The sequence below is a fragment of the Boleophthalmus pectinirostris genome, unplaced genomic scaffold (assembly GCF_026225935.1).
Source record: "Boleophthalmus pectinirostris isolate CB_2022bp ecotype Guang Dong unplaced genomic scaffold, ASM2622593v1 HiC_scaffold_21, whole genome shotgun sequence".
Lineage (NCBI taxonomy): Eukaryota > Metazoa > Chordata > Actinopteri > Gobiiformes > Gobiidae > Boleophthalmus > Boleophthalmus pectinirostris.
In genome coordinates, this window is record NW_026571175.1 from 13,609,836 (window position 1) to 13,860,102 (window position 250,267).

Below are 250,267 nucleotides of genomic sequence, written 5' to 3' on the forward strand. Positions count from 1 at the left end.
GCTAAATCTACTCCTTCTAGTCAGATGGTGTTAAAAAAAAAAAAGAAAAAGAAAAAAGAAACTCAGACAATGCCAACAGTTAGCAATCCCCAGGAAATGTGGGCAACATCAGCTGTAAAGTAAGAGCCAGAAAAGGTTGATACCTTTTGTTTCATTTAATATTGAGAAATAACTTCACATCAGAGTTAATTCAAAGGTCCTATATTACTTAAAATTGAGTCTTGTGAGTTTTAAACCATGTTAGATTGCTGTTTCCTCCTTGAAAACATACCTAGTGTTGTGTTTTGTTTCAATCACACATTTGCGTAATGCTTAATTATTAGTCTGTCTACATCTCTAAAACTCAAAATGCTGTTCCTGTACCTTTTGTTCCAGGACTGAAATAATCCAAATGATTCTAGTGAAGGTGTATGGAGTTTAAAAACACAGTGGAGCACATCCTGTATTACCACATGACATCACAAGGAGGAACAGGAGTTTTGTCTGTTTGAGAGTAGAACAGATTTTAAATATGCAAGGTTTGTGTGTTAAACATGGAATGAAACAAAACACAACTCTAGGTATATTTTTGATGAGGAAACAACATTATAACAGATCAGAAAAAAGCATAATATGGGCCCTTTAAACATGTGCTCATATAAAACACGCACAATCCTTCTGTTCTTTGGCAAACACATCAGCCGTAAGAGCAGTTGTTTTATCACTGGGCTTGTTCAGGCCTCCATGCTGTGCGCCTTTCCACAGACAGGTGAGGCAGCTGTCTTCTCTCATTGCCCTAATCTGAGTGATGGGACTCAGCAGTGTGAACCAATAGCCCACGGGAGACCGCAAATGGGCTCACCAAAATCTGCTCCTCCATCTCCAGCAAAATCTGTGGTGAAATACATGAAAAGATGAACAATGAAATGACTTGACTAAAGAAATTAAAATGAACCGTTTTGCAGTGGGGGTATTGTTTTGAGAAGTGACACCTGAATGTGGATAAATGGGCATGACTCCCGCTGAGGACAAAAGTTAATGATTTTGAAAACTCCAGGTGGAAAGTCAATATTAGATTTGACAGTGAAGTATGCTCTGCTAAAATGTATTGGAGGAATTCATTGGGTCCATTCAGACTAAATTACTTGTTAAGATTTCAATTAGCCACTGTCAAAAAGCAGTGCTACAGCTATTTACACTTTTAAGAATTGTGCTATTGCTCACAAAGACTCGACGACTGTTAGTTGTCTTTAATAGGCAAGCCTGGGAGAAGTGTCTTGCCCAAGAACATTACAACAGAATGCACTGGTAACAGCTTGGACTGAACCACAACATCTGAACAACACTTCTGCCGTACTTCCCATTTTCCTCCTTCCATATTGGGAACTTTGAACCATAGACAGGATTATGGACAAATTTGATACTCTATTCTGATATTCACTACAGAGCGACAGTGGCCTTATTGACCATCTAGACTTGTCCCTAGTTTTGCCAATACATGTGACTTGGCAATGCTAAGATGTCAAAGTATTTAGAGTACACACTAGAGTCCTGCACGAGTCTATTTTAAGAGATCCACACACGCCCGCACCCACGCAATACAGCACCACACTCGTCCGTTAACCCGTGATTATATCAAAGTTAAAGCCACACCCGCCCGGACCCATTAACATTCCACCCGTTACCCACCCGTGCCCATGATAAATTTGGGTCAGGACTAAATCAGGACTGAACCTACGCCGTGTCATTAGTGAATTATAAACACATACACGCCGCAACTGCCGAGCCAATTGCCAGGATTGCACCAGGACTGGACCAGGACTGAACTAGGACTGAACCAGGACTTAGCCAGGTCTAAACCAGGATTAAACCAGGACTGAACCACGTCTAAACCAGGATTAAATCAGTGTCAGTAGCATAAATATATACACACTGCAACCAAAGAACCTATTGCCAGGATTACACCGGGACTGGACCAGGTCTAAAACAGAACTAAACCAGGACTGAACCAAGACTTAATCTGGACTAAACAAGATCTAAACCAAGTGTAAACCAGGTCTAAACAAGGTCTAAACCAGGAGTGCGGCTGCTGAGTCGATTGCCTCTGCTGAGGGTTTTAGGTAATGAATACACTAAAGTCACTCTCTCTGCCATTGTTCCGGGAAAATACCAAAAAATGGCATTTGGTTCCAGGAAAACGGACGTCCTGGATGTACGTCAACTATTTTCTCCCCTTCGTCGTTTGATTCACCTGACCCGCCCATGTGTGATCACTACCCGCCCGCATACCCTCCCGCAAAATTCCAGATCCTTAAAACCCACTTGTTTCAGCAAGTATTTACGGGCACCCGACCCGGTGCAGGACTCTGGTACACACTGACCTGGACAGCCCCATGTCTGTACACTGTAACTTTTTCGAGGTGGCATGTTTCCATGGAAATAGAAAGTTAAAACCATACTTTTGATCACTCTCCATTGAAATAGATACATTTTATTATTATATTATATCTATTCATTTTCTTCAGCTTTATCCAGGGCCAGACTTCCCTTTCATACACATTTCCTCACAAATTACACACATTTCATTCTAATACTGGAATATTATAACCTTTTAGCCCAATATTTTAGGGGCTTGGGCTAAAAGGTTACATGGTGGGGCTTTCAAACACTTGGTATAAACAGTTTTAGCAACAAATACAACTAATTGATAAATTATTATTATTATCCACAAAGAAGTTGGATAAACACTAAATTCAAGAAAAAAGCCTGACAATATAGTTGTGACAATGAAGTGTACGAGTTTCAATCTCATCATAAAATACTTCTCCTGGCATTATGGTATATGCTCCAAACCAAAAACTCAAAAATCTTAACTAAGCATACATTTACGTACATCTGCACTTGCTCTCTTATAACATATGCATCATTTTCATCTTTTCAAAGCCACAGCTGACAACGATTCAGTATACCCAAGGACATGGCTCAGCATAGCAGCTCAGAGCGTGTTGAATAAAGAGGCATGGAGGAAAATATTGTGTTTATTTGATTATTCATGGCAATGTAGCAGCTCAATAGCAGGCCACTGTGAGTTCACACAAACAGCTTGTCCCCTAGCAGTGCCCTGGTGGAGGGGAGCCAAGACCCACAGTACCCAGTGCATGTAAAACAGCCCTGACACCCCCTCTGGAAGACAGCAACCTCTCAAGCAATTATCCAATCCCTATTAACTATTAGCACTATCTAAACAAGACCAGAATACACTTTTACAGGTCTGGCAGTCAGTGCAATAGCAAAACTGGAATGGTGCCAAAAAGAATCCAATATAAAAATTCACAAAAGGAATTACAAGGTCAGAATAATCCCGTTCAGAGTCAGGTCCCTCTGAGGAAGGGTTATTTGTTGAAGGATTAAGAACTGTGAGCTGGGAAACAAAGCAATGGTTTAAGAGGGGCAAATGTAGTAATAATGGAAGTAGTATTCCTATGTCACTGCAGTACTTTTGTCTGTCAGTGAGCAGTGGGAAGTAACTTACTGTACTGGAAAATATGTATTCAAAGTACCTGGGTTTCCACAAAGTTATTTTTTCATTTGGTGGTATTCAGGATACAGATACTTTTCTAAAATCAAAGGAATACATGGAGGTACTTGACACAATTTAGGCTCCAAACTGCACAATATTAGTGAGGAAATATGAAAATCCTGTAATGTTTTTACTCTGTAATTTCAATGCAACTCTGGCTGAAAGTCTATTTTAAGTATGGCAAGTATTCAGTATTCTCTCACTACTGTAAATACATTTTCAAAGTATTCTTCTGTTAGTGAGTATGGCTCTGGTCGCCTTGCAAGTCCATGAGGATATTTCTCTGTACGCTTATAGGGATATCAGTCTGGTCAGCACTTCCTTCATCGAGCCAGATGTAAACACGCCCCAGCTATCACATTTGTTTATTTCAGTGAAATGTAAAACGAAGGAGCTCATTGGTCAGCCATAACTTTGAACAACATGAAAGTTCTCTCACTCATTCTCATCAGTTTTTTTTAGTCCCCTGTGATATTTTTGGTTTGTTTTTTGCCTTTCTCTTTTCCTCATAAGCAGCCATATTTGTTTTGATAATGGTATACTATGTGTGCCCTTGATTGGCTAATTCACCTGTCAGTCATGCCCATCTGAACTCAGGTAATGCAACAAAGTCGCACCTTCGTGAGTATTGGAGAACTGTGTATTCTGGATCACAGGTAGTATCTGTGGTTCAATTCCTGTGCAATCTTTGCTTTCAGTTTGATTTTCATTCAAGTGCAGCAGTTCCAATCTTTTAACAAGGTAAGCAGGGCCAAAATCTTGTTGCAATAATACTCTTTATTGCCCATGTAGGGGAATTTGCCCTTTGCATTTGACCTATCCTTCAACCAGTTTCTCTGGGCAACCTGAACTATATCAGTACCTGGGGACCCATCTTCAGATCTTTAGCCAGGATCTTAAAGGTTATAGGATTGCCAAGCTAAAGGATTAGCTTACTCTGCATGTTTTAGGTAGATGGGAAATAGAATACAGGACTTTTTTTCTGTCAGGTGTCAGAGGTATTCTTGCTACTAGAAAAAGGATTCCTGGGCACTGCATTCTTTTGGCTTAATTCTCTTCTAAACATGTTCTTGGCCACCTTAAGATTGCTATTTCACATTTTCTAATTTAAAACAATGTCCACCTTTGGATACATTTAAAACGTCATCTCTGTTTTAGCTTTTTAGAGCTCCCTCTGTTGTCAGTAACAGGAAATGAACAATGGAAAAAATGACAAGCCTGGCTGGCAGTGCTGTCACTTAACACTCATTTACATAATAGTTTGGTGATTTTAAATATGAGGTGCAGTTTGCACTCCTAATATAGAATCTGGCTTGATAAATATAATTTTTTTTCTTAGCTCATTTGTTCTAAACCTTCATGTTCAGGCTATACACAGCCCAATACTGGACTGTAAAGGCTTGGAGAGTTCTAGTGGAAGAAGTCTGAACACTAGTGTTCACAGACACTGGTGTAGCTGTAACAGTGTAGTCCTCAGAGTGAGAGAGGCCTTGAGGTCAGAAGCCGGTGCTGGTTCAGTGACAGCATGTGCCTGTGCTACCATTTTAAGAGCAGGGGAAGAGTTTGTGCATCAGAATTTACAGACAGTGATCCAGCTGCACTCTGGTCCTCAGTGTGAAGGGAAGACTTCACGTCTAGAACAGTGTGGTTTTCAGAGCGGTCAGATGCGGGTGCTGGGTCAATGACAGCATGCTCCTAAAGGTCCACAGTGACCTCATGTGACAGGAGGTTCTGCTTTTGAAGCACTACTAAGTCAGCTTTCATTACTTTTTGAGTTACTTAGAGTAACATTTTGTGATTTTTGTGACTCTTTAAGTAGTCCCTCACTAGAATGTTTCTCATACCACAGCTCTGGTCTAATAATGCATAATATGTAGCTTTTAAATTGTGTCAAAAAATGTCCCTTAAACTCAAAACGCATGATTTACTGAAGTGAAAAGTCTGCACTGATGTTCCAAGACATGGAGGTGTATTTATAAAAGTGTGACTGAAGTCAGAACCAAGCTCATATTGACTCCTGCACCGATTAAAAACACATTGGTGGGTTATGACCTCAGCAGTTCAATAGACAGCCTCACAAAGCACAGATCTCCACACAGCAGCATATCTCAGGGCAGGTCAGCCACAAGAGCTTTAAACACAATTTGAGAAGACGTCAACGCCGCCTCTCCGTCTGACGATTGATTATAAATGTCACAACATGACACAAGATGGAGTCAGTGGAGCATTTGGCTGGGAGGAGGCCGACGCCGGAGTTAAGAGGTGAATAATAATACAGATGAGATATGATTTTATAGAGAGCAGATCTGCAGAGGCTTGTCACTGTGAGATATGGCCATTATAATAGCTGCTAAAATGAGAGGACGCTCATATTTCACTCCCAAAAGCTGTAAATTATTGATATCAGGATATGAAATGTCATTTAGCTCAGTGCCATATAGTTACCAGAGGATTCCAGCACCCAGTGGTTCCATTATGAGAATGTTTTTTAGGACAGCACGATGTGAGGGAAAAGAGATAAGTATTGTATTAAAATGGTGTTGCTTTTTCTATACTTGTGTGTCGAATGTCCTATTTGCACAGCACCAAGTTAAAATTAATAACTGAGCATGCATAGTGTAAGGTTAGGTTATGGTCATACATAGAAGATATATTTTTTCTGAATAGTAATTGAGTAATATTTTTATATTAAAAAATTACCAAAACATCTGTTGTTCAGGGGTTCAAATAATCCAACAATGGGAAATGGTTTGAGCCTTGTGAAACTATGGCCTTGTTCATTTAACTTACCAGTACTTTTTTACACAAAGATCTTTTTAATTTGCTTCTTTGTTCATTTTTTAAAAATTATTTGGTCTTGTTATAATTCACAAAAATTTCTTTTCAATATTTTCTAAATTCAACTAACAGCCATATTAGCAGATTTTCAGTTACTAAAACTACATTCCATTTTAGTTTACATACAGTAGAAATATTCTAGGTAAGTACATAACATTTTAACCAAAACATACATTTTTTTGGTATTTAGTTGTTTTTATTGCACTGAAAAACGTGTTCTGTTAGCAGACTTACATCTACACAAACCTGGCTCTTTCTATTCTTTTATGTGGCCTGCAGGAGAGCTTCTCTGCTTTGTCTGTGATCTTACACAGCATGATGGTATCATCTAAAGTGAGTATGGTTTTAACTTTCTATTTCCATGAAATCATGCAGGTGGCACATTGCCATCAGAAAGTTACACACTGCCTTTAATACACTCCTAAAGTCTTTGTGACCAAAGCAGGACTGTGCCTTTGAAAAACATTGCAACAGTTTTGTTATGGTATTGCATCTAAAGCAGCGTCAGCCTCACCACAGCGCTGTAACTGTGAGCCATTAGCCAGATTTCATATAAGTGCACTTTGTATGAGTCACTCCATAAATTTGCTAATTGTCCCGTCTCACCATCTCCCTCTCCAATGCTTCCATACATCAAACCTGTCAGAACATCACATCACCACCAGAACCATCACCGCCATCTTCATCCAAAATGAACAGTCATAACACAAATGCCACCGCGTGTCATTTTAGGAGTGCAGGGTGCCAAGGGTGCTATGTCCCACTGCGACTAGAGAGCTGTTATAATAGTATGTCCTTAATAACAATTATGATTTGATGTCGTTCGCTCTTTCATTCAGGCAAAAGAGCTACTTGAGATTTTCCTACAATGCGCGCCTGGGTGCCTTGGATGGGTGCTGCCGTGTAATTAGGGAGTCACCAGTATCAATCACCCACACTGGCAGGCTCATTTTTTCAGCATCAATTACCTCGGAACATTCTGGACGCTGATCAGACGCGCGGTGTCTTAAAGCCTTCGTGCAGCTGTCATTGACACTAATGGAATTTTAAATCTTCACCCCCTCCTCTGCCCCTCGCACTGTGCAGCTCTGCTTAAGTGCAAGTCCCAATTATGGAGAGGGTAATTTAGCTAATCTGCCTGAAAAGCAGCGATAGGCTGCAATCAATATCAAAAGCGTGCAGTGCGGTAAGAGTCGGGGTGTCGGTGCAGGATTGGCACTTTGAAGTTAGAAAAAGCATGTGTTCATCTGAAGGAAACATATAGGCTTGTGCATTGTAGCTAAACATTAGGGCTGTGAATCACCGGGTCCCTCACGATTCCATATGATACACGATACATGGATCACGATAGTACAATGTGATATTATCTCAGTATGGCGATAAATGTGATAATTGATACATTGCATGTGATACTCTGACATATTTTGCTGTTTTATAAGAACCAAATCCATTTTGCAACAATATTTATTTGTTAAATCACTACTTGTGCAAAGTTAATATGAAACACATGTATTTTAATCATCAAAGCACTGAATATGTCAAGTGTATTGCATAATCAAGTTTCCTTTCATTAAACAAGCAACAAAATTGTAGTTCAGTCACAAAAAAACACTTACTTTTACTTACTACTTTTTAAGTAAAGTTTTAAAATGGTACTTCAATACTTTTGCTTCAGCTGATTTTTTTCATATGACACTTATAGGATGTAACAATAATCAAAATATCGTGATATCATATTGTCAAAGTTCTCACAGTAATATCATGGACCATCACAATATATCGAATTACAAGTCTTTTGGTTAAATTATGAGTTATGGTGCAGCAATAGCTAAAAAAAAAAAAAAGACAGAGAAAACTACATAGACCATGTCAGAGTAGACTACAAGAAGAAATAACAGTTTTAAGCACTTTTAAGTCTTAGTTCTTTTGGATTAAGTCTTGTCAGGGCATTTTAAGAGGAAAAAGTAGAATATTAATAGTTTTAGCTGTTTAGCCTCCACAAAATATCGCAATAAATATTGGACCGTGAGATGTATATTGTGAAAATATCGTACCGAGAGATTTGGATATTGTTACATCCAAATCTCTTATATTGTTACATTTTGCCCTGGTATCTGTCCTTTTATCTGTACTTTTTAAAGGTGCATTGTATCTTTTTGGTAGGAGGTCTATCACCTGCTTGTTTCTATGGATGTCATTGCTCTGCCTCAAATGTTCCACAGTATGACATTAAACAACTCTACCTCACATTTACTCAATTACAGGTGGTTTTATAGCTCAAAAATACCTAGAAAAACAGGCATGCTGACTGTGATTAGGTTGCCTCTACACATATCTGACCTCTGGTTTGACCTCTAAGAAGTAGAAAGGTTTGAGACCACACTGTGAAGACAAAACAATAACATCTCCATGAAGAAAAGCATTTGATGGACCCTACATGAGAAAAGTTACACAATGCACCTTTATGTAACAAAATTTAGTACTTTTTCCACCACTGAAGAAAAAAAGGAACAAAGATGTGATATAGGTTTGTGCATTGCTCCTATAGCTACTACCTGTTCCCACACGTCGCCATCTCACCTCTCCTCCTCAGAACAGGCTCTGAGCTGCTGCTTTATTTCACACTCCAGTTGGTTTATTCTTCAGTGACGAACCCCCCAACTCATCAGCGCTCGCTCCACAAATGTTATGCAAATTCTCTGAACAGAAAACGTGAATGAGGGAAAATCATAGTGGACGAGCAGAAAGAAGAACAAAAAGCCAAGCCATAACTGAGATCCTTAAAGCTTCCATCTGTAAATTGATTTTATTTATTTATTTTTTTCACCAGTAGATGGCAGATGTAAAACCTGACATAGTGAGACGTAGTGATGTACATAGAGGTGATTCCATAACTGTTATCAACCTGGTTAACAAGGGTCTAATTGGCACAATAATAGGCTATAAGTAAACATGAAACAACATGCTTTAATTCACAGGTGAGGCATTTCAGTTTGTAGCCATGGTACAAGCCTGTTCATTATCTGTACATTTTTAAAATATTAGTTATTTTAGTGTTTTACTCAGAGCACTTGATCATCTGTGTACAAGTTGCTCTGGTGATGTTATTGTAAGTCCACAGAGCAGTGATACAGAACGTGACTTGACCGTGTAGGGTGAGACATGGGCTCACATGGAGGCACCATGTAGGTGTAGGGGGACAAAGGAAAAGTTCCCCTGGTTAAAGGAGGGCTAATTGCTATTACAGATTAGAATTAAGTTAAAGCAGCACTCACGTGGCCTCTACAAATGTAGAGAATTATTACCAAATAAGATATAATCAATTACCTACATTAGTTAATTAATTCATAATTAATTAAACAACTAACTTGAAGGTTTGTAAATTCTTATACATATCAGTCACCCATATCTGGAAATGGCATCACTGGAAATAACATCACTATTCACCAAAGCAAACTGTGGTTTATGAATATTTATTGACCAAGTTAAACAGACAGCATTTCATTATCAAATGCAAATGAGTGTAAGTTGTTCTAAACTGGTGTCTAGAGATCTGAGATTAGGCACAACTTTAAGAGTTATCTGAAGTTATGTGTTGAGTCTAAATTGATAAAGTAAGCCATTCTGTGACACACATACAACCCGAGGAGCGTGGAGATGTCCAGTCACCATGTGGTCCTGTTGGGTCCAATTAAGGTTCGAGTTTCTCAGGACGTCGGTTCTGAAGAATCAAATGCAATGAAACGGACAAAGGCCACGTGATCTAAACAATGTAATCTAAATCTAAATAATACTTCCAGGCTCAGGCGGTGTCAGGCTGAGGGAACGCCTTCAAATGAGTCCACGAGGTCTGAACAGTGGCCACAGATTAAGGCTAGTCAATCAATAAGACTATTGTCTGCAAAAACTTAATATTGAATTAATATTCCTTTTTCACAATAGCTGTGTGAAGGAGCTATAGACCACACCCTCACTCATCAGGTGATCGGTGGAGGCACTGATTTGGAGACGCGCCCTTATCAGTGCAGGTCAGGTGCATCCCATTGCCCTGATTTGGACTCTTCCAAGTGCTGCTGGGGGAGGGGAGATTTAACTGTCAAAATGGTTTTAACTATCTAACTAATACATGAAATAATAGTGAAAAACTGATAATCCTGATGTCACAAAGTGCAATATTAGTTTATGAAATGTAAATAGCTGTAAATCGTATAATCCTATATTTTGTAGTTTTTAAAAGTTTAAATGTACCTGTCTGTTGCTTAGTGGTTTAGGCCAAGCTATATAAGGGGAATTTTTTGTCACAGTGGTTGTTGCCTGTTGTCTGTCATGGGGACATGCTCTCAGATCTGCTCATGGTGTGGCCAATTTAAAAAAGGTGAAGAACTTATTTTCTTTTCTTCGTTTTTGTTGACCCTCGGGTGCTATGGCTTTCCTTAGCTAGTAAGAGGCCAGAGTTACATCCGTAATCTTACATTTGGTGTCAAAGAAGTGGGATCGTCGTGCCAATCTGAGGACAACACCAATAAGACATGGCACCCAAAAAAACACCCAAGGTCCAGGGTGTGGAAGAGGCTCTGGAGGGGGGGACCTGTGGTAGGATCATCCAAGGAAGAGCCACTAGGGGGGGCCGAAACTGACTCTCTGGTATGCATGCTTCAAAAATGTCTTAAGTTTCAGTCAGACTTGGGTAAGCGATGGAACGAAGGGTCAAAGAAGCAGGAAGAGAGATGGTAGCAGATAGAGGAGCAAGTCAGCAGCCTCAGAGAGGGTCTTGCTTCTCCAATAAGGGGCTGGAAGTGCTGCGATGTACGGTAAACTTCACATACGTTAATGTTTTTCCATGGCAAAATATCTGTGGAAAGGTCTCGTATATTTTCCACCAGCTTCATAAATCTGCCCCATCATCAAATCTTCATCCAACAAGGTCCACAAATGATATTTTTTGTCCATGAAGAATTTATCCACAACTGTCAAGGTAAGAAAACGTAAAGGCTAACAACAACTAGCATTAGTGAACTAATCCTGAGCAAAAGTAACATTATGGTCATGAATGAAAGATGAGTAATTAAAGCCGCAAGCGGCGTCGAACGGCCCTCGCCTGCCGCGACCGCCGCGCCCGCGAACGCCGTGCCCACGAACGCCGTGCCCGCAAATAGTGTGCCCCGCCAACACCATACCGTAAACGCCGTGTCTGCAAACTCTGTGCCTGCAAATGGCAAAATGACATAGTACGCCTTTAGATGTTCTTTGCACCCCCTACTGGCCAACCTTGAAAAATTCCCATGTCAGCAATATATGTTTTTTCTTCTAGTCATTAATATAATTGAATTCCGAAATTTGGTGTAGATCCGACAATGTTGATGTTTCATGTCTATGGTAGGGGGCGCTATAGTGTTTTTTCATATGTTTTATAGTGTATTATATTCAGACTGAGATCACACATTAGTGATTCAAATTTCAGCACGATCGGACTAAGTTTGTGCGAACAGGAGCAAATAATGTCACCTTGAAATTCGGCAAAATTTTGACCAAATTTTGCGGCTTCGCCGCACGTAAACCGTGACAGTTATCAAAAAAAATCAGCTAACTTTAGATGTTCCACTTGTCTAGATGATGTACGGTGATTTTCAGCCCTGTGGGTGAAGCGCTTTCAGAGGAGTTCGTTCAAATGCAACGTCAGCGAAAATGCGGACTCAAACTTCAATCCAAGATGGCCGCCTTCTGGTTTGTCAGGGGGCGAGGCCATAATAACATTTTTTGTTTGTCTTCACATGACGAATGTGTGTACCGAATTTCGTGGCTCTACGACAAAGTTGACCGGGACGTCTCCCATAGGCGCAAAATTGTTGAGTCTTTGCGCCCCTGCTGGCCAACAGTGAAAATTTTAACATGGCCATAATATACTTTTTTACTCGTAATCATATATAGAATTTAATTGCCAAATTTGTTGCAGATCCGACAATGTTGACATTTCATGTATACGGTAGGGGGCGCTATAGTGTTCACGTTTCATATGTTTTATAGTGTATTATATTCAGACTGAGATCACACATTAGTGATTCAAATTTCAGCACGATCGGACTAAGTTTGTGCGAACAGGAGCAAATAATGTCACCTTGAAATTAGGCAAAATTTTGACCAAATTTTGCGGCTTCGCCGCACGTAAACCGTGACAGTTATCATAAAAAATCAGCTAACTTTAGATGTTCCACTTGTCTAGATGATGTACGGTGATTTTCAGCCCTGTGGGTGAAGCGCCTTCAGAGGAGTTCGTTCAAACGCAACGTCAGCGAAAATGCGGACTCAAACTTCAATCCAAGATGGCCGCCTTCTGGTTTGTCAGGGGGCGAGGCCATAATAACATTTTTTGTTTGTCTTGACATGACGAATGTGTGTACCGAATTTCGTGGCTCTACGACAAAGTTGACGTCGGGACGTCTCCCATAGGCGCAATGTATTTTGACTTTTCGAGGTGGCGCTGTGTCGCCATTTTTTTATGCCCGTGCACGAAACCTATATTTTATCGAATTTTTCGCCACTTCTGAATTTTGGGCAAAGTTTGGTGAGTTTTTGAACATGTTTAGGGGGTCAAATTAGGGTTTAAAGAGCAGAAGAATAATAAAATAAAATAAAATAATAATAATTCGAGCAAAAACAATATATCCGAAAACTTTAGAACAACATATTATACATTTTTTGAAAGCTCTCGACCTTCCCCACGTCACCGTGGGGTCATTGGTGAGTGACGGGCACTGACGCGCTCGTCATTCGCCATCTCGTCGAGGTCACCCATCGCCTTCCATTGACTTCCATTCATTTTAGCAGTAGTAAATATGAGCCAGGCCTTGGGCGTGGGTTACTGGGATACTGCTGTTCGTGCCGGGGGCGTCGTCTTGTCGCATTCGGACATGCGCACGTCGCTCCCCATTCGCTCCGCTGAGCGGAAGCAATAGGCCCTACGCCCTGTCGGGGCTCGGGCCTAATAAGTCATTCATAGTTGTTGCTCACCTTTACGTTTTCGTTTTTCTTACCTTGATAGTTGTGGATAAATTCTTCATGGAACAATGTTTATAATTGTCGACCTTGTTGGATGAAAATTTGGTGATGGGGCAGATTTATGAAGCTGGTGGAAAATACTTGAGACATTTCCACAGATATTTTGCCATAAAACGTAGGTGCTGCGATGTAGGGTAACTACATCGCAGCACATCCGACCAGTGTGAAAAAGGTATATTAAGTCAATATTAAGTCTGTTTTTTACAGAATTTTGGGTGTTGATGGCGTACAGTAAGTAGAGGTGTCCCATTTTTGGACTTTTCTCTCCTTTTTGCATTTTTTGGCAACTGTTTTCCCAAACTGCCACTTAACTGATTTATTATGATAACTACTGCACTTACCCACCAAACCAGCTCATAATTAGAAAATCATGAAAACCTGTCATATGCACTTAATGAAAAAACTGCTGTAACTCTTGAATTTGTTTTGGGAAGATCATCAAAATCCATCTGTTTGCATCAAGGCAGTGGCAGTAAAGTGATGGATAAATATTGAATTTGTCTAAGAAGAAAAAATAGGTCCCCTCTGCTGGTGCCCTCTCATTCAACTCAGAGTCATGAGGTGAGCTGCTAAAACATACCCGCGCCGCACCCGTAACACTTTTATCAATAAAATATACAGAGATGGAGTAAAAGGTGCTGTGAAATAGTAAGGAGGGCATTGGGGAGATTCCAACCATCTTCAAATTACTGAGAGTGATAGTAGTGAAAATACAGTATATTCTTTGGTAATGTACAAGCTTTTGTACGTTATGATAAATGTCATGCTAAAATTTCAACATTGCGAATTTACTTAAAGGGCCTATAGTACACAATTTTTGGTCTGTGTAGTTTCCTTATCAAAAACAGACCTGGAGTTTAGTTTTGTTTCATTCATACATGTTGTACACAGTTTTAAATCATACAAATGGCACAAATGTAACCACAAACTCATCTAAAATCTCTCCAAATTATTGTTAATATTATTACTTTCTGGAAGTGGTATATTGTACATTTTATAATGCTGTAATGCAACCCACACACTGTATCTGGCAACACATTTTTATTCAGTCCAAGTACCATCTATTTTCTGACTTGAACCATTTGTTTGTTCCATCAACCATCCACATAGACTTTTGACACTGCACTCAGCTCTTACCCTCTCTGACTTTTACTCTTTCTGAACTCTGCTGATGGTTGCCTGGAAACTTTGCCTCAAAAAAAGCTTATTTTGTGTATTTGCTAAATTTATTTCAAACCACAAATGTGCAAGATCATATGAGTTCCATTTTTTTTCAGTAAGATTTTGCAGTGAATAAATGAATGAATGAGAAATACTTCAGTCATTAGTTCTACAGTCTGCAGAGGCAACTTATTATCTTACCTATTGAAAATTTATACTTACAAATTGTGTTTGACAATGTTTTACATTTTGGAGCATTGCCGAAACAGCAGTTTGGGTTTGGGTAGTGTTAAATAAATATAAAAATAATGATCTTTTGAATCATATGAATTGTGAATTACCTTGCGTATGGACTGTGCTATACAAATAGATTTGCCTTACCTTTATGTGTTCTCTACCATCTAACTCAGCTCCCCCTCAGTGAAATAGAACATTTAGCAAAGGATGCTGAGGATTCAACTAACAAACACTTGACCTGATTTTCAAACAGATGAGGAATGTGAAACAGGCACAGATCTAGAACATGTTTTTCAGATGGGAAAGTGAAACGGAAATGGACCACAAACACCCAGCTGGCTCAGATCTCAGGCCAAAGCTTCAGCTAAAAGGCACATTTACAGAATTTTTTTTTTTTACAATCTGATGACAATACATATACCTTATACATACATACACACCTTAAAGTTGGGGAACCTGACTTCTTTCTAAATGAGAAAAGTTTGTGTTTTATATCGTAAAAGGCAGCACTTCAAGACCAAATGGGACCACTGCGCACTGTCTGCAGCTAATAATAAAGTATTTTTATTTCTCGACAACACAGACAGCCAAAAGCAGTGGCCGAAAATGAATGCATGTGGATATTAACGATGTGCCAGAGGGTTTGTAAGAGCTGTGGTGAGTTAGATAGATTGTAAATACACACTTCCTCCTTCCACAGTATGAAAATCAGGTAGAAAGTTTTCAAGCAGGAAAAGAACATTTTGTTGTGCAAAGCATCTTTTCTTACTTCAACGCGAAGATCTTACACCAAGGATACCCTAAATTCATGTATGACTAAAACAGAACTCAGAGTCACCTGACAGGTAATTGTGCGTCATTTAGTCATCTCATCATCAGTTTCTTTTATATTCATTAATGCACGATCTGTGGACTCATGAAAGCTTGGAACAATCTTCTATTGCTATGACCAGACGAGGTTCAGATTTTAGGAAACCAACCAAAATGCTTCTGGGTAAACTGTATATGGAAGTGCTTCTCGATCCTGTCCTCTCTATCTCTCTTGCACATCTTGTTTTCATGTTTATTTGAAATGCCAGATCATTTTACTTGAACATAATGAGATGAAATGATGAACTGCTCAAAGAATTTTTGTACTATTTATATAATATTTAAGACATGTCTTTATGAACAGGCTACAGCTAATGGAGATCCTATAAACAAATACAGTTTAATGTGAAGTAATCTAATCTTTGTTACCAATGATTTTAACAATATTGTTACAGAGAGTTTTAGTTGGACTGATCTTTTTGTGAAAATAAATAAAAAAAAATTTTTTGTTTTTTGTTTACACAGCTTGTCAACGAAAATGAATATAGCAATGCATCAGTGGGATAAAAACAGAAATAAAACTAACTCAAGTTAAATAATAAAAAAATCTACTAATCTTGCCACTTCTATCATGCTTTTTTACTTTGGCCTACGACACAAAATCCCTAAATACATGAAACCTGTACTGTATTTCATCCCTGACTTTTGAAGCCTGTCAGAAGTTGTCACGTTAATGTGGCATCAGTGATATTTTGTGCTCAGAACAAAGTGGGCCTCGTATGTAAAAGGTCAGATATTAAATTGTCTCCCCGGGCAACAGCTGCCAAGGTCATGTAGCACCAGGAAGTAACGCATCACACCTCGCACCCAAATCAGCTCGCCTTCCCACAGGACACACGATTTCACTCAGTGCATTCGTTTGTAACACATATTTATTTTAGTATTTGAATATCTGACAGTTGTGTGTTTAGAGGAGAGCTACTTATGTTGAAAACAGCAGAATGAGGCAGAGGAGAGAAAGTGCATTTAAGTAAATATCTTCTAAGGCAATTGGTTGATAGCAAACCAATGGTCATCATGTAAAGAAAAGAAAAAAATCAGAATTTTTGAAATGTGTTCAGTAGCGACAGTAGTTCAGTTGGTAGATTGCTCATCCTGTGAATTGAAGGGTGATGGTTCAAATCCCGCTCCTGTGTGCTGTGGTTCTAAGCATGAAAAATATCTGATGGAGGCTTTTTTTTTTGCCGAAACATTATTTAAAAATAAAAAAAGCTTTTGTACATCGGCCATCTGAGTGTGCTTTTTCACTTTTGTCTTGTTGCTCCTTGCATTTGCACCTCTACAATAATTTTGGTGTGCGTTTTCTGTTTCTTTTGATTCAAATCCTGCTCCTGGCATAAATTTGGTAAAGCGGGCAGATCCACTGGCCCACATGTTAGCAGTGCAATTTCAGCCGCCATAGTAGAATATTCATAGCCTGATTCATCAGCGGGTTTCACTTCGTGGAAACTGTCTGACCTCACAGCATTAGAATTTGTTTGCTCGACGGTAGTACTTTTGTTATTTAACCAGTCACTGCTATTTGGTCCTGATGTATATAATGCACCACTAATGGGGCTAACTGGTATATTAAGCTTTTCCCAAATCCCATAGGAAGAATGGCAATAATGTCTTTCCCCTTGATAAAATTCACCAAACATTCTTTTTGTTCTGGCTTTAAATCCTCGATCTTGGGAATCGTTGCCAACATGGAATGTATGGCTCTTCACTGATTGGTGCTCGGACTCACACTTCCTGGGTTCTTCCAAACCGTCTAGTGTATTCAGATTCCTGTCCTAGTCGGTGGAGAGAAATTAAATTGAGTGGAGGCACTAGGTGAATATTCGGCCCTTGGGCAAGACAATCAAAGCGTCTCCTTAAGTGTCTGTGTCTGACTGATTAAGAGCTTCCTTGACAGAAAATAGTTTTGAGTACCTTGAGAATATGTTGAAGGTTTTCTAGAGGAAATTGCTATGTGACTATTCTTTACAAAAGTAATCAGTCTTTTTTATGAAAATACAAAAAAAATTAATTTGGAGAACAGCAGGAAAACCTGACATTCTCAAATCTTCCCTGAGACAAAATTTATCCTACAAATGAATTAACTTCTAGTGAACTGCTAGTATGACGTTAAAGTCCATTATTTTCAGAATGATGAAAAGATAAGACCGTTGCCATGGCAAATGCAAAACAAATGAAATGGTCAATCGTGCCCAAAATGGCACTTTAACAAGAAGCTGAAACCAATGAATAGGCTGCCGATCAAAGAAGCTTGTATTGTACCCCCTCAAACAGCTTTTATCTTGTGTGTGACATCAGTCTTGCTGCTGTCATGATCTTGTTTTGTCCCATTACGCCCTCATAAGCTGATTTGTCAACACTTTGTAATGTGCCAAGTGTAAAATAGCATGACGCCTGGGAGGATGTGCAGGAGAAGAAAAGGGGTGCCACAGGGTACAGTCACTGGGCCGTCTGTAATTACATTGACTTCAGCCTGATGAGACAAGAGTGCTGGTTAGAAGCCAAGCTATATCAAACAATGCAACATCTTACAAGGATAGTAAAAGGATTTGTTCTGTATAGACTTGATTATATAGTATTTTCGGACAGTGCTGTATTTATGTATTTATGTTTTATAGCTCAAAATGAGAAAAATCACTGTTCAAATTTGTCCTAAAATGAAAGCACTAAAGTCATCTCATTTATTTTGGATTTGTTGTTGCAGTTCGTAAACCATCCTGATCTTTTTCTGATTTTGGAGTTATTATTAAATGCCATGTAAACAGTTACATCTGGTGTCAGTAATCAAATGTCTCTCTGTTCATCCGTGCGGGTTTTGACAAGAAAAAATATGCAAAAAAGCAACCTGGGGTGGCAAAAAATATGACAGATTGAAATGGTTATTTGAAAATTCATAGTACATTGTTTTCAAAATACAGAGCTGGATCTTACTTTATGCTGTCTATGCAAGTTGTGTAGGATCCCATAGCTGCAAAGGGCCACGCCTTCCGAGTCCTGATAGTTTTATCATTCATGTCTATGTCATGTCTACATTTAGTTAAGACAAAACAGGGCCCCCGATTTGCTCTTCTGTGTAAATTTCACTTTCTGATTTCACTTTCTCCTCCCTCTCTCATAAACAAAATTACAAATGCCCCCATGTCAGAGTTTGCTTAGGACCCCTGAAGGTTTGTCCAAATACATCAGCTTCAACCCATCAACCCATTAACCCACCGATTAACCAACACTCATGTTTTTAGTCTCATTTTTCCTTTGTGTATGTAAACCCGCATCGAAATTAGATAGAATTACTGGGTTATCTGATTATTCTAGTTGTCTGATTTTTACTGTCATATGTACTGTGTAACTGCACCCACTGAGTACTGGCCATCGTGGCATTTGAACTTTATAATTCTTTCAAGGTGCAAGTAAATCCAATAATGGCAATGCAATTCATGTGAACAAATAATTTCCCTGGATTGAAGATGGATACCTGTCAACATCCCCAAATCAGATAGTGTTTGTAATTAATAACAAAACTCCAAAAGGTTCGAGAATTGCAGTCTGTAAACGATGACCATATCCATATCAGCTGAACCTGCTTTGACAGAGTAATCCTGTCTGAGTCTAAGATGAAGTATTGATTTCCAGTTTTTCCAGTTGTGATGAGTGGTGTTTGGGCCCTGTGTCCTCCCTGTCACCTCAGCCCTTTGTTCATCCTGTCAACAAGCTGCAAAGCCGTCTGACACTCAGCTCTGGCTCTCACCTTCTCTGACTTTCCAACTTTTTAAGGAGCACACTATGCCTGCAGCAAACCTCTCGGATCTAGAGCACTAGCATGAAATGTGGAGGTAACGTAATTGGTTCATTTAGTAAGCTCTCTGAAGAACATACATTTTCAGGCTGTTTGTGGCAATGAAATATTAGCTAATCCTCCAGCTCTAAGGGCGCACTCACACGAGGACTTTAGAATCGTGCCGTGCTCCAGCTCAGTTGTGTAGAGTGCTATGGTCTGCACTTGCACATCTGAACCGGGCCTCAGCTCGATGACGTCAACACATGGTGCTGTTAGTTTACATGTGCTAACGCGTTTAGCGGAGAAAAAAGACCAGTGGCAGAAATATCTATTAAATAAAGAGGCAGATGTGTGTCCTCTTATGATACGCACTCCTCCATGTGTTTATGGATATAACAACAGCACAGAGCACTGATGACAGTCAGAGACAAGAGGCAGCTAAACTTCTTCCTTATTGTATAAATCCTTATTGAAGGTAAGCGTGGATTCACTGTGTGCTTTGGAGCGGATTTTATGCTCTGGTTTCCTCATGTGTGACATCAGCACACCTGAGAGGGATTGTATAGTAAAGTCAAGTGTGTTCGTGTACATGAGCAACCGTGCCGTGCTTTGGCCCACCTCCTCCAAACAGGTCAAAGCCCCGTGCCTGGGCATGGTATGACTGAGCTCACACTGGACGAACGTTTGGTGCTTTAGAGACGATCCGTGCTTGGGCAGAGTTCTGAAGTCGTAGTGTGAGTGTCTAACATTCTAGCATAGCCCTGGAGCACAGTGAAAAAGCTGTGGCAGCCATTTTGTGCCTATGGCTTATCTGACCCTTCACCTTTGGCCCGGGTATCTGTTCTGGATGCCTCCTGGATACCTCCTTAGAGAGGTGGTCAGAGCATGTCCCACTGAGAGGAGGCCCCGGGGAACACCCAGGACACACTGGAGGGAGAATGTGTCTTGACTGGCCTGGGAATTAAGAGTCCCTACTCAGATTGCTGCTGTCGCACACTTTGGCCTGTTTAAATCCAGGCTCAAAATGTATCTATTCAGACTTGCTTTTAACACTCAGTAATGTAGAGACACTTTGCACAGTTTGTTGTATTTTATTGTTTAATATTTTGTATGTTTTTATACTGTGTTGATTTTTTTAATGTAAAGTACCCTGAGTGTTGTAAAGGGACCTATAAATAAAGTTTGATTGATTGAAAGTTTGTTTAAGTCATAGTCCTTGTTTGATGTGGCTTGCTCATGGAAACAATGGTAGGATCAGCAACAGGGGTCAAACCACAAGCCACAAGCAGAGTGGTAAGATATTCAAAAGAAGACTGTGGTTAGATCCTTTGCAAGCACTCTCACTCATGCCCCCTAATGGTAATAAATAATACAACATTTATTCGCCGCTTGTATGTAGTGCTTTGATTAGCTTTTGATAGCCGCTGAGTTAGCCGCAGTAGCACCAGCAGTGTCTCTATCGGGGGGACAGCGCTATGATAAATTTATGCAGGACTCAATCTATTATTCGCTCTTTACATAATTGATCAGATTGTGTGTGGGAAACTGTAATGTAAAGTGACAGTTGTTGAGATGAGAGGTTGCACTGGGCAGGCTGAGGAGAATTATTTAATATAGGCTGTTCCCATTGGAGGATTATAATGTGCACATCAACCACACCTGTCCCCACCACTGTTTTAATAGCAGTTGTTTGTCTTTACTCAAATGAAATGGGTTTTATTCAACACCTGAGGCAAACGGATGATAGAGAAAGTGGTGGCTTGTCTTTCCTGTGATTATAAAAGCATCACGGGAATATTTCTTTTCAAACTATTTATAAGAGAAATAGGATTTGCAAAGATGAAAAAAAAAAACAAAAAACATTTTACTTTCATCTGCATTGTGGCCATACACAAGACAATAGGGCTATAGTTGGTGAAAGAAACTCTTGGTGGACAAGAGACATCTCTTGTGCATGGATTAGTCAACTGAAAGGGCGTAGCGTGAAACTGACAAAAGCTCAAAGGACACATTATGCAAAATTTTTATTTTTTTGGAGTTTTTAACTATGTTCCCTCATCAAAAACATACCTGGAGTTGTATTTTGGCTTATTCACACACAGTTAATCCTATAAATCGTATTTATGTCATCAAATCACATTGCAACTTCATGCTGTGTATGATTGTTCAAAAGGAATCCATCCACCTGTAAACTGACCAAGTGACAAAAGACAAAGACTACCACCATACAACGACGCAGGCCCACAAATGTATACAAGGGATTCTGGCCTGCATTGGTTTACCTACAGACAGAAAAGAAATGGCAAAAAATAAAGTTTTGCATGCTAAAATTAAATAAACAAATGCATAAATAAAACTAATATTTGAATCAGTACTTTGACTGTTTGACAGTGCCTCAGGCACTGGTTGAGAAAGATGGGAATGTAACATTACTTGTGTATCAAAAAACTCATAATATTTGTATGTAGTTTACATTACATTATAACTCATCAGGGCATTTTTTGAAAACATTCACTAGCCTTTCCAATATTGTAATAAATATTGTACAGAGATAAACCACAATAGACCCCTGAACGTATAACGAGATAATCTAACCATGTGCCTAACCAGAGTACAGTGATGAAATTTACAACTTTCTTTCTAAATGTCCTTTTCTGAATTTAAATTAGGTAAAAAGCTCACATATTTTTCTCTTTTTTCCTTGACATTTAAAATCCCTAAATGCTGAAATTTCCCACAAATACCACTTCCCTTTGACACAATCTGAACTTTTTTGAATGTAATGTTTTGTCACCCATTCATCCTGACTTTCCAAAGGCCGTGCAATTTCAGTGCTTTTACCTCCATTGAGCATCGGTGCACATGCAGTGCGTCTAACATGGCTCACCCGGTGGGTGCTAGGCCTGCGACTGCCACAGCTTTGATGGCTAATTAGTGCGGGCAGCTGTCAGAACAGTAATGGCCCACATTTGAAAGTTCTGATACCCGGGTTATATTTATGCTTTCACAGCTCGCTTTGTAGCACTCAGGGATTATTGGGTTCCCAGGGCGCCGCTGGAGATGAGGTGACGGCGTAGGAACATCAGATTTCCCTCACCAAGTGCTGGATATGACCACATTAATTATGGATCTCTTGAAGCAGCAGTTTCGCTCATTTTGGGGGGTATTTTTAGCGGGTGACAAGCTGACGATTTCTGTTTTTCATATTTTAATCAAGTTGACAGGTGTCAGGTGGGCTGTGAAAAAAGTTACCAAAACCTGCCCAAAAGTTGTCAGAAAGTGGTATTTTAAGTGAGCTGAGGTGCAAAGTGCCTATTTGGGAATTCCTGCCCGAGGCTATAGCTAGATCTTACACCACAGCGCTTAATTTACTCCTACTATAAATGTTTACAAAATGGCAGGGTACCTTTCAGAACACTGCAGAAACTTGATAACTAGAAGCACTAAGGGAGCATTTAAACCCCTTGATTTATGTGGAAATCGGACAGACACAAAGGTGCATATGAAGAACTTACAGACAAATGCAAGGCTATGGCCCCAGCTTACAAAGTAAAAGATGTACGTGGATGTACACTGGAGAACAGCTAGATCACAAGTAAATGTGAATATTTACATGTTAAAAGGGCCTGTATTACACCATTTTCTGATCTATGTTATAATGCTGTTCCTTCATCAAAAACATCTCTGGAGTTTTGGTTTATTCACACATGTTTAACACACTAACCCTCCATATTTAAGATGAGTTCTTCGCTCAAACAGAAAAAAAAAAAAACACCTTGTGGTAACACAGGAAGTGCTCTACTGAGTGAAAATAACAAATCCTGACTGATCAATTTTGAATGAAGAAATTCTTAGAAATAAATAGTTAACCATGTTTTCATCTCTAAATTGCAGTACACTCTTGGAAAAGCTAGTCTACAGTTAATACATTTATTATGAGGTGTGTGGGGTGTTTTATGTGATAGAATGCACAACATGGACTAACTACAAAAAAGGTCAGTTGGCTGATATGACTTTGAGAAGTTAAAGAGACAGTTCGGAATTTTGGACATAGGACCTCATTTCCTAGTTAGCCAGAGTGTTGGTGACGTGTAGAGACACTTTTGTAAATATTCCATCCCGTCCTTGTATTTGCATCTATTATTACGCCAGACTGTCATTGTGAATGTCTATGTTGATAGAATAATGACTGAAATGAAAACTAACCTTGCATTGCATGAATCATCATGCAATGTTGAGGGACTGTTTTCTCATATATCAATCCGCCACTGCCCACTTTTCTATCAGGAAGTACAACTCGCTGCTACTCAGACATAAATCCTTCAAATGCAAGACTGGTTTTACTTCTAAAATTATTCAACACACACATTCACATCAACAGTCTGGAGTTATAATTGTTTTGCCTCAGGTGCTTTGTGGATTGGGTAAAACTGTTTTTAGTGGCAGGCTAATGATGGCCATTGACACGTGCAAATTCCAAACTGTCGATTTAATAGAGTTCTTCACCAATGCAATACCAATAAAGTGTACACAGCATAACATAGTGGTGCATAGTGTCGCTTTTTTGAGAGAAAGAAAGAGATACTTTATTGTTTTTTTAAAATTTACCTGGAGCAACATTTACACTGTGCTTCTCAGTTACCTTTGTCTCTCAGTCAAAAGTCCCAGTGCAGTTTAAACAGAAGGAATGGTCAGGTGGTGCACCTTCTCTGTGTCCTGCTGCATCACAGCAGTGTCCAGGAGAACCACGTGAACAGAAAACAAGTCAAGGCAAGACCATTTTATTTGTATAGCACAATTTGTACACAAAGTAATTCAAAGTGCTTTATGGAATAAGAAGTCCATTAAAATTGCAATAGAAACAAATCAAAACAAACTCAAAAATAATCATAAAAATAAAAAGAGAGAGTGACATTAAATAAGTAAGAGTGCAGAATGAAAACCTTTCAGTCTTTCAGTATGCACAGCTAAACAGAACTGTTTTGAGTCTGGATTTAAATAGCGTCAAAGTAGAGGCCTGTCTCACATCTTCAGGAAGACTGTTCCAGATTTTAGCTGCATAACACTGAAACGCTGACTCCCCATGTTTAGTCCTGACTCTTCCTCAGAGTTCGAGATGGTTCATCATATGGCACTATGGACTTGTGCAGTCAAAACAAAGAAAAACAATTTCACACAGTCCAATGGTACCTTACCTGTGTCTGTTGAACTGCATGTGCTGCACTTCTTAAGTGGTTTAAATCTCATGATATGACATCAAAAACTGAGCTTAAAAACAAAATGTTTCAAAAACTGGTCAGTTTGTGAGCCACATAGCTTGAGAATCCTTGTCTCCATGGAGATGTTATAGATTTCCCTGGAATGTTCCTCAGTATGGTATTATAATGTTACTCTGTCCAATGAGCTACCAGGTCAAGTTACAAGTGAGATCTGTCTTTTTTCTTTTTTCTTTTTTTTTTTTTTCGCTTGGCTCCCAATTTGCCCCTATAACTGCTAACCTCGATGAACTTCAATTGACTGGAGCCAAACATCACACTCCCTTGGTCCACTGCTTTATACTGTAGTCTATGAGGACAGCATATTGTATACCACTTAATCCAGGAGTAAACTTTCTAGCACTACTCTGGTTCATGCTGATTCATGAATATGTTCTTTTAGCAATCTCTGAAAACTTAAAAAACTGATGGCGCGTAAGAATTGAATTGGAGGCTAACAGTACATGAGGCAAATTAAATGAGAACAAATGTGCTACTATTTGAGGGCAAAATTACCTTGTAACTGGATCTAGTCAAAACATAAGTGATTACATTTATGCATTTGCGCAAGAATCCATGGGGCCAATCTACACAGGCAATCGTGTGCTGCAAAGTTGGTTATTAATTACTCTAATAAGTTGACTGTTTCACGCATGGCCTCCTGTGTTAATTCACTTACTTCTTCATGGGAGTTGGTGCAGAGCGCGGGAGATGAACTGCATGTGCTCCCACTAAAGACGGTCACGCTGCGGTGAAACGCGGTTAGTTGCCGACTGTAGACAGTGACTAAAATGCAGAGGTGGTAAAGTGGCCAAAAATTGTACTCAAGTAATTATAACTTCACAATAATATTGCTCAAGTAGAAGTACAAAGAAAAGAAGTACCAAGAAAATACATCTGATTTATAATTTGATGTAATGTTGATTAAAGGTCCTGTATTACACAACATTTCTAGAGTTTAAAAACACAGTCAGTTTTTCAGTTAGTCTCTCTCACCTTTTTTGTTGAAAACCAAACACCTAAACAAGACCATGAACACTCAAATTGACCACAGGCTCCTGAAAATGCGCTGTTTAAATCCATTTTGTATTTTATCTTGACTTTTCAGACCATCTTCAAACTTGACAGTGTTTGCTAATTTGTGCGCTGTGTCTCCATGGTAACTTCTGAACATTTCACCATTAGAGACACATGTAGAACATCCCCAGCATGATGTCACGGCAGAGTATCAATAACCTTCTAAAGACCTTGGTAAGTCTTCTGAACTTTTACTGTGTTCACAGAATCAGTTGTAATCTAGCATTTTGTGTACACATTCTGTCTTTCTCACATGGCACTCGTGAGACAACCAGGCCATTAGTACTTGGCACCGAACACGATCCGTCTACAGCCTTTAATTTGTTTATTCCAGGGATTCAATTAACTCATCTGAGAGCTCATTTGAAAAAGAGAAGCTGCGTCCTCTCCTGTGTGCCCTAATGCCACTGTGGCTAGGATTTCCTCTTTAATGTGCTGTGTATTGATCAGTATGAGAGTGGATAAGTAAACTGGCAGGTGACACAGGAAGAGACAGATCCTGGTCCTTTCACTCCTCTCTCTTCTGTGGTCAGCTCAGCCTCGTTCACCTCAGCAGTTCTGTGGTCTGAAGCATTGAAGGATACATGGAGGATGTAGTAACTTATTCAAATGTCTGTGTATATTTCATGAATAGTGAGGTTGCAGGATTTGTCACAATTGGATCGAAATTTGATAGGATACAACTAGCAAATCGCAAAAACTGCAGTTTGTGAAAATCAACCATCCGGAAGTAATTTTCAATCTAAAGGTTCTGGACTGAGGTGGACATTTAAAGCAGGGAGACTGCCAGGGAACAATTGATACTTTGCAGTGAAATTGATTTAAATAAAACTTTTTCAGGAGCCCGTGATCAATCTGAGCGTTCATGGTTCTGTTTAGGTGTTTGATTTTCTACAAAAAGGAGAGAAAAACTGTTGGCTAGCTAGATTGTGACTATAATGTTATTTGAGAGAGACTTGTTTTCAGTTTAGCTGTTGTAATTCCAGCAAAGTCAGTTGTTTATGGTCAGATTGCCTTAAAATAAAGCTCAGATTAAAGTCTAACAAGCCTCAGAAAAAGCAGTGCCTGCATTTAAAATCACACCTCCAGAGAATGTTGATGGCATCAGCTACAAAGTACCTCCACATAAACAAAGTCAGAACATTTTCAGGGTATATCTCCTCCTTAGGACTAATGTTGCTCAGAGCTCAAACTAAAATCTGCAGATTGAAAATGACTTCAAGGTGACGGATGAAATGTCTCAATTTCAAAAACAGTGTCCAATGTCCACCTCTGAAACTTTTTCTATCATCACTCCTGGGCGAATGAGAGATTACACTGCTTAAATAAACCAAGAAAAAAGACTTATTCAGATTTTAACTTTTAACTGCTTCTCTTTGTACACTCTATAGCCTGATAACATACGCCGTATATTTCTGACATGTTATCAGACTAAAATACCGTAGCACCTTTTTACCAGGCACTTGCTCTTCCTCTCCATTCAGCTCCTGTCACATCATTCACTTCCCTGCCAGCATCCTGACAGACCCATATACTGTCCACAGGATATTTGCTCAGTTCTGACAAATATAAAACTTTTTTCCACATTTCTATCAGCCCCTCTCTGATTCCCCCCACTGCTCCACAAAACGATTGAGCAGATGGTTTGTGAAACTGGTCCTTAATGGCCGCACGAGTGTCATCGTTCATCATAAGGAAATGTCGCAGATGTGCTGGACATTTTCCTTTTATTTAAAGCGTTCGATTTCAGCTGCTGTTTCTGCGAAGGTTTTTAATGAGTTCTGTGTGACGAGCGTGTGTAAAGACAGGCACAAAACTTTTAAATGGCAACCTCCCCATACTATATAGCTCATTTAGACTTCAGGTACAAGGGATGAAACTAAGTAACTGAATATGAGGGTAGAGTTGAGAGGAAAAGGGTATGTGCCAGGAGTGGTGCCAGAGGGGGGCTTCAGGGGGCACTAGCTTCCCCTAGAATGGCCAATGCACCCCCCATAGCTTCCTGAAAAAGATTTTAACCCATTTTAACCCAGTCATGGCAACTACAGAGTGTTTAAAATAAGGCAAATAAAACAATAAAACAAAAACAAAAATATATATATGTATGACTATTTTTTTACTGCCTTATTTGAGACTAGACTTTTGCTATGTTTGCTTCATATTTAGAATTTATTTTACCATTTTTATTTTTTATTTTTTGGTAATTCCACTCATTGCCGGAAACTAAACCAGGTCTAAACTAGATCTTAACCAGGTCTAAACCAGGTCTAAACCAGGACTAAACCAGAACTAAACTAGATCTAAACCAAGTCTAAACCAGGTTCAAAACCAGGTCTAAAACAGGTCTAAAACAGGACTAACACAGGACTAAAACAGGACTAAAACCAGGTCTAAACTAAATCTAAACCAGGTCTAAACCAGGACTAAAACCAGGTCTAAACTAGATCTAAATCAGGTCTAAACCAGGTCTAAACCAGATGTAAAACCAGGTCTAAACCAGAACTAAAACAGGACTAAAACAGGTCTAAACCAGGACTAAAACAGGTCTAAAACAGGTCTAAACCAGGACTAAAACAGGATTTAACAGGATTTAACAGGACAAAATCATGCTGTGTGGACGTCTCTCCTCTTCTATCAATAATATTTTTAATATGGTTTAGTAAAGTCTGGGCTTTTTATTTTCTTTTAGCAGACAAAACATCCTATGTTATGATATCCCGTCTTTGCTTCTGTACAGCAAATCAAGTAATCCAAAGTATTCAGATTATGTTACTCACTTTAAGCAATTTAATGGATTCCTTTACAAACTACATTCTGGAGTATGTCATCTGTAATCTGTAGGGGAATACATTTTAAAAGTAACCTTCCCATCACTGAAGGTACAATTTCAATAATGTTGAATTCTCTCTTTCATACATAAGGTCCACCAGATTACAAGGCACATTAAGCAAAACAAAACAGTCAGATAAATCAAACCTTATTCAACTCATTCACAATAACTGAGCCCAGGCTAGAGTGTGGATTGGGACAAATTTTTCTGTCCAGGCCGGCATGCGTCCGACAGCACAGTGATCGGACCGACCCGAGCCAGATACACATTAAGATATCTGTGTCCAAACTTGACCAAACTCGACACGATTAAAATCATAATATTTTCACGTCTAATGACACGCGTTGGATGTTGTTTGTGTGGCCTTTAACGGACACAGAGATGCAAAATACAAACTCAGGATATAGTGAAAATAATGAGAAGACTTTATTACTCACCTCTCGTAAAGTGGTAAATTTAAAGTGCAGCATCTCATCCATATTATCCATAGAAAATGTCCTCTGTAAATAATGACATCCACTTCACAAAAACGCGCTATTAATCCAGTTTGAAGCGTTAAAAGTAAAAAGGCGAGTATTTCCACGTGTGTTTATTTACATCCAAACAGCGCACTGATTGAGGTGAAGCTGCACTTTCGCGATACTGACTACTTCCTGTGTACTTTATCGCTAGATTTTATGCTTTAAAAATCATGTATCCGAAGTATTACACCACATTTCACAAATAATAATAACACAATTTTGACTTGTATCTAAACTAGAAGTGCAGTGCGTTTGAACACTTAAGACACTTCAAGGTTGTATAGAGGATTTTCCAAGGAACGAGAAATCCAGCGACTGTTTGTCCTTTTTCAAATGTTGCGCATGTGTGAAACCACCCCCCCTCCCCTACAGCTCCCTACGTAGAAACGCCTCCTCCTGCCTCCTCTTTACGCCAGAAACAGGTTTGTTTACAGCCGGTGCGCTGCACATGACTTGTAAACAACTAACTACAGGTTAGGCAAGACGGAGAAGTGAGGAGCGGGGGGAGCGGGTGTGCGGACATTTCGTTCGCGGACGAGAAGTGAGGAGCAGGGAGAAGAGCGGAGCAGGGAGAGAGGAGAGAGGAGAGGGGAGCGGTGCGCGGAGATTCCGTGCCCGGAGAAGTGAGGAGCAGGGGGAAGAGCGGAACGGGCAGTGGGGACAGGAGCAGGAAAGGGGAGCAGAGAAGGTTGCAACAAACTTTGTGCTAACTGCGAGGAAGATATAGGTCAAAAAAAGCCGCTAAGAACTGTTGCGTTGGTGGAGTAAACAGCGTCTGTGCGTCTTGCGTCTGTGGACTGCGTGACAGGCGTACGCAAACCACGTACCGGCAGCGCGCAGGCAAGTCAGTTACGCTAGAAACGTAGGGAGATTGATTGACAGCCTGTCAGCTAACAGATAACGAGGCAGTGTCGTTATCTATTGGCAAATGTTTAGCCCCACCACGTCCAGAGTTGATGAATTTTTATTCTCTTTTTTTTGGTCATCATAATTACAAGGCTACTGCACCTCTATAATGCTATCATTGACAACTTGAAACAAAAAAAAATCCTCCATACAACCTTTAAGCCAGTTGTTTTACTGTGGACAGGAAACAGCTGATGTGCTGATGTGTTCGAGTTGAGCCGAGAAATATTTCTCCAAACCATTAGACTTAGACTTAGTTTCCATGCTCTAGCCCAGGCATCCACAATCCATTGGCAGATAATGGCGTAACTCGTCAGGCGTTGCCTCCCTGTCTTGGTGAATGTGTATTACTCCGCGACGCTCCAGACTATGGTAGCCTTAATGCTTCGACAGTTGGTCAACCAGTGCAGTTTCGTAGCTTACCAAAGTCATACTAAAACATTTTGACAGATTTTTGAGCACCGTGTACCACATAAAATCGGTTCGAGGTCAGTAAGCACAACCAGAATGAATACATAAAGCGTACCGGATTATAAGGCGCACTGAAAAATACATTAATAATTCCATATTCAGTTTTATAAATCACTAGTGGGACTTGCTACATTTAAACTTGTTCAAAACAATGACGCAAACATGGTGGGGGCTGTGGGTGCGCTCACATCCATAAAAGGCTCTAAAAGAACATGTTAAGTGTGCAGAGCCACTGAAGAACTTAGCACCCCCATAGCTCCTCCAACTAAAAAAGTCTGGCGCCGCCCGTGGGGTGTGAACAAAAAGGGAAAAAGCTGTGACTGTTGTCCAAAGTGGCAACTTAAACTCTTAAAAAAAGAGTGAAATAAAATCAATGAATTGCTTTTTTCCCAATTTCAAAATTTTAAATCAGGTTGATTTTCGATGTAACACACAGTGTATTCTCACCCTTCCTATTGTCATGCCATCTTTCATAATACATAAATGCAAACAGACGAGATGTATTGCCCCGAATGTCCTCTACCAGTACAAATGAACAACAGTCAACAAATCTGCAATTCCATAATACATTTTTTTTCCTCTTTTTTGACAGTCTCCTTCTACCCCCTTCCCCTCACCGGCACCACTGCAGGATATGGGCATTCACTGCTTTCTAGATGACTTCCTGCAAAGAAATGAATCCGAGTGCAGCTGAAAATGAGAACAATGAATAATGAAACAGCCGATTGCAACGTGCCTGACCCGCCACCACCACAGCTCGAACTGAAGGAGCCATGTATGAAATAGCAGGTTGTGATCACAGCACTGGAAAAGAGTATACGAGCCCCCATTAGATAGAGGGAGGGAGAGAGTGAGAGAGAGAAAGAGAGACGGAGAGAGAGAAAAAAAATGAATCGGTTTTCCCGGTGCACATGTAATCATTTGATTTAGGGGCCATGCAGGCTCTAGCACTTCAGTCTGGATGGATTCCCCGTTTTGCTGTAGGAGATAGATTACATGTATATTTTAGCCTAATTTGCGGTATGCGAGTGAGAGGAGATAGGTTTGCGGGTTGAAGCCCAGGCGCAATAGGAAATGCATCTAGGTGGCATGGAGAGATTACTCAAATTAAAGAATCTTGCAAATAGTCAAATTTTGATATAGCGTTTTTTCACCTTCAAGCCACTCCACGCCCAAACGCTTTAGAGCAAGGAACCACTCACCCATTCACACACACATTCATATACACATTCATACACCAGTGTACACAGACCAAGGACACAAAAACAGCATTCATCTGGGATTGCTGGAATTGCACAGAGAGGTGGACGCTCTACCAACTGAGCTGAGCTGCTGTTGCTTTGATGCTAATAAAACAAGTTAGGGTAAAATTTGATAGGATAACGCTATATGCTGTTATTTTTCAGGTAATATAATAGTGAGTTAAAGAATAAAATTTGTCTTGCCCCAGTGCAGATATCGTTAAAACAGCTCGCATGGTCAGAACAGCTATGAATTATTTGCTGTCTGCTTTATTAAATGTTTCAGTTGGTCACAAACCTGATACACCTGATTAACATATATAACGTAGTTGTTGTTAGCGCTTCTGAAAAGTTGTGACTCATGGTGGAATTATGGTGAATAATTAGAATGAATGTGAAAATAATTAGAAGGAATATGCTTTGACTATCAAGGATTTTCAGCAAAACATTAATTTCAAAATGATATGCTTGTTGAAAATCTAAATCTATAGCAGCTTACGGATCAAGTACTGGCCCTGTTGGGTACTGGTCCAGCTGGGTAAATTGTAATAATTTCTTCACTTTCCATGTGAGTAGACTGCAATTCTGGAGCTGGATTGAGCTCATGCTTTTGAAGCCCAAATAATCAGCCCCTGGAATGCACTTATTTCATATAATAAGCAGAATGAGGTTTTGAATAGTAGTGTTGGAATAATGGATGTTATTTATGTGATTATCACTGCTGCTTCTACTCGTGCAAATGATTCATACATGTCAGCTCTGTGCAGAGAGCACTTTGCAGAGGGCCCCCACAAAGACAGAAATGGTCTTGAAAACATGATAGAACAGCTCATACTTTAGTCGTAACACCCTGTGTGTATGTTTTTCTTAATGACAAACTTTAAATGATATTTCCATTGAAAATAGTGATGTAATGTAATTGTCAAGTTTACCCTAATCTGAAGAAAATACCTAGTTTTATGCTAAAATGTATACAGACAAGCCCGTTGAAGTTGATGTTTATTATTTGATGTGATTCTTATGAAGGACATCTGACAGTTACAGCCTGTGGCTTGGTTTGAAAGTTACAGTGGTCATTTCAGATTTTTCCTGTGTATTTGAGCAAAACGAACAGTTACCTTTTACATTTATTTCAGTAGAGATTGGCAATTCCAGGTATGAAAATTGACGATGATGATAGAATTATTTAGAACTTATAAAGAATTCATAAGTGGAGCACTTCCTGTATTACCACATGACATCATAAGGTAGAACACTTTTCCATTTGAGAGAACAACTCATCTTAAATATGCAGGATTTAGGTGTTAAACATGTGAATGAAACCAAACAAAACTCCAGGTATATTTGTGATGAGGAAACAACATTATAACAGGTAAGAAAATAGGGTAATATGGGCCCTTTAAGACAGTAAATATAAGGTACAGTGCCTTTAAGCAGCAGCATTGAGAAGCTATCATTTGGCTGGTGTGCGTAGTAATTACCTGGGTGTCATTGGCGCGAGTATTGGTGTGGGCGCAGAGGGGTGGGGGGGTAATCAGACAGAACGCTGGTCGGAGAGTGTATCTGACAGAGCTGCGTCGCGGGTCACAGAGCGGCCTTTACGAATCATTGGTTTATGTTGTCCGACAAGCACACAAGCCCAGACTGCATCTCATCATTAGCATCAGTATTGAAGCCACAGCAGATATGTTTCACTGCAGTTACTAAGGAGCGCTATTGACTGGTGAGCATGGAAAAACATTCTACGGGATAAATGGGGCATGATATGTAAACGTTAAAGATCCTATGTTGTGTAAATTTTACTTTTGTGAGCTTTAAGATATGTTACGTTGCTCTTCCCAAATCAAAAACATACCTGGAGTTGTGTTTCATTTACAGATGTTTGAGTAATTCTTTATTATTAGTTTGTCTACATGTCCAAAGCTCAAAATGCTCTGTTCCACCTTGTGATGTCATGTAAGGGTAGTTTTCAAGTTAACTGCTACTTTTTAGCTTTAGTTCAGTAGAGTAGTCATTCCAGAAATGAAATTATTCAAATGATTCTAGTGAAGGTGTATGGAGTTAAAGAAGAGGAGCACTTCCTGAAAAAGAGGTGAGGCTGAGAGGTGATTTATGGATGTTGTAAAGGCATTGATTGAGAAAAAGGATGCAGGAAGTTGGTGTTAATAACTCCCAATAGAGCTTTGATCTAAGTGCAATACACAGAGAAGCAATAAGAAACAATAAACAGATTTTTTGTATTTACCAAATCTACTGTATGCTTCAGTTAGTTACAAAATACGATTAAAGCTTGACCTCAACTATTGTTAAAGAAAACCTATTGTGCTTGAGCCTGCTGTATAGTTATGCCACTCGTGGATCATTATATTATAATTTGCACATTTTTAATTGTACTATTCATCTAAAACAACATAATAAAAGAAATAAGTTCTTCAGTGTAAGTACGCTAAGTAACTTCAGTGTTAGAAAACAGAGGAGCCTAATGGGAGACTATGTTGCCGTAAACGTCATCACAACAAAGAGCCATGAAGTTGTCGGCCCCTCCTGTGGACAGTTGCAAATCATTAAAAAACATTTTTTTTTAAATTTAAAATTACCAAAACGATTATGGGACATTGGCAAATAAAAAAATAAAACTGAAGAAGGAAGTGCGTACAGAACAGTGGGTGTATGCTGGTGGAGGTGAAAATAGGTGTGTCTTGAAAATAAGCGATTAAAGATGTTGAGAAGAAAGAACATGGTTAAAAGCTCTTAAAAGCAATAGTATAATGGCAGTGCATGATGTGTTCTTGGGAACTCATCCTGCCAACATATATACATGTTAATTAATACATTGGCAGTTCTGCTTCTATCAGACGACCCCAACACAAATGTAGTTTAAGTTTACTATAACTTGTAATGCAAATGAAATAACATACTGAGAGGCTATAAGGAGTAAGTATCTCATTGTCCCTTTGGTTGGTCATTTAAGATAATTTAATTACAAAATAAACATGCTTTATCATTTTACCTCATGCATGAACTAAAGCTGCATTGCTTTTATTTTAGAAGTGTTTTTTAATGACATTTTTCTTAAGGCAGCCTCATTTTTTTGTTGCTGAGTCATAACATTAACTCTTACCGGATTTACCAGCCTGTCAAAACAATGATATTTACTGCTTTTTAAAAAAAATCCATCCATCCATTTTCGTCCGCTTATCCAGGGCCGGGTCGCAGGGGCAGCAGCCTAAGCAGGGACTCCCAGACTTCCTTCACCCCAGACACGTCCTCCAGCTCCTCCGGGGGAACCCCGAGGTGTTCCCAGGCCAGCCGAGAGACATAGTCCCTCCAGCAAGTCCTAGGTCTTCCCCGAACACCTCCCGAGCCACCTCAACTGATGGAGGAGCAGCGGCTCTACTCCTAGCTCCTCCCGTGTGACTGAGCTCCTCACCCTATCGCTAAGGGAGCGCCCAGCCACCCTGCAGGACGAAACTAATTTCGAGCACTTGAATCCACGATCTCGTCCTTTCGGTCACTACCCAGAGCTCATGACCATAGGTGAGAGTAGGAACGAAGACTGACCAGTAAATCGAGTAAATCGAATCACCACAATGGTCCGATACAGCGACCGCATCACTGCCGAAGCTGCGCCGATCATGTCAAACTCACGTTCCATCCTCCCCTCACTCATGAACAAGGCCCCGAGATACTTGAACTCCTCCACTTGAGGCAAGGACTCTCCACCCACCCGGAGAGGGCAAGTCACCTTTTTCCGGTCGAGAACCATGGCCTCGGACTTGGAAGAGCTGATCCTCATCCCAGCCGCTTCACACTCGGCTGCAAACCGCCCCAGTGCACATTGCAGGTCCTGGTTTGATGAAGCCAACAGGACAACATCATCTGCGAACAGCAGAGATTAGATCCTGTGGTCCCCAAACCGGACCCCCTCCGGCCCCTGACTGCGCCTAGAAATTCTGTCTGTGTTTTTTTTAAATCAAGAAATACAATTCATATTATGCAGAACTGAGTTAAACATTTTGGCCTGGCATTCCACAATATTTTTCTGTTTCTCATGTGGCCCAATGGAAAAAAAAATTGCCCGCTTTAAACCCAAATTCAGTTTAATATATTTTTACTGTTGATTGTAATATTATTATTTAATTATGGTTATAGATTTTTTACAACCAGTCAAAATATCCCTTATCACCCTCCCCAAATCAATTCCCCAAAATGACCACCCTGAAGTACTTCCCCCATTTCTAATTTCACTACCAGTCCGACCACACGCTACACCCTTTTACACGTGAACTTCGACCTTTGCTAATTGCCCCGCCTTCACAGATGCCTAGCTCATCGGGATCCTCATTTCTATCTTGAGCGGCGTAATGAGATGACTGATTGAAGAGTGGTGCTGTTCTGACAGGGCCATGACGTGGACACAGCTGGCTGCCTGTCAACACAGACGCCTAAATGATATACGATCACCAGAGCTAAGACAAAGCACACAACGCCCACCAGGCTATCTATGTATCTTCAAGTACAGTCAAAGGCCTCATAACTCATATTTCTATAGATTGAAGTAACATTAGCTGGGTAGCATATGCTTTTCTTGCCAATAATTGAGAACTTGAGGTGTCAGAAAAAGCAGAGAGAGTGGAATGGCGATATTGAAAAGCGAGAATACACCCACGTACAGGTTAAGTATAGATGGTCATTAGATGTGCACTGCAAAAGGGTTACACTTCATTAAGGAGGAACATGTGTTTGGATCATGCAAAAGGTGACTGCACAATAAATAAAAAAATAGTGAATAACTTTTTAATGGGGTAGTGTCAAATCAATGCGTGTGAGTGTAGACCTCTCTTGAACAGGAACATAATTTCCTTTGTATGAATGTTTTTAACAATCCATATCATTTCATCATTCACTTATTCCAATCTTTTCATTTCCTGAATTGTGCATAATATAGAGTATACTGAATAAAAGACTCTATGGTAGCTCAGTTGGGAAGGCTACTGAATTTTCTAGCTCTCACCGATGAATGCTGTTGTTGTGTCCTTGGGCAAGACACTTAATACTGAAGGTTGAATAGCGCAATATAAAAATGTGACCAAAAACTACATTTTAGCACTGCAAGCTATGGCCAGCTTTTTTAATATATGGGTCTCCATATATTATTGCCATAGTTATTACAGGGACAGTTCAGAATTTTGGACATAGGGCCTCATTTCCTAGTGAGCCAGAATGTTGGAGACGTGTGGAGATACTTTTTTAAAATATTCCATCCAGTCCTTGTATTTGCAGAGGTCGCTGGTGCTAGGCTAGTGCATGTCAATGGCCATAGTTAGCCTGCCAGTAAAAACAGTCTTACCCACTCCACAAAACACACAAAGCAAATCTATTATTATGCCAGACTGTCGGTGCAAATGTCTGTGTTGATAGAATAATGTTTGAAATAAAACTAACCTTGCATCGCATGAATCGCTGCATGTTGAGGGACTATTTTCTCATATATCAGTCCGCCACTGCCAAGCTTTCTATCTGGAAGTACAACTCGCTGCTGCTCAGACATAAATTCTACAAATGCAAGGTTGATTTTACTTCTAAAATTATTCTATCAACACAGACATTTACATCAATAGTCTGGCGTAATAACAGATTTACTTTGGGTGCTTTGCGAAGTGGGTCAGACTGTTTTTAGTGGCAGGATAACTATGGCCATTAACATGCACTAGCCTAACACCAGCGACCTCTGCAAATACAAGGACTGGATGGAATATTTAAAAAAGTGTCTCCACACATCTCCAACACTCTGGCTAACTAGGAAATGAGGTCCTATGTTCCAAAATTCCAGACCCTTCAACAGTTGAAATATCCATATTTTCAACTGTCAAGAGTGCTCAAAATGTCACCTTAAAGCAGTAATCTGAAACCCTTAAATATAAGCAGATATTGAGAATTATCATAAGGACTTGATCCAGTACAACAATGATACAACAACTATTTTCAGTTAAACAGACGGATGATGATGGACTAGACTCTCTTATATTTATTGATTACATTCACACTAAAAATGTCTGCCAGGTTTCTCATAGCAGTGCCTCTAGTAATATCATATAAAAATGTAAAATAAAAAAAAAAATAATAAAAATGAGATAAAGTCCAATATTGTTTTAGCAGATCAACTATCTGCCTTACATTTTCAGCAGAGGTTATTGTTTAGTTTTGGCTGACTTGCTGCATAAAGAATGTGGTAAAGAAAGTGCTGCGCTGTGAGTTTGTAGTAAATTTAGATAATAATATGGACCAAATAATCAAAATCAACCATATATATCAGCCCAAAAATATCAGCCATCTTTGCTCTGAATTCTAAACCATCTGTATCAGCATCGGCCATGGAAAAAAAAACAAAAAACATATTGATCGATGTCTAAAATAAATAAATAAAAATAAATACTCAAATATAATGCACTGTAAAGCTGCCCCTCAGTTGCTCTGTTTTTATGTGGCTCAGCATTTTTCCTACTCTGAGACAGTAGCAGTGTGGAATCACATTGTGCAGAGAATGAGGCGATATGCTTAAAGAAAACACAATCAATATCCAATCTGTGAGCGAGGGGTCAGAGCAGGCTGGGGTTAGTGAAGCCTCACCTCAGTGTGGAATAATACAGCTACATGCTTAAATTGCAGGAAAAGTATCTGTTATTTTTGCACTTTTAATTCAAAATACTAAAAATGCATCAGTGCACATTTTGAATATGAATTTTAAAACCTTAAAGGTGCACTGTGCCACTTTTTGGTTGATGGTCCGACACATGGTTGTTTCTATAAATATGTCATTACTTTGCTTCAAATGTTCCCCCGTATGTCATTAAAAAAATCTGCCTTATATGTATTAACTTGGTGGTTTTATAGCTCAAAAATACATAGAAAAAAGGCAGGGGTGAGCGGGGTCACCTCTACACAGATATGACTTGTAACTTGGTCTGGTTTGGTCTCCATGATGATAAAAAGGTTCAATGCAATACAAAGCAAAAACATCTCCACTAAGAAAAGCATTTGACGGACCCTCCACTAGAAATGTTACACAGTGCACCTTTGAGCACCACTTTTTATTTTATTTTATTACACTACAGGAAAATTGTGTATTATTTTTGTTATTTTAAGTGTGCACTGTGTAGCTTTTGGTGGAAGATCCCTTACCAGCTCTGTGGAGAGGCGAGCCCACTCACAGTAAGAATGCAAGTTTTTAAGTCAATAAAACCAATTTCATTGAGTAAACGCAAAATGAATGTTTAATGCCATACTGAGATATTCCAGACAAAGCAACAATATCTCCATGGAGACAAGCAGAAGGCGGACCCTCCACACATTGCACCTTTAAGTCAAAAAAAAAAAAAAAAAAAAATGCACCAAACAAAAGGAATAGGAATTTAAAAATCTTGGACGCACTAGATGTTTTTTAAAACAGTTTTTTTTTTAAATATAGGATCTCAGATGTGGTTGGGTTCAATACTGATGAATGAATTATATATAATTTTCTATATGTTGTAATGATGCTGACTTCGGTCCAGCGGTCCCATGTGTGTTAGCCTGTGTGTAGCTAAAAGGGGTCAGACAGTGAAGGGCAGGGCAGGAGGACACTTACAGACTGCATGCTTCAGTTTGAAACAATATAGCATAGTAAAGGATTGGAGAAGAGAAACAGGTTTCCATGCTGAATCATACATTTTTGCTAACATGGTTTTGCTTTCAGAGTGTTTCCAGTGTTTCCAGTGTGTTCAGTGTTCGGTAGTAGTATAGTGTAGAGACTGTGTTCAAATCTGAACAACCTTTGAAAGTTGTGTTCCCAGTAATGGAGTTTTATTACTAAAGGTCCTATATAGTGCAGAATTTACTCTTGTGACCTTTAAACCAAGTTATAATGCTGTTAGAACATCAAAAACATACTTAGAGTTGTGTTTTGTTTCATTCATATGTTTGAGCAACTCTTTATAATTAGGTCGTCTATATCTCCAAAGCTCAAAATGCTCTGTTGTATCTTGTGATGTCATGTAGTGGTAGTTTGGCAATTCCAGGGCTGAAATCATCAAAATTAAATTATTCTAGTGAAGGTGTGTGTAGTTTAAAAACACAGAGGAGCATTTCCTGTATTTCCACATGATATCAGAAGGTGGAACAGAGTGTTTTCTGTTTCAGAGAAGAAGAGTGTTTTGTTTAATTCACACATTTTACACACAAACCTTACATATTTACACCTTGGTGGTGGACATGGACTGTATAAAGAAGTGGTCTAAAGCTCCAGGCAAATGAAGCTCGCCAAAGCTAACAGTTATAGGGGCAAATTTGGAGCCGAGTTTCATATTTAGAATTTCTACCACGAGTATCATAACAACTAAAGAACCAATCACGAGTGAAAAGGTACTGTACCACCCCCTCACACCGGCACCACTAGTTTAGCAGGTAATGGGTGTTTAGTAGTGATGGGCGAATTTTGCCTCGTGAAACATTAACGCCTCAGTCGCAATATTGTCTCAAATGGTTCGACAGGTCTGAGGCCTTGGAGAAACATTGACCTCTAATGGACAAATTTAACAATAAGACAATACTTGTGTGCAGAGCATACACCGCACCTAACAACAACAATAATAATGATGATTTAAAATAATATGTAAAGAGCACCATAAATAGTATGCTGTAAATAAGAAAGTAGGTTACCTTGTTAGGTGGAATTAGATCAAAGTGATCCCAAACCATGGATCGCTTTCTTCCACTTGTAGATGCCATCGAAAATGAAACAAATGCCAAAAGTCGCCAAAAGTCACCAAAATCACCACTAACGTCACACAATACTCCTCACTACCCAACATTTTTAAGAAATATTGGTGCATCTTTTATACTGTAGCAGTTTAGCGCTTGTCAAACCACAGTGCGCTGAACACTCTGAAGCACTCTGAACCAATCGCAGAAAAATCGCAGTGGAACACTCTCTGAGCCAATTAAACGCTGAAGCGATTGACACGCAGAGCAAAGCAGTAGGGGGAGGGACCGACACTTCGACACTTTGGTCACGTGAGCGGCTGCTGCAAGACAAGCTCCGAGGCAGTGCTTCGGAGCAATTTGTTTCAGAAAGAACGAGACGTGCTCCGGAGCTCCGACTCATTTGCCCATCACTAGTGTTTAGCATTGCTGTCAATCAAACCTGTTGCCAACACTAGCTGAAGCGTCATCGACGAATGAAGGCACCTAATTTGTCTGTTACTACAAAAATAGCTAAATAAAAACAGTGGGATCATGTAAAACATAAACATTTTAGCAGTTACAGAGAGGGAGTGACAGTTTTTCAATGTACTGTGAACTGGAGCCAGAGTCAATGGAGCCTGAAGTGCGCCCATGATCAATTCCTATTTGGAACCCAGAGGCTAGCGGTTTAGGAATGTCCATTTATATATAAAGTTTATGGCAGTGGTCCACATCCCTGAACTTCTCCTCTCTCAACTGTTCTAACTTCCATGCAGAACAACATATATTTTTGATCAATATGAAATAAATGAATAACTAAAATGACAAGGACAGGTTGACAGTTGTTTGATCTAAGGGCATGGTTTGAAGGTCTTATCATTATTATTTAGAAAGAGATTGCATAAAACCTGCCAATATTCCTGTCAATCATCATCAAATATATCTCTAAATCCCAACACAATATAGTTAGTCTGTTATTGGGTCTCAGAAGTCGAGCTCAGATCATTTTCACTTCTATAGAAAGAATCCTCTGTAAGCAGCTCTATATTCTCCAAATAAGTGACTTTGTTAATTACACGTAGTACAGATCAATACAGTGCAGGTCCCTCGCTCCTAATTCCACACTTTTAATTAAAGATGTGCACTTTGAAGACATTTCTCCCTCTGTATTCACTTAATTAGAATCTTGAAAGCACTGAATGGCTTTAGTAGAATAGACCAGCGAAATGAAGATACTATAGATCTCAATTCCAACAGGAGCTGGTGAATTTTACAGTTACAGCTTTTGATTTATTTTTCCAGTTTTACTCGTTAGGAAAAAAAAAGAAGAAATACCCTGTTAGTAATTTTTTTTTAATTTACTGACTTTCCTTTTCAGTTGGGGCCACCACTAGGGATCCAGCTTTACATTTCACCAGTGCCAAGACAGCATTTATTTCTTTAAAACAAAATTTAAATAAAACATAACTGATTCAAATGTGTTATGTAACTTGCTGTTATTTATCTCTCGAGTAAATACAGAGCAACTTTGCATAAATAAAAATTGTATACATAAAAGTTCAAATGTTATGAGACTTTCTTTTTCTCCTGTCTTATGCTCCTGCTCCCTTTCTTATTACATCTATGGATAAACAGGATATCAGCTGAACCAATATCAGTGCTGATATCTGATACCAGTATCGGATCAGAGCATCTCTAGTCACCATCATACATATACCAAACATAACAGTAACTGAATTGTATTTCTGATATCACTTGAGGTGTTATTGCAGTGACTGGAGTGGCTTATGAGAGGGAAGTGAACTCTGTGCTTTGTAGGGAACCAGTCAGCCTGTGGTCAGACAGCGTGGGCTAACCAGTTGTGCCACTGTCACCTATGAATAAATGATGTAAAGCTAGATTGTATCATTCAAGGTTATCTTTGGTATTGCATGTACTTTATCTTGTACCCTGTAGGTAAAGTAATGACTTCCTTTTTGAAATTTCTGTAAACAGAATGCTCCCAGAGGCATACAGAGGCAATGGTCTGTGGATTTCAGCACAGTGGAAGACCATGGATTAGGCGTCCACAAGACTTATTATATTTGTTTTGATACAGACGGACCATGCATGTCTCCTGATTGGCTAATCGACCTGTCAGTCATACCCCTCTGTACTGAAGATGTTGACCAGACTTCATAAAGTATTAGAGAAGTGTGAATTCTGGATCCCAGGCTAGAAGATATGGTGAAATTTTATATGTGACAATGTACTATTTGTATAAAACTGCAATATGGTTGACATTTTATCTTGAAAAATGATCTACTCATTATCTCAGAAGTTAAGCGAGGCCTGACTAGTACTTGGATGTTAGCAGGGGTATAGTGAGCGTCGTACGCATCCACCCAGTTCTCCAGACATGAGATATAAAAAAATAATAAATATAAACTAGATGCAGCTTAAATGTCAAACGAGAGATATTGGCAATGGTGAAAACAACCTGCATAGACTCATGATATCTCCAGTACTGTCCAATAGTGACCTGAGACATGAGGGACCAGGACTGAACCAGGACTGAACCAGGACTGAACCAGGACTGAAACAGGACTAAAACAGGACTAAAACAGGTCTAAAACAAGTCTAAATTAGGTATAAACCAGGACTGAGCGTCGGGAGGGGTCCGTAGGTGCACCCGCGTAGACCGTTGGGTGACCACAGGCGAAAGGAACGGCGCACGGGGTTATGCACAGCCAATGCCTGATTGCGCTTGGTAGACACCTTGCTCCACAGGCTCGTGGTTCTCTCTCTCCCTCAAGTCCAAGATTAGTCCTGGTTTAGTGCTGATTTAGACCTGGTATAGACCTGGTGTAGTGCTGGTGTAGTCCTGGTTCAGTCATGAGTCGCGTACCCCCACTTAAAAAATCCCCACTACACCACTGGATGTAAGACCGCTAGGAAAATCAGGTGCCACAGTGGGGTGCCAGTTGAAAAAAAAACCTGTTGTTGTGTCCTTAGGCAAGGCACTTCACCTACATTGCCTAGTATGGAAGTGGTGTGTGTGTGAGTGATGGTGGTGGCCGGAGGGGCCGACTGTGGCTACAAAAGTAGTTTAGTGCAATAGTAGCGAGTGAATAATGCTCTGTAAAGCGTCTTTGATTGTCCAAAAAAGTGCTATAGAAAACTGATCCATTATTATTATTATTTTAAACTAAAAGACAGTTAAGATTTTTGTAAAAAAAAAAAATATTATAATAAAATAAAATAAATTAATAAAAAATCACACTAGGGAATTTCATGACAGTTACCTATCAAAACTCTAACTTTAATATACTCTAATATAATAATAAACACTAATATACAACAAATGACAAATACAAATATAAGAAAACCTTTATTTTGTTAAATTAATGTTTCAAATATCTGAAACAAAACATTTACATTTTGGGTAGAATCTCTACTTCCTGCCATTTTCAACAGATTTTTCAGCTTTCCTTCACAAATTGCTTCTTTATTAGTGTAAATTTTATCCCATCAGATTAAATCAAAATTAAAGAATAATAAGAATCTGCCATATGCACTTTAATATAGACGAGATGCAAAATAAAACAACATATGCATATCATATTAAACATGTCTAAACAAACAACCCACACGACATCTGCCATCTATTCTTACAGCCCTGCTTCTTTCACACATCACACTTAGTTCTGCTATAACCGATTTCCAACAAAATCACTCACACTGTCACTTCAGCCCTGCGAGCGACTTAGCATTAGCCTGGGGCCCCTGTATCCGTGCCCATCTGCGCTTGGACATTACTGACACATGGGTTTGTATACGTGCAGTGGCCAGGAGCATAGCAGGCTAAAAGCAGTCATCGCATCATAACCTTGACCATGCGAGCTTTGGCTGTGGAGCTGTGGTCTCCGCTGTGCACTGGAGGGCCACTTTGTGCTAGCATTATCGCCGCGTGACCGTGTACCAGGCCCGCCGGCTAAAATAATCAAATGAAAAGTCAAAGTGGAACAGAAAGAGGACGGGAAATGGTCTTTACCGCCGGGCACACGATTTGGCGAGAAAGTGGATTTGCAGAGGATAAGAAGGAAGAATAGAATGGGTTCTTGAGGATAGGAGATTTGCACTGTCATACAATAGCATGTCTACTACTGTGAAGTTTAGACTTTAAGGGCCTATTTTAAAAGGTGGAGCATTAAACTACAACCATTAAGTGCTATATCTGATCTGTCTTAAAAATGTGAAAAACAGAACTAGGACTTGTTCAGTTTCATCAGTTTTATCCAGTGGTGTAATGGGGATTTTTTAAGTGGGGGTATGCGGTTTGCGATGTCATTGATGTGATGAATCCCGCTCACCTGAACCAGGACTAAACCAAGTCTAAACCAGGACTAAACCAGGTCTAAACCAGGACTGAACCAGGACTAAATCAGGTCTAAACCAGGACTAAACAAGAACTGAATCAGGACTAAACCAGGTCTAAACTAGGACTAAAGCAGGACTACACCAGGACTACACCAGGGATAAACCAGGACTAAACCAGGTCTAAACCAAGACTAAACCAGAACTGAACAAGGACTAAACCAGGTCTAAACCAGGACTACACCAGGTCTAAACTAGGACTAAACCCGGACTTAACCAGGTCTTAAACCAGGACTTAAACAAGAACTAAACAAGGAGTAAACCAGGACTAAACCAGGTCTTAAACGAGGACTTAAACGAGAACTGAACAAGGACTAAACCAGGTCTAAACCAGGACTAAACCAGAACTGAACCAGGACTAAACCAGGTCTAAACCAGGACTAATCTTGGACTTGAGAGGGAGAGAGAGAACCCCGTGCCCGTGAAATAGGGTGTCCGCAAAGCTTGATCGGGCGACGGACGCGCTTAACTCGATTGGGCGCGGAGTTCTGCGCCGATCATTTCGCCTGCAGCCACCCGATGGTCTACGACTGCGCACCTCCAGGCCCGTCCCGACACTCAGTCCTGGTTTAGTCCTGGTTCAGTCCTAGTTCAGTAAAGTAAATGCCTCATGCCATTTACTTACCATGATGAGTTTATAAGCACTTTTTGCAACTTTCAGAGATCAGATTGTAGTATTAACATCACGGTAGCATGCTAATGATGCACTTCCTGATTATCTGACAATAAACTGTTTAATAATTAGATACTTGCAGGACACTGGAGACTTATTTTGACCTCAAGACCTGCTTATATAATATATTTGTACTGGGGCAAGATTTTCATGTATTTTACTCAAATACATAAGTCCAAAGCAATACTAAAAAAAATTGGGTTTTGCAAACATTATTTGCAGAGGACAATTTCTATGGATAATGTGGATGGGATGCTGCACTTTAAATGTACAATTTTACAAGAGGTGAGTAATACATTCTTTGTATCTTCCACCTCTGTGTCCGTCACTCCGTCTGCCCCTGACGCTCTGTTTTATTGCCTGTTGCCGTTGCATTGCTGATTTTTGGTGGCTATGATCTGCCAGAGCAGCTCAGAGTCACACTGACATCACACATGCAGAGAGCAGCAGCTTCAAAATTGCACACGAAGACACAAAGTCGGGTCACGCCTCCTCCCAAAATTGGGCAAATTCTCCTGTAGTGTGTGGCGGCCTTAATGTGGGTCTCACATTTGTATGGTTATTTCAGTGCAGCTTTATCTAAAATAGAGAACATAATTATATCTTCAGCATTCATCAAAAGTTAGTCAGGAACAGATGCTAAAATGTTCATATGCTCACAACACAGCTCATTACTAATTCCACACATACACATAAACTAGGTCAGGTTTGATAAAGTGTTACTGTAACTTTAAAGGTTGTATGGAGGATTTTTTTTTGTTTCAAGTTGTCAATGATAGCATTATAGAGGTGCAGTAGCCTTGTAATTATGATGACCAAAAATAAAAGAGAATAAAAATTCATCAACTTTGGACGTGGTGGGGCTAAACATTTGCCAATAGATAACGACACTGCCTCGTTATCTGTTAGCTGACAGGCTGTCAATCAATCTCCCTACGTTTCTAGCGTAACTGACTTGCCTGCGCGCCGCCGGTACGTGGTTTACGTACGCCTGTCACGCAGTCCACAGACGCAAGACGCACAGACGCTGTTTACTTCACCAACGCAACAGTTCTTAGCGGCTTTTTTTTACCTAAATCTTCCTCGCAGTTCGCACAAAGTTTGTTGCAATGGCAGACAAGAATTCAGGAGCAGTTAGCCGCAAAAGAAAGTCTGTTTTTGAGATTGCTGAAAGAAGAAGACAAGGGGAAAAGCAACGAATCCAAACTAAGGTGATTCTTGAAGATTCATTCCAGCGATGGCGCAACTGAAGCAGACGCAGGGTCTAAAGACTGACGCATTGGTCGCCAAATTACTCCTGGACAGGTCACTTCTGCTTATTATGAAAACATACTTTATTTCCAAGAGCTAGTCAAACGTTTTTCAGGACACGAAAGTGATATCCTATGTCTGAAAACGTAATTTTCAATGCAAAGAAAGAGTCCGCTTGCTGCTGCGTGTTGTAGCTAGTTCATTCGCACTGAATCTCCGCGCAACCTTCTCTGCACCCCTTTCCTGCTCCTCTCCCCGCTGCCCGATCCGCTCTTCCCCCTGCTCCTCACTTCTCCGGGCACGGAATCTCCGCGCACCGCTCCCCTCTCCTCTCCCTGCTCCCTGCACCGCTCTTCTCCCTGCTCCTCACTTCTCCACCTTGCCTAACCAACACTGTAGTTAGTTGTTTACAAGTCATGTGCAGCGCACCGGCTGTAAACAAACCTGTTTCTGGTGTAAGGAGGAGGCGGGAGGAGGCGTTTCTACGTAGGGAGCTGTAGGGGAGGGGGGGTGGTTTCACGCATGCGCAACATTTGAAAAAGGACAAACAGTCGCTGGATTTCTCGTTCCTTGGAAAATCCTCTATACAACCTTTAAGTCATTAACAAAAATAATAATCATGTACCAAATTTTTCATAAAATTGCAACTTGTAAAATGAATGTTAATGAAGGTAACTATCTGACATCAAGACCCAGCTTATTGTACATTTCAGTTCATGGAGAGTTTTAGGATACTGCTGATGAGATGATGCACAGTCAATATGTGTCATATGTTTGTATTGTGATGCAATTATCAATATAGTTTTATATATATTTGAGAAACAGAAAGACAAAGACAGTTATCACACAAAAGAATCCAATATGTAGACACACACTGTTAACTTTAGATAAACTTAACTTAAACTTAACTTGAGTCATTTTTGATCTTAAATATACAAAATACTGGATAGGAGAGTGATAGGACAAGGATAGTCATGACGAATGTTGCAATGAATGTGATGAACTTCTACTTTAAAATAATAATAATAATAATAATAATAATAATAATAATTAATATTATTATTATTATTATTATTATTATTATAAGGTTCAGCTTTTCCGTCTTCTCATGGAGAAATCTGGCTTGGAGAAGGGGTCAGTTAGCCTGATTCATCAGCCAGTTTCACTTCATGGAAACTGTCTGATCTTGATTCTTTCGCTCAACGATAGGCAGGTACTTTTTTATTTAACCAGTCGCTGCTATTTGGTCGTGATGTATGTAATGCGCCGCTAATGGGGCTAACTGGTATATTAAACTTTTCCCAAATCCCATAGGAAGAAGGCCAATAATGTCTTTCTCCTTGATAAAATTCACCAAACATTCTCTTTGTTCCGGCTTTAACTCCTCTATCTCGGGAATTGGTACCAACACAGAATCTATGTCTTCGTCTACATCCATCTCGATCGTTTTTTTTTTTTTACTGTTGTGCTGTACCACAAAAGGGACTCAGACAGGCGCTTGAGTTTAACGTAATTGCTTCACAGCTCTTCTCTGATTGGCTGGTGTGCAGCCTACAACTTTCATGGTTCTTGCAAACTGTCTAGTGTATTCCGATTCCTGACCTAGTCACTGGAGAAAAATATAACTGTGGAGGCACTAGGTGGTGCCAGCCTGGCTAGTGGTCAGTAGCATTAAAATAACATACAGACATAATATAACAAAAGACAAAAAAAACATGTGGAAGTGGAGAATATATAATCGCTTCAGCTCACCACATCTGCATCATCAGTCCATGTGATTAATACATAAAAAAAATAAATAAATAAAAATAAAGAAATTCTTAAAGAGTCATTATCCACTTCGCCTGAAACACTGAAAAAAATGATGTATTTCTATTAATAAAGCACTTCTGGACACTCAGAGGTGCTTTATATTGAGTCAGTGTATCATTTATTCACTGCACACTGGTCTCACTGGGAATCGATCCTTCAACCTTTAGGTTTCTCGACAGTCACTCAAATCACTGCGCGACTGTTGCAAAAAAGTTCGCCTTGCTTATTCAGAATTCATACTTTTTTCCTTATTTTTCCCCAAATTTCTTCACCTGCATATAACCTCGCAAAAACACCCCAGTAGTTTTATAGTAGTCACAGCATCCTCCCCTCTCCCCACTGCTCTGGCCCTCGCAGGATACTTCTCCATCTCTTTACTCAACACTCCACGGATCACAGCCAAGTGCCCCCCTCCTGAGAGACCACAGACTTCAGGCAGTACCACCCCGACCTCAGCGCAGACCTGGGACAACCCCCCTGCCTCCCCCACCCCCCTGCAGCACCCTGGGGTCCTCCGCACACCGCATAATGTCGGAGGGTTCTCTTTCTCCCGCTGAAGGATGAATCAATGTGGCATGAAGAGGAGAGTTTCCAGGCCATTTCCCCCCCTGATTAGCCCCACCACATACGGCGACGTAATAGCTTGTTGTGAGTCATAAATCTCCCCTTACCACCACATGTATTACAGGGCCAGGCTTACATATCAGCACAAGGTGGCACAGGATTCACAGAAGTCTTGGATATTGGTTCTGCGTCACATCTCCCTCTCCAGTCTCCAAAATGGGATATCGACTGAACCGATATATTGGGGCTAATATCTGGGCCATCGAAATGGTCGATATCTGCACTGATATCCAATACCAGTATCATAACGGTCCATCCCTATATGCCAGAGGGCACATGAACTAGAGTAAAGCTGAGTCACAAAACTGTTAATTTAGTATTTATAAACACAAGGTTTAATTGTGCCCTTTGTCACTGGTTCTGTTCATTGTTTTTTACGGACAGAATTTCTAGGCACCATCAGGAGTCGAAGGGGGTCCGATTTGGGGACCATAAGATCTCATCTCTGCTGTTTGCAGATGATGTTGTCTCGCTGACTTCCTCAGGCCAGGACCTGTAACATGTACTGGGGCGGTTTGCAGTGAATTTGTGGTTTGAGTGTGAAGCAGCAGGGATGAAAAGCAGCTCCTCTAAATCTGAGGCCATGGTTCTCGACCAGAAAAAGGTGGCTTGCCCTCTCCATGGGGGATGGAGAGGTCCTGCCTCAAGTGGAGGAGTTCAAGGGTCTTGTTCACAAGTGAGGGGAGAATGGAGCGTGAGATTGACAGGCGGACCGGTGCAGTGTCTGCAGTGATGTGGTTGCTGTATTGGACCATTGTGGTGAAGAGGGAGCTGAGCCGACAGGCAAAGCTCTCGATTTTACCAGTCATACATACCGGATCTACATTCCTACTCTCACCTATAGTCATGAGCATTGGCTAATGACTGAAAGGACAAGATTGCGGATACAAGCGGTCGAAATGGGTGGCTGGGTACTCCTTTAAAAGGGTGAGGAGCTCAGTCACATGGGAAGGAGCTCGGAGTAGAGCCTCTGCTGATCCACATCGAGAGAAGCCAGCTGAGGTGGCTCTGGCATCTGTTCACGATGCTTCCTGGGCGCCTCCCTCTGGAGGTGATCCGGGCATGTCCCACCAGGAGGAGGACCCAGTAAAGACACAGGACATGATGGAGGAACTATGTCTCTCGGCTGGCCTGGGAACGCAGCTGGAGGAAATGTCTTGGGATTCTGCGACCCAACCCCGGATAAGAAAATGGATGGATAGATGGAAGGTCTAATTATAATAACTCACATGCCTTTTAGAGGCACTCAACTGTCTTGCCTAGGGACACAACAACAGAACTTGGTTTGAGTGGGAATTGGTCTTCTGACCTTCAGGTTAATGGACAAGTGCGCTAACCCCTAACCCAGTGCCACCCCGCTGTCTCGGAGTCTGATCATTTCCATGTAGAAATGCCTCCACTATCAGCATCTATAAGTTAGAGACAGCATTGTGTTGGTAATAGCTGTACCATATCATAAGATCTAACTGAGAGAGCACAATTCAACATTAAAGCCAGATTGTATTTTCTCTGTTGTATGTAATTCTGATGACTCACTTCCTGGTTTGGCACCGAGTCCTGAGCTATTATAAGCACTATTCAATTATAAGAACTGTGTGAGTTCCAGGAATTGATGTGTTTCTGTGGGAAGATGTCAGAAATCAGCTGCAGTATTAAATAAGTAGTCATCATTTTCAGAATTTTGGACCGATATGTGTCCCAGATGGTTCGGGAAAGTGACCTGTCCAAATATATCAGAATTTGTCATCATAAATGGGCAAATTGTCATGCAAGTCAGAAATCATCCAAGATATCATTTTTTATACTGCAAGTTGGAAAATAAAAGCAGCTCAACTGAAAGAGTATGATCACAAATACTCTTCCACACTACTGTGCTGCCCATGGGCAAGACACTTCACCCAAGATACATTTATGATGATAAGTGTCTAAAAAGGCTGTTGTCCCATGCACTACAGGCCTTTAAAAGCATTTTGTTATGTTTGTTATATTTGTGATAGGAACCATACTGAAGCAGTTATCAGGGACACTATTGTTTTCTTGTCATGCACATTTTTGTAAGAGGATCATGTGGAAATAACTATGTATATATTTATATATATGTGAGACATGGTTTTGTTATGATTCAAGACGAGAGTGAGAGAAAAAAGAACCATGTAGAAACAATTCATGTGACCACCCCAGACAGTTTTTTTTTTTTCTTTTTTCTGCTGCTGTACCTATAGTATCCTAATTATCCTCATTTCAGAGGCCTTCCTGATTCTTGGATAATATTTCTGCTTTACTACATTTGAGAGCAGGAACCTGCATTTCCTACTCCAGTACATTTTTGAACACGGTTGAAAAAATAATAAGTAAGTAAAAATAAGTATTTTTATGAGACCTGCTGAAAAGGCTGATGGGTTTATTTTTTAACACATTTGTATTTTGAGCAAACAAATATCCAAGAAAACAAACAAAATCCAGCACACATCTTTATCAAAATCAGCTCATTTGAAGCTTTATTAGATCTGAAAATCTTGCAAAATACTTTCACTTTTTACTCTTTAATACATTTTTAAAGAGGTAGTTTAACATTTTTACTTAAGTAGGTTTTGTCGTGTGATACTTTTACTTTTACTTGAGTATGTCTTTACTCTGATATCTGTACTTTTACTTAAGTAACAAAACTGAGCACTTCCACCACTAAAATGGACGTACTAGCATGCTGCCATCTGTGACCTTATGAAAACCTTTCACTGGAGTTTAACTTGATGCAATTTGATTGGCTCTTTGTGTCGCTCCTGGAGGTGCAAATAGATTGTAGCAGCACTCAGCTCTTGTTTGCACGCCTATGTATAGTTCATTTACACATGTTACACAGATCCGCCTAAATCCCTCTTCACATCCTGATGTAGCTTGCCCACATACACATTTGCTAATAGGCCCGGTGCATTTCTCTCAGCTGTCAGAACTACGTATGCAAATGTACCAGCAGAAAGTCAAGTAAGGAGCAGTGGGGAGCAGGACTGAGCGACGCTGACACAAGCACCAATTAAAAAAGAAAGAAAAAAAAAATGTATGAGTGATTTTCACCTTCAAGCTAATCGGTTCATAAACGTGGCGAGGAAAGTTGGGTGCAGAACAGGGGACATATTTGGGGGCTTGTCTGAAACTTAAGAAAAACACAAAACGGATTTAAACAACATCAATACAAGCTGAAGGTTTTGTTTGTAGGAGTTTGATGTTTAACAAAAAAGGTGAGAGTGACAAACTGAAAAACCGCTAGCTACGAAGAGCTAGCTTGTAACTGGAATTTTATGTGTGAGAGACTTTTAACAACACAAATTAAGTTAGAAAACCCTTTTCTTTATTTATTTAGCACTTTTCATAGACATTTGTCACAAAGATGCTTTTCAGAGCATTATTCAGTCACTCCTTACCCGATGGTGGTAAGCTACTATTGTAGCCACAGCTGCCCTGGGGCAGACTGACTGAAGCGCAGCTGCCATGCCAATCAGCACCATCGGTCCCTCCCACCACCACCATCACTCACACACACACTACTTTCATGCTAGGCAATGTGGGTGAAGTGTCTTGCCTAAGGACACAATGACTTTTGTGACTGGTGTCCCCCGGTGGCTCCTGATTTTCCAAGTGTTCTCCCTTCCAAGTACTGACCAGTCCAGGCCCTGCTTTGCTTCTGAGTTCTGATGGGATCAGGCTTTGACAAGTCTGTATGGCCAAATTAGCCAGTTCAGACAGAGCAGTGCCTAAAGTTAGCATTGCACCACCAGAAAATGTTGATGACATCAGTTGCAAAGTCTTTTTTTTTTTTTTTTTAATAAGAAAATATGTTCTTCTCTTTTCTCATTTACAACAAACTCTGGAATAACTTTAAATTTTTCTCTGTGTCAGTTTTTCTTTCTTTTTTTTCTGTCAAATTATATAAGGTCCCAGACTGACTACAGAAGTAGAAAAGTAGAAAAAGTTTGTCATTGATTCATTAGTTTTGTTTTGTTTTTTACCGTTTTTCCACGTTGCAAGTTTTTAGATCAGATATATTTGATGATTGAATGTAAACAATACATTAGCCACACAGAAAAGCAAGGAAGCAATTTGATTTTCATATTGTTTCGTATTCATTTTAATTCGGTGTTTAGACTGCAGTACACAAGGTAATAGATTTTGACCTGAAGGATTTCTGTACTCTTGTAACGCTTTGTAGAATTTATGTGTAGTTTTTATCGTGCATTTGATTGAGAGGTGTTGTATAGGTTCGGTTTAATAAAATATTGTCGTTGTTGTTTTTAATTGCTAATACAAAAGGATGAAACACCTGCAGGCCTGTGTACCTCCAGCCTATTGCTCACACACACACACACACACACACACACACACACACACACACACACACACACACACACACACACACACACACACACACACACACACGTTTAATGGTAGCTAATGGGTTGTAAATATGCAGATTTGAGTTTTAGTGCAAAGCTACAAGGAATATTTACAAAAACAAAACAGATGTGCTCTTTACGGTGCAATAACAGACTGTATCCATGGGCCAAATGAAAATGGCTTGTGAAAATAGAGAGGATGTGTCTCAGAACTTCTGCAATGTCTGTACAGTTCACCACTAGATTCGATTATTGTTTGACTTCTTATGAAGTGATATAAAAAGTAAATAAATAGTACATTAAGCTGCACTATGTAACTTTTCAGGTGGAGTGGTCTTACCAGCTTGTCTCCATGGAGATGTTACACACTTGTACATAGCCCACATCAAAACGGGTACTAAATTGGCACTAAATTCAGAACTAAACCTGAAGTAAACCAGGACTAGAACAGGATCAAACATGTCTGTATCTGGACTAAAGTGACCTTAAACCTGGATCCAACAAAAACACGTGCACCCTTACATGTCCATGAATACAAACAGATGATAACACGAGTTCTGATCTGTGGAGAGGCGACCCCACTCACAGCAAGAATGCATGTTTATCCAAGGAATTTGGGAGCACTAAGAGCACTCATACTGAAATGAATGCAAAATATATCATTTACATACCATAGTGAGAAGCAACCATGGAGATAAGCGGAGATAAACCAAAGAAATTATATAGTACTCCTTTAAACTGAACCGTAATTTCTGGACTATAAGCCGCTACTTTTCCTTACACTTTGCACCCTGTGGCTTATAGAATGGTGCGGCTAATATATGGATGGATTCTTTGTTTGGCACATTGTCCATTCGTATATACGATCTATGGTTTGGCAACACAGCGGATACTTGCAGCCCGAATGTAGAAAGCGCTGCTGTCTGTGCGGTTACACATGGATCTAGGGTTCACATGAAGTTGCAACGTTAGCTAGTGATATTGTCAGTGCACTCAAACAGTTTATCGCCGTTTGATAAAACAAATTATGATGCTAAATGAACATTAGTGAGCGTAAATGACGAGAAAAACCATCTCAAACTTCAGTAGCCAGACAACCACTCATACCTGATTGTTAGAATTATTCCCGCTCCCAGGAGTGTCTGAAATCTGCTGAAATCCTCCAAGACACTGACATGATACAGACAGGACAGAGACTCTTGCAGGAGTCATGCACTGTAGAATGTGGAGGGAGACGGGGTGATGCTCTGAGGAAGATGCGAGTTTGACTGTGTTTTGAACAGTTATTTTGCACTTCATACACACACCCTCCTCATGGAAAACACACAAAGAAATGCAGATGATGCAGCTTTTAAGTTAAAGGCAGCTGATGTGGCTGTGGAAGAAGGAAATAGAGCTGGCCCGAACTTGAAAACATTCTTGAAAGACATGGACACCTGAGGCCATATTCAAGTGCAGTGCATATACAATGTTAAAATTTTGTTAAAATTTATTTGATGCATCTTATATTCAGGTGCTCTTAATAGTCCGGAAATTACGGTACTTATATTAGCGCGATAAACATCAATACTTAAAAATATGATTAGGTTTGATAGTTAGATTCTGTATTTTGTGAAAGAGGGGGTATTTTACTTCTAACTGCTAACTTAACATATACATATACATACCTTTTATTGTTTTGAAAATGGTGTATTCGATGAAAACAACATATTAACGTGTTTGATAAGTTACTTTGGTTTGTGACGTTCTGTATCTTCCCTTCCTTTGCTCCTTGCTCCCCCCTTCAGAGCGCTATCACAACACAATCAGCGTGAGTCCTGCTAATAAAATTACCGCACATCGCATCAGGTTTGTGAAGTTGCTGTGTAAAGTTTTGTATCATATTTTTGTATATTTACAGAGAATTCTCAGAGGTGGGAGCATGGATGACGTAGGCTTGTGGGCTGAACGTGGGACAGAATCTCACAGTTCAAACACGTAAACAGGGTTTGAATAGGGCCCGAGAGAGATTGCTAAAATGCTCAAACATGCATGGATGACATATCAAACCTCTTCAGGCGTGTTTTTGATGAGAGAATAACATTATAACATGGTGAGGTTATCTTGCTGTCAAACGTGGAAACTCGTCGGCAAATGCAAACGTTACCAAACCTTACACCTGCATTAGAAAATCCGAGAGCTCGCTGCTAGTGTGGCTGAGAGAGAATTTTCAGTTGACATGCACTCCTCCATGATACTGCATCTTGCTTATGATTCACCTGGCAACGTCTTAGCAGCGGTGTAGTGCAGGTGGGGGAGGGTCAGCAGCCTAACACACCTCAGTGATGGATGACACAATATAAGCCTATAGCCGCTACTGCTGCTGTGCTGAGATAGTTTTACAGTGTAACTCTGTGTAATGAGCTTTGTACAAACCCCCTGCAGCGTCGTGTCATCCCTGTGTCAGACCCACAATGCAGTGCAAAATAAAACTGTGCCAAATCCAAGTAGAAAAACACGACTCACATGTAATGATGAAAATATGAAGAAATCATTTTGAAAGAACGATGAATAAAAACATTGTAGATTAAGAAAAAAATCTCTGTGACAATATTTGAGTTGCAACCGAGTGGTATAAATCCCCTTATTAAGCTACTCACACAGTCGTTCTAAAAAAGGACAAGGGCAATGTGGTAGAAAAAGTTTACAAATCTTTATTTAATATTCTAGACATTTCAAAATGATTTCCTTTTCTTTGAGGTACACAACTACTAATAAATCATCCCTTGTGCCAGTGCCAGTGCTAAGTAAACATGAATGTCGTGCTAATTGGTACTTATAGTGTGTGTGCTAAGGTATTTGAGGTAGGCTTTCTTAAGTTAAAGTGCATAGAGTTCCAGATGGTGAAAGTGCTTGCGCTAAGGGTCTGGGCTAAATTGACTTGTGCTAACCCTGAGGCCTAACCTTGCATTGCACTGACAACTCCAGCCAGATATTGCACTTCCTCCCTAAGACCTCAGCTACTGTCCCACAACATTCATCAAATAAAAATCAACAATTTTATTAAAGCAGCAGTGGCAATCTGTTACACAGGGAACAATAAATTAACTTCAGGTAGGCCATAAGTGACCACCACCCCAGGTATCCAATAAAAAAGGCATTTACCGAAGATTTAGAAAGGGGAGGGGGCCCTCTACATGGGGCTAGGAGCGTGTGAGGAGCAGCCAACGTCACCACCAACTCTACACAGCACTTTGCATCCAGATTCCACAATTAACACATTATGGCATTTTTAACAGCAGACATCCTCAGGAAAACAGTTTAGCTACTTACAAGCGCCATGTACAGCTACGAGCCAAAAGCACAAACAGCGGCACTGAGGTGTGCACACCTATTTCTACTCACTATTCGACGCACAGGTGGATGCATTTATGGACATATTACAGTAGGAAAAATCTAGTCCCTGTGACCACCTGGTTACATTTAATTTCGGTGGCTAGTTAATTTTAAACAGCTTGCAGTGGTCCAAGTTATTCCTCACTTACCTTATGTATTCAGCGTATTACAGTTTTTCACCACAATGAGTTTCTAAAGGGTTTTCATAACTTTCAGAGGCCATGGTCATGGTCACGGTCATCAGCTAACATGCTCACGAATGTACTTCCTGATTCTCAGACAAGGAAATACTTCAGAATTAGATGCAGAAAATTCACAGACTCATTTTGACATCATGGGGAAAAAAGTTCCTTTAACGCAGCTTTATATGTTCAAATAAAGCAACTTAAAGTCACTAAGTTTGTGAAATTGTGACACATATCACCCACCTCTAACTTAACTAACCCTTTTGTTGTGCTCTTGGGCAGGAACCATTCTCTTTACCTCAGTGTAGTTTTTTCCTTTAAAAAAAAAAAAAAAAAAAAGGACTAAATATTCTGCAACCATACAACCAGTTAGTAAAGCACTGCTCTGTCTGAAACTCTTAGCTTTACACCATCCGACCAGAAGAACTGACTTGGTTGAAACTAAAACAGATTAGCTGATTTTTATAACCCTCTCTCTCTCTCTCTCTTTTTTTTTAAACATTCTTAAAACATTTTTGACCATGTTTGCTAATGTGTGTCATCATGGTTACTGCAAAACATATTCCACCAGTAGAGACATGTAGGACACCCCCAGCCCCCTAGTCAACTGTATATATTTACATTGTGTACCACAATCTGAAGCCATAACAGCTTTGTATGGCCTTTTTTTAAAATCACAACAAAGACCTTACAGAATTACAGATAAACTTGACTTTATTTCACATTTTAGAATCCAACCCTGAGGAATGTGTCTTTTGGGGACTCTTTTGTTTGTGCCCATTTCAGAGATGGCTGCAGCCACATAAACATCACATTACTCTAACGTTTATCACCACCATAACCGTACCACGTGTAATTAAATCAAGCCAAGATTAAGTGTTTATGATCATTTCTGTTCATTCTGCCACGGCTGTTTCCGGGGTGATGTCGAGTTCATGTACAATAGGAAAAAATCATCTCACAGTTATAATTTATAAAAGACTAATTCATTATAACACCCCATTAGCATAAACATTCATTAATCATCATCTGTAATTACACCACATTTTACATTTTACAATTTGAATTTTAGTAGATGCATACAATTGACAATTTTTCTAATAATAATAATACAAATAATATACTGAAGTTGTCACATCATCAGGTGTTTATGTCAATGCCCTTTCTAACTCATCCACTTCAAAATAAACTACTTCTGTTTTTCATATTTTTAACACTTTGCAGTGGTTTGTAGTTTTTCCTAATTTATCTTATACATTCTCAACATCCTAGTTTTTCTATCACCAAAAAGCTGGCAACAACTAACATGCTAATGCACACTTGCTGATTATGGTACATTTGTATAAGCATTCATATATCATCACACGTCTCTGGATGTAATTACACATATACAATAAAAGCTTGTGTGACTAAAATTTGGGCTGTATTGGTTTCTATTATTTCTATTGATCGTTGCTTGTTGTTGTCGATGGGAGACCATTAAAACAGATGGAGTGGGCAGTTTATCCCTGTGGCTAAACGACAGCTATATCTCTCTGAAAGGTGAACTTATGAAGACATATGACATCTGTGACCTGCTCTGATCCGGCTCATATGTTATCTGTAAACACTGATCAATACAGCCGTGAGGGGCTGGAGACGAGGAGGTATGGTCCACTATATGAGGACTGTCAACCACAGATGCAAAAAACTGTATTGGAAAAAAAATAAAAATAAAAAAATGAAAGGTGCAGTTAAATGTAACTTTTCTGGCTTCTTGCAGATCTCCATAGAAAGGTTACTGCTTTGCCCTGAATGTTCCACACTATGGGATTAATATTATCATCATTTATACTATTACGGGTTTTATTTCTTAAACTATACTTTGAAAATCATGCAGTTGTACTGTGATTGGAGTCACCACTTCACATATCTGACCTAGAGATGATAACTTTAATGCCTTATTAAGGATTATTCCAGGCCAAGTACTGTCATCTCCATGGAGACAAGCTGGTGGCATCCACCAGAAATGATACATAGTGCAGTTTTACGAATACTGTGTAGTAGTAAATACAATACACAGTAATTAGATACATTATTAATGTTGTTGCTTTTTTGGTTCTAATAATGTGAAACAACCAAGCATAACAGATATATATTTTTAATAGCAGTAAAATTGCATGTGTAAATAGTTTTTTCACAGAAGTGTTAAAATTGATGCATCTGACTGCACTTTGTCAACAACAGAAGGATTGTGCTACCTCTAAGTGCACAACCTCCCTGTGACTGGGAGGTGCAAAAACCTTTTTTACCATGTAAGTCAATAAAGGCAATATATTTACATTACATTATATTATTTATTAAATCATTATGTGCCATGTTTAGTATCTCGTGTCTATGTCAAGATGTCCTATGTCAAAACTCCATTCTCAGCGAGTAGTACTATTCTTATCATTTCCATTGTTGTTGCTGCAGTGACAGAGCAGCGGAGAGGCAGGGTCAGAGGGGTCAGCGCCGCATGCTGACCAGCCACCGGTACCCCTCTGACCCCCTCTGACCTCAGGCTGTCTGTCGGGGCTCTGGTTCTGGTGCCCTGGTGCTGGTGCTGTGGCCAGGGGCTGCACAGCTGGAGCAGCAGAGGGAGACTACAGTCCTCGGGCCCCAATTAGACCAAGACCCCCCTCCCTCCACCCGTCCCCCTCCACCCACCACCTCCTCCGAAGCAGCCACACCTCCGGGGACAAGGCTGACACTGATGTGGGGGAGCAGCAGCTGGGGGAGAGGGCATGGTGCTCCCTTTCAGTTACTGCCAATAAAAAGCATTTTGCAGTTTAGAAGTTTTGAAGAGTTTTTGTAGATAAGATAGTACCCTTCAAATAAATGACAAGATATATACAAATATTATATCCAAAAACATCATCAGTTTTTTAGAGGGCTTTATGTCAGATACCTTTCCTAATCCAACTACTTAAAGGCGCTGTACCAGATTTTTATGATCATAAATGGACAGTCTGCAATTTTGGACATAGGACATTTCCTAGTTAGCGTAGTGTTGGAGACATGTGGAGACACTTTTTTAAATATTCCATCCTGTCCTTGTATTTGCAGAGGTCCCTAGTGCTAGGCTAGTGCATGTTAATGGCCATAGTTAGCTTAAAAATTTACCCACTCCACACAGCAACCAAAGCAAATCTGTTATTATGCCAGACTATCGATGTAAATGTCTGTGTTGATAGAATAATGTTTGAAATAAAACTAACTTTGCATCGCATGAATCATCACATGTTGAGGAACTATTTTCTCAGCAGCAGTGGAATTTTACTTTAGCGGTAAGATAGGTGCCTCGGTCAAGCTTTCTATCAGTACAACTCACTGCTGCTGCTCAGACATAAATTCTACAAATGCAAGGTTGGTTTTACTTAGAAAATTATTCTACATCGATAATCTGGTGTAATAATAGATTTTCTTTGAGTGCTTTGTGGAGTGGGTAAGACTGTTATTAGTGACAGGCTAACTATGGCCATTGACTTGCACTAGCCTAGTACCAGCGACCTCTGCAAATATAAGAACTGGATGGAATATTTTTAAAAAGCATCTCCAACACTCTGACTCACTGGAAAATGAGGCACTATATCCATAATTCCAGACTGTCCCTTTAAAACTGAAAAACAGTTTGCAGTCATCCAGTTATTCTTCGCTTACCTTACGCATTCTGAACATCCTAATTATTCACAGTGATGAGTCTACAACGGCCTTTCACTACTCTGTTTTGCTATGATGGTTAAACTAACAGTAACTAATATGCTAACACACACATCATGAATATCAGGCATGCAGAGAACGTATTTTGAGGTAAAAATTTGTTCAAATGCATGTGGAAAAAAATCGGGTACAGGCTCTTTTAACGTGAGTGCGGTTGACACTGTAGGCATTCAGTGTTGCCAAAGGACACAATGACCACACAGTATTAGCTCGATAGGGATTTGAATCAAAGTCCACCATGTTTGCTGTCAGTACTCTATTGAATGAACCAGTAGTTAGTATGGAGAGCTACCACTATTAAGCAGCTTCTACAATACACTCTCTAGCTCTATGGACCCTTGAATGATTTGACAACCCATTAACACAAGCTACCGAACGCTCAAAAAAGTGAGCAGTGCTTCTTGTCAAACTTATTTTGGTATGTTGGGCGCCATGGTAACCAGAGCGGACTGGTGGTGGTTGGTGGGTCGTATTAGCTCTCCATATCTGAATGTAAGTCTCCGTTTTGCATCCATCCGCATGAATATTTCTGCTACTCCCACACAAGATCGGTGCAAAATGACTAACTACTTTGACTACTTGGGGTGGTATGAGCCAGTGCACAAATGTACCAGTCACAGTCAGGCTTTAAGGCACGAGTAAGGAAGATCTGTGGAGATTTACAAAACAAAACAGTCCAAATAAATCTGAAATGCATGCAGATGTCTTTTAATGTTGCCAAAAGGAGAACCGGGTCATGGTGAGGACTGAAGCAGCAACAAGGCAAAGAATATCCCCTATGCAATGAATATATATTTTTGTTTGCTTGTTTACAGGATTATTTGTGTGATCTGACTTTTTTTTTTTTTTTTTTTACCCCAGATGCCCTTCCTGACACTACTGCTTAGGGAATGTGAAGTAGCACAACAGCTGTAGGCTATACACTTATTCTACTCTTGGGTTTCGGCTTCCTGTTATGCGACATTTGAGGACTTTTCACCATTCAGAAGACATCATATTTAGTTAATGTATTTTGTTTAATTGTCAACTGCTCTGGCAAAACAATATTAGAAGTACTTGGGAACATGATGAATTAGACAAAGTGCACCATCCTAAAAAATAATTATTCACTGAAATAAGTTTATAAGAGCTTTTCACAAGTCTCAGAGACCAGGGTGGAGTTTTGGAAGATTGATGATGCTATCAGCTATTACTTCCAGATTATCAGACAATAAAATGTTTCCTAATTAGATGCAGACTAAAGGCTGCCACACACTACAGGAGAATATTCAGATTTGTTTCTCCACAAGTTTGGAGTCTTCATGTGCGATTTTGAAGCTGCTGCGCTCCTCATGTGTGTGGTGTCATTGTGACTCTGAGTGGCTCTGTCAGATCGGTACTACCAAACCACAGCAACAGCCAATAAAACACAGTGTCATGGGTGGACTGAGTGACAGGCGCAAGATACAAACTCGATAAATAGCAAAAATAATAATATCTTGATTAACCAGCTTACTCTTGTTGAAAGAACCACAGTTAATTAGATTAAGGATCAAAGTAAAATGGCAATTCACTTTGTTTTTTGTTCAGATATTTTTGTTATTTCTTAATCTGAACACAATAGTTTTAGGAGAGCATCTGTGTGTGTTTGGACTTGTCTATAGAAGTGCTTTTGCTTTCTATTAAATATATATTTGGTTGTGTGTAAAATCCCTCAGTTGTCCAAGTAGAATTCATGGCAAAAGGAGAAATTCAATTTGTGAACTGGACAAAAGTTTATTTTGTCGATTACATTTCACAGCTCATCCAAGCAGCTTCTTCAGTTTTGGAATTTGGTCGAATACATTTCCAGAACTGAAGAAGCAACTTGGATGAGCAGTGAAATGTATCTGACCAAATAAAGTATATATCTGGTGTTTTTTTGTTTTTGTTTTTGTTTTCAGAGTGCAAATCTTCACACACCAAACTCCATGTTGTTGTCCTGGAGAAGTCAAGGAGAAGTATCTGGCAATTTGCACATATTTGACAGTGCTCCACCATTAAAACCATTACTTCTCATAACAAGCTCCGCTCTGTTTGTTGCTGAGCTCTGCAAACTTAAACTGCATCCCCAGAGAAAATGTCAATACATACATCTGTTCAGAAGTTTCTCTACAAATAACAGTTCCTATTAGACGCCATACATTTCTCTGGCTGTCTTGTACAGGGCTATTAGATAGAACATTTTCAGTTAAAGTAGCTCCATACCCAACTGTTGTTTATGTAGTTGAGAAAGAAATATTTTGCTTCAGTACAGATATATTGTAAAAGTAGTTCAGGTCTTTATAAACTGTCAGCATATAATTATCAAGCGTTTTATCCACCTCAAACCAGGAAATATATTGTTACCACACTAGTTTTTGTTGCTTTTCTATGATGGTAAAACTTGTGCCTAACCAGTCAGTCCTTTCTAAATTCTGTTCAAATCCACTAGGGTCATAGAGCCTGAAAAAACTTCAAACTTGAGACAATCCAACCACAGTCGCATTGTTTTTGTCTCTCAAATGCGGAAGACATCTCCTCTCCAAAAGTCTTGTAACATCCAGAACAAAATATAGAACTTATTTTACCTGAGATAAGTAATAGTCTGGTGCATCAGTTGGTGATTCTGGATTTCCATGCTGTTTCCCAGTCCTTTATGATGTTGTTTTCTCTTTTTTGTGTAAACCGCCATGTTAATCCAGCTGTTAATTATGCCCTCTGAAATCAGGGAGTCAGAATATGGCTTCAGATCTACTTGTCTTTGTGAAGGTTTGTCAAAGCGTATGGTTCTGGCTGATCAGGTAAGTAAAACTATGTTTACCTCTGAAAGTGCTTGCTTATAAATCCATCATGGTGAATAATTATAATAATTAAATAATTAAAATAATTAGGATGTTTGGAATTTGAAAAGTGTGGGATTCACAGCAGCTTGTTTAATCCGCTGTTCTATGCTTCATATTTTAACAGTAAAATGGTTTTGCAGTTTACACTTAACCAGTAAACAAAATAATATAGTATATCCCAGTATCTAAAATAGTGACACATTTTCTGATTTCAAACATGTTCTTATCTGGGTCAAAGTAAGATTCTGTTTATAAAGTACAAAACAGGTGATTGACAGATTGGATCAAAACATTCATTCTCTCCATTTGACCCATCTTTCATTCTCACTGGGGCAAAGCGACAGTAGCTGCGGACCCATCTCCAGATCTTGAGCTATAAGACAGGTCTGCTTTAGCTGAACGATTTTGCCTTTTGCTCATTTTTGGTTCAGCAAAGCAGAATAAAATAAAATAAATAATAATAATCTATGAAAAATTGCATGAAACTGTCAAAACCTTATGGAAAATCTGCAAGCGAAAAAAATATTTAGAATTTAGAAACTGTCATCACCGCAAACTCAACTACCATTTTAAGTGTCTGACTTGGAGCATATTAAAATTCAAGCAATTTCACATAGTTCAAACTGTGATCGAATTCTGCATACACAACTAATGAAAACATTACGCTCAAACCCAAAACATAACCATGCTCCATATCTGGTGTATGAAATATGCTAAAAACACGCTTTGATTACCGCTAAAGTCGAGGTGTGAGGCATTTCGTTGACAACAATATTTTTTATAATGAATTCCTTCCAATGTCAACCACACTGTTCCTGCTTATCCCCACACGTCACATTTTACTCCTCAAACCTGAATTATACATAATATAAAATACTATAAGCATTACCTAAATGTGTCCCCAGATACAAGGCAAGACATGTTCCAGTCAAATAGGAATGCACCAAGCCAGCTTTTTCAATTCTGATACTAATTACAATACTACACTGTACAAACCGATAATTGATATCAACCAATACCAGTGCAGAGACTGAAAACAGCATTTATTTACCTTAAGCTCCTTTAAACTAAAATAAAATAAGACAAAACTGATCCACATGTTTTATGTTATTCATCCCTCAAGTAACTACAGAATAACTTTGTATAAATAAAAGTTCAAACATTATGTGACTTTCTGGACCAATACAAAAGTATATAGTCTTATTACACACATTTTCAGGCCCAACCAGAATATCCTCTAAATCGATATTTGGAAGTCGATATCCAATCCTGCAAATGTTTCAGTATAGGCATTGATATCCAGTACCAGTAATCCCTAAAATAAAATAGCTTTTACTGACAACAATTGTAATGCAGATTTATTCTTAATTACAAAAACAAAACAAACAAACAAAAAACTGGACAAGATGGCCAAGTTATTTATGTTAAAATTTGTTGTTTTGGTTCTCAAAACAATTATCTTCTCAGAAAGCAGAATGAGCCTCACATAAAGCCTAGGACACACTTCACGCATATTTCGCCCTGTGCAAGCGCCCATTTTGGATGTGTATGTTTTAGAATGTATTAAAAGTGAATGAGGACACCCACTATGCCCGCGCTTGTTGCAGCGTATGGAGCAGCACGTCATGCGCGCGTAGATTTTAGAAAATAGAATCCAACCTATTTTTTGACGCTCTATACAAGCACAGGCATTTAGCCCCATCAAAATACACAGAAAGCATGCATCTGTTGTTGTATTTGTGCATTTACCATCAGCACAACATGTTCCTGGGGCAGTTCTGTATCATTTGAAAGAGCCCAGGTCCAGAAAGACTGTCAATTAATGCTTTGAAAGTTACTTTTGAAATCGCCGTGTTTGCTGTGATCAGCCTGTACAGACGGTAAATACAAGCCTATTCAGTCAGATGTTTTCACTGCAGACCTGACACAAGTGGCTAATTGCACACAGTCAAGTTTGATCGTTTTTCCCACTGAGAAACACAGAGCCAGTGCCATGAGCATGCGTGCTGCCTGAGCTGCCGGTGTGCTCGTCCTCGTGTTGTCACTCGGCTGTGGTTTCGCGAGGTTACACTGAAGTGTGCAGTGTGCTTAGGGCCTAAGTCTCTCTCTGATCTGATTCCTCACTACCTAAACCCCGGCACCTACAGCCTATCATTATTATTGATACTTTGCTGTGACATTGCACTGGGGATGTTCTACATGTATGTGGATTGGCCAAATGTTCACCAGTTACCATAGAGACACGATGCACGCATTTGCAAACACTGTCAAAAAGGTTTTAAGAAAACTCAAGAAAAAAAATACAAAATGGATTTAAACAACACATTTTTTTGTTTTTTGTTGTTAATACGAGCCTTCATGGTCCTGTTTAAGTGTTTGATTTTCAACAAAAAAGTGAGAATGACTAACAAAAAAAAAACCTGTTGGCTATTGCTGTATGTTATTTGAAATAGAATTGCACAAATCAGCTCGCTCAATTCTTTCTGGTCAGATTGTGTTAAACAAAACTCAAATTTTAATTTGATTAAAAGAGCCTCAGACAGAGCAGTGCCTACAGTTAGCATCACACTAACAGGTAATATTGATGACATCAGCTGCAAAGTATCAATAGGCAGGTTACGACACTGGCAACCCGGGTTCAGCTGTGATTGTAGAACCTTTATAAACCTCTTAACAGCGCAGAATACATACATATCCTATAAATATTGTACAAGATTCACAATATTAGCACTGTCTCATGAGCCTATAGAGATTTGCCAATGGTTATCCAAAGTAGAGGGATTAATCATGACAGCCAAGAAGCCCGGTACTATATTACACTACTGCAACAATACAAAGACCAGTTCACTCTGTCCTATCAGTCCAGAACAGAAGAGCTGGGTCTATTCAAACTACACAGACCTCTCAGACAGGCTCCACTATGGCTTTAAGTCCTGCCACTCACTCCAGTGCTTTGTCCATGTGTAATTTAGCTCTTTCTGTCATATTTAATTAGATTGAAGAGGCTGCTCTGTGCTGTTAAAGAAGTGTTTTAACTGGGGAAGTCCCTTATACAGTCCCTTATAGCGCAACATTAGAGGGAGAGAAATGTAAAGGAATTCAATAGAAGCAGACATTTAACTTGCCATGTTCGATCTCTGAGGTCATGTACTCACAGGATGGTGCAGCTTTAAAAGGGCCAGTTATATTTACAGACCTGGGTTAGTTTGTGATGGGTACCAAGGATTTGAGAGCAGTTGTCCTCAAACACTGGAGATTAAAGGTCCTATATTACACAAAATTGACTCTTAGGAGCTTTAAGGCATGTCAAAATGTTATTTCATCAAAAACATATCTGGAGTTCTGTTTTGTTTCATCCACACATGTTTGAGTAATCCTTTATTATTAGTCTGTCTACATCTCCAAAAGCTTAAAATGCTCTGTGCCAACTCATGAAGCAGTAGTTATCAAGTTGACAGCTACATTTTCATGTTTTGTTCAGTAGAGAATTGAAATTCCATACCAGAAAGTATGCAAATGACTTTAGTGAAGTTGCATGTGTTGTTTAAAAACACAATGGTTGACCACATGAAATGAAGGTGGAGCAGAGTGTTTTGCGAGAAGAATTTTGCCCAAATATGCAGCGTTTGTGTGTGAAACTTGTGTAAATGAAACAAAACTCCAGGTATGTTTGTGATGAGGAAACAATATTATAACATAGATCAGAATGGTGTAATGTAAGCCCTTTAAAGGCATGCTCTGTAACTTTTCTGGTGGAGGGTCTGGCACCTGCTTGTTTCCATAGATGTTACTGGTTTACCTAGTTGTGATCATTTCCATGGAGAAAAAGTGATGAAGCCGTAAGTCAAAGTTATAGTTCTCAAAGCAAGAATGTGTAAAAATTTGTTTTTCAACTAATTGTAATTACCTGGAGTTGTGTTTTGTTTCATTCACACATTTCATTCACCTTTATTAATAGTCTTTCTACATCTCCAAAGCTCACAATGCTCTGTTCCACCTTGTGATGTCATGAAGTGATAGTTTTCAAGTTAACAGCTTCTAGTTACCAGTTAAGCAGAGATGTCAATCCCAGGACTTGATTCTTGTTAAGGTGTATGGAGTTTAAAAACACAGTGCAGCCCTTCCTGTATTGCCACATGACATCACAAGGTGGAACGAAGTGTGTCCAGTTTGAGAAGAGAACTCAGCCTTATGAGTTTCGAAACACAACTCCAGGAATAGTCCAATGACATTCATTTGGTCTTCCGATATTTTATGTTATTAGGTTCGTTTTACAGACCACGAGTTTGTTTTCATACCTGGCTGTTTCGACTGCTCACTAGTGGTCTTCCTCAGAGCGGTCACGTGATGTTGCTGTGACGTGTCGGTCAGCTGATTTATACAGGTTTTGGCGCTGTCTTCCTACCCGGTGGAGGAAGGATGACACTGTCAACTGTCAGGTATGAAAACAAACTCTTGGTCTGTAAAAAGAACCTAATAACATGCAACTCCAGGAATGTTTTTGATGAGGAAACAGTATTATAACATAGATCAGAAAACTGCATAACCAAATTGGAAATAGCCCTTTAAGATTTTGCTGTGTGAAAATGAAAAAAAGCTAAACTGGGGAGCTTAAATGTGCCTACAATTTACAAAAGGTCTGTATAGGAAGAGGACAGCAACACAAAATGCACACTCTTCCTTTATTAACAGTGACCATTGATTTAGTTAACACAGAAAGATGAGGACAAACTAACGTGAGCCTTTTTACTTAAACCAGACGTTTATCTGATATAGTCCAAGTTTTGAGCCCTGTGTCCCCTGTCCCAGCAGATTTATCCAAAACCACTGATTTGTCCCAGTTTTATATAAAAAATGTTTTTGACCAATCCGATACCTAACAGTAAAGAGAAGCATTTGTTTTGGTAAAATACAGAAGAGCTGCGTAAAAATGACCCAAACCCGAAGAAAATGTGACTCTATATAAATGACTCACACGTTAGCCATAAATGGTCTTTGCATAACAATTTTCCTTAATTACTTACCTTAATTTTATTATTGCCAACCACCAAAAAAACAGGGATGTCCGAGTATTTTATTTTGAAATTCAGGTCTTGCTATTTTAACCTTAAGAGTCTTTTCAACTCCATATTTACCATATCCTGCAACATAAAAACAAAAGCATCAACTTGTTTCTTGTTTTATAACTCCTCTTTGCTCGTTGTTATCGCTCTCGGTCCTTGGTGTGCCATTAGGAGACACCATTTTGAAACCGTTTGCCATGTTCCTTAGCGGCTATATGCGATGCTAATTTGGCTAGCTCTTGTTCAAACGTGACCCATGTGGATGCTCTGAGGCTGGGATTTCTTGTCATCCCTACCCCAGAGAAGTGATATTTTTCCCCCAGTGATTTATTAAACTGGAGTAGAAGTGGAAGACATGCTAGCGCTAAAGCCCAGGGGACGCAAGCCAGCACCATAGTGACAAATTAACATGAGAAAGAGCGTCTTCCGAAGAGGAGGAAACATGATTTATGTCGTCTGAACACTCCTACTCACGTTAGCCACCCATAACATCCCACAGCCCCCATTCAAAGTAATTACCCAAGTTTAATTAAAGCCGAATTAGCTCTTTGTGATTGGCCCAAAGATGACCCGTCGTAACACCAAAGCTCTGTAAGGATGAGCGGTCACCACGGCGATTCTGTGTGGGGAGGTTTAATGGCCGAGAAGGTGTATTAGAATCATAAAGCTAGATTGAATCCGAGATATCATTTGCTCTAATTGAAATATAATGAAGATATCAGCCCCGGCACTCAAGGACTTTTGTGCTGGATTAAAGGAGGATCAACTGGAATGTTTGAGCCAAAAAGGTTAAGATGGAGGGTGGAGCTGACACAAGACACAATCAGTCCTTGCACAGTTATAAACAATGTTCAGTACACAATTACAGCCTTAATAAAGCATGAAGAAAGACTGAGTTCATAATGAACAAATCATTTATTAAAATGATACAGGCTTAACTGCTGTGCCAAATTTTAGCCTGCACTGTTAGAATTTTAACAAAGGTACTACAATCACAACTGATCCTGGATCGCCAGCACCTAAACCTGCTTATAGAGGACACATACAAGTGTTTCTCTGTATATGGACAGATCAAGCCTCATGTACAAGCTCGGAACATTCAGAAATCACTCACTGAGCTGCAGAGGCTGCACTAACACAGAGGAATGATTGGCTTAAGCACTTTTTTTTTTTTTCCCCTCTATCTCTTTTGGCTAAACATATGACTTGATTTATGATTTCTGCTGTGATCAGGGAACAAATTAATCAAAATAGGGACTCCTGGGACATTTGTGGTATAAAACTGAGACAAATGGTTTTGACAATTGTTTTGGATAAATCTGTTCAAAACTGGGATTGTCCTGGATAAATCTGGATGTGTGGTCACCCTAAACCAGCTGGTTATGGGTCATTCCCACTGCTGTGTGTCAGTGAAGGCACCAGTGTGCACGCTGCAGCTGCTGCACTGTCATGCTTTATAAATGCACAAGAGGTGTGTGCTACAGTGTTCATAAGGTAAGACAAGTTTGTTTGTATAGCACAATTCATACACAAAGTAATTTACCTACCTCTCCCCATTACACAGTGTTACCTAAAGTGCTTATATTTGGAATTATTGTTACTGGTACAGTACATAGAAGTATTGCACAGGTGTACACAGGAGATGCATGTCTCTCCTGATGTACTTATAGCAGTATTGTGTAACATATACTGCTGTAGTTCTCATCTGGACAAGGTCAGAGAGCAGCTGTACCTGAGGGCCCTGCTCACACACACAAGGTCAAGTCAAACACCACATGTGCTCAGTGTAAGCCAATGTTATCAGGTTTCTCATACAATACTAGTGTATATCATATTGGTGTTGTGTGGCCTGTGCTCACTAAACATAATAGGCTGCTTTCACATTCTTGAATTTGATTATGTAATATTTTCAGATGGAGGACAAAATTAATATATATTATATGAACGATTCACTTGTTTTGAAAGAAATAGTCAAAATTATAATCCACAATTGTTGAACCATATCATTATTTGTTTGGTATTGGCTCCACAAACTTGTGAGAGGAAAGATGATATAACCATTTTAAGGCACACAGATAAATTGGTGAGACAGCTTAAGGCTCTGCTGTGTTTATTTTATCTTTGCTTTGGTTTGTTTGTATAAATAAATAGTTTCTTTCAGTGTAGTCACAGGTAACAACAAATTTTCTTACTATCGGCTCAACAGAGAGTGAGGACATACTCAGGTCATTCAAAAGTTCATCTAGTTAAATTTTCAAAGGCAGCTGTTGGTCAAACAAAAACCAAACATATTCCCAGGCAACAGCAGAGATGGCAAACCATCAGTGGGCACATCAGTGCCGCGGTCCCACCACATGACCACTGTGAGTGCACGAACACACAGCAAGGAACAGGCCGACCAATCACAGCTCTCCACTGGAGTACACAACCACACTGACAACAGAGTGGACACAAGCACGGAGGCATCAGCAAAGTGGAAATAGGCTGGAAGCTACCAAAACTGCAGCACTAGTGTGAGGAGCATAACACAGCTCCCCCGGAAGTGCTGGAGGTCAGAGGTCAGGGGAGAGAAACTCACATGCTTATGTAGCAAGTGCTCTAGTGCCACCGATTGGCCATCCCAAATGAAATACCACATTCATTTTAAGGTATATAGTCTTGTGTAGATAAACACAGTAATTACATTATATTAGCCACAAACCACATCAACAAATCTACAATTTGACATTTAAACAAATTCCACTATGAAATTCTGACCTGCCTTCATACTCAATAGAATGTTGTGAATGTAGCCTATTACAATGATCATAATGCAGTTAGACCTCATCATTATCACTGCTATAGGCCTACTGGTCCACATTTACAATTCTAAATGTACATTGTTGACGTAGAACTGTATAAAAAACACAAAAATGGCATCTGCTCTTGTAGCCATGTAAGCACTTGAAATCCTGCTTTTTCCAGTTGATGCATTCTTTCTTGCTCAAGGATCTTTCCATCAAATGGCTCCATACTCATACTCATCTGAACAAGTATCGATACTGAAAAAACTGCATAAACACAGAAAAAAAAGAATCCTTCTAGAACAGTATATAGTAACATAAAGAAAGTACAATTATTTTGCGTTGATTGTTATTGCTTATCTATTTTTTATTTTGGATTTTGAGTATCAAGCACATTCCTTAGTGTAGAAATCGAGTTTGAAATATTAGTTTCATGACAACACTATGTGACTATTCCCTCTGTAGCAGGAGTGATAGTGTATGGCTGCCTTCGGGCTCCTCTGCTCAGACTGACCTTTGACCTGGATGGGGATGAGCAGTGGAAAATAAATGTGAGCGTGGATAATGCAGTGACTCCTAACTCGGGGCCACACAGACCTGACATAAACCAGGCCCCCGTCATATGAGCTACCACAAGTGACAAGAGAGACGAATGACTGTAAAAACATTCTACATTTAGAGTGCAGATGTCCAGGCAGACTATCAGTTTAATACATTATAATTCATTTAAAATTTTTAATAAAAAACTAGTTTTTCACTATTATAATTTTGGTTAAAGAGCCATATTGTGTTATTTTCTGCTCTAATGTTGTTTCCTTGTCACAAACACATAGGGTTGGGCTTTGTTTCATTCATGTCTACTACACAAAATCTGCATATTTATACTACATTTTGCTCACAAACAGAAAACACTCTGTGCCACCTTGTGATGTCATGTGGTAATACAGCAGCCTCTCCACTGTGTTTTTAAACTCCATACACCCTCACTAGAATCATTTAGATGATTTAAGTACTGGAACAAAAGGTAAACGTTAGCTGTTAACATAAAATCTACCATTTCATGACATCACAAGGTGGAACAGAGCATTTTGGGCTTTGGAGATGTAGACAGAGTAATAATAAAGGATTACTCAAACGTGTAAATAAAACAAAACAACAAATGTTGGGCTCAACAAATGATTTGAGGAGGTAATGATGTTACAGCATGGCTTAAAGCTCACAATAATTAATTGTATGTAATACAGGACCTTTAAGTTTATCATTTTACTTTCTGGTTAGACACAGACACCCACAGAGGAAATCATAATTTTAACAAGAGCCAAAACTTGTCTGAATTATACAATAGTAAAGAATGTTCGACTGTGACAAAAATGCATTCATGCCTGTAAATTGTCCCTGCGTTTTGGATGGAAATGATGACATAGAGGTGTTCCATTTACTGTTGTATACTGTATTTTTGCCTTTTCTTCTAAACCTTTTTATCCACAAACTGCCACTAACTTAACTGGTATTTTTATTTAGTTATAAGGGCAGCCCCTTGAGATGTAGCATCTCATTTGTGTGGGGGTCCTAAATACATGAACAAAAATAGCATTTACAGAAAAGAAAGAAAAAACAAATCAAAACAAAACAAAAGACACAACATCTACATGATATAAAACTATGTATGTTCTAATATTTACCAAAGGTACTCTCCCACCAAACCAAGTCACAATTAGAAAAACATGAAACCCTCTCATATGAACTTTAAGACCTTTTGTTTTCAGTTCTGTTATAAATAAAGCTATGCACCACTGGAGTCCATTGGCACGTTGAATCATTTGCGAAGCACTCAGCGTTTTTATGTGCGATTAATACATACTTAATTAATGGTGTGTTCACATGCGGCTGGGATTTCACAAAGACTGGATTTATGTAACACATTTTCAGACAGAATGAGATTCAAATGGGGGAACTCTCATCTCCGGAGCAGTTATGATTATGGCCCATATAAACTTTTACGGCTTGGTCTCTGGACATTGGTCGTAATGAGACGAGAGGTCGGAGGTCCGTATAAATTCTGTACGATTATATTTAAGAAGTAGTACTCTCAAGTGTAGTCTGGCAGTCCTGGAATTAGATAGAACAAATGAAAATGTATTACATGTGTTCAATACAGCAGTGTGTGTGTGTTTCAAATTAACTTTATTGCACTAACTTTCACACAGGTTTTCAATACACAGAACGATCTGAACATTAACATAAGTAAATAAAAATGAATGCTAGCTGTGCAGTTTAATTGCAAACAAATGGTAGAATGGGTGCAATTAAGGGAACTGTATGTAGCCTGCACTCTAACAGTTTTGAAAAAGTTACCACAATCACAGCTGAATTTGGGTTGCCTGTGCCTAAACCTGCACATACACATACAAGTTGTTGTCATTCTCAGTATATGGACACTTATGTGGAAGCTCAGATCCTTCAGAATTCCCTCCCTGAACTGCAGAGGCTGGACTAGCACTGATTCATAACTGGCTGCAAATACTGGGGTTAAGGTAGTGACGATTCAGATAAGAGAGGGTCTTTTTAGGTTTAAACCAACTGGATTTTATGTGTTAAACATGTGTGAATAAAACAAAACACAAATCCAGGAACGTTTGTGATGAGGAAACAACATTATAACATAGATCAGAAAATAGTGTATTATGGGCTCTTTAACTATAAATCTTTTGGGCTGTAACAGATTTAATAGAAGTAATAATTTGTGATGAGCACTGGATGTCCAGCCATTTTCACAGCAGCTCCATCATTCCCCAGTTAAAGGTAATTTACAGTACTGTAATAGAATGGCCAGACCCCGGAGTGGACACACTGGCACTCTGTACCGTGTACTTTTAACTGTTTAAGGTCTTAGATTACATGAACTTGACCCTTGTGAGCTTTTAGCCATGTTAAAATGTTACATCATCAAAAACAACTGGATTTCAGCACTGAAACTGACAACCCAAATGAGAGATTCATGTGAGGCTCATCCAGCTTTCTGACTGGCTGACTTTTGTTTTAAATGACAATTTTTAAAGGCCTATATTACACAAAATGGACTCCTGTGAGCTTTTAGTCATGTTAAAATGTTGCTTCCTCATCAAAAACATACCAAACCATACCTGGAGTTGTGTGTTTTTTTTTTTCATTCACACGTGTTTAAGTAATGATGCATTATGAGTCTTTCTACTCCAAAACCCAAAATGCTCTGGTCCACATTGTGATGTCATGTAGTGGTAGTTTTCAAGTTAACACCTATCTTTTGTTCATTATAAAATGGTAATTCCAGGGCTAAAATTATCCAAATGACTCTAGTGAAGGTGCATGGAGCTTTAAAACACAGTGGAGCACTTCCTGTATTACAAAGTGGAACAGAGTGTTTTCTATTTGAGAGAAAACCTCGCTATACGCTACATATGCAGGGTTTGCGTGTTAAACATGTGACTAAAACAAAACTCCAGGTATGTTTTTGTGGAAACAAAACTGTAACATAAATCAGAAAATAGCGTAATATGGGCCATTTAAAAGTCTATGTTGTCTATGTTCCAGAAATTAATCCTAAAAGTTTGGACAAAATCTAATATCAAAAATCGCAACTGATCAATATGAGGAAAAAAAAGAACAAAACATCTTGATTCGTATTATTTGCCATATCACCAAGTCCTAGCTTTTTACACTAATTGCAATAGGTCCTCCAAGAAAAAATGGCAACATTGCACTTACCACGAGAAGCCTGGGACAGCTGTTTAGGTCAGTGTAACCTAGAGGAGTTCAAAGGTCAGCCATGTGTCACCACAGCATGACAGTTTCATCTTCATAAACATATGACGTAAGGCCCGCCCACCTTCACCTGCACCCGGGGTATAACCTTAAAGTTGAACCTCCATCAGTGCCTGCACCACCCAACCATCTGGAACCTCAATGAACGTTTGCACACCAGTCATAACAAAACCATGGACATATTTTACTTTTTATTTGATTTCGTGAGCTTTTAAGACATGAGTGCTGTTACTGCTTCAGAAACATGTGTTTTGTTTTATTCACACATGTTTGAGTAATACTTTATTATTAATCTCCCATGTCTAAAGCTCAAATTGCTCAGCTCCACAGTGTGATGTCATGAAGCGGCAGTTTTTCAAGTTATCAGCTATTTATTTACCATTTGTTCAGTAAAGACTGGCAGTTCCAGGGTGAAAATTATCCAAATGATTTTAGTGAAGGTGTGTCAAACTCTGTGTATTGACCAAATGCCATCACAAAGTGGAACAGTGTTTTCTGGTGGAAAGAAGAACTCAGCCTAAATGAACAGGGTTAGTGTAGTTATGTGTGAATGAAACAAAACACAAACCCAGGAGCATTTGTGATGAGGAAACATTATCACATCGATCAGAAAATAGCCTATTACGAGCTCTTTAACTGTAAATCTTTTGAGCTATAACAGATTTAATAGAAGTAATAATTTGTGATGAGCACTGGATGTCCAGGCATTTTCACAGCAGCTCCACCATTCCCCAGTTAACAGTAATTTACTGTAATAGACCCAGACCCCGGAGTGGACACACAGGCACTCTATACCTTTAAACTGTTTAAGGCCTCTTTTTTTTTACCCGAAATTGACTCCTGTGAGCTTTTAGCCATGTTGTTACTTCATCAAAAACAAACATAGATTTGTGCTTTGTTTCATTCACACATGATTGAGTAATCCTGCATTATTAATCCGTTAACATCTCCGAGACATGAGTCAAGACCAAAGTCCTGCACAGGGTCAGGTTCCTACAAATAGCTGCTGAAATGGGCGGGTTTTAACATTCTGGAATTTTATGGGCGGGTATGCGGGCAGATAGTGATTACACACGGGCGGGTCAGGTGAATCAAATGAACAATGAACGGGAGAAAAACACTTGATGTGCATCCGGGACGTCCGTTGCCCTGGAAACAAATGCCATTTCCCGGTATTTCCCCAGAAAGATGGACCAGGCTGAGAGTGACTTTAGTGTATTTACTACATAAGCAGAGGTGATTGGCTTTCCTGGATGCGCTCCTGGTTTAGTCCTGGTCCAGTCCTGGTGTAGTCCTGGTTTAGTCCTGGTCCAGTCCTGGTGTAGTCCTGGTTTAGTCCTGGTCCAGTCCTGGTGTAGTCCTGGTTTAGTCCTGGTCCAGTCCTGGTGTAGTCCTGGTTAGTCCTGGTGTAGTCCTGGTGTAGTCCTGGTCCAGTCCTGGTCCAGTCCTGGTCCAGTCCTGGTCCAGTCCTGGTGTAGTCCTGGTGTAGTCCTGGTGTAGTCCTGGTGCCAGTCCTGGTCCAGTCCTGGTGTAGTCCTGGTCCAGTCCTGGTGTAGTCCTGGTCCAGTCCTGGTGTAGTCCTGGTAGTCCTGGTCCAGTCCTGGTGTAGTCCTGGTGTAGTCCTGGTCCAGTCCTGGTGTAGTCCTGGTCCAGTCCTGGTGTAGTCCTGGTCCAGTCCTGGTCCAGTCCTGGTCCAGTCCTGGTGTAGTCCTGGTGTAGTTCCTGGTCCAGTCCTGGTGTAGTCCTGGTCCAGTCCTGGTGTAGTCCTGGTCCAGTCCTAGTCCTGGTGTAGTTCTGGTCCAGTCCTGGTGTAGTCCTGGTGTAGTCATGGTCCAGTCCTGGTGTAGTCCTGGTGTAGTCCTGGTCCAGTCCTGGTGTAGTCCTGGTGTAGTCCTGGTCCAGTCCTGGTGTAGTCCTGGTGTAGTTCCTGGTCCAGTCCTGGTGTAGTCCTGGTGTCCAGTCCTGGTGTAGTCCTGGTCCAGTCCTGGTGTAGTCCTGGTCCAGTCCTGGTGTAGTCCTGGTCCAGTCCTGGTGTAGTCCTGGTCCAGTCCTGGTGTAGTCCTGGTGTAGTTCTGGTCCAGTCCTGGTGTAGTCCTGGTGTAGTCCTGGTCCAGTCCTGGTGTAGTCCTGGTGTAGTCCTGGTCCAGTCCTGGTGTAGTCCTGGTCCAGTCCTGGTGTAGTCCTGGTGTAGTCCTGGTCCAGTCCTGGTGTAGTCCTGGTGTAGTCCTGGTCCAGTCCTGGTGTAGTCCTGGTGTAGTCCTGGTGTAGTCCTGGTGTAGTCCTGTTCCAGTCCTGGTGTAGTCCTGGTGTAGTCCTGGTGTAGTCCTGGTGTAGTCCTGGTCCAGTCCTGGTGTAGTCCTGGTGTAGTCCTGGTGTAGTCCTGGTCCTGGTGTAGTCCTGGTCCTGGTCCAGTCCTGGTGTAGTCCTGGTGTAGTCCTGGTCCAGTCCTGGTGTAGTCCTGGTGTAGTCCTGGTCCAGTCCTGGTGTAGTCTGTGGTGTAGTCCTGGTCCAGTCCTGGTGTAGTAGTCCTGGTGTAGTCCAGTCCTGGTGTAGTCCTGGTGTGTAGTCCTGGTCCAGTCCAGTCCTGGTGTAGTCCTGGTGTCCTGGTGTAGTCCTGGTGTAGTCCTGGTGTAGTCCTGGTGTAGTCCTGGTGTAGTCCTGGTCCAGTCCTGGTGTAGTCCTGGTGTAGTCCAGTCCTGGTGTAGTCCTGGTGTCCTGGTGTAGTCCTGGTGTAGTCCTGGTCCAGTCCAGTCCTGGTGTAGTCCTCCTGGTGTAGTCCTCCTGGTGTAGTCCTGGTGTCCAGTCCTGGTGTGTAGTCCTGTGGTGTAGTCCTGGTCCAGTCCTGGTGTAGTCCTGGTGTAGTCCTGGTCCAGTCCTGGTGTAGTCCTGGTGTAGTCCTGGTCCAGTCCTGGTGTAGTCCTGGTGTAGTCCTGGTCCAGTCCTGGTGTAGTCCTGGTGTAGTCCTGGTCCAGTCCTGGTGTAGTCCTGGTGTAGTCCTGGTCCAGTCCTGGTGTAGTCCTGGTGTAGTCCTGGTGTAGTCCTGGTGTAGTCCTGAGTCCTGGTGTAGTCCTGGTGTAGTCCTGGTCCAGTCCTGGTGTAGTCCTGGTGTAGTCCTGGTGTAGTCCTGGTCCAGTCCTGGTGTAGTCCTGGTCCTGGTGTAGTCCTGGTCCTGGTCCAGTCCTGGTGTAGTCCTGGTCCAGTCCTGGTGTAGTCCTGGTGTAGTCCTGGTCCAGTCCTGGTGTAGTCCTGGTGTAGTCCTGGTCCAGTCCTGGTGTAGTCCTGGTCCAATCCTGTAGTGTAGTCCTGGTCCAGTCCTGGTGTAGTCGTGGTGTAGTCCTGGTCCAGTCCTGGTGTAGTCCTGGTGTAGTCCTGGTGTAGTCCTGGTGTAGTCCTGGTCCAGTCCTGGTGTAGTCCTGGTGTAGTCCTGGTAGTCCTGGTGTCCAGTCCTGGTGTAGTCCTGGTGTAGTCCTGGTGTCCAGTCCTGGTGTAGTCCTGGTGTCCTAGTCCTGGTGATCGGGTCTGCAGTTTGCAGCGTGCATATATTTACAGTCTGCTAATGACACACTGTAGGTTCAGTCCTGGTTTAGTTCTGATTTAGTCCTGGTTTAGTCCTGGATGATTGGGCTGACCCTGATTTATTATGGGCACGGGCAGGTAACGGGTGTGTGAATGTTAACGGGTCCAGGAGGGTACGGATTTAACTTTAATATAATCATGGGTTAACGGGTGGGTGTGGTGCTGTACTGCGTGGGTGTGCGTGGATGTGGGTCTCCAAAAATGGACCCGTGCAGGACTCTGCTCCAAAGCTTAAAATGCTCTGTTCCTCCAAGTTACCAGCTACCATTACCATAGCATACAGAGCAAAGCCTACAGTTAGTATCACCCCCCCAAGGATGATTGATAACATCAGCTGCATTGTATCAGTATGCTTGCTCTATACTGGTATTAAAATGTGTTATTATCGGGATACAATACTTAATAAAAGTATGCATTTTCATATAAATAATAGTTCATTTGTTTCCCCTCACAAAGTTAAGTACCCCAGAGAGCGTAGGCGGAGGTGAGCAATCAAATTGTATTCATACATTTTCCGCAGGAAGGGAACCGTGCTTAAATTTTGTTTTGTTCACACGTTTTTGCATTAACAGTTTATAAATTAGATGTGTTTCTTATCATTTGAATGCTGCCTCATCGACAGAATGTAAACAGCATTATTTGCATTGTCATACTGATTAAATCTTTGTACATAAAGTGTATTTTTTATGAAGGCAACTATTCAGAATGTTAAAACTACATAAAATATGAACTTGTTGTGGGACCGACCTGTGTGATGTTTGACTATTTTGAGTTTCCTGTGTTTTTGTGTTTTGTTTTGGGTGTGGAGAGGGATGGCATATGGGAGGGTTTTTATTTATTTTTGTCTGTTGTTTGTTTTTGTTGTGTTTAAATTCCAAAAAAGGAAAATCATATAATCAAACAAAACACACTGAGGAATGGTAATATAAACACATTAATCCCTAGGTGCCGTGAATGTTATCCTAATAGAGCTATGTGTTTGCTGTGAACAAAATCGGTGATGGTTTATGGCCTGAAATTTACAGTACAGATTTTTACCTATGATGCAACAATCCAGACAAAATTTTTGATGGGAGGACAATATAACAATAGAGATAGTGTTACTTTTTCTCATCATCTAAAAGGCCTGTACCATGCTATTTTCTCATTTCTAATTTAATGTTTCTTCATCAAAAACATACCTGGATACCACTAAATCTGCAAATTTAAGCTGAGTTTTTCTCTCAAACAGAAAACACTCTTTTCCATCTTGTGATGTCATGTGGTAATACAGGAAGTGCTCCATTGTATTTTTAAACTCCACATGCCTTCATTAAAATTATTTAATAATTTCAGCCCTGGAATTTCCAATCTCTACTGAAGAAAAGGTAAAAGGAGCTGTTAACTTGAAAACTACCGCTTCATAAAGTGACAACATTCTAACCCAACTTGAAGCTCGCAAATCAATTTCATGTAATATAAGACATTGAGATGCGATGCTGGACTTTTGCGCCACATATGGACTGAACCAGGACTGGACCAGGTCTAAACCAGGACAGAACCAGGTCTAAACCAGGGCTGAAACAGGACTGAACCGAACTAAAACAGTACTAAACCAGGACTAATCCAGGACTAAACCGGTCTCAGTCCTGGTCTCAGTGTCGGTCACAGTCCTGGTCCTTGTCCCGATCTCAATCCTGATCTCAGTTCTGGTCTGGTCCTGGTCTCAGTCTCGGTCTGGTCCTGGTCTGGTCCTGGTCTCAGTCCTGGTTTGGTCCCAGTCTGGTCCTGGTCTCAGTCCCGGTTTGGTCCGGGTCTGGTCTCAGTCTCAGTCCCGATCTCAGTCCCGGTCCTGGTCTCAGTCTTAGTCTGGTCCCAGTCTGATCGTGGTCTCAGTTCTGGTCTGGTCCCAGTCTGAGTCCAGGTCTCAGTCCCGATACAAGTTTCAGTCCCAGTCTCAGTCCTAGTCCTTGTCTCGGTCTCAGTCCCGGTCTCAGTCCTAGTCCTTGTCTCAGTCTCAGTCCTGGTCCTGGTTCATTTTGGTTTTGGAGACAAATAATGAAGAAAATAGTTGTTTTTTCGTTTTCTTATTTTTGGTTTTATTTTGAAAAATGAATGAACAAATCATACACGGATTATTGAGACCTACATTATACCAAATGACAACAGTAAGTTTTTATTTCTCTTGTTGCCTTTACGACTCATCCACTTTAAACACATTTTTTTCTGTTGAATCGTACTTAATCAGCAGTATGTTTTGTAGCCCCATTAGAACCAAGTGCATTTGTTTATGTTTGTTTATACCTGTACACTATTGACAAGGGCAAAGACAGACGGACTTTAATCTCCAAGTATTTCTCACCGCCGACAAACAACTTCAAAGTGGAGCAGCCTTTGGGAAAACATAAAAATCTAAAAGAATAAAGCATTGCAACATTTACACGAGTCACGCGGGTGTCTGAGGGGAAGCTGCAATATTTAAGAGGTTTCTAGAAAGTACTATTTGATCTGTGACTATTATTTCAAGGGCAAATCAAGGTAAATATTATTGCGTTTTTGAAGTGGGGAAAAACATGCCAAGTTGCCGGCAGTCCTCATACGCCTTTACTCGGAATTAATGGGACTAAATTTAGCAGCGACTTCATTACAGCGTGTCAATCCTCAGAGTTATGTCAGTGGAATAGGCTTTACGAGATATTTCTAAGCATAACTGGAGCCCACTTGTGCTTTGAAGTGGTAGCTATTAGTAAGAAACAGGTCCACGTCAACAATCTGTATAGACTTTTAATGATTACATCAGTGTATAAGTGTCATGTTCACAAATGTGGTTTTCTATATACACAATATTGACATTGTATTTACATTATACAGCACAGAACTGACTGTTACATGTCCGGGTTAGTAGTCCACTTTGCATAACTGTAAAAAAAGTAGTCCATGTCAGCAACTAAGTACATGAAATCAAGATTACAATGCACTTTTGTAACAACATATTAAGAACAAACTGTTGGCCAAATGTGTTATTTTTACTTGTGATAAATCTGAAATGATAAAAGCACAAAAGCAAGTTCTAGTGTGAATTTGTTTTGTGAATAAATCTTGATTCTGAAAGATCAGGAAGATCACACATGACTCTGTTAAAGCAGAAATCCAATCAAAGTTGGTCAAACAACCAGCGAGCAGTGACTTTCATTTCTTACTGTGTCAGGTAGTTTCTGCAAAATAAATACTCGTACACAGTTAAAATAAGTAAATTAAGGGAATTGGGGAAAACTATAACATGTACACTACCAGTCAAACGTTTTAGAACACCACACTTTTTCAGGTTTTTTTATGGTTTACTGTTTACTATTGACCAAAACGTATTCTAAACTTTTGATTGATGAAAGTGTCCATCTTTGGCAGATATAACAGCTGAACACACTTGTGGCTCATTCTTTTTACAATAGAAATCAAATATTCTTCAGAAAGTTCTTCCCAAGTCTGCTGCAGAAGTTCCCATAAATGTGTGGCACTTGTAGGTTGCTTGGCCACACCAGCTCGATGTCGTTTAAATCTGGAGACTGTGTTGGACACACAAGCTTAGCATCTTGTTGTTGTTTTTTCCTGAGGTAATTTTGGCAGAGCTTGGACTTGTGTTTTGTTCTTTTATCTTTTTTTTATTTTATTTTTTATTTTTTTTTTACCTCTGGCTGTTCAGTACCTACCTTTACTATTTCAAGCTCTTCATTGGACTTGAATTGCAATAAATAACTGGAAAAATTAGGGTGTTCTAAAAGTTTTTTACCTGTAGTGTATTTCTGTTAAGATAACATATTTGAAACATTATGTCAGGTGTTGGCAAAATAAAATGACAGATTTTTCTCAAATAACCATTGGAAAATGTATGAAAAGAAACAGAACAGTAAATAAATAATACATTGGCATCACAGTTGAAAAATAAATATGATTAAAACATGATCAGACCATTGCTGTGTTTTAAAAATCTTTTTAAGGTGCACTATGTAACATTTCTGGTGAGGGTTAGGTGTTTATTTTGCTTAAAAATTCATTTAAAAACATGCACTTTTACAGTGTGTGCCCCTGTGTCTCTCCATGGAAATAAGACATGACACTCTACTGCGCATGCCTCCTGTAGAAACAGCCGCAGTCTCACTGTAAATAGTGAAATATTCAGCCGAAAACAGTAATCGAGCAGCAGAAAGTTTGGAGTGAGCAACTTGTGATTGACTGGCGGGAAGCGAGGATGGAGAACACAGCTTCATGATAACCGGCGGGGTGCGCCATGCAACTTCCCTGGAAGTCACTGGATGAAGCGACAAAGCCTGAACTTCAGTGACAACCGAAACCATCCTGTCGGGATTCAGAAAGGCCGGAATAATTCTAACTGGAACTGATGCTGAGTCTGTCAACAGCTACACAGAAGAGGAAGCGGCGCTCTGTTTACCTCTTGGATCTATGGTTTATCTCCGGAGGTCACTGTGTGACAGCTATCTGCTTCTAATTATAAAGCGTTGATCGAAATTCAGGAAGTGCTCTGTTCGCATGCTAGGGATGGCAATGTTACAGTGCTCTGGTCTGAAAGTTGGGAAAAGCGCTTCTAAACTCATCACAGCGAAGACGAAATCAGGTACAGCGTCTTAACAAACTATTCCGCTGGGCCTTTTAGGGCATAGCAATAAGATCCCCATGACAACAAGCAGCTACTAAAAAAAGTTATATAGTGCACCTTTAATAAAAACCCATCAACTTACATAAAGGCAGCAGATAGTCAGAGCTTCTTTAGCATGGACCCATTAGCGACTGTGTTGGGGCTGGACTGATCGATCTCCCTGGCTCTGCAGACTACAGACTGGAGACATTGATTGAGTCTTTGAAATCTCACCAGAGCCACTTAATTACAGGACAAACGGCAGGAGGTGGCAGCTTTACATCCTCTGCATGATGAACTGCACGGCCAGCATCTAGGCTTTCAACCGTTGAGCAGTCTTTTAGTGTCCAGTTCTCCGGACGGATTTGAACGCTCCACAGAATTTGATCTCTTTGAAAATCGGCGTTGGTATATTTCGTCATTATTTTAGGTGCAAAAGGAGTTTTACAGGTGCACTGTGAAACTTTTCTGCTGGCAGCTCCCCTTATCTGCTTGTCTATAGAGATGTTATAGATTTGGGAATTTTCTTAATATGTAATTAAATAAAGGTTTGATATTGCACAAAATGGAATCTTGTGAGCTTTAAGTCACGCTATAATCTTGTTACTTCCTCAAAAACATGCTGTGGAGATCTGTTTTGTTTCATTCACACATCTTGTATCATTAGCCTATTTACACGTCCAAAGCTCAAAATACCACCTTGTGATGACTTAAAGACTTCTTATGAAGGTGTATGGTGTTTAAAAACACAAACAAAAGACAACTCCAGTATGATTTTGATGAGGAAACAACATTATAACATAGATCAGAAAACAGTGTAATATGTATCTATCCTGCATGCATTAAATAGTTTAGTTTAGTAATTTAGTTGCTTTTATAAGAAATAATAATAAACATGCAAAAATAAATATGCAATCATTTATGCATTTTTTTTTTACTGTGAGCAGACTTGCTTCCTCAGATCTGACCCATGGAGATGCAATAGAGTTTTATGCAAATCAATAGCATCTCCATGAAGATAAGCAGGCGACAGACCCCCAAAAGAAAAGTTACACAGTGCTACTTTAAATAACAGAAACCTCAGCCTGACAAGTTTGTTAAAGTACAATCACATTTCTTCCCAAATTTCAAGTCAGTTTTGATTTTCACATTCGGCTCTGATCAGTTTGTCCAATCAAAGGATATTGTCAAATAACAACTGTGCAAAGTATTCATGGAAAAAAAATAAAAAATCAATTTTACAGTTTAGTTATGATTGCTTTAAGTCAGAAAAGCAAATTGTATCAGCAATCAGCTACTGAAAGAAAATGATTTCAGTTCAAATGAACAAAAATAAACAATTTTGTTCACATGTTCACTCAAAATCCAGTCAATTTGAACTGCCATAGGAAAACAATCGACTCCATGTTGTTTGAAAGCACCATCTGAACCAGAATGTTCCTCAGTATGACATTAAACTAAAACTAAAAACATATTTGTATTTTTACTGTGAGCAGGCTTGCCTCTTCACAGATCTGACCTGTAACTTGGTCAAACGGCTAAATATGCAGGTTGTGTGTGAATTAGCTCTGTAATACTATAAAAAGAAACTGCCTCTCCATGAGAGTCCCTCCTCGAGAACAGTTACAAAGTGCATCTTTAAGAGACAGACTGGGTGATTTAGTTAAAATGAAATTAAAATGTATCATATTCATTCTCCAAATTGCAAGTCAGTTTTGATTTTCACATTCTGCTCTGATCAGATCAGTTCAGGCAAATTGTATAATACAGTTTTCAGCAGTATCATCTATTGAAGGATTTTTGTTGTTAGAAATAAAAATATTCATTGGCTTTGAACATTCAGCATTAACAACCATAGGAACACATTTGATTCCATGCTGACTGAAAAAAGTAACAAAAACAAATACATATTCAGCTAGCTACCTTTTACTATTTTAGCAAAAACTAACTATCTTTAAAAAATGTTGTGTGTGTTGATTAAATTGGCCGTCCCAAAAAAGCATTAGTCTAAATATATCTGGTAACATTCTTAATCCCCTGTCTGAATTGTGGTGTGTTTGAAATGGACTTGTCTCGCGTTGACAGATTATTCTTTCCTCCTATTGTATGCAATCAAATAAGCCTCTTTTACTTTATTAACTGAGAAGGCCTGAGTCCTGATAAGCTCGACGATTTAAGCCACTTGTGTGGAGGGAATGGGAGTTGACTCGGGGAGAGGGAAGACGCTGGCTTTAGGTTGTTATTGTTTGAGGCTTGGCCCGAGGCTCCGCAGAGAATCAGCTGGTCTAATGGAAAACTATTGTCTGCCAGAGGAGGACATAGGAGCGTGTGCAAAACGAAGCGAGCCTATTCGGACTTATGCACACAGCACAATGAGGATCAGTACACAGGGAAAGCTATTTTGGAATTCTAATGTCCACTGATGTCTATTCTGATTAGGCCGTGCAACTGGAGTGGGTGGTGATTCCAGTTTTTCAGCGTCTTGGTTCATTGTCATTGTGTGAAATATAAATGTATAAATATACAGGCTGTGTTCACGTTCTGCATTCTTAAAAACATCTCACAATTAGGACTAAAATTAAACCAAGAGCTAAAGTGGATCATGATAAAGAGACCAAACTCAACCCGAGTCTAAATCAGGACTTAAGTGTGTTAAACCAAGGTAGTGCATACTGTCGTTGTGTCCTTAGGCAACACACGTTTCCCATGTGAATGTGAAGTGTTTATGAAATAACTGGTGGTGGTCAAAGGGGCAGATGGTGCAGACTGGCAGTCTTATTTCTGTTAGTCTACCCCAGGGCAGCTGTGGTTTCTATAGCACCTTACCACCACAGTAGTACAGTCCATTCAGTAGTGAATAGACTGTACTACACTGAAAGGGGCTATATAAACACACATTTTGTTTTTAGGTTACAGATTGTCAGACAACTCTACTTTTCTGAAACATGATATATTGATTCTCATTTCTCATATCAATGATTTAAGGCAAATAATGAATCATTCATACATGGGTGAAGTGTCTTGCCAAGGAACACAAAAAGAGAAGGGCAACTGAACTGCCAACTTTCCAGTTATAAGACAACTCTACCACCCGAGGCACCGTCGCCCCAAATCTGTACAAACATGAGCTCCACACACACTTAATCTCAGTGGGAAACTGCCGTCTGCGATAGGGCAATACATTTGCAGCCAGAGTGCACTCACTGTTGAATATTGTTTTTCATATGAAAAATAAAAGCAGTTTTCGGCATCGTATTCCATTCTTTACTCCAGCGATGGGACTGAACATCTACAAACTGTCAGAAACACACAGCAATAAGGCACAGAGTGAATTATTTATCCGGGCGGGCGCATGTGAAATGGGTTAATGAACACAACAAGATGAGGTGCACAGTCTTTGGGATAGGCCTGTTTTTGTCTCCTCTGCATTATTTATGGATCCAGGGAGGCGACAGTTAATGCCCGGCTCTGGAGGTAGACTTCTCCTCAACAGCCCTCCGTAAAGAGGGGGCAGGTTCACAGACAGGTCACAGCTCTCCTGTACAGATGCGAAATGTATGGAGTCCATATGAAGAGAAGAGATATGCCTTACACCACCTGCTCAGCGACCACTACAGCACACATTCATGGCAGGAAATATACACCGTAGTCCGTAGTCAAGGTTTGGAAGTTCAAGTTGTCCACATCCAATATTGAGAGGAACTGGAAATAGTGGTAATGTTGGTCCATTCTGTAAAGACAAGGAAGAAACAGTGATCAATTTTGGCACATTATAGAAAGTTTGAAGCAATTACTTTCTGCTCCTACAGCAGTCTCATTGAGACTAACTATATATATATATATATATATATATATATATATATATATATATATATATATATATATATATATATATATATATATATATATATATATATATATATATATATATATATATATATATATATATATATATATATATATATATATATATATAGGTATTCTGGCATTTTGAGAGTTTTTCTGCCCTGTATTTTTATTAAAGCTGCTGTACATGTTAAAAACATGAACAACAGATCTAGTTCAATTAAAATTTACTAGCTTGAGTTTATAAACACAGCATAGCACAGCATAGTTTTAGAATCAAAATAATGAGACAGTGTAATCCCTCATTCATGCAGGAGTGGTTCAGTGTAGAGATGACCGATGAAACCGTCTCTACATCACAATAATAGTAACAAAAACCTGCATGCTAACAGCGCACCAGCATAACTTCCATGTTCACAGACAGTAAAAAGACTTTAATTAGATGCAGACAGCACACACTGGACTCATTTTGACCTTCAGAGCTGCTTATACAGTATATCTGCAGTGTATTTCATGACAAACATAATAAAATATGTATGAAAGAACTCTGGCATGTAAAAGCCTGTATTACACTATTTTCTGATCTGTGTTATATTGTTATTTTCTCATTCACACATGTTTAACACACAAACTCTGTTCTACCTTGCGATATCATGTGGTACTACAGGAAATACTCCACTCCATACACCTTCACAAGAATCATTACGGCTACGTTCACACTGCAGGGTGTAAAGCTCAAGTCAGATTTTTTTGTGAAATACGATTTTTTTGCGAGGTTGTTCACATTTCCAATTAAATGCAACTTGTGTGTGATCTCCAGTGTGAACATTAAACGCCCTTAAAAGTGTCCCACATGCGGTTCTTTTGTCCATCCGTGAACATGGACGTTATGCTGGTGCACTGTAAGTAGACGACATTGTCACGTGCAGCGAGTGTGCTCAGTGTTTACAGGAGTAGCCTAAACAAGGACACTAGCATTGAACACCTGGCCATTTCAAAGTTTCTGTTGTACCAGAGCCAGAACATGTACAGCTTATTTGGAGAAGGACGAGGTTTTTGGTTGTAACGTTTTGTGGGGCAGTGGCAGCAACTTCCCTAGAAAGGATCATTTGGGTGCAGAGTCACAGCCAAGAGCGGTGGGATTGCTATGTGCTTTGTTGCTTCATTAACAATACACAATTTTTGTATGATGCGAAGAACGTTTGTGTACATTTGTGATGTGTAGGTTGGATGAATGCGACCTGGCCATTCAGACTCATGCCACAAGTCAAAAGATCGGATATGTATCTGTTTTAGGAGTCCATATCCAAATGGCCTGGGTCGCATTTGAAAAAATCGGATCTGTGTCATTCAGACTGTCATTAAAAGATCAGATATACGTCACATGGGGTGAAAAAATCGAACTTGGGTCACTTCAGTCTGCAGTCTGAACGTAGCCTTATTTCATTTTGGCTCTGGAATTGCCACTCTCTACTGAACTGAAAATAAAAGGCAGCTGCTTCATGACATCACAAGGTGGAACAGAGCATTCTGAGCTTAGGAAATGCAGACAGACTTATGAGAAAAGGTCAGTCAAACATGTGTGAACGAACGAACATTCTAACATGGCTTAAATCTCACAAGAGTCAGTTTTGCTTATTGATATGATATAGGACAATATAGGCAAACCATGACATCACCACAGAGAGCAGAAAAGTTACAATGTGCACCTTTAAATTGCCCAGCTAAAGCCAGACAAAAACCCCCTTGACAATCTATTCACAATTACCCCATACAACCTTATAGAAAAGCTGCCTCTCTATTGAAATTTGCCTTTCAAGGTTACAGTTTTGGTCGCCTTTGTCAGCATAGTCAGTCCGCCTTTGCATTTCTTCTCTTAATGAAAGCTCTGGGCTTCGTTTTCAGAGTGGCGTCGCCGAGGTTCAAATGACACTGCTTTCAGACACTAATTGCATATAAGGAACAAAGACAGGGACGCAGCAGGAAGTTAGGAAGTGCCCATGAGAAGTGCCAACAAGGGTATAACACAACTCCGGGTCACGCCAAGCCAGATTTTACAAGCTCTGGAAATTATATGTTCTCCGGCCCTGTCACGTACCCTCAAAGTCACATGAATATTTGAAGTGTGGTAGTAACACTTTGGTCTCTCCGGAATATTACAAATTTTGGAAGTTCCCGAGGGTGCTTGGATGAGTGGACCACCATTAGAGGGGTCTGTAGAGGTCTGGCCCTCATCTCTAGCTGGATGGGTTCAGCAGTGATTACCGAGCTCAAAGCCAAAAGAGGGAGAGGAGTGCAGGGAGACAAACATGATGTAATGGCTCAAACATCAGAGTAAAGTTTCATGCTCAATTTGTTTCTAAAATGGTATGTATTAAAAGGTGCGGTACCAGAGTTTTCCTGGCTTAAAAAATGTGAAAAACAGAAGCAATTTTAGACGCTTTGCAGTGGTCCAAAGTTATTCATCATTTACCTTATTTACTAGGGATGTAACGATATCAAATCTCTCGGTATGATATTATCACGATATGCATCTCACGGTACTGCGATATTTTGGAGAGGCTGATATAATTGTAGATAGGACTCTTTTTTGCTTTTAAAATACCCCGACAAGATTTTGATGTGAATTATTACTGTCATAATCCCAAGATATTCAAATAAAAACATATAACTTCATGTTGTCTGCGCTGAAATGAATCATGGGATATGTAATTCCTGACATGTATTAGCTTTTGGTATTATAAAACAATGCATTTAAGCAAAGGATTTTGTCATTCGAGATATTGTGTCAGCCCACGGTATTTTTGTGAGACTTTTGACGATACAATATCATGATATTTCAGTTATTGTTACACTCCTATATCAGTGTTGAATTTTCCTATCATGTTAAAACTAACAACTATGATGCTAACGTGTACTCCTTGATTCTTGGACGATAAAATGCTTTCTAATTAGATAAAGACAGCACACAGCAGACATATTTTGACCTCAAGAGATTCTTATACAATATATCTGTTTTGAAGCTTGACAAATTTTGCTTAAATACATGGAAAACGATCGGTACAGGGGCTTAAAATTGGTATTTGGTGTAATTCTGTAACATTTTAAAACAAAGTATTTACGCCTTAATTAGGAATCAATAGTAATTCAAATTTTGATACATTTGTTGTGTCTTTTTGCACATGACAAATGCAGTTAGATTGAAGGTGCTTCTGAACTGTGAAGTGTGTTGCAGTCATATACAGTACATGATTGCAGTAGACACGGGTACCGTAAGTCCACTACATAAATAATTCATGTTGAAAAGCACTTTATACATGACCTCAATAGTAACAAGTCAGATTTGAGAAAAAGGATAAGACCTCAAACTTTAACGTCTACACAGGCTAGTAGTAGTTTTGTAGTAACAGTTGTAGTGTACTTTCCCTGACCTGAGCTGGATGTTCATTTATTTAAAATGGATATACAACACAATACAAGCTTATATCTCAAATCTGACCTCATGCTGTGTATTGGATGAGTACGTACCTGCAGAAGGAAGGCTGTATTCAGACACATGGGCTGGTGTGCTCCGGACTATGACCTGGAAGGGAATAAAAACAACACTATAACCACAAGAGCTCAGAACTGTGTCCCACGGTTACACACACACATACAACATAGTGATATTAAACTTAAAAATTAGGTTAAATTAGGTTATTTCATGGGCAATGTTAGCTGGATATTACTGCTATTTATCTTGTGTTTACATTGTGGTTATTACAACTATTTAAAAGTCCTGTCATCTATTGAACATATTACATTAAAGTTTAGAGTAGGTTTATAATGTACAGGTTATTAGGGGAGAGCTTAAACGGGGTTAGGTGGTTTACCTTGTGGTTAAACTGCTACTGCCGTCCTCTCTGTGCGGAGGTCAGCGGGGTCATTTAGCCTCTTTTACGATGGGCACACAGCAGGAAGAAAAAGCAGCCATCTTTACTACGGCACAGTGTTTGGAGGTAGGTCAAGGAGGCTTTCTCTGTCACTCTGAGCGTATTTACTGACGAGGCGGCGCCGTCACATCGCATTATACGAGCAAACAGAGATGATAGAGTTTCAAGAGTTATCGCTAAATCCGCTAAAGCCGCGGTGCAAAGATTTGTCTGAAAATGCATTGCAAATACGTCCTTATCTTAGGTCGGACACAAGGTCAGGGGCTCTTGTCCGGGGCTACTTTTTACATTTCCTCTTTCGTATGTTTACATTAGCACATTTTAATTGTTTATCCGCCGTGTCTGTTTGTGGTCGGATCCAAACTTTTCAATCGGATGGGTTAGTTTAAATTATGAATGTGTTTATGACTAATAATTATTCTGTATGACACAAGGGTTTTCTTTCAAAATGTTTATTTAGCATCAACAAAGAGGAAAATATTAAAGGGCTTACATAAGCGTAAAGAATCTCGAGATGGAAATGACTCCAATAACCACCACGGGATTTAGAACGTCTACTTTCATTATTGTGACTCTACAAAGTAAGAAAAGTCTTATTGAAAAGAAAAGTACATTTAGACTAAAAAAGTTACACAGAAGAGAAAGCTCCGGGACTGTGCTGCAGCTCTAAGTTTCGCACACAAACTATTTATAGACATATTAAAGTGTAATTTTGAGGGCCATAATCATAAACACAACTATTTAGAGGATGGACAACATTCACAGATGCACACCATGCTTTTATAAGCCCTTTAACACTAAAGATCTATGTCTTTACAAAAAGAATGAAACAGCAATACAATGTATACAGTAGGACTTATGCTCTTTTAAAGTGGGCAGAATTTACAAGAGACATGAGCAGTTATCCCCCGGAGAAAAAGAAATATCTACAGTACTGCACTTTGCTAGAACTATTAGTGACTACATCTGAGCGTGACCACAGGGTTTGAGAAACATTGTACTGACGACTCCCACTAATGATGGAAGTGAAAGTGCCATACAACGTCATTCTTCACATTAGCAGAGCAAAGGGAAGGACTTCAGAGCACAAAGGCCAAGTCCACACACACATATATATAGATACCATCTGTAGTTGATCATTAGTAACACTTGCTGGCATGGACAGCACTACAGCCAATTACTCCATGGTCTCCTGACAATGGCGTGTATATGTATATGTATATGTATATGTATATGTATATGTATGTATCTATATCTAAGCTGTTATTTGGGTGCCATTAAGAGGCTTATCGTGGATAATTATTCTGTATTATTAGTTTTATTTTTACAGGGGTTAAATCATGCAGGAGCTGAGTCACGTCTGAAAAGGTCCTGAGCTTTACATAACTACTAAATAATAACCCCAGATTTTTAGGAACATCCTCCAAAGAATTGCAAATAATAATACTGCATTATTACTCTGATAATACTATATTTTAGATGCTGACTCCATATCTGGCAGCCTTCACACATCAGATGAAGAGGGGGCAGGGCTGTGGGGAGCTGGGCAGAGGAGGAGGCCGGACACACTCAGCAGACCCTAGCTCATGTGAGGGTCACTGAGTATGTCTGGCTGAGGCTTCAGTCTAAGGCCGCCTCCAGAGAGAGGCTGGGGACTTGAGTCAGATTGGACCAATCACAATATACCTGCTGAAGTGGCTGGAGCCAATAAGGAGGTAAAATCATCAGCTGTTAATATCAATCTTGATGTTTCTGAACAGTGAAATACTATGAGAAGCTCTTACAGTCATGACAGTATGTGTACACTTGGCCTTAGTCTCAGTATCCAGCCTATGTCTCCTGCAGAAACAAAAACCTTTTTATACATTACCCAGTGGGACCATGGTTTAACATGAGGGGAGGCCATTTTGGAAAACCACTTGTGACTCTTCCACAGTCCCATCATTTCATGTTTGGATATTTCTGTGTGGTTTAGCTGTTCACTTGTAAAAAGGTGAGAGCGTCCATAAAAAATCCTTTACTTGGGTTGGCCTGGTGCCGCTGGTATAAACAGTTCAATATCGGGAGTAGGGCTGCTCTCTGAACGCTCCCTTGCTGCTGCGTGCCGATGGTGCCTTGCCGCGACTGTTTGCCCACTCTTCCTGACCTGATTAGGAAAGAAACAAAAACAAACAGATGGAGTGTGATTGCAGACTGCTCTTAAATCATTTATGCACTACTCATCTCCAGAGGCCTATGTGTTCTATGCAAATGTTGTCAATAAGCTTCCCTTTTACGTTAAGTAGATGGCAGTGAGAGCATTAAATGAGTTGTACAAATTATTATTGTACAGTAACAAAACTGTATTGTTGTCTGGGCACATATTTGCATAAGGCATGTCTCAAGAGCTCCATTCATCTTCAGCGCTCCCTCAGTTAGTATAAACGTAGCACATATTTTGCTTCATTCACACGTTTTTACACACATACTGCATATTTAGGTAAGTTCTTCTTTTAAACAGAAAACACTGTTCCATCTTGTGATGTCATGCTCCACTTTGTTTTTAAACTCCATACACCTTTACTAGAATCACTTGGATGATTTCAGCCCTGGAATTACCATTCTCCACTAAACAAAAGGTATAAAATCGAGCTGTTAATTTGAAGACTACTGCTTCATGACATCACAAGGTGGAACAGATCATTTTGAGCTTTGTTGATGTAGACAGACTAACAATAAAGGATTACTAAAACGTGTGAATGAAACAAAACACAATTCTAGGTATGTGTTTTGAGGAAATGGCTCAAGAGTAAATTTTATGTAACATAGAACCTTTAAACTACTACTAACTAATGTCACAATTTTGGGGGGCTAAAGAATCAACAAAAGATAAAAGTAGTTTATTGCATTGAAAACTTTTGAAAAACATGCTTCCTTACTGTGAGTGCGCTTGCATCTCCACAAACCTTGCTCTAGAAATGTTGTTCCTTTGGTTATAATATTCCATAGTAAGGCATACTACTCATCTATCTCCATGGAGAATGTTCTTAAGTATGGTTTTAACTTTTTATTTCCATGGAATCATCCAGGTGACGTGCCACCACCCGAAAGGTCTATACTGTATCTTTAAATAAAATATTTTCCTAACAAGGGTATAAGTTAATATTTCTGCATACTTGTGTTTAATTTGACCTTTTATAACTTCAACTTCAACCTCAACCATACCATTCACAGATATGTATTTGCACATTTCTGATGTCTTGCAATAAAACTGTCTGAATATTGTGGCATAATAACAAAATACTATATATCAAGATTAATTTTGGTAAATATTTTCCACCCTACTACGCTGCTTCTTAGTTTGAGAGGTAGTATTACATGTATCAATACTTTTTCCTTGGTCTCCCACGTATGTGCTGCAGATGTGTGCAAACAGGGACTAGACAAACTCAATAATTTGATCTCCTCTACGCTGACGTCTACTATTGACATCCACAAAAAGCTCTTTCACCACTGAACACAACTCCACCTTTCACCAGGGAGGCCACCTGCATCTCCGATAATTGAGCAAACCAATCAAACGGCTACTTCAAAAGGAGCGTTTAGCTGCTCCTGGCGAGAAAGGTCACGATTAGCATTAAGCTAAATGAGGGCCCAAGTTCACCCCCTGGTAGAGCCCACGGTGCGCAAGTGGCAGTATCGATGGCACCCTTGTCAGATCCAGAGCCAGTGCTAGCTTCTCCCAGGGCCCACTGCAGCGCTACAACCCATAGACTGTAATTAGACTTGTCAGGGCTCCGCGGCAGTCACTTTGAAGACAGTGAGAGAGCTAACCTTGTGTTTGTGTTTACGAGCGTCTTTTGAACTGTCACCTCCGCGTGTGACCCCCTCTCTCCACTTTACAGCCCTGTGTTGCTCTGATCAACCAAAGGGAGCCGGGGTCCTCCAGAAAAGTTCTATTAGCTTTGAACTGATTCCAAAAGGATCCAAGTCAATTAGGCGTGAAGAGAGGCGGATTATCACCAAAACTCATTTGCATCTGCATTTTTTTTTTTTTATTGGAAGTTGTCGTCTTGAATTCTTTTTAATGAACCTGGAGGCAGTGTGCATCTCAGGTTTCCTGATTTTTAAATTTATTATTGAGTAAGAGAAAGACTATTGCAGCAGCTTGAGGTTATATTTGTACTGTACATGACATTAAACTCCTTTTACTGTATGTTTTGTGCTAGAGCCGTCTATGTCAGTCAGATCTAAATCGCAGCTTGGTTAGACACAATGGCTGCAATGTTCCTCCATAAACAACAAAATATCCTGCTGTATTCTGCAAAAAAATGGCTAACCCTGTAGTTTGTACAAACCTCACACAAAAGTGATTTTTGTCGTTCACTTTTCAGTATTACATGTGTAAAATATGAACTTTGAACAGAATCCCTTTATTAAAACATACATTGCAAATCTAAATGCAGTTCTTGTTAGAAAAATAGCAATATTTTTCTCAAGTCATTCAGTCCCATTTTGTGCACAATAAAACATTTTCTCACTGATGAATTGTGGGTGGTAGATACTTGTAATTCTTCACATTTATGCCAGTTACTTATGAAGCATTTTACCTATTGACGTATTGCACTGTATGTTTTTGATGTTTGTGACAAGGCTCATGATTTTTGGTTTCAAATTTTATGTCCTGGTTGGAAATCATGATACTCCTCTAATGAACTGGTACACAGAAATTATTATTTGACAGATAACATTGTAAAAAAACACCTTTGTTTTATGTTTAGATCAGAATGATTTTTTTTTTGTATAAACTGTGCCAAACTTTTGGATAGAATTTTTTCCCCTTGTGATCATATTTTTCAACTTTTCTCTGCAAATTGCTTCTTGAGTGATGTAAAACTGTGATTTATATTTACAACAAGTATTATCCTGTCAAATTAAATCAGCATTAGACAATCATCAAAACCTGTGATACACACTTTAATTATATTCCACTTTGTTGTTCAGTCTTTTTCAGTTTTACTTAAAAAACATATAAAAGAAAGTAGTGTCACAGATGATTTGTATATAAGAAATTCATTTATATATTTGACGATAAAGTGCAGTTTTAAATGTTATTATCTGTAGTACACCTACCATTCTATTGCATTGTGCAGGAGCTCAAACACATATGACCTTGGCCCATTTTGTATAAAGGACTGTATAATTTAGGATCTTTAGACTTTTGTTCTCATTAACTGAACTGAACCCTGGCAAAATGATCATTACGTTGTTTTATTGTAATGTTTGAAATCTAAATTAAAGATCTATATCACGCATAATTGAATCTTCTATGTTTTAAGCCATGTAGTTACCTCATCAAAACCATACCTGGAGTTGTGTTTTGTGTTTGTTCACACATGTTTGAGTAATCCTGCAAACCTCAAAATGCCCTTTTCCACCTTGTGATGTCATGTAGTGATAGTTTTCAAATTAACAGCTATGTTAAGTTCAGTAGAGATGGAAAATTTCAGGGCTGAAATCATCCAAATGATTCTAGTGAAGATGTATGGAGTTTAGAAACACATTGGAGTATGTCCTATAATACCACATGACATCACAAGGAACAGATTTGTTTGTTAAACATCTGTGAATAAAATAAAACACAATAATGTTTTTGATGAGGTAACAAACAACATTATAATAGATCAGGAAAGAGTGCAATATAGATAATTTAAGTGCGGTTTTAATTAATTAATTCTTTGTTGTGATTTTAGTGTGAGCAAATGATATGTCGACATTCATTAGTTAAAACATTGCATTACATTTTTCATTTTTCAAACAGAACTATTCCATTTAAACACTGGATTACATGTTATAGTATTTGTTTATATTATTTCTTAACTGTCCGAGATTAAATGTGTTTAAATTATGTGTTGATATTGACCAAAAAGGCTGAGCAATTTGTGATTTTATAGAAACTTTTCTATATATTTTAAGTTTTCCTTTTTTGCGTTTATTTTGCATTTTATACATTGAAATTGCACAGATGGTATTTCTGAATTACTTCTTCCCAGTTTAGAACCATTTCATAGCATCACTTTCATTTCTAGTCTGTCTGGTGTAAGAAATAATCGCATTCTTCCTGGTAAAAATATGGTAGTATTTTATTATTTTATTTTTTTCATTTTCTTGCTTCTAAAGTAATTATTCTGCTCTGATATGCTAAATAAATAACAGGAAATGACCCAGGTAATTGCAGCCAAATTGATACTTCCATTACTCAAAATTAAAACAGTGGTTATAATTGAGGGGTGGGCACTTACCATATGACTCATAGGACTCCCCGCTGTGGCCGTACTCATAGTAGTCTTCTGAGCTGTGAACACAAAAAAAAAATCTAATGAACATCACAATATCACTGAACAGAAAATTACACCACTGTTGCTGGAAATAAAAAATAATGCACTTTTCAATATTGTCGCAGCACGTCTAAGCCATATTTATGCTCATGCTATTACATATAATTGATGTAGTTTGAGTAAAATATAAGAAAAACAGCGTCAAGTAAACAAGACAAGCTTTCAGTCAATCAAAAGTTGACGCCTCCACACAGCAATTTTCTCTCTATCATTCAAGAGAAGTAAGAGCAAATAAGGCAATTTAACAAATGTGGACAAAATTTGTGACTCTTGTCGAGACAAAATAACTTGTCCGTAATAAATAATAAATAATAAAAAGTAACTTGTCCGTTGTGATCAAAGATACTACTGCACTATAGTACCATCTTAAATGGGCTTTACACAGTTTAAAAAATATAGGATTAAGTATGATTTATCTTTCCCCAGTACAGATATATTGTAAATACAGCTCTGTGCAGTTTCCCGGACCAAGAAGCAAGGATAGTATACTGTTAGTGTTAGATGCGTGTTACCAAAATGGCAAAATACGCTCTGGCCTCTGGTGGTTGTGGAATGTGCTTATAAACTCATGATGATGAATAATTAGAATGCTAGGAATACCGAATTTGGAATAAATCTGGACTGCTGCAACATTTAAGACAGAAAAAGTGGGGTGAATGACCTTTAAAACTAATTTCTCTTGGGGACTTGTGAAAACTAACTCTAAAAATTAAAATATGACTTTTTTGAACATGTAGCATGTCAAAAACAAAACAAAAATACTGTTAACAGCTATAGCATGATATATCAAATAGACAGGACATGGGAAAACAGGACATTTACACACAAAGTGATTAAGGTTGCAGCGATCTGATACTGGTATGGCATATTAGCGCCAATAGTGACAAGTTTGTATTGGCTTTCAAATATCGGTTCAGTCGATATCCTGGCTGTTCATATAAACTGATGTAATAAGACAATTTACTGGTGGTCGGCACAGAAAGTCTCATGTTTGAACTCTTAGACAAAACTGTGTTGTTTGTGGGATGAATAACAGCTACATTATATACATTATTATATTTTTGTTTAATGGAAATGCTATCTCAGGTCTCTGCACCAGTATCCGTTGATATCAAGTATAGGCAGATGTTTAAAGCTCTAGTATTGAAATCGGTTTTGGAATTGAAGATGGTTTGGTGCATAACTCAAAGTTATAATCCCAAATGTTGCTAATGGCAAGAAGGACATGAGTTTGATTTCTGAATCATGAGCAGAGTACAGTTTGCACTTTTTTTCTGTAAATTCTTCAACGTTAAATGGTCTGGCACTGCACAGGATGTGTCAAAAGTAGAAAGAAAATGTATGTGAGATATTGTAAGCAGTAATACTGCTTACAATATTTGAGCTTTCTTAGCTAGTCAGCTTTAAGAAAAATAGCTGAATATAAACCGACAAGCAACATCTCTCAATCAATCAAAAGTTGGGCCCACATTGGCCATTTTTACATGGCAATTTTCTGTTGCACCACTCCGCCCGGGCTCTCCGTTCCACACCGCCGCATATGGAGATCTATGAGAGATGGCACCTTTAATGAAAAATAAAAAGTCAGGGAGGCGGGTTGCAGGGTGCTTCATTTCTCCCCTCCTCTCTTCGATATTTTTATTTATTTGTGGCCCGGTGAGGTGCATGCTGACAGAACAATCCGGCGTCGCTATCATTCAGTAACAGCGCTATCATTCAAGAGAAGCAATTCATCATAAGGCTGCCACTGAGCCGACAGGAGCCATCACAGCTGTGTCCTCCCCGCCCGCCTGTCACTCACACGTCAGAGCCTCTGCGGAGCCAGCGCCGCGATTAGAGAGGCCCAACAACACACAGCACCACGTCCCCAGTGCTAAGGGCAAACACTGACAACCCCAAAACATACTAGAACAAGTCATATAGAGCTTTGAAGAACAGGACAGTTTCAAGTTGTTTTGTGTAACATTTAACCAAAAATATTAAAATAGAGTAAAAAAGTTCTACCATGTTCTTAAGACTTATTTGGTTTGGTACGAGAACTTTATTGTGTGGGCGGACATGACAAGTACATTTCCCCACTCTGAGATCCATTGAGTTCTATTCTAAGTGCACAAAATAGAAAATAAGGGCAGAGTGACAGAAATGATATAATTTATGACATTGCTTAAAAATAACTGAAAACCAATGCACCGGCAGAATTTTGCACATACTAATGCATGTGCATCCAGGCCAGTTTATAGTTCTCTGTCAAATCCATGCAGAAGTACCGCACAGCTCCAAGTCGCACATAAAAGCCAATCAGAGAGCTTGCAGCATATGCGATGCCACTCATGTGCCCTGTACGTGCACCTTGGCTAAAAAGTTACTATGTTTCGAACTTCTCCTAAACTCAAGGGCTGTGATTGGTTGAACCACAAAGACTGATTAACAGCTAATCTTTGGCACAGAAATGTCTGTGTATGAGACTAATATGATTGTTTATTGTCACAGTAAATATAAAAAAAACCCAAATAATTAATTCAAGTTAAATAGTTTGGCTTCCCACAAAGCTCCAGGGCCCTGATGAGCTCCGCAGAAGCTTGCATGGTTCAGGTCTGTGTCAGGATGTCAGCTCTCAGCTGAGCGGGGCCCTATGCAGAACTATAAACCAGCCTTTAGGCTGTAAAGGAAAACAAATCCAATATTTTATGTACACTGTTCACCTTGTGGATATGTTTCTTATCTGTTAAAAATAGTTTGAGGGTAAAGGGTAGGGGTGCACCAGTCCAGCTAGTTCAGTTGCAATACTTATATCAGTACTTTGAGTTTAATCTGCTGATAACGGACATTAACAAAAAAGATTTCACACATGTACGATAATGGTTTATTATTCTATATTTAGCAAGATATAGTGCTGGGGCAGGTACAAAAGGAGAAGCTTGAATAGACACAGAAACTGGACAAATTGAGCAGAAAGTTGTAAATCACTCCAACAGCGCAGTGCAAGCTCAGTGAGACAAGTGACAGCCGTATGCCTTAAGTCAGGCATAGTATAAATTTTGAACCACCAATAATTCAACACCACACAATACATTCTTATGCTAATGATATAGCTTCAGTCTGCTGTACATCCTATAGCAATCAGGTATAGTGCATTGCTGTCATAAAATATAGGTTGGATGTCATGTTAGTGGAAGATCCTTGACATCTCTCCACCAGTCCATCGTGAAAACGCGCTCATTACCAGTGGGCCGGGGACCTGGCAGAGTGCTAAATAATTACAATTCACACTGGTCTCAAAACCCAACGCAGTATCCTGCCGCGGACGCCCCAGAAACCAACAATTTGTATGAACATTGGAAAATCAATTTGCCACAATTCACAGGTGCTGGTTGACATATTGCGAGGAATACTGCGGTGTTTGGATATCCCCTGCTCTCCCTGTCATGCCTCGCTGTAAAACCAAATCCAAATAAGCAAGGTGCCACACGGCTAACGTCGCTAACGCTATTGCACAAGCTTGTTTACATGCTGTAGGCTGTCAGCATCTTTTCCACTAATGTATTCGAGCGGTCGGTGAGACAATTGGGGCTGTGAAAGGGGAGTAGGGAGTTCCTCTGAACTCTTAAAGCCTGTGTGTTATTAGAGGCACAGAGGAGTGGTAATGGCAAGCTGCTGCTCAGAGCTGCCAGAGCGCTCTTGCACAAAGCAGACAAGAGTGCAACAAAAGCTGTTAGGTGCGTCTAATTTGGGAGGTGACGTTTTATCAATATGGCAACACAACTTCTCTCCCCTCGTCCTCTCGTTCACAGAGCCTGTGAGAGCTGAAGGTCAAAGATGGAGGTTTAACTTGGCTGTGGGTGGGCTTAAGGCAGCAGCTGCAGATTCAGACATTTGCCCTCAACCCCTCCGTGAAGTCAGTGCATCTAAAAAAAAACCTCATTTATTAATATTGCTGTGAGACAAGATGACCTTTTACTTTTCATCATTTTGCCTCTGCTAACCATACTTATTTATTTAAAAATTTTAAAGTAAAATCTCTAAATGTAATGGCTTTATAATCAATGAAATTGACAGAATCCAAATATTTATTCATTTAACAGTGAAAACGTCTACTCCTGACTGTCACAGTGTGGCTGGCCTTGACAAGAAACACATCCAGTAATCCAAAAATCACCAAATTAATATTATTTTATTGAACAATTTTGAAGCCAATTTCAACTTCATTTCTCGTCCTAAAGAAGTACCTTATTTGTTTACATGTAGCTAAGAATTCATTTTTTTGCCCCATTACAGATAAATTGTCAATGCAACTCTTATGGTCAGGTGTGTGCTGTCTGAATTAAATTTTAAAGCATTTTATTGACTGAGCATCAGGAAGTGTGCTGTTAGCATGCTAATACATGTACAGAGAGTTGGGACTTGCAAATCGTGACTTGAACTCGAGTCAGACTTGAGTCACTATTTTTAGGACTTGAGACTTGTCTTGATAAAATGGACTAAGACTTGGGACTCGACTTGAACTTGAAGGTCAATGACTTGAACTTAACTCGGACTTGAGGCCTGTGACTTGAGAAGACTTGATGCTTCTCCTAAAAAATATGTTTTAAGAAAATACTTTATGCTTTACAGGTGATAAATGCAGGGATTAATTTTACAAGGACAAACTGGAACATGCCCCTCCCACTTCTGTTTGGTACTTTGGATGGAACAGAAGTACTGTGATGTAGTCATCAAAAGTACTACAGTAATATACAGTGTAATACAGTAAAGCAGAGGGAACTACATAGAACATGACCCTCCCATTTCAGTGCAAACACACGAGAAAATAACTGTTATTAAGCACTTTTAAATCTAAATTTTCTCTTCTATCAAGACATTTAAAAAGGAAAAATTTACATTTCTACAACTCGTATATATTCTATAAATACTCATATATAGATATACTCTTAACACTCTTACTCTTATACAATTAGGCTTAAAATTAATATAAATTGCAAAAATCTAAGCTGTATTTGGTACTTTGGTTTAAAGACTTGAAATGATTTGAAGCTCAAATCAGACGACTTGGATTTGACTTGGACTTATGGGCCAGTGCCTCAAGAGTCGACTTGGACTTGCCTGTATTTGACTTGGGACTTGACTCAGACTTGAAGTCAAAGACTTGAGACTTACTTGAGACTTGCAAAACAACTTGGTCCCCCTCTGCTTGTATGCATTACTGTGATGGCGTGACCTCTCAAAGCACAATATTGAGTAATGTAAAATGTAAGCAAGCAATAACTTTTGATGCTTAAAATGAACCAGTTCTGTTTTACGCAATTTAATTAATTTACAATATCCTATCACCATTTTATTTGAATGTAGTTTTTACGTTACCATGTATCAAATGATAAAATCCATCTATTACAAAAACTGTGTACAACAAATTGCACCAGGCCTGGTAGTTCTTCAGCATGTCTGTAAGAAGTGAAGAGAGCCCTCCACACATCTCTGTGCATTTATCACCATTGATCCTGGTCAAAGGTGCACAGCTGGGACCACAGGCTCATAGGTGCGGAGGAACTTTCTAAATGGGTCAGCTTTTGATTTGACATTCATTAGCACAGGGCGTCCGCTGCTTTGTGTCTCCCAGAACTTCAGTGGGGCCTGAGAAGAGCAAAGAAAACACATCTGCTGGAGGTGCGCTGTGGAGAGAGGGCGACGCAACACCTATTAGAGAAGTCTGTGTCTTTTATCAGCAGGCTAGCAGGGGGCCACATCTCTGAAAATCCAAGAATAGAGTTGTCTGATTTTAGATGTATGACTGGGGAAACAATTTAGGTGCGTTTTGGCGATAGGCTAGTTTCAAGAACAAGAAAATCCTGCCACAAAATAGCATGGATGGTTTACAGACAATAGACACGGTATTGTTTAGGAGCTGTCTTTTGTTGCACAGGCATTGCTACAGGTTTGTTTTGTCACCTGGCTAGACATAGACTTTGGATTTTTCAACTGCAAAATGTCATATGGTCCATCCCAGTCAAGCAAAGAACAGCGTGGAGTTTTACTACAGAAAATATCCATACATTAGAATCTTAACAGAAAAATAAAAAAACATTCAAGATAAATGCCAACACTGAATCAGTTGTTGGCTGCTTGCTTCTGTTTTAACCCACATGTTTAGAACTCTATAGCTCTAATAGGTTATTACTAGAGTCCTGCCTGTACAAATTACACACTGAGCAAGCAATACCAGACAGCAAATGTGTTTTTTACAGAGTATCACAGGAAACTTAGCCTCTGATTGGGTTGCTTGTGACTGACCTGACACAGTTTAAGGTTTAAGGCAAGAAGAAGGCAGCCAATTAGAGGACACCATTGGCAGATCTTCTCCTACCATCCCTTAGAAAAACTTGACACCAACCAAGACTTTTTGAAACGGCAACTAAATAGTAGCAGAAACTACTCATGGAAAAAATGAAATATGGTGTTGTTTTAAAATCTGTGTATCCTTCATTCATTTGTTTTTTTTTTGTTTTTTTTAAAAGCCAAAAATAAGAAAATGAAAAAAATATTTTGATCATTATTTTTCTCCAAAACCAAAATGAAAAAACAGATAAAGATAAAATTTTTTCAGTTTTCAATTTTGTGTTCAAATGAATAATGGAAAAAAACAGATAATGGCCGTTTCCCGTTTCCGTGACTGCACTTGTCTAACATTTTGGGTGATCATGTTAACAAAATAACACTATTTCCAAAAAGTATTTATATGAAAGTGTATATGTACAGCTTCTTGCCCTTGCCTCATGTACTGATGACAGGACAGGATAGCAGTTTCCAGTTCTGTGTCTGATACAAAAATATAAAATTTTATTTTTTTTTTTTGTTTTATTTTGAAAAACGAAAGAACAAATGATACACAGTTTTTTTAATATATAGTCTAAATGTTGCCTGTTAAAATAAAGGTTAAAAAAGAAATAAATAATTCAATAAATAACATAAAATAACAATATATAAATTTATATTATAATATTCAACACTTATTAGCACATAATCCTTCCTACTATACTATATTCATCAATATGTAAGATAGACAAAACCCTTTAGTTGACCTCCTTCAAATCGTACATTATTTTCCTTCATAACACTGCTCTTGCTTCTTTGCCTGACCTCTGCGACGCTGCAATCTCACCGCCTTATTATTTTTGCCCCATTAGTTTAGCCTTTTAAGCGCCCATTACCACTGTAGCGAGCAGCTGATCAGTGCTAATGCCCAGGAACCAGCACAGGTAGCACCACTCTCTCCCCTTCATCTGTCATCCCGGCGAGCACTGGCTTCTAAACACTCATGTGGCTGTTCCTGGCCATGTGAAACAGATGGCCGCGTTAAATCTGAATGATGTAGTGCACTGCCCCGGTGGACTTTGTTTTCTTACGTTACCATTAGTCTTCTGCTTCTGTGTGATAAATTTGAGAGATCCAGGAGGACAATACCAGAGGATGCAGGGGTAATCTCACAATGATGTCTTACCAAGGTTGCTGCCGAATGAAACCGGTTCTTAGTGAGAGATTTCAGACCACCCTCAGGAAATGGGTGAACGTCCAATCACAGTGCAGAGGTTGTTCTCATGTTTCAAGCAGGGATGGGAAAAATGAGGATACTGATGAATTTTGAAGCCTCAAGGGCATGTTGAGTACACCGGTCACTGCTACAAGTATACAATGTTCTGTTTCTTTAGCACCGGCCATCAAAACATCCAGGGCTGAGCGGATAGAAGTAAAATAATTATTTATTTGTCAGGGCTCATTTTGAGAGATTGCAATCTTCAGAAACAGCAGTAGACAATACAAAATTACCAAACAGACATGAATGAATCTAGACAGAACTCCAGGTATCCAATGTCTAGTGCTTTCAAAAAGACTCTTGCAAGTACTTCACACTAATTTACTGAGTAGGGACGAGACAATAAACAATAATATTTTTTTTTTATCATGGTAAAAAGGGTAGATAATAATCATTTATGGGACATTTTATATAATCGTGATAAACGCCAACACAGACAATTGCAAATGTATTACCAGAATGTGCGGAAATAAAGCTACTTATTAATCATGGTCTCTTATTTATATTTATATTATTTGATTTCACGTATAACAGTTGTTTAAATATGTAACCTATTCATAACATTAACATAATAATGATTCATATCCAGAACTGTCAGCAATTGAATAATTATTGTGATATAATCGTTAATTACAATTGTTTTGGTCATGATAATTGTAATGCCAAATTTCAATATCATCCCAGGCATATTACTGAGCATGCATTTGTTTTTCTTAAACTTCAGGAAACAGTTCATAATATTATTAATTATGAATTAAAAGTCTCCAATCCCATTTTGTTTTTTAGGCCAAAATGTTGTTCCAGTTTTACAGTAAATTCACAATATGAAGCACACTGCTGGGTGCTTGATTATTCCAGCTCAGTGGTGATTTCCACAGACAAGTAAACTATAAAAATATCAGTAAAAAGGGAAAAGCTTTAGTAGCCATTTGTGAGTGTTAATGCAGGGAAGCTCCCATAACTCCAAATGGAATCCCTCCTGATAGGCTGATGATTGCTCAATGCAGCGGCTGATTGCAGAGCTATCTGTAAGGCCGGCCCCCTGCTGAAGAGTCACAAAGAGGGACAAAATGTCCCGCGGCACACATTTGACTTCACAAATGAATCTTCTTCTGACCAAGATGCCCATTTCAGACCATTTTAGATTTATTTGAAATTACATGAAATCTTCCTCCAAGGGAAAGGGCCATGATTACACTTTTGAAATAGCAGTTACAGAGGAAGCTGTGCATGCATTGTATCTATGAGGAACCATTGCTCAGACAATGTGTTTTTACATTCAGAATTTTCCAAAAAGCATCATTAGGTCTGTTAGTATATTCCTAAATGAATATGTCATCTTGTTTTTTAGGGCTTAAAGTCCATTGTAATTGCACTCATTCCGCACTCTTCTCTCCAATTTATGTCTCTCTTTTTTAAAATTTTAATCTTCATGATTATTTATGTTTTGATTTGTTTTTACTATGATTTTAATGTATTTCTTATTCTGTAAAGCACTTTGAATTACTTTGTGTACGAATTGTGCTATACAAATAAACTTGCCTTGCCTTGCCTTGTACATTGTAACTGTACACTATAACTACAACTACATAGTTTAAATTATTATATAAAAATTGTTTATGTTGTTTCTTCCTTCAAATCCACCCATGCCCCAATGCAATAGTTGCTTCCTTTTTTGACCCAATTGAAATTGCAGTCTGTCCCTGTCTTTGTCTTTATGAGAGTTTGCATATTCACTCTGTTAGTGAATATTTGTCCTCCTGTTTTTTAACCTAAACATGTATAATAGGCAATTCCTTCATCTGAGTACCTATATAAGAAGAAATCATGGCATTAACACATTTTTTTACATTTTTTTTTTTAAATGTGCAATAAAAATGTAACTTATAGCATAAGTATAGCAGCTATGCTATAAGGCTGGCAATACAAAATTGAACACACACATGTCATTGTCAGCTGTAATACAGTGATAGATGGCTTTAGACTTGGATGTCCATCTTTGGTGTCTGTGGTACCTGAACCCGGGGCTGGGCCTGGAGGGAGCATGTGCCCTTTAAACACATTGGTGCACTGTTCCTGCTGCTCAGGGCCGCTGGGATCTGCACACGGCCCGTCACTGCTGCTGTGAGGGAGTGAATCTGTGAGGTGTCAGCTGCTAGTCTCCCAGGCGTCTGCTCACAAGCACAGCTTTGATGGCGCCCGAGAGCTGCTGGGGCCAACCTCGACATGACCTTGTAGTACCGGGTATGTGCAGAGCTAAGTAACACTGCACTTGTTAAGTCACCTAACTGGGTTTCTCTGAGTTAAGGCCGCCACACATTACAGGAGAATTTTCACGATTTTAGCTGCGATTTCCTTCTCCCCAAGTTCGGGGAAGTGTGACCCGACTTTGTGTCTTCATGTGAGATTATGAAGCCACTCCTCATGTGTGTCTGTGTCACTCTGAGCTGCTCTGTCAGATTGTAACCATCAAACATCAGCAACACTACGGTAACAGCCAATAAAACAGAGCATCAGGGGCAGGGGAGGGACAGACACAGAGGCGCAAGAAACAAACCTGGGACATAGCGGAAATAATGAGAAGACTTTATTCCTCATGTCTAGTAAAGAGGTACATTTAACCTGCAGCATCTTATCCATATAATCCATAGAAACTGTCCTCCACAAAACATTGTTATTAATCCAGTTTGAGGCGTTCTTTAAAAGTTAAAAGGTGAGAGTAGTTCCTCATGCGTGTCTATTTACATCCACACAGCGCACTGATCAAGGTAAAGCTGCAGATTAGCAATAGTGATTCTACTTCCTGTGTACTTTATCTGCAATCTTTTATGCTTTAAAAATCAGTAATGCACCACATTTCACAATCTAGTATGTAGCCTGTGGTCCTCAGCCATATCCCACTGCCCATCCCATTTTTGCAATCAGAGATTTTAAGTCACATAAGATTCTCCTCGTGTCTGTGGTGTGTGCTTTTTCTTGCAAATCATTTAAGACCGAAAAATCCTATGGCGGCCTTTAGTGTGCAATATTCCAAATTATTTCAGAAGTAATAAGGTAGTTTCTTATGTCACAAAGCTGTTTTTGTTTGTGTTTTGGTTCTATGTTATTCTGTTTCGGTTCAATCTTGTAATGTTATTGTAATTTGTGACACTAATCCGTCCAGGGGATTGCAGCTGAAAAACTAGCATTTTTACTTACAACTGGTACATGATGTATTTTCTTTTTTATAAGACTAATCTTTTTTGTGTATTTTCCATCCATGTTTTTGTTTGTTTATACAGTTACTTCTTAAATAATTTCAGTTTCTCACACAATTGTCATCAAGTCCAGGTATTGTTGCCATTATGCAATTTTAGAACAGTCAGAATCACTTGGAAAATTTCATAAGAATTGCCCTACATTTTCACTTGATTTTTCAAAAACGTGAAAAATAAAAATAAAAAAGTTCATTGTAAACAGTTTAAATTTAGTTCATGCATTACTAACATCCTTCTTTAGCGCAATGAATTTATAAAAGCTTTTCAAAACATTCAGAAACCAGGATTTTGCTGTCACTGCTAACAACAACTAGCATGCTAACAGCGCACCAGCCTTACTTCCTGGTTTGTTAGTGATAAAAATGCTTTTATAATAGTAAATGGTCAAATTTTATATAGTGCTTTACCACCGTTTATAGACATTCAAAGCGCTATACATATATATCTGAGAAACTAACATTATATAAAAAATAATTTACAGTGATAATTTAAAATAATATAAAAAACACAAGGTATAACTACTTAGAAGCAAAATATGTTCCTCACTTTGACTTGCTAGATCCTAGGACTAAAACCACAGCTACAATGAACCCAAAAACTCTATGTCATATGTGAACTAATGGCAGCCCTGGTTCCGCTGTGGTTACACTGTCACATACATTTCCTTACAATGCCTTCAACCAAATAAAACAAATGCCACTCAGACACCTTGCAGCCTGCAGCCTCTTTGACCTTAGCGTTTTGAGTAGGTCTCCCATGACTAGTCCCCTGAGATGCTTATGCTCGCTAACTCCTGGAAGCGGATGATAGGTGCTCAGTGCCCTGCGATGTACAAACAAGCTACTCTGCCACGGCTGTCATGTCGAGGTAGCGCTCACTGATGTTCCCCCGGGCGTCAGCTCTCCGCGTACGTTTGAACAAATGTCTCGGCGACATCTAAAAACAGCTTCAACCTCATGTCTTTGGGCCAAGGGTGCCTTTTATGCCTCTCGTTTTTAATTATATCCAAATGAGTCGATTCTTGCTTTTTCTTATGACAGTGGGTACAGTAGAGTTACACAGGCTGTCAGCTCATATTTGTCAATACTGTCTGTGATCATGTAAAGTAATGTAATTCAATGTGTTGTTTTAAGTATTGTAGTAGCTAGGCAGTCAGAAATAAATTCATTGCAGGACTGACAACTTTTCACCAAAGCTTGGAGTGAGATTTCAGCTGGGCCCAAGCGTGGTTAGGTCTGTGTGGTTTCTGTCAGCAGATCTGCACACTTTTTTCCCAGTGGTCACAGAACTTTACACCAAGTTCTGCAAGATTGAAGTGGCAAACTACAACTTGATGTACTGTAAAAAAAAAAAAAAAACTGTCATGTCCAGCACAATAACACAGTCATAGTCCTACATTATATTTGAAAGAGATATTTTCTTTGTTTTTGTTTTTGTTGTTTGTATCAAAATATACGGCATTTCCTGCATTTCATTGCATTGTACAGGTTGTCAAGTTGAGCGACTAAAGAGTCCCAAGGAGGAGGTTCATGAGCTTCCCTCTAAATTCTCCTGAAATTAACTCTTACCCCTTGGACGCCTACTAGGAACAACCCATACATATATTTCTAGGGCTACCATAGAGCATAACTGCATAAAAGAAAACAGACTTCCACGAGTGATCATAAATAATTTTCACACTCATGAACTTAATTGAAACACAGACATCTTTGGTATCTCTGGAAACCTTTGACTCTGAAATATTCATTTATGGACGTATAAATGTGATTCATCTCATTTACAGGTTTATAACAGCTCACTGAAAATGAGAGTTTACCTGGTCAGGTGCAAAATCGAAAACAAAAAACTACATTCAGCATCTGATATATGCATGTTCTGAGTACTATTCATAAAACATATATATATATATATATATATATCTTTAGTGATATAGCGGTGGTCTCAAAACACGTCATTAAGGATACAAGGGGGGTCGTCAAATGTTGTCTTCATGGGGGAAGAGTTAAGTCCAGATCAGCAAATGTGACTTGCCAGCACCAGCCAATATACAATGACAAAAACTTGAACACAACAACATGTAGGCCTACAATCAAACACACTGCAATAAACCCCACATGCCTATAGCAACAGCATTTTTAACTTATTTTATCAACAGCTCAAGACTGTAAAGAAATCTGTACTGTGCAGCTGTTCAAATAAACCATTGTTACAGCACAGTAACATTAGTCTTAGTTCCAGAGCCCGGCCGATATATTGGTTGGCCGATATTATCGGCCGATATGAGCAACTGGAAGCATATCGGCTATCGGCCGATATACTTGCTGATAGGGGCCGATATTTCACGTGGGTATGTTATACCTCGTTACAAAGCTTAGACTCTCTACATTATGTTCATTTAATCCAATTTTACAGACAGATAAATGTACTAATATGTGGCTCTGAGTCAGTATTTATCTGCGGAGTCATTTGTCAGTGTGTGTGTCCGTACTGTCCCTGAACACACCACAGAGTCACGTGCGTTTGTTTACACCCGCAGACGTAGATTCATGTATGCAACACTGAGATTATATTCTTTTTATGGACAATCGGTTTGAGTCAGGATTAAAAGGTTCCTTCTGATAGGTTAGCGATTACCTACTGTAGCTCTCACACATAAACAGGCTGTTTTCTATTGGCCTATTGTAAAGTGACTGTATTGGCCGTATATTTGTTACTGCACCTGTATTGATATGTAAATGATCTGTGAATAGACGTGTGCACGATGAAATTTGCACATATAATTAATTACCGCGGCGCGCAGCATTTACGGCTAAAGGCTAATAGCGATTGTTTATTTACTCACTAGTAGTGATGGGTCGGTCGCGAACGAAGCGACTCTTAGAGCTGGCTCTTTGAAGCGAACGACAGGAGCCTGATCCTTATTGGGAGCCGTGTTTTCTCTTTCTCTCACTTTTTTCTCTTCACGACTCGTGGGAGTTTGACAGCGGCAGCGGCTAAAAACGAAAGTTTCAAAAATATGCGTGTGCATATATATATTCAGCATAAAATAAATAAACCAGGACTAATCTTGGGGTTGAGAGAGGGAGAGAGATAGAGTCCGAGTCCCGACACTCAGTCCTGGTTAAGTTCTGGTTTAGTCCTGGTTTATACATGGTTTAGATCTGTTTTAGTCCTGGTTTAGTCCTTTTTCAGTCCTGGTTCAGGTCTGGTTTAGTTCTGCTTTAGACCTGCTTTAGTCCTATGACATATCATGTAAAGAGACAGAATAACAATAAATGTTGCCTAAATAAACCCAGTTTAAAATCCACCAGAGCCAAACCTAAGTTTTTTTTTTTAATAATTCAAGATTTACAGTGAATTTTTTCATCACTAAATATATCAGCAGCTCCAACTCCCATTATATCGGTTTCATATCGGCCACAACAAAATCCATTATCGGTCGGGCTCTACTTAGTTCAATCACAAACAACAACAATTATAAATGGGCCTGTCAATCTACTTCATTTCATGGTAATATGATTCAAATTTAACTACACTGGATGACCCTTGCCCTATTCTGGCTCAACAAACTTGAACTCTATCTGGAAACAGATGCAGTCCTGGACACATCTGCAGCCTGTCCGTCCATGAGAGTGGATCTGTCCTTCAGTGTGGCCTTGTGAGGCGACTGCTGTTGTGCTTTACAAAAATACACTGAAATTGAACTGAACCTAGAAAAAAGATTGTAAATTGCATAGACACATGGTTAGTTGTTTTTTTTAGTAGTATTGTGGAAACAGGGCTGTATTCTGTTATCATGCTATAACTGAATTCAGTGCCATTCAGTCTGTGCTTCTGGTTCTTGTAAGAAATCTCCAGTTACAACAAGTGATTTGTATGTTTGTTTTGCCTGTATACCAAAGTTTCACTATTAACATAATCTTAATTTGTTCTTCAGGTACCAATTTTGCATTATCATAAAGTTTCACTAAATTAGTAAAACATTAGCAAAGTTTATAGTACTTTGTCTTTAGTAATCTGATGCAAGTTTTTTTTTTTTTTTTTTAAGCAAATTAAACAGTAATTAAAACTTGAGAACAAATTACTTTAAAACACTTTCAATTACCCAAATGTTTAACGTTAAGTACCGCTAAAGTTGATGGATAAATGACTAAAACGATTATGTATTTCAAATAAAGCCCCAGCTGTTTCCACCCATTTACTGTCTCCTCCTGTCAGCATTATTGATTGTCAGGAAGTGGTGCTTTCTTTTAAAGGCAAAGTCACTGATACCTCATTAGCCATGTGTTCACTATTCATAGCCTCCCATATCAGTTAAGATAAATGAGAGGATCCCTTCTTAATGTAGTTTTACTGTGCTACAGGGACTGCTAGATTCTCTCTGCACAAATGGCTGGGCCTGTTTGGAGCCTTAGCCACTGGGGTAATGCCACCATGACAGAGAGAGTGTAAATTGTTCAGCTTGTTATCCTCCGGCGAGTGAAATTCTGCCACTGCCGAGGCTGACGCTTGTGGTAGAGCTCCTTAGGCTGCCACAGACATTGTTAGGAGAGCGATGGGTCGGTGGCACGCACACACCTCCAGGGCGGGTGCGGCAGCTGGGGACCGGTGGCTCTACTCAGGCCCAGGGCACAAATAATGCACCTGTGTCTATCACAAGGACACATGCCGAGTCAAAGAAGAAAGGGCAATGTGGGGGCTAGAGGTCCACAATTACTGGAAGTGGATAAAGAAAGTACTGTTAGAGCATTAGATTATTGTTTCTAATTCTTCTCTACAGAAAGGGATAGCATATTCTGTTTTTGTAGTCTCTACATTGTTTTTTAATGTACTATGTATAATGGGGTTGGGGTCCCTCACAAATACACAACACATGGCTCATGATAAGATAATATCACGATATGGTGATGCATGTGATAATCGATATATTGTGCCACTACCTACATAAATGTGATATGAAACACACCAATTTCCAAACATCATCAAAACAATGAACACACCTATTACCACTGCATGAACAAGTTTCCTTTCTCTAACAAGCAACAAAATTATAGCACTTTCAGAAAATAATACAAAAAAAGATAACAATTCTTGTTGATATTGATATAGAACCCCACACGATACTGTATCACCAAATTTTATATCACAATATATAGCTATTTCTGTATTTTTCAACCCAAAACATGCACAATCCTCCAGTGAAGGTAGTTTTGACCAAGCTTAGCAACAACATCTAGCGATGGGTCCCCAGGTGCAGTACTGTGCCGCCCACTGCTCCTGACGAGGTGCCTGCAGAGGGCAAATTTCCCTATGGGTACAGTATAATGTATCAGAACCATAACCTTATTTTAAGTGTCCTCAGGCTGTGAGGTTGCTGAAAAGGGCCCCCCTCCCCTCTTTAGCCCTATCCCATGGACAAAAACCACATCCACCAATAAATAATTGCATTGTTGCATAATAACATTAACACTCCACATATCTGACTGTATGTCCCTGTTATGCAGTTTAATGCTGATATGGCCATTATACTGCTGCTAAAACTGTTACTGTTTGTGGGCTGCACTGAATTGTCATAACTGTCATTATTGTGCTTATGTTTACATAGGGGTCATTTAAAATTTCAATGTTTTTTTTTTTTTTTTATCACAACAGTCATTGCTACTTCCTTCAGTCACAGCCATCAATCACCTCTCAAGCTGTTCTAGGTATATCTTGCAAACTGAAGCAGTGGAACCATCAGCCACCTCATCCTCTTCAGCAAACCTTTAATGCCCTCACACACTGCCTTTATCACACTCACTATGAATCACTATTAAATTGAACTATACATTACAACTCAAATTAGACATGGCTTTTAATGAGACTAGTAATAAGAGCATATTTTTTAAATGTGTAGATGGTCTGGAGAGTTGCAACTATGTGTTCAAGTTCAACCACAATGACCTAGCATGAACCCACATGTTTTAGTGATTGGTGAAAGCAGAGCAGCCAAGATGAACATACAAATCTGCACAGATTGTCTGTGTACAGTTAGAAAATAATAAAACAAGATCTTCTGTGATGTCAGAGTGCTAACTACTGTGCTGTCCCATTAGTTTTGACTGGATCTCAGTAAGTGAAGAAAAGCAGTACAGTAGGGCATAGTTCGCCTGAGACTTGCGCTTTGCAATATTCGAGAATTGATTTGTCAATGTTTACTGATGCATCTGCTTGAGGTGCTTCAGTCTTTTTTGATTGAAATGGATTCTGCAAAGTAAAAATAACTTTTGGGGTTGGATGAGGAATGGAAAATGACTGAATCTTTAACAAAAAATCTGGCTGTGCAAATGTGAGGGGAGACTGACAAGTGAAAACTATTACTCTATAAAATTGTGATACAGGCCAGCAGTGACAGCAAGGATTGGAAGGAGTATTTGACAAATATTTTCAAAAATACATTCAGGTCTGGAAACTGCCATTCTGTAAACACTTGTGACGTAACCTTTGCCACATCTGTCACCAGTCACTGCACCTGGCTCGAAGAAGGCATGCGGATTTCCCATGACATCTGCAAATCACTGGAGCCTCGACATCAAACAAATGATTCTCATATTCTCATGTCACATGCCATACACAGCCTTGCATCAATCTAGCCTCCATGTTACCCCGGCCGCCAACGCTGTGTACAGGCAGTCACTTTTCAAGCTAAAAACAGGACACGAGACGCGCAGCAGTAAGTGAATCAGTTGTCTCCGGGGGCGCACTCTCTTGGAAGTCTGGGCCCTATTAGCTGCTCCGTCTCCTGCCAGATAACACACATGAAAATCTCTTTGAGCGGCCCACCCTCTAGTCCCTCTATCCCGGACTCCATTTCTCTTCAGCCTCTTGACGCTCCCTACCTTTGCCCAGGCGCCTTCATCAGGATTCAAGTTGGAAACAAATAGCCGCAAGAACTATGCAAGATCTGACATAGTTGTGCAAACGTAAGGCTTGACTGGAGTAAGGGGGTGTGATGTAAAAATAAGATGAGATCAGTGGCATGCTTTTTGATGAGTGTGACATTGACAAAAATAAAACATTGGCAATGTGAAAAACAAGAGTGCAGAGCAAACAGTACTTTGCTTCTCTTTTGATTTGTCTGTAAGTTTGTTTTTCAAATGTATTAGCAGAGTAAAATATCTTTATTTCTTTATGTTCATTTTAAATGAAGTGTACTGGCCACATAGTTCCAGAGTGGAGGGTCAATTGCAGGTCCTGCCTGTGATTATTTGTTCTGTCAATGGACCCTTCCCCCCAGAGTCCAATCCAGTGTGGTCATGTCTATGTGTACGGGACAGTGCACATGAATCAACATTTGTTAGTAAAGCATGTAAATGTGCCAGAGTTAGCCATGCAGGCTAATTTTCATGTGGATGTAGCTAATGTATGTCCATTAATATGCACTTGTCCTGACCATATAGACAAATAAAATGAATAACTCTGTGTAGGTATGTGGTGTGCTGCTGAGAATGACCAACCTGTCCTTCTGTGCTCAACTTTATTCACTCACATAGGCAAAAACTGAGTGTGCCATTCCTAAGACTAGACAGAAAAAAACACTTTTCCAAGGTAAACCTTGGTTTTGAGAATACGTATCACAATGAAGCATTTTAGCCAACCATCTAGTGTGTTTCTACCTTAACAAATATAGGAGAGAGAAATGATGAAACCCTTAGAATAGAATCCCATTGTGTAGAATCTGCAGGAGATGTTCAGATTTTTTAAGAGGTTTACAACATGTACAAGGTGTCTCCTACAGTTGGACTGGAACTATTATGTATGTCCACTTAACAGCGGTGTAGCTATAGACACATATAACTTATCTTTTTTTTCACAACTTAAATCCTGCTCTTGCAGTTATCATATTTATTTGACCTTTCAGCTGGTGTTGTTAAAGGTGCTATTGGGTCAATGCCTTTTTCATGTCAATGCAAAAACAGCACGTTGGTGCGGTGTTGCTCCATTGACCAGAAGCTCCTGCGCGGCTAAATGCAGAGTATTGATTTCCTTATATCCAGGGAGCTATCGCGCTCTCCAAGCCACACAAGGTCAAAAGGCTTTTGCTCCAGTTTGTCCCACTATATTTCATTTTCTGCACAATGAGTGGCGTTTATGGATGAGTGTCCAGGCCACTTCAAAAGAAAAAGAAAGATTGTGATGACGTTTCATATGGAATAGCACAGGGACTAAGGCTGGCTTTTGTCGACCGGGTGGTTTATGTTTTCTTTTGTCAGGATGTATGTCAGCCAGGTCTCATCCATCTTTGCTGCTATCTCTCCACACTTTTTCTAGGCTACATCACACCTTCACACCTCATGCCGAGAAACACAGCAAGCTTGTTTTGTAAAAAGAATGGAGGATGAGTCAAAAATCTGCAGCTATATGTTTGTGTGGAGAGTGCAGATGAAATGACCTGAGAATGTATTTGAGTAGACATACAATCAAAAACTGGATAAAAGAAATAGTGAAGAAGATTGTTGGTTTGGAGACAGTGGTTGGTCAGTCATTTTTCTTGTCAAAATATGCAGAACAAAACTCCATGCATTATTGAAGCTATATCACATCCCCTTGCAGGAGTCTAGCTTTGGATCTTGTTTACCAACCAAACTGTGGATAGTTTTATTGACTTCTTAATGTACAGACATCCAGAATATCTTTCCCTAGCCACATGCAATTTATAAGTAATGTATACAGGTTTTGAGGCTACTTGACCCCCACACCACAATAAAGTTCTGAAACATGTTTATAGGAAGTGAAATGTGAATGTGAAATTGCAAGTTGACCTTTGTCGCAATCCATTTCTTTTTAGCTATTTTTATGATTTATTCATCGCCTACATCTTTCTCCCACACCTTGTGATTGCAGAAGGGAAAGATATATTTTTTTGATGAATAAAATACATATTTAAGTGAATAATTATAATTTATTTCTGATTACCCTTTTCCAAAATCAAATAAGTAATTAAGACGACATATTTATATTATATTAGTTTCACTAATCAAGGTAAGCTGTGCATTACGCTTCTATTCGTGTATATGTGGGGGTATATAACATTATTTGCGAAAAAAAAACAAAAAAAAACTCCTATCCATACACCGACACAACTTAAATTATGAAACTGAACTACACTTTTACTTTAAACTTTCTGCAAAAGTTAATTAAATTATTAAATAAGTGATTACATCTATTAAGATTGATTCCTTAAAAATCACATTTTCTTGCAAAGATTCATCTCTGATTAAGTTTTAGGACATTTCAAAGGTCAATTAAAACATTTCACACTCGACGAGGAATTACTTCATTAGGAGGAAGTGTTCTTTAGAGTTTCAAACAGTGCAGAAAATGAGCATTAATGAGTGTTAACGGCTCATGCAACATATCCCAGCTGTTCATGCACCAAACGCCTTCACAACCTCCATCTGAACTCAGGCTCTCGCAAAAGTTACTCACAAGAAAACATTTCAGCAATAATTATGAATGCACTTTTTGAACCATTAAGAAAGTTAGCTTATCAAAAATAGATATATAACTGGCCCAAAGGCAGTATTGTATAGGACATGAGCTATCAAGCACAATGTAAGAAGAAGCCTCATTTACACATCAGCCCTCGAAGCATCTGTGCAACACTGTAGATGCCATTAAAATAGAAAAGTCAAGTACATAATGTCATTTGCACTTACTTCTGTCCTTGATTACTGTAGTTGTTGTCATATGATTCATATCCTTGTTCGTCATACGATGTGCCATAGCCATCATCATACTCCTGTAACACAAGACAAGCACATGTTATTTCACCCACTGTTTCCTTTGCTGAACGGATGCCACATCAGGCACAAGTCAAGTCACCATGTGGTCACAGTGGAAATCCCAGAAGGACTTAAACCAAAGCACACATGCTAATTACTATAAAGACAAAAAATTCATAACCTGTGATACTGTGTTGGTCATCAGGTTTGCATTGCATTGTATGTAAGGGCACTTCCAGATACGCTTCAATTTACTTCACATAAAAAAAAATTGTCACCTCATTTTGGTCTTAAAGGGACAGTTCAGAATTTTGGACAAAGGGCCTCATCTTGTAGTTAGCCAGAGTGTTGGAGACGTGTGGAGACACTTTTATAAATATTCCATCCAGTCCTTGTATTTGCAGAGATCGTTGGTGTTAGGCTAGTGCATGTCAATGGCCATAGTTATCCTTGCCACTAAAAACAGTCTTACCCACTCCACAAAGCACCCAAAGCAAATCTGTTATTACGCCAGACTATCAATGTGAATGTCTGTGTCGATAGAATAATTTTAGAAGTAAAACCAACCTTGCATTTGAAGGATTTATGTCTGAGCAGCAGTGAGTCCCTCAACATGTGACGATTCATTTGATGCAAGGTCAGTTTTATTTCAAACGTTATTCTATCAACACAGACATTTACATCGATAGTCTGGCATTATGATAGATTTACTACAGGTGCTTTGTAGGTAAGACTATGTCTAGCAGCATGCTAACTATGGCCATTGACATGCACTAGCCTAGCACCAGCAACCTTTGCAAATACAAGTACTGGATGGAATATTTTTTTTAAAAGTGTGTCCACACGTCTCTAACGCTCACTAGGAAATGAAGCGCTATGTCCAAAATTTCTAACTGTCCTTTTAAAATGTTCATATTGACCCACTTTACATGATCCTGGTATTTTTATTTCACTATTTTGTCTGTTAATAAATTCCTGTTCCTACATAGAATTTGGATCCAAATTCGCTCCAATAACTGCTGTCTATATGAGCTTCATTTGACTGGAGCTAGACAATTTCGGTGACATCACACTCCTTTAGTCCACTTGTTCATACAGGCTATGGTCCTAACACATAAATGTGTTGTGGTAATGAATAAAGCACTGTGCATGTTCCCTGTTGTATGTGGACAAATAATAATAATACTAATAATAATCCCTTACACTTGTAATGGGCCTTACAAGCTTGTCACAGCTGCCCTGGTTCGGCATGGGACGATATATACATTTGGTGTCATGATTATCATGGAGAAAATAATTATGATTAACGATTGTATCACGATAATTATGAAAGTTGCAGACAGTTTAAAAATGTTACAGATATGAATAATGATAATTTGAATATTATGAAAAGGTCAATAGGTCCCATACAACTGTTACAGTGTTGTAGTTTGTTAGAGAAAATTAAAAAAAAGCAACAGTAATCTAGAAGAAAACATGATGGATCTTTTTTCAGCACATTGTGGTGATTTATGGTGATAATCTTTGGTGGCGATTATCACAATGACAGAAATGAGGCTGTCCATGTGCACTGCTGCCCTCTCCGACCACCACCATTCACTCATGCACACACCACTTTCATACTGGGCAAATAAACATACTCGCTAAACTCACAAAGTCTGAAGTGTCTTGCAAAACACATCCCAGTTAGCCAAGCAACAGGCTAGCGATGATAATATATGAATATGCACAGACAAATTTGTGCAAAGAAGCAAATACGGATATTATATAACGGGCCCTCCACAAAGAAAATTAAGTAAAATCATGAAAAGAACAATCCAAGTTACTCAGTGAGGCTTTCTGTGCATGAAGTGCCCTCAGTGTTTATCAAAGCCATCGTCGTCAAAGTCAAATGCAAATCTTGTACTTCTTGGAGACTGCTGCTCTCTGCCCTTGTCTCCTGTCAGGCCCGGTGACAGTGGCATGCGGAGCTTCTCAGTGTGGTAACGTTTCATCAGCACCTCAAAGCATCAGCCTGGAACATCTGTTAGTGCCCCCTCCCTCCCCACGCACCCCCACGCCATGTCCCGCCGACAGGAACATCAAAGGCAACCAGTGCCGCGCCCGTCCTAATTTAGGATAAATGGGACTTATGTTCCACAAAAGGCATCGACTCCCAGTGACACGGCTCTCATACCCCACGCACCACTTGGCAAATTCAACTGCCCCTGATTTGCATGCTGGAAATGAACAGTTTAACACCACTAGAAAACACTCATCACATCAGTATTATTATTAAGGGGCTAATTCATGATTGGAAAAATGTTTTTGACAAATTGAGTCCAGAGTCGGAATGGGTCTTTTTATTAATGTACTGGAAATTCTCTGGGAATTTGTTTTACAATGTTTTTTGAGTTAAATGAAATGCCAAACATTGAAAAATTGAAAATATATTTAACAACAAAGACAAAGCTGTTTTGGGCTAGTCTTTTGAGCAAGAAAATAGTTTGAGTTTTATGGCTTTGGTGAGGAACGAGAGTGCCAGTCCATTTGTCAATGAATTCTAGTCCATAAATAAAGCAGTATTTAAATCAAGGTAAAGCACGTTTTGTCTCCAGTGGCATTTGAAGTTTAGCAAAAAAATCTGTCAGTTCCCTAACACTAATGCAAAACACAGTAAACAGACACATTGTACTTTTTTGACAAAAAGAACTCAAATCTTCAGCTGTTGAAAATAACAGCAAATGCAACAGCTTCCACCAGACAAAGAGGAGACAAGTACTTTCCAAGCAAGACATGAAATTGTGTGGGGTTTTTTTGTAGAATTTTTCATTCTTGTTATTTTAACTAGCCGTCACCATTTTTTAAAAACATAAATTACTAAACAAACCTCTTACTCTTTCAAATAATTTTGCACAAATGATTTAAGAAGTTCTTAACCTTGTTAAAGCAAGTTTCCTTTCTAAAAAGAAGAATAAAAATAATCTTAATCTAAGACCATGTCAAGTGATTTTAATTTTTTTGCTTTTCTTGTGACTATTGTTTGGTATGAACACAAAGTTTTACTTATTACTGGAATAAATTAATTTACTGACCCCCTGTAAAAAACACTTGCAGTTAGAATGAGTTTTATTGCCACTGTCAATATAAACTATGAAAAATTTTAATAAATGCATAAATTAAGGTAAATAAAATAGACTTTGATATACATATGCAAAGCACACAGTATGGGCAGAACAACAGTTAATAGATTCATTATATATCACAATGAAAAGGACAGTAGATGGCAGCCACTGTAAACCACTAACCTGAAGGTGGGAGGCTAATACTGTGTCTGAAAACAAGACACTTCACCGTCCTTACATTTGGAGCTGATGCTAAACTGCTCTAACCTGCCTGTAAGCTGAATAGACCTGTTCTTTGTTTTATCAGCACTGAACAGTCGCTCCATTTAGAACTGATAGAATCTCTCTGTCTCTTCAGACACATGGCGGTTCCACACACTCATTCAATTTCAGGCCATCAGAAAGGCTTTGTTTGGCACTACCTTGAAAAATAAGCAGCTATGAAAAGTGACTTACAGGAATCTCCCAAGTTAGACGAAAACATGAAAGCTCTCGTTGTCACAAGAGCAATACAATACCTTCAAGTCTCAAAGAGAAAATGTCAAAACCTGTAGCAAACCACGTAGTCAGCTGTCTGGGCCGCTTAAGTTCACCCGACAGCGCTGTTAACACAAAAGCCTACCTTTCAACTTCTGACTTAACAGACATTTAGTCTTATTTTCTGTCTTCTTATTGATGCCCTGGTTTTAAACAAACATTTTGTGAGTAAAAAAGGTTTACTTAACAGAATATACAGAATAATTACCCAAACACTTTCAATCACAATTATTGAAGTGTAACTGTAATCTATAAACCTGTGTGCAACAGAAAAAAACTACCTGACTATGATAACTCATTAATGAATTTATGTATTTTAATTCAATATAAGTATTTCAAGAAAAGGTGAACTCTAATGAGTTCTAATCGTACACTGAGTACAAACATATAATATTCGAGTTTCAATGGAAAGGCGCAATAAATGATTACTGACCAAAATGATGTTTAAAGGTACTGTACCTGATTTTTACTGTCCTGAAAACTGACATTCAAGAGTTTGCGGTGGTCCAAAGTTATTCCTATTCCTCACTTATTCTCCATGTTGAGTTTCTAAGAGCTTATCACAACTCTTACGCCCCATTCACATGTATTCGAGTCGTTTTCATTGCAGATGTAGTGTTCGTCCACACTAATCTGATGGAAAACATCTCCAGAGATGGAAAAATCTGGTGCGGCCAGCTCCTGCGAATTCATCCGATCCGACACTGTGTGGATGCCTGAAAATGTTGATACGCTGAGGGTGATACATTTGATTCGCTGGGTTCGTGACATCAGTCATGTGACGCTATTGCGTTTAAACAAACCATAGACAAACGTCTTAAAATCCAGTGTTACGTTCTGTAACAACTGAACCTCGTTGTTGGTCCACAAAAAGACTGTTTTCATGTTTGCCATGGGCTGCTGCGACTTCAGACATGGTGCTCCACTTCCTTATTTTTACGCGTGACATTGTGATGCCAGCCTAGTCATGTGACTAGCGTTTCAGGTGGTTTCGGGTTACTGTGTGAATAGGGAGGACTTTGATTGCGGGCACATTAACAACTTATCTGGACATGAATTGTTTCCGCACATCCGAATTACCAGACAATAAAACACTTTATAATTTGATGCAGACAGCTGACTTATTTTGACTTCATGAGCTGCTTGTACAATACATATGAACAGGGGCAAGACACATTTATCTCCAACACAAAATCTTGTACATGGTCTTACATTTTATAACTACATTGTACTCATGCTTATACTCATACTATGATGCATGAGCTACATCCTCCACTAAGGGACTCATGACCAAGATTCTCTAAATCCCCTTAATTATTGAAGACTTAACCTAAAAAATCCAGATCTTAGAACAAGATGGGAAAATGAAAATATGCTGTTAAAACATTTGTTATATCAAAGCATACAGGATACACTTCTCCCCACACGGCTCAACTTAACATCAATATTTCATCCTTTTACTTCCATGTGATGTGATTTAACATGATACACTAACCTGATTTTTAAACTGCCCCCTGTAAGACCACCTGCGATTGGACGAGAATAGATGCGAGACGCTTCCTCATAAAACACGGCTGTAAATGAAGGGGAGGGGCTAATTAAAAATAATGAGCTGCGTGGGCGCCAGTCATATTAGATTAGCAATATCATGAACTTTTATAACCACATATTATTACCTGCTATTTCCTGTGCATGCCTTGCGTCTTAAGAACAAGCCTGTGCTTTGTTTGTAAATTGCTGTAATGAATTTCATATCCTCCTGTATGAGAAGAAATGAGAGCTATGCACAACAGATAATATTGCATTCAGAGAGCAGCAGACATTGTGTTCTATAACAAATATCCATAAATCCACAAATCATTTTTCTCACTATCTCCACCTCTGACCACACCATTCTATTGCCCATTCTATCTGAACATTAGCATTCACACTAGCACTTATTGCTCCCCTATGGAGACAGCACAATGCAATGCTACACAGCTTACTAACGTAGCACTGTATGAAAAATTTGTAGCGTTTTGTGGTTATGTTGTACATTGTAAGTTACTGGATATCTCAGTCTTGGGTCAGAGTGTAGTCGACTTCTCTGTATACAAATATGCTGGTGGTGCAACATGGCTCAGTACAAAAGAAGCTATCCAATGTAGATTAAATGTTGTTATACTGAATGTATTTTTATTTAGCAGCAGGTCAAGGGTGTTCTCCAGCTACGGCAGCACATGAACACTGACTGTATTATTGATACTTATCCGAGAAAAGTGAGATTTTATAGTGAAGTTATGTAGACCTAACACTTGTTTTCAAAGTGCTTAATTGTTTTTTTTTGTCAAGTAAATTAATTCTGTTCCAATACAAAATATTATTACAAGAACAGCTTCTACTGACAAAATCAGCGTTATCTGTTGGGTTCAGTTTGAGTAAGCTCATTGATGTATGGTAGTAAACTCAAAACCAGCAAAGAATCCTAATGTTGGTAATGTGTCAGGAAAGTGGAAATAAATTTGGACTAAACAATACAAACTGGTCCATCTAGTTTGGATACTAGTTTTTGTGAAGGAACAAACTTTGACAACTATGTCTGAATCAGTTTTTTTTATGTAGAGAGATTTATGAAGCGTAGTTTAAGACTAGACCGAAAACTCACCTTTTCTCCCTGGCATTTAGTACTAGCTAGTAGGGATGGGCATTCGATGAAATTTTCTTAATCGATCGTCGGAAGAATTAACGATCGATTATCGATTAATCATTAACATGTTTATATTAAAATTATCATCATTATTATTACTATCTGCACTACTAATCTGCATAAATAAATTCAACTTTATGACATATAAACCGTAACGATTCTAGAGCCACATCAATCTGTTTGACATTATTATGTGTTTAATTCAGTTTTGCGCAACTCTCACAGAAACAAAACTTAAAACCGCATCGCTAATTTGCATAAACTCAGCGAAGATAAAACTACAGCTCTTGTGTCGCTGATGCGGTCAACTTCTGTTGGATTAAAAGACATGACTCAGTGGAATACAGGTTAGTGTGACCATATTTACGTTTGTCAAAACCGGGACACCGTACGGGGGGTGGGAGCTGGGTCCTCATCATCGCGCGACTCCCACCTGGTAAAACTTTTTCCCACTGGACACCGAAACATATGTGCTGCTTTGTACACTGTGCACATGGACTCCCACGCAACGGAAAGCGTGGAATTTCTTGTACAACTCATCGTTAAATACACATTTGCGTTGCAGACTGACCGACTGTTTGTGTTTGCTCGCTCCTTCTGAGTGCAGAGAGCTACATGTACGGACCCCTGTTTGGTCACGCTACGCACATCAACCTACATTCGGTTTGTCGATTAAAATGAACGTAATAGATGAATTTCTTCATGATCAATTATCGATTAATCGATTAATCATGCCCGTCCCTACTAGCTAGTAAGGTTGCCTTGGTGTTTTTATTGTAGTTTTCAAATGTTATCTTCATATATGTTTATGTAGCGGTTTCTTCTATTTTGTTGACTTGTATTTGAAGCACTTTGGTTAGCTGAAATTGTTTTAAATGTGTTATATAAAAAAATTTGAATTGAATATTTATTTTGGGCAAGTAATAAATTTAGATTCTTTTACAATGGAACATATAACATTAATGAAATCACAGCAGAAATAACAACAAAAAATAAATAAATAAAAAGTTGGCCAAAAAACTTGACTTAAAACTTGAAGTTGAAATTGGCTGTTTGAGATTTTAATGTCTTCCAGTCTCTATTATACAAATATGCAAAATGTTTTTTAAGGTGAAGAGGTTTTGATAATAGATTTTGAACATTAAAGCATAAACAAAGCACATTTATAAAACTGGAATGAACTACATTTCTGGTTGAAAAGTGGGTTAATGTAATCAAGGTTGGCCTGATTTGTCCACAGCCCGAGCTCGCTGCCATTACTCGTAAAGGGAGCCCTTGTCCTGTGCTACGTGACGTTATCTGGATGCTGCTCCCTTGCCACCACCCGGCCGCTCTGCCTGGCATTAAGAGACACATTAAACTTTAACAATGCCATGTTATTCCCATTTATTAGAGCACACTACTCCATAATTGAGTTACAGACGGAGAGGAGAGACATGCCTGGCTTATAAATCAGCCCGGCACATTGTTGGAATCTGGCAAAGCTGTTTGAAAAGCCAGCGACATCAGCGTAAGTGAAGCTATTGTAATATCTGATGTGTTTAGTAATGATACGCCGTTTACTCCAAATATGTCGACGAGTACAATGGGCGTGCGAATGTTTCCCCGGCGCTAAACAGGATCAGCGTGACAGTGCTGGAGGAGGGAGCGAGGGGGTGAGGGAGGGAGAGAGAGGGGAGGATGAGGGCCCCTAAGTGAGTCTTTCATTTGTATGCCAGCGGACGGGCTGAGAGGCGTGTTGTTAAAAGATAAGCACTGGCCTCGGAGGTTACTGAAGACTAACGGAGGGCCCGGCTCGGCATGTTGCTACAGCGCTATCAGAGACGCTCCGCTGTGCTCCACAATAACACCACACCGGCAGATAGGCGCCGTGACACTGGTGAGGATGGGGCGCACCGGATTAATGCACGCATCTGAGAGTGAGAATTTACAGTGAAAAAAACATTTTGCTAAATAAATGAGACAGCCCTGACAACAGTATGAAGGACCTTGAACATTATATAAAAAATTCAAGCATATCTAAAAATGTGAACTGAAAACATAACAAAAGAAAAAAAATCAGCATCTTCTCCAGTTCTGGTCAGATTGCTGGTGGACACTGACCAAACTGAAGAAGCTCCTAGGATGAGCTGTGAAATGTCTTCACTCAAAAAACCTTTGTCAAGTTGACAGAATAGATTTTTTTTCTTTTGCTATGGATCCTACCTGGACGACTGAGGGATTACAGACATCTGAACTGAAGACACTTAAAGTTGTTGCTTTAATACAGAAAACTGTATATATTAATAGTTTGTTGAGGATATGAGTGAAAAGAGCACAGCATTAACAAGTAAAGAAGGCTTACAGCAGTTATAATCCTTATCACTCAATGCATATTTGTCCTAACTTCTGAAAAACAAAACAAAAAAAAACCCAAATCCAACCATTTATTTATTTATATTTTTGAAAACCCCAGACTGTCCCTTCATTACGAATATTCTAGCAAAGCCCTAAACTGAATTGGCTGATGCTGAAATCCCCAAAATTAAGCAAATCAAAACAAGTAGAGGAGGCTTGTTGTTCCCAGACGACAACATTACACTACCATCTGTTCGAGGAAGCAACGTCTCGCCTGTGCGCAGCTGTGCCTCACGACGCTCTTAACGTCTTCACCATAAAGCCAAAGTAACACGCCGTGATACTGCACCCTGAAAACAAATAACCCCAGTTTTGTAACCCTGTCATCACTCCGGGATTAAAGGGCCTGCACCTTATTTCAAAGTCAGGGAAAAAGGTTGTGAAATGTATCGAAAATCAGATACTAAATCAGACACTAATTGATAATAATACTAGTATCACAAATTAAGATGTAATTTGAACAGGTATTGATGCTAAAAAACTCAGACCTTTACTGAATAAGCTGAAGAATGATCTTGAGCTGTATCTGAACAAGTACAATGCCACATAGACAAATATATGCCAATGGAGAATTGAGGAATGACCACACAGTTATATAAAAGAAAGTACTATGCTTTAATGTTGAAAATTACATTATTTTGTCTAAATAGTTGATTTTTTATAAAATGAACGGATTTTATTTTCTAGTCATTTTTTTTTTCTTATTTAGGTGCTTTTAACATACAATGCATCTGGACAACAATTTATTAAAATCACGTACAGGCCCTTTCAGAAGAAAATATTTGTCATTTACGTACATCGACTTTGTAGCAAGAATCTTTCAGTCCACTGAGAATTCACCAATGCCCCCTCTCTGTGGAATAGAAATGGTTCTATCAGATTGAAGATGTCAAAGAGTTAGCTCATGCATCAAGTTGAAGTATGGCGAGGCTGCGTTACAATTGACAAATGTCCACGCTTTCCCTCGCCATTGTTCTGGACGCCGTTCGTCTTGATCTCTGCGAATGTTTTGACCACAGCTTATTTTGGGAAGCTGATCCGTCTGCGTCTGTCTGGCAACGGGTAAGCAGAAATTGGAATTGGTTTGTTTGTTTTGTGACATTTAAGGTCAGCCAGTGTACTTGGTTTGAGGACATAACTGCATTTAAGGATATACACTGTGTTTGGCATTACACGGTGAATAAAGTTTTAAAGTTTTGGTTTGCACTGTCACGAATGCCCCACAGGCGTTCTTAACCAAACAAGAAGCTACAGATGGTTTCATTTGTCCATTGTAATCATAGGCAGTCCAAATATTTGAAAAGATAACTTACTTTATTGGGTTTCACGTTAAACTATCAGCTGCATCTGTAGAGTTGGCGCTTTTCCAGGGGCGTTTCCAGACTTTTTCACTTCGGCAAAATCACTTTGGCACAAGGACCCTATCATATACATATATCATATATCATATCATATATTTTTTATTCATTGTAGTTGTGACATCAACTTGTTCAAGGGACTGCAAGAAACTAGCATTTTCTTTTTTTATATGGTTAATATCTTTTGTGCATTATCCCGGATCAAATAAATACATTAAAATCATAAATGATTCCCTCATTTTGTATTATTTTGACATAATAATGGGGTGGGGTGGTCAATTCAGATTCCAGGGATTGGTCAGGGGCAGCACTAGCCTGATTCATCAGCCGGTTTCACTTCGTGGAAACCATCTGACCTCACAGCATTAGGATTCATTCGCTTGAAGGTATGCGGGTACTTTTTTAAATTTAACCACTTGCTGCTATTTGTTTCTTGACGTATGTAATGCGCTGGAACACTCAGTGGTGTCCAAGTAATTGCTGGCACAACAGCAAACAATACAGAGACTGAACATGTCTGTCAATGATCATTGATGTTTCCGCGAGATGAACTTGCGAAGAAGAGTCTACAACTTCCGTGGTTCTTGCAAACCGTCTAGTGTATTCTGACCCCTGACCTAGTCGCTGGAGATAAATTAAATTGAGTGGAGGCACTATGTGGTGCCAGCCTGGCTAGGGCAGCACGCATCACTGCCTGGAATATATTATGCCTATGACTGATTTGGAACATTATTTCATACATGTATTTCATAAATGTACAGGTTTATCCAATATCTTTTCACATTGCAATGCAATTGCAATGCAATGTAAAACTGAGCAAATCAATAAAAAGCAATCATAATAAAGTATGTAGAGTAAAATAAATGCTGGTAAAATTTTCAAACTATTAACTCTTCAAACTAACTTGAATCAAACATAAACAAAACCTCATACAATTAACAGAGAAGTGTAACGTGTCATCGGGTTCTGAGGATGTCACGCAAATTAATTTATAATGTCAAAAGAGGTGTAGATGAACTGAAAACAGATTTATTTATGACTGAACAAGTTGTGATCTGGAAAATTAACAGCAAGAAGCATCTAAAGACAGCATGTTAGTCATTAAAATAGTACAAATACAACAAATTATAATAGATTGGTTATGTCAGTGGTAGGACTAAAAAAACAACTTTAGTACCTTTTGTATTACTGTATTGTATTGTATTTAATACCTTTTGTGCACTGGCTATGTTTGATTACACAAAGAAATAGACTCAGAATAAACTCTAAACTCAAATAAAGGTGTAATGTGTAATTTTGTGTTTAGTAAGGTTGTATAAAAATCAATACCCCAAAAATAATAAATTCTAAAACCCTTATTGAAAGTAGATTTGAGCCTGAATCAATGCAGAAGAAGTAAATAAACAGTCCTTTCCTGAACACTTTTAGAATGATCTTGGTCTGTAACAGAAATAGTGCAATAAAAATGTCTTACATTTTATTGTGGTATCCAATTTGGTCTTTAGTATCACGTCTTGTTTTCCTTGGTACCAAATTGAGACATTTTGATATAGTTACAACACACATTTTCACTACATCGCATATATTTTCATTATAACAGTGTTTCCCAAACTTTTTTCTGGGGACCCATATTTTAAAAGTCGCAAATCTTTGTGACCCAAGTCAGGAGACATTATTCGTAAATAAATAAAATTGTGACCATTAATGAGGATGTTTTATTGTTTACTGAGTGGTCATGTCTCTCTGAACAATTACTTTTACTCAAGTTTTAAACAATGAAGAACAGTAATCAGTGTTTCCCACAGAAAACTGGTTAGACAAGGTGGTGCTGCCGAAAAAGTAGAAAAAAAAAGTGGGGGATGTGTGTGGAGATTCCGTGCGACGACCATAGTTTTGCGAGGATTCCAGTGGTTCGGAGGGACGCAGTCAAGGCAGGGGCCACTTGTTGTCAAGGCGGCCGTCCTAACTGTAAAGTGCTGCAGGAAACACTGGTAAATGAACCAGCAATAAAAGGTTTCCATAAGGAGCCTATTTGGACCTATATGCAAATGGTGACAAGGTGACCCAAAAAAAATCTTTTTGAGAACCAATGCTTTATAACACAAAATGGATCGTTGTGAGCTTTAAGCCATGTTAAAATGTTGTTGCCTCCTCAAAAACATACCCAGAGCTGTGTTTTGTTTCATTCACACAAAACGAATTATTAGACTGTCTACTAGCCTGATTCATCAGCCAGTTTCACTTCGTAGAAACCGTCTGACCTGCAGTGTTAGAATTCGTTCACTCGACGGTAGGCGAGGTACTTTTTTCATTTAACCAATTGCTGCTATTTGGTCGTGATGTATGCAATGCGCCGCTAATCGGGCTAACTGGTATATTAAGCTTTTCCCAAATCCCATAGGAAGAAGGGCAATAACGTCTTTCCTCTTGATAAAATTCACCAAACATTCTCTTTATTCCGGCTTTAAATCCTCAAGCTCGGTAATTGTCGACAACACAGAATATATGGCTCTTTGCTGATTGGCTGGTGCCAGAACTCGCACTTTCAGGATTTTTGCGAACCGTCTAGTGCAGGGGTGCTCACACTTTTTCAGCATGCGAGCTACTTACAAAATGACCAAGTCATAAAGATCTACCTAATACAAAGCCAAGCAAACTGCACTGAAACACTCTGTTCCCCCTTTTTGGACCCTCACTCACAGTTTGAGAACCCCTTCTTTAAGAGAACTTCCTCTGGCACTTTACACAAAACTGTGAAAAAAGTGAAGGAAGATTTTTAAACTTGTTTTTTAAAGTTCCAAACTGGAGTTTCATTCTTTTCTGGTTTTGCAGTGATATTTACCAGCCTCTGCACGTTTACCAAACCAAACGCACATCGTGACAAACACAGATGCATTTGTCACTTTTGTTAGACAAACTTCAGCCAAATGTGGCAGTAGGTCTGTTCTGTAGATCTGCCCTATGCTGTAGACCTGCTTTGTGCCAACACTGTAACATAAATTTTGACTCGTTTTTACTTCACGTTTAGTCTTGCTCTTCTAACCAACGCGCACTGTGGAAGGAGCTTGTTTTCGCTGTGCGCAGGAAGGAGCGAGAGCGTGAAAAGGCGAGGGGCAGCGTGCTGACGTGAGGCAGATGGGCAGGTAGGATGTTTAGGAAGTTTAACCTGCCCTGTGATGCACGCTGGTACACGAGGGCACACGCTGTTGCAGACGAGCCGTGCATAGGGAGCATGTGTATTTGTGATGTGCTGTAGAGTCTCCGCGGGTTTCAAATGAGTGCACAGGCTGCACTGAGACGCCCCACACGCTCCTGCACCCGCTACAAGTTTATTGCCAACAGCAGCGGCCATAATGAAATATGATCGCACTTGTTGAATGTCAGACCTCGAGTGAGAGACAAGACCAAGTCCAAACGCGAGCCCGAGACGAGACACGGCGATCTACCCACACGACCTTGGCGATCGACATATTGAGCACCCCTGCTCTAATGTATTCTGATTCCTGACCTAGTTGCTGGAAAGAAATGAAATTGCGCAGAAAAAGCTCAAAATGATGATGATGATGTTATATAATGGTAGTTTTCAAGTTAACAGCTATTTTTTAACTTTTCTTGAGTAGGGATTGTCAATTCCAAGGCTGAAATCATCCAAATGATTCTAGTCAAGGTGTATAGAGTTAAAAACACACTGGAGTCCTTGCTGTATATGACATCACAAGCTGGAACAGAGCCTAAATATTTCGGATTTGTGTGTTAAACTTGTGTGAATGAAACAAAACACCCAAAAATCCCATTATGCTTTTGATTAGGAAACAACAGTACAACAGGTAACGAAAAAACATGTTCAATAAAATATCACTAGATGTCTGTTTCTCAGTGCCAGTCCACACAGTGGCATTTGTCTTGGATTATGACCTTGTTTTACTATAGCATTTTCCTATCCATTACACTCAATTTAGATAAGTGCTACAAGGAATGCCCTATGAGACGACATGATTCAATTAACAATTCATGGTTCACACACAGGATTCCTGAGGGAGAGCTGGCCATTATTAGATGTTTTGCTTTTAAAAACACTATAGCAATAAGCATCTACAACAACAGTCTAATACCCACATTCGCAGCCTACATGCTTTGTTCTTGCCTGTTCGCCCACACCAACCGGATCTTAATTTGGCACTGCAATGGAGTCAACATTTATTAGCAATGATTTTTCCAGTTTCAAAAGATGACATAAAAGGCACCATACAGAATTACATCACGCTTTATTCTTTTCCAACAGGATTAGCAGCAGGTACGGCACAGCTAATGAATTTGTTGGAATGAGATTTGGCTGAATCATAGAAACCATTACTGGGTAACAAAGATGGATGGTACTGCCAGAGCTGAACTGAGATGTGCTCCTGTTTGGTAACAATTGGATAGACTGTAATGTGATATCCTCAACAGCTCAGAAGTGCATTAGAAAATCACCCTTATGTTCAATATCCATTCATCACTGTACCACCAACAACATTGCATTCAGCTGTGTTATTGGATGAATTGGGCTTGTTCAGTGGGACTGGAAAATGTTTGCTGGCCTCTGCAGGATTGCTTGGTTGAGGGTCCACCACCTTCTCATCTCCATAGAGATGTCATTACCGTAGTTTTCGGACTATAAGGTGCAACGGATTATAAGGTGCAATATTAATAATGTTGAATTCTCTTGTCTATTTTCATACAATGGCGCACCAGATTATAAGGCGCATTAACAGAAACAAACGGACAACACTTGAGACTGATGCCTTAGCCCAGGCATCCATGATCCATTAGCAGATCGTGGTGTAACTCACCCAGCATTGCCTCCCTATCTTGGTGAATGAGGATTATGAATGTGAATGTGGGTGGATCATTTAAGTTTTCTTTTCTTTTTATTTCCTGCGAGGAGGACTCAAATATACATTGAGTAATAATGTGTTTAACTTGAGCTTTGCGCACACCTGTTACACACAAAACTTAAAACCACATGGTTAATTTGTATAAACTATAAGGGCTGAAAAAACAGCTTTGCTCTTTGTTTCTTAATGTTGGTCAGCTTCTATCAGACTAAAGGACTCAAGACTCAGTGGAATATGTGTGTTCTTTCTGCGACAAGGCGACAGCGGCACTGTTCCTTGAGTGGATGAAGAACTATACTTCACTCTTTACTCCGCGAGGCTCCTGACTATGGTAGCCGTACTGCTCCGAAAATCCATCAAGCGGTGCAGCTTCGTAGCTTATGAAAGTCATATTAAAATATTTTGACAGATTTTTGAGTGCTGTGTACCACATAAAATTGGTTTGAGGTCAGTAAGCACAATCAGAATTAATAAATAAGGCACACTGTTGATTTAAAAAATAAATAAATAAATAAAGGATTTTAAGTGTGCCTTATAGTCTAAAAAAAAAAAAAAACAGTATATCATTTAATTGCCTGGAATGTTCAACAGTATGGTATTGGGCTTATTTATCTATAGAGAGGTGGGGCCATCATGCCAAGCCACAAGTCAGAGCTTAGGAGACGAGAGCTCAATCACAATAAGAATAACTGTTTTTCAAGGAATTGTTTGGCAGTTAAAAAAATAAATAAAAAATTGTTAAACAAATGCAAATGAAAGATAATTGAATACCTTACTGTAGAACATTTCAGGCAAAATAATATGTCCATAACTTCAAGATGGCAGAACCCATACTGGAAAAAAAATAAAAAATAGTGCATCATAGTTTGGGAGCAATTGGTTCCTTTATCTTGTTGGTGTTGTTGGGGCTGTTATAAATATACGACAACAACAGAGGATATTGCAGGTCTGGGTTCAGACCAAACTGACTGAGGGTGAATTCAAGTTTCAAAGGGTGCAAACATAATACGCTTCCATTAAATTACATTATTTTACGCGCTTGAAATGAGGGTGCAAACATTTTTAACTGCGTTTCCAATTCCCCCTTTTGCACTTCTGTAGACCTGGGCCAGGGATATGGGGAAAACAGCACAGTCACAAATAGAAAGTTGGGAGTGGAAAAAGTTAGGAACCTCAAAAAATATGTTGGTAGTTCAGTCTCTCCCGTGAGGCAGATTGGAGGATGGGTCAAATGCTAAAGATTAATAGTCCCCCATTACTAGGGCTTTAACGTATCTTATCCTTATAATGAGGAACAACTAAAACTAAATTGCGTCGCTGTATGCAAAATATCTAAGTTATCACAAAGTAAACTTTCAATCATAATTAAAAAAAAGGTACTAAGCTATAAAGTTAGCAAACAAATGTTAAACTGGTAAATTAGAGAAAAATAAACCTGCTCGAGTTGAGTAGTGCTTTGGCCTGGGGTGCCTGTGCACAGTTGGGAGAAGAATGGATCCGAGCTTGACTGAATGCCTGGCGGTAATAAACAAAGACAACAAACGTGAAAGAAGAAACATCTCTTTGTCAGTCTATTGATGAACACGAGAGGCCATTTGTCAGCGCGCGCCGGAGAGCTCCTGTCTGCTGGGATTGTGATGCATTCATATAATACGCAGTGTCTCATTCACTCTCTAATTTGTGACGATGTGAGAAGATTTATCATGTAGCAGATGCTGGGGGTCCTCCGTCTCCCTCCACGCGCCCAGAAAACACAGGTGCAGGTGTCGGGGGGGAAGGCTTTACAGCGGCGACGATGGGAAACAGCTGGTCCAAGAGTCCTTCTGTGTGACCTCGCCGTATTACAATGGCCACCTCTGAATAAATCTGTCGCATGTGGTTAGGTGAGAACTGTCGGGGCAATTTCCAAAACATGGGCCACCTCCCTGCCCCTTGCTTTTGCTAAATATGCTAGGTAACACAATAACAGCATGATAATAACAAGGTAAATAAAAGTGTCATTATAAAGGAGACATGGTAAGTACTAATTGAAACCACGGGGTATTTGTCCTTCCATCCATTTTTTTCTGCTTATCTGGGGGCAGCAGTCTAAGCAGGGACTCCCAGACTTCCCTTACCCCAGACATTTCCTCCAGCTCCTCAGCCGAGATACCTTCTTTATTTAATGGTAATATGATTAATCCTCAGTGTAACTAAGTATGAAGGCTGCAGATTATCAAAAAGCATGGCTAATATTTTCTTGTTAATATATATGTATCCCTTGTTATCCCAGTTACCATGCTATTTCTACTTTATTACCAATTAAAAAGGTTTGTTTTAGGAAAGGATTTTTTCCTTTAATTTCTGCCAAAATGGAGCGCTGGCAAATCCTATGTGTATCACTGACTAAGAAAATAAGACTGGAGAACAAAGTAAGTACAGCGTAGTGGATGTGTATGGGGTAGATCAGGGTTAGACTGGCACAGTGACGTCTTTAGTACAGGAGAATAAAGATGACTCAAACATGCATGAATCACTAACTACGACTTCGAGTGGGTAAATGAGAAGGGAAAATTATTATAACATGGGTAAAAGTTCTTAAAAGTTTATTTTGCACTGTAGTTCTCCTTTAATCAAGCCAAGTCAATGCTTTTTTGATAGCATTTGTTCAAATCAAATCAGCATCTTTATAATTTAATTAGTATGCAGCAGAGGCCAGGCACATGTTAACAAACAGGGTCTCACATTAGACCCCTCTGCTCTAAGGGAGCAGATGTAATATTACTTCAATGCTGCGTCAAGCAAACAACATGAAGCAAGATGGCAAAGAGCTGGACTGGAAGGCAAACGGTTCAAAGGCTGTGTGATTTGTCCAAACAAAGTGAGCTGTAATACCATATTAAGATATCACTATGTACTGTAATGTTATTGTATACTACTATATTCAATTTGTGCAAGTTTACTATCCAGAAAACATAATAAAAACGTACAAGTAATGTAATAATGTACAAACAGTCACAGTTCTAAACCTGAAACCCTAAAGTGTTTGTGTTGAGAAAAGAAACTTTGATTAAATTACTTGGCTTCAGCAGCACACCTACACGTAACAGCAAGCGATAGAGCAACAACACTTTTTAAATCTTTTATTTATACAGGTTGGCCTCTTGAGATTGTATGTCTCATTTTCAAGAGAGACCTGTTGACCATAAAATAAGCAAATAAATACAGAGGCTAGAATATGACCATATAATAATATTTTCTTCTGTTAAAACTAAGATTGCTTCCATTTCTTTCAGTTTTTTTTTGTTTGCACATTGCTGACAGGAAGGACAACACCAGTCCAACAATCTCTGGATTTACTGCCTACTCAAAAGTCCAAACAAGTGCTAAAAGCAAAGCAAAAGAAAGATCTACTTGAAACATGGTGAGAATATACATGCATGAAGTCATTAATATAAGTAAGTTAACAAATAAGTGTATATGTTTTTTATCTGATTCAGAAAGAGTGATCAGGATGATAGGGATGATGTAGAGCAAGTGTCTGTCCCACTGTCTGTCCTCTCTATGGGCAACCATTATAACCCCCCACAGGACTCATCTCTCCCAATCATCCCCTCCATGAGCAGGGTGCACTGGTGAATTAAGTGCAACTCATATTTAAGAGCTTGTATTGAATCTGGCACAGTAGTCTCCCAGCGTCTTCTTAAAATGGAAGATACAGCTTACTAACTTTAAAAAGAAATCATACATGAATGGCATGTATGGTAAATGGTCATGGTCACATTTTTATTTAACACTTTTCCACCTTGAAGGCACTCAAAGTGCTTTACATCAAGGAAACCACTCTCCCATTCACACACATTCATACACCAGTGTATGCAGACACTGAGGGCAAGGTGGGTTAAGTGTATTGCCCAAGGACACAACAACAGCATTTGTCTGTGACCGCCCTACCAGTGATGTTTATCTCAATAGTAGAATTTGAACCTCCAATCTTCGGATCAGTGGACAAACCAACAGAGCTACTATGACTGTCACAATGAGGCTCTTCTTGCCTCAGGAATGCCACAGGAATGAGTAAGATAACATATCAAGACCCACGCTAAATAATTTGAAACAATTTGAACACGAATCAATTAAAATTTGACTCATTACAACCTTAGGTCAAGCAACATTTGTATGCATCCCTTACATAATCACACACATAAAACACATGGGCTCCCACATAGTCTGTCAGTGTCATGATGCCTTTGGGTGTACTCACGTATTCTCCATATGTGTCCTGTACTACTGGAGGGGCTGGCCTGTATCCAGCGGCCGGGGGGGCACCTCTGGCTCTCTGCACCCCTCTAGCCCCCCTGGAGACGGCTCCTCTGGGTGCTGCTCCTCTGGGCACGGCAGCATGCAGGGGCGGGACACCTCCTCGACTTCTGACACAACACACAAGAAGAAGTATTTTTAGATGAAAGCTGATCCAGGGTTGTTTTGGGCTCACATCCTTCCCCCCGCGGAGACTAAGTGCATCAGACGGTATAAAGAAGGAAAAATTGTTAGCATAGCAGGATCAGGTGGCATATATAACTTGCACATATGAGCTTAAAGCAATACTAGATTCTGTTACATGGATACAATTAGATGGCCAATACAAAATGTCCACTGCATTTCGTATCTTCATGATGAAACAGTGTAATTGCTAATATTTGAACATCTCCCCATTCCCATGGAGACATTATAAAAGGAGGAACCTGTTGCATATTTATCGACTTCTGCGTTGGGTGTATCATATTAGCCAGCTCATGCAGCAAAGGATTGGTAGCCATTACAGACTATTACTGCGGTCTAATTAGCAAATCAGTCAATAACACATAATACAGTTGCAAATGGAAAAAAAGTAGTTTAGTAAAAGGTATCACATGGTTGATTAATGACTCAAAAGTTAATCAATTTTGCATTTGTTATGACTATTCTTTTTTGTCTCTGAAATTAGAACTATACTTTCAGACACTTAATTTTAAATTTGTTGGAAACTTTTCAGAAATTTGAAACCTGACATAAATCTTACAATAATTGGACTATCAACACAGTAGGAAAATACTTATGATCCATTGCAGTTAAGATTTCAGTTTCAATACTGTACACTAAATTGCTTGTGTTTTCTACTTTTAATTTACAACAAACAATGCCACATATTGGGTGGGGGTGTTCTACATGATCATCTGAAAGCTCAAGAAAAAAATACAAAATGGATTTAAACAACACATTTTCAGGCGCCTGTGATCAATGCTACTTGTGACTGTAGTGTTATTTGAGAGGGACTTGTGTAACAGCACAAATCAGCTCACCTGTAGTTTCATCTATGTCATTTCTTTTCTTGGTCAGATTGTGTTAAAAACTCAGAAAAAAGTCTAACAAAGCCTCAGACAGAGCAGTGCCTACAGTTAGAAACATACCCCAGAGAATGTTGATGACATCAGCTGCAAAGTATCAGCACATGTTTTTCAATGCAGGTCATGTGTTCTGTTTTACCACTTGTACCAAACAAGGTTTCACATAAAAATACTGTTTTACAAGTTTATCGAGTTTATCGAGTCTTTGGATATAATTGAATGATTATGGCACTGGTAATGACATTTTGCAGGGAACAACGATCATCTCACTGATTACAATTACAAGGTACACTGTTACAAAATTAATCTGTGTTCATTTGAAGCCAAACATTTCAAATTTCAGTATCAGGTACAGCAATTTAATACAATTTGTACCACTATGGATAAGATAGGATTAGCCAGGCTGGTGCCACCTGGTGCCTCCCCTCAATTTCATTTCTCTCCAGTGACTAGGTCAGGAATCGAAATACACTAGACGGTTTGGAAGAACCCCGGAAGTTGTAGACTGCTCTCTGGCCAATCAGTGAAGAGCTGTGAAGCCATGACGTCAAACTCAAGCGCCTGTCTGGGTCCCTTTTGTGGTACAGCACAACAGTAAACAAAGCTGTCGAGATGGATGTAGACGAAGCCATACATTCTGTGTTGACAACAGTTCCCAAGATTGAGGATTAAAAGCCGGAACAAATGGAATGTTTAGTAAATTTTATCAAGGGGAAAGACGTTATTGCCCTTTTCCTACGGGATTTGGAGCAGCGATTGGTTAAAAAGTATCGCCTACCACTGAGCAAACAAATCCTAATGCTGCAAATTCATCAGCCAGTTTCACGAAGTGTAACCAGCTGATGAATAAGGCTAGGATAGGATAGCTATCCCCCCAAATAATTATACAACAATGATGTCACCAATCACACTAATGTATTCAAACAAGAATTCTGGATAAATGCTTTGCTGAAGGGCACAATGTGAGTATAAAGTAGGAGATCAGAGCACTGTTTGCCATTATGATAAAGCTCACAACAACTTCAACTAGCTTGTGTGCATTTCCTGAATCTCAGGACAATAAAACACTTTATAATTAGATGCAGACCGTACAGAGCTGACTTATTTTCATCTCAAGAGCTGCTTACATAATATATTTGTACTGGGGCAAGAAAATATTTGAAGAATTGCAACAAAACTGGTCATCAGCAGAGAAAGCAACAATGTTTAAGTATACATTACACTTTTCAGGTATGGTAAAAATAATGAAAGGTTAAATATTGAAGATTTCTGCCTTTTGCCTTCTCCTTCCGCTCCAGTGACCAGAGTGATTCTCAGTATAAGTCCAGCTTTGATTCGGATCCACTGAGCAGCGGCGGACTTTGAGTAGGAGGTGGAAGAGGAACCGCGAGGGTGGAGGCCAACTTCCCTGCAGTCAACAAGTGAATCATTTCTCTATCCGCAGCCAGCCGTGGGGTGCTATTGTCTCTCTGCCCATTACTGCAAATACATACAGATGTTCTTGTATGTGTGTTCATATGGAGGCAACGGAGATCTGAGTGATTCTATTTAAAGATCTTAACATTTTATGATCTTAGTTTAAACCAGTGTTTTTCAACCATTTTTGAGTTGCCGCCTACTAAAATACTACAAAATTACACAAAAAAATGTCACTGTGATGAGTCTGGTTCTTTTTATTTGGAAATTATGATTTTTCAAGACACATTAAATAAATTAAATGCACTGGTTAAGTTCCTTAAAATTTTAAGAGCACATGACAAGGCAATCCATGGCATTTTCGATTTCAGCTATTGGTAAAGTGTCATAATGGAAATGTATCTGTGGTAGTAGAAGATGGCAGGCCTCAAGGGACATAAATGTTCTGCTTCTGCAACTTCTAGTAAAAGTCTCATGTATGAACCAATGTTTTTTCTTGATAATCCCAATGTGTACTAGAACGACACCCAAGGCATTATACTACTACAACTTGAAAAATTGCAGCTCCCACGGCACTCCAGTCAGAAGGGAGTATTACCCATAAACACTGAGAGTGAAAACTAAATCATGTTTTACTATCACTTTCTTGGCCTGCAGTCATAATTGCTAATATTGTTTTGCATATCTCTATTACTGAACTAGAAATAATTGTACAAAAATACCAGGTTAAAAATAGTTGAGTTGACAAGTGCATGTTGATTGTGTAAAAGAATAGCAATTTGGTTCAATATGAAATCCACAAAAAACAAGCATGTTTTTTGTGTAGTCGTTAGCATAATTACAAATCATTGCAGAAAAAAATTTGAATAAACATCACATTTCATTTTCTCTACAACAGCTGTTTATGCTTTTGGAATTGGTTCTGAGAAATCTAATGCTAAATTTCAAATTGATTAAACACGTTTTCAAAGATAATTTAAGATGCGCTGTACTATACTTTGTGTGATGTTTTCCAATGTCTAACTACAAAGATTGCGTGTTCAAAGTGTCCTTGCTGGACACCTTTAACAGAAAAAACACATTATAACATCAGCTATCCAAGTCACTTCAAAATAGTGTACCTAATTTGAAACGTACATGTACAGTTGCCTTTGGGACCTGAATATCAGATAGAAAATGCTAATTACTGCATCATTTTCACAAAAGACTATTAAACCTGAAGGAATAGCACGTCTTTGTGTGTGACCTTGTTTATCTCCCAAAACTGATGAAAGATTTGTGCTTTCTTTTCAAAGACAGAGAACAAACAATAATCTGCGCTCTGTGCCTTTTTGGTCTTGTACACAAAGCTTTTAGAACAGTCTAATGGCCAATAGTGTTATATTTGTAGTCCTGTTGGGTCTCCGGAGAGGCTGAATTAGCGTGGGTTCACAGGAATGCTCCACAGCCAAGGACATTAACATATAAAGGCTTTTTTATGGAAATTTGGCACAACTTTGCTAATGATTATGGGCATTTACTATTATTTCTATTATAGGCTATAGTGTCTCATGTTGAAAACACATTAGATTTGGTTCAAATGCAGAGAAGATTGCATTTGAACAGCAAATGAAAAATTGATGTTGGATAACTGAAATTTGCAGAAGCATTTTAAGCATTTAAAAGTAAAAAATGTTTCCAAAGCATTCAGTCAAGTGAAGCCAAACCATTTCATAAAAAGAATAATGTTTTGAAAGGGCCTATATTACCCCATTTTCTCATCTATGTTATAAGTTTTTTCCACATCAAAAACATTCCTGGAGTTGTGTTTTGTTTCATTCACACATGTTTAACACATAAACCCTGCATATTTAGACTGAGAGTTCTTCACTCAAAACTAAAATATTCTGTTCCTCCTCCACGTCATGTAGTAATACAGAAAGAGTTTCACTGTGTTTTCAAATTCCATACACCTTCTCTAGAATCATTTGGATAATTTTAGCCCTGAAATTGCCACTTTCTGCTGAACTAAGGGTAAAAGGTAGCTGTTAACTACCACTTCATGGTGGAACAGGGCAGTTTGAACTTGGGAGATGTAGACAAATGAATAATAAAGGATTGCGCAAAAGTGTGTGAATAAAACAAAGCACAACTCCAGGTATGTTTTTGAGAAGGTAACAACATTCCAAAATGGCTCAAAGCTCTCAAGAGTAAATTTAGTTTAAAATAGGAACCTTAAAGTATACTCACAGCAAAGGGGAGAGGGTTCTATTCCTGTACTGTGAGGTGAATTTTAAACATTTTTATACAGATGAGGAAGTGTCTTAAAAAAAGGACACAATAGTAGTATGGGCTAATCATGATTCATTCACTTGTACATGTTCTGTATATTTTGTTATTTACTTAAGTTAAAGAGTTTCATGCACTATTAAAATGACCTCTATGAGTACATTAATTACCATATTGAGGTACAGAAATGTGCGGAAGCTTTCCCAAACTTCTGAGTCGAGCCCTTGAATAGTTTGTTTTTAAAGTTGAGGAAATCGTACTTTGCACATCTGTTCCTTGCAACAGGTGCGTAGGCAGGGAATAGTAGGTCTACAAAAATCTCTGGCACTCCCACACACTGACTGGCAGGCATTTTTAGTTTTCTACACCAAAATGTTTTCCCGTCTTCGAAATAAATATGACAACTGAAAGCCAAAGAATGTGTGGGAGTTATTTTGTGTGCTCAGGTATGGATACGGTCAGTACACAATGGTTTGGCACAGGTAGGTCTAAATTTAAATGAATTTAACTATACTTTTTAATATGAAATGAATTAATATGACATTTACATATTGATGCTTACTAGTAGTGATGAGAAAAGAAATATAAAAAATTAAAAAAAAGTGCATGAGCTGACAAAAGGGTACTTGTGAATCTAACAAAATGCACTCCATGTATGTTAAATTAATATTATTTATTTATTATCGATGTTATTAAGCTCTAAAAATGATGATTGGCATGGCATTTTGAAGTACATCAGAGGAACGGCTCATTTTAAATAGCAGTACTTGCATGGTTCCCTGAGTTGTTAAAACATGTTGGAGTTATAGCATGTAAAACAGGTGGGTCATAGACAAGGTAAATTATGGAGTGGTGAAAGACATGACATCTGTGGATCATTATGTTATATTTTGGACATTTTAATTCAAAGTGTTGATCTAAAATAACTTGAGAAGACACAAGTCCACTGACTTCCAGGTCAGAATATTGCTAACTCAGTGGGAGTCAGTTCCCTGCCGGAGTGTGCTGTTGCCTCCTCCATCCTGGATCATGCTTTTTGTGCCAACATGACTACACATTGCTGAATTCTACATGTATCACGGATTAAGAAAATTCATTTGAAGAGTGAAGTACAGAGCAGTGGGCGTGTTCGTTGTGGTGAAAATAGAGGCTGATCCGAGCATTGACGCCTTGAATACAGAAGAACAAACATTACTCAATGCATGAATCACCCTGAATATAACTTTGAGACAATTATAACATAGTTAAAGTGCATACTCTGTCTTCTTTAGGTTACGTAGGTTAGTGCGTGGAAGAAAAGTCTGAAAATAATGCAGCAAGGCAATGCCATTAGATGACATAGTAATGCTGTAGTCTTAATTTTAATACAGACATATTACTCAACTGGACTTCATTTGCTTGCAGATATAACCCGTTCAATGGAATAACCTGGAGAAAGCACCCAAATGATTTCTTAGAATCCCTGAGGCGTTCCACATACACAAAAGCAAACATTTTGTCACTAATATGTTTTCTTGTTAAGATTTTGTTTTTACTCACTGCTTCATGGGGAGAAAACTCGGCTCCACTTTTCCAGTTTGGGCAAATAAACTCGGGTAAATAAGCAGAGTGTAACTTTCAATGATAACCGCTTTTGTTTTGGGAGGTTTGTGTGTGCCAGTCATCGCCGCTTTGTCTTATCCTTTATATTAGCACTCAGGTGCAGTCAGTTGGAAATACAGGGTTCATTTTGTGCTTTCTGAAGATAGAGTTTGTAGTAGGCTAGGAGAAATGTAACTGCCATGGCATACGCAGGCCGCCGTGTTGTTTTAAGTTTTATTTCCTTCAGGGGAAATCATGTAAGATGTTATTCTTTAAGGCTGTCAACAACTCGCAGTGTGGTTGAATTATTTATGTTTTGTTAAAAAGAATGTTGTGACTGAAAATGATGTAGTAAAAATGTATCACTCAACTAGGAATTCAATATTAAAATACACAGCATTATTTATTTATTTTTGGTCGAGGTAGCTTTGGGACAGCAACATTTAAAGTGTGCCTATCAAACTTTTTTTTTTGTATGTTTTGTCCTATGTGTGATGGGCATTTTGAATGGGAAACAGGATAGATACTGAAATTTTATAATTTAATTTATAATTTATATGATCTCCTAAGAATGTATTTCTAGAATTCTGTTCTAAAATTCTATATTTTATGCTAAGTATATTAATTGGTTTTGGCCAGCCAAAGATGAATTTCTGTTTTAATAGACAGTAATGATTATATTCTATTTCATGAACCATAGCACAATATCATGTGGATGTTACAGTATGTATTGTACTGTATACACAATATTTTTTTCTCAATTGTAGATTAATTAATATACTATCATTAAAAAAAGCTTTAAAGGTGTATGTCTCCAGTAGGTTAGACTACTATAGTCTAAACTACTGGTTAGTAGGTAATCACTGGCCTATGCAAGCGAGCTGTAACATAGATGCAGTACATCCAAAATGCTGCTACTTGGGTCCTGACTCAAACCAGGATGTACAAGCACATCCTGTGCTCAGGTCTCTGCACTGAAATCCTTTGGCTCAGAGAATAGACTTTTAAAGCAGCTCTGCTTGTGTACAAGTCTCTCCATGGCCAAGCACCAAAGTACATCTCTGACATGTTAGTGCCATATGAACCATCTCGCACCATCTCTAAGGACCTCAAGAACTGACCTCCTGCTGGTGCCCAGAGTCAGGACTAAAAACATTCAGTTTTATGCAGCTAAAATCTGGAACAGTCTTCTTGAAAATCAAACCTCTACTTTGGCAATGTTTAAATCCAGGCTCAAAATGGCTGTGTTTAGCATATGACTAAAGGGTTTTTACTTTACAGTCTTCTCTTTAATGTTAATATTGTGATTATTTACGATTTCATTTGTTTATATTGTGATTTCAATGTCTTTCTTACTTTATGTATGAATCATGTTAAACATACAAAACTTGTCTTGATTTTAAGCTGATGAGTTGCTATTTGAACAATCTGCAATATGCTAATATGAGACTATTGACATTGGTCTATTACGTCGCTGCACAGAAGCACACTTGACCTTAAATCCTTTCATATCCTTAACACATTCTGTTGAAAGTTGGACATTAAAAGTCTGCATTGTCCTTTTGTGTTGTCATTTAAAAGACGACACCAGACTGATCCATGCTCTCAGGGACCAGACAAAGGCGCTGCTACACGTCCCGCAACTCTAAGCGACACCATTAACTCTGCCAACGCAACAGGATCCGCCGCTCATCCATTTACTGAAAAAGCTGCCTGGCCATTAGCTCGTTAACTGTAAATAATACGCCGTCCCTTGTTGATGAGGAGTGCACTATACACAACAACACACATATGGCGGCGGTGAAGGGAGGGAGAGAGGGAGGAGGAGGGAGAGGGGGCGGGTGGGGTTACCTGGGGGGCCCCGAAACAGGTGTCCCTCTCGCACGGGCGACCGATTTGCCCCTCACCGCCGGCACCTTGGCGTCTTCTGAGCCCCCGTTCAGGTATGTGAGTTCCTGCAGCTGGGCTTGTCTGATCTCATCGTTGTAGTCCTGTACACGCACACACAAAATACACACAGGCTCAACATGGCTTTCAATTACACTGGATTCAATTACAGGCTTTATCTGCAGGCCCACAGCCCCGGGAATATCTAATTAATGTACTTTACAGTAGTGGCGCGACCGCTGCTACTCCCTGTCGCAAAAAACATTCAGATCTTGGGCTGATAAAATCCTCAAGACATGGTTTTATCTTATGACACAGAAGCTAGTTTAAAGTAAATTAGAAAGAATGAAAATGAAAGGTGTCAGGTCATTTGTCCTTACTTCTTTCAGAGATTTTTGCAGTAATTACCAATGGTTTGAAATGTATAGCAAAATGTAATTAAAAATGTTTGAACAGAATTGTATGAAATTTAATGATATAACATCAGTGAAGACCACCACCAAGACATTAGCCCTATCTCGCAATAGTGACATGTGAGTTCAGAAATATGACTTTTGACTGATACAATGTAAGTAAATTATTAGGAAAAAACAATTCCCCTATACAAGTGGTCAGAACTGTAAATTATCCAAAATCAAGATAGAGCTGTAAAATTATAAAGGGTTGTCTGGGGGAAATGAAAATGACTAAGGAAGTAGTAAAAATAAACATGAGAGTTAAATCAGAGACATGGAAGAACATTACACCTTGGGTAATGACCTTTTTGATAACTGGTCCAATAATGTAAACCCTGTGGGAGCGATTACTCATAGAGCTATCGACTGATATGATTAGTGCATGTTGTTGAATCGATACATGTATTCCATAAACAGTGAAATGGGGCTGAGTGCGTGTGCTTATAATTAATCATGAGATGTAAATGATCATAGCTGTGAGCACAGGGCAGGTCATGCATTATAAATGGAGGAAGAGAGCTGGTTGGTACAGGGAGATTGGCCCATGTGGAGATGCTGCCTCCTGTGAACTGCATATCCAGATCTCACCCAAATACAGCAACACCTTCACACTGCCATGGCATGTTACTGCCCCAATTCAAAATCTGTTTTATTTCTATGATCAAAATAGTAAATGGGCTCATATTACACTATTTTCAGATTTAAGTTATAATGTTGTTTCCTTATAAAAAAAAAAAATAACAAAACACGGAGTTGTGTTTTGTTATATTCACACATGTTTAGCACAAATATCCTGCATATTTAGCCTGAGTTCTTCTCTCAAACATGATAATGGACTGAGCTGGAAAACAAAGTACAAAAAAAAATGTTAAGGTTTTTTCATATTTAAGTAAAAATCACTTTTTTGTAATTTATAAATGTATAAATCTTCATAACTATCATACTAACAAAAATGGTATTGATACATGGATAATTTCTACACCCATATGAGTAAAATCATATGAATATATACAATATGTGGCTGCTTATGTTTTAGATCAGCATTTCTGACTGAGGAGTCTTCCAGAATAGGGTAAAAATCCCCTAAATTTAGTCTAAAATTTGCTAGCTCAAAGAACAATTTCCAATTGAAAATACCATTCAAAACAAAATATAAAAACAAAAACACTGAATAAAAAGCAGGAGACCCATTCCACAGTCACTATTTTTCAATCATTCTGGTAGAAAGGACATCCTTCACACGATATTTGAAAGTGAAGTGAGTGATAACAGGAACATACTGGTATAAGGAATTTCTTGATCTCTTCCAGGGCATGACCCATTCTGGCGTAGGCTTCAGCGGGCGGGGCGAACACTTCAATGAGGACATGCAGGTCTTGGTTTAGATGCTGGTATTTGGCCTCTCCGCTTTGCCGTAGTTCCTCTTCCTGAAATACAGAGAGCAAACAATTTTAATTAGAAAAGAAAAAAGTGCCTAGAATACATATGTCATACCTTCAAACCACAACTATTCTACAGTATTGTGGGGGTGGGTAGACTCAGTGTAGGGGAATCTAGGCTTGCCAAACGGCTTTGCAGTATTTCATGTTTCATTTCATGTGTTGAGAGCATATAGCATGGTGAAATGGCTAAAGCTGTAGCATGATTATTAGCAGTGTTAAGCTAACAGATACTAAGAAAAAGTAAAGGAGAGATGGGTTTAGTTTTAAGTATGCATGGGACAAGATCTCGCACCACAAAATCTTGTGAGCTAAAATTGCAACAAACTAGTGTACACATGCAGGAAATTATCTTGTGGGACAAAAAGGGTTACATTTGCTGGCTTGTTGAAGTTGTAGTTCCAAAAAGCATTTACAATGATAGCAAAAATCTAAAATAAATACAAAAATTCTGAGGGCAAAATTGTGAATTGAACTGCACAGTTTATTTGTAAAAAATGATGTCAGAATCCTGTCCAGTCTTGGCTCATTTATTAGAATATGGGATAAAACCGCAAGGGATTAGTTGGATACAATATATAATTGTGTTCAAAAATGTATCTAATAATCAAGATCGAAATATTTGAGTGAGGTTCATTTGGTCGTCAGATAAGTTGATGTGACGTCACAGCAACATCACGTCACCACTCTGAAGAAGACCACCACTGGCGAGCTGTCCAAACTATCAGGTATGAAAACAAAGTAAACTTAAAGTAAATTAAGACTGATATAACTATTGAAATGTGGCACTTGTACATACATTTGAGAGTGTTGTGAATGTGCACTGCAATGACCTTTGAATCACAAATCTGCTCTATGATATAGAAATAAATAATAGTGAAAAGAGCTGACAGCATACAGGAGATACTGAGTCTGAATATATGAGCTGCACAGAGGAGACAAACAACCACATACTAGTAGTACTCTACTTCTATTCTGCTGCTGTTGGCATTTTTAAAAATAGGCCTCACCGTGATAAGCACACTATACAGCTGCTTGACACTTTGCCACTTCCTGCGCAAATGTCTTGGTTGCAGTGTGAGTGTCTCAGAGACACTGTGAAGCCCATTGTTCATTTTAATATTACTTGTGTAATGCATTATAGAGACTTTTTAACTACTAACATTTGCACTAGTATTGCACATTTTTACAGTAAAAGATGGTTATGTGTGGAAAATGAGAACATTCTAGCCCTGATTTCTGAGCATTCAAATTCAAAAAGCTAAAATAGTTTATCATAATTAAATATTCATAATCTCTTCTTCACCGTTGGGTATATGGAACAGGCAAAGAATAACAAACACACTGTAGTTGACAATATTGTTATCAGGTAATAGTTTGAACTAGGATTGAAACTAGTTTGTTGTTTGTTAGGTGAGGAGATCCTAAAAAAAATAATTACAATAATAATTAATATAATACTGGATACTTTTGGTGATATCCATGGTATTGAAAACAAAAGTATTAATATTGTGACAACACTAGTTTGAACATGCCAAAGTTCAACGATGATTTCCTTCTCTTCAAAAGTCATAAATGGTTCATACTTCCTTGGCATCATATGTGTCAAGTATGAAGTGAATAAAAACAAGTGAGAAGTCCTTCTTTGAAACATTCATCATTTTCTGTATTTCAGGAGGATTGACTGTGAGGAGTTTTACATAATGAGGTTGGATGCTCGGGTGCAGTGGAGTTGGGAGTAGACAAAGAGAAAATATTGATATGTCTGTACTGTGTATCCGGAGAAGACTGTCATATGTGACTGATTACTTTAGTCCTCTCCCAGCTGCCTGGCGGCCAAACAAACGTGCCATTGAGCAGCGCTTCATCATCATATCTGCTGGATGCCTTTGGTGTCATGATTCTTCCAATGAAACTTCATCAAAACGGGAGCGGCCTTTTCAGAATGCCTATAAACCAGACTTATCCACTGGAGAAGTTGAATTATAGTGCCGCCGGTAAAAGGGAATCATCTTTTTAAAATACACAAAAGGGATTTCATTTATTTCAATTCCACTCAATTTGAATAAAGACGTCTATCCTGTTAGGAACATCCAGTGCGCATTGTCATTTAGCTAGAAACTATTTGCTTTGAAGATCACAAATTTATTTAGTTATTGGAACTGGAGCAATACCCAGGAACTAGGGATGGGCATGAATAGTTGATTAATCGATAACTGATCATTAAGAATTTTGTTGATTACATTAATTTTTAATCGACAAACCGAATGTAGGTTGCTGTGCGTAGTGTAGGGTGACCAAACCCGGACATGTCCGCTTTCCACGTCCTGTCCTGGCCATCCAGATTTTTTTTTTTTTATATATAAAGTGATCCAAACGTCCGGGTTTTTATTACCTTTCATTGGGCCCATTAAACTGACTGGCTCTCATAGCTCTCTGCAGTCAGAATGAGCAAGCAGACACAAACAGTCGATCAGCCTGCAACATGTCGAAGCGCAAATGCACATTTAAAAAGAAATTCCCCGCTTTCCGGCTCGGACAGGACAAGTGGGAGGCCATGTGGACAGTGTACAAAGCAGGCACATATGTTTCGGTGTCCAGTGGGGGTGCCAGGGACCTCAAAGCTCACCAGGACACCAAAAAACATTAAAAAGCTCTGCCAGGTGAGAGTAGCTCAATGTCAACGACAAGGCCCCACCTCCCACCCCCCCATACAGTGTCCTGGTTTTGACAAGCAGAAATGTGGTCACCCTAACCATATTGCACTGAGACGTGTCCTTTAGTCCGACAGAAGTTGACTGCGCACAAGAGCTGTTTTTTTTTCTTCACTTAGTTTATGCAAATTAGCAATGTGGTTTTAAGTTTTGTTTCTGTGATACTTGCACAAAGCTGCATTAAACACATTATAATGTCAAACAGGTTGATGTGGCTCTATACTGGTTACGGTTTATATGTTGTAAAGTTTAATTTATTTATGCAGATTAGTAGTGCAAATAGTAATAATAATTATGATAATTTTAATATAAAAACATTTGATTATTCGATAACTGATCGTTAACTCTCCCGACGATCGATTAAGAAAATTTAATTGAATGCCCATCCCTACCAGGAACCCAAATAAAATACATTGCAATTGTTATTATTGTTTTGTTGTTGTTGTTTTTAAGATATGCAAAATAATATACATTATACTGTCAATTAATTATAAAAAATAGGCTGTAGACCTGAAGTAAAACATAAAGAAAATAAATTTGCTGTATGTACTCTTCCTATAAGAATATACAGCATGATATACCTACTCTCTAAGTTATATTGTTGCACATTTCTAATTGATTGCCATAAAACATTATCATTATTGGGATAATGCAAAAAAAAAATATTAAAATACAGGTATTTACTTCAATATTGTCAAGGAACAGACAGTACACTCACGAGAGGGAGAATTGAACCGTCAACCACCAGGGACGCGATCAATTGATTACACGAGGTCACAGTTATCGACCTATCCACTCTTCTCTTCTCAGTAATTTGACTCTTAAATCATTCATACTTTTCTAAGACAATGGGCAGATGTAACAGACATATTCAACAGCTGTGAGAGAGTCGATGTGCTATTTGTATCTCTGCAGATTATTGGAATAAATTAAGCAAGAAACACTAAGCATATGCAAACACATAACACAAAAAAAATTACATTAAAATCATTTTGTTCGAATGCAGAAATCAAAATAAGTATAACTACCTTAGACAAGTTAGTTTATCTACTTCGCTCCTTGTGGGATTTGGGAATATCACATTGCAGTGCATAGTCGCCATATTTGTGTTCTCTGCTTAGATTCATACTCTGAAGTCTTCCCTGGAGGAACATTCCGAATCATTAAAAGCTCTTTGTCATAATAACAATCTGCAACCAGTGGAGGCGTTTACAGAGTCTTGCGGCATCCTGCTCAAATGCTTCAACTCCGGTATCAAACTTTCATCCCACTATTTTGCCCACTGCTCCATCAATGTTTAAAACCGTGCCCTCTCCATGACCTTCTCCAGATGGTGGTCCAGGTGTGCAGTTCATAAGTAAGCCACATGCCTGCTCTGCCGAACGTCCAAAGAAAGTGCAGACCACACCGAGTCAATCGTCGCCTTCAACATCCTTCTAGATAGAAAATCGTTATCAAGTGTTTTTTTCAATTCAGGTGGAGTTGAATGCACCTCCAGCAGAGCAGAAGCAGCAGGCACACCAAAGCTTCAGGTAAACATTTGCTTCAATAGATTTTTTTTTTTTTTTCTGTCAACACTCACCTACGGCTCAGAATACAAACTTGGATAATAATGAAGTTTGTCAAAATTTGTGAAGCTTCAACGAATTAGGGATGATGTTTTTTGTCGCAACTACACCCAAAAGGGAAAGTGAATGAATTTGATTTTTTTTCTTATTAAAAGCAAATCAAATATAAATATAACTTTAAACTTAACATATTATTTTCTTAACATAAACATATTTTTCATATTTCTACTTGCTCTGCTCCAGTGGGAAATGTCTTGGCCAATAACACAAAAGTTTCATGTTTAGGTCATATTTGATTCAGCAAGTCTTTAGAAGCAGGGAAATACTTACCAACAGAATTCATTTCAACAATAGCCATCTCTCTAGACTAAATTTCTTTCATTGTAATGTAACACATTTGGCAGTTAGTTGGGCAAAGTGACCACCATTACCCATGCTTAATTACGAACAATTGCTTAGTTTTAAGTTGGGCCACATTCAGTGAGAGAAATGTTGGAATACTCGGTGGTGTTGTATAATTGAAAGATGATATTAGCACTGGCAGAACAGCAGTGGAGATGGGTACTTTGTGAAAAAATATCCAAATCTGCCTGTGCCAAACTCCATATTATACCCCATTATACCATCAGCGGTCAGAAACAAAAGGATACATATTTCCATGTTGTGCCAAAAATGAAACCTCTCTAATGAACACATTGCTGAGCAATTTTCCAGCAGGCCGAAAGACATTTTTCCGACAAATCTATAAAGCTATTGGGGCAACTTTACCAACTAGCAACAGGACAAGATCTCGTGAGACAAAGCTGCCAGAAGTTTGTGCAGGCATGTGATAAATGTTAAGTCTACATTTGAACTGGACAAAAAGAACACTGCTGGCAAGTTACATTTCTTGAGAAGTTGTAGGTCCAAAAGGCAGTGCTACAATGACAGCAACAATATTTTAAAGTAAATCAAAAATGGTGAAGCCAAAATTGTGAAGTGAACTGCACGACTTATCACGAAGTATGTCAAAATCTCATCTATTCTCGTGGACCAAATCTCACGTCTCATCTTGTGGAAATTGTGTCTTGTCCGACCCCTAATACTAACCTCTACAAACTGCATCGAACAACCTGAAAAAATTCCTTCTACATTCCGTGAGTGGCAAACAGTAGAGCTCTAAGCAGGTCGTTCGAGGTGAATGCCTGTTACCTGGGCGCGTTCGTGTTCGGTTAAGTGTTGGAAAATGGAGCAGCACTAAGTCATTCCTCTATCCGCCGCCCCGGTTCGTTTAGACTACAGCGCAGTAAACATTGCGAGGGCTACAGAGGCCACAGTAGCTCGACAGAAGCAGGCCGGGATTGTTATTGATGGCTGGAATTAGGACGGCGCTGTATCTCCTCGCCATATCGAGCAGAGAAAACAACAGGTTGGATGTCCCAGATTCTCAGTTTTAACAACAAAAAATAAAGTCCTCTCATGGGGTCTTCCAATGGCATAGACTTCCTCTTCCTACCTCCAACTTGCGGCGTCTCTGATGTCATCTAATTATAAATAACCTTCTTTTAAGAGTGCTGGTGGTATGTTAATGATATGATAATTCTACCCATAAATCTGTGTTGTTTTATGAGCGCAGGGCTGCGCACAGCACCTCCACCGACGGAGCGACTGGTGTCGTCTGTTGGGGAGCGGGATGCCTGCTTCTCTTTCATGTGTGGCATCTCATATTTGCACAGGAAAGAAACCAAAAACATCATTATTCTGTTTTTCTGTCTAAAATGTGATTTGCTAGCACATAATGCCAGTAAGGATGTGTTGTAAAAGCTCTAAGGGTCAAAATGGAACTGATGTAGGCTGTCTGCCTCTAATTACAAAATGTTTTTATCATTTGTGAACCTGACAATGGTGCGCTGTTGGCTTGCTATTTGCTGTGAGCAGTGGTGTGAGGGCAAAGCTCTGCTCTGGCCTCTGAGAGTTGTGAAATGCACATAAACTCATTGTGGTGAAAGGAATTGCAGCAAACATTTTAAATAACTAGTTCTGTTTTTTCACATTTTAAACAAGCCATGACTTTCAGTTTCATCTAGCTTTTTTTTTCTATAGCAGTGATTGAATGTTTGCTAACCTTCCTCATTGGCAATGGCAAATAAAAAGCTAATCATTTATTTTGACTGTTTCTACAGTTTTGGTTGTATACTGAGATTTACTGGTGGAAAGACAAATCAAATGTGTAAATATTAACCTAAATCTTCCCTTTTCAGACACTGAAATGAACGCACGGGAAACTACTAAGACAAGTCAAAAGTTGATCTTTTAATTACAAGTTAAAAACGAGATGCTCTAGTCAAAACCTTGTGTTACAATTACACATAGCATGTATAATAAGACCACATTCCTTCATGTGAAACAGGAGGCTATTGGCATACAGTAAAACTCTTTCAAACTATTATGTTCTGCACATATTATATCATTTTCTCATTACCTCCTGTAGAGAAAATCGACAATGTGAGGCAGCACACATTGTTATCTTCTGCACCATGAAACCAATCTGCATGTATGTCTGGATCATTCTGTTCACTGCTGTAGCAGGAGGGAGCTCCCTTAGCCTGATAAGAGGAGTTGGTGATCCAGTGGAGTCTATAGCTGCTCAGCAGCCCTCGGCGGCAGATTACAGCTGTCTGTTCCTCCTATCGATTGGCAGCATCTTGCCCTGGTTTACATTTTTTCTGTAAATCAGCTTAGCCAAAGCCGTTCACCCTGGATACAGAGGGCCACAATGCAGCAGACCAGAGGGCTGCTGGAGACGCAGCTTAGAGCAGAATATCCAAGCGCACACATATCCATTACACTGAGGTGAATGGAAGAAAAGGCAGTGCAATAATATACTGTGCTCTGCAAGTCTCAGATAGAAATCAAACTGTGAGTCTAAACATGAGTCAATGCTTTACCTTGGAGTAGATAAACACATTTGACTTGTGAATGGCTCAAATTGTAACAATAAAACTGCAACTTATGCAAAACAATCTGTACACTAATTGAACAATTAATGTCTGTGGTCTGATGGTTTTGTTTTAGTAGATTCTAAGATGCTTAAAAGTGCAATGTGTAACTTTTCTGGTGGAGGGTTTACTGTTCTTGCTTTATCTAGAATATTACCCAGTATAGCCACCAGACCATGTTACAGATCAGATCTGTAGAGAGGAGACAGTAAAATAAAAAGTGTCATTTGAAGGTGCAGTATGTAACTTTTTTGGTTAAGCATCATTATGTGCTTGTATCCATGGAGATGTGCCTTGACTGTTCCATGGCATGGCAATTTATTCATTTAGCATTTATTTCATGATGGTGTGATATTTGCTTGTCTCAATGGAAACAGATTTAATGTCATTGTGGGATAATTCCAGGTTAAGTGATAACATCTCCATGGAGACAAATATATAACACTCTCCACCAGAAATGTTACACATTGCACCTTTAAGGTATTTTTAATAACTTCCAAATAGATTACTTCAAACCCAGTGTGTGAAACATTCTGAGCAATAAAATGTAGACAAGAAAAGTTACACAGCACCTTTATGTTAAGCTGCAAAATGTTCTGCTCCTTTGCTGATTCAGTACATGACAAATTTAATTCATCTGGAGTCTGACCAGAGGAGTACTGCTTTTGCTTAAATATATCCACATTTTCCGAGGCAATCCTATTTCACTTGGTATTTTGAAATCTGACCTGTATATAGATGCCTTTTGCTAGCAACCGTCCTTTTTATTCCCTTCTGCACATTTCCATTTGCAGCTATACGCCTTATACACTCTATTACTTCTCGAGTCAGATCCACTCCACAGAAAAACTACAGCCTTGATAACTTGATGCAGCCTCATTCAGAGAGTCAAAAGATCACGATAAACTCAAAAAGATGAAAAAAAAAAAAAAAGTAGTAGTTACCCCATCTGCAAAACATTTCCCAGATCAGCTTGGCGTCCATATTTTATCAGGTTGTTAATGAAATGTATGATAATTCAGCAAAGGGGAACATGACCGAGCATGCAGCACGTCCCGTAGACAGTAAGGTGTTATCTTCGGTTTCAAACCCCACTCACGGAGATGTGTTTTGCGTACGAGTAGAATTAAAGAGGGAGTCCAAGTCCCCGAGTGGAAAATGGATGAGTTAATCACAGCGTTAACGAGAAGGGGCAGAGCGAGAGCGGGACTTTACATCATCTGCTGCTGACAGGACAGAGCCGGACAGGAGCGACTCAGAGAATGTAAGTCCTAATACACAGCAGTTATAGATGTCTACGTTTCATTGGATTTGAACTTTTGAACATAAAAGTAGAAGGGCTGAAGAATTTTGAAAAGATATCAAAAGAGTTTTACTTGTTGTTACTCAGATCTAGAAACACAGAGAAAAGCTAACACAAGAATCAGATGCATTTCAGAACATATTTGTGAAGCACAGTTACTAGATTTGACTTAAGTTTCCAGACAGTAACTGTTACCATCAGCTCAATAATGTGCTCTATTCTTCCAAAATACCAACTAGAGATGTTACAGATGCTCCACTGAAGAATCTATAATAATATGCAGGTCAAGGCTAACATTTAACTGGGCCAAGTGTAGAAGTATGCAAATAAAGGCTTGTTAGTGTACGCAAATATATCAAAAGGGGCCGTGGGGTATTACCTTACTATAACTGGAAGGAAATCCATAGTACATACCAACTCTGCCCAATAATGCTATTATTATGTCACTTAAAAATGCGTTTGAGAACTAATTCTCATTTACAAATATGACTACAGTACTCAAGAAGTACTGTCTGAAAAATCTACATATAATTATTTACACAAAACCTCAAGCAAATTTTTCTGTCCAGGCCTGATTCATCTGCTGGTTTCACTTCGTGGAAACTCTCTGACCTCACATCAGTAGGATTCGTTTGCTCGACAGTAAGTGGGTACTTTTTTTATTTAACCAATCGCTGCTATTTGGTTGTAGGCATATGTAATGCGCCAAATCCCGTAGGTAGAAGGGCAATAATGTCTTTAACCTTGATAAAATTCACCAAACATTCTCTTTATTCCGGCTTTAAATCCTTGATCTCAGGAATCGTTGCCAACACAGAATGTATGGCTTCATCTACATCCATCTCGACCTCTTTGTTTACTGTTGTGCTGTACCACAAAAGGGACCCAGACAGATGCTTGAATTTGACGTCATGGCTTCACAGCGAGGTCTACAACTTCCGAGGTTCTTGCAAACTCTCTAGTGTATTCCGATTCCTGACCTAGTTGCTGGAGAAAAATGAAATTGAGCAGAGGCACTAAGTGAAAATTAAATTCTGACAACTGGACAAACTTTTTAAAGTAAATAAAAAACACGTTTGTCCAGTTGATGTTTTCTTTTGCTATAAAGAAACTTGATTAATGGCTTTTCAGAAATCTTGGGCAGAAAAAAAGTGTGAAAAATAGAAACCTCAATGAAATGGCAATCGATCCTGGCAACATGCTCTCTAAGCTTGAAATCAACCGGTCTATATTTTCAATAACATGAAAGAAAATCAGATTGAAGATTGAAATTGATCAATATGGTTAAAAAAAAAAGGTGATTATTTTTTTCACATATCGCTCCGCCCGTTTTCATCATTGACGTTCGACTCAATGTTAGCAGCAGCAGTCAATCTAACCCCACACCAGGCCGGAACAGTGATATAGTGCATGCTGTAGACCGCCACAACGGGATATAAAGAACACTCAGACACTGAAACAGAAAAACATCTAGATTCCTTGCTGTGCGCCACATTCTGGTCTGGTGAAGTGTCCGTCATAAATCTCACGTTGTTCTGGTGAAGACATGTGAACGCACGAGGTCAGTACTTGAACGTGACAACTCTTCTTCGTCTATAGCTCCTCAACTCCACACGGCCATCAAAGGCTATTGATTGCTGTAATCAAAAAGAATGTGCTCATATGATAGCGAGAATCACGCTGTCTCACAAATCTCCACTGACAAACAGGAGGAGGGCAGACGCTGACAAGTCGATTTAAACTGTCCAATCGGCAATCAATCGCGGCGAGTTAAACAGGCACACTTAGATCCCTTATATCCGCACGCAATCAGCTTCATTAAAAAGAATTGGCGAGGGGTTATTTTTTATAGATTTATGTGTGTTTTTGAGTTCTATACCAATACTTGAAGAAGACAAAATCAGGAATGCAGACAGCACTGTCTCTACGCTCTGCATTTGATCTGGTACATTTCTGCTTTGTAGAGCCAAGATTGAAAAAGGGTTTGACCTCCAAGACGGTTGTATTTTCATTTACTTTTGAGATTTGTTTTTGGAGGTAGCATGTCACAGGTGGAATGTCTTTCAAAGTGAGTCGTAATAAAATGGATAGTCTGTGCTGTATTGAGATATTGTACATAAAGAATTGGAGGATTACCATAACACAGAACATTCACAGTAGAGATAGGCATGTCCGTACAGATATATCGGTTGGCTGATATTTGCCCTTTTTTAATGTATCGGCTATCGAACATAAATCTCTAGCAGAGGACAAGAGGGTACTGCAAAAATGTGATTACACGGCACTATACACACTTTGTAGTAAAAGAAGGTTGTGGATGAGTCTGTCCTAGGGATGGGCTTTCAATGAAATTTTATTAATCAATCGTCGGGAGAATTAATGATCGAACTTTTTTATATAACAAGTATCATCATTATTATTACTGTTACTAATCTGCAAAAATACACTCAACTTTACAACATATAAACCATAACCACTATAGAGCCACGTCAGCCAGTTTGACATTATAATGTGCTTAATGCAGCTTTGCGCAAGTCTTACAGAAATGACACTTAAAACCGCATAGATAATTTGTATAAACTAAGCGAAGAAAAAAACAAAACACTTTTGTGTGCTGATGTGGTTCAGCTTCTGTCGGATTAAAGGACATGACTCAGTTGAATATTGGTGTTCTTTCTGTGACAGAGGGATGTTGATGCTGAAGGTCAGTCTGTTCTGTGTGTGTCGTGATGTTTTCAAAGGTCGGACGTGTGCAGGTTTAGCGCAGCTCTTTAAGTTGCAGTAAACGGGATACTGCGCATACATGCACCATGACGAAACCAGGACACTGATGTGCATGTAAACGCACTCATTGAGGGGTACAGTGTCTCCGAGGAGGAGCTACAGTCCAAATGTGGAACTGAGGCCGCAACTCCAGTGTTTGCACTGTCAGACGCAGCTTCATATCTACGCACAGAAACCAACATTCGGTTTGTCGATTAGAAATGAACGTAATCGACGAAATTCTTAATAATCAATTATCGATTAGTCGACTAATCATGCCCACCCCTAGTCTGTCCTACATTTTAATTTCATCCATTGGGAAAAATTACCTACATCGTCTCTGCATATCGGACAAAAAATATCAGCAGAAGTCATCGTCCATAGATCTCACAATAAATCAAGGAAGTAAATTAATAATTCACATATTCACAAGAAAGTAAACAATATTTTCTCTTGGAATGTTGATTTGAAATTTCATGAAAAACACAGATAAAAAACAAAAGTAACAGAAAAACAGGATTACTCAAACAACTCTCCAACTCTGATTATGCTAATGAGAGAGAAACCCTCGTGAAGGTTGATTTGTGCAGTATGTTTGATTTTTTTACTTGTAAGATTTTTCAAACAAGGTAGTAAAACAGAAAATGGGTCGAAGAGTGGAGAGACTTACAGCAAATTGTCAGAGAAGATAATGCAAGTAATGTAGGACTGCAAGATTAATCGCAATTGAATAAAAATCGCAATTTAATGGATGCAAAAAGCTAATTAGAGAAGTTGTAAACCACTTTAAAACTGTACAAACATGTTCTGAAATGTGATTCTTTAATCAGTTTCTCAGTTCATATTTCAGTCTTTTTTGTCAATTCATCTGGACACGTTGAACTTGTGAACTTACAACAAAAGTTAATCACTATTATAATGCTTGTCAGAAAAATCTAATTGAAAATAAATATTAGATGTTCTTGACTAAACCAGCTTGGACTTAAAATTTATGAAGAAACAGTTTTGATAAATCCATACAGCAAGCAACTTCCAGCAGTGACAGTGTAGACAAAGTTAAAACGAAGTTCAAAGTGAAAAAGGAAGTGCAGTGGTGTGGAGTATTACCTTTTCCTTGTCTCTCATGGATCCTTTGCCGAGAATTGACATCTTGGTGAGGGTGTCCTCCTGTAGTCTTTTTAACGAGTTCCCGCGTGGCCCCAGGAGTTTGCCCACAAAGTTAAACTGCAGAAGAGAGAAACACAGTCAGATCAATCCGAATGTGTGCGTGCATAGATGGCAAAGCAAATGCCTCATGTCAGTCACACAACGCTCCACTGGGCTCCTGACAGTTGAGAGGAACAGTATGGGGCCTTATTTGACATGCTTTCAACAGCTCTTACGCCATCTCCGGCTTTAATGTTGAATAAGGAAGTATAAAACAATCTGCATACAATTTTGTTATGCTTACTCGACAAACAAAATCCAATTTGCTGCTCTGAAGTGAACTTGAGTCAGCAGAAACCAGGTATGCTGTAATAATGTCTATATTTGAGACTTTTGATGCGTTAAAACTTTTCAGGGAAATCAGGTAATGCAGTATTTTAATACAAGGTCAGTTGTGAATAAAGCTAGATCTTTTTTTAACTGTATGTTTTTTAGAAATATTTTGCAGAAGTGGATTTGGTTGCATCTTCCTCTTCACAAAAGTTATATACCGAATATCTCCAATAGGGCAGCATAGTTTTGAAGCAGAACTAAGTATCTTTCAGCCAAATATAAAAAACAGCCAGGGTTGCCCAGGAGGATTCTCTTTAGATTGATGTCAGCCATTTTTGCAAGGGTGGTTTTCCTCCAGAGACAGTAGAGGGAGATGACGGACGCTTCAAATGCCCTGAAAATACATATTTAACCACCACAAGGAGTTACAATGACATTTAACTTAGTTCTGCTTTAATTGTATAATGAACTAATGGTTTTAAATAGTCAGATATCAACCTTTTATGTGACAGATCCTCGTCTACTAACGTATCTTTAAAATACATGTGGAGAAACAATAAAATGGAATCAAAAATCATGATTGATCAATATGAGGCAAAACATTTGATTAAAAGTTTTTTTCTATATGATTAGTCCTTGTCTTGTTGTTAGAGTAGGTACAGAAAATTTTAATTGTTAACCCTCAAGTTTTGATGCTGCAATAAATTTTGTAAATGCAGTCTAAATCTTTATTCCATATTTTTGTGAATGCTTCTGTTTGAGTGAAAAGAAACTGCAAACAAACTTGAAAAATATTCCACTTCCTTGCATTAGTAACAGAATTATCATTAGATGAATCATTAATGCCTCTCCCAGCATTTTGGGTCATGTCCCACAGCCTGCAGCATCTCTGTGCTTTGCTGAAATCTCAAGTTCGCTCCCTGATATTAGTTCAAAGCACACTGCGTTTCCGAATGTTTGAACATTAATAATCATGATGGTCTTGTTTGAGCGAGTGCTGAACCCCGGCACCTTTGGCGTAAAACCGTCCATCAAAGGCTTCCGGGCTCAGATGACTTTGCAAGGTCACGGCTTTTTGCCATAAAACCTACACACTAAGCACTAGTGTCCAAGGATGTGGGTGTCGGCACAATGTCATAGGCCCACCCTATATATCAAAGATAGTGCATCGCAGTGATGCCAACACAGATACACTTAGTAGATAGGTGAAATATGTGCAGACGGGTTGCGGCAGATTCAGTTCATTTGACAATAAGTCTTTCATTTTACACATTAGAACATTACAGAACAAAAACAAGATCCAATACCAGAACATTTGAAGAATTTTGGGATAAAATACAATTCAATACATTTTAGTAAAAGTATCTTTACAGCTACTGTCTGTCAGTTTATTTGATTTTTATTTTACCAGAAGATGTCAGATGTAAAACCTGTTCCCACTGAATTTGTTTAGGCTCACCTGTGCTCTCTGATCTTCTGTCAGACCAAAGCTGGTACACTATCAGACAGCAGTAATGTAGATAGCATCCAGTGGTGAAATGTGAGAATACAACAGGGTCAGATCAGTTAATCTAATTAGATATGGTAGCTTTAATTCAAATCTGAAAACTTTTGTCCAGTTGACAAATTGCATTCCTCCTCTCCGTGGATTCTACCTGGACGACTGAGGGATTTTAGACACATCATATCTGAACAATAAACTGTGAATTTGCAACTTTTTTTGTTCTGGACTTTACAGAAAGACAACAAAAAAACATGTACCAATCCACCGTTTCAAACAGTAAACACCTGGCATGTCTATGTACATTCAAATAAGTGACCAATGTATTACTAAAATATTCACTGTCTCCTACACAAGTCATTTGCAAACAACTTAATCCTGTTTCCTGTGCCTATTGCTGGCCAGAGACCATACGCCCACATGGCAATGCCATGATTGCAAATTTATCCTCATCATACTAATGAGACCAGGTTTGCAGATGAAATGAAACGTAGAAATTGAACTTATTACATATTTGGCAATACATTTGGTTTAATTTTGAAGATGATTTATTCATGCCTACTAGAAATATATGTTTAGTGAAATCGCTCCTAAATTCTCATAACTTTTGCCATAGGGGCTCAGAGGCGATTTGAGATGGTCAGTGTGATATTAGCTCTGGTTATCCTTTACCTGTGAGTTATACAGCTGCCTGCTCCAACTACCCCGGCTATCAATTAGCTGTCTGAGCACCAAAAAAAATCAACCATTTTTGTTCTACACCTCACCTATCTCTCTCCCGCCTTTTGTCCTGAAACTGGGTGCTTATTAGGGAAGCGTGCTCGCTGTTTCCTGAATGAGGGATTTGAGCCGGGAGCTTTAGTGATTCGCTCTAATGCTGTAACTGACTGTTGTTTTTTTTTTTTTTTTCCTGGCCAATTCCAGCATCTCTCCCTTTCTCTCTCTCTACTTTGCGATGGGGTCTATAATTAGAGGCAGTGCTTATACTGGATCATGCGGTGCTCTATTCAACCCGAGCCTCAAAGTAAATACCATGCCCCACTGTGTCAAATCTAGCCATGTTCCTGCAAATGGGACTAAGTGGCCTCCCGCAATGTAACGACCTTGCTCTGATTTGTATAGAAGACATAGTCACCTTTGCATAAGAGTGTACTCAGCATATTCACGGACAAAACTGCCAAATTAAGTCAAAATTAAGTAGAAAAGTCTGGTAATTGGGTGGCTTCGTATAGAATGGTATAGCGTTGTCACTGTTGTAAAGGTTTGCTAATTTTGCAGACGAGTTAAGTATAGCAACTTTCTTGCAGACGTATTATAAAATAGAGGTAATATTGCATGTTTAAAAGCATCAAGCTGTAAAAAGGTTCAAATGAGAAGAGGCACTCACTGTTCCATCGCTGCTGAGTCACCAAAAAGATGCCATTTCAATTTCAAAATCTCACAATACCAGAACACGTAGCACTTCTAGCAAATATACAACACGAACTTGTACTTCTAAATGCAACCCTCCATGTCCTTTCTTTCTAGAGCAACAAGAATTCAAAAGGTTTTCAAAAGGTTGTCTTATTTATCCAAGTTGAGCTTTGTAAAAGTTTGTTTGACATCAGAGACATCAGACTACACTGGAATATTGTATTTTATCAGGGAGAAACCGAAAAAAAAAAACTATGCAGCCTAAAAAATAACAAAAGCTAGATGTATTACATCACATCTTGACACCTATATTATTCTGGGGCTATTTGTGTGTTCTCATTTGGAGATGTTTGTACACTAAAGCTAAGGTGATAGTTTGATTTCCACATGTACTTGTGTCTTTGGGCAAGACATTACATCAACTGGGAGTGAGTGATTAACTGTGCTCTGGGCATCTATGACTGTTAATAACTTAAATGTGAAGATTGTACTATTGTAATAGTATTGGTTCCATAATCCAAATAGGCCTAATTTGGACAAAAGCCTTTGGAGTTACAAAAGGTAGAAATCATTTCATAACCACTTCATACGTTCTGACGCAACCAGTCTATCCAATTATTCTCAGAAGCTTTTAAAGATTACACAACTTCAAAAACAAAATGATTAAAATCAAAGTTCACTATGTTGGTACATTGTGTTTTATGGAAGGAATAACATCCAAAACAGAATTGAAACTGGGATGTGTAATGGCAGCAGATTTGTAGCAACCCAGGTGCACGCTACTCACAATCAGGAAGGGCATCTGGCATAACACACTGACACATTTCAGTGATTCTACAGTGATGATGAAAGAGATTGGTTAAACAAAGCAAGAGTGTGTCTCCTCCAAGACCTTAATTTAACTACATTTAAAATCTTTAGTCCCAGCGAGACTGAATAAGCTCTGTACAAACAACAGATGCAGAAAAATAAATACCTTTTGGTCTGTTTTTTGATGAAGACAAAGCTTGCCATTTATGTCGCTTTATTTACTGACAATGCAGACATTATTACCACGATGCCGGAAAGGGAGACAAAAGGTTAGCCGAAATGTGCTGAGTCCAAATATTCTCCTGCACATCCATCATCTCCACCTGGATGAAGCGTTGATCAGCCCGATCAGCCAAGGCATGCTTCGCTTGAACAATGATTCACAGGAGCACACTGAATGGCCAACATCTCCCCATGTTGCTGTGCTTGCTGTGTGCACTTGTTCTGCCTGAAGGCTTGTGTGAAACAAACAATTAATTGCGATGATAGAGATAAAAATACAAAGGAATATTGCAGTCACCGAAAACATGCCAATATTTCCACACTTTTCAAATGTAATTAGACTCTTGTGCTGTTTGCAAAATTTGACACTGCACGCTTGTTGGACACATTTTCACTACATTAGCTTTGAGTTGACAGTTGTTTCCAGTGCAGTAATCTTGTTCTCACCAAAACAAGAATGCACCAAGTCAAAAACAAATGCTATTCAACACAATATCACATCATTGTTTGGGAAGTTATTCATGCAAGATGCCCAAACCAAGGAGCCCCATGTATTGACTCCATGTGACAATGTGAGTGAGCTGTCTTGCTCAGAGGCACAATGAGACTAAGATAAGCTTTGATTCCAGTTCCATCAGTCTGACCCACTAATAAACTGCAACCCCTTTAAGAGTATGATTTAGTGCAGTGATAAAGTTGTCAATTTCACCTTTATCACAGATTCATTTTGTAGGTTGGATTTCTGCCAGGTACTCAGATTTCCAACTTCAGCCTAAACCTACAGAATATAAACTATATATAGGGCTCTAAACACATACAGACTTTTTAATAACAAAAATGGTGGCATTTGTGTATTGTTATAAGCATAAGTATTATTATGTATAAACAAATAATTAACAATGTCTGATTTTCCTCAATAATATATACTCACAAAAACTTACAAAATCAGTGTATTTTGAAGACTTCAGTAACCATATTTTAACATTTATTTGGTTAAAATTATATTATAAAAGTCTCAGTGTACAATAGAAATAATAATGTGACGACTAATGGAAACAATAATCTTTCACTAATCAGCTAATACAATAATATTTAGTTTGCAGCCCTAATATGCACATCCTTCAACTGGGTGTTTTATTTTGTATTTTAAATGGGTTAAATTACTTTGTTTGCCATTTGTACTTATAAAAAAAAAAAACACACACACATTGGAAAAACATGTGCGAAAAGCTCAAAGTGCAACATGAAATATTAAAAACAACCACATGAACAAACAGTAGACAGTCATTACAGACAACATATGACACTGTGAAATAAACGAGATTCAAAGATTAAGGAGCTAAAATATGAAGGTGCTACCTCAAAGGTCAAAGTGCACTGTTCAAGCTTATAACAACTTGTGGGAAGATGCTGTTAGCATGGTGAGAAGTCTTACACTTAATGGAGTGATATCTTTTATTTATTATTTTTAGGGGTCACAGTTCACAGTTTTTAATTGTTTAACTCTTGTATTCAATTCCAAAATCTCACAATACCAGAACACTTAGCACTTCTAGCAAATATACAGCATGAACTTGTACTTCTAAATGCAACCCTCTATGTCCTTTCTTTTTAGAGCAGCAAGAAGTCAAAAGATTTTCAAAAGGTTGTCTTATTTTTAAGTTGAGCTTTTTTAAAGTCTGTTTGACATCAGAGACATCAGACTATACTGGAATATTGTATTTTATCAGGGAGAAACCAACAAAAATCTATGCAGACTAAAAAATAACAAAATATAGAGGTCTTACATCACAGCTTGACACCTGTATTATTCTGGGGCTATTTGTGTGTTCTCATTTGGAGATGTTTGTACACTATAGCTAAGGTGATAGTTTGATTTCACTGCCCACACTACATCATGTGCTTGTGTCTTTAGGCAAGGCATTACATGAACTTGAATGAACGCACTAATTTGCTGTGGGTGACTGTGCTCTAGAGCATCTATGACTGTTCTTAAATGTAAAGACATTTAAAAGTCTACATTTGTAAGAAGCCTCTGGTACAGGTATGTCACAGTTAACAATTTTTAATTGTGTAATTGTTGTATGGTTACCTTCAGTGTCTTGAAAGGCACCTCAAATGAAATGTATTATTATTATTTTTACAGGTAACCCAGATCAAAATCCTGATGATTAAAAGTTAATTTGATACAACTTATCATAAGTCAAAATGGGCAGACTGGTGGTGAGTTTGGTATATCTGACATCATGTTGTTGTTGGAGAGTGCTAGGCTAATTGGGGCCAAGCACAGTGCCATTTTGAACCCATTAGCTGATAGCTCCTCTGTTGAACCACATAGACTGAGAATACTATGGAAAATAAAGCACCAGCTTGTTTTAGAGCATTCCCGCTGTTTAAATAAAGCTCAGGCAGATTTGTGGTCAATTTGTCAGACTAATGCTCGTTAATGTCATACATGAAGCTTAATCTGGATATTTAAAAACACCGTATATGCATGATCCCTTTGAATATATGGCTGGCACCGTCGTCATATTGTAATCCCTGCTGTTTATCACATATCAGGATCCCATCTGACTCCTGCTGCGATTGATGCTTTGGGCTTTGGCTAATGCTGTAGTTATCACCGAGGATTAGGTGACTCACGAAACCTGCCTGTACCGCGCCATCCTGTCACTAGGCCGAGTGAGAGGATTGGGCAGCAATATAAGCCTATGTTGAAGTCATAGGGTGCATAGGCAGTAGAAAGTTCGGATTAACTGAGTCTAATAGTGAAGATACAGCAGGGGAGCACTGTTTGAATTAAAGTTTTGCATTTTAATCTTCAGGGAATTGCACTGTTTCTTTATAAAGTTCCCATGAGGGATGGGCAATGTGCCAGAATATATATATATAATCATTTTATTAAAGCCAAATCAAAGTTTTGATGATGATCATGACTCATGTACATTTAGTGATCTGATCATCTGTGAACAGTTAAATCCAACTGTCACTCACTCCGAGGATGACGGAGGTTGGCAATTAGAGGAGAGACTGGACAACAGTGTTAGAACACAATATAGTGTTTACTGTCATATCTTTCATGCCTGGTTCACAAACAGTTCAAGTACAGTTTATGACTCCAGAAATAGAACACAAATTTCAAAGTGCAAACAATAGAACTGTTGCTCAAATTTGTTTATATCAGCAGAAAAAGACAAGTGTAAAGACAGCATCTACTTTAAGTGTATGACTGATCACAGTTGAGCTAAAGAGGCAGCATGGGGAGGAGAGATGGTAGTTTGAGTCAGCCGGAGCACAGGGGTAGGGTGGGGGCACCTCAGATCTTTTCATCATACACTGAATGTATTACTGCTGGGCTGGCGAAAGGTGTGCTCACAGAGCGATTGTGCTGAGGACAGCAGGGCACGATGAATGGATGCTCCAGGCTCACAGCACTGCCACAGCACTGGAGACAAACCAGGGGGACTCCTTACACATGGCTAATGGGCCGCTCAGCTCCCTGCCAGAACACAAGACACACACACACACACATGCATGGACTGATGAGCTGCACATAAAAAGGTTTTCTCGAGGGCTTAAAGCACAACAAAACCATTTCATGTACACGATGACATTTCTTTGATGATAAGTATGTATGTTGGTAGCTACCTTGCACCAATAGCTAGGTCTTTTACAGTTTTCTTTTTGATAAGTACACCTAACTGAAGGCTGAACCCTAAGCCAACTTTAGTAAGAGAATCGAAGTACAATGTGGATCAGTGGTGGAGCTGAAGCACATATAGACACTCGTCTATCATTAGCTGCATCATTAGTTCCAATCCTTCTTTATTGTTTTGGTCAAGGTCTTCAACAGCTCAATTTCATTTTTGGATTAAGAACAAGCCAGTAGCTTTGTGTCCTCCATTTATCCAGAGTTATTGTAGCAAGGAGCAGGATCTACAAAAATATGTTTAGCTGTATTCCCTTTTGCCAAGAGTCAAATCATAATGATGGAAAAGGCAGTTTGAAAGATTGCCAACCAAACTATATGGCAGGAGGAGGCATTACTCTGTCAGGGTAATGTCTGTGGCTCCAATGCGGTCATGTGATTTCTAAATAATTGGTTGGGCGTTGGGCAAACATAAAAGATGAAAAGAAGACTTTGATTTCTCTACAGTGCTATTGCAGAACACATTTATACCATTACTCGTGCCAATAGCGGAGCAGGTCCAGGCATTCATCAGTACTGGGTAGGAGCGCTTTATCACAGAGAATCAGCAGCCTGGAACCTGCTGCTGCGTGTCCTTGCTCGCCTCATTTTGATAAAACGCAGTGTTTGCCGAGGATGGATTCAAGCTCACTCAGTGTGCTTCTAAATGGCTATTGGGAAAATGGCCGTGCCACTTCAATGCCAGAAGCCAAAAGGTGATGCTCGAGGCTCAGGAGAAAAACCAATTCAAGTCCGACCGATCACTCTTGCCATTGCTACCTGTCAGATGGAACAAATTGAATTTGTCTTCCTCCGGTGGCTTGTTGGAGCTCTAAACAGCGTATTAGTGGCTCTACTTATCAAAGCTGTCAAAGTAAATCTGTTTAGCCAGGAACCTGCACAACTTAGATCACCCCTCAAGTGACACTGCATACAGAAAGAGCCACTGCATTCTTTGCACCTGATTCAGCTCAGGGAATGTCAATAACTAGTAGACTACACTGGCTTCACCAATTAGCAACTAGATTGAATTTCAAGGCTATGTAAGTGACACCAGCAGGAGAAAATAGCTTTGTGGTTGCTAATAACTTAGATTGGATTTCATGTCTGTAACTATGTGTAGAATATTACTTACTGTTACAACTAAACTCAAGATAAAGTTTTGTTTGTTTTCTAGTACCAACGCTATTCACTTTTTGGCAACACTTTAAAATATGGTTCCTTAGTAAAGAATTTCTAAGGCTATAATAAGCACTTATAAAGCCTTAAGAATCATTTGTAGATGTTTTATGATGTCAATAATTCATTAACAACACAACATGTTATTATAATATTATCAACAAATCAAGTGATTCATGAGTTGTATTCAATAAAAATGCTTAATTTGATTATAACAGAAGGCAGGTTAATAAATACATTTACAAAGGCTTTATTACTATTAAGTTTATAAAGTTGTGTTCAAGTTCCCTCCATCTCAAGTATGGAGTACTTTTGTAACCATGAATAATTACACAACAAAAACGTAACTTTTTATTTTAAGCCAAGTAAGGCCATAACAAACTAGCCTGTTAATAAGTCACACAGTCAGTGTATTTTTGTAACAGCGTATAAGAAATGTAGACAAGGGATGAATCAAAATCACATCCGGAGCATCTAATTAAAACTCAGTGAGCTCTAATTTTGAGTAAAGACTTTTGATTATACTCTCCACTCAGAAGGCGACATAACCAGGAAGTTCGCTGCAGTACGTCTACAAGCTCCCACCACACAGCCCATGCTCAGCCCACCTTATTAATACCACAATTTATTTTTCAACAATTTATTAGATTTTCTTAAAAGTCAAATCTAGAGAGATTATTCCCCATCACAAATAAGATCTTGTAATTTGTCCATGGCAAACAGACATTCTTCTAAAACATTTTCAAAATAAAGAGGCACTAGAGAGCCTTTTTTTAGATTAGATGCTTAATTTACATATCACTGTGTCAAAATGTGCATGCATGCATCAGGTTTTTTCCAATCAAAATTGTATACTGTACATGCTTAAAAACAGTGGCTAGTGCTTTTTAATGCCTTTACTAAGGACCCTTAATTTAAAGCATAACCCACTTTTTAATGTACAGTGTACGAAGGAAATGCCATCTCATGTCCCTTGTCAAAGATATCAGCCAATAATGAAACAGATGCAGCTGTATTTTACTAAAATAAATATTTAGGCAGTACATTGTAATGTTGCTTGTCTGCAGTATGGAAAAAGAAAGAATGTTAAAATGCTACATTTTATTTTTATCAAGTCAAAATAAACAGCAAACTTATTACTTATTGTTACTTGAGTTTAGTTTCTATTTTCTAACATTAATCAATTCTGTCACTGTTACTACTTTTTATTTGACAAAAGCAGTTTTTTTGCAAGTAAACATGTGCAATGTCATGTCAATTACATGATAATTCCCAGTTTGAAGTGACGACTAATGTAAAACGTGACAATGGTGATTTTGACACATTTATTGTTAAAATGCAGGTGTCAATCTTTTCCTGTGAATCCCTCTCCAGTTTTGTTCAGAGTGCGCAAAATAGCACGTCTTTGTGTGGTCTAGAACTGTACCACTGCAGAGATGGCCACACGTCCTCCTGTGCTTTGGCCCAGACTTGAGTGATGTCTGTGTGAGTAGTGTGACCCCAGCACTTTTACACCAACCTGCCCGAGGCCCTCCCACGGGGAATACCCTGTCATGTCCCTGCCACGCACTCACTGTCACTGAAGCCTCTAGTGCGGGGCTGCTCTCAGGTCCTCAGACACGACTCTGCTAGAAAGGCTTCAAACAAGGGGCAACATCACACAGTCTAACATCACATTATATGCAGGTAATGACTTTTTATTTTGTTTTCTAATATGTTCGATTAAAAAGAGAATTTTAAACAACTGGATCATGATTTTATTCAAACCTGAAACGTGAAAAACACTGGTTCAAACTAGTTCAGTTTGCAGTGTTCCAAATTTATTGCTCACTTACCTTATGCATTCCAGGCATACCAATTTTTCAGTGCACTAAGTTTATAGGTGTTTTTCAAAACTTTTGGAGGCCAGAGCAGAGATATCTTCTGGTAATCATAACATATGGTAAAACTAAAAATGATCATGCTAACGCACACTTTCTGATCATTTGCAGACAGAACACGGTGGACATATTTTGACCTCAAGAGCTGTTTATATATTACAAAACAAATTATGCTGAAATACATGAAAAAAATCAGATACAGGGTGTTTGTCCAGTTCTAGATGAATATGTCGTTTCAAACTTTGGAAGACTTGTGAAAATCCTTCAGTTATACCACCATCTATTTAAGATTTATAAAAAACACTGTATCGCAAATCTTGTGTAGCTTTTCATAAATATTCATTGCCAAATTACTATAGGACTGCATTAAAGCGTCATTGTCCAAGGTCAGTGAAACATATTCTCCCTATATGCTTCGGTTTATATACTAACACTGCAACTATTGTTAAAAAGAGAAATGTTAGCCCCCTAATATAGTTCTAGCCCAGTTCTGTCAGACAGCACTCCGCTACACGCTGCATCTAATAACTTACAAAGCATCAACAAAATCTGTCAAGTGGCTGTTGGGAGAAATTGAAGTTGCAGTCACTGTAGTTAGTTTCATTATCTATAAATAACACAGATTGTGGAGTTGTGAGTCCCTGGTGGTGTCGGAGGGGTTACACTTACTTTAGGAAACTGCTTGACGGGTATTAAAACTTTCTGCCCCAGTTTCATGTTCTTGTTGATGACAACATCGATGAACCTCTCCTTCTCCTCCTCTTTCCCCTCATCTTTCTGGATTTTTTCGATTTCTGAAAAGACAAAAGACAAAATGTTACTGTTTTTATATGGCAATGAAAGTAGCATAAGACACATGTTGCTTCTTTGCAATTTTTCATGAGAGGATATGGACCATGATTAAGTCTTACATTTCATTAGGATTCCGTGTATTATATTCTTTCAATAATAGAATATGGTAGAATAAAAATGATATGAAATTGGCTTAATATAATTCAATAATATTTTTGGCAACAGAAAAACTGGCAAGATTATTTTTAACGAAAGCTTCTAACACTGCCAAATATTCAAATAACACCAATTATTTGGAGAAAGTTCCAAACCTGACAAAAGAAACTCTCTGCAAAATGTAATAAAACATGGAAATGTCAAAACATTCGAAAACATTTTTAGACTCAGCAACAATAAAAAAACACAGCTTCCTTACTTTGGGAAGGATAATGTGGTGGCTAAAGTTTTGATTCAGGAACCCAGCTAATGAACTGTTCATATCACTTCTTTCAATCAACATTTAACATACTCAGTTCTTGATATAGATTTAGTTTTAAGTTCTTTTTAGGCAATAACGTAATTTTTATGGTAAATCAGAATATTTGTTTAAAGCATGTTCTGATAAAACTCAAGATCAAACATTATGCAGTTATGTGTTTTTCTTTTTTTCTTTTTCAGTATTGATACATGCTTAAATGATCTAGTTTTGAGTTTTTTGTTGTTTTTTTAAATGATCAATTTGTATCTGATTTTCAATACTTCTAAAAGCCCAAAATAAGGCAAATCTATAGCCTGTAAATCCATACCATTCCATCAGTTCTCGTTCTCTCCTTCAGTGTTATCCTCCCTATGAGCTCTGGGGCATGAATTCAGTGACTTGTTTCGTTGTTAACTGTTGGCAAAATAAATTAAATTCCATATTCACAAGAATGTGGACCGGTGTTTCTTCAAGCTTATTATTCTCATCAACTCAAATCCACCATGTAAACAAGTGAACGTGTGTCAACCAGAGATCCGAATGCACCATAGTTGTTTTGGCAAAGGCGCGACTTTTTCCTATTTCTTTCATGAGCGAATGAAAAACCACAGTGGGGACAGAGAACCCCACGGCGACCCAAAACACTGCTGCCACACTGCCGGCTTCTTTTGGGAGAGGCAGACTTTGATGTATTTGGAGATGTAACCTTGAACGTTTAATCAGATGGATAACATCTGTGTTTTGGTGCCAGGAAAATGGTTTTGCAGAGAGGGCAGCAGGGAGGGCAGCGAGAGGTGCCGCACAGCCCCCACAAAGACTTGAGGCTAAAAGCTCGACAGGGGAAAGGTGAGGCAGCGGGCCAACTCTATTACACACGTTCTGTTGGGAGCACAATCATTTTGGTGAATAAACACATGCATGTAAACAGAAAGACAGAAACACAAAAATAATATTGTACTTTTGATGAGCTTTGTTTAAAGGGCTTATACGCTATTTTGTTGTTATTTTATGTTGAGGAAAACAACCTTTTCCTCACGTGTTCGTTAGTTTCTGCTTAGATAGAAATTACACTTGAAACAGAAATAAAGTCCAGATAATTTACTTATTCCGATATTAGAAAGTCATACTTGTACAAGGAGTCTGTGCTGACATTCTCATGCAGAGATTCAATGTTTTACGCCTATACAATGACTTTTATACGTAAACTTATAGTGGGAGGCTACCGTGGTTTAGACTTAGCGGCTCTTCGTTGGTGGACAGGTCAGCCAGGCCTCTTCGCACTTTGCATAGTCCAATCAGACTCCATACGGGGTGTTATCTGGCTAACAAGTCATGACATCATCCCTATCAGTAGTTCTTGTCCTACTTAGTTAGTTTGCTATTAGATAGATTGGAATATCATGCATTTGTCTTGACATATATCTATGATTCTCACAGCTGTGATCAGAGCTCTTACCTTCAAATGACCTTGGTACAATAATGAACTATAGAAGTGACTATACAAAAGAGCTAAGCCCCCTAACATTCATCAAAAACAGACCTGGAGTTGTGTTTTGTCTCATTCGCATATGTTTAACACACAAACCCTGCAAATATAAACTGAAAACACTCTATTCCACAGGAAGTGCTTCACCGTGTTCTTTTTTATTTTTTTCTTATAAAAGGTAAAAGGTAGCCATTGTTAAGGTTTGGAGAAGTAAACAGACTAATAATAAAGCATTACTCAAACATGTGTGATTGAAACAAAACACAATTCAGGTATGTTTTTGTAACATAACAGTTTGGAAAATTTTATGTAACATAGGACCTTAATGTATTATAAATAATCAAATTAAAATAGAATCTCCAAGGATATAAATGAATATAAAAATTGTTTCATGTTCAAGGCACTGTACTTAATTTTACTAACTTAAAAATGTGGAAAACAGAACTAGTTCATTTCAAACTTTTTGCACTGGTCCAGTATTATTATTCCGCATTTTCTTCACGCATCCAAGCATCCTAATTATTCATCACAGTGAGTTTATAAGTGCTTTTCACAACTCTCAGAGACCAGAGCAGACTTTTGGTGTCACAATAAAAAACAACTTCCTGATTCTCTGACAATAATATAATTAGATTCACATGAAGGCATGAGCTGCAAACAGCAGAATGAATCAATAACTAGTTATTTAGTTATTATTAAGTTATTTAGTAGGGGTGTAACCATATCCAAGTCTCACGATACAATATCGTCACAATATGAACCTTGCAATACAATATTTATTGCGATATTGTGGGAAAGTTCACAATATGGTGGGGAGGTGGTATTTTGTGGAGCTAACAAAACTAATATCCTACTTTTTCCTCTTAGAATGCCTTGACAAGACTTAATCTAAAGACTGAGACTCAAAAGTGCTTAGAGCGGTTATTTCTTCATGTAGTCTACACTGAAATGGAGCAAAGGATCATGGTCTATGTAGTTCCCTCTGCTGCACCATAACTATTCATTAAAGCAAAGAGACTTATAATTCAAAATATTGTGAGGGTCCACAATATTACTGTGAGGCCTTTGACGATACGATATCACGATATTTTGGTTATTGTTACATCTCTATTATTTAATCATCAAATCTTATCGTATTACATCAAAATGGCTAACATCTCCCCACTATAAAACATATTGTTCCAGTTACCTATGTCTGTTGAACGATTAGTCAATACTGTAACTATCATGGCAGGCCTAGTAAAGGTTCTGAACTGTATGTGAATAGTATTATGAAAAGAGAAGAGCTTTGTTAAAGTAAAATCTGAACAGGGAGTTTGAATCATGTGTTCTAACAGGACATATATATTATTTCAGTTAGACTGTGTCACAAAGCGTTATCCATATCAGTGAAGTCATATTCATTGTAGTTGCTCATCAGAGTGGTACAGTGATACATTTGCTGAATGTAATTAAAAGCTTTGATATGAGTTTTAGCTGGGATAAAAGGAGTTATCGTAGAGATGGAGATATCTCCCAGCTTTGGTTTATCCCGGGGGGGCGCAGAAAGCACACGTTCAGAGGAAAAGACTCTATTAATATTAATGCATCACCTAGCAACATGCCAAGATGGAGCATCCCCTTTCCACCAGGCGGCTCACTCCCAGCCTGCAGCATCAAATGTGTTGCTCAAATGTGGTTTGAAATTCTGTGATGTGTAATGCCTAATTTTTAAAGCTTAAGGCGCATTATTTTCAAACTTTGAAATAAAAAGATGCTTTGAAATAAAAAGATGCTTTGCTAAAATGCCAGATAAAACTTCACTGGGGCAAGGTTATAAACAGCATGATGTTGGGAAACGTGAGGCAGAAAATCTATCTAATCCAGTGTTTTGGCATCCTTAAAATTTAGTGAAATTAGAGAAATATTAAACATGCAATAACTCATTGTACTAATACCGCTGTCATTTTATTGAGCACATTTCAGAAGTTAAAAGGCACCGTACCAGATCTTTACAGTCCTAAAAATATGAAAAACAGAGCTTATTCATTTTTAAGTTCATTCTGAATTTGAGTTTATAAGAGCTTTTCACAACTTTCAGAGACCAGAGTGGAGCCATCACAGTATAGCTAACAACAACTAGCATGCTAACTACCCCATTCCTGATTAACAGATAATAATTAGATGTACACAGTACACAGCTGATATATTTTGGCCTCAAGGAAAGATAATTTTGCTCAAATCGACTACAGGGCCTTTAAAGACTTTAGATCAATATTACTCCTGTTGATTATCGCCCCAACTTTATTTGATGTTCTATTAAAATGATTCAGCTCAATGAATAGATGTTTTTTTTTTAGTTTTTTTTTTTAGAAACTTCAAGTATTTTCAAAGTTTCAGCACTTTTCTTACTTAAACTCAAAATAAGGGAGAATTTATAAAGCGAGGTGAATAAACTTGCAAGGCAATCAATCACGAGGTGCACCATGCCAACAACCTGCTGCTTCAAATGAGTTTTCTCTTACAAAAAAGGATAGTGCAAATGAACTAACCGTGCCTGTTTTAAAGATGAGAAAAAACACAGCAGTGAATGGAAAACTACCTACCTCAAGTCATTATCGAGTGTTCAAAGAGAGGATTTGAACTGGCATCACTGAGACGGGCAAGGTGAATATTGCTTTTTTGTGTGAATTCAGCTCTTTTTAACTGCAAATAGGTGAGGAATAGCAACGGGAAGGCTGGATCTGTTGCACATTAACACTGCACAATATATATGCAGCATTTTTGCATTGACAGTGTGAAAACCAATGCTTGTTTGAATAAATTATTTTTACAGATGAGCCACGTGAATGCTAAGAGTACATATGCATTTCTTTCATGTAGAAAGCAATGTAGTAGAGTGAATTCCAGGGCTGCACAGTAACTAAACATAAAAAGATGCATTTCACTCATCCTAGTTTGATTCTGGTTTGATGGTGCATTTGATTATCCACCCGACTCGGAGGGCCGAGGACGTTGCCAAGTCACACACACTGACATGGCCCTTTTCCTCGGACAACGCAACTGAGAACTCAGAAGCGCTCAGAGGAGACCGAGCAGGGTTGCTGAGATAGAATCCAGGATGGCTGCGCTTAGTGTCACTTGTAGTATGAACTGTTTTTATTGTGTTTGGACGCTTTGGTGGTTTAAAATGACATTTCAGTCACTCATATTACTGCGATACTTTACTGCGTCCATATCACTTCCTATGGGTTTTGTAGTCGGTGTCGCTTATGTTTTAGCCCATTTCCTGTTAGCTAACGTGCCAAAATGATCACGTGACTACCCACGCTTTCACTTCACTAATGTACTGAATTGTACGTAATTCTTCGTCAAGGTTCTGTAGCAGAAGCACATACTTATTTTGGAGTTACTTGTACTCTGCAAGGCTAAAGCAACAACAGCTTTCTGGTTAGCGTCCATGTTTTTCTCCAAGTCAGACACACGAAACATAATAAAATGGTTGAAGAGTAGACATGACGTCATATCTGAGATCTCAGTAGTAGACGGAAATGATAGACTGTAAATATACATACTTTTTATACAGTCTATGGTATGAACAAGCACAGCATGAGCACAATTTAGTCCTGGTTTAGTTTGTAAATTTTCAGGTGGTGTGTGTGCTGAAGACTACTGCAAGAATTAAGGGGAGACGCTGTAGGTGAATGCAAAAAAATCTTAAATTTAAAGATATCAACTGGAAACTTCTTCTATAGTTTATTTAGAGAAATTAAAGAAAAAAGCATATATTACAAGTTTTTTTTTTTTTTTATCATGTCATGTTTTCATATAAAATAAAAGCATTTGATGTGTTAAAAAAACATTTTTCAAAACAGAAACAGAAACAAGCGACAGGTTTAAATTTATTTTTGTTGACATATTAGATACTAAAAAATATACAGAGGAGATTCTGCATATCTTATTTAGTATTTGAGTAAACTACAGCTAACAGAAAATTTGTTTAAAAATATGAATTTCACTTAATTTTTTTGTTAAAACTTTAATAAATCAGACTTAGAATTAGATAGCACAGAAACTCTTCTGAATGTTTTGTCTTGTTAAGTACAAAATTGGAACATGGTGTATGTAGGTGCTACTTTAAGGAGTGGTCTTTATGCCCCTATGGGAGAATGCATTTTGAGAAACAATGAACAATGAATTTACAATGACCCATATAACTGACTAGAAGTTAATTAAATGAAATATTAAAACATCTTTCAGTGCAACGTGGACAATTTTGTTGTTTCCATATGAAGACTTATAAGCTCAAAGACCAAACTGACCTGTAGTGTCTCCTCTTATCTGTATTAGCTGACAAAGTATTTTAATAGGATTCTGAGGATGTGCATTTACCATTGCAGAAAAAAAAAAAAAAAAAACATGGAATGAGTTTTGGGACTGACTCTACAGTTTAATGTGCTTTTCCACTTATGTAGATGCAGTTTACTAGTACGTCTCTATATTTATGGTAGTTTTTATGCGAGTTCCTAATAATTTGGAGAGTTTTGCAGAGGCATTAATCAACGCACACAGCATGTCTTCAGTCGACCAAGAATTTCTTCAGTCGACTACAGCCCTACTTGCTTGTGTATCGTCAGTCAATCCCCCATTCTCTTCTCCTTCAGCGTTGCAGCGAAAACAACAGCCTCCTCAGCCTTTCCCATCTCCTCCTCTGTAGATTTGGGCTTCTCACTCCTTTGTCTCTCCTGGTTTAAAGTGGTGACAGAATCTCAATTGAATTTAGCGCAGCAAGCTTAATCAGAATTGAATCAGAATTGCAATCTGAATGGATGTTATCAGCAAATCTCAAAGCCTAGACCTTTTTGAAGTAACATGATTTCCTCCAACAGACAACAACGTATCCTGTTTAATTCGGCAAATGTGATTCTGTGATGTGCAAATGTGATTGTGTTTAAAATGTGAACTCTGAACTGTTAAACATAAATCACAAGTCTAATTGTGATTGTAAAGTTTGTCAGAAAAATTGCAATTCAATATTTTTACCAAATCGTTCCACCCTAATTCTGACAAACAAATCCAGTAATGTATTCAGAATGTATCACCAGAGCAACATATGGATAGTGAGTGGTCACAGCCCTCACCAGGGCTCCACTTCAGCCATCTGCATCTATCACAAGTGGACGTGGTAAGAGCAGCTTGGTGGTTTAGGTTTGCCCATTTAAAATTCATAAGCTGCCGGTGCATTAGTTGAGATTATGCATGACTTTGGCTGAGTTCAGTGATTCAAGTTGGGAAGAGCTCTTTGGCTATTAAGGCTTGGGTCCAGAGAAGGTCTGTACAATCAATGCAGTAGATACACAGAGTTAATAGAAAAACAAATTAAACTACGTGCTAATAATTTGAAAGTTAACTGTACTTTGCATCATTGTATATCTAGCAAGTTCATTTAAAGGAGACATATTGTGCAGTTGACTTTTCAGAGCCTTGAACCATGTCATAAGTGTTTTTTTTTTCCTGATTTACCCACTCAAAGTTGTGTGGTGTAGTCATCTTGTAACAAATGAAAAAGAACCCGCTGTTCGCTTGTGATGATGTTTACATATGTTTACATACATATGTTACACATGTTTAAAATTTTCAAAATACAACATAAGGATCACTGGGGGTCATAAATTTTATATATATCCCATATATATATATATATATATATATATATATATATATATATATGTAGTAGTAGGATGTGGGAAAAAAAAGAAAGATCGATAGATCACGATCTCTACTTTGATCTCGATGATAAGGCAAGTGCATTTTACAGTGGTACAGAGCAGAGGGTGTATGTCAGTGACTATGAAATATGGCATCTTGAAAATAGGTGATAGAAGGTGCTTGAATCACTCCAAATACAACTTGGAAAGAGTAAATGAGCAGGGGAAACAACTTTAAAATGGTTAAAAGCTCTCCAGAGTCAGTTTAGCATAATAGGTGTGTTTTAAGTATTCATAGAGTTTTAATACACTTTTTCTACTTGGGACATCTCAAGTGTTAACAATATGTAAGACAAATATTTACCTGTGCTGCCTGTTAGCTTATAGTCAGCACATGCAAGGTAAATTTGATGGGCATTGGGGCTACATAGTATTTGCATTCACACTATTCCTGAAAATGTCAAAAAATTCATCTCACAAATTAAATATAATAATTCTACAATTTGTATGTGAAAAAAATTAGGCCTCAACATCCAAACACATGATATTGTATAGCCATAATTGTCCTCTTGTGGGATTAAATGACTTCAAAGCACCAGAAATCAAACAGCAATGAGTATTCCCTCGAGCCAGCCACAGAGGCCAATGTTGTTTTAATTCCAATTTGACAAATGACATTGGGTCAGCAGCTCTTTAATAAGCCAGTGCTTGGACAAACACATTGTTAAATATTATGAGTGGACTGAAAGGTCACAGCTCAGTAAAGCCAGAGCCGCAGTTTCTACTGAAGAACTGAACATGTCCTCTGGAAGTGATGAAGTGTCAAAAGGCAGAAAAGCAAAGCAAACAGCTGAGTGTGTGAGGAAAGGAAAAGGGATGCTGAGGTGAGAACATGTTTTGGATGACTATATAATTGCAGATGGAAAGATAAGGTCTACAGAAACCAATATAAAAACATAATGTACATATTTAAACTCAGTTCTAAGTTTATCTACTTAACTTCTTAAATTCATTTTCATTAACACCTTTTAACTTTTCACAGCAGGTAAAAGATTCCCAGTTTTGTGTTATGGCACAGGATAGACACAACTGACAACAGCTGATCGAAAACATGATTAAATCTATTCAAAAGCTATTTTTACCTTTGTTAGGGATGATGCTGGCTCAGGTGGTGGAGTGGTCATCTTATCTCACTTTCCCTAAGTATTAATTTGGTTGTCATATTAAAGATGGTCCTAGAGGCTATTGTTGCTGATTGGCAGGCACTGGAATATGAATATTCTGCTATTCTGTCCGAAAACATTCTTGCACTAGCACTATTTTCTGATGTTATAATGTTGTTTCCTAATCAAAAACATCTGGATATGCTTTGTTTCATTCACACACATTTAACACAAACCCTGCATATGTAGGCCGAGTTTTTCGCTCAAACATGCAGGATACATCCAGGAAGTGCTCCACTGTGTTTTTAAACGCCATACACTTACCTTTCCTAGAATCATTGGGGTAATTTCAGCCCTGGAATTGCCTAGATCCAGTAAAAAGGTAAAAGGTATGTGTTAAATTTAAAAAAAAAAAAAAAAAAAAACTTTTCATGGCTTCACAAGGTAGAACAGAGCATTTTGAGCTTTGAAGATGTACACAGGTTAATAATAAAGATTACTAAAACATGTGTGAATGAAACAAAACACAACTCCAGCTATGTTCTTGGTGAGGTAACAAGATTATAACATGGCTTAAAGCTCACAAGAGTCATTTTGAGAAATATGGGACCTTTAACTTCTCCATATGGAAAAATAGCTGCCTGTTTAGTCTGAGGCAGATCTTTATAAATATTAAATGACTCCCATAATAAATTTAACTAAATTGACCATTTTACTTTCTTTTCAATCTGCACACATCTTCAGTCCCTCACCTGCACAGAAAGCCGTAAATGATTGAATTGAAAATGAAAGAAGTTTCTCTTCCGCTCCAGCGACTGTACGAACCAATAAACACATATCTGGAGTAAATGACAGAGCTGCAGTTCACAGGCGGCTTTGTGCCATTGTCTGCGTGCCGCTGATGCACTCTTATTATTCTGCTGTTTTGCAATTACGGGTCAGAAGTAGAAGCGGAATGTTGTGTCATTAGTTTCATTTTCCAATTTCTTCTGGCTAAAACAATCTTATTAGGAATAAATCAAAGGACATAGGAGTCGTTTAACATAGTCCCCTGAAATAGAAAATAGTTTATTTGAAGGAACAAAGGAGAAAGTTGTAGTGTCTCATCTGAAAGACTTCTCTCATGATGGTTCTTAATGCAGTTTTTGGTATTGCACAAATTGAACGTGTTTGTCATCTTTTGCTAGTTCATGATAAGTTAATGTATAATAATAAAGATTGACAACTGCACATGCGTCGAGCACAACTGTTGGATTAATTCAACAGTCGAGCATAACTGTTGGCTTAATTCATTTGTATTTCACTAAGGTTCGCTGTACAAGTAAACACATTTTTAATTTACTACAAAAAAGGGATATAATAGCAAGTTACTTAGTGATGCGTAAATGGCAGACATTTGGTGCCATTGTGGACCATGGCGAGAGCTGCTCTTCTGTCCAGCAGGGCTGGATTTGAATGAGATACTGCCATTTCACAGTCCCATTAAACTAGGACAACGCTGGTCCCTGGGCAGTGCTTTTAGCCAGTGCTTTTAGTTCTTTTGGCCTCTGTGTAAATGTTTCACCGCAGGGTGACAGACTGAGAGGTTATGAGACAGTGCCAGAAACACTTTGGCCCACACACTCTTCATGTGATCCACCACACACGTTTAGTGTGAACCACGACGTCAAGGCTGTGACCCCTGACAGAGAAACACACACAGAGAAAAAGCCACGACTCAAGTCCGTCCTGAAATCTCTATTTCAGAGCGGCTCCTCCATTGCCTTGACAAGGTCAGCCTGGCAGCAGGAATTCGTCTCGCCCCCTAATCTGGAGATTACATTCTCAGCGGCCGGCGAGTCCCTCCTCCTCTCTCTTCTTTCCTCTCTGCCTCTGTGGCTGCCAGTCTGGCGCTCTGCTGTGAGCTAACGAGCCAAGACCCACGCACACTGTACAGATAATGTCCACGGATTAACACGAAGAGCCCCTCCAGTGATGCCTCTTTCATTTCACTACTCAGCCCCGTCAAGCATCGGAAACAAATCCAGCCACTTACACCCCTCTGCTCTGAGAGACACGAGAGCCTTCCAGAGCAGTGCGGCTACACACAAGGGCAGACTCTCTAGGTATAGTTTTTCCTCAACATGAAACTTAGTCATTTTTTACCTTGAATAAACTCACTTCAGATTTGGGCTGTTGGTTGGTTGTTGTGGTGAATAAAGTATCCTGTATCTGCCGCTGTCGTCTCCAAACAAAAAAGCACCTGGATGATTGAGTGTCACTGGGCCAGTTGCATGAACTTTTAGATCTTTCTAGAAAGAAGCTCATTCCAAAGAACAAACGTGGATGGTATAACATGATGATGGTATAACTTTACACAAATAAATGGCTCTAACTACTCTTGTAATAGCTAATGTGCAGGGGCCTACTCTTCTATAGCATTAAGCTACACTCTTCAGAGCAGAATTATGGCCTCTGCTGGGCTGTGATATTAAGAGTAATGTTGAAATGCCTATGTAAGAACATTAAAGATCTCTGAAGATCCCCTTGGGTAACGGGGTGCACGCTCCCTGATTTTTAAGACTATTAAAATTTTTTCTTTTTTTTACCCAAAGATGCCAGAAGTGCTCAAGGCTTCTTACCTTGCTAGGCAACATGTCTCAGCCTTGTTTTCTTATCATTAGGATTTCTAACAGACAGTTTATCTTGGCACGTATTTAAACAGAGATTGTGGAAGGTTTCAGAGGATTCAGTTTGACAAATTTTGCTTAATCCGTGAAATTATGAGCAGCTGCACAAGGCAAATTAGGTGAAATGGAGTCAGAGATTGTTTCTAGGTTGCTGCAAGAATCCTATGGAAATTATATTTGATCACATATATGAGCAAACTTTAAAGGTCCTATATGACACAAAATGTACTCTTGTGAGGTTTAAGCCGTGTTATAATGTTGTTACCTCATCAAAAACATACTTGGAGTTGTGGTTTATTTCTTTCACACATGTAATCCTGCATTATCAGTGTCTAAATCTCCAAAGCTCAAAATGCTCTGTTATGTCGTATACTGGTAGTTTTCAAATGAACAAATACCTCAGTAGAGATTCCAGGCCTGAAATCATCCAAATGATTTTAGTGAAGAAGTATGGAATTTTAAAACACCGCATGACATCACAGAGTGGAACAGAGTGTTTTCTTTTTGAGAGAAGAACTCCTAAGAAGAACACCTAAACATGCAGGGTTTGTGTGTTAAATATGTGTGAATGAGACAAAAAACAACTTAAGATATGTTTTAGATGAGAAAACAACATTATAACATAGATCAGACAATAGTGCAATATGGGCCCTAAACACCTTTCAACAAATTTATTAATGATCATATATTTGTAAGTGATAATTTTGAAAAATATATAAAATGGAGCGAATTAAAGGGTATAAGCTAGAGTCAGCAAGCTTTCCTCTTAGCATTTCCACAAACAGCAAGTACAGAAAAGTCAACATAAGCAGACCCACCTCCTGCTCCTTAGATGATAAAGATGGAAGCACTGCTACTGTTAGCAATATATCAGCCATGAGTGAGATGCCTTAGTGGCTAATTTGCAATAAATATACCATGCTAGTTCACAAATGATCAACAATGAGTTTACTTGGTCTTTCTTACCAACAAACCGCAAGATTGTATTAATGTAGTTTGATAATTGTAGTAAAATATTGATAATAAGCAGGAAACCATTAGCCTGTTTCATCACCCAGTTTCACTTTGTGGAAACGTCTGACCTCACACCAGCAGGATTCGTTTGCTCGACGGTAGGCAGGTCCTTTTTTATTTAACCAGTCGCTGCTATTTGGTTGTGATGTATGTAATGCTCTGCTAACAGGGTGAACTGGTATATTAAGCTTTTTCCCAAATCCCGTAGGAACAAGGGCAATAACTTCTTTCCCCTTGATAATATTCACCAAACATTCTCTTTGTAACGGCTTTAAATCCTTGATCTTCGGAATAGTTGCCAACACAGAATGTATGGCTTCGTCTACATCCATCTCGACCACTTTGTTTACTGTTGTGCTGTACCACATAAGGGACGTAGACAGGCGCTTGAGTTTGACATCACTGGCCTGTGAGCAGTCTACAACTTCCAGGGTTCTTGCAAACCATCTAGTGTATTCCGATTCCTGACCTAGTTGCTGGAGAGAAATTAAATTGAGCGGAGGCACAAGGTGGCGCCAGCATCTGTAGGAAACATGGGAAGAACATGCAAACCACAGAGGACTGGAATCAAACCTTAACAAGTTTTTGGCATTGCTCAGACTGTAGATTAAAAAGAAAAAACTGAAGAGAAGAACTGAGAAGATGTCATTTGATAGGACAGCGTGTATACTTAGTCAGCTGCAGAGGTGGGTAGTACTCAGTTACACTTTTCCATGTACTTCTAGTTGTGCTTGAGTAATATTTTTTACTGAAAACACAGTACTCTTACTTGAGTAAAAGTTTGAGTTACTCTTCTCACTGTGAGTAAGATTACACGAAACAAAAGCTTTAAGTTGTGAACCTAGGTGTTTCTTGCACAGGTCCTTCAGACATAATGTATTTTTTCTCATTTTTCCTGAATCTTTGCCAACCTCCTTTACCAACGTCTATCCTGAAATTGAAATGACCAGATTTTGAGCATTATTTAATTTTTTATCTTTCCAATTAAAGTAACTTAAATTTATAAATCGCATTACATTAGTTTAAGTTAGTCAGTTTTCACAAAAATATTTTTACTCATAATTTCTGGCATCACTATTTTGCGCTTCTACTTGAGTAAGATTATTTTCAAGTAACGTTTTGGTGACTCCATCCACCACTGGTCAGCTGATGGTTCCTCCAACTCCTCAAAAGCTACATTAGTGGTTAAAGAAATCTTATATCATCAGTGCACTTGATGACACAGAGAAACATGACTCTGATTAAAAGCTCCAAATGATCTTTAAACACAAGTCCAACACTGGCCGCCGCACATTCAATGTAATACTGTGGGGATGAATCACTCTCTTTGTGCACCCGTTCACATTGAGCTGGCACTAATGCTTTCTCTTCATTAGGCTATCTGCACAGCGCCCAGCCTCTGCAAATGGAACCTGAATGAAGAGAAGAAAAAGAACTCCCCAGATAAATCATTTGAAACGCGTATTAATTAACAATAAATCATGGGCCACAATCACAACAGCGAAAGTTAACCATAAAAGTTTTGGAGTGGACCGAACATAAAAAAGGCAGCACAGCAAGAACCCTCTATCCCGCAATTAACAGAGGCCGATGTTTATCAGTTCGACATCTACTCGCCTAATGAAGTTTCCCATAAAAGTGTCATTAGGCTGGGGGAAGGTGGGGTGGGGGTGGGGGGGGGGCAGACTGGAGAAGACGAGAGGGGGAGGGGGTGGAGGGGCCTGGAGGGGTGGAGAAATGAAAACGCTGCAGCTTAATGTACATCATTATCTGGGACTCATCTGAGGCCGTGTTATCAGAATACACTGAATCATCATAACTCATAATGACCACACCACCTTGGTTTTTTACTTCAATTACTCATACCCTGTCAATTAAACGAGTGCGCAAACGCTATAAAGAATGGTTCTGATGTGGACTGTGCATTCTGAATCCATATGGTAGTTGATCCACCTTACATAAATTGTACTCTGGAATTTGATTTGAACTGTTAATGTGACAGTGGCTCAGTGGTTAGAGCACTCGTCCACCAACTTGAAGATAAGAGGATTGATTCCTCCTCAGACCACAAGTACATGTTTGTTGTGTCCTTGGGCAGAACACCCACCTTGCCAAGGAATGTGGTGTGTTCCTGAGAGATTGGTGGTGAATCAAAATTGTATTTGTTAAATGTATGCATAATTTAAATAACTGCAGTCTCCATTTTCAAATAAATTGGTAAATCAAACTGTATTAAATATTTCTATACTCTTCAACATTGTGGTCAAAGCTATACAGCGGAGATTTGTCTAATAGCCAATAGCCCACTTTGGAATTTGTCAACTGATCTCACAGCTTTAAACAAAGTAACAAACGCCACACATTCTACATTTAAACACACTACATTGTAACAAAAGTACCTGCCTACCATCAAGCGAACGAATCCTAATGCTGTGAGGTCAGACAATTTCCACGAAGTGAAACTGTCTGATGAATCAGGCTAGGATATTTAGAAAAAGTATATAGCTATTTTAAATGTTAAAGTTTTGTTTGTTTTTTCTTTTACATTAACATGCTGTATAGATTTATGTGAGTGTTTACATTTCTGTTTTGGATGTGACGCCAAAATCAAATCCTATGTTTGAGATTACAGTCATTCAGCTGTTGCCCACTGAGACAGAATTAAGTGGTTCTTCTGATATGATCACTCGTGTATTATTCTTCTACATTGTATTTTCACTGTGATCTCTACAAGCCCCACCACAGCTCTTGTTCGTGACTGAAGCAAATCAATTAGATTGCACTTCATCGTCCTTTTCATGGCACTGAGCATCAAACAATAGAAGAAAAACAGAGATCAATATTGGCAATGAGAAACGGCACTTGATGATCCCCAGCCGAGACGCACTAATTTATGAGAGCAGTGTTTGGCATCAGGGTTGCACTGGCAAACACACATCCGCAGTTTTGTAACGCACGTTATCCAGGTTTGATCTGTTGTGAAGATCCTGAGCTGTACTCTGCCAATCTGTCCATCTAGATTTCCATTTAAATCCACCAGTCGGAGATATGTCTGTCAAAAGTGTGGTGAGGCTTCTGTGGACTTTCAAAACAATCTCACTATTGAACTCACATACTGCACCTAAAATCAGAATGCTGGTATAGCATCTATAATAAAACAATTGTCAAAATGATACAAAATAATCTCATTGCTATCAGTTGGCTGATATATTGGGGGAAAATTTGCCAATATTTTTAGCGTATCAGCTATAGGCCTTAAATCTCCAGCAGAGGTTGATATTTAATTTTGGCCAACCTGCTGCCTGAAGGGTACACTCAAAGTTATATTTGAACAGGTATATGTGAAGAGATAATAGCACAAAGTGTGAATACACAGTTCTCATAAAGGTTTAAAGTACAAAAGGATTATGGCTGAGTTTGAAGTAAATTTAAATAACAGAATTTGGGAAAATTATCATGATGAGATCTACTTATCGGCCCTAATATATCAGCTGCGTTTATCAGCCATCAGTTGGTCAGCATTCTAAACAATAAGCATCGGTATTGGCGATATAAGTCAGTCCTGCTATTTTAGCCAAATTTTGCAACTCTGCTTTGTCTAATCTTCACTGTAGCAGCAAAATTATTGGCCACCTCAGCCTCTCCATTTACTCCTTCACATTCTCACTAGTGTCTAGGTCCCGATACATACTTTCACCACATTGTTGACATCACCAAGGCACCAAGTTAATGTATTCTGTTAACTATGTTTTTCTTCCCTCCTTTGGCTAAAACGTGACTCCAACATTCTCCCAGTCTTTGATAAGAACTTCTTCCTCACATTACATTGTGTTTTTTTTTGCTCAATTGCAGAGAGGAATTAGTGAGGAGTATCGGACATTTACTCAGACTAAAACAAGACATAAAGGACACATCTTGATACGGTTGAGCCAAGGAGCTTTGTGGAGCAGACCATGACCACTTTTACAGTTATGAGGGGGTCCTAACGAGTCTCACAAGAAATCACTACCCTGCTTTAAATGCTAAGCCCTAACACAGAAACCCACCCATGCTTAGCTCCACTTACCCCTGCCCTTTCCTTCACTATAATTACATTATTTTTTGGTATTTTAAAGGTTTAGAAAGTGTCTCATTTTAGTATTTTTCTTTGGCATTCAGCCAATTTTTGATATTTTCTAAAAATGTGAAATTTGAGCTGAAAAGAAATGGTGAAAGAGATTTTTTATATCTGCCAGCAAGAAACGATCAAAAATATTAGCAAAAAAGTTACAAAAATAAAAAAATCTACATGTACAAAAAAGGTCACTGTGCAGTTACATCATCTTTTTTATTTCCCTACAAAAAAAATGGAAAAAAATGTATTAAGATATTTATTTCATACCTTTGTGATTATGTAAAATGCACAGTTCTTAATGACTTCCGGAACTAATTAAATAGTTATGATGGTGAGCTTCAACATTCCTTTTGGCCCAACCTTCATTACCCCACTGTCAAGAGTTTAATTACAACCACAGATTAAAATAATTCCTCTATTATCAAACTCTAAAATAGGCACCAAGCTCATTTCTTGGCCTCTCATATTTCTAATAACTTAAGTTGTAAATGATTTCCCCTTTTTATCGTTTGACTGTTGTACTGCGTTTCATTTATCAACGGCTAGCTACTTGTTCATTATAGTCTTGTACAGAAAAGCTTGCATAACTCCAAACTCCTCAGCCAACAGCGCTCCAGCTCACTCATGATCCCACGGAGACAGATTAAGTTACTGCAAATGATATCCTACAATGGACAAGAAATGGATACACGCTGCTCTCTTCTTTCAGGCCGTGCACACTGAGAGCATTGTCCACTTTTACTTTTGCCTCTCACTTTGGAACTAGGGGACGGACACAGGTGCTAAATTTAGCAGAAAGAACTGGAGTAGTACAAGGAGGAAGTGGGGGGATTATAGCCAAAGCCAGAGAGCACTGGTTTCAAGTAGACTGAGTGAAATGGTCGACATTTTCTCGTGAAAGATTCATTCAAGAGTGGGATTACATTCGCATTAATTGCTGAGATGTAGCTTCAGTCATTTATTTTGCATTACATAATTGGCCTTTTCTTTATTTATGAACACAAAACTGTATTCATTAATTCGTGTAACGTATGACACCAAATTAGTAAAATAGTGAAGTTCCTCTGACGTCAGTGCACTTTAGAAACGTTGTGTTAGCGTGGTTGATACTTGACTTTATAAAATACGGTGTCTGAATTTTTACTTTTATACTTTCATCAAATTAAATAACAATAAGCACCCAACTATCTGAAGATGTCTAAACAAAGCACTGAAATATTTGCAGTGTCAATTCTACAAAAATGGTATTTAGGCCTGATTAACTGTTGATTAACTGTTCATTATTGTAAATAAATAATTGTCTCTTGCTACAAATAGGCAAGTGGTTAAGATAAAAAGCTATACAAATCAGTAATAACTATATCTTGATTTATATTTTATATTTTTGTGTGAGTAGTAATGGTCAGTCTAATGTATTAGCAAAGAACACTTGTGAGGATAGGGGCAGTGGTTAAGTGCTGGACGTTGCTCTGTGATAAATGAGTGACCAGTAGACAGAGACATGACTGAGCCTGTACAGGGACAGGTGGCAACGACACTGTGCGCTTCACACAGTGGGCCTGTAGGCAGCTGTACGGCCCGCAGCCAGGCTGATGGATTACAGCCACTCTCTCCAGGGTAAACGGACACCCCTCCTCCTGCAACAATGTCTCGGCCGCCATCGTCATTGAAACGTCTCTAAAGATGGAGGTGAATGCGCTGCTCAGCCACTTAATCTGAAACGCAACATTTCTACCACAAGCACTAGAATTGAAAGACCCGAGCAAAAGAGCTCCTCTCAACAAATATCATATCATATTCACTGGAACGACTTGTCTAGTAAAAGCTATATCATCTACTGTACGAAAAACAAGACAATCCAGCCACTCATCGATCCAGTCAAGACTAATTGCCGGGAAAGAAGGCCATATTGTTTTCATACAGATTTCCTTCTCCTTGGTGTGCACATCCAGAGCTCTACAGTGACTCCTGACCTGTTCCGTGGCACCCTGCGGTTTCATAGGTTATGACCCCAGAGAACGTGGCTGCCTCTCCTGGTTTTGAATGAAGATTTTTATGGGTCATTGAAAGCTGCAGCTACTTGAAGACGCTTCCATCAGACGCAAGCTAAAAGGTCATGCTGCTTAGAAAGTGTGCTGGGCCTAAATAAATAATGAGTGAGGGAATGTGTAAGAGCAAAGCAGTGCAAATTAACCCGTGCTCCCTCCAGAAAACATATTCCACCGAGCCTTCATAGTGTCTTTGTCAAAGGGTTGTACTCCACAGCACACTGAGACCGTGTAGAAGCCCCTGACATTTCACAGCTATTTCACTCAACTTTAAAAAATCCCACAGCCACACACACGTTGTCAGAATGCTTTTATACCAAACACACTAGTGAAGGTTTGAGCAAGTCTACGAAGCCTACAGATAAGGCCAGCTGGAGTGGATTTTAGACACTAACAGTATCGCACTGATCCCATAGACACGAGGAGCGCCATGACAGATAATCACTTACATGAACAGCTACTCAGGCCACACCTCCCAAAATCAGTCTTAAAATCATGATGGAAATCTTCTAATCTAATGTTGCTGTTGCCTGCAAAGGAGTCAGTCAGTCAACAAATAACAGAAATGTCCAAACCATTTAGAAATTGTCAATTTTGAATGTAAATTTGTTTATGTAATTGCTATTGGGAAAAGTTTTAAAGAAATTTTAAGTGGGAATTTTACAAAGTCAATTCTGAAGTCACTTGAACAGCAAGGTGAAAGGGAGGGACATGGGCCAAATGAAAAGCTTTGGGTTTCAAATTTCAGCATATGTATCTTCACAAGGACAAGAAGACATGACAGGATTATTCTGATAGTTGAATACTGTGGGCAGCTGACATTTTTACCTCCATCAGGCTGCCAACTAAATTGGCCTGACCTTATCTGAAAAAAGTTTTCAAAAAACAAACTTTTCAGTCGTTTCCTCTTCAGTTACAATTACTACAATTATTATTTTTATATTTTCTTTTTTTTTCCCTTTTTCATCTGGCGAACAGAAGTATACACAAAAAGTCTTCTAACAACCTCCTTTGTGCAAAGAAGCACATGTTGTGTGCCACTCTAACCACAGTGGTCCTTCAGATAACACGTAATGAATAGAGGGTAATGAATTCCTAATGACTCTTACTTCATTTAATTTTTGCTGTGTTTGACTTGAAGCAGCTGGGCTTATTCAGGTGAAGAGGACGGCTACTGAAGAGTAACGGACATTTGCTTCAACAATGTCTTGAGGAAGCTAAGTTTGCATTAAAGGTGGGAAAATAGACCATGACCATTTTTACACATACTATACACTACATTGCCTCTAATGAAAAAAGCCATACAGTCTTTATCTAAAATGACTAGCCGTTCTAAATGTGCTTAACGGTTAACGCGCTCCACTTAGATTCATTAATAAGAGCTCATTTAAAAGCAAGCTAATTATTTTCCCCTATATATCCACCAGTGCCTTGAGGACAAAGAGTTGTTCAATTATGAATGAAACAATTATGGCTGTAAATAATTGTAACATCATTTGCACAACAGCTGGATAATTGGGTAAATTTTCATGAGGCAAACTTTAAATTGCTGGCAAGTGTCTATGAAAAACTACACTGAAAACAAAGTTTACACAGAGTCCTTCTTTCCAAGTCATTTTTCAGCCCATGGTTCCGTGCATTTCATATTTCTACAGTAATGAGTAAGCAGACTTATTGTTAAAGTTCCTTGGCCAAGTGCATGGTGCATTTTATGTGCAGTATGGAGACTTGCCTGAGATGGTCTGCTGCAACTCACATTTGCTTAATGTCTCTTCCAGCTCTTCACCTCTATTTCCCACAACTTATTATCCTCTATAACACAGTCCACAAGCTGATCTGATTAAAGAGCTGTCGACTAAATCAACTGCACTCTAAAATGCAAATGATGTTGCCATTAACAACCATTTCCCTCTCACAAGATGTACACATTAGACAGGTGACCCTGACATTAGACTCATTTTACTGTGTTTCATAGTATTAGATATTCAACGTTTTGCTGTACAACAGGGCAGTATCATCCAAAAGCATATCACTGAGAGATGTCTGTACACTGTAGTCTGCTATACTGTGCTCATCGTTTAAATGTTTGCTGTGATTAGTGCTCCCAGCTATAGCAGCAGAAATAAAATAAGCGGTTTCAGATTTTACAAATTATATGTACTATTTAACAAATAATCAGTAGCTTGTTGTGCACATTCTAAAGCAAGGAGCAGTTTCATGCTCCTTTGTATGCTGTACAACAGATATAACGGTATATGTAATCTCTTTTCAATCAGGCAAGATATATTACCGTGGGCCTCTGCTGCATTATTGATCACCTCATCTGCAGTCATTTCTGAAAATAAGTCTTGATACAACTGATTTGAGTAGGTCACCATATCTGATTAACCTTTTGACCAGTCCTCTAAAAGCAAAGAGAGCCATGGGCTGAGACTCTATATTCGGCCTCTTTTGGAAGTGATTAAATCAATCTCCACTTGCTTAGCCAGGCTTGGGGCCCTTGCTGATAATGTCGACCAGTGCGTTCGCTGGCTGACTCACTCAAAGTGGACTTCCGAGCACCTACAAGATTGAGAGGAGGGATATTATGAAAGGAGACTGTGTAGACAAAGTGGATAGTCAGGTCTTTGACAGCACCAAATGAAACACTACTTGCCTCTGTCTTGGAGGATGACTGTCCTGCCGAGTAGGTTAGGTTGCTTGAGGTCACGTCTGGGCTTGAAAAGTTGCAAGGTAATACTGCAATTAATCTTTCGACATGGTTTTAACAAGAGGATTTAGTCGCTGACTTTATTAAAGATATTGAATTACTGAGCGTTTTTTCTTTGTCCATTTAGATCTTTCATTTTGGCCTTATCCTACCTCTTGGGAAGCGATACGTGTGATCAAGTAGCCGACAAACTGATGGAATATAATGACTCGGCGTTACTGGACTAGCCCGTGGGCAGAGATTAAGGAAATGAGAAAGAGTTTGCCGACTTATTCATGCCTCTCTCCCAGTCTCATTATCGACCGCACACCGGAGGGGATCGCACTGGAGCTAGGAGCACCTGCGTCCCCGCTAACTTCAAAACTGCAAACAAATGGTAGAGGGAGGAATTAAACTAGGAAGTGGACAAGGCAAGAGGGCAATAGATAGAAGGCAGTGTTGGGTGAAAATTGTTTGAACCACTGGCAGATGCCCGGAAATTGCATTGAAAATATAAAAACTTTTATGATGTTCAAACTTGGAAAATGATTAAATTAAAATGAATGCTAAAATTGCTTGGGTAGAGCAGGCTAAGAACAACTGTCACAGGTGGTTAGGGAAGTTTATTATGAGTGCACGACATAGACAGGTCTCAAAAAGAATCACAACACTGGACCATCTTAATGATAAAGTGCTTTCTACTGCGCCACAAATTTCCTTATCTGTGTTAGGTTTAATGGTTTTGAATCAAAATATGCTGCTAAAAACAGTTTCCCATAACATTTAGAGATCAGTATTTTTGCTTCATAAAACCCTGTAATTTTAACAAGACTATGTAAACTTTTATGACCCGCTTAATGAGAAAGAGCATTGGGATGAACTCTCATTATAACGGCCTTGAATACCTGACCACAAGACCGCAGCAGCCTGTCAAGATGGCTAACTATAACAATACATTCCAACACCTATTACGCAATAAATACTTTAGGAGATCCACAGGGAAGAGTAGTCATCCCATAACACTTTCACTTTCTGATCTGTAGAACTTTCTATTTTATGTCTTTTTTAAATGTATAAACCAAAAGCTTTAAAAGTCATGTCCTTATAATTGCTCACACCTCCCCGCACAGACTTTTAATTTTCCAAAGTTGGAGTCAAGGCTATTTTCATCCGTGTTAGAGAGTCTTATTAAAAACCTTTAGAAATCAGTACACATCAGGCCAGATAAGCTTTACCCGGCTGCGTGCACTGCAGAATGACTCTTGAGATCATATTTATAACAACATTAGAGAAGTTGGCAAGCAATAAGTGTACATACAGATACATTATGGAAAAAACATCATTAACACATTTTCGCCATACATGTGGTAGATGTAATTAGACATGACTTATTAGCACAAGCGCTGAAGTGCAGAGTCCCTGTTGATTTGCACACAACAGCAACACATCCAGCAGATCCCATCCTGATATATTTGTCTTTTTCACCTTCTAACTTGGACTTGGCAAGACTCGGAGATTTAAATACATGCCTATCTTACGTGGGTGTCTAACTGGTGTGGGTGTTTAGCTTTGTTCGGGCCACAATGGTTTAAGGTAGAAGCACTGCGTGGACTCCTCCGCACTCCTCCAAAGGCTGCTCAAATCACCGGCTTCAAGAATGTACATAAATACGAAAGGTATAGCTGTGGTTGGGCGGGGGGTGGCATTCATTCTAGCAGATTGGAGTTTGTGTTTTCTCTGAACATTTCTCAGAGGCAGAGAGATATATTGGAGGCAGATGGTTCGTTTAACTCAATGTGCAGGGATAAAATGTGAAAAAACAATGCTCAGCCAAGTAGAAAAGATGTGGAGGAAGTTTAGTACTGCAGAGTCTAGTTATTAGTGGAGAAGCATGAGCAATTTCTCAGGTTTTTGGGTAATAAAAATCTGAATGCCATCAAAACAATAATAATTTCACAAAGTTCCAAAACAAAAACATCATTCATTACTAATTGTACTCTGTAACATTGTTGGTGGCAATTTTATGAGATTTACACTCTGTGAATCAGATCTTGCTTGCAGCTAGATATACAGTAGAATAGCTGCTTGCATGTTATATTACAAGGACTAAATATTGCAGTACAACTGAGCAACCTAAAATGGTGACAAAACAAACCCCTTAACAAAGAACATTTCATAAATTTAAGATTTTATGTTGAATATGTTTCAGGATGAAAAACCAAAACATAATTGTACTCACTGCTATCTCATTTAGGGCTGCAACTATACAGTTATTAGGAGTCGACTAGTCAGCCTTTTTTTTTGCTTGTTTTTTTTTTTTTTGTCGACTAGTCTTTAAAGATATTATGTTCTTTATGTTTAAAGTCTCCATTGTCCATCAGTTACAATGAGTACAATACCACTTCGATCTTTTTTTTAATAGTCAGCTAGTCACAATTAGTTGATTTATCATTGCATCCCTGATTTCAGTCCTCAGTTTCTAACAGCATTTTCATCTTCATATCTGTTACATTTTTACTAATGGTAACCAAAGATGTCCAAGATACAAACAATATGAAAATAAAAATACACCTATTGGGCATAACAGGGTGTACAAAGATGAGAGGGTCTTGCAATTAGGGGTACAGTATTCCGGTAAGCATTCTGATGACAATACAATAACAAAAAATTGCTAAAACAATTATTAATAAAATAAAATCTAACAATAAAACCAATCTGTCACATTTTGCCTGAAGGACATTAGGTATTGGCTTTCTCTACAATGCCTAGACAAAGTGCATAATAAAACATCTTTTTTTTTTTTTCACACTGCCTAAAAACACCAGTCTACAAAATTCCTGGATTATCAACTTTGCCTGTTACATATTTACCATTTACCATTTGCATAATCCGGACAGCTAATAGTCCTGGAAGAAACCAATCCATCGGAGAGTCCCTTTTAGAAATGAGGCCATCTGTCAACATCCAAAACCTGCCCAAATGTTGACCATGTAGGAAAATGATTTGAAGCTCACACCAGAAAACCAAAAACAAGCAGATCACCTTGGTCTTCCTTAACTGTGAAGGTATGTTACGATAACCAAAACAAAATGTGTGCCTAAAATATGCTACTCAAAAACTACCATGACAAAATATACATACATAGTAATTATAATAATAATGCATTAGTCGAATACAGACCTTTTCCCAGATGCTCAAAGTCGCTGTTATAATGTGGTTCATTATTCATTGATTTCATACCCTGTGGTGGTAAACTAATTGGTAAACTACTGTTGTAGCCACCGCTGCCTTGGGGCAGACTGATGGAAGCAAGGCAGTCAATGTGCACCATTAGCAGCCTCATATCAGCAACAGCACTCATGCAAACACCACATTTATACTAGGCAACATGGGTGAAGTGTTTGATTTTCCCAGTGGTCCCCCATCCAAGTACTAACCAGGCCCATCCCTGCTTCTGAGCTCTGACAAGATCAGGCCTTAACAAGGAGGTTTGGGCACATACGTAACCAAAATGCATGACTACAAGACACAAGCAGTACCTATATAAAACTCTGAACAAGACAAATTAATGAGCACTGAGGCATGGTTTTCATAACACTCAGCCCAGCCCATAGTCTAATAGCCCAGCTCTCACCAGCTCATTGTCATCGTTTTCCCCAGAACACAGAGGAGCATTTAGCCATAAAACAGCCAGATATATTCCCACCTGAGTCAATGGGACTAAATGGAACATAAAGTGGACTCGGGTCCACTCAATGCCAGGTGGAATCGCTCTCAGAATGAACACACCGCCTGTAATGATTAATTGATTAGGCAACTGAGAGGTAAAGTCAATGGCCATGTATTTTTCAAATCTGGACAAAAAGGTTTTTTTTCTGTTCTTGGGAAGCTTATAGCAAAGTTTATTCTTGGTGTAAAGAGCTTGGGATCAAACATCAAAAACTTTACTTTACTGGCCAGGTATACAAAAAACTACAAAAACTGCTGGATTTATTATTAACATCATCGTCATATTATTTAAGTGTCAGAAAACCTGAACTTGAATGAAGGCTATGTTTAGTATTTAGTATTTCAAATCTCCATTGTTTTAACTAATTGAAAACTCTAGGATGTATGATCAAGCTCTCTTTAATTCTTTGGAGATGTCTACATCTACTTAAAGGTTGTTTAATAAGAATAAATGGAAAGACATCAACAGAAATATAGCTGCTTAGAGAACAGTAAAGGCCCTAACAATGTAGATGGTTTGCTAACAAATGTGCATGTTTCTCAACACAGTAATAAGCCCAGTGGCACTACATCAGTGCATTTTTTGATGTTGCCAAGATACCACAGATGCACATCAATATGGCCCAATACAGCACATGAAGACTAATTAGCTTAATTGAACGAGGCAGCCATAGGAGCCTTTGGGTTGTTGTAAAAAGCAGTAGTGATGCAAATACAACACTAAGCAATACATAGTAGTTTTAGTTCTTTTGTGTAGCAATAGGGCACCACCCAACAACTGATTGCTTTGATCGGAGAACTTTAGCATTTTTAGCATTCTCAAAGCAGTAACTGTGATTCATTTTGATAATAAAATGATTATACATTTGAACTGCAAAGCTATATTTTGTGCAGGGCCGTTTATGCTAATGTTTAAACTGCCTATATTTTTATTTCATTGTAAGGTTAGTGTCCCTGTGGAGCGATAATAAAATCTGAGTAGCTAAAAAACGTAATGTAGTGGTCAGTGCAGCAGCACCTGTGCCACAGCTGCCGACAGAATGCTCAGGCTGACATGGACCTCTGTCTCCCCTGGTTCTACCGGCAGCCAGCCTGTCAGGAAGATGAAAATATGCCTGCCTTCATTTAGTGCTGTGGGGATCCTGTGGAGGAAAGGGGCAGGTAGAGCTAATGGACTACTCTAGGACACAGCGGGCCGTCGACTCAGCATTGCCGCGGGCTGTCTCTCCAGGACGCACCTTTCTTTATGACAATCTCTCCGAGGCCGCAACAGCCAACGTGGGCCTGGGAGTGATCACCTCTGTGCCACCGCTGGACAGGATTTACTGTAAACAAAATCCATTTTCAGAGAATGTCGTTTTATTTATTATTTTACAACCACCGCTGGTGACATAAATCATCAGAGCAACTTTTTACACAAAGAAAGAGAATTTGGTCATTGAGCTGTATGAACTGCAAAATAGAGAATAAATAGGCAAGTAAATGGGCTAAGACGAAGCAATAATGAATGGACTAGGAGACCCATTGACTTTCACTGGTGAAATTAAGAATTGTGGGAGGATATAAAATGCAAACACAATTTTGTATCAATTAGGAATGTCAATATTAACTGTTCTTTCAATTACAACAAATATTTAAGTTTATGGTAGGTTAATCGGATTTTTATAACCTACGGTAACTGTATACCTTGAAAACACTGGTGCAATGCAAAGCGCAAAAGACAGGTTTTAATATGAAAATATATAGAATATGGTATAAATAAAAAAATACAACTTTGATGTTTCCTTTTTTATTAATCATTGTGAATAAGTTACCAGTTGGGTACATCCAAATACTCTAAACTAAAGCTCAACTATCATTAGGCAAACTGAAATAGCTGAATCTCCTGAAGCAAAATTCAAATCCATTAATTTCTCAATCAGCTTCATACTAATTAGTTAAGTTATTTAGCTTTCAAACTAATAAAAATCTGAAAATATTTGACTAAAAACAGTATAGTAATGCTATATTCATGGTACATCTGCTTATGTACAAGTACACATGTAGAATTAACTAACATAAATACAAGGCATCTATATGTGATCACAGTTAGACATAGGACTAGATCCATCACTCGTTGTCAGTCAGTGCGAGCAATAAGAGCAGTGCTGCAGCTGCACTGATTGACATACAGGAAATTGAAGTGTCACATGAGACATGTTAACCATATTTTGCTGTGTGTTGACACCCACTCCAGACAAACAAGCAGAGCAGTGAAAACAGCACAGCTCAAGATAGAAAAGCATGGACACTGTAATTAACGGCACCCAAAACACAAGCCTCCAACGTGGCTGTTCACTGACGTGTCCTTCCCTCTCGCTCCATCACTACTGTCTGACAGTAATGTTTGACAGTGTTGCCAATGTCAATGTCAGAGTCACAACTTTGGAGCAAACTAGAGCTGCCAACAAAACACAGATTCTCCAAGAGACTGACAAAGGACACAATCAATCTGCAATGTATTATGTTATATCTGTGGGAGAAACTGTAATATGCAATGCTAAATAATGTATTTCAGTTATTAACTTAATATTTTAGATCTATATAGAAATGTACATAATCTGACAAAAACAAACACAAACAAGGGATCCAGTGTTTTAAAGCCACGGATAAGAAATTGTGTGCTTGTAAACTGAAGTTGTTGACCTCACTCTGTAGCAATGCTAACATTGCATTTATGGCTAATGTCTGATGCTGATGCTAGCATCTTGCATTATCTGATGAGGTGGACAATATGAGGTGGAGATGGGAAAGTGAGACTTTTTTCCTCTGAGTGATGGACAAGTTGGCAATGCATCCTGTCAACCTGAAATGTGTAAGCGCACTGTTGAGACCTTGCTAACATTGCTAAACACAGTCACTTGATGCAGACACTGTAATCATACATCAAAACAGTCGCTTTGAAAGACATTGTTCCCCTGCTTGTCTTTTATCTTGGCTCAGTTCTGGCCCTCAAGCCCCTGCACTATTGTCTGACAGTAATCTTTGACAGCGTTGCCAATGTCAGAGCGGCGACCTGAGACATATGAGCAAATAAGGGAGTGAAATGGGGGAAAAAACAAGAACGTGTGAAGGGTATGCAGACTCCCGGGCCTGACAGTTCACGGTGTAACACATAGAAGACGTGGCTTTATGTCATCTGAAAGTGAGAATCTGTTCTCACACCATGGCAGCGGTGTGTGTAATGTCTGGCTGCATCACCGCCCACTGCACATCATTAGCATGGCAGCTCTGCGATGGAAATATACACGGCAGCTGTCCACTGTGGTCATTAAGTCCATCCAGTTGAGGTTTGAGAGTGGGCCTTCATAATAAAGGCGTCGTCTTGTGCTGTGTGCATAACATCTGGGTCCCTGCGCTTCGAGGATGGGAAAAAATAGTGAGTTTGCAATGGACAGGGCAAAGAAAAACACTCGCTTAAATGATGGCTGTGAAAGTGTGAGTGTGAAACACGCCTTTGAAGCGCACTGTGAGCAGGTGATAATGGATTCTATCTCAGCCCATGAGACGCATACACATATGTTATTTGCTGTTAAATTCAGTGGTTACAAAATTGTAAGTATGTAAAACTTGCACAAAATAGTTCAGTACTGTAGTAGTACACAGCCAGTATGATCTTGTATGAGCAGTGTAAGAAATTCGAGCACTGAAAAAAGATCAGAATGAGTCTGATTGTAGTGACAGAGGAGCTTTGTGGATTAATAATCAGTGATGCCTCCCCGTGGGGGGTGAACATTTGAGCTCAAGTTAAGTATGTAACAATCTTAAAAACTAATACAACATGCATGAATGTTTACCATATTAGGAACTTTAACATTAGCTTTGGAGAAGAAGACAAACTGGAGATGAAGGAGAAGACACCACAAAGCATCAAGCTAAAAAGCCAATCTGTGAGTTGCTTCACTAAGTCAGACTTTGCTCTGCTGTATAAAGGTTAGTGACATTTTATCATCATATAACATGTTTAAACCTTAATTCAGAACAATGTCCAAACCTCAGCTGAAAAAAGGGAGCGTCTAAGGGTAAACGTATACAAACGTATCATATAAAGCACTTATATTAACATTTGGGATATATAATGGCACCAACAACACAATATTATAACACACATAAACCTTTGGTAGACACCCACAAGGATTCATTTACACCTCAAAAAAGAATTATGCTGAAATATCTATGGATAGACCAAACAGTACATAATGGCAATGTGTAACTGGAATCATTTTGAAAAATATAGTCTTTTGGTCATATCTGGGCATACAAAGTGTAATGAAACATATGCTGAGAGGTCTGTCAAAGTCAAATATTGTTTAACAAGTGCTGCTTTTCAAATGTAATGAATGTGTTCTCATAAGAAGTAGCAGGTGAAAGCGCCAGTCATTTAACTCCATTACACTCCAATAAAATGTCCACTTAGTTCAGCTCTGCACAAAAAGCACAGTAGAGCCAAGTGAATGCAGTGAGATGGCTGTATTCTCCCCATAAAACAAACATGAAAGGCGGTTTTTGATATGAGCGAGGCGGGTCGCTGCTTAGGGCAGCATTGTCCGAGGGACACCAGGAGGAGAGAGACAGGTGTGTGAGATGCACCTGTCCAGATGTCACTCTTCAACAGTACTGCCATGCAGCCGTTGTTTCTACAGTGTGGTCTGCACTGTGCTGGAGTGTTCTGAACACCAGAACAGCCTTCTACTGCATGTTTTTCCCCAACTTTTATTTAAGAGAAGATTATTTAAGGTAAACCTCATATCTGTGTAGTAGTGACAATTATGTAAAAAGACGTTCACAGCCTAATCCCAAAATTCAGGTATTTAAAATGGCATTTAAAAGTAACACTGAACATGTGTCCAGAGAAGCTGATCAGTAAGCTTGTGAAGTCTGTTTTAGAGCCTCTACAGCATACTATCCACTGCTGCGCATAGGCTGTGACTCTGAGCTGGTAAGTCCAGGGACCATGCTAACAGAGAGAGATAAACAGCTCAGCAGTGCATGCAACAAACTTAAAACAATCATAAATTATTCGGTCATAAATGTTACACCTACCGATAATATTTACCAGTGACAGGGTATTAAAGAATAAATTTACTAAGATTATATTTTTCTTGGTTATTGCAGGGAGTCATTCAAGGCAAAACCACCACCGCCTGTTATTATGGTACCGGTGCTTTCAATATTACAAACCTGCTTTTACAACCATTCATGCAGTTCCTGAAGACCCTATCCTCATTACACTCTGAAATAGCCATCTATAAAGACGTTGGGAAAAATCAACATGGTGCCAGTTAAAGTAGTTCAAAGTTAAAAACCATGTTGAAAGTTAAATTAATATAGAGCAAACAGGGGTTATAGGGCTACAGATAGGAAACTGTTAAGAGAAAATCTACTGCTCTGCAATCAAAGCCTTTAAGGCACCGAGATAGAGACTGTACCAGAATTTGGAGCAGGCAAGTCTGAAGAATGTAAGGAATCTATGTGGTAATATAAGGTAAATATAAAAAAGAAAAGAAAGAAAGCCATGCACAATTGCTGTTTAATCTTGTCATGTTATAAATCAGCAATATCCTAGCTGAACCTTCTGTCCCTTTTGATTTCAGTGATCACAAAACTCATCATTGATCATATTATTATTTAAGTTACATAAAAGTAAAGGACTTGCTCATGCTTTTCATGGTGTTCTGAAAAGGTAATTGTGTTTGAGAGGTAGAAATATAATGCAAATGCCTAGGATCAGAATGTTCAATACTGAGAGCCCCTGTGAGCCGCTTTTATCAATAAACATTTTCTAAATGTAATGCATTGCGAAGGTCAGAGGCAATTAGATGGATAATATAACAGCAATGACATTCCCCTTGTCACAAAAGAAGAGGGTTCAAGTCTCCAGGGATCAAGTTGAGACCTACTGCCTGCAGGAAGTCAATGACTGATGTTCGCAAAGACAACATTTTTGCCTTTGAGCAAATTGAAGTAACATAACCATAAATTTACAAGTGGTCGATCAATATTGCCCAGACGTAAGAAACATATCCACCTGAAAACATTCGATAGAGCGATTGGAAAGGGACCAGTAGCGTACCATTAATCTTCCATTACACTTCCAAGCTGGTGAACGTCGTAAACATTGTGGTGACAGGTTCTGCCATTAACTCTAGTCTTGATGTGTGTACCTGGCAATCAGACAGAATCCTGTTTGTTCTATTGGTGCAATCATAACCGTTTATAAGATGTGGTCCATTAGAGTGGTCATGTTACAAAGGGCAGTATACCACAGCCCTTTCCTATCACCAGCACAACTCTATATAGTATATCACTCGCCGCCAGGCAAACATATTCACTATTCCTTCTCATATTGCTTACATGACAGACCATTGATCGCTTGAGTTGGATTTCCTTCATCGAAAGCTTCATTTTATTTTGGACTCTGATAATGCAGTCAATGTAACCTAAAACAATGCTTAGTTAGGACTGGGAGTTTTCATTTGGACAAGGACAGGGCCAGTGACTACACTTAATAGTAATGTTCCCGTTATGCACAGGAGCGTCTCCTGAGGTTGGTCTTAAATATGCGACTACTCAATCATGACCAGAGGAAGCCATGTTGGAATGAAATGGGTCATAAGATACTTTAAATAAATATGATAATGAGGTAGACGCCAGTGGTTGCTCGAGGGGTTATTTGTGTTGGGAGAAAGGGGGGTAGCAAGTACTATTTGGTAATACAGTACAGCAGACTGCAACGATATGAAGTAAGAAGAGTGAATATTAAAGGCCAACTGTGTGCTGATTACAGGCTAATGGTATACAATAGAGCTCACAGGAGGAGGGGTGACAGGAACATTGCTTGTTGTAGGCCAGGTGTGTCGGGGCATATGACATCTCATATAGTCAACTTATGCAACTAATAGATGAATAATAGTCATTCTTTTTTCACCTGATAGAAACAAAATGAACCAAGGGCAAAAAAAAAGTCAAATGCATAGGTGGGCTCAAGGAATTTTGTTTGACTTTTGAAAGTATGATGGTGGACAATTGTTGGAGATTTTTTTGGGAGATTTTTTCTTTTTTACAATTATTCTGTATTACAAACTGACGAGGAGGGGTTTAAGTAGAGACTGGCCAATATGGATTTTTTGAGCTGATGCCGATATCCAATATTTCGCCTGCTGTTTTGGCCAATAACGGATATTTGCTAATTTGGATTTTTGTGTCCATAGCAAAGCCCACAAATGTATTCTTGAGTTGTAGCAAACATCACAAATTAACTTTTGACTTAAATTATAACGAAATGTATTTATATCATGTGTGTAAACATAGAGCCAAATTACGATCTTCTATTTTCAGTTTGACTAATTTTACTCAAAAAGACAAATCTGGGAATGATTCAAGGACACAAGAGAATGGCGCATCACTGTCCAGTCCACAGGATATCTCGAGGTTAAATTACTTTACAGATTACAAAAACAAGCAATTAAAGAACAACAGTCAAACCTCAAACTTGATACTAGAAAGTTTTGTATGTTTGTTGTTGCTTATATTAAGACTGCAGTGTTGACTTTTGCTATAATTTGATTTCTATTTTATGTCAGAAGTCAGGGATGATTTCCATCTCACTTTCATGCAGTCTATTCTGACAACATCTAACACAGGCCACAAGGCAGACTGAGAGCTATAATTGTCACTGGTGCCAAAGGACTGTTTTCCCCATGTACCTACCTCCTCCTTTTCTACTTTCTCCCTCTGTCCTGCTCCATTCACTATCGCATTGCTCTCATTTACATATTATTCTCTTCTCATTGCCAACCCACCACATAAGAAACAGTGACTTTCTTTCACCTTAAGCACAACTACACGCTGTTTTCGAGAAATTTTCCAGCTGCAGCATCGATGTAATAATATTACCTGCTGACAAGAAGAGAAATACACAGGTTTTTATGATGGCATACTGTGTGTTTCGCCAAAATGTAATGTGTCAAGAAAGTTGTTTTCAACACAAGAAATTCAGAAAACTCATCAAAACTATGTCATTATATCATGAAGTTAACATTAGCTATTATTCGGTGTCCTCAAAATTAGCGCTATTAGGCTTGTGTAGTTAAAGAGTGTACTGTTGCTAAGTAAATATACACTAAAAACATTCTAAAAAATACAGCAGCATGCATTGAAGTTGCTGGCTATCAGTAGTAATTCAGTTTTGCTCATGAATGCTAACAAGCCAGATACAGGGAATCATTTAAAACTAATCAGAGACATCTACATTTAGTGTGTGTGTGTATGGAGTAAGGCATCCAAGGAACTCCAAAATATACACAACATTGTATTATTTATACATTTGTATTTCTTCATTTTCTTGTTTGTTTGTAACGTGTCCATATAAATTTGGACTAATTGAAGTATTGTCCATTATTGTCTTAGCTCAGACCAATTCGAAATAAGATTTGTATTAAATCATAAAAAACTCTGCTTGTATTTTACATTTCAATTCTCTTCAGTCCCTACATCTTTATGTCCAGATTCAGTGCGCCTGAGAGACTAATAAGCTTTATGAGTAGGGGCGATTGGGAGGTGGCTCTTTCCTCTCAGCAGGACTCACTGTTACATGTGAGTGTGGGCCCTGCTGAGCTCCACGGGGGTATTGTAGCTCTACACTGGCAGATCTATGACATGAAGCAGCAGATGTCCAGCCTCTCGACACTGAGACAAGTGGAGTGTGTGGAGTGATGTCACTTTACACAAGGCGCTGTGGCATTTGGCTTCTGTTACACATCACATATTGATCGTGTGTGTGAGGCGGGCTGCTCCCTTGGATCCGTGCCTTGTTGTTTCTTCTACTCATACTTGATTTGAAATGTGCTAAAAAGATCTGATCGACTGAACAAAATCCTAGTTGGCTAAAAACCTGTCCTGCCAATTAGTCCACTCAAAACATATTAAGTATCTCTATGGATGTTCGTGCAAAAAAGAACTATTTATGCAGAAAAAAGTCCTAGGATTGTATTCATATAAAGACTAAACTTACATATAAATGCAAAAAACTACAAAATCTTCTCACTCGCTAACTCCTCCTTTGGCTGTTAGACTTAGACAAACTTACTGATCCACAAGAGAAATTATTCAGATTATTTTGACTGTTGTCCCATATGATTTTAAAAGTTAATACATAAATACATATTAGTTGACTAATACAATTTTGACATTTTGGTCGTCTAAGACATCATCAACAAATGAAGCGACCAAACGACTAAAGGACTACAGCCACAAGAATACTGTATGTGCTGGGCTTAATCCGTAACATGGGAAAGCATGACATTTCCATGGTATGATAATATGATATGATAGTATGATCAAAAAGTGATTCTATTATGTTACATTGCTGCTTGATATGTCCTGTTTTGCTGTGTTTATATTGGTTATATTGGATAATTATACATGAATTGAAATTAACTTCAGGTTGGTTCTTTCTTGTTTATTTACATTATTTGTGACATGATAGACCTATATGATGAAAAGCAATCTATACAGTTAGTTAAAGCTGTGACAGGGGCTGCATTTTCCACAGATCCAGTAAAATAAATGAACTCAGGCGCAGGTAATTGTCCCATCCCTATCCGTTCAATAGGGACATATATGTTGTTACACTGAACTGTAATCTTTATAGCGTAGAGTGCATTGGATTCACATCAGACTGAGAAGCTAGGATATGAGTTACATATTGCTTTTTAATTTGCTGTCATATTATGTATACTTTATAAAAGGAAACTGACATATACACATTATTCAGAACAATTTTCAGCTAAATTACAACATAATTGAATACTGCCACTGATATAACCAACTAATATAAAAATGATGTGGCCTTTATTTATTTCTAAATATATATTCTTGTGTTTTGCACAAAAATAAACATCTCATTTATAGGACTGGATTCTGACTAAACATTAAAAATGTCATAAACGCCAAGTCTGAAGAAAGCCACAGGCAAAAGCTGCTTAATTACCGAAATGCATCTGCACTATCAGCACTTCTCTACAATTAGCTGTGAACAAAAGCCTAATTAAGCTCGATAACTTTCTGATGCTGACAGTATATTCAATTAGCACAGGGGTAGGTGGTGTTTCCTGTTTTTTATTTGTGTTCCTGCAGACTTTGAGTTGTACTAAGCCATGTCCAGACAGTGACCTGTGTATAGCCCCATTCCTTCGTGTTTGTGTTTTGTTTTGTCAATGTCCTCTCACCACATTGATTTTAAATACAATGCTCCTCCAACGGCAGCAGTTTCATTTATGCTGCAAGGTTACGTGCTTTTCACCATGCATCGCCTGCTTGGAAATATTTAGCTGTTACTGCAGTTTAGCAGATTCACATAACAGTAACATGTTTTGCAATGGTGTATCACAATGGTATAATGGGGCATGGGAAGTAGGACGTACAGTATTTCAGCATTCTAGTAATCAAACATAAAAAAAATAGACTTTTTTGAGTTTCAAGCCATGTTATAATGAATGTCCTTACCTCCTCAATAATACACTTGGAGTTGTGTTTTGTTACATTCACACATGCTTGAATAATCCTTTACTATTAGTGCGTCCACCTCTCCAAAACTCATAATGCTCTGTTCCACCTTGTGATGTCATGTAGTGGTAGTTTTTAAGTTAACAGCTACTTTTACCTTTTGTTCAGGAGAGACAGGTCATCCCAGGGCTGAAATAATAGTGAAACTGTATGAAGTTTAAAAACACATTAATTAAAACACAAAAAACACATTAATTAAAACACAAATATTGTTACTATGGTGGCTTTGAAACTGAACTGGTACCCCTTTTGAATAGTTAAATCATGAAAAGAGCAACAGTGAGATGAGCAGTGCAGGGCAATAATAAATAATCTTTAAACTTCTTCATCGTGAGCATGATACTATTATTACGGGGAGACCGCTGAGACCGCCCCTTAGCTACTCCTAAAAACGACTCTAGTTCCCGACTCTGAAATGCAATCCAGTGCTGTCTCCATGGATCCCGAGTTCTTATCAGCGCCTCCAGGACGAGAAGCTGTCAATACAACAACCACAGAGAAAAAGAACGCCATTCCATCCCCCTCGCGCCTCGTATCAACGCCGCCGATCTCCACACACACAAGTGCGTTTGGTCAGACAGCAATTAAAAACCGGGGCCCTCTGGTGGGGTGGAGGGCGCCCGTCAACCACAGATCTATAAACCTGATTTCCATCCATTCACCTCGTCCCATTGACATGTCAGGCAATGACTGTGTGGACTACATACTCACTTGTAATTATAATCGTCTATGCCAGAGATGCATTACTTATGACAGCAAAGAATTGAGCTGTTATACATGTGATCCTGTCAAACAATGAGCTGCCAGATAAATAGCTGCAGCAGCATTCAGGGTTTTTTTCTTTCAGGTCTGAGTGACATAGATGCTGTGCTAGGTGAAAATCTAGAAAATGGAATGTCACAAGAACCTAGTGTGAACAATAATGAGTACAAAAATGCATCGGGCTGCTATACATGTTGGTAGATATAAAAGCCTGCGCTGGCATATGTACTGCAACACACGATACTTATAGGCTCCTTCTCTTTTGTAATGGGTGGTACATTATCGACTCATCTTGTTGGCACAGTGGCTGTAATGCAGTGGCCATGGGCAACATTGTGTAAACATTATTTCTCAATGTACATAGAAATGTGTCTTTTTTTGTTGTTCATAGAACTGTAGACAAATTTCATTCAGACAAAATTCATACATAATAGGGATGGGCATGATTAGATGTGTAATCGATAATTGATTATTAAGAATTACGATTACGTTCATTTTTATTTGACAAATCGAATGTAAACCTGCATGCGTATGATCTCTGCAAGCATGAGCCATCTTCGACGTGACACACACAGACTCACCATCAGCATCATCAACATCCCTCTGTCACAGAAAGAACACCTAGACTCCACTGAGTCATGTCCTTTAGTCTGACAGAAGCTGACCACATCAGCGCACAAGGAAAGAGCTTTTTTTTGTTTGTTTTGTTTTCACTTATAGTTTATGCAAATTAGCCATGTGGTTTGAAGTTTTGTTTCTGTAAAATGTAAAGAAATATGCGCAAGCCTGCATTAAACACATTATAATCTCAAACTGGCTGATGTGGCTCTATAGTGGTTATGGTTTATAGGTTGTAAAGCTGAGTTTATTTATGCAGATTAGTAATAGTAATAATAATGATGATAATTTTAATATAAAACCGTTAATGAGTAATCGAAAATCTATCGTTAATTCTACCGACGAATGCCTATTCCTAACACATGGGCTTCTGGTTATCTATGATTAAACCACCAACACTTGGAAAGTGAATGCCGAAAAGTAACCAGAATTTAGATTTTTATTATCATTAAACTAAATACATCATGGATTGAGAGAAAGCCTGTATCACAATACACATCATACCCCCACGGACAACAGACGTATAATCCAGTGTGTCAGTTATCTTTTAGAGCTTGTTTATGCTCAGTGAATTGACATTATTTGGATCAATAAGATTGATGGACTCAACACTTAACATAGGTTCAAGCTCACTATTTGATATTTTTTTCACTTTTATAAAACCTCGCTAACCTTGCTCTAGTGAAGTTCTTAAACTACATACAACTTTGACTTTCAACTTGTTTCAACAGTCTAATTAAAGTACCAGTCTTTTACCTTTGTAGAGGACTATACCGTACCTTGCAGCTTGTCACAAAGGTCTTCATTTTATCGAGAAAATCCAAAAAATCCATTTGTATACTCGGTGGACTCTCGAAGCATTCTCAGTCCACTAATGATGGCCAGGGAGAGGGAGAGCGGAGCTGGGCGAGCTAACAAGCGAGCCCGCCACAATCCACTTAGAGGTCGACCTATAACAAGCATCTTCATGGGCAAATCCTAGGTCAAACTTTAACAAGAGAAAGGCTGCCAAATGGTGCTGTGGAGGCAAGCACAAGCCACACTGGTGTCGGACGCAGCGCAGCAAGAGAATTTATTGAATGGCTGCAGGGAGAGGGGATAACTGCGTGTTATGAGGGCCGTATATCCCGGTCTGACCCCTTGTTTATGGTTTAGCTGTGAGACTTAATGAATGTTTTACACACAATAGTAGGTGCAAAAGCGGTAACAAGGAGAGAAACACACTGGCATCTGGCGGGTAATTGGAACATCATTTTGTGCGAAAAATGTCTAGACTTTTATATATTGTTTTAACACTTGAGGAAATAAAAAGCTCTCAAACTGCAATTAGGCTTTGCTTGAAATAGGGAAGGTGAAGAAAGCAGCCCAGCAGGACGTTGAAAAAGGGTCTCTTGGCGCTGTGGTAAATGAGCATTCGTCTCTCCCTCTCCTTCAGCTGTGCGTTACGAGAGAACTTTCCCCCGTGCTCCAAAAACCCAGAAAATGCACTTAACTTTCATTTACTGATATCCCACCGCCCTCACTCATTAAACATTCATGCCTGCAACGCCGACTATTGAAAAAGGTGTGCAGGACATTTAATACTTGACGCGGAAAAGATGATGAATGCGGCTGAAAGGATGGCACAGATCTGCACGCTGGGTCCCACTACATCAAAATGACGGCGGATAATGGCACAAGAAGGTAACCTGGTCGTGCAGTATTGTGATCCACACCAGGGGGATTTGAACTAGAAGACACACAATCTGACAGCGCCGTCTTCTTTTCATCTTTATAGCATAGTGCTTCTGTAAAAATGTCTACAGCTTTTAAATTGGTTACGGAAATATTTTAATCATGTGAAGGTTTCTTTTTTCATCAGATTTGGTGACTTACGAGTAGTGATAGATAATATACGTTGCTGTTGTCAAGCTGTTGTATCACACAAAGCCTTTCTCCAAGTTTGTGACAGGCATTTTGAAAGCAGTATATTCAGTCATATTTGTGTTATAAATGTGTCTTGTTAGACAGATCTAACTTACAATAGGCCATAACAAACATGGAGACTCTCAGTTAACTGAATATAGGCTCTTACAAAGTAAGTACCATTTACTCTGCAACAGCATTAAAAGATATGGATTGCACCATGTTCGTTGTTACGGTGAGCTCCTCTGGCTTCTGTATAAAGCTATTTATAGGCTTCATTGTGAGTGTTGATATAGGTCAAGGATTAGACTCACAGAAGTAATAAAGCACTTTGTACACTGGTCCTTTTTATTCTTCAAACATCAAAGGACAGCCCTGTAAACTCAACAAATTCCCATTACAGCAGCTGGAAAAATGGAGGTTATGCTCTTCAACCTTGAATATTTATGTTTGTGTCGGAGCGATGTTTAAGAGAAGCATGATATTGTGGCGGATATGTTATTTATGGTGGGCAGAGGTGACTTCTACCATCTGTTTGTGAAGCAACAGGCTGAGCACACGCTGCCAGTAAAAGGCACAAAGTCCCTGGGCTTATCTTGGTGGAGGTGTGCCTCTGCTCCTCGGCACCAGCGAGGTGGAACGATAAACATAATTAAATTGAGTTGGATTACACAAAATGGATGGGATCAGTTGGGAAGGCGGAGAAGCTAATCCAGTGCAATCCTTTCTATAGAGGTGCCAACCACACAAAACCACATAAATAAAGAAGAGACGACGCTGTCACAGACACCCCGAGCAGGAGACACAAAAGGGGAAAGAAAATCCACTCCAAAGTCATACGTGATGCTCTCCAATGCAGTGGAGAGCTAGTATGGACTGCTGGTTAATGGGATCTCCTGAAACAGAGACATCTTCTGGGTCAGAAGGTCTCATGTATTTCGTACTGTAAAAGGAGAAGTATAAACCCATTCACTATTAAAACTTGTATTACTGATTGAGTAGTATACGATTAGTAGCTTGTACCTAATTGCATCAAAGTCATTATACTAAAAGCTCAAGATAGCCATTCAAACATCAGTACAGAATACTAATCATAAGAAATGACATAGGTGTAGGGGTCGAGTATATTACATGAAATACTGGGTCATATGTTGTATTTTCTATTTTCCTTTAAGTCATGCGAACTTTTTATTTATTAACAACACATCAACAAGAGCACCTAACCCCTCTTTCCCTTCGCCTTCTTCGTCTCTCATTCCATTTCACACAAGGTTTTCTTGTCCTGCCTTCAGATTTCATTTTCACTTTCATAACAGACTGAGGTCCAATCCCCTTACAAATAACCTTTCCTCAGGGGCAAGACTATCCTGTTCCTTTCCTTTTGCTCTGCTGGTTTATGGTATCAGAGTTTTAGTAATTTGGATAGTCAGGAGAGTTTAAAATACATGATGAATTCAAAATAGTTACATTTAGGGCAGCACAATGTGAAAAAATTGATATTCGATAATTGTGTTTTGCAGTGTCATTTTTATATTATTGTAATATTTCTGACATAATAATTTCAGATATATGAATTTTTTAAAAATCTGCGCTTTAATTTAATAGTTGAACATGTTAAAAATAAAACGAGACCAAAACCAAAGCACAGCTAAATAAGGAAATCATTTACTTTTCATGTTCAAAAAGCAGTAAATTGCTATATTGATTATTGAGAGTCAATATTGTAACATCAATATTTTTTTGCAATATATTTGGCAGCTTTAGGTCCATAATTCTCACATCATTTCCCGTCTGACTGCTAGACATGTGCATTAAGGGCAGGCAGCATATATGTCCTTCTCCGAGACATGACATAGTATTAGCTTTCAGCAAACTGGGGCCTAAACAAGTGCACTTTGCATTATTTAAGTTGCCTTGGCTGGCCGCCTTAATTGAGACTCTCCTCTTGGATGGCTGTGCTAGCAGATCGCTTAAGGCAGACCCCCAGTGACATGGAGGGAAAATGTACAGCCTTGTGGCTTCTGAAATATGAATGCTGCGTTTACACCTCGGCTAGACTTGCTACATGAAAATAGAGGAGTCCTAACATTAAATCAACAAGCTGAGCCCTGGGCGAGCTGCACCAGGTGGAGTTTGGATCCTGCAATATGGAGATGTGCTGACGGACGCTGCGCACACATGCAAAAGACTAATAAGACGACACCTGGAGAATAATGCAGTCATTAAGTCTCTCTGCTGCCAATGTCTCAAGGAGAAAATCTGGAAAGAGCAGAGCAGAGAAATGTTATACCCTCTAGGATGAAACGCTACACTTGTTTCACCCAGGCATATGGTGAATATTAATTACTTTCAGCCGCCAAAATGTGTCTATTTCCAAAGACCATTAGCAAAGGTAACTGAATTTCCAAGTCTGTATAATTTTTTCTGACAATATAAGTATTACTTACATGTTCAAACATGCATCTTTAGTCCCAACTTATCTCAAAAAGGAAAAAGACTGAATTTAGAAAAAAATTGTAAAGTTTGACTACTAACAAGACAATTCAAATCCTTGAACTTGTTTTTGGCAGAGAGAAATATTCACTATCTCATTTGGATTGTCCATTTTTTCTGTTTTAGTTATATTGAGTACACCAAGTTCATATGTCCATTCAACATTCACTGCAATAAAATGTAAATAAAAGTATGTTTGAAAAGTTAAAAATTCTTCTGGCTCCAGTCACTACATATGCAAGCCAACTAGACAGACAGCCGTTCTAAATGAGGGAGATTTTCTTTTGTACTATGATGGTATTCCACAGTCCAGGCTGAGAAAACTGAATATGCATACTTGACTGCACACCTAGGAATTGGTGTGTTATTGTATTTCAGACGCACATCACTTTGGCCTGTTTCCATTGGTTGTGAAAACTCAATTATGTCAAGTAAACGCCATAAATGATATGAAATACTGGCAATGACTCTTGACGATAAGTACTGCATGCATTTGCCGGCATGAGGAGAAACACGCATGACATTTTAACTGCAGTGAACCAGCCGTATATCAGAGTGGCTCTTGAGGTAAATCAAAGCATCTTCAGCTCATTATACGGCGCTCAGAACATGTATTCCACATTAGTGGGCAAAAGAATCAATGCATGTGATGTGTGGCGTCTGTAAACGAGGGGCTGTTAGCTTTTACAGCCAGGGTTTGGCTTTGTTATTCCTGGCCTACATTTCACCCCTGGGTTCCGGTGGGACAGAGCCGGAGCAGCACTAACAGGGCTACAGTCTTCAGGACGTCTAAATGCTATGGCTGTACAAAAGCTGCCAGTCTGCCTTTGAATACTTCAGAGTGGAGTTTGTTACATATGGAAAATGTTAGTTGCTATAGATTTTCAAAACCAAACCCTTGACAGTTAAATTGTTTAAGCTTGCAAGATTAATTGCAATTAAATCAAAATTGCTATTTGAATTGATGCAACTGGAAAACATGCAATTTGTGAAGTACCATAATTTCCCCCACAAACAACTAAAGCCCCTGTCTTATATTGCATAAAAACTGCTTACCCTGTATTTGTTGTGAAATGTGATTGTTGTCATCTTTTTGTTGTAGTTTTTTGTCAATTCTTGTTTAAAATGTCAACTTTGAAGAGAATCTTATTTCTACAACATATATTTAAAATCTAATCACAGTTACAACCATCAATTCAATATCTTCCCCATATTCTGTAGCCTTAGGGGGCATTATACAATATTTTCGTATTACTGTTCCTGTTATTTGTAAGAGCAATAGTCGTCCAATCAAAGTGATACAATAACAGAAGAGGAACATTAGGATGGGACTTGAGTTAATAATATGTATGTTTTAATCGATAAATTGCATTTTCCAGCATAATTTCTGCTTTACAAAAACAACCTTAATCTCCTTTTACCAGCTATAATAGTTATCTACAAATTACAGCATGCCATTCAAATGTATCTAAAGCAAAACTGTTGTTATGGGAACTCAATAGAAAAACATTACCACATTATTCATTGACGTACATTTTATGGAGAAATTTCTAACCCGTGGATAACGCTGTAATGCTCATTGCAGCCAATAGATTGTGAAATGTACTACAGTTGTTTACTCAACCAAATCCTATGTCTACCTCAGTGCATATTTTGTCTGTTCTAACCCAGACAACGTATATCCTGTGCTTATATACATACCTTGTTAAAAATACTGCGTGGTCTGAAATATCCACTGAAATACAGATGCAGTACAATTGTAAGCAGTGGGTTTTGTTGTGCGTCTGCATCTCGCTGCACACTTTAATGCAATACAAACAATGCTGTGAGCTCCTGCTGGGGAATGTCCAATTAAAAAGCACTAGACTTGCAGGATATGTGCAGCAGTGGGCGAGGTTATAGCATCTAAGCAGAGGTCCGGCAACATTCACTCCGGCTCCGTTCTGCTTCTATACAGTCCATAAAAGAGAGATCAGAGATTAAACAAGACTCTGCATGAGATCTGATGCTGTGTACCACCTCTTCAAAGGCACTTCAAAGACAAGTGTGAATTTAATAGCTTTGTACCATATAAAATACTAAACATTGTGAAGATTTAAGAGTCTAAAGTGAAGGCTAAAGACTTAATTATCCAAAGAGTCCAATCATATCGTGCTATTGCAGAGCTGGACTGACTGAACAAACTGAACCATGTGTTGTTGGAGATGTGCATGTATATTTTAGTGTGTAAATCAAAATACATTTAAATTACGGAAATGGGACAGTGCACTGACACAAACTGCAGCCATTTTTGATTGTGAAGTTTACATAATTTAGCATACTCATGGCTCATTTAAGTCAGGGGTGTCCAAACTTACTTTCAGGCCATTGAATGTTGGTCCATACTGTTCAATACTGGATACTAGAGGTCAGTCATCAGGTTTTAAAGTGCCAAATTATAGTGGTTATCAAACTAGCAGTAAAACGTCTTTTGCAGGATAATGTGAGGCAATCAACCAAAAAACGTGAGGTCCAAGAAAAATTTGCCTGAAGGGCATATTTGGCTCTCGGGCCATAATTTGGACAAATCTGATTTAAGCACCAATGAATCACTAAATGGTAATTTGGCCAGTAACGATCAACAAACTCCTTACTGGCAAGCCGAACCCACATACCAAAACTTTACAAAGATGTGGGTCTGGAAGCATACTCGATCTCAGTGGTGGAGTTACCAATTTGGGGGCCCTAGGTTAACTTGAGTTTGGGGCCCTCACTATAATGCACCATTTAGTTTTGTTTTTTGTTGTTGTTTTAATATATTTATTGTCTGTTTTTCCCCATTGTTCTTAAAACATGCACATTTTTTTTTTATTTGAATTATGGTAGATTGGACAGGTGTCTTATTAGTTTGGTAGCCTACTAGATAACCAGATCTGAAAGTAGTTTTATTTTCTTGCTAGTACAACTACATTTTTGTTTACATCCATTACATATGATTTTTTTTTTTTCTTATAATTACTGTTTATAGGTAAACTACTCTCATTTAATGTCATACTGAGAGAAAATCAAATAGCTCTGAGGCCTCAGCCATTAGTGGAACTGGGGGCAACTAAGGGGGCCCCTCCAGGTTTGGGGGCCCTAGGTAGCCACCTACGTTTAACTAATCGCAGCACCGCCTCTGCCCTATCTCCTCAATTTCAGTTAGGGGTGATTAGCTGACAGATTAACCAATCAGGGAACAGAGAAACACTCAGTCCACTTGAGTCAAAATGTAAAAAAAAAAAAAAGTTAGGTAAAAGAAGTTACATAATTTGTTCTAAATGATACATACATTTTTATGAGATGTCTTCCTCATTTGAGAGACACATGCTACAAATTAGCAGGTGTGTTTGGACTGTCACCCGCTGGTTTCACACCCTTCTGAATTCAAACAGAATGTAGACTGCACTGGCCGCTCAGGTAACCAAACTCTAAGCACACATAGTCTATGATCTGTGACTTGCTTTGTTCATACTGGAGCATCTTTTTTGTAGTTATGATATGATAACGCTTCCTTTTTACACAGTTAAAGCCATATTCAGTTAAAGTGAAGGAGCATTTTGGATCCAACCCAACCCGCGCATTATTCACAACCACCCCAATTAATACAGGGACGTTAGTATATCATTCCACATTTTTAATTAAACTAGTTATTAAATCTAAAAAGCTATTTCACTGTTTAAAAATGTATTAATGAACATTTCTCAGTAATTACTTGCCCTGTCATTAAACACTTGAATTGTGCAGGAGAATCTTGTGGGGTTTCAATTCTTTTAAACTGACCTAAGGCAACATAGAAGTAACTGACAGTATTACCCCACAGGAAATAAGTGTTCAGATGTATGGTGATATGATTTATGCATTAATGAGGCCAGCTCATAGTGGTGTGCTGTGGGCTAGTGTAAGAGCAACTCCATGTAAATAACAGACGCACTTCTTGCTACCCGAAGTGTATGTGTACCTGGAAGGCACTTGTTAGTATGCGAAAGAGGATTTTTCATTCCCCGTTAGCTGCCGGACCTCCCTGTCTCCCGTTTTGGCTCCAGTCTGGTCCCTGGATTCATCTGGCAGCAGTGAGGGCAGAGAAGCACGATTCCTAGGGACAACAGCTCCACCAGTGATTACACAGGGACGATGGCTGATGCGTTCATTCAAAAGTAACAGAAAAGCTCTGAAAATTTGCGCTGTACCTTGCCATGTCATTATAACAAAAAGTCTGACAGAATAGTAGTGTTGATTAGATTCTGACGGATATTCAAAAATGGAAATGTAATTAGAAATTAAGTCTCACAAATCAGAAAAAAAAAAAAATTCATCTGAACACAGAAAAGTTTTTTTTACCTAGAGAACATGTAGCAGTTTTTATCTAAGGATACCAACATTTAAAGGGCCCATAACACCCTATTTTCTGATCCATGTTATAATGTCGTTTCCTCATCACAGGAGTTGTGTTTTTGTTTCATTCACACTTGTTTAACACAAATCTTGTGTACTTATTTTATATTTCCACCTTGTGATGTCATGTGGTAATGCAGGGAGGTCCACTGTGTTTTTAAACTCCATACACCTTCACTAGAATCTTTTGGCTGACCCTGAAATTGCCAGTCTCTCTTATACAAAAGATAAAAGGTAGCTGTTAACTTGAAAACTAACACTTCATGAGATCACAAGGTGGAATAGAGTATTTTGCATTTTGGAGAGGTAGACTGACTAATAATAAAGGGTTACTCAAATGTGTGAATGAAACAAAACACAATTGCGGGTATGTTTTTAAGGAGGGAACAACATTCTAAGGCTACATTCAGACTGCAGCTTGAAATGACCCAAATCCTTTTTTTTCCCCCCTATGCAATCCATATCAGATCTTTGAATGACAATCTGAGTGACACAGATCCAACTTTTTCAAATGCGATCCAGGCCACTTGGATATGTGGTCCTAAAACCGATACATATCCAATCGTTTGACATGCGACTTCAGTCTGAACAGCCAGGTCGCATTCATCCCACCTACACATCAGGCTCAGAGTTGAGTCAATGAAGGGAAAGTGAGGTTAGTGAGTTAATTTATATTTGGGGGGATCGCTGTATTCAGGCCCAATTGGTTTTTCAAATGATTACCAAAGAAATGTCTGAGCAAGGCTACAGGCGCTCCTGGCTCCAATGTTAATAAAAAATAAAGAGCCTGCAAGGAAAATACAAAGAGGCTAAAGACTCAAACAAACAAAGTGGCTATGGACGTGTAACCTGTCCATTTTACAAAGAACTGGACTGTATTTTAGGAGACAAGCCCAGAGTTTAGTCTACTTCCATAAACGCTGAGAACGCTTGCTGTGCGTGACGTTGTTGTATCCTCCATTGCGCATGCGGGATACTTTTGGGGTGTTTAAAGTTCACACTGGAGAACACATACAAGTCCCATTTAATTGGAAATATGAACAACCTCGCAAAAAATCAGATTTCACAAAAAAATCCAAAATGAGCATTAAGCCCTGCAGTCTGAACGTAGCCTAAAATAGCTTAAAGCTCACAAGAATATTTTCTGTGTAATATAGGATATTTGCAGCATGCTTAACAGTCTCAAGAATATGTCAGATATAATAGAAACGTTGTCATTGTTTTTCACTCATAATGTAGCTGATTAATCGACTATGTTACAACGCACTCACTCCAGCTGTGTTTCATTATAATAAAAATATTGTTCTCATCCGACTTTTTCTGCAACTTAATGAGGTGATAAAATTGAACTTTTAAATGTAATGTTCTATTCTACTGTGTTTATTGTGTCCTATAAGCCATACATTTTACATTCTTTTATTGCAATTACAAGGGGAAAGAAATCAGTTGTGCAAGTTTGTTTATAAGTGATTTTACAAGTAAATTAAAAATAGGCAAATGTTTAATTGTGCTAAAGTAATTCACAAATGAATTTAATCATCAAAACCTTTTAATCCCAGGTCAGTGTCTGCTCTGTTTACAGTTGCTTCCTGAAAGCAGTCTAATTAACTGACAAAGATCCGGCGATTACTGTAAATAACCATGGCTATTTGAATAATAATAGAGTTCAATGATTTGCTCAAAGGAAGATGTTTTGTCTCTATTTGATGAAAAAAGATTGTCAATTTCAGCGCTATGAATTATTGATAATATTGCATTTTTTGAAAGTTTGGTGTATGATATATTAAAAGAAAAAAATTTCAAAATACTGCAAAAAGAGAAGCATACAAGCAAACTTCTATGGTAATCTTTCAAACAAGGGTATACAGTGATTTTTCTGAACCTTAGTGGGTATTACAGTACATTTAAAGATATGTTTAACACATTACCGTTAGAAAGCCAAGATATATGAATAATGTTACTGAAAGAAGATAGAAGATTTTTTATCAGTATGACAAAACGCTCCTAACTGTGGATGGAAACGAAAATGTGAATCAAGTCTAAACATTAATGATATGGCTGTGGGGTATTTCAAATGTATTTGTTTTGGAGGATAAGCCCCTTGAAATGTCTCGCCATCTAGTTTTCGAGGGGGTCCTCAGAATCACAACAACAGAAGACAGACGCAGTAGGGCAGACAGTAGGCTACATACATTCAGAAAAAAAAAAAAAAAAAACTGAGAAAAAATAAAATAACAAAATCAACACAACCACACACACACGCTCACTCACACATGATGTTAGACACAAAATAAGTACAATTTGAACAAAAACTAAGACAGAGTTCGAATATAGTCCCAAAGTACTGCACCAGAGCATTTTTAAACAAAGGGACAGAAGTTAACGTGCAAATGGGTGAGGGAAAATTATTCCAATCAAAGGGGCATTTATATTTAAATAAATGAAATAATTTGAATGGAGAAGGTTTAAAGGTGTGAAGAAGTGCTCAAACTTTGAAGTAAAAAAGAGTGTTAAAATACACTGATTTAAAGTGTTGGTTATTTTTTATGTTAATGAAATCAACATTAAGAGTCATTTTAATTTAGTTTTTTGAAATTTCTGGTTCAGCAACGTTCTCTTTAAACTTTTTTCATTTGCTTAGAGATTCGCCCGTTCATCCCTCCATGGTCGCTACAATCCCCTGCCAATTGCATGATCAAGTCCAAAAACTCATCAGCAAGATGGCAAAAGAAGTGCTCTATTAAGCTGCATCATGTTCCATCTGTTGTGGAAGAGAGAGATAACAGTATTTACACTTTTCTGGAGTTGTGGCAGACGGTTTCGGCCAAATTTTGTGCACTGCAGAGTTCAGCTTACTTCATAAAATGTCACGGATTAATTTTGGTGATGGCGTCCAACTGCAATCTTCTCCCTCGACACAAATATCACAAACTAACTTTACTGGAACGCATATTTGGGAATTTGTGTTAGGTGAACATTTTGTTTTAGGACACACCAGGCGCTAAGTATTCCATCGTTTTTATTAAAGTTTGGGAGATGGCCAATATTTGCAGTAGCTCCGGTGAGAACGTAGTGTGGATAAAAGACTGAAGGAGAGCGTGTGCTGGGAAAGTGGTAGCTAAATGTCTTTCACGCATTAAGTATTCAGAGCTCCTCCAACGGTGGGCTTGTTCTTAAAAGAGTCTAACCTAGATTTGAGCAGCGCACAAGATAACAAAGTGCTGAGTGAAACATAGCCTTATCTAGGTACAAATGAGAATGGATTCACCTCATTGGAGAAACAGACATTGGACTACCGCTAACTCTGGCCAATTACTGTTTGTAGAACTTCAAACACGGGACACCTATGACAAGTTTGAGCTAAAAAACTTTCAAAATGTCTTGGAAAACTTATTTTTTGCAAATTACCATTTCATGGCACCAGTATATTGTATGTTTTATGCATGTAGCCTCTTTTGCTGGTTTGATGTAGAATCCAGGAATCCTATATGAGCTAAGATGAAAATGCCTGAGTGTGAATGTTGGATTTTGAATTTGAATACCAATTCATGAGAAAGTAATAGACTCAACATATGTGAAATGTTTCTGGGAACATTACCACATTTTAAGTTGTAAAGTTTGCAGACATGATACTATCATTACTGTATTTTGCAAAACGTTAGTATGTTTATTTAGCCAGGGTGGCGTCACCTAGTGCCTCCACTTAATTTCATTGCTCTCCAGTGACTAGGTCAGGAATCAGAATACACTAGACCAGGGGTTTAAAACCTTTTCAATCTTGGGGCCTGACTTTTTCTGAACAAAGTAACCTGGGGCCCTATCTCCTTTTAAATGCATTATATTGCACTGCTTGTGGGGCCCCCAAGGAGGTGGTCCCAGCCCTACTTTGGGCCCCGGCCCTATAGATAAGAATCACTGCACTAGACGGTTTGCAAGAACCATGGAAGTGCGAGTCCGGGCACCAGCCATTCAGCAAAGAGCCATACATTCTGCGTTGGCAAGGACTCCCGAGATCGAGGATTTAAAGCCGGAACAAAGAGAATGTTTGGTGAATTTTATCAAGGGGAAAGACATTATTGCCCTTCTTCCTGTCATGGTTCATGTTTGTAGTGTATTTGCTCATTTTGGTGTTTTATTTTGACATTTGTTGTGTCTGCTTGTAGTTGAGTTTTACTTCCTGTCATGATTGTTTGCCCCGCCCTAATGTGTTTCACCTGTGTCTGTGTGCATTTATACCCTGTGTTCTCCTCTGCCTTTTGTTGGTCCATTGTCTCTGTCACAGTCCCATCTTGTCTTGTGTCATGGCTCTTTAGTTTTGAGTTTTGAATTTTTTGGATTTGTCATTAAATACTTTGAAGCAGTCCAGACACTTCCTATGGAATTTGGGAAAAGTTTAATATACCATTTGGCCCCATTAGAGGTGCATTACATACCTCACGCCAAATAGCAGTGATTGGTTAAATAAAACAGTACCCACCTACCGTCGAGTGAACAAATCCTAATGCGAGGTCAGATGGTTTCCATGAAGTGAAACCAGCTGATGAATCAGGCTAATGTTTATTCCCAAAATAAAATAAATGAGGGGAAAGGGTAGTATAGTCAATAATAGAGTAAAGTTCATTAAAAACATATTTGGTTAACCACTCATTTGCTAATGTAAGCTACTAAGTCCAGGTAGAAACTATGACAGGGATATAGTTTGAGTTCTTTTAGTTTGATCATATCAAAGAAAAGTTGTCCAGTGTCCTTATTTTGAGCAATGTACAGTCTTGCTTTTCTTCTCTTAAGCAGTAGTCTGGTTTACAGTTGAAAGCCCTCCTTCTCTGTCTGATATCCTCACTCAAAACACAATTCTTACTTTTCACTTTCCAACTGGTCCTAATTTGCATTTTAGCAGCTGTTCGACTTTGAGCTTCAGACACAAAAGCCCCAATGAAAAATGTTACCTATGATATACTTCAACCCAACATAATGAGAGGTTCGGAGTGAGTGGGTAATTATCTTGGAAAGAAAGCTGCATAAATGAGCAACACAAGTCCAGACTGGTCGACAATATCAAAGTACTGAAGGAGGCAACACTTCATCCATATGCGCCACATAGAGTGAGAGGAACAACGCCAACAACACTCAGAGGCCAAACGCGGCGAGGCATGTCAGTCAGCCAAGTGATAATAATATCGATATCAGCGGCCTAAGACCTGGCAACAAGAAACAACCTACAGAAATCAGTGGATGTTGTGTGTATACAAGTTCTACAAGAAATAGATACAACTTTGAAAATCATATATTTTTGAGCATGTCAGTGGCAAATGTAAACCTTTTCATCTTCAACAAAGACTAGTGCACAAATGTACTCTAAACTTACTTGGGGCAGGAATTGGATTTTTTTTTTTCCTTATGACAAAGGGCTCTCACACACTGTTGTTAAGTTTCAAAGAAAACAGCCTGGAGTGAAGTTTTATTCTAGCTTTGTTTATCCAGTGGATTTTGCAGGGTACCACTCCAGCATCTCTGGCAGTGTCTATAGTATTCTGCTCCCAATACAGTATATTGGAGCTCCAACCAGCTCGAAACAGAAAAGGGACGCTTTCATAGAGGATATTCTGGACACAAATCACATTTCTGCTTGTGTTTGTTAACCATATTGTAGATTTAGAATATATATATATTTTTTTTTGCTCTTTTTTCTGCTTTTGGGTTATTGTGTCAGTGAAATAAATTTCAATATTATCATAAATCATCTATATTTCCTTCATATTATATATTAGGGATGTAACAATATCCAAATCTAAAATCTAAATATTTTTACAATATACATCTCATGTTACGGTATTTATTGAGATATTTTGTGAAGGCTAACCAAATTATGAATATGCTGCTTTTTCCTCTTAAAATGCATTGACAAGACTTAATTCAAAGAACTAAGATTTGAAAGTGCTTAGAACTGTTATTTCTTCATGTAGTTTGCACCAAAACGGAGCAAAGGATCATGGTCGATGTAGTCCCATCTGTTTATTTAAGCAATTGCTGCACCATAACTATGAATTTACACAAAGAAACTTGTGATTCGATATATATTGTGATGGCCCACGAGACTTTTGACAATCCCAATATTTTGGTTATTGTTACACCCCTAATTATGTACTCTAAACTTACAGTAATTTCTCAGTATTTGATATAGTAATATTCTAATAAAATAATCTGTCTTGTCTAGGATAGGGTTGGCATATAGACTAATATTAGCTGTGAGACTTTAATGCTAAATATATAGATTTTAGATTCAGATCTTAGTGCACAGTTTAAACACGCCCAGCATTACAGCATTACCATTTGACGCTACTTTAAATACGAAAGGCTAAAGTAATAAGAATCATATGCATTTTAGAACAGGTTTTATGCATAAAAAAGCTCCATGGAGATGGCATATATTGTTGTTTGCAGAGAACACTATATTAAATAAGGGTCTCTGTATGAATAGCTAATTGCGAGCATTCACCTCCACTTTTGATTGGATTGCGATTAATCTTGCAGCTCTAAGACTATTACCACAATTATCCTCGGGCCAATAAACCAGCTCTGACTCAGAGTGCACTTACCAGACTGAGCTCTAACTTATACGGTCTGACAGATATTTTCATACTATTCACAACAAGTATTCTAGTCGAGTAAACTATAATAGAGTGCTACAGTTAAGCCCAAGAGTAAAAGCCACATTGAATTACACAAAACTGTACAAGCGATGATACATGAGAGGCTGAGGATGTTATAATGATCTGAAGTGTCTGATTGAGAATGCACGGGGCGACAATATACGCTGAAGTAATACTATGAGAAAGCATCATTAAATAGAAATTATGCCTGACTTTGCCGGGGGAATGTTTTTAGGGAACCCTTGAGGACTCATGTTTGGGCACAAGCTGTGAGCAGGACCGGCCTGTCAGATAGGATAAAGCAGCCCGCGCAGCAGCAGTGTCTGGGGGCTCACAGCATTAGTTCCAGTGCAGCCACAGCGGAGCACGCAATGGACCAAATCTGCTTGTCTGTTACCTTTTAAAAGAAACATATTGCTCCACTCTGAACCAGCGCCTCTTGAATAATACTTAGATGTCCTGACAGTCCAAAAGTGGGGGGTGACAAGTGCAGAGCCAAAAAGATTTCCAGCATCTTCAAAGCAGCGGAGGATTAATTAAACTGTGGTTCCATCCGTTTAAGAATTCCATTTCGCTCACGTCTAGTAGCTTCAAAGAGGGGAAACACATGTACATTTGAATAAGAGGGTGATTATTCCGGCTCTCGCGCAGCGGCTTACACATGTCTGCATGGGGATGAAGACAAGTCCAGCCTGCTAACTGAATGTCAAGTCGACTGAGTGCTACGGTCTCGCTAATGCTCCCCTCACAAAACTTGGCAATAGCATTTATCAGGGATTTAACTCGCAGAACGCTAGAGCTATTTTAAATATTTCATTAATTCACATTTTTGTTATTAATTTTCTTCTTTGGTCTTTGGTAATAAGTTTAAATGTGCACAGTGTTACAGAAAAGTTACGTGGTGCACCTTTAAGAAGCCTCGTGTTGGATAAAGACCCCTGGTATTGCTCAGGCTTAAGTTAACAAGGTAAACATGGCAGCTAAAGGCACCTTAGCCATTCAAACTTAATAAAAAGCAGTTAGATTAGGGTGACCAGACGTCCCTGTTTACCTGGGACAGTCCCAGTTTTGAGCTCTGTGTCCCAGGTGTCCCTATTTTTGACCAATCTGATCCCTGCAAATAGAAAATACAGAAAAGCTGCTTAAAAATGACAAAACCACAAAGAAAATGTGACTCACATTAGTGCCAAGTGCGTAACAATTTTGCTCAATTACGCACTCGTTTCACAGTTTTATCATTACAAACCACCACAAACCAGGGATGTCTCAGTTTTTATTTTGAAAATCTGGTCACCCTAAGTTGGACTTTTTTGTTTCTAAAAGACCCCAGTGAAAATAGTAAGCAGACACACACACGTTGTATTTTTAACCATAAGTAGGCGTTTCGATGTCGAGTAGCCTCACCAAAACCCTAGCCTCAAGCGCCACTTTAAAGCTAACAGCATCACTTCAATTTCCACGCGGTTTACACGGAGGCTTACCTTGGTCCAACAGCCGCAAGGAGTGCTGAAAAGTCGGGTCCAGCGTGTCCTTCTCCGCCATAAGCTCCGGTAAGATGTTCTCGCTCCCCATTCTGTTCCTGTGCCTTTCCCTTCGCCCCAAGTCAACGAGGTAAATGTAATGCAAGTCAATAATTCAAAGCAGACGGGGAGAAAACTTGCGCGGCGCCAACTTAGTAAACCTGGCACGAGAAGCGGGAATCTCAAAGACGGAAGCTGTTGTCATCCGAGCGCGCGTCACAGCGGCATGTCTTAGTTCTTATCGCTCGTAAAAATTAACAGACACGAACTCGGGTGGTTGTATTATCATCCGAAGGGCGCTGTGGTGGAGCCGGTCGTCCCGCGTTGCGCATCACAGCCTCGGGGTTGAAGAAGCAGGTCCGCGCGTCGTGCGTCGTGGTTGTGGTTGTGTGTCTGGCGCTCTGGATGTGACGGTGCCTCCTCGCTCGTATCCCGCGGTAAAGTGAGGAGGCAGTGAGAGCGGCGGAGGCAGCGGGAGACACGGGGGGAGGAGCCAGGCGTGCGAGCTCTCCGAGGTGCTGAAGCCCGCCATTAGCATAGAATTACCATACACCTCCTCCTCCTCCACCTCTCAGCTCTCGGCGCGGAAGAAGGCGGCCATTCACCAGCGCCAGAACAGAGGGTTTTAATAATAATAGCGATCACCAGGTGTCAATGTCAAGAATGTCACGGTTGGGATTTAGCGGGGAAATGTGATGAAATGAAAGTTAGACCTCCTGTTATTGTCGGGATTGATTTACTGCTCCTATTTTAAGAACGTATTGAAATTCCTACAGCATTTTTTCGTGTGGCTTCAAATTCTAAACCACAATAGCCTAATGATTTTGTATAAATAAAAACAGCTTAGTTTATAGACGGTATGCCATACAATTGAAATTTCCCAGGTCTTAAATTACACAAAACTGACCCTTGTGCTTGCTTTATTTTATTTTGTTTTGTTTGCTTTATTTATTTATTTTTGTTTCATTCATACATGTTTAATCCTTTATTATTACTCTCTATACACCTCCAAAGCTCAAAAATGCTCTGTGCCACTTTGTTACGAAGCTGTAGTTTTCAAGTTAACAGCTACCCTTTACTGGTCAGGATGGCGCCACCTAGTGCCTTCGCTTAATTTCATTTCCCTTCAGCGCCTAGTTCAGGAATCACTAGATGATTTGCAAGAACCTCAGAAGTTGTAGACTTCACACCAACCAGTCAGCGAAGAGCTGTGAAGCACTTGTCTTGGTCCCTTTTGTGGTAAAGCTCAACAGTAAACAAAGCGGTCTAGATGGATGTAGACAAAGCCATACATTATGTGCTGGCAACAATTCTCAAGATCGAGGATTTAAAGCCAGAACAAATAGAATTTTTGGTGAATTTTATCAAGGGGAACGACGTTATTGCCCTTCTTCCTACAGGATTTGGCGCATTACATACGTCACAACCAAATAGCAGCGATTGGTTAAATAAAAAAGTACGCGCCTACCATCGAGCGAACAAATCCTGCGAGGTCAGATGGTTTCCATGTGAAGTGAAACCGGCTGATGAATCCTTTACCATTTGTTCAGTAGAGATTGGAAATTCCAGGGCTGAAATTATCTAAATGATTCTAGTGAAAGTGTATCTTTTTGCCAAGTAACTTCACACGGGGCAGTTAACATAGATATGAGGCAGTTGTCATCTGTGCCTTAGGCTACTGGATTTATGAAATGCCTTTTCCATAGCTTTTCACTGACTTATAACCCAAAGAGACACTTATTAATCAGTGAATTAAAACCAGATTTTGATCTACTTATAATTTGGACAGCTAATGCATGTTTAAAAACTAGAATCAATATGGCAGCAGGTGATGTTTTTTCTAGTGTCTGGCAAAACAGGCTACACTTTATTTGACTCTGCAACGATCTTGTTATCTTGCAAATGTTATATGCCTGGACGGACATCCTCTCTTGTTTTGTGTGCCTATATAATAAAACTTATAGGCCTACTGACATTATAGGCTGTAGACTATAGTTACAGCTTATCTAGTTTTCTATTCTTTCTTCTCTTGACACTTCAGCAAACTTCCAATGGGCTATTATACTGTAAATAATGCACGGTGTTTAATAATTATTGCTTGAGGGCTGATGTTTAAAGCTGATATAAATTAATAATATAAATGCTATTAGTCACAGAATACATTGCCTCAAGATACTATTTTCATCCTGTTTCAGCAGTGCACAGACTGGGGCCTGGCCACTGGAGGATACTACCATGTGTTTATTTTCTTATAAATAGGATCCCTCTTCTTCAGGCTTTTATTTACAGCTCAGGATGGCCCACAGCAGTAAATATTATGCGTCATTTGAGTATCCGAAGGCTGCTGTAGGCCTATAGTCCTCTGTGACTAAGTCCATTTAGATAAAACATCATATCCATCGAAACCTAGGATGTATAAGTGCACAGTCTATAAGCAGGCTATATTTTATTTTATTACAATACCCACTGTAATGTAATGTTGATGATGTTTGACTTTTGGGTTCAGTTGACTTTTTTTTTTTTACTTTTTCTTAAAATTACAGTAATACTAGCTATATTACTTTCTTGTCAGCTAGTTTCATAGTCTTAAATTATTGTTGTTACATATTATTTGATCAAATGTGATATAGTGCGCACACATATTAATAGTGATATTTGTTTTTTTCCTCTAGAAATACACTCCTCTGCAAAATGAGGCTGAGATCCATGCAAAGACAGCCATTAATTTTCTGTAAAAGTTGAAGTGAGCCTAAGAACTTCTGTGAAGTAGCTTTCTGCCTAAAACAATAACAAATTACTATTATTGTATGGTATATTATTGTATATTATCGTATATTACTTATTATTGTTTGTTTGTTTTCAATTCAGATCCTGGCTCACTATGCTCATGTAATAATTATTGTATTGTGAAGATTGGTCTGGTATTTAGTATTAAACTTTAACCTTAGTAATATGAATCCATTGACTTGTAGTAATAAACTGTAGAACTGAATGAGAGGCGGGCTCTTCATAGTGGCAAGCAGCTGGTTTTCATTGTGTGTGTAATGTTGAAAAATGGCAACATGGCAGTTTTCAAACTTAAATGTGTGACTGAAATCAGAATTTTTGGATCACAAGTAAGTATAAAGCTATGGGCAGAGATCAGGGGTAGGTGAAAACATTTTTTTTTCTGAGCACTTATGCCTCAAATGTAGGACAATATTACTTAAACATACATGAATCAATCAAAATACAACTTTGAGTAATACAGCTTGTTGAGTAATAAAGGGACTGTTTAGCCAGGCTGGCACCACCTAGTGCCTCTGCTCAACTTCCTTTTTCTCCAGCGACTAGGCCAGGAATCAGAATACACTAGATGGTTTGCAAGAACGGAAGTTGTAGATTGCACACTGGTCAATCAGCGAAGAGCCCGAGTTGCGATAGCAGACTGCATACTCTATCTTCCTTTGGCCTTCCTCTGTCAAATACAAACTTAGCATTTTTTATTGCACCTTTAATTCTCAAGTTCATCTCGCAGAAAGGACAAGGACCGTTGACAGACATGTTCACTATGTGCTTTGTTTGCTGTTGTGCCAGCAATTACTTGGACACCACTGAACATTTCAGTGCATTACATACCTCATGACCAAATAGCAGCAACTGGTTAAATTTAAAAAAAATAAATACCCACCTACCGTAGAGCAAATGAATCCTAATGTTGCTAGGTCCACGGAGTGTAACCAGCTGGTGAATCAGGCTAGGGACTGTTGTAACATGGTTAAAATCCCATAACAGTTTATTTTACACATTATGTCCCCTTGAAAGCTAAATAGTAGACATAACTAGTGGGTTTCTGAATGCTATAGATTAGGTTATAGATTCTATAGCCTATAGCCAACTAACAGTGAATATTTACCATTGTGATTTTCATATTACAGCATTTTATGAGTCTATATTCCTCTCTGTCTTCTCTCTGGCAAAATTCCCATTCACAAGAAGTTCAGGAAAAGTGTGGCTGAAAGCAAACAATCATTTATTCTATCTTGTTAATCATCTGAAGAGGTATAGCAGATAAAATTCCTCCTCTCGTCTCTGTTGATCCTGGTCTGTAATTCCAGGCGTAGCTTTGTTGCGTAACACAACATGACACTGGCACCAGCTCGCGGTCACATCGGGCTAATTACTCCTCAGGTGACAGCAGACAGTGTAAAACAAGACTTTATGAAGATGGAAAGCTGACACGTCTCCCACTGAAATCAATTTGGATTTACATCAAGTCAGTGGGAAGGAGTCCCACTAAGCGGGTTTTCCTTTTATCTCCAGCCTAACTCAAGTCTGCAGACAATTTGTGATCTTGAACAAACTTTTTTTTTAATTCATTTTTGACTGCACAAATGTCTTCTTTCTAAAAACCTTTTAGATGCAATTTTATAACAAAACAATAAAGAATGCTTTTGTGTGGCACCAAGATCAGATTCTGCTGTTTGTCGGTTGTGATTGGTTTTAAGCCTTTAGATCACAGGTGTCAAACATACGGCCTGGAGACCAGATCCGGCCCTCCAAGACCTTTAATCTGGCCCTTGGCTGATTTTCTACTAAGATAGTTTAATTATATTTTCTATTAAAATCTTGTTAATTTTCTGTGGTGTTTATCACAGCAGCGTCTCCAGCGTCTCTGTACGTGGCCCCTCCCACCAGAGCAGCACAAATGAAGACTTGTCTCTTTCCAAACGCTCTTAAAGGACGATCGTTTTGACTGCTGACCGTGACACCCTCATCAACAAAATGTCCAAAATGAGAAAAGTGGACGTTGAGTGCAGGATTTTACAACAAAAATTGACTTATTCTTATTTGTAAACAAGTTCATGTTAAAATGCTGAAACTGCATTTTTCTTAAAGTTTCAGGTTGTTCATAATATTATAATATTTTGTAAAAGAAAGAGTTCATCTATTTAAAAAGATTTCTGTAATAGATTTGTGTTTCTCTGCACCAATATTTTAACTTATTGTTATTTTGGGGGTTTATATGACATGAGTTTTCTGATCCGGCCCCTTTGGGATCAAAGTAGGTTGGATACGGCCCCCGGACCAAAATGAGTTTGACACCCCTGCTTTAGAACCATCATTGTGACATTTCAACCAGCTTTTTTATATGTTTAACTGAAAGGAATATTTGCAGAGTTTGTGTTCACAATACACTACAGCATTCTCATTAGTTCATGGCACTTTAATTACCTGGTCTATCCACAAAAATGACACTAAGATCAACATCTTCTTTGTCAACACAAATTAACTAAGGTGAAATTGTTTTTACACGTTTGTTTTTAACTAAAAAATGTGGTTAGATTAATAAGAGAGACAGAGTGCTATACATGTTGTAAATAAATCTATACAGTATAAGAGCTTTTTGAGGATTAAGTTAAAATCTCAGCAAAATGTGGCCCTAACTTGTCAAAATGGGCAAGGTACAAACCCAACAACCAACTGATTATACTATATATTATACTTAGTTGTCCACGTTGTTGTTTGTAATCTGTAATATGAGATGGATTTGGAAGTGTCATTTTAGTACAAATGATGAAAAAAACTTGCCAGCGTGATGTGCATTTATCCATCAGAGGTGCCGACAGCTGGCACTTCGTTGTGATGACTTTTACAACACTGTCATCATGGGTATTGTAGACTATAACTATACAGCAGACACGAGCACAATAGGTCTTCTTTAACAAGTAATGACAAGGCATGTACTTTGTAGATTTCCTGCTTGAATATCTCTCCCACAGACTTATGCCATGCCATTCTATATGTGAACAGAAAAAGTACAAGTTTTAAAAAATAAACACGTTTGACAGCTTCTTTGCTCACACTTCAGTCTTCCAATAATATCATACTTTAAGGTACTGATTGATATTGTGCTTCTCAGTGCCTATAGCAGCTGTACCTCCTTTACAACACACACTGGGGCTCACCTTGCTCTCTGCTTCTCGTGCTGTCAACCTTATAGTTAGAGAATTGACACAAGCTGTGCGCCTGTTAGGGGCCAGCCGTTCCACAATGATCAAAAAAACACTTTGTCAGCGTAATGGTCCACTGTTCCTCACTCTTCCCACCTCTTGTGACATGACATTACTTATAGTTTGGTTGCCCTGCTGCTCCTCTGCCATGACTTCCGTAACAAAACATAAAGCATTGTTATTTGTATTGGCAATGATATAACATTCGAATCACCCACATCTATTCCCACCTGACTCCTGTACACAACTTTGACTCCTACATCCACGATCATGCAAGGTTTGTTTACGAAGTCCACCAGATGGCAAGCATATCTATAAATAAAGTCGCTCCCGTGAATGAAAGATTAGTGCATTTGAGTCGCATTTTAATGGTCTCTGGGGAGAGATTAGGGAGTAAGCTGATTCATAATGCGTTTGAAATGAATCACTCAACAACAAGCTCAAAAATCTACTAAACATGCTAAAGACGCAAGAGTTTTACAACGATATATAATACTGCAAATTCTAACCTTTTGACCCCACAAAGCACTTTATGCACAGTACATAACATATCAAACTATCTCACATTTTAGTTGTTTTGCCGAAGGGTATCGTAGTCATAAGCAAGTTGGAAATTCCTCACTCAAAGTTTCAGAGTTCATGCAGATTAATAAATATACATAAATCCAATGCATTTTTGCCTCTGGGTTACATTTCTCAAGTTATTAAAATAGAATGGAGGAAAGGGAAAAAAAAGTGCATCTCAATTATATAACCGGAGCTGATCAGCCTACCGATACATCCGCCCACCTGAGGCTACCACTGCATCCTCCACAAATATTGACAGAGTTCTTATCTTTCGCACTCTATTTTCTAAGCAATGTGAAGGCGCCCAGGGTATACAAACCAGGGACATTAAAGACCCCAGTCCTGCAGGAAAGATGCAGAACAGAATGTCAGATAATCCAGATAGATAAAAATAAGAAATGAAAACACCCCCAATGCCATCCATTGTGTGCCACAGAATGGACAAACCTCGTAGCTTGTACTTTTACGATATTTACAGGGGAGACATTATGTTCTAAAAATACATTTGGAAAGACTTGCATTGAGTAGTATAAATTACCAGTGATGGAATGTAACAAAGTAAAAGTAGTAAAGTACTGTACTAAAGTATACATTTTAGGTATCTGCACTTTACTTAAGTAGATTTTAAAGTGGATACTTTTTAATTTTACTTCACAAAATTTAAGAGAAGGTTTCTAGAAGTACTAAATTTTTGAACAAGACTGAAAAAAGACCTGCTGAAAAGGCTGAGGAGTTCATTAACATGTTTGTAATTTGAGCGAATAAAAATATATGAATAAAAACAGCTGGGAAAGACTATTCATTCATTTTCTTTCTACTAAACTAAATTTAGCATGATTCTTTAGCAAAATCACTATATTTGAAGCTTCATAAGACCACAAAATATGTACGAAATAAGTTGATTTTTTTCCATGTGATCCTTTTACTTTTACTTGAGTATTTTTTTGCTCTACTTCTACTTAAGTAACAGAATTGAATAGGCCTCCTTCTTCCACCACTGTAAATTACTAAGTGCATGAATTCAAAACTTATTCTTATGCAACATTTTCAACGTGGTTATTACATAAATGAAACGGGAAATTAAGGCCTGAAATAACCAGAAAGAGTCAAATGAAGTTGTATTGAGCTGAAATCTGGCAATTGTACAACTACGGAACTTAAAAGTACAGTGTGTAACCTACTGGTAGTGGCACTTCACCTGCATGATTCCATGGAAATAGAACAATAAAACCATACTTAGGAACACTCTCCATGTAGATAGATATGTGGAAAATTATACCCAAAGGAACAACATATCCATGGGAACAAACACGTGAAAGTCAACTGAAAGTTTGGTTTGTGGAGATACAAGTTTTTTTATTTATTTATTTATTTTTACATTTTTCATTATTCTAAACACAACCAAAATTAACATACTTTTTGTGTGTATTTTTTGAATAAAATGATCACGTAACATTTAATCTTGAATCTTTCACGTTTAATTTTTTCTCCAAACTGTTAAGGTGCTGACTATGTACACACTATTGACACATTATTTTGTGTAAACACCTCTTAGCACCTCTACCTAAACACTGGGCTGTCCTTTGAAACCTCTGACATCCTATATCTTCCTAATGAATTCCTACACACGAATCAGAATGCTTGACCTATGCAAAGGTGAATGGATTTTGCGCATGTATTGATGGGCTGTCTAACAAGTAAAAGCAGCCTAAGAAGTCATGCAGTCCACATCAATTAGCTAAATGAGTGAAGAAGGCAATTACTCTGTGCTCGGGCCTCTTGAGATAAGACACAGGTACGCTGCAGTCAAATGAACACATGGTTTTACAGTGTAGTGTCATTATAGCATTGGGATGATAGTGCTGCCTCTCTGAGTGCCTCTGTCAGCACTTCTCACAGGTCGTTGGTTTCTACTCTGTTTCTATAATGTCGTATGTGCAGGTACTTTGAAAGAAAGATGTTTCCAGAGTGGTGGGTCTAAAATATTTTACAAGTACAATCTATGATGATATTTGCCTTTTCCATCACATCTAAACCCAAAATGTGTCAAGGCTAAACATGATCTAAGATGACATTAAAATGCTCTTTTAGCACTATTTCTGATCAATGTTATAATATTGTTTTCTCATCAAAAATACACTCAGAGTTGTTTTTGTTTCATTCACAAATGTTTAAAACCAAAATCCTTGCATATTTAGGCTCTTTTCTCAAACTAAAAAAAAATTTGTGTACCACATATGGCTCTATACACCTTCCTTAGAATAATTTGGATGAATTCAGCCCTCAACTAAACCTTAAATGTAGCTGTTAACTTGAAAACTACTGTGTCATGAAATCTCAACAAGGAAGAGAGCATTTTAAGCTTTGGGGATGTAGACAAATAAATGATTTCTCAAACATGTGTGAATGAAACAAAACATAACTCTGGGAATGTTTTTGATAAGGTAACAACATTTTAACTGATATAAACCTCAAAAGGGTAAATTTTGCGTAATAAAGAACTTTTAAACAATGACTAAAACAAGAAGAAACCATGTCTGACATGAGATTACACAATGGATGAGTAGTTCATAATGATGATGAAAAACTCAGACTGCATCGGCCATGAAACCCACCAGTGTCAGCCGACGTACCAGTGTTACATGTGCCACAGTTTGAGAAGCACTATTATAGAACATTGTGGTTAAAATGATATAGCCCTTATGGAGGGAAACACTTTTATACTCTCTGCCTATAATCTATTATGCTATTTAGTTGCCACTCTTGTAGCATAGTACTTTTATTGTTTGTACAAATTTTTCCAGAAATCCACATCCACTTTCTTTATATAACACATTTTAAAAACATACTATTTTATACATATAGGCAAGTGCTGCACAGTAGTTGTAATGTCAAAAAATTTGCTACAACTCTGACACTGTTCCCATGTTCTTGATCAAGGCATCTCATATAGTAAGACATTTGCGTTAGGCAGTACAAATAAAAATGGTTGAAAAATGGAGAAATGATCAAACCAGAGAGTTCAGAGAGTTACAAGCAGCATGCATCCTAATGAAACTACTGCATATCATATCAGGTTTGTTAAGTTGCTGTGTACAATTGTCATGTGAAAGCATGAATAATGTAGACTTGTAAGTTCAATATTGCACAGAATCTTAGAGCTAATTGTAAGGAGTGTTCAAATAGGACCAGGGAGAGATCACTAAATTACTGAAACATTAATGCATGGCATCTAAAACCACTTTAGGCATATTTTTAATGAGGAAACAACATTCTAATATGGTAGAAAGATCAAAAAATGTATTTTGCATAATGTCCCCTCTTTTAACATTATGCTTTGCTGTGAGTCATGGTGCTCCTGCCATGGTCTTACTCACTATAGGTTCAGTCAGTCAAACCTCATCATAGTGTTCAGGCCTTATGTAAACAGATGTCTGTATAAACACACCATCTGCACGTTCCTTCAGTTAGGATTTAAAATTGTGCACCAAAGTCAACATAGGATTCTATATGTGTGTACAGCTGATACTGCTGTAGTGACCATGATAGCATGAAGTGAAATGTCTTGTCCCATGCCTGTAATGTTACACAATTTAATATCCTTCTTTTTCTTTTCATAGGTGTAAATATGAAGGTTTGTACTGATAATGAACGACTAGCCTGTATCCACACAATATTTCCTTGTAATAGTTTTGGAGGTATTGTATGTGCTGTCCTTATTAACTGATGTCAAAATCCTGGGCCACTGACCGTGTCAAGAAGGAAGTCAAGGAGGAAAGTGTCAACACTGCCTCCTACTGACAACTAAGCCATATGAACAGCTCACAACATAACAAAACCTAAGATAATATATTATAGATTTGATATTTAAAGTGTACGGAAAATGGGTACCAAACCCATAAAAGAAAGTAATTTGTGTATTCTATGAAATAATGTATTGATATGTAATTGTGAGATTAATGCATTCATTAAACAAATGTTCTATCCTAGAATTACATTATTCAGAAGAAACCTTGAATTGACCAAAAACTGCATTTATTGTAAAATTTTTTTATTTGTAGTTGACTTGCTGAAGTGAAGCATATGCTGCAACATAAAATCGTTTCTATCTTGTGTCCCTATTCCATCTGCTCCCTTGAGCTACTGCAAACTTACCATCTAACGCAATTAGCCTTGAAACGCCATTTAAACCAACAGCCTGTTGTTTGGAGATATTATTTTCTCCCCCTCACAGCCACGCAATGCCTCGTCTCGTCACAAAAGAGCACCTTATTGTGGCCACTAAATAGAGCGCTCACATCCATTAAGCGGCCATTGAGCAGAATTATATTGCCAGCGCCAATCATTCAGGTACATTGATCACGGCTGGTCTGCAGTGGAGTGCGTTTGGTGGTCTGGTCTCCTCCTCCTCTCCTGGAAGTGTTGTGCAAAAGAAAAGCTAATGAGAAAGTGTCAGGCACACAGGTAAACAAATCAATGGCACCCTGCAGTCCTCCCAAGGTCAGAACACACACACATACACACACAAGCACACACACATACACACATATACACACAGCTGTCAAGAGGGGCAGCTGGAATGGACAATGAAAAGAGATGCACTGTAAGCTTATGGAGAAAGTTGCGTTGCTCCTTTAAGGATTTATGGATTGCAATAGTATGGGTGATATGATAGGCAGATTGATAGACTTTTTTTTTTTTTAAGATAGGAGATTTCACCAATGTTCAAAAGTGACTAAACCAGTTATCAAGATGTTTTGCTTGGAGCAGTTTTTATTCCAAATGATGACAAGTTACTTTTAATTTTGCCACATAAATTATAAATGAGCTGAGATTTGATGGTCTTGGAGTTTCAAATTTCAGTCACTTTCTTGAGACATTTAAATTAAGATAAATAAGGCAAACACATAAAATTCTGTGCACTTCTTTGGTGGCATTAGGGAATTGCCAAAATCTCTCTCTCTCACTCTCTCTCCCTCTCTCTATATACATATATATATATATCTTAAAATACTACTTTTTATACATTTTAATACTTTTATCCACAAGGTGTACCACAGGGATCAATCTTGGGGCCCATTAATTTAACTATATAAAGTTATGCTGACACAATTACTTATTTGAATATTGCTCAAAGTAAAAGCGATACACATGCTTTTCAAATTGGAACGATGAATGCATAAGCTACTGTGAGGTGTACAGAAGTCAATTTCTGCAACATCTTGAGAAGAAATAGATGCATAAAGAATTTCGGACTTCCGGTCATTGCGCAATGCATACTGGGAAGGATTTTCCGAAAAAGTGAGCATCAAACCGCCATGTTTGTTTTCAAAATAGGATGCGTCTATTGACAAAGCCAGTCTTTTGAACCATATCACTTTTGTTTCTGGTTCTGATATTGTTATATTTTAGTTTTGAGATTTGGACATTGTAATAGTGTGGTTGTTGGATGTCCTAACAGTGCTTCGGAAGTTTGCAAACTCCATAAATGCAAAAGGGAATCAGATCTGTGTGACTGCAAACCTCCGTTCATACTGTTTCCCTTCCCAACGGAACTGAAAAATAGCGCAAGGCAAAGGAGATGGGCAGGATTGATACACAGGAAGGACAAAAAAGGAGGCTGCCTAAGAAATCATCCCGAGTTTGCAGCGAACATTTTGTATGTGGAGCGCCATCAACGCGGGATCCCAGTTGTTAAGCGAGAGGTACAGAAGACAAACAGGCTGAGCTCACACTTTCTTGTTCCTGTGGCTATACAGGTTGAGTGAGGATCGGGGTTTTGCTTTGATTGCGCTCCACATACAAAATTGTTTGCTGCAAACTCGGGATGATTTCTTAGTCAGTCAAAGGTTTCCTTTTTTGTCTTTCCTGTGGATCAATACTGCCCATCACCTTCACCTTTCACTATTTTTCAGTTCTGCTGGGAAGGGAAACAGTTTGAACAGAGGTTTGCAGTCACACAGATCTGATTCCCTTTTGCATTTATGGAGTTCGCAAACAAATTTTTTGAGCCGTTTTCTGCTGTTATATCATCTAACAACGACACAATTATAATGTTCGAATCCCAAAACTAAAATATGACAATATCAGAACCAGAAACAAAAGCGATATGGTTCAAAAGAGTTGAAAAGACTGGCTTTGTCAATAGACTCATCCCACTAACTCAAACATGGCAGTTTGATGCTCACTTTTTCGGAAAATCCTTCCCAGTATGCATTGCGCAATGACCAGAAGTCCGAAATTCGTAATGCATGTATTGAAAACCTATAAATCTTCCATTAAATAATCCTCTGCTCTGTGTATTATTTAGTATGAAAGCACCAGCATGTAACAACTAAAAATTTAAAACTGCTAAAAACTGATTTGAATACCATCCAAGCACAGTCAATTCATGAGCAGATGCATGCATTCCATTAGCTTAACCCTCTCTGTCCTTCCCGATCTCCTCCGCCGCTTCTTGTGAACAACTTTTTTTCTATCATTCCATCAAAAACACACAACAGAATCGCTGAATCGGTTCTGCTTCTCTAGTTATGTCAGAGTATATCTATCTCCGAATGCTCTTAACGTGCCAAAGAGAGTCACAAGGTCAAGAGCACTAATTATTCTGTGGACAGCGCCACCGGATGATTTCATTTCCTGTCATTAGCCACAGCGATTAAGCAGAAGCACAATGATGATACGCAGATAGCATCAGCGTCTTGGGCCCGAGGCACACTTGGACGGCTAATGTCCCACCAAAACAGGGACAATGTGGATACTTGTTTGTCTTAATCTTTGCAAGGTATTAAACTGAAACTGAAAGAAAAAATATCCTTACCAATAAATACCATGCAGATGTTTTGAAATGTGCCAAGGGTAGGAAATAGAAAATTATTAGAAGTACTGTTTTTACAATGTAGGCCTATTGATAAATTTGGTTATTTAGTTAAATAGTTAGTAGGTTATTTAGTCCTTATATTTGGTTAGGATTTTTAGGGTAAAAAAAAAAAGGAAATTAAGCTACCAAGGAGGCCCTAAATGTTTTATTGTTTGAAAGATAAATTAACAAATCCATCTCAAAGTTGGCACATCTTTGAATTCACATAAACAATAATATTTACGTAAAGAGTTCACACTTTTTCTATACTTGTATGTCAAAATTATAGTAGTAGTAGAAGTTAAAGAAAATGTAAAAAAAAAAAAAAAAAAAAAAAGGTGAAACTAGTAAGAGAGTAAATGGATCTTATCTGATTTTTTAATTAAGAATAAAAATTTTAAAAACAAAATGATATCTGAAAGAGTGCTACAAGAGACACATTTGGGAATAGTAAAATATACAACTCAAGCTGGTGTTAAAAATATGTTGTCTGTGAACTATTCTGAGATATAGTCTACAATTTTATTTAAAGGAACACTATTTTTCTTATTATTACACTTTGTCTGATCTATGTTATAATGTTACGTTATCAAAACAGACCTGGAGTTGTATTTTTTTTCATTCACACATGTTTATCGCACAAACCCTGCAGATTTAGGCTGAGTTCTTCTGTCACCTTCACGCCACCTTGTGATGTCATGTGTTAGTACAGGAAGTGCTCTAGTGTGTTTTTAAACTCCATGCACCTTCACTAAAATCATTTGGATGATTTCAGCCCTGCAATTGCCATCTTTAATGAACTAAAGATAAAAAGTAGCTGTTAATGTTAAAACTACTGCTTCGTAATATCACAAAGTTGAAAAGAGATTTTGAGCTTTGGAGATTTCATCAGATTATCAACAAAAGGTTACTCAAACATGTACAAATGATCAAATTTTTATTCAAGTGTTCTTATTTGCAGTTATACATATTCCAGTCAGCACTGCATTTTCTTCCTTTTAAACCCCACACCCCCCACCTTTAAAGCCTCTGTTGATGAGCATCTGCAGTAAACATATGAACACACATACATACACATAAATACATATATAGAATATACACATATACATATATAATGCATATATACAGCATCTACATAAACACATATTATAATATATATATTATATATACATATACATATACATGTATATACACATTCACACACATACACAACACACACAAAAAAAAACTTATTATTACTTATTATGTACAATACATAGAAAGTTGACAAAAAGTACACATTGTGTACATTCTGAGAACATATTATAATGAAAAAACTCCAGGTCACAACTATACAGCAGATTCAGATCTCAATCTGATCAGTTGATTGGACCAGCGAGAGATGTTTTTGGTATGTTTTTGATGAGGAAACAACATTCTAAAAAGGCTTAAAGCTCACAGTTCAGTTTTGCATAATATAGGACCTTTAAGTTATTCAAGTAAATATACTGGAGTAAATGTAACTGAGTATTGACCTCTGCTCGGTTTATAGATTAATGATAATACAAATGACATGTACTAGATCAGTTATGAATCATATCTTGTTCATCTGCAGTGTCAACTTCCAAAACCACTAGGCTACATTTGACTTTCTCTCTTGAAACAGTAACTCTATGTAAACTGAACCTTAGAAACCCAACGGCACTGCCATACTCTTCATAATTACGGCCATTTTATAAAGGTTAGCTTAAAATCCATAGAAATTTGACTTTCAACTGTAGATTATTCATGAATGCTCAGTAACCCAAAACCTTGCAGCTATTGAATAATAAATTGTGGCTAATGATTTTCCTTCCCTTTAAATGAAAATATTGCATTACAGAGACGGATCAGGCAGAGCTTTTTGGGGAGGTCTTACTGTAAGTGACTCCTGCTTAGACCTATGACGGATATTGACATTTGCACAGTGCGGATACCGTGACCTTCCAACAACCTTTGAACTCCTGAACTGTATGTTGCAGCACCACTTAAGCAAATCAACGCTTGCATGTATCATCTTGCATTAACCCTTTGCGGTCCTAGCGTGAGGCCAAGCTAGCATGTAGAAACAGAAAAGATTAAGCGAATGGTTGGTTTGAACAGCTTGTGCTCAGAATGTCAAATATGTAACATTTAGCTAAGCTTTCCCTTGGCGGTTGAGACGGTGAGGATTTGGCTAACAGGGGCCTTGCTCATCCCGGCACATCGGTTGTCAAGGCGACGCAGGTAAATGCTCTTTTTAGTTTTTAAGGTTTTTATATGACAGATATTTTTTTCAACTGTTGAGTACTTAAGTGTCACATTTTGTGTGTCAGAATTGAAAAAAAAATTAAATAAAAATGGGTTGGATACATGGAGGTCTCTGTGCTATGAGTTTGGGCTCTGGTTTTTACTGTAAAAGAAAAAAAGACAGTAAGTACTTCCATTTTCTAAAACTACATACAATTTTAAAACATAAAAAACATGGTCTTGGCCTATTATCCAGTGTCATTTTGTAATCTTAAAGGGACAGTCCAGAATTTTGGACATAGGACCTCATTTCCTAGTTAGTCAGAGTGTTGGAGACGTGTGATAGACAGTGTTGGGAAGGTTACTTTTAAAATGTATTCCCTTACAGATTACAGATTACATACCCCAAAATGTAGTTTGTAGTTTGTAACATAATCCATTAAATTACTTAAAGTGAGTAACGTAATCTGAATACTTTGGATTACTTGATATTGTCATGCTTTTTAAAATGACATGAATGTAGCAACCACATCCCCACATGGGAGGACGGCAGTGTCCACGCAATAGGGAAGGAGAGGTGGTCTGCACGTTCTCAGGCTCATGATGATTATGAAGGTGGTTATTTGTGTGCGTTTGTGTGCGTTTGTGTGTATGTGTGCGCATCCCTTCATGTCTCAGGTCATTTTAGGACAGTACTGCAGATATCATGAGCCTGTACAGTTTGTTTTCAACATTGCCAATAGCTCCTGTTTGACATTTAACTTGTATTTTAGATTTTATATTTGTTATTTTTTTATATCTCATGTCAGGAGAAGTGGGTGGTCGGCGTACCCCCATGTTCCATGCCCACTACACGCCCGTCCCTCTATTCTTTATGTCTGAATTTCCAAGACACAAGAGCATTTTTGCCTGTGCACTGCTGGCTCTGTTCTATTGGCTCCTCACCCTCATCCATTGTGTGACCGATACCACCAGCATTAACAAGACGTTTACAGAGCTCATATTGCATGCACTCTGTTTGGGTTTCTGGCAATTACCAAAATAAAAATAAAAAAATATCACAATGAAACAGTAGCTGTAACCAAATACAGTTACTTATAATTTGCACTCTGATTACATAACGCTGGTACACTTAATCCGTTACTCCCCAACACTGGTGGTAGAGGTCTGCGCGGGACAGAATTTTCAGTCCCGCTCCTGCCCACATCTACACTGTGCAATCCCGCTCCCGCCTGCGCTCTCAAAGAATTGTAATTTTCATTCCTGCTCCCACCCATATTTTGTCCCACTCCTGCCTGCGAATCCCACAAGATGGGGAAATTCACTTTCTTAAGCTCTATCAAACACGGAAAAGCGAAAGGAATTGTCTAAAATGTGAGCGCGAGATTAGGCCACATCCAAAAGTTTATGCTGCTTAAAATGTTTTTATTAATGCCAAATAAAATATCCAGCACAGATTATGTATGATAGGCCTACATTACTCATTTTTATATTTTACTTTACACTCATATTTAGTTTGCGGGACTGCAGTTTATCTTCTCATCCACCCACTCCCACATTGAGTAGTCCCACTCCTGCTCACTCCCACAATGCGTTTTCACATGTGTCCAGTGTCGCACTGTTTTGTGTCAGGTCCTGCAGTGCAGAGTTCTAACGTCTGGAGAAAATATTCCATCCAGTCCTTGTATTTGCAGAGATCGCTGGAGCTAGGCTAACGCATGTCAATGGCCATAGTTAGCCTGCCACTAAAAACAGTCTTACCCACTCCACAAAGCACCTGAAGAAAATCTATTATAACGTCAATGTGAATGTCAGTCTCGATAGAATAATTTTAGAAGTAAATCCAACCTTGCATTTGAAGGATTTATATCTGAGCAGAAGCAGCGAGTTGTACTTCGTGATAGAAAGCTTGGCAGTGGTGGACTGATATATGAGAAAATAGTCCCTCAACATGCGACAATTCATGCAATGCAAGGTCAGTTTTATTTCAAACATTATTCTATCAACACAGACATTTACATCGATGGTCTGGCATAATAATAGATTTGCTTCGGGTGCTTTGTGGACTGGGTAAGAGCAGGTTAACTATCACCACTGACATGCACTAGCCTAGCACCAGCGATCTCTGCAAATACAAGGACTGGATGGAATATTTAAAAAAGTGCCTCCACACATCTCCAACAGTCTGGCTAATTAGGAAATGAGGTCCTATCTCCAAAATTCCAGATTGTCCCTTTAATGGTAAATGGACACATTTTTATATAGCACTTTTCCACCTTCACTCAAAGCTCTTTCATCAAGGAAAAACTCACCCATTCACGCACACATTTATACACCAGTGTACACAGACACTGGGGGTTAGGGCGGTTAAGTGTCTTGCCCAAGGACAAAACAACATCTGTAGGATCTGGTATACATGCTGGCACAGTGAGTGGGTGAACACATGGTAAATATACTGTATGCTGTATATTATTTTCTATTTATTGCATCTTGACAGTGCTGTTGAATTGTATGTTATGTACAATGACAAGTACAAGTATGACATATGTGTATTATTATATATATTATGTACTGCAAAAAATGTATCTCTTACTTATTCCATTGCATTTACCATTGTTCAAGTGTTCAGTTTTACCAATGAGCATACTGAACTTTAAATAAAACATTGGAACTGTAAGAAGTCAGTCCTTTTAATCATTAATACATCTATTTTCTTTAACCAGCCATCAGTGTAGGGGCAGCAGAGAGTGTGCCAGTATTGAGCTTTTCATCACGCACTAACTCAAAGTCAAACACAAGGGGACCGAGGGCTGGCGGACAAGAGATCAAACACTTTTACACTCTGAGACAATGGAAAGAAAGAGAACCATTTACACAATTACCAGTGTAAAAATGAAACATCCCCCGGCGCAGTTAATAGAAAGGACTGTCCCACGGAGCGCAGTTGGGTTTTTACTGTTTCGGCTCAAGAAATGTCTCATGTCCACGGGCAATTATACGCATATTTCAGAGAGGAGCTTTAATGTGCAAAACCTGTTTAAGCAAGTGGGGCACAAGACTCCCAGAATCAAAACGCACAGTAAAACTAATTGAAATCTATCTATGGTACATTCCAGTGAACATGGGCAAAATACCACCACTGGTTCGTCTCAGTTGGAGGTCCTATAGTGGAAATCTGGAGTGCCGTTTTATATATGCACTTTGAATAAGAGTTTATTTCATTTGAAAAATAAAAATAAATTAATGATTGTATTTAAAGGGCTCATTACGCTATTTTCTGATCTATGTTATAATGTTCTCTTCACAAACATACCTGGAGCTGTGTTTTGTTTCATTCACACACATTAACACACAAACCCTGCAGATTAAGGCTGAATTCTTCTCTCAGAACAGAAACAGAACAGAAAACACTCTGTTCCACCTTGTGATGTCATGTGGTAATACAGCAAGTGCTCCACTGTGTTTTTAAACCCCATACATATTTACTAGAATAATTTGGATGATTTTAGCCCTGGAATTGCCAATCTCTACTGCACTAAGGGTAAAAGCTGTTAACTTGAAAACTATGACTACATGACATCACAAGATGGAACAGAGCATTTTGAGCTTTAGGCCTCGTTTACACTGAAACGAATCCGTGTATCACTGTATCACTGTATCGGAAATGATCTGCGTCCACACAAGTTGTTTCTGTGTCCACAAGCCTTCCCTATCTATACAGCTTTGAGCATATGGCTTTACATTTTACAGAAGTTAAACTTAAAACCACATGGCTCATTTGCGTAAACTCAGTGCTCAAAACAGCTCGCTATTGTGCGCTGATGCGGTTCATGGGAGCTAGCGGCACTTGATTGTTCCATCTCTGGAGCCATTTTCACTTGGATTAGTGTGGACGAACACTGCATCTGCAACGAAAACGATTCGAATACGTACTAGTGTGGACAGGGCCTTAGAGATGTAGACAGTCCAATAATACAGAATTACTCAAACATGTGCAACTGAAACAACACAACTCCAGGTATGGTTTTGGGGTAGTAACAACATTATTGCATGGCTAAAAGCTCACAAGAGTCAATTGTGTGCAATATAGGACCTTTAAGCTATTATTTTGGCTATTGAATGAGTATAACAGACATATCCTTTGAGTAAAGTTACTGTACTTAAATCAAATCAAATGACAGTGTTACCTGCATCACGTTCTTGTCACTTTCTAAGATTCTCAGTCCCGATGGTTATGTTAGGGCCATGCAATAGAAGACTGCAAACAATTACCACTTACTATTTCTGAGCACATTAATATTCATTCATTCACTGTGTTCACTCTTATTGGACATCTGCCACGTGGCAATCGCAGCATCTTTTATTTTGTCTCTAGCATTGTTTAAAATGTTCATGAGAAATGCTGATGCCTTCGGTCTTGCACACAATCTCCATCTATTTTTACAGAATTCCACCTTTGTAGTGAGGAGTAAATGGGATTGCTTTGTGTCTAACCTGTCAGACCTTCCTCCTTCATACCCGACATCAGGCCTTGTTTGGAGAATTCTACTTAAAACAGGTAATTACGGGTTCTTTGTTGCTGTCACTCAATACGAAGATAACATAGTGCTATTGTCCAAGTGCTGACAGCGATGTGTGCACTGTGAGATAGCACAGGGCTCCACAATCTCCCCCACCTCAAGCCCAAAGCGGCAATGTTAGCTATAGACTCTATGAGGAGACAACAGCATAAAAAGGCACTCAATCTCTGCTTGGAACATATGTTGATTGTTGCAGTTTTTTACGCAGCATGCCATGTTCATCACAGCTGAAACCAGGGAAACTGAGTGTGTGAGCAGAGAAAACAACTTTAAACCAAGAGCTCAGTGCTGTAGTGGACACACCATCGTGTCTGGTTACTGTAGTATTGTGTAGTCTTTCTGGTGTGTGTCTTGGTGGTGGGGTAATCCCCTTGCTTTGCACAAATGGTATTAAAATGATTTATTTCAAGACAAGCAGTTTCTTAGGTAAAAACACCTTGAATTAAATAAATGTTGGATAGATACATTTAATGCCATACTGTGGAACATTACAGCCAACACAATAACATGTCCATGGAGACAAAGCATGAGGCAAAACCCCAACAGAAAGTTTACAGTACAGCTTTAATTCAGGCTGTCTGCAGGTTCTTTGCTGCTGCCACTCTATGGGGGTAACAGGGAGCTCACGGCTCAGTGCTGACAGGGATGTTTCCCCATGCAGCAGTACGGCACACGGCTGCACAATGTGACACGGGGGACAGCGGCTCCTAGGGCACAGTCCGAGCCAATTAGCCTGCTCTCCTCCAGCACTAACGTCTTCCTCCACTGTACTTAAGCGCCGCTAATAAAGGCCTGCTGACAGCGCTATCGCCAATCATTGTCATGCTGCTCCTGGACACAATAAATGTCACTATGGCCACATTCATATGCAGTCCTCAACCATTCCAAGTGATCGACTGTTCAGATGTATTTTTTGAGATTTTCTAGCTTGTCACACAGCAATTTATCACTTTTTTTTTTTAAATATCAGATGTCCTTCTAGTAACATGAAGACACTAAACTAACTATGAGTCAAGTGTCTTGCCAAGGGACACAATGATAGCATGCAATCAGTAAGTGCTGACTGATCAATGACAATCATCTTAAGTAACTGGGACCCTCAATATAAAGTTGTTTCATATTTATTTCTGTTTTGGCCTAGAGTGGAAACAAAACAATATCTAGATAAGTTAAAATTACTTAAATTAAGAACATTTGACTTTATATGAGTAGATTCAACTTGACAAGTAAAATGATCTACCATTGGAATAAGTGTGTTTTTCTTAATTCAAGCAACATTCAGTTTTGTTTCTTATTTAATATGCACTACAATACACACTTATTCTTTATATAAGTGTAGAAAGTTGTTGTCGTTCTTTTTTTTAAGTGTAGCAAGATGTATTTTCATATTTTAAGTAAAAAAAAAAAAAAAAAAAGTCTTATTTCACTGCCAGATAATTTTACTTGCCAAGTGAAATTTACTCAAATCTTGTTAAAACTTTCTTAATTCAAATCATCTTAACTTGATTTGTTTTTTGGCAGTGTATTTAAATTCATTCAAATGTATCCTTCTTAAATTTAAACTTAAACATATTTATTCTCATTTTTATACTTTTTAAAACATTACTTTTTCAGGGTCTTAGTTTTATACGATAACATACATAGATATTTATTGTACATTTTGTTCATTTTAAAAGTATGTATTGGTCTAAAACAGATCCATGATAGAAATGGATCCATGGACTTTCTGTTCAAAACTATAGAACAAAAATGATAATATAACTCTTTGAAGTGGTATTTCACTCAAGCACTGGATTTTCAATTATGTATTTTTACTGTTACTACTGAAAAACTCATATGACCACGGACCACCCGGAGTCTGAATTTTTAATATTTCCAAATAACTCAAGCCTTAAACACAATACCAGATTCCTCCAACATGCACAAATCAATCCAAATACTACTTTGAGACTCTGATGAAAAAACACTGTCAGAACATGCTTAAAAGATTCTAAAAGTCAATTTTTCATAATATGTCCAATTTAAACATGAAGAAAGAATATTTTCCCAATATAATCCCACTTAACAGAATTCACTATTGTTTCAACCAGAGATATCAGATCCAACCAAGGATACAGTCACTGAAGCGCAAACTGAACACACTAAATAATGAATGGATCATTTTCAAATCCATGTTACTAGTTCTATTCCAAAACTCTCTCTTGGTAGTTTGCCTGCTTTTCTTCACCACACATGACTGAATATCCAGCAGGCTGTGTATCTCATGGTGCGCCTTTTTTCCTCTGCCCAAATCAGTGACAATAGCCTTAGCAAATACGAGGATGAAAGCAGTACCCCACTTGGCACTTTGTCCCAGTGAAGAGGCCCTCCTGTGGCTGTTATGGCCCGGTGAGCGCTCTCTGCTCTCCATTACACCTGTCACCTCCACTCAACGACTCCCTTTAATCACTTCAAATATCACTTTGCACCAGGAATACCAATCCCCTGCAGAGCCCCAGGGAAGACAAGGGCCTATCATCGTAGAGAGAAACTTTGATATGTGCGTGAGAAGGAGAGATGCAACGGTGTTTTGGTTTGGAGAACAAACATGAAGGTGAGTTTTGTTGGTGTAGTCTGAATGAGAATAAGACGCACTACCAGTCAAAAGTCTGGACACATCTCCTTCAATATTTTGTTCTGTATGTTTATTACTTTTGATGTGTTATATACATACTCAAGACATGAAATATACATGAAGTAAAATGCGTGAGAGGGTCTGTCCAAACATTTTATTGTTATTATCATTATTATTTACATTTTAGATATATACAGAAGGCATCAGATATTGTGTATGAACGAAGATATATGGAATTATTTAGTTAAAAAGGGAAATGAAAGTGAAAATGGGTGGCTAACTTGAGGTTTTCATTGAAAAAAAAAAAATGAGTAGAGTTAGACATTTTGTTCTTTGCTACATAATTGCATACAGATATTACTTCAGATATTTGAAGTCTTCTGTATGTATATCAAATGTAAAAAGTAGTAAACATATAGAAAAAAAACACTGAGATAGTGAATCGAAACTTTTGACTGGTAGTGTAGGTGAAGTGTTTCTTAATTCAGATTCAAATTTTGATTCAAGATTTCATCATCATCGTCAACAACAAACAACAAAATTAAGTTAATCCCCAAAAATAAAATTTCAAACTACATAGCAAAAAGTGGAGTGTTAAAACTGACTCTCACAGAATCAATTTGAACATTTTCTCAGAATCCAATCTGTTCTAGAGTTCATTTAACATTTTTGGTAAGTTAATTAAGTAACACTGGACCAAAGTTCCTGTTTAACCCCGAAATCCAGAGTTATATTTACGTTTTGAGAGTAAACAGATAACACTTTGTAGAGTTATCTTGATTTAGCTTATGAACACACAGAGGCCTTTTATTTTATTTTTACTTTATTTTAGTTCATTACAAAACTGGTTCAAACTGGTCTTCTCTCACAAGAGTTTTAAGTGGTGAATGGGAGGAGCCAAATTAATACTAAGAGAAGTTGAATTAACACTAAGGGAAGTTGATCTAACACTAGAGGAAGTTGAATTAACCTCAACCACATCAACTCTGGCAAATAACTCCAACTTGAAACCCCATTTAACTTTCAAATAGTTAAAATAACACTTTTGGTGTTAAAAATAACTCTGAAATATTTTACCCAAAAAAATTAACCCTCCAGTTTTTGCTGTGTAGGGCTTGAAGAACATTTTTGTAAGTAGAATGTCACTGTTTACTTTGTATCCAGACATTTCAAACATCTTAAATATAGTTATTATAACAGCATTTCCTTTCTATGACCTATCTCAAAGTTGCATTTTGGTTGATTCATAAAGGTTTGAGTAATCCTATTGTCCAGCATTTGAAG

The 250,267-nt window shown here is 38.7% G+C and overlaps 1 protein-coding gene across 1 annotated transcript; it reads right to left on the reverse strand.

The window, feature by feature from the left end:
* Window positions 1-92,987: 92,987 nt before the first annotated feature.
* On the reverse strand, window positions 92,988-226,205 carry khdrbs3 (KH domain containing, RNA binding, signal transduction associated 3). Its single transcript, XM_055157495.1, has 9 exons — window positions 226,085-226,205; window positions 171,979-172,103; window positions 160,245-160,361; window positions 147,653-147,799; window positions 145,882-146,021; window positions 137,643-137,808; window positions 118,375-118,457; window positions 97,739-97,791; window positions 92,988-93,603 (listed from the first exon to the last, which is right to left on the reverse strand). Exons 1-9 carry the CDS (start codon window positions 226,173-226,175, stop codon window positions 93,512-93,514), a joined length of 1,014 nt encoding a protein of 337 aa, XP_055013470.1. The 5' UTR covers window positions 226,176-226,205; the 3' UTR covers window positions 92,988-93,511.
* Window positions 226,206-250,267: the final 24,062 nt, after the last annotated feature.

What these genes read in the sequence shown, in the direction of transcription:
- khdrbs3 (XM_055157495.1), bottom strand. Translation starts at nt 226,175, where the DNA reads ATGGGGAGCGAGAACATCTTACCGGAGCTTATGGCGGAGAAGGACACG. An exon ending in TCAAGAAATTCCTTATACCA is followed by an intron (nt 146,022 to 147,652) that starts GTATGTTCCTGT and finishes GTGCGTGTACAG; the next exon opens with GACTACAACGATGAGATCAG. An exon ending in CCTGTTTCGGGGCCCCCCAG is followed by an intron (nt 137,809 to 145,881) that starts GTAACCCCACCC and finishes GTGTTGTGTCAG; the next exon opens with AAGTCGAGGAGGTGTCCCGC.